The 220538-nt window shown below is 47.6% G+C and overlaps 1 protein-coding gene across 2 annotated transcripts; it reads right to left on the reverse strand.

The window, feature by feature from the left end:
• Positions 1-23612: 23612 nt before the first annotated feature.
• Positions 23613-150312, reverse strand: Smoc2 (SPARC related modular calcium binding 2). 2 transcript variants are annotated; one of them, XM_021644017.2, is made up of 13 exons: positions 150002-150312; positions 111408-111579; positions 99515-99621; positions 98536-98635; positions 88851-88898; positions 85548-85598; positions 83626-83700; positions 59210-59396; positions 52927-53009; positions 31807-31909; positions 28748-29022; positions 26813-26856; positions 23613-24985 (listed from the first exon to the last, which is right to left on the reverse strand). In XM_021644017.2, exons 1-13 carry the CDS (start codon positions 150083-150085, stop codon positions 24968-24970), a joined length of 1347 nt encoding a protein of 448 aa, XP_021499692.1. In that variant the 5' UTR covers positions 150086-150312; the 3' UTR covers positions 23613-24967. The 2 variants fall into 2 exon arrangements, with proteins under 2 accessions (XP_021499692.1, XP_060229689.1); XM_060373706.1 differs by having other exon boundaries at positions 85548-85631.
• Positions 150313-220538: the final 70226 nt, after the last annotated feature.

The raw sequence follows: 220538 nt of genomic DNA on the forward strand, positions 1-220538 counted from the left end.
ACATACCAGGGTCTCATCTAGCTGAGAGCAGCCTGGATCCCCTCAGGGGCCTATCCGGTCACAGAAACAACACTAACAACAATGCAGGGAAGACAAGAGGCACTCTGGGGTCACACACCCTTCCCAGCAGACCACTGTCCTCCCTGAGGCTGGTAATGCAGGCCAGAACTTTGCAGACCTAGAATTTCCAGAGGGCTGAACATGGTCTGTGATTTTCCCTACTCACAGGTATGTTTAACCTATAACCTGAGCATGGCAGAGGATTTGTAAGAGTGATCAGGATAGCTAAGAATGAGATAGGATGAGTCAGCAATCTGGGTCAGTGGGTAAAGTGGCCTGCTGCCAAATCTGATGACCCCGAGTTCAGCCCCTGGACCTCACAAGGTGGAAGGAGAGCACAGACCCCCAGGAGTCACCCTCTGACCTCCGTATGTACACTGGGCACACACAAGCTCACGTGTACATACATATAAAACAAATAAACATAAAAAAATACAATAAAAACTGAGATGTAACATTGTGACACTGTAATGGGTAGATGTGGATACTGATTCATTCTCCTTTCTCTCGCTGTCTAAATACCTTAGCGTGCTAGTCTTAATGTTCCTGTGGTGATTTGAGACGACCCTGGGCCTGTGTGATGAGGGGAAGTAAGGTGTTGGATACAAAATTGTGTGACACACTGCAGTGCGGGAAAACCTCCTGAACACAGGCATTTGGCCCAATCCCAGCCAGTCTGGCCACACCCATCAAATCTCCACATATCTAGCAGATGGGCAACCAGCAGAGGGTAGAAGACAGGGCAGCAGGACTCCAATCCACTTGCAGGGATCACACAAGTTAGCATGCTTCTTTTCTGTGTGTTTGCATTTAACATATCTGCTCTACAGCCGAGCCCAGGCGAATGTAACTCAAAAAAAAAAGCAAAATTCAGCTAAGGAGGGACTACTGTATGCACATGCATGCACACATAAATACAATATCCTTACGTACACATTCAAGTATATATCTACACGAACATAATCTCTATATATTTGGGTATGCATCATATGCAAATATATACCTATTTAAAATATATTATGAATGTGGTTGTTATATACAGACTTGTTTTATACAAATAAACATGCCTGTTTATATATATATATATGGAGAAGATGGAGTAAGAGAGACTGAGGTTTTAGGGAGCTGGGTCACTTGCCTGATAGTGGACACCACAGAGCAGGCTTCAAAGCCAACAGGAATAAACACAGACGTTGTCTGGAGCAGAGGTCTTTGATCTTAAAGTCTTACTCCCGCTTAGATGAGGCCCGCCACCATGGAAGGCATGAGTGTGGAAAGCACTTTGCACTGGGAAGTTACTGCAGACAGCTGATGGGGGTCCCCTTTTAATTTTGCCATTGGGGTTTTCACGGGCTTTGTTCATTTAGGACAACGTGGTGGTCAGTGGTCATCAATTAAACGGTGACTCGGGGAACTCAGGACCCTGTTTAGGGTCTATCCCTTACACATGTAATCCAGAGGCTATTTCAGTCTATCTCATCTGTTTTATTTGTTACCTTTTTCCTTTTTAAAATTGTTTTAATTTTAATTTTTTTTTTTACAGATGCTCTTTCAGCTCATGTGGACAATGGCTGCTCCCCCCCCAGGTGGAGTTGGTATAGGCCTAGCATCTGTTCATAAGGGTCTGAGCCTGTCATCTCAGCATTGAGATGTCTCTCTGGCTCTGAGGAGCTCATCTCCGCAGAGGGGCATGCAACATCCATGAGGCAAGATGGAGGGAACACTGTAAGGAGCCAGCCCGAAGCCCTTCTTGTATGTTCTCTCCAGATACCCTGTCTCCCTCTGTAGCATGTCACACTTCTACATTCAGACATTATATTCATTCCGAGAGCAGTGGCCCTGACACAGAAGCTCCAGCATTGCATAGACTCTCATGGGCTTCCCTGCAGGAGTGGCATTAGTCTGTTAGAAAGAACGCCTTTCTCCCCAGCCTAGAACTCAAGAAGGTAGACAGGCTGGGTGTGCTAGCTCTGCTGGCTCTGTGGGCTCCTATTTATGAGCCCAGCACTCAGGAGGCAAGGCAGGAGCATTACTAAGTGCTCAAGGCCAGCTACATAACGAGTTCCTGGCTATCCTAGACTAAAAATGGCATCCTTTTCTGGCTCTCCAACTGCATTTGTGGGTATAGTGCGGCCGGGACACAGCAGCCTGACTTTGGGGACAGTCTTCAGCCGCTTCTATGGTTGTACTCTATTTACCTCTCATTTCAACACACTCCTGGCTCAAGGCAGAGACTGCATTGAGAAGGACGGAGGGGAGTCTCTTACTGCCGAAGAAACAGACAGGAGTGTGAGCTGTCTTCCCCACCGACTTCTGATGAGAGGTCACTCGTCACTGGGTGTTCTGCTTCTAAACCTGTTTACCCCCAAAGGTGCTGGATTCAAAGCTGCTGAGGGGCAGAGTTTCAGCACTCCTAGGTCTTCAGTGGTTGCTTCTTTTTTTTCTTGTGTTTGGAGAACAAACAATGGCAACTTCACTGGGAAAGAGAGAAAAGCCCTTTAACTCTGGGTAATGAGTTCCTCGTCTTTGTTTAACCTAAGCAGCCACATCTTCATCCAAACTCTCCTGCCAAATCTATGGCCTTGACAGAGAAAGAAGACTGTCTTCATGGCTCAACTCTAAGAGACTTAATAACTGGTCAGGAGTGACATTCACTTCCATACAAAAGAGACCTCATGATTTCAGAATTGAAATATGGAGTTTTTTGAGAACAAACATTTTTTCTAACATAAGGTCCTAACTTTGGGAAAACAGTTTAAAGTTCAAAAACGTTTGGACATCAGATAACTATTACAAAGCCACGTTTAGATGCCTCTCAGTAAGAAGCAGGGAATTAGAAACATATGAATCACAATTTCCGTTAAGACCCACTTGAACTTAAAGATTAAGGCGCGGAGAGCTATTGCCTAACTAAATGTGTTCAAGGGCTTACTAAATTCCAAATATTTAAAACATAATGAAGACATTTAGAGGGAAAATAGTTTCAACATCTATTCAGCCCCCTTTTAAGCCATGCAAGTAAAGATGGGTGCACAGAGTCCTCAAAGTTACTCTTGAGTTAGAACAACGTACCTCACCCTGGGCCAAAAATGAATCCCCAGCCTGAGACACAAGAAGGCCTCACTACCTTTCCACATTTGTGTTCACAGAAGCTATTCTGAAGTGCAGAGACAGCCAGCCAAGGCATAAGAACTGAAAAGTGAAAGGAGGGCATGGCGTTTGCACCTTTTCCACTTCTCAGCCATGTGAAAAGTTTTAAAAGCAATAGGCCGATTTAAATAATAAGGATGGGGAGGTACTTCCTGTAGAGGCAAAGATAAAATAAATCAGTTAGAAAATCAATACAACTCAAATAGGAATTTAGAAGCGTATGTGGGGAAAACTTTAGACTAGAGCGAAAAGTTGCAAGTGTAGTTGAGCATTCCAGAAGACAAAGCAATGAAAGAAACGCAGTCCTTATCAGACTCCTCATCCAGCCAGAGAGCCAAAGGCCTCACTGAAGGAGCTGGGCCTGGAAACAGTAAGCAGCTACACTGAGGGTCCCCAGACAAGAGGAACCAGCATATCCGTTAGGGAAGCAGGTAACTGACCAGACGCAGGCAGACCTGAGGTCTCCCCTTCCACGGCTCAGCGAGGATGCAGGTGTGGAGAGAGAAGACATCTCGCTCCTCCTCCCCTGAGGAGGACTCTAACCTAGCTTATTCCTCTCCCCCTGATTTTCAACAGACATTCCAGGGCCCACCTCCTGTACTGTTTATACTTTCATGTTACATTTTAACAGCCAGCATTTTCATTGTTCTGTTATACTGTTTTGTTACTTTGTATTTTCTTTTCCCATCAAAGGCTAATTCGGGAAACTTGTCTGTTCACTTTCCAAGCCCTTGCTGTTGCAGCTTTCCACCTGAGGTTACCAAGGCACAGTCCCTGGGTTTCAGCACAATGAGGCAATACTTCCCTGTAGCCCTGTCTACTGGCTCTTTACGCCAACCTCAACTCTTATAGCAGTTTTCTTACAAGTTACGCCACTGTTTTTTTATTTTTAACTTTTATTGAAGTGATGTATAGTTTACACAAAAGCTAGAAGGACAATTCACAAAACCCAAACATCACACCCACCCACAGCAATTAGGTTTTGTTTTTTTTTTTTAACCACATTGGTTCCATCTGGATTCTCTTGTCTCTCTCTATCTCTCCCTGACTATTTGTCTGTGTTTTCTCTCTGTCTCTTTGTCTATTTGTATGTCTGTCTCTCTGTTTTTGTCTGTTTATCTTTCTCTGTCTCTGTTTCTGCCTCTCTCTCTCTCTCTCTCTCTCTCTCACACACACACACACACACACACACCATCCCTTTTTCTTAGCCTTGCCTAGCCCAGTGGCTCAGCCATTGTTCTGGGCTGAACCCTTTAACTAGTCCAATCAACCAGTTCAACCAGATCAGACAAGACCGGAGCCCTCATGTTCAATACCGTGGCACGAAGCAGACGGAACAAACCGCCTATAGTTCCACCTGACGTGAGTGAGGACTCCTGAGCTTTGTGTTCATCACATCCCCGGGCGCATTCCAGTACACAGTTCCCCCCCACGATCCCTGGAAGAACTCTGAAAACGGACATAACCTGCCTTGTAAAGGCAGGAGCAGCAGCGGCCCTAGGCCTGGTGCTTTGCTGAGGGACCCTCGTGACACATCCTGGGCCTGCTGGCTCCCCTCTCCTCGTCTGCTGTCTCCGTTGCTGATCTGGGGCTTTCTCCAGGGGAATGCGGCCTACACAGCCAGCAGCAGCAGCTACGTGTGTGCTCTGGCTGCCACAGGCAGCCACACAGCTTCTAGCTCACTATAGTTCAGACAATGGGTGCCCAGCGTCTTCAGCTCAGCTGAGCTCCTGTGTTGATAGTTACACTGCTGGACACAACTCCGCAGAGCTGAAGCCCAAAACTTTCTACTTAGACAAAGGAACAGAATTTCTCTGTGGGAACATGGCCACCTTCCTTCTGTAAGGTATAGACTATGACTCACTTGCCTGAAGTTTGGCTGCTGAGAAAACATTTCCTATTTGCAATTAATTTCAGCACAATAAAGGCAATTTTTTTTATCATAGTTGTTGCTTACAAAGAATGAGAAATTCAGCCGAGCTGCCCCCATTCATAAATTCAGCAGGCTTGCTCCCATTCATATCCTTATCCTTATTCAGTATACCTAACTCAGGAGATGTCCTCCTGCACGCATACTCTTTGCTTTACTGACCCTGTATTTTGATAGGCTTCCAGGATACAAATCGGGCTTACTGGCCATGGGATAATGCAAGGAGAAGCACCTGCAGACTGGGAATTAGTGAGGTACTCTTAGTTAAATATCACATATCATGAGGTTTTGTCTTCCAACTGCATGCACAAATGTCAGAAAGAGGAAGTTCTCTGTCCGAATATAGGTCTCCAGCTAAGGCATCTTCAAAGAATGTCCGATAATCTGTGCCAAGCCCACACATCCCTCCAGGACAAGAACTTCCTCAATAATGCTATTGTCCCAGGCTGAGCATTGGCAGGTATAATCCCTGAACATGGCTCAAAGAGCAATGGACATTCAGGCAGCACTTCACAGACCCAGATGGGCTGTGGGATGTTCCCTGGACTTGTCTTGGAGAGCACTCTGATGTCCATGCTACCCCTCCTAGGGGCCAAACCAAGTCTATCTCTTACTTTGTACTCTTCGGTCCTCCTGCCTCATCTTCAAAATGCATTGCTCAGTCATCAGAGCTTAAGACTGAAGAATATAAGGGAAGAGAGCATACTTGCTACTGAAGGTCACAGGTAGGATGCCTGGACCAATCATTAAACACACTCAACGACATAATCAGCATCACGATAGAGATTCCCACTCACAGAAAGTGTGTGCATGTTTTAAGATCCTCTATCAGTGATGGAACACAAGGGTTCATGGACTTGTATTCATGTGTTCTTTAAGAAATCATCTGTGTCTAGGCAGCCCACACTCAAAGGTCACTCGCTGCATGGGAAAATAGAGAGAGAGCCCAGCCTTGTTCCTTAAGGAGGTCACTCTTCACTCTGCAAGATAAAAATAAACAAATGTGATTTTGGTTTCTCATTTTCTCATGGCTCCAGTTATTGTTCAAAATATGACCAGAAATGCATGTACCTGTGAGATACAACCATGAATGACAGAACAGTGTCTCCTTCATGGGGTGAATGCTCATGAGGGCCCTTGCAAAGACTTGGTCAGTGGGACTAGTAAACAGAGGTCCTGGAACTCATGAGGAGAATGGTGTAAGACAACATCTAAGGAATAAGCAGAAAGAGAAACACCCTAAATGATAGACCCACAGACCATTGCTAGTCTTACTGATGCCACCCATTGTGTGGACACAACTCTGACTATGTGTAGCAAGGTCCTAACAGATGTATCTCTGAGTCTTTGCTCCATCTCTCTCTTAAATTATGCACAGATAGGAAGTGTCTGATGAAGAGGTGGGACTAGCATTTTCCAGCTCAATTGTGGGCATTCCAAAGGCCCAAAGATCTGGTAAAATACAGAGCCCTAAAAATCATAGAACCCTACCCTAAGACATGCTTCCCAAATGAGAGTCTGCACAAAGTTGGGGGGTGTCCAGTGGGATTTTCTGTGTAGCAAGGTGTATCTAGTGTTGAACCTTCTAACTACTCTGTTGTACCTCTGTGGTGTGGGATTCTCTCTCTAAAGGAGCTGAATGAAGGGCCAACTCTCTTCTTGGGGTCTATAACACCTAGCTGAGTGACATTCGCTGTAGGGTGTCTCACCCCTTGTATGTACTCAACCCTCGAATGATGAAGCACCATCTCCCATTTCTTGATATCTGAGCTGTGTGCACTTGCCCCTTCCAGGCCACTTGGTGGATGCTCATCACATGAGCTGCAGCGGTGTCACTTAGAATGAGGAGATGGATTACCTGATAAATTCTGCTCATGATTTTTGGGAAAAGATTCCATCAGGTTATTTGTTTGCTTGTTTTTGAGAGAGTTTCTCTGTGTAGCCCCAGCTGTCCTGGACTTACTTTGTAGACCAGGTTGTTCTCAAACTCTCAGAAACATGCCTGCCTCTGCCTCCTCAAGTGCTGGGTTTACAGGTATGGACCACCACGACAGGCTCCATCGGGTTATTCTTAATGTCACTGGTCACTGCTTAGGATGAGCCAAGAAAGGTCACTCTTTGACTGTCAGAAAGTCATTTTAACTGATTTAAGCTAAGTTCTCAGTGCTAATATTGTTAAAATGCAATAGTCCTTGTACTATAGGGATGAAAAATGAAAGAGGCAATATGGATGCTCATGCATGGCAAAGACTGAGATGGTCTCCTTTTTGGTCTGGTACCTCCTGTTTTCATACACTGTGCTGATTTCCCAAGGCTTTCTCTTCTCCACTCTGGCCCCATTCACCTTCCACCTCCAGTGGCACAGATCAGTCCTGGGGCCTGGGATCTGAGAGAATTTGGCTGACTCGGGTGTCATAGCTGACAGAGCAGTGGGGCAGGATGAGGGAAGGTGGCCTAGTCCTCAATAACTCTCCTGCATCAAGCGTGAAATGACCAATGGTGGCTCCTCTGTATCCCTGGGAGATCAGGACATCCATGGGACTGGGGCTGGACTGGGGGAAGGGACCGAGTCACGGTGTCCTAGTATTTACCCTATAGTCCAAGCGTTATGTTGTGCAGGCAATTCAACTGGCCTGCCCTTAGGGACCTTTAAGGTCCTGACAATATCTTATATCAGTACCTGCATCCAATGACATCATCTGGGACAAGCAGGTGCTTAGGTGTAACTGGTGTGCCACTCCTCTCTCTTGCTCTTTTGTTTTCCTCTGTTCTCTCCCCTCTGTTGGGGTGCCCCTCCACACACCATGTCTGTCTGTCTCTGTCTCTGTCTCTGTCTCTGTCTCTCTCTCTCTGTGTGTTTCAACCTTCTGTCTGGGCTCCCCTCCCCCCACCACATCTCTCTGTCTGTCTCTTTCTTTCTCACTCTCTTCATCTCCATCCAATAAATATCTTTCATATCAAATCTGTCATTTGAGTGGCATATTTTTAAATATATCCCAACACCAAGCAACACTGGGACAATGGCATAAAGGTCATGAGGAATACTGCAACTCTTTTTTGTTCACAGAGTGAGTGCTTGTTTTCATTTATTTATTTATTTATTTATTTATTTATTTATTACAATTTATTTACTTTGTATCACCACTGCTGCACCTTCCCTTGTCTTCTCCCAGGCCCGCCCACCTTCCCTCTTCTCCCCCTGTGCCCTTGCCTTAGTTCCCTGATAGGGGAGGACCTCCTTCCCTTCTCTCTGACCCTAGCTTATCAGGTCTCATCAAGGCTGGCTACATCATCTTCCTCTGTGGCCTGGCAAGGCTGCATCCTCCCAAGAGGAGGTGATCAAAGAGCCAGCCACCGAGTTCATGTCAGAGACAGTCCCTGAAACCTTTACTAGGAAACCCACAACTATGTTCATATCAACTCTGTTTGTAATAGTCAGAATCTGGAAACAACCTACATGTCCCTCAACAGAGGAATGGATACAGAAAGTGTGGTACATTTACACAATGGAATACTACTCAGCTATTAAAAACAAGGACATCATGAAATTTGCAGGCAAATGATAGGGAAAGATAATCCTAAGTGAGGGAACCCAGAACCAGAAAGACACATATGGTAAATGCTCACTTATAAGTGGATATTAGCCATATAATATAGGATAGACACTAAAATCTATAGTCCTAAAGAAGCTAAACAACAAGGAAGACCCTAGGGAGGATGCTTAATCCTCATTCAGAAGGGCAAACAGGATAGACATCAGAAGTAAAAGAAGATATGTAACAGGACAGGAGCCTTCCACAGGGGACCTCTGTAAGACTCTATCCACCAGGATATCAAAGGAGACTCATAGCCAAACTTTGGGCAGAGTGCCAGAATCCTTATGGAAGAAGAGGGAAATAGAAAGACCTGGAGGGGACAGGAACTCCACAAGGAAAACAACAGAGCCAAAAAACCTGGGCCCGGGGGGGCGGGGCGCTGTAGAGACCAATACTCCAACCAAGGATCGTGCATGGAGAGGACCTAGACTCCCTGTTCAGAGGAAGCTTACAGAGAGTGTTTAAATCCTAGAAAGGTAACAATGAACTCTGTTTTGGGGATTTTGGTCCCTCTGGGTGCAGGTTTATTTTCACCATCAGGCTAGGCAGTGGTCCCCGTGTTCCTATAGGTGGTATAGCCATGCCTGTTGGCAGACAGAGCTGCTTTTTTCAGGAGTAGCAACAGGGACATGCTGGGCTCAGTTTTGACGTCTCTTCGGAATAGGAGTCCTCTTGGCTTTTTCTTGGTGTGTATTTATCTGGCTTGAGAGACTGGAATGCCAAGAGTCCCTGGGGTGGGGGGAACTGTTGGGGGGCCTCCAGGTGGCCTGGGCTTCTCTGAACAGCACCTCTCCTGTGTCTCGCAGGCCCCCTGTGGGAGGGGGATGAATGTGTCCCTTTGTGGGGCTTTGGCTTCCATAGCTCTGGAGGGAGCCACCTGGCACTGCCTCCCACTGCTCAGGGACCTGGCTTTCATTTGCAACCCTGGAGAACACTGATGCTTCTCAGCCTTTCCCAGGGAGAAGCTCCTGCCAGAGTGCAAGAGGGCTCTCTGGCCGCCTCTGTAGCCTGCCCCTGTGCTCTCTATACAGCAAGAGAAGTTAGAGCTAGCCTATGCAGTGACAGTCCCCATAAACGCCCCACACCAAAGCTGCACCTAGCTCCCTGACATGCGAGGAACAAGCCTTGTTTCGTTTTGTTTTGTTTTTATTTTAGAGGCCATTTTTTTTAATTTTATGAAGTTTATTTTGATTATATAAAATGAGAAATGAAACTCTGTTTATTTTCAGGTTTTTTTTTTTTTAAATGGGAACTATAATTCCACTCTCCAGTGCGGTAAAAAAAAAAAAAAAACTCATAAAAGTGTAACTGGAAAGTTTTTTGGCATCTTAATATTTAATTTGTATACAATTGGTTCAGAAATAAAGGTGGAAAGCCTCACACTGGAGGGAAGGAAGTGAGGTCAAAGGGAGAGATGGTAGCACAGGGTGTGACGGCCCCAAAGGGGCCGAGAATGGGACCATCCATGTGAAGGAAAGTGGCTGGCATATTTGGCTCCTGAGGGTGCTGCCCAGCAAGAAGTGGAGACCCTGACCCCTGCCTCTTCCACGCTTGGCACAGCCATGATGGCATCTTTGGAGCACAAGGCCAGATGCATACCCTGTGACCTGAAGCCAGCTCTCATACCCTGCAGCCTACTGCCTTCACCATAAGAATACTTGTCTCTAACTTCACTAGTTTCTGGGAAATTTCCGGAGAAGAGGTTGGCTGTGTCCAAGGGCGTCGTGTTCTGGCCCAGACGTATTGACAAACAGTCCATGAAATAGCTGAAGGGCCCTCTGATCCAGAGTGTGGAAATGTGATGAACAGAGGAGAGAGTGGGGTAGAAAACCAGCCAGCAGCACAGTCTGGCCAGACGACTTCTCCTTTTCTGAGAAAAAGGGAGTGAGATGGCCATTGGGGTCCAGCCTCACCCCCACCCCTACCATGATCGCTCCCCACTCTCCTCTCCTGGCCCTTCCCACAGCTCAGGTTAGATTCCAGACAGACCTGGGAAGACAGTGGTGACATAACAGTGATTCTCTCTTTGGACACCCGGACATGCTTCATGTGGGACCACACACCTGTATTCTGGGTGATTCCAGATGTTGCCTAAGAGTCAGTGAGAGGAAGGCAGGTTTAAGTGTGGCTGAGCAGGAGAAGGCAGGAGGTCAGGACTTCAGGCTCCTGAGAGCCAGCCCCAGCTCCATCACAGATAATGGCTCCGTTTCTTTCTTCTCTGTTTTCGGGAGTTCTCCAGCTGTACTGGTTGAGACTACTGTGGGAAGGGCCACAATGCCCCACGTTGAAACACTTCAGAACACAATTGGACATGAAAAAGGTGTCACGATGCCCAAATGTGCAGGGAGCCCTGCCCCGAGTTCAGCTCCGGCTCAGGCCCTGTGTGAGGTGGGGCCTCCAGATACGTCGGCTGGAGGTGGAGCTGGAGCTAGAGCTAACTGCCTCCTTCATTTGTCACAGTTCTGAATGGAGGGTCAGATGCTCAGAGGCCATTCTCTGCACTGTTTGTCAAATTGTCACTGTCAGAGCATGACATCCTTGAACACAGCCCACCTCTTTTCCAAGCTTATAGTCTCGGCAGTTACTGAAGTGAGATATGCTCAGAACCAAGGAAGCTTGTCCAGCAATAGGATCCAATCTGTCTGTAAGAGCAAGATGAGAGCCTGGTTCTTCAGGACAGTCTCCACGGCTTCCTGCTTTGATCAGGAGGAAGAGGTGGGAATCAAAGAGGAAGCAGCCTGCTTACCTCACCTCAGGGAAAAGGCCATCTAGTGCCTGGCCTTCATGGCCCAAGAGCTTCTTGGATCCCATGATCCAGGATCCTGATTCTGCCGCTGGCCTTCCCCTCACCTCCACCTTCACCTGTGTTCTGCTTCTGAGTCTCCCGGTGACAGACGACCATGTGGAGTAATGAACTTGATAAGAAAGCATAGGCGGTAGGTTCTACATGGCTGCAGTTGTCCCTTGAGTCAGAGGACAAACCCAGCCCCCGGGGCAAAAAGTCCTGTTGGGACGGCAACAGGACTTTAATCTTTTTGACACATTTTGGCATGATGCTACCATTCATAGTTCATAGGTGGAGAAGTCAACAGTGCTGTTGGCCCCTAATACTCAGACTTGGGGCATCTGGGCTCTGAGCCATGATGCTGACTCACCTACCTTGCCAGTAGGAAGACAAGTTCTGTATTCGTCTTTCCATAATGAACTTGACACTTCAAAGTCAACCAGGCTGCTCAGCTATTATAGCAAGGGGTATCAAAGTCACCAGCCTTCAAAGTCACCGTCTCTGCTAAGAAAGGACATAGGCACTGGTCACTGACTTTCACTACCAAGTACCTAGCAAGTAAGAGAAGCATCTGCAGATGCCTCTGGGGAGTCTCAATGACTTCTAATAACACATGGTGCCAGGGGAGCAGCATGGCACAGTCCACACAGCTTGTACCACCGGCCAAGCTCAAGTCCCCACTGGGATGGCTCTCACTGGCTCCCAGCTTTTGTGTGTGTCAATTTCTTATCTACAAACCATTCTGGGCTCTCCTGATCACTCTTCTGTTCCCCAAAATGAACTAGTTCTGAAACACACCCTCTGCTCCTGGCAATGGCCTAGCTTGGGATTTCTTTTGTTCCCAGTTTGGCAGTAATGACCCAAGGATCTGCTACCATGTGTGTTGAAGTCTAAGTTACCAGCACACTTGAGTGTTTGGGACCCACAGCTCCCCAAAAGGGAGACAGCAGCATCTTGTCAACCTGCCAGAAGGCGGGAACTACAGCTGGGCTTGTTGGTCTCAGACACATTTTTACACTGACTTTCCCTTGCTGTTGTCCTCCGATCTATCTTCTGCCCTTCACAGCACCCTTCCTCATGGGGTGACGAGACAGGAGGGCTGCAGAAGATCCACAGAGGGAATTTGGGGAGGGGAAGGTGGTGACTCTGAGAGTTTAACTGGAGGTTAGGTCTCCTCAGAATAAAAAATCTGGGGACTCTTAACAGGGCTTAAGGTAAGGCAAAGATAAACGGAATCTAAAGGAGAAGCCATCAAGGAGAGGGACGATAAACAGGCATCAGGCTCAGCAGCTCTTCCTCTTGGATCAGTCACATGACTGCTCACACTGAACCAGGAACTAGACAGTTCTAACCTCAGGGCCAGCTGAGCACTTGGCCTCCCTTTACCCATGATACCCATGTCTGAAGTACACAAGTATGTTCACATGTAGCCTGCAAGGTGCATGTGCCGCAGAATAGCTATGAATGAAGCCCAACATGAAATTGTAAATTTAAAATATCATTCTTTACTCTGTCTGTCTGTCTGTCTGTCTCTCTCTCTTTGCATTTTTTATCTTGTAACTCTATTACTTGTATGTGAACTTGGTAGCTGAGATAGGGTCAAGAGATCGGGCGTCTCTGCTGGTGTTCTGCAGCAATTCCTTTCTCTGTAGGTGGGCTATCCACGGTGATGATTGCCTATCGTCAGTGTTGGAAATGTAACAGAAAATTCAGCAAAAATTCACAAGAAGTTCACCTGCACCGTCGCACTCTGGTCCACACCAAATGCGATCCCCTCCGTAAGTTAGAGATCCCTGTATTACAGGCACTCTAATACTTCACCCCTCTTCAGGAAGGCTGAGCCATGATCACTCAGCTCGCGTTCAGTTGTGTTACTATCATCACTCTTGGTTACTAAGCTTTATGATAGCTGTGTGTATGCAGGAAGCCTGTACCATAAAGAGACCTCTGCTATTCAGAATTGCAGGCATTCACCAGGGGCCCTGGGTACCTCTCCTGAAGAGGCAGCTGTAATGTGCACAGGCATATCACCATCATTCCCCCAACTTCGCTTGCGTTCCCAAGGGCCTAAGGCGTGCCTAATGTAAGGAGGATCCCAGCAGCCACATGGGCATCTGGCCAATGATGGAGCAGACAACTCACGAAGGGGTGTTGATTTTGGATTAACGTGGAGACTTGTAAGGTACCCAGATACCACTAGGTAGCCCAGCCTGGCCTTGGACCACACCTGGGATCACAGGTTCTACTTCTTGCACAGGGGCAGGACCATGCTCCTTAGCATATGGGCAAAGAGGTTCCCAAGCGTGGGAGTTCGACTCACTCTGAAGTCTGTGGTAGATGGGGAGTGCCTGAAGCTAACAGCCAGGGACACTTGGCTAAGCACACATGGCCAGGTACACAAGGCTGGGCACGTCACAATGGCCACTGTCAGTGTTTGCTGTGCCTACAGGAACCCCCTTCACACCTGGCATCTGTAAACTACCACTCCTCTCTGACCTGTTAGCCTTGAAGGCAAGCAAGAATTAGAGCCCAAGGAGACGGTGTGGCCAGGGGTGGCACAGAGGAACAACTCGTTCCCAGTGTCACCGAGGTCCAGGGCCTGTGGGGGAAGTCATACTGCACTTCTCAGCTCAGCAGGCATCCGAGGAACATGGCTCCTGTGTCAACCATGGGTAAAACTGATTTACCCAGACATGTCTGCTTTGACTCAAGAAGCACTTTTCATTTTTAGCAATTACAGACAAAAACCCTTGGCAGTCACATGAACACCAAAATCAAACAAGTGCTTTGTGACTTTCTCACCAGCAATGTGTCGGCTAAATAAATATCCTAAGCCAATTCACTCTGCTGCCAGCCGGAGCTTCAAAGGTTCTATTGTTAAAGGAAATGAAGTAAAACTATTATAGAATTGGGTTTTGCTTAGAGCCTTAATACAAAAAAACTTAAGAAGGAAAATTCACCTTTGTTGTGGCTCAGTGCCCACGTGCTGTTGAGATCTGCTGTTCATTTGATGTCCGTGCTGGCTCCTTCAATTTCTTACCAGTTTACCTTGTCTGAGTAATACATAAGGTGGGTATTGTGGAGATATCCTTCTCAACAAACAGTGTAAACATAGCCAAGAGCCAAATAGGCAAAAAAGAGAAGGAGCTTGACCTCCCCACAGTGTATGTGGGGTTGCTCTGAGTCTCTGTCTCTTTGCCTCTCTCTCTCTCTTTCTCTTTCTCTCTCTCTCTCTCTCTCTCTCTCTCTCTCTCTCTCTCTCTCTGTGTGTGTGTGTGTGTGTGTGTGTGTGTGTGTGTGTGTGTGTTTCCCTCTCTACCATGTGAGGTCACAGGGAAAAACTGATTGCCTAAAGAGAGGGCTCCCGGCAGAGCCTGGCTGGACTGGAACCTCTGTCTCCTTATTCCCAGGCTACAGAACTTGTGCTGGTGAACTCAATGGTGTCAGTCGTACAGGCTTTGCTATAGTGCCAATGCAGCCCAAGCTGACCTAAGAGATGAAGGAAGCTGTGATTATAACACTGTCTGAAAGCTGCGTTCCTATCCTGTGAACTAAAGTGGACAGGCAAGCACTGTGCTGACCCTCGGCCACAACTGACAAGGCAGCATTGCCTCTGCCGAAGGCACACCAGCTTGACCTGAAAGATGAGGCTGAGGTGACTGGTGGTATCCTCGGCTCATGGTCCCCACAGGAAGATGGGATGCAAGGCCTCTTTCTTTGACACTCAGTGTCCCTGATCCCAGGGAGTGAGAGCAAAGCACGAGTGTGCTGCCCGTCACCAGGACCCAGTGTTCACCACGGAGGAAGGCTGTGTGTGTGAACACACATCAGCAGATAAAGACAGATGTGACTGCTGCTTAGGAAGGGTCATCAAGCTGGCCATGGATTGTGCTTGCATTGACATGCACACTGTACTGTCCTTTCAGGCATGAAAACTCTACTTTGGGGGTGAACGTGCCATAAGCTACAACCAGTGTTTAATGTGTTTGGATATTACCAGTGTCACTCCTGACTCTGGTTCTTGGCATCCAGTGAGAGATTTCAACTGGAGTAACAGATGTATTTCTTTGATTCTGACCTTGTGAGAAAGTGAAATGTTAATAAATGTGACTTGTTTGTTTGTTTGTTTTCATTCTATGTTCTGTGTATGTGTATTTTGCTTACATACATGTGTCTGTGGAGGGCAGTGCCTGCAGAGGGCAGAAGAGGACATCAAATCCCAGGAATTGGAGTTGCACAATTGTAGGTCACTATGTGGGTGCTGAGTGTCAGTCACTGGTCCTCTGAAGGGACAAGTACTCCTAACCACTGAACCATGCCTCCAACCACAAGAAATGAGGATGCTTTATTTCATTAAAACATTTGAGTACTTTTAAGGAAAGTATAAGTTCATGACTAGTGTAAATCGTGTCTAAACCATCGCCCTGTCACCATGCATCATGTAGTCACATTGCAGCAGTCGTCTTGGGGTCTCATCTCAGCCAATTCTGCTCATGTCATGTGAGCAGGTTGGGGACTATCCCAGGAACTTCGTTCAGCACCACAGCAGCCATCCCTCAGAATCACCCGGAATGCTCGGTGCATTTCTTCTGATTCCCAGCAAGAGTGTTCGTGAAGGCGGAAGCCAAGCTTCCAGGAACACTGGGTGTGTGCTCTGCTTATCATGTCTCCAGTGTCACCCACACTAAGAAGAGTGCGGGGCGGGGCATGGGTAAGATGGAGAGCTAAAAGGGGGATTTGCTATTATTGACACACAGGTGTGACATGCAGATTTCCTTGTGAGGGAAATGTGGTACCCTGGGATGAGCGTTGGATGCATAGGAAGGATGCACTCTGCAACGTGGTGAGCATCTGGACTTTAGGTCCCTTCATTGAACATGTGGAGTACGCCCTGTGCCATGTCAAGCATCTAGCCTACAGAAGGAGCATCATCCAGTGCAAATGCATTTACTGAGCTATTGCATGTGTCATGATACAGCTGTGGCGTTGAGCCAGCAGCTCCAATGAGAGGATGTCATTGGTTCAAGCAGCCATGAGTCAAGCATGAAGTTGTCATGAATTTATACTCCTCTACCTATAAAAGGGACAGGTAAGTGAGTTAATGCAAACATGTCTTCCTGGGGATGTGGGAGGGACAAGGCTTCCTGGAGGGTTGGCACTCCCGTGTGACAGTTTCTGAGATGGACCTGCTACAGGAAGAGCAGGTGGTGACCAGGTATGGGTGTCTGCAGGACGGAAGGAAGTCACCACCGTGGGTGGATGGTAACCAGGCAGGTGTGGGTGTGGAGAGGAAGAACTCCCCGTCATTGGTGGATGGTGACAGGCTGCACTGCGGGTGAATAGATTGGGAGTCACACTGCTTTGCAGATGGAAGTCATAGGACTTATTTGTGAACGGGTCAGTGCTGAGACCAGCGCCCATCTGGTCGGTGCCCACAGTAGCAAATGAGACATGTCTGGGACTGACTGCAAGCCTCCTCACCATAGGGAATCCTGGGAAGAGGGGCTTTTGAGGCTCCTTCTGTCTCCCATCTCCCTACACTGCCAAGGACTGGAGGGACTTAGAAGAATGTCCAAGATGACAATGGTTCTCAGCAATGTGAGTTCCAGGCTCCAGGCTGGTTTGTGGCTCATGGGACCTGCTCTCCCCTCTGTGATGTCCATCCACCCTGCCCCAGACCCAAGTTGGAAAGCTGGCTTTGCTCTTCCGTGAACTCTCATCACTGGGCCGTGAGTATCGAGGGGCTCCCATAGTCATAGTAGGCTTTCACTTCAGCTGGAGATTGACGGGAACCCTGGGAGGATGGTGGAAAGGATGGGTACAGAATCATTCTCAGAGTGGGAGGGAACATGCAGGGCTACCATGTTCAGGAACAGAAGGAGGAAGATCAGGCTCGAGAAGGATCCAGAAGCATTCATATGGCGAAGTGAGGAGGGGGTAGAGGAGAGGAGAGGGTGGACCATAGGGTAGGGAAGAACATCTGGGCACATCCTTTACTGCGGGCTGGTACTAGGGCCATCTGGTATGGAAGGAGGGCGCCTGGCTGGGGAGCAGCATGTGTGGAGTCGGTGGGAAATGCCTTCTCCAGGAGCACAGTGAGGCATGACCGCCTTCAAGAGGAGGGCAGAGAGAGCCCAGCAGATGAATGCCCACAGTGAACAGAGGTTGGACGAGCAACAAGAGTACCAGTGCAGTGCTGGGCACCAGCAAAAGCAGCCCATAACCCCAGGCCAACAGCCTGGAATGGCAGGGAGTCCGAGCCGGAGTCCTTCAGGGGATAGATGACCAGGTATGTGTGGGGTGGGGAGGGTGTCTTCAGAACCTCTCTACAGGGAAAATGGAGCATGGTGGGTAGGTGCTAAGCAGCAAGACCATGCGGTCCTCCTCTGGAGCCCTGCTATATGCTATCCTGTGAGACGAACATGATGTTCTTTTGTATCCCCCCAAGGGAGCTGAAATCAAGTGAACTGACACACAAGTTATCCAGAATTCTCAAGCTGACATCCCACTCCCAAATCAAACTGAAGCATAGCCAAAGGGTCTCTTCCAGTTCCTGCTGCCCTCCAGATAGAAATGTCAACTTTGTCAGTCAGCATGCTCGCCTGAGCACTGATATGTGCCCAGTGACTGAACCAGAAACTGCTGGGATGGGGGAGGATTTCAAAACAGAAGGCACACTGCTCCCCGCCCCTGTCTACTCACAGGAACTTTGGTGACAAGCCATTGGGAAGGCCACTGCAGAAGGGACCAGAGGAAGGTCAGCCCAGGTACACCCCAATGTGGCACATTCGAGTCACCCAGAAGAGAAGCTTCCCAAAAGGGAAGAGTCTGATTGATGAAAGACAAGTTGGATTTGTAATCAAGTAAGAATCCTCGATCTTACTGCTAGGAGCATTTATTCACAGGTGCCCTAAAGGTAACCAGCTGGGGCTGTGACTAAGTCTTTCCAAATTTTGTTTAAAAGAAATATTTTCCTTTTAATCATCTATCTGCATTTCATCTCAACGAAATGAGACCGAAAGTAGCCCCCATGCTCTCTCTCCAGGGGTGCAGACTCTGACACTGCGGTCCTTCACGGTTGGCAGGACAAACCCCCTGGCAGTTCTCTTGTGTCTAGAGAACATGACCACAGCATGAGCAAGTGGCATTGCCACGCCCTGTGAGAAGATGAGGTAGACAATGGAAAAGAAAAGGCATTTTTGTTAGCTTGAGGACATAACTGAGACCAAGATGTCAGCATGGAGAGCATGCTGTTTAATGACGAGGACTTACAGAGGTGGGCAGTGGCTTCAAGAACCTGAGGATTTTGCAATAGTGGCCATGGAGACCTCTTTTTTTTTTTTTTTTTTTTTTGAGGATGCCAGTATGAGCTGACCCCGTGACAGTCTAGCATCCGCTTTCCATGCAGAAGGAAGCCACTCTCCACAAGGGCCCCAGTGACCTGTTAACTGCAATGGTGGTCATCATTTACTCCTTTTTGGAACATGTCTGACAACGGAAATTCATGATGGGCCATTTATCTGGTTTTGTTTTGATATGGAGTGTCACTTAAAGGTCAGGAGCTGAAGTCACAGTACTCACCACGGTACTTTTGGGAACTCGTAGAGCATGCGACCATTGGAGGAATCCACAGGTCACTGGGGATGTGGAGTCAACATTCACTGTTGCCCTCACAAGTAGCCAGAGTGGGACCACCCAGTGCTGGACTTAAATCTCCAAATGTGAGCTAAATACAGTTTTGTTTTGTTTTTTTTTTTCCTAATGAGGAAGCTGCAACACTAAGCTGGGTAACATAATCTCTGATATTTAATAAATGTTTCCAGGCATATCCATCTGGACACATTAAAAAGAATCACCATGTCTCAGAAGAGACGAAGTGGCGTGCATATTCCTATGCAAACCTCTTTATTCATAGCATATTTGTGGATGTGTGGGTCATTCTTCCACTCAAACAGCAGGATTCTACTAGTCCCCAGAAGCATGCTGGCATCAGACTCATTTTGAGGGCTTGCCTGGCCTAGCCTTAAACTAGCAATTCTCCTGCCTCAGCCTCCCAAGAAGCTGAGGTGATAGGGCCACACCACCATGCACAGTCTTTGGTGGCTTAACTAGTTGGTTATCGAGTAGCTGGAACACAAGATGTTGGCTCTGCTGCTCTTCAGGCTACAGGATTCTTACGTGCTTGATGTGAATTCTCACCACCACATTCCTGCTCCTTTGTCACGCCTTTGGTAATGCTCTGTCCGGTGAGGGAAAGGAGAATTCAGAATTGATACTGTCCACTTTCATTCTCTCCTTTATTATAGATGGAGAGGCTCCACAGACTGGCCCAGGAAGTCAAAGCTACCATTAAAGCTGTTGGGATTCAGGGTCAGAGAAAAGCTGGTTGACTGGGGCCTGGGCATGTATCAAAAGGCCAGAACCAGCAGGCAGACTTGCGGTTTCTTGATGTTAGAGAAAACAACTGAAAATCCAACCTGCCCATACAGGGCATTTATTTCATTTTACTTCTAGAACTAACTTTCTTATTATACGATGGCAGTCAGCAATAAGCCCGACACTTGGGAGGCTGAGGCAGTAAGGACCATGAGTTCAAGGCAAACTTACTCCACAGAATCCTTGTCTTACAAAACAAGGTAACAGATTTATTTTATTATAGCAGAGCTCAGTTAGTGAAATTGCTCACCAAGTTAGAAGAAGACAATTTTCTTATGCACAGAAGTAAATGATCTAGCATATGTTAAGTGATAGAACTTATGATAATGAGATGATCATGAATATGTAAATTGTAACTAAAGCATTCAGCACTCTGTCCAGCCACACTGCAAACTGCTCAGAAGCACCGTGAATATATTTGTTCCCTTACAAGGAATCATCTCCACCAGGGAAGGCAGCATCAAACCAGGTTGTAGGGCATATCAAAATTCTAATTTTGCAGTAAACAACTTAATATTAATGTTTACTTATTACTTATTTACTGGGTATGATTTCAAGTTTAATTCGAGGATAAAAATACTTGATCTGAAGTTAAATACTTAACAGGAGGCCATGTAAAATCTCTCCGCTGTGTAACACACATGAACTGAATTATCCAGCCCACTTATCATCATTACTAAGCACTCGGGCATCCAGAGGCAAGAGGCAGGAAAGAAACCATTTACATCACATAAAATGCATAAGATAGATAGAAATCACGAGGTGTCGTTGGTCCACAAAGAATGAGAGGCTGCCTTCAGGCGATGCCCCTCTGTCTGCTGAGCCGGCCTCTCCCCTCTGCCGATTCTCAGATTCCCATCTCGTCCAAAGAAGCAAATGGAGAGTGGAGAGGCTGACGTTAGAGCTGCTGGCAGAGATTTGTTGGAGGTCAACTGCAAGCAGGAAGCAAAATGTAACATATCCAGTCTTTGACCACTTCCCTGCCCTTCTTCCTTCCTCGGGTCCTGAGGCACTGTCGGGAGCCCTTGGGACAGCATAAGGGACAGACAGACCTCAGAACCAGGACCCAAGGGTCTGAGTGAACCATGGACCAGCTGGCTGCATGAGTACGTCCATCTGGTTTCTGCCTCGCTTTGGGGTTGCTGAAAGAGGCCCTGTTTGGTTTGCAGTATGCTGCGGTGAAGCATTGAAATAGTCTTTGGGGGCCTTTGTGATGAGGCTGAAGGGGTGAAACATCTGCCCTGAGCTGCATCGTAGGTCAGTGCGGAGCCCACGGCCGCACTTACCTCACGGTGCCCCAGAACACTCTCTTTCTACCAGCTACCTCCAGAAAGCAATGCTGACTGGAGCCCAGGAGTGCAGCTCTGTCCTGCCTTCTACCCCTGTCATGGTTTCCTGGCCTGTGGCGTGCCCTGACTCATGTGATGGAACTTGTAGCACAGACAGACAAATGGACACTTAAGCAGCTGAGCTCACTGTGTCTGAACACAGTCATTAGAGAAGTTGCCCCAAGGCATTCATCCAAAGGATGAGAGCCCAGAGTGGCCCTGTGTCCAGCATGTGGGGCACAGAGCTGGGTCCAACAGGGTCCTGACTACTTGACTATCCGAGGCCACACACAGAGGTAAGAATAGGCACAAACAAGAGATGCCTGAGCTGCTAAGTTTTCCAGTGAGTTGTTTATAGCAACGCAGAAAAAAAATAGTAAAAAGATGGCCAACACATCTTTCTAAAGTAAAGAAATACTAAAAATGCCTGGATAGTGAATTACTCAAAATGCACTCCAAATTTTGGTCTGTGGGGTAGGCTATGATAGTTAGAAGAAAATCTAATTTTTTTTCTTCTTCACCATTATCTTGTAGGAGCAACAGCATCACCGCCATCACGACTGTTACCACCACCATCACCACCAATATCATCATGACTGTTACCACCATTATCACCACCAATATCATGACTGTTACCACCACCATCATCATCATCATCATGACTCTTACCACCACCATCACCATCATCATGACTGTTACTATCACCATCATAACTGTTACCACCACCATCATCACAACTGTTACCACCACCATCACCACCATTGCTATCATCACCATTATTATTACCATCACCGATATAACTACCATCATCATCGTAACTGTCACCATCACTGCCACCCTCATTAACACCACCACAATCTCTATAACTATTATCAATGCCAGCATGACTGCCCTTACCACCACCAAGAGTACCATTACCATCATCATCATCATCGTCATCCCTCTGATTTCAGCCTCTTCGTGTTTCTACTGGATTTCTGGGGTAGCTTTGTTGCCTGCACAATTTGGTTATGCACTTGGCAGTTAAGATCACATTAGTCATATCTACATCTCAGCAAGAGCTGAGATGTTTCGACTTGATAATGCAAATAGCTCAGGTGTGACATCTGTGAAAATGACTTATGAGATGCTCTGTGTACTTCTGAAAGCCTCCGAGGAGAGTGACAAGGAAGCAGCAAAGTTTTTTCAAACAGGAGGAGGGTGGTGGGGCATTCTAGGGGAGGCATCCACCCTTAAATGTAGCCATTGTGGACAGAGAGGGAAGCCAGCTGCTGGTTTCGATTTTCAGTATTAATGCTTTGCAATCAGAACCATGTGTAGCTCCTGCCTCACCCACAATCTGTCAGCCTCCCGAACATTCTGTCCTCTCGTGCCTTCTTCAGAACCTGGCCTAAGCCCTTTCTCCTCTCTGTGCCCTTCTGTTCTCCTCATTCTCTCCCCCTGTACAAATCAATGCTCAGACTGACAGCCTTTCAGAGGTCTTCTGCTCTGAGTTGGGAGGACCCAAGAGGAAGTGAAGAGGCTGAAGAGGCTGACTAGTTCGGAAGGAGCTTCGAGAGTTTGAGTGACATGTTGCAGAGCCAACCAGGATGGTGCAGAGCTCTGGAGGCTGGAATGGGAGAAGGCAAATGGCACCTTCAGGGTTCTGGTTATTTGACTCATGAAACAGCACTCGCTTTAATGAAACAAGGCACCTTTTTACTGCCGTGCTCATCTCCAGAGTGTCTGCAATAGGAGAAGCATGGGGCAGGTGGCATTAGTCTGTTGTGGGCTCTGCCTCACTGTGAAGGCAGAAATACTTGTAGCGTATCACATTGGGCAGACTAAGGAATTCACAGCTATTAAGTCCTATGTGCCACCTGCCATTGGGAAATGTGCCATCACTGCTGTCGTAGAGGAGAAAACCTGAGGTTCACAAAAGTTGAGGAGCATGTCTCTAGTCACACAGACTCCAGGCAAAATCAGACCCACACCTGTGGGGACAGCACCCACACCTGCTGGGCCAGCACCCATACCTTTGGCTTCCACCAGCGGACACCTTCTAAAGTAAGCAATTATGAGCAGCAGGAGAGATGTCTCAGTGGTTTAAGAGCATTTTGTTGTTCTTGCAGAAGAACTACGTTGAATTCCCAGCACTTATATGGTAGCTCACAACCATCCATAACTACAATTCCAGGAGATCTGATGCCCTTTTCTGACCTCTGTGGGCGCCAAGCATGTAAGAAGTGCACAAGACACACATGCAGGCAAAACACTCATACCCGTAAAATAATCTAAAAAATATTTTTAAACCATAAGCAATTATGAAATGCTAAAATGAAGACAAATACAGCTTTAATAGCATATTTTAATCTAATAAAAACGATTAAATTCAGAGTTCAGAAATACAAAAGATTATCCAAAACAGTTGGGATCACACTTTTTTTTGTTGTTTTTTTTTTTTTTTTTCTTTTTTTGTAGACAATGCTGACATGCACTTGAGCTGGTCAGTTCTTACCTCGACATGATTCAAATGAGCAAAGGCTTTCTGGAATGTGTGAACATCCATAGACATATATCAAGAGGCTGGGGACCACGGACAGTTTTCCACATAAAACCCCATCGATTTGAGAGAACGGCCCCAGCTTTCCCCCATCTGTAACTGTTCCTTGCGAACAATGAGTACAGACTGACCTAGGGCAGAGAGTGGCAGCCAACACACACACCGGCCAGGCCAGTCTCTCACAGTGTGGCCGTCCAGTTCTTGACCTTCTGTGCACCCCATAAAGGCCTTGGATGAATCCCCTCAAACCCTGGCGGCCTCCACAGAGCAAAAGACATTCTTAGATGCCTCTTGTTCTGTACTGTTGGAATGATGTGGTCTAGCTGTGCCTTCCTCAGGATGTGGTCCACGATCTCTGCAGAAGACAGTCTTCCTTTCCGGTGGACCCCAGGGAGGGCCACAGCAGGATGGGACAACCGCTTAGAAGAGAGGCAGGTGGACTGGGCATCGTGCCAGCGAGATGGAGCCAGTCAGCCAGAGTCAGGTTTGCTCTCTGAAGGAGGACTCTCTGGCTACCTGCCCACTCAGCTCCCTGGAGATTCAACAGCAGGATTGGCTCAAGCAGAGGCAAAACTCAAGCAGACGCTAAAACTGGAGTCTGCCAGAGTCTGACTGCACAGCCTCAACCAAGGGCTACTAGAAATTGAGGCTGTGCTCGGACTAGTGCCCGTGTGCCCCCCAGTGTGAGCGACACCTCCAGAAAGCAACACTCCATGGAACAGGCAACCACAGACCAGGTGACCATCCAGGCATGTAAACTGCACGGCCTTGCAAAAGGATATGACAGGCTGTGGTGTGCATCAAGGGCGCTGGGAGCAAGCCAGCAGAGACTGCAGGCAGAGGAAAGGGCAAGACCCTTTACAAAGGGACAAGGACGTGAAGTTGAAATGCATTCAAAACCCATCCCACCGCACAGAGCTTGAAGGTCCAACAAGGACACATACATTGTATGTGATTAATTTCCCGAAGCCAGCCTTCCATTTTTCACAGATCAAAACAGTCTGTTTAAATATCTCATCTCTACAAAGTGAATTTACATTTAAAGTACAAAGTGCAAATACTATATGTTTTTTGTTTTTAATTGCTCTTTGGTGAGGGAGATTCCCACATGTCTAGGAACTGCCTGGATTAGTCAGCCATTCATCCTTGTTTCTTGGGCTGGAAAAAAAAAGAAAGAGAGAGAAGCTTATAGAGTTGTCTGTTTTCCCTCTATGCAGACAATGGTTTGCTTCTGGGAGTAAATCTACTTCCGGACAAGGGAAGAACAGGAAAGGCCAGGGCACCTTACAGGTAAGGATGAGTGGGCACATTGTTTAGGAATTGTTTTCTTTTGAGAATAATTGCATTAACTTCAAATATCTTAAGACGTACTGGATTATGCTCAGCTTGCAGTAGCCAGGCTTCAGCTGGGGCTACAGGCATGCACCACCAGCCTGAACAGTCATATACTATTTAAAATTTTTTCTTTTGATCTTTCTATTTTGCTATTTGCATCCAAGAAGAAATGCAGCTTGCATTTGTGTTGACAGTAGGGACTTCTTGCTGTCCTTTACCAAATGGACTTTCAAGGGAAGTCATTTAGAAAAGAAAGAAAACAAAACAAAAAAGCAACAGAAAAAAAAAAAAGAAAAAAAAAAAAAACCCAGCCATCTCGTTATCAAGTGCATCAATCTGTACAAACAGAAGCTGATCTTCTTATTTGATACTTGAAAAAGTAAACTTTGAATTTTAGGCTGTCTTTCTCCCTTCTGAATACCCCCCCCCCCTTAGCAAAGCAGATGAAAGCTTTGCCTTAATTAGTTACAGATAAAGATAGTCTTCTGATGTGTTTCAGCCAATCCTGAAGATGACCACAACTATTGGGGAAGAGAGCTCTGATCCTTGCTGAAGAGATACGAAACTGCCTAGAAAGACAAGTCATGTTCTGATCTCTGGCCTGCTGACCCCACACCATGGCATTAGGAAGACTGCTCAGGTCTGTGCACTGAGGTACCGTAAAAGATGGAGACGCTGCACCGCTCTTTATTCTAGAAGAATGCTGAGGTGGAAGGTTTGTTTTGAGTGTGTGTTTGGGGGGAGGTGGTATTTAAGATTGCATGGCACATGTGTGCCAAGGGTTGCCATTAGCTAGAGCAAACAGCCCCTGGGAAGCCTTTGGAGGGGTAATTGTTCTCAGATCTGTCCCCTTTACAAGTGTAAGTGATTTGCAGTGTGGCTGGAAAAGTTAAAACCATAAACATTTGCTAAACAGAGGAAAATGAATCATGCGCCCTTCCTAATGAAATGGCTTTCAGTCCCCTCCAAGGTGTGTGCCGGAGGTCCCTGCTTAAATCCCACAACAAGCAGGGGACCTCACAGCCTGGCATCAAACAGGTGCAGCCAAAGTAAACAGCTGCCGTACCGGAGTCGTGGAGAACGCAGTTTGCCTGGCTTTGGGAGAGAACCCTGGAAACTGTCCCCACTTAGGCTGTGGCTGAGATGTGGGGACCACAACTCTGCCCTTTAATTGCACATCTGAAAATGTGGCTTCAAGAAATACAAACACAGAAGGGAGCTGAACTCCTTCCTCTTTGGATCTCAGGGGAGTGGGCTCTTTCAGGGACAGCCATCTTTGTCCCCGCCATCTCCTTTAGTATATAAGAAACAAACGCAAACACCAGCTTTTGTTCGCCAGCTAATACCTAACCATGTCTGCCACACAGAACTAGGAACCTGTCTTTAAACTTTGACATTTTAAGTAATTAAAAAAACAAACAAACAGGGCAGAATCTTTAAATAAAAGATTCATCAGGCCAGTGATCATGGGTAGAATTGGGCAGACTGATTTCCTTGCTCCAAATGCCCTCATGTGTAGCTGCCTCAGCTGAGCTGTCTGGCTTCTCTGAAGGTGCTGTTGTCCCTAAACCTACACATGGGCCCCAGATTTCTCTAGTAAAGTTCAGGTGAACTGGAATATTATCAAGCCCGCAACACAGACATACTCACCTGTCGATTAGAAGTACTTTCAGCGTTCGCATTTCCTCTGGGGGCTGAAAGGGAAAAGACATCGCCGCTAGTCAAATACTTTCCGCTCAATGACAGGCTCAACATCATCAACTGGCAAATGGCATTGTGCCCATAGTGACCCCGAGCCTAGCTTTGGAGGAGTGGGTTTGCAAATCACCACAGTGCCTAACAACACAAATGCCCTACCACAACAGTAGAAGATTGCCTTGTTTTATCCCAAATCCTAAACATGAGTTTGCAAACCACACAGAGTGGTCTTTCAGAACCTTCCCAGAAAATCGTGGATTCTGAGCCTGAATCCCCCACATACATTATGCTCTTTGAAATGTTTTGGTTCAGTATTAAAATTAGAAAACCTTAGCTTTAGCTCATTTTACATGTGTTGTTTATTCTTGGCTTGGAGATGGGGGGGTTCTCCCCTTTTTACTTTCAGTGGGGCACCTGCGCCTGTGCTACATGGACTCTATTTCAGGTGTCCTTTGTCTCACTCTAGCCTCTGCTCAGAGTTTAGCCTCTCCCACATGGCCACCGTCCCCCTTTTACCAGGGTCATCCTTCCTTCCTACTTTGTAATGGCCTCCTCTCACCTCAGTGGCCTCATTCCTTCCTTCCTGGCCATGGACAGTTGAACCCAGTGGACTCATCTCATCTTCCTTCTCTCTCCCTGTCCATTGTTAGTCCCATGGTAGTATTAGACACCTGTTCCCTGGTGCCCCACAAGTACACACAGGTGAGAATCCCAGATTCTCCTGGCTCCTAAGCCCAAGCTCTACCTCCAATCATAGAGACTCATGGAAATTTTAATAAATGGCTTAAAGAAAGCAAAAAAAGTGAACTCTTCTTCGCCTTAACTGTAGTCTTGGCCACTCCTTTCCAGGACCAGGTAGCCCCATTTTAGATATGCTTTGTAGTCTCCTGATGTCCCATCAATGTTCCCTCCTTTAGGCCTCCACCAGGAAGGCCAGGAGCTCTGCCTCCAAACCCTGTTCTGCATCAATAATTCCCAGCATCCCTCTCTCCTGTGCATATGGCCACCTCATTCAAAGGAACATATTGAACCTAGAACTTCTTTTGAGGCCATCCCAACTATTATCTGTACCATATGGTTTCCTGGAAGGCAAAACATCTCTCTCTCTCTCTTTGTATCTTTGTCCCTGAAGATACACCCTAGTGCTCACTCAACACCAAATAACTAAATTGGGGTCCAGGCTAGATTTCAGTCATTGAGAAGTGATCCCTTATAATTTCTGGGAAGGTGGCTCTTGATTTTGAAGATGGTTACCTAACATCCCTGCGGCCGGTTACTGTCACGCTGTCCTGACCGCAACCACACAGCTCAGAGGTACAAAGGGAGAAATGCACCCATGCTCTGTCCATGAGCTCTAACGTGTTCAGGAAGCTGGTCACCAAATTACAGAACCAAATGTCAGAACCTTAGGCTCCCTCTATCCTGCAATTCCCTCTCTTCCTGTTACATCTGATGACTAGCCAGGCCCCACAGAGAGCCACGTCTAACTGTTAAGCCAGCTACAACCACTGGGACAACTGAGCTCCTAGAGGTGATTTCACTGCCCCTGACCTGGCCAGAAGGTTCCCATGGAGTCTACGGACTGTGCTGTCCAGTTAGCCCAAATGGTTCCGAAATCAGAAGCATGTCTGAACTGCTGTGATTAGAACAATAACAGGTCTCGCTTCGTAGAGCTACGCTCAGCTCATGCTCCTGAGACTTGCTGCTCTACTGACCAGGTGACAGGCTTCTGACCACCTGTGGTCATTTCCACACGGGAGACAACTACAGCAGGCATACCATGCTCTATACAGTAGACCATAAAGCGACCTGTCAAATCCAGAAAGTAACCCCACGGACACGAAACCCCGATATGAATAAAGTGCACAGGAGTAGGGCAAGGCTTACTATGGCGCTTCCTGGTGTTGGCTTTACCCTCCTCTCTGGTGACGCCCAAGCAGCCCATCAGCTCCTGTACCGTGATGGACTTGTCATTGTTCACGTCGCAGTATTCCACAAACTTCTTCACACACTTCTTGGGCTTGGACTTCTTCCGCAGGAACCTCTTAAAGGGCTTGATCTCCTTTTTGCCGATGTCCCCGCTGGCGTTCTTATCAAGTAGCTTGAAGTACCAGTGCACGACTCTCTCCTCCAGGGTGTGGCTGGGGTCTGGCTCTGACAGCCTAAGGGAAAAGAAGCGCTGAAGCTGCTGTGTCTCACCCCCACCCCCACCCCCGCCTGGCTCCCCTCCCCAAGGCTGTCTATCCCAGCACACTACCTGGGAAAGCCATCTGTAATGGCTCAGTCAGTGCGTTCGGAACCAGGGAACACCACAGCACGTGTGTGCACTGTGGTTCAAGGCCTTGAAACAAAAGGTCACTGAGACCTGGCTCCCCTAGGCCAACAGGTGCCTCAGCTGCCAGCATCCCCCAAGGGCATTTAGAGCCCCAAGGTTTCTACCCTAATTCCATCATTTCTCTGCTGTGTGTGTACGATACAGTTCAATACACAAGCCTGGTTGGTGGAAGGTGATGCCAAAAATGTTAGCCTTGTGCCTAGACAGTTTCCTTTGGATTTTTTTAAAATTCTTTATTAATTACACTTTATTCACTTTGTGTCCCCCTGTGGTTCCCTGCTTCCTCCCGTCCCAATCCCTCCCTTCCTCCACCCTCTGTATGCATGCCTCTCTCCAAGTCCACTGATAGGAGAGGAACTCTTTTCCTTCCTTCTGATCCTAGTCAATTAGGTCTCATCAGGAGTGGCTGCATTGTCTTCTTCTGTGGCCTAGTAATGTTGCTTCCCCCTCAGGGGGAGGTAATTAAAGAGCAGGCCAATCAGTTCATGTCAGAGACAGTCCCTGTTCCTATTACAATGGAACCCACTTGGATATTGAACTGTCATGGGCTACATCTGTGCAGGGGTCTTAGGTTATCTCCATGCATAGTCCTTGGTTGGAGTATGAGTCTCAGGAAAGACAACTGTGCTCAGATATTTTGGTTCTGTTGCTCCCCTTGTGGAGTTCCTGTCCTCTCCAGATCTTACTGTTTCCCACTTCTTTCATAAGATTCCCTGCACTCTGCCCAAAGGTTGCCCATAAGTCTCAGCATCTGCATTGATAGTCTGCAGGGCAGAGCCTTTCAGAGGTCCTCTGTGTCAGGCTCCTGACTTGAACACTCCTCCACTGCTGGTGGGAATGTAAACTTGTACAACCACTCTGGAAAGCAATTTGGTGCTTTCTCAGATAACTAGGAATAGCGCTTCCTCAAGATCCAGCTATACCACTCCTAGGCATATACCCAAAAGAGTCTCAAGTACACAATAAGGACATTTGCTCAACCATGTTTGTAGCAGCCTTATTTGCAATAGCCAGAAGCTGGAAACAGCCCAGATGCCCCTCAGTGGAGGAATGGATGCACAAATTGTGGTATATCTACACAATGGAATACTACTCAGCAATAAAAAACAAGGAAATCATGAAATTTGCAGGTAAATGGTGGGATCTGGAAAAGATCATCCTGAGTGAGCTATCCCAGAAGCAGAAAGATGCACATGGTATATACTCACTCATATAGACATATAATATAGGATAAACCTACTAAAATTTGTACACCTAAAGGAACTAATTAAGAGGGAGGACGCTTCCTAAAATGCTCAATTCCTATCCAGAAAGGCAAAGAGGCTGGACATCAGAAGAAAGAGAAAAGAGGGAACAAGTCAGGATCCTTTGGATTTTGTTTTTAAGCTGGGCATTCTGAGACATGGGTGAGTTTGGATGTGAGTCAGGCCTTGAAGCTGTGCTGTGACAGCATGCGCCTCTCACCAGAGGTGGAGGACCTTTGTACCACTTTGGGCTCTGTGGACTCAACTGACCACTGGTTCAGATGAAGCATCCTCCATGAGAGTGTGCACAGGGCAAGCAGATGCCAACAGCCCCCAGGCACTGGGCTCCCTGGTGTTTTCATGAGTCAGAAACTCAAAGGGCATCTCAGTCACTTGCACAATTCGAAACATAAAGTTGAAATTTAGGTGGCTTCTTTCGTCGGAGCTTGTGCCCGTGTGACCTCTGCCCTTAGCATCCCCCCTCTCCCATTATGCTTCTTTGGCAAAGGAACCTCAAGGAGAAGGGCTCTTTGCTGAGGAGACTTCTACATGAGATAGCTTGCTGTCAGGATGGGATGGAAACCAGTATTTTCAGGAAAAAAAATTAAAATAAAGTTTTTTTTTAAAAAAAAGGAATGGGAGATTGTGAATCCACAGTGGTGAGTTTAAGTGCCGAAGTACCAAGGCGTTCACCTGGAGCGCTCCATCATCCTGTACCATGAGGCAGGAGGGCGCACAGGCACTGTGAGTTCTAACAGGATACAGAACCCACGCCTCGGTGTATGCACAGTGGGATGGGGAAAGCACCTCTAGGGCCAAGCCCCGTCGGTGGGATCAATGCCCCTGAGTTGCACCCTTAAGCCTGGATAAGAAGATAAGCCTCATGTGCCATGCAGGTTTCAACAATAAGTATGTTCAGTGGGGCAGAGGCAGGAGGATCTCTGAGTTTGAGGCCAGCCTGTTCTACAGAGGGAACCCAAGACAGCCAGGGCTACACAGAGAAACCCTGTCTCAGAAAAACAAAACAAAAACTTTTCTTTTTTAATCACAGAATTCCAAAGTATTTAAAACCCAGTAGATGACACTCAGACTCAGTTTCAAACTCTATTTCTACCCAAAGCAAGTACATTCCTCTTCTCAGCTCTCTAGAGCCCCAGGAGCCCCTGAAAGTGAAGAGCGGGGGCTGTTCCCGAGTGTCCTCCTGGTCTGGGGAGGCAGGGGGGAATCTCCTGTTTTAGACCCAACCACATGCAAGGGAACTGACTGGTCTCACATGGCCACTGGCCAGGAAGACTTTAGTTTTCCAGATTCCTTCGAATTTCTGGGCTTCAGGCCAGCACATTGCTCTGCAGCAAGACACAGCATACCTGCCAGAGGAGGAGGAGGGGTCGGAGACCGCATGAACCATGTCTGTGGAAAGCGCATCCAGGACACTTGTCAGAAACTCATGCTTTTTGGCACCAGGACAACCTAAAAAAAAATGCACATTTTCCCCTCTATTAGTGGAATTCACAAAGTATAACAGACTTTTCTGCACAACGGAGAGAAGGGATTTAATGTTAAGAAATTAGTATGTTAGCTTGCTTCATGTGAATGAGCTGATTTTATGCAGGCACTTTGTACCCGTACCTCACGGTAACCGATTGTACCACTGTAATCCATACTTGTTCACCTTGACTCACAGCAACTATTAATCATGGCATATAATGCTGGTGGACTTGTGACATGAGAATAAGATTCTCAGGCTTTAGTCTCTGGTTGATCTTTAATGCAACGCACATATGGTTGTCCTGTTGCTACACGAGGCACCAGGCACTTGAAAATATTAGGAGTCACCAAGTTCTACCTACTTGGTTCTCCATAGGGAGATCTAACCCAGGGTAGTGAGTCCAGAAGCCCCAGGCTCCACTACACAGCTCCTGAAACCCCTAGTATAGTTAGGAGCACTATGAGGCAGATCTACGGTTGCCTCCTTTGAAGCAGACTCACCCCTGAACATCAGCTCAGCACATATCAAGGATCATAGGCATTCACGCCTGTGACCCCCAGAGCTAACTGTGGAGGAGCTAGGTGGAACTCACCAATTCTGCTCTCTAAAGCTCAACTTTCCACAGAGCTTTTTACATGCATAGTAGTTCTTCTTCACCAACTCCCCTTCCCACAGCCCACTCGGAGTTCCCTGGATTCTTCTTTATCAGTCTCCATCAGTCTGAGTTATTTTCTCCACACTGGGGTATGGCAGCTGGGCAGGGAGAGACTAACAAGTTGGTGTGTCTAAAAGACATTCTGGTTTCATGCTTTCCCTTTGGACACCTGGGTTTTTGTTACTATGATTCAAGTAAACGCTAGCTGCCCGTGGCGAGGATCTGCGGAGGTCTGTTTCCACTTATTAAACATTCTAGCAGAAAACAGATGTTGAGTCTTTCATAGGGTGCATGGAGCTTGAGACTAGAAAGACTGCGAATTGATTCTGTGCTCGATTAAAAGAATGGATTGCAATCTATAGGAAAAGCCATAACCGCTGGGTGAAGGACTCTGAGAAAATGCCCTACATTCCCTGAGGCTTTCCTCAGGAAGGGAAGAGAAGCCTGAGGTTGCAGAGGCTGCGAATGGTCATCAACTCTTAAGAAACTGCTGGACAACTAGAGATGGCACAGGCATCGATGGTGTGGAACAAAGACAGAGAAGATGTAGCAGGCCCATCTAAGGATGCTTCCTGCACCAGCCTCCAGCCAGCTCTCCAAGACAATGTGAGCAAGGAAACAAGCTGGGAGAGCACGCTGTACTTGTGCAAAATCCTAGAGTGCACTCAGGAGCTCCCCAGTGCTTATCAGCCTCAAGAGGTTCAAAGGAAACTAGTCACACCTGCTCAAGGATTGTCCACTGAGGACCTGTAAAGAATCTGAGATCTGGTCACAATCAAAATCAAGCAAGGTCCTGGGTATGAAGTCCATATTTCATTTTACAAGGAGTAACTAGCAGCCATTTGCTCTAGACTCTGAAATCTACGTTTATTATAGTTTTAGAGACATAAATGAATGGAAAAGAAATAGTGTGCCATCTCCAAAGAGAGAGGATGAAAGAGCATTGGTGGGGCTGGCTGGAACGAGGACTCAGGAAGCCGCTCATGGGCAAGCTGAGGTGAAGGTGGAAGGGAATGTCGTTCGTGCATGAATGTTCGGACATAACAGGAGATGTGCGAAAGAGACCCAGACCAAGGGCCAGAGCAGCCTACAGGCCATGTCTGCCACCACTGAGGATTGTGTTGCTTTCGTCACCAAGTACCTTGAGCTGACTTGCCCCCTGACAGAATCTGAGAGCCCCTTTGTCTCCACTACAAAACCCAGAGCCATACTGCCTCTGTGATACATGGACTGGAGCATACAAGTATTTCCATGGGCCAAGACAAACATATGTGAGGTTGACATGGTCAGCAGAGGAAGCTAAAACAACCCATTACCCTGGGAGGCGATTCCTCACCATATCTGAAATGTAGCTGCACCATGTACCAAAAGCATGCCACCAGTGAGATTCAGTCTGGCAAACACCTAAGACAACTGACCTGGCTTCCAGTAAAGGATCAGTGCCACTATGTGGCCTTACAGTGGTCTGGTGCTGGAGACAGAAGCCTATGAGCTCTGCAGATACCATTTCCCATGCCTGCCATCTTCATTTGCCCCCCCATCTCATGAGCAGTGAGCACTTGGGTTTCTGCAACACTAGAACCTCATCAGGACTACAGGCTAACAAAAAAAAAAAAAAATACAAGGCTCAGTGGGTCTTCACACTTCATGCCTTATTCCTCTTCTTGACCAGCTGTCTGTCTTGAGGCCTGATGGCTTTAAAGAACGCTGGTGCTCTGGGGTAAGTGTCAGAATCAGGCATGAGGTCCTTATTTAGGGCAAGTCACATTATTTCCAGGTAGTTCTGCTAGGAGAATGTTCTCCAAGTATATGCAGAACCGAGCTCAGAAGTCCTTGGCCCTGTAGTCACTTCTCCAGAACCCAATTCACAGTCACTGCCTTAAAAAATTGCTTGTTTTTTTTTTTTTTTTAGTCTCTCAAAATAAATGTGCTGTGCACTCTCTATGAGACATTCTTATTTTTTAAAAAAGACTTCTTTTATTTAAAAACTGATTTCAGTAGCTTTGCTTGTGATTGATCGATTGATCGATTTTATTGCTAGCATAAACTTACACAAGTTCATGATGACTCCCCTGATTGCAGGGCAAGCCTCCTCTATAGATCATTACAATGAATTTAAAGTTTCTCTCAATGACCTACACGGCATGCCTGGCTACTGCAAGGAAACCCCATCCACGCAGAGACAATGCAGGCAAAGAACAGTTTATCAAGAGAAGAGGCTGTGTGATCCTACCCTGGGTCTGTGCCCTTGCTGTCCAGACATAACAGATATGTTAGCCCCGGGCCAATGAAACACAGTGAGATTGGGGCAGGCCGCTGAGGTAGGAACCCAGGTCTTGGGATGGTCAATGTCAGTGACCTCATGAGTCTGAAGGATCTGGTTGATGACATATATTGGATTTGTTGATTCTTGATGAGTTTCAACAGTCTATTTTAAATTGTAATGCTGTTACCAATAAAACCGGACATGCAGCCAAAATACCCCTGTCCACAGTGACTTCTCAGTGAGGAAACACCAGGGTACTGTTTTCTCTAAGTGTAGAGTTTCTGTGAGCATTCTTGAACAAGCATTTCTATGGACCAAGGAGTCTGGGGTCATGGTGTTAGCAGAGGCTGGACCACAGCTTCCAGTTCATGGCAGGAAGTGTTACGCCTGATGTTTGAGCCCACTTCAACACAGAGGTTCTCCCCACCACCATGCCAGCGTCAGGCACAGTGCTAGCCTTGCAAAACAAACGAATCCAGTCATACTGAGGGAGACAGAAAGACACACAGAGAGGCATGAATCTTACACAAACTTAGTGGAAATCTGAGAGCGGATGGTCTGGGAAACTGCAACCAGGCAGGGTTAGAGAGGCCCAGTTTGTTAACCCTGTGACAAAACAAGGACCAAAGCCTCTCAGTTCTCCTCACTACTCCTAAGGCCACAGCGATGGGGATGAGAAGCCGGATTCACCCATCCTGGGCAACCATTCTAGTGTGTATGTTGTAGGAGTGGAGGGAAGGCCTCAAATGACTCCAGTCTTCTTGCTGGGGATAGGGAGGAAGGAAAGGTGGGCAGCCTTGTGAGCAGGCAAGAGTCTGCTGTGAAGCAAGCCCAGCTGACGCCCTTCCTGTGTCCAAGGAAGACTCCACCTTAGAGCGTGGGGATCTGGAAAATGGGCTTTGCTGAGAGGCTAAGCCCATTTGGTCCAGGGTCACAGGGTATCTGAAACATGGGGGTCACGGATATTCCTAGAACATGACATGTCCAAGATAAAGCAGCATCCCCTCCTTGCAAAGTCACAGACATATGCACAGCGATGGGCCCCGGGACATAGGACTCATCCCCCACTCCACTGATCCCCTGCTGTCTTTCCTTATGTACAAGTAATACCTTCTTAACATTTAACTTCAGAACTACGAAAAGAATCAATATTTAGACATAGGAAAGCAACTTGCCAGAGCTGGGAAAGTTTGCTCAGGCACTTGTTTTTAGCTGCCTGCAGCTTGTTGCAGGTGTGAAAAGCTGATCTGGTAATCCTTCCTCCAGGCTGGACCCCACTGAGGGGTCAGGATAGGAGGCAGAAGCTCTAGAGAAAACTCTCTTTAAACTTTCTAGTGGTAAGATTAAAAAAAAAATCTCCCCTATTGTGTTAACTCTGTTTTGCTATTTTCTACATTTCTATAATAGAAATATTTGTGTTCACATCTAATTGTTTTTCAGTGTATTTTCCATCTTTTTAAAGCATAGTTCCTCAGCTCTGGGATCATGCTGAGGAGTTCACACTCATATATTGGTGGAAATCAGCTCTTGCGTAGGGGCTAAAGCCCAGCAGAGAGCCAAGGTGATGGGAAAAATCCAGATATGGGTGGGCACATGTCCTGTACATGTTTCCATTGCCCTAATTCTTAAAAACAAAACAAAACCTGTGGATATAAAACCACGGGGCTTCCCTTAACCAACATCCCAGAAAACCTTTGCCTTGGCTTAACTCTCATAGGTAGGCCCATCAGAAGAATGCACAGGAGGAATCTGAGGGAAGCATCTAAAACAGGGAAGCGCCTAGGCATTGATCCTCAAGCCTGCCCTGCTGGCTCCTGGAATCTCTCTGGACTTCCCAAGAACATTGGTGACATTCCTCAAGGGCCTTGATGACAGCCCTCAAGGAGCCTGTAGAGAGAGGTGCTTCTGGAGAGATACCGGGAGTGTGGTTATATGAGAAGCTCGGAGTCACTTTGTAGGACTCATGGGATTCCTCCGGTTTCCTGTCTGTGTCCTTTCCTACCAAATCTAAAGTCACAGGTCTCCTGAGGCAGAGTGGGCCTCTTTGGACACATTCTACCTTGTAATGTGGCATTGTTAAGCCCCTTCCAAGAGTCAGAGCCACTTCTGGTTCCTGCCCCTCCCCCCCCAGTCTAGTGTGGTCTCACTCTGTCATTCAGGAGAATGAACATATATATACTGCTGCTTGCCATCCTCCTGAGCTAAGGTCGCTGTGCAGAAACTGCCCAGAAAATTATCAGGCAATAGCTTTCTAAAACCGAACTATCTTTTAATTTTGAAACAGAAACAAAGTCTAAATGGGGAAGAGAAAGGGACCCCTGAGCCTGCTAGCCTTTTGGCGTACTCATGTCAGCCTGGAATAGCCAGACATAGGCGGGTATTTGCCAGAACGCCTACATTCTGAAGACAATTCCGTTTAACTTAATTCCGTTTAACTTAATTTTTATAATAAACACTATAAGAAACATCACATCCCTGATTTCCCCCTCCTGGCACTGCTGACATGACAGAAAGTCTACGGAACACACCAGGACCAATGAACGCCGAGTATCAGGGATGTGGGCGGTCTGGCCTGCCTTGGAAGTGTCGTGAGCCTTCAGGGTCAGTTTCAGCCTCTGTCATTGTATTTTGACAGGCCTCCCTAGCCAAAGCCACAGGCACACACAACCATCTGAGAAATGAGAAGAGAAATGAGGGCCCAAGCCCAACAGTGACCACTCTAGTCTGAGCATCTCCTTTCTGAAAAGTCTCTCTGGAGCAACATCTCAGACAACACTGTCAGTTCATCAGAAAGAGAGTATGATCTTGTCCAGGTCTGTAGGTGAAGGCAGGCCAGGCCCCAAACAAGTTGGTGTGTACAGAAAGATCTGGGGGAAAAATTCTTTCTTTAAAGTAAAATTCTGTTCTCCATCCTATGCCCTCAGCCTTCTGTCTAAACATTGTGTCCTTTCTTTGAGTCACCATAGAAAACCAGTAAGGTCAGAGGTCGGCCCTGGGCTTCGCTAGAGACTGAGGAGGCCTTGCAGGCTGACAGGCTGCTGGTTTCTTATGCCTCATCACTGTCCTCTTGCCTGTCACATTAGTTCCAAAGGGCACAGCAAGGCTCATAGCAAATCCTGTCTGGAAACCCCATATCTGCTCATCCTCAGCTCTCATCCCCATCCACTGCAGCTGTCTTGACTGTGCTTCCTCCATATTACCCCTCAGGCAATGTTCCTGCCCTCTACTCCCTGTGCTACTGCCACGACTGTGCTAATGGCAGCAGTAAAATGAAGCCACTTTCGTAGGCTGTCACAGGTCTATCAGTGAACGTGTATCTACTACTATCTGATTTGATGACACCTTTACTTGAAGTCCTGGCTCTGATCCAGTGAACTCCAGGGTCACAGGATATGAAGTACGGTCTAAGAAGATGGTTCTACTAAATAGCAACCCACAAGCTGCCTTCCACCTTGACCTCAGTGCTTCTCATGGGACATTACTTCTGATTCTGTTTCCATGGCCAGTACTCAAAGGCCATAATTTCTGCATCAGCATTGCCTTGGGTGTTCTAGAATGACTGTGCATGAAGGCCGAGGCACTGTCTCTTGTGAGCTCTGGATCCATAGCATGAGGCAGGAACTTACTAAAATGCTGTATTCAGACCCCTTATCTCATCTTGACCTAGGGCCCCTTTGCTGCTCAGTCTTGAGATGCTCCAGACCTCAGGATTCATCTCCAAGATTATGAATCAGAAGCAACACATTCAGAAACCTCTGGAGGGGACTGATTTGAAGTAGTTCCCGATGGCAGGAGAAGGCTAGCTAGCCAGTGAAGAAGGTTACCATTAGCCATTTAACCTATTGTCCTCCAGAAGAAGGGGGATTGGGCTTCTCTGGTTTCTCACCAACAGCTGCAAAAGGCTGAGAAGGATGCACTCCTCTCAGCTCAGCTAGACAAGCTGCTGGGCTTCAAGAAGTTCCCCAAGAACAGCAGGAGACGAGGGAAACTTCTGTACTGGGGACCTGGGAGGACCAGTTAGGATCTCCCGGTATACCGGGGCCACCCACTCAGTGACAGAGTTAATTAGCTTATATTCTGGGTCAGCAGCACTGAGGAAAAAGCACCTTGGATGAATGACAGTCTGGCAGAGCCGTGCTGAAAGAGATATAAATTTCTGTCCTTAGCCTTCTTCTTTGCAGAGTACTTCACAATGACATCAGTAAAGAAAGACATCAATTACCTGACAATCAAACTCAAAAACAGTAAAAAAAATGAGGATTTTCCCCCAATAGGTTGGATAGCCAAAGTTTTAAAAATTATGATCCAAATCATTTTGGTTACTGGGCCATTGAGGCAATACTAACATGAAATACAGTAAGTGTGGAAGTCCTGCACCTTGGCTAGGTAAGCCTAACATGCCAGCGTTTTTCAGAAAACGGATATTCACTGCCCTAAAATACTTAGTGAGTGACAAATGCCTCCACAATCAGATCATCTACTGGGAATAAAAGCATTTTCTTTCAGGATGGAAGAGTAATGATTTTCATAACTGGCTTCCGCTTTTTTATCTTTTAAAATTGTTATCTTGTAAAACTACTGTCAAGAATAGCAAAGTTATTGGCGCCTGGCACACTTGACATTAGTATTTGAAAAATTAGATCTATAACTGAACGTGGCTGAGTGCTTTCTGGAAAAACAGCTACTTAAGAACTCACTGGCAAGGCTGCTGGCTTGGCGCTTTAGCACAGTTGCTGCTTCTTGGGTGTCTCTGGTGTCACACATGCTGTTAGTCACCATCCAACTCCAGCAACCATTAATCGGCTGGCTGACCAAGCGCCTCCTGTCATTTGAAAACCTCAGGAGAAGATGACTGAAGAGAGAGAAGATTTAGCATCTCAGGCTCACTAGGGAGTCGAGCCCGGAAGAATGGAGTGAGGGGAATGATGTTAATCACGGTTTCAGAAAAATGTTGTCTACCTCTACATTTTCAAGTCTCTAAACTGTTCTCTCCTTCTCCAGGCTGTCACTCAAGTGAAAGGGCCCAAGACATTCCAGGATAAGAGTTCAGAAAGCTGGCAAATTCTCTAGGGAAAGACCTTCTGTTTGACCCATCGCCCCAGGACCCGGCCAATGACTTGGGTGAAATTTCCCCTCATAGAAAATATTTATCACCACCATACAACATGGCCACGTGGAAGCATTGGAATCTCTTCTAAAAACTCAGGCTGTCGGGCTCTTGGCTCTCCTCACTCTGAATCTGTAGGTCCGGTCTCCGGTTTGTCATTAATAGTGCTGATCCTATGTGGGTGTCATTCCTCTCTGCCTACTCTTATCTCCTTCATCCTTAATAAATCAGCTCAAAGCCTCAGGGTGCTCAGGGCACTGTCCTCTTGGTTCCTCTGATGAGGGTTTCCTTCCTATTCTGTAAAATACAGCACCATCAGCCACTGTACCCCTGAGCACAGCACCACCTGAGCACGCCACAAGAGCCAGTGCCAACCTTGCCTGGTGACTGGCTGGGAATGACACTTGTTGTGCTTAGAAAACCAGACCCAACTGTATGTGTTTGGGTTCTTTCTACCTTAGAAATCATGGCAAGAGAAGCCATCCACACAGTTTCCTCACTGCAGATGAACAAGATGCTTCAATATTCCCATGGTTCACCCAGATGCTGACCTCGAGAACTCAAACCCAGAGACTCAGGGCTCCTTTGCAAGAGTAGGAACTGAGTATTCTCATGGTGTATGATAACTAATCAGGCCACTCAATGAGAGGGCTTAGGAAGCGCACCCGAGGGGGAAGTGAGAAACACACCAGCTTCCGATATGAGAGCACTTCCATGGCAGCAGAAAAAGGACTGAGGAGGAGAACCCCACCTCAAAACTCAGTGGCTCAGTGCCCAGTGCTTGCTAATCCACTCTTAAACTCAGCTGCTTGCTTAGTGGTATATCTGCTCAATAAAGGTCAGAACGATCTGCCTCATTTCCTGATGACTCCTGGGTTCCCCCCGGCTGAGGCAAGGAGAGGATTATTAATGTGGAAGGTGCTATTTGGCTTCGGGGATTCCTCCCTATGGAAAGTGGCCAGATGATCTATATATCATAATCTCAAGCAAACTGAAATTTCCCAGGTGACAGCTGGCCTATTTAATTAAATCTTTGGAGCCATGAGTTCAGGCAGTCCATGTACTGGAGCAGCCTCTGATGACCCTGTGTGGAACCTTAAAAGTGCCCCATGCAGTAGAGGACCAATCACAAAAGACTACGGGGCTGGGCTGCTCCAGGACGCGTGTCCATCTTGGTTATTTGTGTTCAGGAAGAACCAAAAGCAAGACAAACCTCAGTGATAGGGTAGCCACATGCCACTGGCCAGCAGAATGGACAAAGTCAAGCACCATGTGCAAATACATAGGAGGCAACAGAGAGAGAACACACTGCTAGCCACACAGGGTGGACCTTTCAAAAGTTCAGCAGCAAGCAGAGCTGCCAAGATTATGTTCACCAAGGTAGAAGAGTTTTTTAAAAAGATGTGGCTAACATCTCCTCACCCTCTGGCCAAGTGTGAGAGAAAATCCTCTATCCTGGGTCTTTTCTGGCCTCTCTACTCAGGAATGGAATAAGATATACTCCAGCCTGTCCACCAGGCGTAAGACACACGAAAGCCAGCTCCCGAAGCAAAGCTCCTGGATGGGTGCCAGTGCAGGTGGGATGCCAGGCAAGGTGGTGGCGGGGGATCTGAGGGATGCTTGAAAGGACAGAGTATCACAGTCTATCAAGGCCTCCACATATATCTCTTCATCCTATAGAAACCTTGTTAAACAAGCCAGTCTGAGTAGAGCAGGGATGTGGGGAAAAGAGATATGATCCAAATGAGAGAATAATTTATACTGGCTAAATGCTGCTGGCTTTGCATTTGCAAACAGACTTTCTCTGAATTCCACTCCAGGCCTGCTTCTCAGAACTGAGACTGATAATCTCCTACAGACTTTCCCTGGCCCTACTCCAGACTCCTTCACCTACACTGTCGTAAACCCAGTGCTTTGGGGAACAGGAATCCAGTTCCATTCTGAGTGAAATGTTGTCACCTCATGCCTCCATGCTTATTCAAATTTATAGGTTATGTTAATAACCTGAAGGATTTTCTGTACCCCCAGAGTTTTATTTGGGAAGCAGCCACTGCATGGGGAAACTGGAAGCTACTGTTTTCCTTTTAATAATGCTTACATCACCACCAGGGCCTCTGTTTCCTCAGTTTAGAAGTGGCACAGCCTGCAGCGTCCTGGCACACGTACCTCACGTCTGCTTCACATCCTGTCCTGGTGCACCTGCTCCAGACAAGAACGGCAGGCTGTGAGTGACAGAGACCTGTACTCTGTTTGGGGGGGGGAGCACCCACAGACCAATCCTGTGCCTGGCTTGGATCACACTGATCAGTCTTGGCGTCGCTGGGCTCCGAATTCTCATCACCCTGTCATCACAGCAGATCCTTCTCCGCGCTCCAGCCAGGAGAACATCACGAGCTGCTGGCTCTGGTGGCTCTGGTGGCTCTGGTGAGAGCCACTGCCCTCCCGTCTGAGGGACTGCATGGTGGCCTAATGTATGCTCCATCTCTGTTGCTTTAAACTTCAGTGGAAGCCTCAGCTAGGGCTCCAGGATTCTAGGCCCACAGGAGTGGACAGCACCCTACAGCAAGGGCCTGTGTGGAGAAATGGCTTAACCCTGTGAAAATGCCAAACTTCTCAGTAAAGGGCACACATTCTATCATGGTAAAAATATGTAGAAGAGAAGTCAACATGCAATAAAAATATGAGGATAGAAAGTCCGGGAGGAAGTAGGAGTTATGTTAATATACAAAAGATGGAGTCAGGTTTGATGTCATCAGCTAAGGCAGGGGAAATGAGCACAATAATTGAACAAGCAGATGATAAAACACACTTCCTGACAGGGTGCAATGGGTCCTCCCTATGTCTGCTTAACCCCTCTTAGTGGGGGGGGGGGGTGAGCTAGAGTCCGGGTGTTGTTGGTTGATCTGATGCGTGTTACTGGCCCTCAATATCTGGTTATACCTGGTTATATACTTGTTTTGTAAACCTGCCTAAGACATACCTGATTGGTTGATTAAAGAGCCTATACCTGGGCAGGGCAGAATGGGGTAGGTGTGGCTAAAGTTCCAGGGCTTTTGGGTTCAGAAGAAAATCATGGGAGAGAAATGGACAGGAAGAAGGGAAGAAGGAGGATACCATGATAGGTTAGCATGGAGAAGAAACCATGTAGGCTGGGAGAAAACACTCCAATCATACTGTGAAAAGACTCAGATGAAAAATACAAGCAAGTATCGTGGGATTATGAGTGGAAGAGCAGATGAGGAGGACTAAGGTAGATGGCGTTGGATGGGGGCTGGGAGATGGACGGTGGGGTCATTGAAACAGTGTAGGCATAGTATGCGCCTGGCCCAAGATAAATGGGGCAATTATAAATCTATTACTTATGATAGTGGGTTAAATAATGCCGCTGTCATAATCTTAGGGCTAATAATAAAACATTAGATAGCTCAGCATTCATTTTCCTACAGCAGTGTATCTATCTATTCAGACTCCTGGAGGGTAAGGGTGTGAGTGGTCTGCGCAGGCTCCAGGCGGTGGGGACAGGCTTGTGTGGGATCTGGGCCCAGTTACTGACCGCTTCTAAAAACCCGGGACTCTCAAGACAGTGCACAAAACCTCACCGCCAGTCAACTGGGCATTTACTACCAAGCTGGAGAGCACACTGTTTACTTTTAATGTGTAAAGAGTGAAGCCCAAAACATAAAACTGCCAGAGGCAAGCTCCAGGGTATAAGGCCCAACGCCTGAGGCATCAAGATGTGGCTGGGCCCAACCCTCGGGGCATACAGTCCTGTTGGGCCACACAACCTCCAGCTAACTCTGCCTTTCCCTGGTAGCCATGTGCCCTAAAGAACATAAGCATGGGGCTCGTTAGAAATTCTCTGGCCTCTGGGGCAGCTTAGCATCTCTAGTGCTCAGCTGCTGAGGAGCCAACCCAGGACAGTCCATGCAGGTTACAGAGCTCCTCTCCACTCTGAGTCCTTACAATCATCCTCCACAATCATCAGAATGATTGTTTTTAAATACAAATGTAATCACTCAGGGAATAATGCAAGTTCCTCAGCACAGCAAGGTCTGAGTCCCGAAGCTTCCAGCCTTTAGCGTCTGTCTGAGGCCTGTAGGTGACCTCTGTCTGCTGCAGACTCCCCAGCAGCTTTTGCTTTAGTAATTAAAAAGGTCGCTACAAGCTCTGGAGCTCCAGTGAAAACAGAGAAGGGTGGTGGGAATCTGAGCCCGCTCCTCCTGGGTACTTCTGAGAAGGACTGAGAACACACTTAGCAGTGTGTGCCAAGACTGCCTTCCAGGAATCTCCACCTCATGCCCGGATTCTGCCAGCTTCCTACAGCCACACCGTCCTCAGAGGTGGAGGAGACATTGTCTTCGCTGGAGGACACACGGGTACTTCCCAGAAACTATCCCACCTGCAGCTGCAGGCGCCAGCTCTTCGTGTCCACTTCTCCCTTTGTGGAGAAGGCTGTGGAGGTGGAGGCTTGAGTGTCAACACCACCGGGAAGGGGCAGGGGCCGTTGGGTTGTAACCCAGCTCCTTGCTGACACTCAGGACCCCATCTACTCTCTACTTCGACTGACTTAGAAGCTATATGGCCTGCCAGATGCTATGCACAGAGGGTGTCGGGCTGGTGCATTCCAGGACACCAACCTATGAAAGAAGAGTTGATGTCTCAAGAATGAAGAGTAATGGCAACAGACAATAGGTCATGGCCAAGGACGGCACAACGGTGGAGCTGGTTATCTCTGTATCCAGTGTCTGCTTTATTCCTCTCATTGCTTCAGAAAGAGTTCCCCATCAGAAAAATTACAGACAAAATCCCTACTGTTGCATCGAATGAGAAACTTGTCTTGCTTTGCCTGAGGAAGGCGGACAGTAGTGGCTGTCACACAAGATAGTGTGAAGTGAGAGTAAGCCTCTCCGCCAAGCACGCTGGAGTGTGCTACAGAGGTGTCCTGATATGACAGACATCACAGGGCCTTCAGGCTGGCAGTCATCTTTGACTTAATGGGACCTTGATGACAAGACATCGGAGTGGGAACTGAGAAAAGCATCATCTGTTGTCTGGGTACAAGGGGATCCCACAGGCTCAAGAAGCTGATTAGATAGGAAAGAGCAAAGAGAAAAGATAGACCCACGGTAAAGCCTGCCAGCAGGAAAATACCCTAAGACAATCATCCCAGGAATTTCTGAAAGCCAATTAGCACCTAAGGGGCAGCATTGTCACCCTGTGTCAAAGAGAGGACTAGGTGTCACTGTAAGACTGCCCTCAGTTTGACAAGTCAGAAGAGAACTAAAAACAAACAAACAAACAAACAACAACAACAAAAGCATGTTGCATGTTCTGAGGAAAAAAAAACTTTCTAGAAATCCCCAGGTCCTGCAATTTACTATTCATCATAAACCACATTTCCTTCCATTTTTGGCTACTCAGGAGTGTCCTTGTCGCTTGTCACACATTTATGCAGGTGGGCATCGAGGTCTTGGACACAAAAAGAACATAACCCGGTTTCTGCTACCAGCAGAGCCTTTTATAGCCTGTTGTGGCCACAGCCCCAGATGCCTGGCCGACAGCACGTTAGGGAGCTGGGTGTTGCCTGTCCTCTCCCCTGGACTTTCTCAGGGACCTGGCTGAGGGACCTGACGCAGGGCTGTTGGGTGTGAGCTGAGCTGTCCTTCTTGTAATGAATCTGGACAAAAGCTTCTAAGAATTTTACCCAAACATACTCAGGTATCAACAGAGATTTTTAACCAATGCCAGGCTCCATTCTCCCAGGTTTTCTAGTTGTTTGTATTATTATTTTCCTCTTCCTTTTGCCTAGGGGCATGGATTGTGGGGTAATGAAGCTATAATCTTGGTGTCCAGGTCCCAGTTCCTGTAGAGCAGAGGTGGTTCTGCCATGTCCTGCACCCTCAAGAGTTTCCAGGTCTCACTTATATACAAGGACACACTCACACACAAAATGTTAGAAAGGAACAACTCACATGGCCAAAGACATTCAGACCATCTCTAGGTTCAAAACATAGGGGCACTGGGGTTGAAAGCCTGATGTCGGAATGTATAAGATAGTTTAGTAGGGGTGGAAAGAAAAACAGGAGATGAAAACTAACAGTGTCTGAGTGGCCTCGCCCAGTGAAGAGAGACAGCAGCCAACCTGACAAGCTAAAAGTGTCTCCTCCCTTCACAGCTGAGTGGCCTGGGGCATGTGGGACTTGAAGGCTGTCACTACTCCCCGGAATCTGAACCATTCCAGAACTGAGACCAACTCAGGAGCCATCCAAGGAAGCTAAATGAGTTAGGGCTGGGGCCTACAATAAAAAGGCAAAAAAAAAAAACAAAAACAAAAACAAAAACAAACAAACAAAACAAACGCAGAGAATGGAACTGGGAGATAACTCAGTCAAAAAACTGTTTGCCTGGCAAGCATGAAGGTTGAGTTCGCTCTCCAGAACCCATGTTAAACAAACAAACAAACAAAACAAAAAATCCAGGTGTGGTGGCACACACGTGCTGGGAAGATGGAGCAAGTGAATCACTAAGACTGGGTGGCCAGGAAGCCCAGTCAAATAGGTGACCTTCAAACCAGTGAGATCCTGTCTCAAAAATCAAGGTGGTCAACACCTGAGGAGTGGGATCCTGAGCCTGCCTAGAGATGCAGGGCCTTTGGGATATCATTCTGCCTGAGCCATCCACTGAGATTCTTTGAACAGATAGATGTATTACAGGGAGCTTTCAGCTTGGTTATGGTTGAGTCTTAACCAATTCATATTAGCCCTGGGAGAAGCCTTGATGCATAACGCAAGCGAAGGACAGAGGACAGCAAGCTGGTCGTTTCTTCCAACAGGGAAGTTCTAGATAAATGGCCTTAATAAAGAGGCAGGAAATATTTGTAATAGAATAAAGATTGTTTAGCCACAGTTAAACATATTTGGTGTTGTCTGAGGACAGTGTGTTCTCGTAAGTTTTCAGAGTGGTCTCTGAGATGCTGCTTACGCTGTTAACTCGTCTGGACGATGCTTTGCTCGGGACTGATAGTGACTTACACTTCCTTCTGCCTCATTTCTTCGTAAACACTGCTCTCACAGCACTGGGGTCAAGTAGCTTCCCACGTAACTGGTGATGCACCTGCCCTGCCAAAGCAATGAACACGCTTCTTCTAGACAACTATGGTGGGGAGCTCTGCGTCAAAAAGCTGGCTCAGGGCCCAGGACCCTTAGGACTCTCTATTGAATGTCCCTCCTGTCCATTTATGTGTCTCTTAGCACGCTTACTTGGTCAAATCCATGGGTATCTTGTGAATGCTATGTTTATTGTATTAAAATGTTGCGAGATAAGAAATCAGATAGATCCCAGTAACTCTCTAGAATATTTAGATGCTTTTTTGAAAGGTGATCATTTTTAAGCATCCTTCCCTGTCAGTGTACCTCAGTACCCGGGGTTTGGCCTCCACAGTGATGGGTAATGTGTTTGAATTCTGCTTCTGCCTCCAGCTCCATGCAATGCTCTGGTCTGAGCCTGCTGCAGTTGGGGACTACGGAGGGGAAAGTGTACCTGTCCCTTGCAGTCCTTCTGCTCTCCCCAGTGTCCCACCATCCTAGCGTGGCTTCTACCCTGCTGTGCAACCTCCCCTCCCCTCCCAACCCTTTTGCTGGCTGAGTCCCACAGTTTATCAGTGTTTTCTACACACCGTGGCATTGCTTCCATGGTTGACAATCCAGGTGAATCACTGATGTGTTACCACAAATCACAGGTAGCTGCTTAGTTGGACCCAGGGTAGAGCTAACCACACCTATCCACATAAGGCTGCTTTTTTGCACTTCAGGATGATGTTCATGTTGGTGACAGCAGAGCCATAGACTGGGAAGGCCCATCAAAGCACAGGATACTGTTAGACGTCCAGTCCCTAAGGTGAAGCTGACACTGCTGCTTATAAAGATGAGGTCTATGGGTAGGCTGATGAGCCTCTCGTGCTCTTTTGTCACTAGGAGCCACCATGGATCTGGTAGCTGGGGGAGGGGTGTCTCCCAGGGGTTTGTCCAAGAAGAAGCAGGGGGAGAAGAAACCATGTTCCTCCTAATGTATGAGAATAGTAAATGCTCTCTTGACAGAATGCCATGAGTTCTCTCTCTCTCTCTGGTGCCCTACCCCTTCCAAACCACCAGCTGCCCAGTGTTTATAGTTCCCATGCATTCAGCTTTCTTAGAACCCTTCGGTGGAAGAAAGTTCCTGTTTTCGTCTAGTAAATGGAGGAAACATCACAGCTCACTCAGGCCCCTGTGGCTTCAGAGCATTGACAAATGCAATCTCTGGCTGGGACTTAATTTATTTCCCCTGCAGGCTGATGATGGAACATGTCTTTCTCTACTTTGTTTATTCTTATTTTTTCATGAACAATTCCCATAATTTCCTCCAAAACTTTCTCTAATTTCTTCTCATTTTCTGAAAGCCAGAATGTAACTATCAACCAAGTGCACTATTTTAATAAAAATTCCATTTGGAACTTTGGTCAAGTAGTACACAGCCTTCCTCCTTCTTTCTTGCCTATCATTTGCCTTCAGCCTCATGTTCATGTCTTATAACTGAGAAAGAAGGAAGGGAGGAAGGAAGGAAGGAAGGAAGGAAGGAAGGAAGGAAGGAAGGAAGGAAGGAAGGGAGGGAGGGGAGAGGACTAAACATGATGTTTGTTCTTTTTTTATCCTAGTGTCCAGGAGGCTCTTTCCTGTAACACACCTGCAAGATGGCATCCAGAATGTCCCCACAGACAAGGCTGTCAAATTGCACCCTGCCCAACCTTTGGCTGCTGTTTCCAGCTCTTTTCCTTGCTGTTTCTATTCCTCAAAACTTAGGGAGAAGGTATGAGGTGAGCCTCTTGACTTGCTGGAACCACAATTGACTTTCCTCATCGAAACCAATTACATTCCCTCTTTTTCCCATGCAGTTGTCTTCTAAAGGTCCATCAATAACATTCTTCTACAAATTTACCTTTACACTCAGCCATGAAGACCAAGAATCAGAAACTAACAACATGGAGATGCGGGTCTCACTTCCAATCCACACCAGGTGAGATGGCACATGTCTGTAATCCCAGAACCCAGGAGGCGAGGCAGGAGGATAGGGAGTTCGAGGTGATCTTTCTTTACATAACAAGTCCAAGGTCAGCATTTATATGAGCCCCTGTCACATATTTCTAATCAATCATAGATAAAGAAGCATAAAGGCACCTTGTTCCCAGCTGACTTGGGTCTGAATTCAGCACATAATCTGACAGGAGAAAGCATGGAAGTTGACAATTATTTTTTGAAAGAGAAACATTGACATCTCTCCCCGTCATGAAATCCTCCGGCTGTGGAAGGAGCTGTCTGCTGTCTGCCCATCCACTTGGCAAGAAAGGTAAACACCAGCCCTTCCATGTGTCATGCAATACCTGGCAAGAGTGCATGGCTTACAGTCTAATTACCTTTGGGAAGGAAACTAAGCTGTGCCTAGGGCGAGGTGAGGATCATTTTCTGCTGCCTCAGAAAGTCATAATTAATTTTGAAGCAATTTAAAATGATGCTAAAATATTGCTTGAAGAAGGCAGAGGGCGGCTTGAGTGTTTGAGTCAAGGGTTGTAATTATGCCTGCAATTGTTGTGGGCTGCCAAGCGGGGAAGATGCTCCTGAACCTCTTCCTCCTTTCACTGGGTAGAAAGAGCTCCGAGGTATAACGAAGTGGCACATTTCCAGGATCAGTTACCCTCCCAACTCTGGAAATGTTTATTCTTTCACAGCCTTATGCCGCAGACAAGACATGTGACTCAGTCGGTAGAATGCTGGCCTAGCATGCACGAGATGCTGCGTTCAGTCCCCAGCGCTGCGTAAATGAAGCAGCGCAGCACATGCTTGTAATTCTAGCACTCGGGAGGTAGAGGCAGGAAGATCAAGAGTTCAAGGGTCACCCTCAACTATATAGTGAGTTATTAGAGGCCAGTGTAGGCTCCGTGAGGCCTATCACAACTAAAAAAAACAAAGACTGAAGAAGAAAGATTGATGTTAATTTAAATCAACAAATGTCTCCCAATGCCAAGTGGCCAAAGGATGGCAAGAGGAAGAGACTCCAGACAGGTCCAGATGGCGAGGCACGGAGAGTGTCCCTGGAAGGTGAGTCCTGGGAGAAGAAGGGAGCACATTTCCAGTGTACATTTCCAATAAGAAACCACATCGAATTCTTCACAAATAGCTCTTTCATCTCAAGAGAGTATGAGGATAGGAGGAGTAGGGTAGGTGGAGGAACAGAACAGGAACATTGTTTAAAATACTCATGAGCTTTTTAAAGATTTTTTTAAATTTTTTTTTAAAATTATGTGCCTGTGTATTTGTGTGTGGGTGTGTGTACAGGCATACAGACACCCTCTAAGGCCTGGAACATCAGATTGCCTTAGAGCTAGAATAATGGTGTTGAAACACAGATGTGAGCACTGGCAATCAAAGCTTGGTCCTCAGCAAGAGTAGTGCCTGCTGTTGACCACGGATCCACCTCTCTAGCCACTCCTCAGTGCAGCATTTTAACTAGGAGTGAAAGAAGATAGATTTGCCAAAGGGGAAAGGACAGCGGCTCTGCGACTTTATGTTTCTATTAACCTGGTTTTCACTTCCCTCAAAGCCATGAGACAACCTGACACAGAAACCTAAAAGGGCTTTGAACAGCCACCTCTCCACATACAGCCCAATACTAAAATGTTGGACTCAAAGCCTGAGTCATCACTTGCTCTCAGCTGCCAAACAGGCAAAGGCTGCAAGCAGTCTTCCCAGCTTGATGTAGGAGATGAAGGCTGCTCAGCCAGAAGGGAAAAAGCCTGTCTTCACAGGAGAAAACTCAACCCTCAGCCTGCATGTCACTTAAAGCTTTACCTACCCAGTGGCTGCTGGGTTATTGTGGAAATAAACTTCTCCTCCTCGCAGAGAAGAGCCTACGTCCTGGAGTTAATTTAGGACTTTCCTGGATTTCTCTCCTAATAAGGATAATAATTTCCAACTAATGAAAGCTATTAAGTGGGCGTGAACAGCACTCTCCCAAACATCTTGGGACTGTAGAGCCGGGTCAGTTGAGGGATGGTGAAGCCCTTTGTGCCTACAAAGTGCAGTGCTTGCCTTGGCTCTACCAGGGACCTCTTCTCCACGTGGACTGCTGGCTCCCTGAGTAACTTCCTCTGACCTTCAGATAAGCCAAACAATGATATCGTGTCACGTTCTCCATAGGGATGACCGCTGGTTTTCACCAAATTACTTACCACTCCAGACTCGGAATCAAGAACAGTCACCTAAAGTGTGAAATCCCACCATGAAAGGAGCAAATGGAAGCCTCACTGGACAGCAGTATATGACATTATAGAGGGGAAAGCCACAGGACTCAGAAGTCATAGGGAACTGTATTAGTAATCCTAAGTCTTGGGTTCCTCAAGGTCGGCACTGGGAACAGAGAACCTAGCGAACTTCTATAGGATAAGGATTAGTCAAATCCAGCAAGCATGTTGCTTTTTAAAACTCATGTTGTCCACTGATTAAAAAGCCTGATGTCAGTTAACATGCTGACATGTGCTACAATCCCAACTCTTGTGAGGTAGAAGCAGGAGGATCAGAAATTCAAGCCCATCTTCAGCTGCACAGGGAGTTGAAAACCAGCAGAGTCTACTTGAGCAATTGCCTCAAAGGAAGATCTGATTTCAGAAATAACATACTTGTGGGAAACTACTCTTTAGGCCAGACAGCCTCTAGGCCGGCTGAGAGGTCTCTAAATCACAGCATCCCTATGCAAAGGTCTCAGGCACGGAGCCTAACCAGATCTGCCCTGACTCTCATCCTCCAGGTCTCAATCCCTGCCCTAAAAAGCAGAAAAATGATCCTGACGATGTTGTCACCTGCGGGTTCCTGAACCTATGGGTGGACAGGGGTGGGAACCAACCAGAAGAAAGCCTTGGTCAAGATCATCAGAACTGGAAGTGAGCTACTACTAACCATGCTGGGAGGAAAGGGTGGCCTAGGCCAGGGGGTGCTCTGCAGTGAGCATGCTCACATGATGCCATTGATCGATATGGAAATACGTGTGCACTGGCCTTCTCTTTTTGCTTATACATAGGAAATATTTTTTTTCTTTCAAAATTACCCTCTTTATCAATAGAGTCCAAACTACGAAGGGAGCATGGAGAATTACTACAATTACTGACCAGAGGAAACCAGACCAATCCTGCCTGGCCTGGAGGACTTTACAGAGTGGCCTGTCAGAGCCTGGAGCCTGACTGAGCATGCGCAGTCTGCATGCGTAGGTGCTAAATGGAAAATAACCAGAGAACAAATCTGTGGGCCTTTTCTCATCATGGTACTTATGACATTGAGTTTACCCGTGACGTCAGTGTAGGACCATCGGCTGAGGCCCTTGATAAACTTGTCAGATATAGACAGGCACTTGTGTGCCTTTGGAGAAAAGCAAACACCCGAGAATCATCTTCCAGCAAAAGCTCTGAGTCACTGTAAGTTTGATTCTACTCTCTGTTTAACCTCAAACAGTCCTTGCAGTTAAGTCCACTTGGTACACAGATGGGCTTGTGTTTGTTAAAGCCAACTGCCAGCTTCGAATGCCAGTTCAATGGAGAGAGTGCGTTCAGGGTGCCCATCGCTCACTGAGTAACTAGAAGCCTTGCAGAACCTCCCAGGAGTTTTGTCACATGGTTCACCTTACAGACACCTCTTTCTTCCCCTTCATGTCTGGCCCTGGGCTGGTGGCCCTTCCACACCGACAAATTTGAGTGAGCTCTAACACCAGCACGTGTCTTACCTGTCTCTTACATAGGCCCCCATGTCTGCTGGGACTCCGGCCCTTAGAGGAGCCAGAAGGCAAAGGGTCCACCAGGCCACAGGGAAGCAGAGGTGTCAGTTTCCTCGACCCACATTACACAAGGTCCTGCGTTGACACAGAGCCGCCTGACCCCCGTGGTCAACGTACTCACCCTGCAGTGGCCGGTTCTTGTACAGGTCCCTGGCCTTCGCTGGGTGAGCTCTGGCTGTGTTGTCACACTTGGGCTGCTCATACCTAGGAGCAGGGATAAGAGAGACAAGAGTGGGGTTGAGACCTTTTGCATATCTAACAAGCTACATACAGCTTTAGCCCAAGAATCTTCCATAAGACCTACCCTTGTATCACAGCCCTGTGATTTAACCCCTTGGTGGCTTGAGCACACATTTCCTAGATCAACTTACATCTACAGTCAACAGGACAAGGAGTTGCAGCTCAACAAACATGGTCAGGCTTGGCCCCTTAATCTAGTTCCAGAGAGAGTCTTGTCTAGTAGTTCCTGAACCATCCATGCCCCTCCCCCATCTTCTACCTTGTGACTTTACACAAAGCAATTTTCATGCTCAGCTGTCTCCTGGAGTGTTTTCAAATGCATGGGGGTGAGCACTGCGGACATGAATGGAGCAAGGATCTGGCCACTTGGCTATCTTCAGAAAGGAGCTAAGGTCTCAGAAAGAACTTGGACCCCACAGTGATGTCATTGAAAGGCTAACTAATTTTCAGTCCTACTCATGGAGCTACAAAAATTTGTCCAGACATTTAAAAAGAAAAGAAAACAGAAAAAAGGAAGGAAGGAAGGAAAGAAGGATGGAAGGAAGGAAGGAAGGAAGGAAGGAGGAAGAAAGGAAGGAGGAAGGAAGGAAGGAAGGAAGGAAGGAAGGAAGGAAGGAAGGAAGGAAGACGCATGCTATGGGTTCTATCTGGTGTTAGTAGAATGCCTCAGAAGGCCTGCCTATGCCTTATTCCTCAGGGTTCTTGCTGCCTGAATGTTTCTGGTCCAAACCCAGAGAACCTCTGATGCTTTTCAACAGCTTCTTGAAACTTCCTTTGCCCCAGGCCTCTGTGAGTGCTGAAGTGAAGTCCTGCACCAGAGACCACAGACTTCTTCCCTCTGTACCATTTACTATCCTCTTACTGTGAGGTCAGGGAAGGGGTCGTCTCAGCAAGGACTAGGTGTGGGGGACTGGTGAGGTCCATCCCAACGAGGTGGGTATCTCATGACAATCTAGCCTATGACTTCTACCATCTGATGGAATGTGTGACCCCATGATCCCAGCCTTCCCTCCCAGCAACCAACAGACTCCAGCCGTCAGCATTGACTGAGGCTCTCTGTTTCCCACAATTATACCCCCTTTGTCCAAGTCTCATTCACTGACCCTACCTTGGAGAGTCCTTCTTAGGGACTGTGGTATGGCACATGGGGGGGAGGGGGAGTGATGCACCAAAGGTGCTCCCTCATGGAGCACTCTGGAGACAAAGGGCCAGGAAGCACTGGTTGGGGAAGGAGAGTGGCAGGTTGGGGTTAATGGGGAGTAGGTACAAATGGAATGCTCTAGAGCCTAGGGCTGCAAATTGCCAGCCATGGAATGGCAAGATTCTACTGGCTCCTCCTCCTCCTCTCCTCCTCCTCCTGGCCACTTCCCTTTCTCCTCACAGAAAGGACTATAAGATTACACTTATTCAGAGTTTCATCATAGAAAATAAAAGAAAGTGAAATTTCTCATTATGACATACTCCTTAAGGTCTTCTGAAATGGGGCATGGTGGCATGCCTGTAGTCCCAGAACTCAGGAAGTAGAGACAAAACCTATGTGGCCAAATTCACACACACATAAACACACAATTTTTAAGACAGCTCAAGGTACCTTTGGCTATGTAATAGATTTGAGGCTAGCCTTGGTTACTTGGGAATTTATCTCACCAAACCAAAGACAATATGATATGCTATAGTATGATATAATAATAATAATAATAATAATAATAATAATAACTGACATCTGATGGAACACCAAATATGACAGCAGGTGCAGGCCAGAGCCATGGCACCATTGTCTTCCTCCTCTGGACAGCAGCTTTGACACCAGAGAAATCAACAGCCTCTTGGCACAAACTTCACATCTTTCTGAAATGCCGAGTCCCAGATGTACCCTGGCAAACAGCTGAACTACCACATCCTTCCCCAAAGCCACTAGCCTATGTTCCAGGCTCAGTGTGAGACAGCCTGGAACATTCACACACAGGGAGGGCAGTGAGAGTGGGGTAGAGAGAGCCCCTACTCACTTGGCTTCTGCTGCCCAGGACATCATCAGACAGCAGCTGAAATTCGTCTGAAGACCATAGGGAATATAGTCGGCCTCCATTTAAATGTCCTGAGTAGCTGGGATTCATTCCAGTTCCCAGGCAGTGCCTGAGGGTTAGGGGTAAGGTAGGGCTGACATCTATGCTACAGTGACCTGTGACCCATAGAAAGGTGAGCATGTGTCTCGGCTCCCAATTGGTGGTATAGAGCCCCAAAGCAGCAGTCACATCATATGTGGCCCGTAATACAGTGCCAGAAAGCTGAGCTGTCTTCCCAGTGTCTGTGTCATTCACACGGCCTGAGAGCCAGGCCATTTGCTGTTCCGTTCCAACTCATTTGATCTCTGCTCTAATGCGGGGCTAAGCTATCTTGAGTCTTACAGTGGTGCTGAAATTTGAATAGCACGTTTAAGTAACTACACGCTGCCCATTTGAGAGAGCATCAAGAAAGGCTTGCCAATGTAGAAACAGTAATCTGGAGCGGTGCTCATGGGTTTACCAAAGTGAAGTTGGCTGTAACAGCCTTTGTTCTTTCAACAACACTTATTTCACATTGCCTGGCTATGGCTGCCCATCAGATACCAGGCTTGCTGCCATGGAGAAGTGCAATTTCATGCCCACATGGCCACATGCACATAGCCACTGTGCAGAGCGCTGAGGTCAGGAACAGAGGCTGTTTCGAGGCAAACGGGGCCAGACTGCAGCACCGGGCAGGTGGACAAGGCCTGAGCCAGTCCTCACAAAGGTGAAAGGAAATTTTGTTGCCAGCACTAATGGAGGAGCTGGCAGTGCGCCTACACGAGGAATCCAATAGCCTGCTCTGAGCCCCTGCTACGACTGGCCCCCAGCCAGGTAGAAATCTGCCCCTCCTCTAGCTTCAGTGTCACCAAGCCTGGCAGGGGGGCCTGGCAGGTGTGCCCTAATTCCATGTAGGCTCACACAAAATATGGTCACAATGCCAATCTGGACCTAAAGGGGCAGAAGAACTGCAATATCTACCACCCCACCTCCTGTCTGCCCTGGAGGGAAGGTCAGCTTGGCAAAGACGGACAGAACAGGCCGTGCTGACTTCCACTCATGTCCACAACAGAAACACATGATTCATGTGTGATACACAAGGACAGAGGATGGCTTATAAATGGCAAACTGTCTGGCATTTGCAGCTTCCCGGTTTCCAGGGCCAAGGAGTCCCTCATGGGAAAGCACGAAAGAAGAGAGGAAAAGCAAATGCCGAGCCCTGTCAAGGGCAAGTCCAAGCCAGGACTTCCATGGTCGCCTGAGCCGATCTTGTCTTGCTCAGTGCTGTGCAAAAGCTGCCAGGTGATGCTCTGCCTCCTGGTCAAAGGGTGCTGGGCCTCACCGTGCGGGCCTCACACCTTGCTCCCGGGACTCCTGCTGCCTCACTCTGGAGTCATCCTCTCAGAGGCCACGCCCAGCTGCTCTGTTTCTCTGTGCCCTGACCCTGTTCTTGCTCAATGCCTTTCAGATCCATCATCCTCATCCAAAGCACTTCCTCATGCAAGCTTGGCCATGGACCCATTCTGTCACCATCACCGCTCCCTTCGGGAAGCCCTGCTGTTTATCCTCTTAGTTGACTGAGTCCCCATCGTTCAGCGTCATGCCTGGAACACCGAGGCCATTCAAATCATTCGAGTGTTTATGGGAAGGAAAATGAAGAGAAGGGAGCCAGGACATGTTCTCACACCACTGAGCAAGTGTGACAACATGGGCCAGCAATGCCCACCAGGGCTGTCGTGGGAGGTGTGATCCTAGACCTGACTCTGACAGCACTGCTCTGTGCTCTCTGCCTTCCCTGCTCCAATTGAGCCCCCTGTATCCAACACGCTACCTCTGTTCCAAAGGCTCGTCTTCTCCATGGCTTTGCCCCCTTTCCTGCCTAGAAAGGCTGGTCCGGCGGGAACCAGCTGGGATCCCACCTGCCCCTGCCCACATCAGAACTCCTCTCTACCTTGTTGTCACCTTCGGTTTTCGGGACTGTTGGATACTACAGGTGACCCTGCCATGGTGTTCAGTGAAGGAACCACGGTAAACGGCTCCCTTCCCTGGCTGGGCTGGTAACAGCGTAGGAAGGAGACTGCGATTAAGCAAGTCCATCTGTTCAGAGGAGAAGCGTACTCTTACTGTGAAAAAGAGAAATTCACTTGGGGCTAGAGAAATGGCTCAGCAGTTAGAAGCACTGGCTGCTCTTCCAGAGGACACGGGTTCAATTCCCAGTATGCACATGGCAGCTTACAACTGTCTACAGCTCCGTTTGCAAAGGATTCAAACCCTCTCTGGCTTTGGCTTACTGCATAGAAGAAAGTGTCATACAGAGGAAGGCAGCCTTCTGAGCAGCCCTCTCAGTGTGGTTCAGGTTGAGCCCTCTCCTGAACCGTGGGCAGGACAGTTGTCCATCAGGCAAACATGGAAGTGGGAGCCTGAGGTAGTCCTGTTTGGCCTGGAACCCAGGGAACATCTTCACAGAAGAAAGAGAGTGACTGGCTTTCTATGCAGTCAGTCTAAACTGTTCTTGGTTCTCCAGGAAAGCATTACAAATGCTGATCTCAACATTTCAGAGCCAGCTGGAGGAATGCTGGTTTTGACTGTGTAAGGATTTTCACTTGCCAACTCTTCAAAAACATCTGCCAGGGCTGCTTCCCCTCTATGGTAGATGTGTGCCTGGGGCCAAGCTTGCAGCTGGCAGGGACCCGTGGTGCCCCAAGTGACGCATGAAGAAGCCTGAGGCTCACGTATATAGGAAGATCACCTCCAAGAAAAGCTGCTCAGAAAACAAGACAATCTTTCTCCACACACACAGGACAATGGATTGCCATAGCAAAACCCAAGAATGGTGGAGGTTCAAGCTCAGCCATGCAGCATGTGCTTGCTTCCAAACCTAAGGCTGCCCAGGGCCCTGCTTTATCTCATCGTGCTGGGCCAGTGGGACTATGTCATCCTCCAGTGTGGTGAGGACAGGGTGAGGTTGATTGGTAGAATCAGCTTTGATGACGTAGCAATGTTACAATATCCAAAGCAAGACCCTGAGGAAGATGGCCTCCCTCAGGGGCTGGAAAGTGGCTGGGATGGGCTAGACTTGGTTTTGATGAAGGCATTGTCATCTGAGCAACTGCACTTTGCTTCTGCCCTTGACGTCTATGCTGACCAGGGCCTCTCACTGAGTGCTAACTGTAACACTTGAATTATTGGGGAAATAATTTAGGGAGCATCCCAGTGCTCATCCAGGGATGCTGGGATGAAATCAGATCAAAGCTAGCCACTCTAAGAGAAAAAGACATTTGCATGTGTATAAGTCTAGGAAAAAAAAAAACATCAAACATACAGCAAAAGGCTGCTGACAGGAACCCACTGGGCCCACACACCCACTCAGGAGCACACACACACACTCAGGAACACACACCCCCATGAATACCCAAGCATGTACTAGCTCTTGCTGGTACTCCAGGAGGGCTTGACAGAAGACACAAGCAAAACATGAATAACACTGGTCAATCTTGCCTTACACCTCTCTCTCTCTCTCATTGTGCATTGATGTTTTGCCTCCATGGATGTCTGTTTGAGGATGCCAGATCCCCTGGAACTAGAGTTACAGACATGAACTGCCATGTGGGTGCTGAGAATTGAACCCAGGTCCTCTCTCAGCTCTTAACTGCTGAGCCCTCTCTCCAGCTCCTTGCACATTTTTCTCTTTAAATGATAATTTCTAGATACAAATATTTACATTTCTATAGAAACTATTTGCCTCTATAAAAAATTATTTGAAGCATCTGGCTTCATTAGCTTCTTAAATATTTAACTTCTCTGGCCAAAGCTGGCATCAAAGGCTGCTTAGTCTTTGGTGTGGTCCAAATGCTCTTTCCTAGTTTATCCTTCTGTGCTTCATACTTGATGGCCCATTACTGCTAAGGATATGCTTTCCTTCCCATGGCGAGAACCACTTTCCTTAAGCAGGAGAATCACAGAGACTAGAGAACAGAGTTCCTGTGTGACTGTCACACTCAGAGTGACACTGAGTTTAACAAGAGCTAAGCCCATAGGAGGAAGAACCTGGGAGGTGGGTTCTACCTTCCTGTCTCCGTAACCCAACACCTCTTCCCCAGCTCCCCCAAGGATGCATTTTACCTTGTAGAGGTTCCAGGAATGGGCCGCCCAGTGTCCACCAGCACACACCAGCAGTATCCGGTGGATGGGTGGCATTGCACTGGCTTGTAGAGGCCGCCATGTGCACACTCGGGGATCACCACGTTGTCATTCTTGGGCTGCTTGGCTTCCTCCAGAGCAGACTGGTGCTCCTGGTCACAGGAGGAGACTGTAGGGACAGGAAGAAACAGGTGGTGAGCAGGCACAGGGAGCCAGCGCTGGAGACTGGTGGATAGTCACAGCGGAATGACGCCATGTGCCACCCCCGCACTACCGTGGGAACCAGGCTTAGGGACAGACAAGTGGCCCCCTCCTACCTCCTCAGCCACATTGCTGCGAGGCTGGGATGTTTTATGGGATGGGACAAGAATATGTGATTCTCTTCATACTGTGTGCCCCTCAACCCAGAGTCCCCGAGAAACACTCGCTATTGTTCACAGGTTCCCATGAAGGACACACTGCCTTCCCCACATGGAGCATGCACTATAATGCACAGAGGTCACCTCCTCTGGGGCTAGAGACCCAGGGTCTTCTTTGTCTTTAGTTCATATCCAAGGGACATCTGCCAAAAGACAGATAAACCTCTCTCTCTCTCTCTCTCTCTCTCTCTCTCTCACACACACACACACACACACACACACACACACACACATACACACACACAACTCTTTCCTAAAAGTCCAAACTGGGCTTAAACCAGTACGTGAGGAAAACAAAACAAAACAAAACACAAAGACGCTAGATTGGCACATACATTCTCATTCCGGGGACAGCAAGGAAAAGTTCCACTCAAGCTAAGTACATCACACCCAAGAGAAAACCTCTACAGCTCAACAAGTGGGAAGCGATAACTGGGTCTAAGCCTGCTCTGAAGGCACTGGCTACAGCCCCAAGGGGCTCATGAACACTGTGCTAGCATGGGAAGGCACAAGGAAGCTGGAGCAAGGGGAGGGGATGCTACCTTGCCCTAGCCACGGCGCTGTGCATATTAGCTAAAACAGCTGTACCTTGCTGAGACTTCCCCTGCGTTGCTACTATCCAGAAGGACGACTGAACGAGAAACAAAGAAGCTAAACTAAACGTCTGTGCAGTCAGACATCTTGCAGGACAAGCCCACCATGTGGGGGACGTTCAGCTCTCACGGCTAACGCACTGAATGCAAAAGAGAAATTAAGACACCGGACCTTGAATGACATGTTGTACTGTCTCCCCCACCCCCGATCTGCACCGTCTGAGTATATTCTAGGTGTACTGAACATCTGCAGATACACAAATGGAATATGCCTGAGCAAGCTGGGTAGGCATCTTGACAAAACCGTCACCCAGCTATCACCAGGACAGGCATGAAACAAAAATCAATAATCACTGGCTTTTTCTTCACAAATCCATCACAGCCGTGATAGCCATTCAAGGAAGCCAAGCATCACAAGCGTTCAGGCAACTCTCTCTGAAGACAGTTGACGCTTCTCTGGGGAACCTCTTGGGCCATCAGTGTAAATGGAACAGACTGTGGAAGCAGCAACCGAGCTGCACGCAGCAGCTTGGCGATGCAGACCTCTTCCCTTCAGCTAAAGATTGCTTGGCACTTTTCCAAAATGTTATTAGTTCATAGAAGGCACCGTGTGATTATCTGGCCACAAAATATTTTCAGTGCTCCATTCCAAGGACATATTGTGTCTACTCGAATGGTAATGGAAAATTTTTGAAATGTCCCTATGAGAAATTTGTCATATTTGAACGTTCCTCGTAAGCAAAATGAGATTGATCAAATTAAAGAAAACTCTAAAATTTGTTGCACGTATTATAAAATATCAAAGCTACTCTGTCTGGCACAGGTAGATGAAATCCTGTTTGTATGAACATCGGGGGTGGGGAAGATGACCAGGATAGGCAGGCAACAGTCTGCTTGCTTATTGGGAATTCAAGGCTACCAGAAAGCTACAGTCACATTCTCTCACAGGATAAGCCACAGCAGGGGCAGAGGATGCTTTCGTAAGTGAGCAGGGCCTTCATAAATAAAAGAAAAAGCAAGGAGGCAGTTTGTAATGTCGGCCCCTCTCCTCCTGGCTCCTCCAGACCCCAGCCACTGCAGAGAAATCACAGGCCACTCTTGGAGTTCCTGGCCCACAGACAGCTCACTGTAAAATCAGTGCAATGCTAAATGTAATGTTCGTCACCTTTCCCTTAATCCACAGCTAACTAGTCCTAGTAGGGTCTATTTCCTATCCACTTCTCTCTTTGTATTTATTTCTAGGTTAAATCTGAAGAAAAATCAAGTAAAGCTGATCTTCCAAGTTAAATCATTTTATTATTTAACTCTGAATTAATAATTCCAAAATTTGCCTCAGTACTAAATTAGAAAGATGAGAAAATCATGGAAGAAACAGTGGAATCTGAGTTTGGACTTACCTAGCCATGAAACTTCATGCTTCTAATGTAAAGGGTACACACGTGTGTGTGTGTGTGTGTGTGTGTGTGTGTTTGTGTGCCTGTGCACTTATGTACACATGTGTATATCCCCAAATCACACATCAAAACCATCACCTTTAAGGTGCTGGAACTAGGAAACAGAATTTTTGGGGTGACTGGGTCACAGGCAAGAACCCCGATCTGGTCAGAGGGAAGTCATCTGCCTCTTCTACCATGTGAAGACACCTCAAGAAGGTGTCATCCACAGACCAGAAAATGTCTCAAGAAACCAAATGTGCCTGTACCTTGAAGTTGAATTTCTGGACTTCCCAAACTGTAGAAAATAGCCTTGAGTTATTTCTAAGTGACTTCATCTATGAGGCTTTGTTCCATCAGCCTGAGCAGACCAAGACATAGCAGACCTCCCTTACCACCTCATGAAAACAGCAGCCATGGGAGCCACACGTGTGTCTTAGGACACACAGTGTCTTGCAAAACTGGAGAGGCTGTTTAGGATGCCATAGGCAACACTCATTAATCCTTCAGAGGTTGTCCCGGCATTGTGCCCCAAGGGAAGGCGCTTCCAGCTCTAGGGCAGCCAGTATTCTGACAAGGGTTGGTTGAGTTGTTTTTATTAAGGCGAACAGCTTCATTACTTAAATGGCAAAACTCTTAGAAAACTGGAAATGTGGAAAACTTTGTCTGAAATGAAGGACATATTCTTTAAATATCCACAGCTGACATCATGTGGAAATGGCCTTCCTTTAGCAGTCCATGAGAGGTCCTTGGCAAGGCAACAGAGTTAAGAAAAAGTAATAAATATTGTAATAGAAAAAAAAGTCTTTAAACACACTCAACATATTGTATATATAAAATATACTGGGACATCTATAAAGAAAGGAAGAACTAATGAATGTACAAAAAATTATATTTTATATACTGTGAATAAATGATGGACAAATAAAGAAAATTAAACATCATTTGTCATAACATCAGAGCTAAAATATTTAGAATTAAGGTCATAATGTGAGGTACAAGGTATTTTAAAATGCTATTACTAGAAAAAATTTAACTGAATAAATGAAGAGGTATAGCATATAAATGAGTAGCAAGACTTAGGAACATTGTAAAGGCAATTTCTCTAAATTAGTTAGTGGACATAACATATTTCTTATCAAAATCTGAAGAAGCTGTTCAGTAGAAACTAACATGTGGACTCTAAAATGAATTTGGGAATTCAAAGACCTGTATGAAGTCTGAAGTACTGATGCAGGGTTGAAGGAGGGGAGTTACTATTGCCATGTCTGAAAAGGTGCTATAAAACCATTCACCCAGATGGTGGGGTACGGCGGCTAAACAGAGGAATGGAGAAGAGGGAAGAGCCCACCGGCACTGATCCTGACAGTGGACCAAAGTCACTCAGGGGAAGTTAAACTTTTCCCAGGAAATGATGGTAGATCATGAGAATGACTGTGTGCCAATTAAAGAAAATAGACATGCATGGCACAGTAATTATACGAGATGAGAGGGGCATGAATATAAAACCTGAAATGCGAAGACTAAAAAGAGGCATTAGGAGTACCCCACCATGTCTTTGGGACAGACTGACCACAGAAGAAAAACTGGGCAAATTAGACTTCATTAAAATTTAAAACAATCACCAGAAGATGCAATTAAAAAGTAAAAGGCAGCCACAGATGAGGGGAATGTTCCTAACACATGTCTGTCAAAGACCCCCAGCTCTTCTCATCAATAAAACCACAAATATTCCAATCTGAAACTCATTGAGACTTCAGAACACAAGCCATGGACTCACCGTAAACACATAAAGAGAGAGAGGTCAACGTCATTAGTCATCATGAAAATGGTAACTTCAACCACACTGAGATGTCACACACATACGTGCTCCAAATGTTGGTGGGACACGTAGGACCCGGAGCTCTTGGGCCTCCTCACACAGACCCAGTGCTGAGACCACTATCCCATCCTGGACACGTATTCAGGAGAAATGAAAGCAAACGTTCATGAAACGGCCAGTGAAAAGATGGACAGAGGATCTTCTCAAAGGTCCCAACCTGCTTTTTGAAACTGCCTATCTATGAATTGAAAAAAATTGCACAATGTATGTTGCACGCCATAATATAAAGTTATATGAATACATCAAAGAGAAGAAAGACTGAATCAAGACTGAATCTCAAAACCATTGTACTAATTTTTAAGGTGACACCTCAGAAATGAAATCACGCTCTGCTGCCTCCACTTGTAAGAGAGATTAAAGCTGTGAAGAAAACAGCAGATGTCTTCATGGCGAGGCAATTTTATTGGTGAGGCTCTCCAGAGCTAGGGAGCAGGGTCCACTGAGGGTAGTAAGGCACGGGTTCAGGCTTTTCTGAGGCATGTGTGCTTGTCAAGGTACCCCATAATGCTCCCCATCTTCCTGCCCATAAATACTTCTACACTGCAGAGTACGAATGAGGCATGGACTCCCATCGTCTCTAAGTCTGCCTTTCTGTGTGCATGTTTTCCCCCGATGCACAGTGACGCTGAGAGCCCTAAGTGCTGGGTTTCTTAGGGAGAAGGTCTTCGTTGAGAAGCGAGAAGGCGTCTGCCAGGGCATTGTTCTTGTTCATCCTGTGTCCAGGGAACTTGGACAAAAGCCAATGCAAAATCACACCGTGAGAAAGTCTAACTTAGATACCAGTTTTGTCTGCTCTGGACTTGTTCCTGCACAGTCTGGGAATTCCAAGCCAGAATGCTCTGACCTCCTAGGCTTCCATGATAAACATCATGGTGGACCGACCCCTGAAATCCTGCTACCACTGACCGGCCTGACACCCCCATGTACGCACACCGTGTGTACACCCGTACTTGGAGCCTGCTGGCTGCTCTGATATATGTATGGACTGGTTTGTTTTCACTACAGTGACCTGTGCCAAACCCTGGTGGCGGTCACAGCACAGCCTGGAAGGCTGGAAGTGCCTTACTTTTTGGCCACTGCTTGCTCCATTATTTTAGGAGTAGACCACAGGGCTTGATCTCTCCTCCCCATCACCACAGCTTCTGCAGTTACCCATGGAGCAACTCTGGGCAGCACGTGAGCCTTCACCACCTAGGCATGTCTGCAGTATGAAGCCTCGAAGGCTCAGCAACACCGCTCATGTGTGTGCTGGCAGTCGGGGATTGCTTACGTGCCAAAGATGGCATAGATGCTTCTGGAAACAAGTCCTGAGGGTGAATGAGACATCCAGAAAGTGTCTTGAGAAGACACGAAGAAGTCCGGAAGACTTGAGTCCCACCCCCTCACATACACTGTGGCTGACCTCACACCCAGCAGTATTCCTATTGTAGCCAGCATGGGCTACTACCGCCGGTGGGACAGTTTATTCCCCTGCGTCTGCCAATTCAAGGTTCCTGTTGGAGGCACGAGAGGAACTCTCGTGTTTCCAATCCTACGCTGGGTGCACTTCTCAAAGCAACAACAGAGGCCCGACCGTGAGGTCCACGCAGAGGTGGTGCTGGGCCGGGAAGGCCTAACACTGCAAACAGGCCTAAGCAGTGGAGGCTCAGGCCCTGCCCAAAGTTGCCCAGTAGAAAAGACTAGTGGCATGATGGCACTGCCAACACCCAGTGACCTCAAAGAAAGGTGCCAGCAGGAAGCCCACAGAACATCAGAGAGCTCTGAGGCTGCCCACTTCCCGCCCAGGTTTCTGACCCACAGGTCTGGGGAAGGTGAGGCCCCATAATTTGAGTTTCTGAGGAGCTCTGAGATCACGCTGAAATCAGCAGTGTTTTCATGTGCCAAAGGTTTCTCCGTGTGGGTTTTCATTTTTCCTTAGAGCTGATTACAGTGCTTAATTTTTATCCATGCTGTCCTCATCAGTCATGGAATCTCTTGTGGTTCTCTTTCCAATTATACAAAACCTATACGAGATGATCAAAGAAGTCAGAGGGAAACAAAAAGAATTCAGAACTGGATTTGCTAGAAATGATGTAGGGGAGTGGGCAGGGTGGGAAGAGGTCCCCGGAAAACTCAGATTGGACAGTGTAAATGCACTTGAATGTCCATCTAAAAAGGCCAAAACAGGATCACAATGCTAGGTTCTGCCCAGGATGTGAATATGACTGACAGTAAACCATAACTCTGGAAATTATATTGTATATAAATTATGAGAAAGGCAAGGTCGTCACCACCACAGTGGTGACAGTCACCACACATAGCTGGCTGGTTCTGGTACACATGTGCTCTTTGTAATCCTCAGGGCAGAGGCTGTGTGTTAGAGCCCTGTATCCTGCCAGTGGGGAGACCCAGGCTCCCACAAGACTGGGCACCCTGCAGGACAGCGTAGAATCGGCGTGGTGTACAACCCTGGGGTGGAGACAAACTGCCAACACCTCCTTCTCCGGAAGCATCCCTAGGAGACAAACTAGGCCAACTGGCTCACTCGCACCAAAAAGTAGACTTCAAAAATAAATAAATGAAGATTGGATAAAATACCTAGTTCCGGGCTCTCTAGACCCAAAAACAAAGCTGTCACTGCTCGGCAAGTGGAGTCTAGACCGAAGCTTTGCTTCTGGACCTTGACAGAGGAAACGAAGCATCATACCAAAACAAAGAGGAACAGAACTAGAATGTCCATAGACACCCTGATCGCGAGCAGCTACTAAACCGTGATCTCTTGCTACGTGTTCACGTGTTCCAATGTCTGCCAAAGAAACCCCACGATGAAACCCCAATGTCCCTGGTGTCTCACAAGGGACCCTATATTGAAATCCCATCGGTTCTCTCACCCGTTGGAGGCAATCACTCCAGTGTGGAAGCAGTCCCGAGATTCTGAGAAACTTTATTCCTCTTCACTCTGGCCTCATAAAGAGGGCCTGGTTCTTCGAGGGGCTTCGCAGCCCCACCCCTCTGTTGTCAAGTCCCCATCACAGGCCAGGCTCCAGCACTGTATGCTCCGCCAAGGCTGCCCAGGAGAGTCTTGCCAAATAAGTCAGCCCAGCTCTGGCTCTGAGCCTTCTGTCCCGGGACCTTTAGTGCCCAAGAATGTGTTGTATAGAAAATGCTGATCGGAAATTCTGTAGAATTAGGAAATTGGCTCTATCAGAAGTAAGTTTTAATAAAAAGGAGTGGTTTTGTTTTGTATTCAGGGGCTTGCAAAGGAAATCTGGATATCTTCCATTTCACAGTCCAGCATCGAGGCCACAGCTTTGACCACTGACGTGGATGCGTTGACAGCAGATCAGACAGTGGCTTAGCCTCTCAGCTCGCGGGGCGGCGTCTTGCCTCTCTAAAACAGTGCCCTTTAAAAAATGAGGCAAAGGGCTAATGAGGTAGCACAGTGGGCCATGGCATTTGCTGTGAGGTCTGACTGATTCCCCAGGACCCCATGTGGCAGAAGGAGAGTGCCCACTCTTGTAAGTTGTCCCCTTACCTACATACTCATGCCCTGGCATGTGTGTGTACCCATGTGTGATACGTGCGTGCACCCATGCACAAACACACACACAGACAAACACAGAGGGAAAGAGAGACAGAGAGAATTTCACATACACGATTACTGATGAACTAATTGATGTCATGAAAGAGCTGTAACAGGCAAGCTAAAAATAAACCCTTTCCTCCCCAAGTTGCCTTGGTCAGGGGGTTTCAGCATGGAAATGGAAACTCTAAGATAGCCAGGCTGTATGCAAGACTATAGGACATTTTCTTCAGTGGCTATTAATTAATCCCAATTGGGGTAGGGCCCAGCCTCTTATGGGTAGTGCCATGCCTGGGCTGATAGGATTTTATAAAAAAACAATACAAGCAAGCCATGGGGAGCAAATCAGTTAGCCACACCCCTCCATGGCCTCTGCCTCAGCTCCTGCTTGCAAGTTCCTGACCTGTTTGAGTTCCTGTCCTGACTTCCTTCAGTGATGAAGAGTGATGTGGAAGTATAAGCCAAATAAACCTTTTTATTGATCATGGTGTTTTATCACAGTCATAGCAACCCCAACTAAGACAGCTAATGGTACCAGAAGTGGGGTATTAGTGTGACAGACCTAATCATGTTTTAGGGGGATGACTGTGAAAGAACTTCATAACTTTTGAGTTAGAAGAGGCATTGAATGGTAAGAGCTCAGTGGGCTGTTCTGTCAGAGCTTTGAAGATAAGAATGTTGAGACAGAGCAGAGGTTGAAGGCCTGGCTTGTGAAGGTTCAGAGGAAAGCAAAGACTACCAGGCCATTTGTGTGAAGAATCTATGGTATCAGGTTAGCTGGACTTGAAAAAAATCTAGCTGTAATTAACAAGAGACTAGAACCACTGAACTAAACAACAACCTTTTTTTTACTGGAACAATTGATGCTGGTTAGCTAGACAGGGAAATTAGTGGTGATTTAGAAGAGAGCAGCATCACTGAGGTGAAATCTTCTGGGAAGTGTTTCCTCAGGGTCACACACAGAAGCTGTTATAGGTTATAGCTTGTGCTGGCAGCTGAACTTGGTAATGTAAGAGTCACCTAGGTGGTGCTGGTTTTAAAGGCATGAAGGAGTCATGGAGAACAGCTGAGGCTTGGCACTGCGTGGCAGGGCGCCAGTCCCTGAAGAAAGCCCAGGATTGGCTGTTAGTGAGGGTACAGTCCAGTTGTAGCAGAAGACCCCGGCATTTTGGAGATGCTGACACCATGGGATGATCGCCAGGGACAGCAACAGTAAAGAGTGGAGCTGGCCTGAGGCTAGAAGACAAACTGCTACTGAGAGCGGAGCCTGAGAAGATATTCAAGCCCTTTGGAGGAGCCCAGAAAATTGTGAAGGGATCCCAGACATTGGACAATGAGTTATCTACACAGTTGGAGCTTGGTTTTGCTTGGTTAAGACTGTCACAGTCTTAACCAAGGAAGAGCCCTGGCTCTTCCTTCTTGAAGTTAAAAAAAAAAAAGTATTTAATTCATTTTTTGTTTTACAGTTGCTCACAGTTGAGAGACTTTGAACTTTTAAAGAGAATTTTTTAGATTTTTTTTAATAGACTGAATTTTAAACTGAATTTGTAAAGGCTGTGGAACTGTTTAAGTTTACAAAGTGTTCTGTATGGTGATTTTATATTGATGTGTAATCTTGGGGAAAAGGCCGTGATGTAAGAGTGATGAGCTTGTGTGTCAAGTTGACAAGGAGTCAGTTGTGCTAGCTAGTTTTATGTCAACTTGACACAAGGGTTAGTCGTCAGAAAGGAGGGAGCCTCAACTGAGAAAATGCCTCCACAAGGTTAGCAAACCCATACACAAACCTGTAGGATATTTTCTTAAATAGTGATTGATGGGGGGAGGGGGGTCCAGCCCATTTTGAGTGGTGCCATCCCTGGGCTGGTGGTCCTGGGTTCTATGAGAAAGCAGGCTGAGCAAGCCATAGGGAGTAAGTCAGTAAGCAGCATCTCTCTATGATCTCTGCACTAGCTCCTGACTCCAGGTTACTGTCCTGATGTCCTTCAGTGAAAAACTGAAGCAATATGGAAGCATGAGCCTAACAAACCCTTTCTCCTAAACTTGCTTTTGGTCATGGTGTTTCACCATGACAACAGCAACCCTAACTAAGGCATTATCATACCAACTCGACACCAACAAACACTTCCTGAAACACCTCAGCTCAGATTCAAGACTGCTGTACGTCAGAAACGGCCTTACATATACTTCTGACATTTTGTACCTTGTGCTTATGAGAAGCAATATTCTCACCACTAACAATTATAAAATCAGAATATTGATCATCTCTGAAAAACATTAACGTGCTCTACATTCCACAGTTCCAAATGTTCAGCCAAAACTATGTAAAACTAAACAAGCAGGGCTGGAGAGACGGCTCAGAGGTTAAGAGCAGTAGCTGCTCTTCCACGGGTCCTGAGTTGAATTCCCAGTAACCACATGGTGGCTCACAACCATCTATAATGAGATCTGGTGCCCTCTTCTGGCATGTAGGTATATATGCAGACAGAACATTGTATACACAGTAAATAAATAAATCTTAAAAAAAAAAAAAACAAAAAACTAAACAAGCATATCCATGGCATTAGTATGCAAGTTTTCTTTTATCTTTAAGAAATAGTAAAATTATATGAATATCAAAGAATTATGCTAAGATAAATTTTATCGTGATTAATAACAACAAATCAGTAAATATTTTATTGGAATTTCTGTTTTATATACTTACACACTAGGGTCACAGGGCTTGAGTGGAGTATAACTTAAAGAGCCCTGACAGAGAAAAGGCAAGGTGAGCCCGTGACTCCTAGTGGGGCAGGCTGACTTTCAGACACAACCAGGCTGTAAGCGCAGAATCAACTGATAAGCTGAACTCCAATACAACTAAGACATCTGTTCACAGGAAGATGCTATAAAGCAGATGAAGAGAAGCCACACACAGGGAAAAAATATTTATAAATCATAACTCTGACTCAAAAAGATCACTTTTTGAGTGATCTCAATAAGAACTCAATAAGAAAGTAAATAACTCAACTAAAAATTTGAACAGGCCACCTTACCAGGGAACACAGCCAGATACGAAATGAACCTAGAGAACGGTTCTTGGGCTCAAGTACTGTAAGGGGAATCACAGTTAAAACAACTGGGACAATACCGTTGTACCCCTATGAAAACAACTGAACCCCCAAATGCTGACAGCACCAAAGGCCGGGGAGGCATGGAACAGGGAATTAACACCCTGTCTTAGTTACTTTTCTGATGCTCTGATAAAACACCAAGACTGATGTAACTTAATAAAAGGAAGAGTATAAATGGACTTACAGTTCCAGATTAGAGTTTGTGATGGCCAAAAGAGAACATGGAGGTAGCATTCTCATTTAGACATTCCACTTCTAGCCCTCATGGGCTCATGGCCATATCATAATGCAAGGCTTATTTAGTCCAGTTTTAAAAGTCCCCATGTCTTTCACAGTCTCAACCCTGTTTAAAAGCCTAAAGTCCAAAGACCCATCTGAGACTCAAGACAATCTCTTAGTTGTAACCCCCTGTAAGAATCAAAAATCAAATTACATACTTCCGACATACAACGACTCAGAATATACATTACCATTCTGAAAAGGAGAAAGCAGGGTACAGAAAGTAAATATTGGACCAAAGCAAGACAGAAACCCAGCCCCAAACTCCAACCCCTATAGATCTCTGTCTTCTGTCAAAGTGCTCTGCTGTTCCAGCCCCAAAGCCCTCTACATTTGTCAAAAAATAAAAAATGACACAATCAAGTCTATCACAGCTAATGTGATAAAACCCCAATGACCAAAGCAACTTACTAAAGATGGAGTTTAACTGGGCTTATGGTTCCGGGGGATTAAGAGTCTGATGAGTCTGATGGCAGAGCAAAGGCAGAGTGGACAGTGGCTAGAACACGAGCTCAGGGCTCACATCCTGACCATGGGATGACATGAGTCTTTCCTCCTGTGACATACCTCCTACAACAAGGCCACATCTCCTAATTCTTCCCAAACAGTTTCACTGCCCAGGGACCAATAATTCAAACCTATGAGCATATGGGGGCTGTACCCATTCAAACCATTACATTCACCGTGGTAAGTGGGATTCCAGAGTGCCATGTCCACTGCAGGAAACAAAGCCAACCACAGACATCCATCGCAATCCTGCAGCTACACATGTAGGCAGGTCATGTGATTATAAATCTACACAAACTTGGTTATGTATACCTTTGGCTGATTAAATCATAATTGCCCCCAATTGGAAGCAACCAAGACATAAGTCAGAAGGGGAACAGATAAAGCAGAGGGATATCCTCACAACGGAATATTCCATGCTAAAGAGAAGCAAGACATCATGAAGAAATGGTGCAGAGAAACTTTACTGCATATTTCTAAACAGAAGGGACTATGTCCAGTCAAAACTGTGAGGACAGCAGACAGAACACAGGTGCATGGTGGCCTTGAGGGATGGACAGGTGCAGCATAGGGGACATCAGGCAGTGAAGCCATGATGTATCATGCCAGAATGATGGGAAACATCATTACCTACTCCTAAGAGCCTAACATTGAGTGATGTTCAACTGAACCATGGAATACTTGACAGCAATACCTAGCATCACTGGCTGATGTGACTACCCAGCTTGCCAAGGTACGTGTTATCTCTGGGAACATGGAAGACAGACAATGATGAGCCCTGTGATAGTTCTGTTCTCTGGACAATGTATCTACAAAGCTAAAGATGCTTATGAAATGAAGTATATAGGATATAAAAATAGGTTAGTCTACACCTAAAGAGAAGCCCTTTGCAGCCCTGCCTGGACACTTGTGTTTGGGCAGAGGTACCCTTGGCCTCCTGCCACTGTTCTTTTGGGGTGTGTGTGTTTGTGTGTGTGTATGTGTTCCTCTATCTTTCCCCAAACTCTTAATCTTGATTCAGTCACATCTAAGCGTGGTTGAAATTGCAACAGGGTATTAAAGGAAACCCACAGTACTTCATGGGATGTCTGTAGAGTGTCAGTGTGGAGATATAAATTATGACAAGCAGAAAATAAAAGATACTGAATTTTAAGCAGCAAGGCAAAACAAGAAATACAGCTAATTATCTTAAGTAGTTCATTAATTAACTTTTGCTTCAACCCATAATTTTATTACATGTATAAGTTGATAGGAACAAGTTGCTACTGCAAAAAAATTATAGGGATATCCTTAGATATCATAAAATGCATCAGTATTTGTCAGAAAAAATGTAACTACTTAAAAATAGTTAAATTAGAAAAAAAAAAACCTTAAACCATTTAAGTGTCTTCACATTAAAGCAAGTATTATACATTCTGTAAAAATTTACTTCTAAAATAAAGCATCTTTTTTTCTTTGATCAGAGTCATGACAAAACAGAAAAAAAAATTACTTCTAAGTTTTTAAGAAAAGTGTCTTTTAGCTGAGAGGTTTGGAGAACTTTGTTCTCAGGATGAGTTCAGAAGGTTTGTGTAGGAAGAGAGCGGGTGAGAGGGAGGGAGCGAGCCCCAAGCACAGTTTCTTAACGACGCCCTGGTCTCCCCTCAGTGGCTGCTCCCATATCTTTCAGCAGTGTTCCTCTCTTGGGGTGACTGGATGTGCCACTCATGCCACCACGTTTGCAGAGACTGGCTCCGCTTTGCGTGACAAGATGTTCATAATAAACGGCACTCTCTGGCTTTGCTAAAAGTTTCGGTTTGCAAAGCATTAATAGGTAGCCATAATAATCCACAGGTGCAGAAATTAAAGGCTCGTCACCTACTGCAAGGGCTTGCCGTAAAACCCTAAGTGCTTCCTTCCCTGTGCGCTGTGCAGACGGGAGACACTTGGAGCCTGTGCCTCACCAGTGTGCACAGCTGCAGCTCTCGGAGGAGGAGGCCATGCCCTGGGGGACGAGGGGACTTTGAAAAGAACCACACAGACATGCTGCTGTGGTTTCCCAAAACACGTTTACATTTTCTTCGTTTATTAGCATAGTTTTATGCTTGGCTGCTTTTCCCAGAATAAGTAAACAAGCATCGTTGGTGAAAAGCAATCTTTCATACATAGTACCTGGCTGGAAAATCATGGCTAAAATTGAGGGAATTCTCGCTTTCAGCCAGGGTTTGCTGTACGAAAGTGGATACCTGTATAAAGAGCTGCGAGAACTCACCCAGCAGCTGAGACCTGTGTCCTTCTCACCTGCCTCACAGACTCAGTCTTATTTAGGGGACGTTCGGGAAGTGGACACCTGGACTTGAGGTATGCAGCAGCCAGCACTAGGACTCCATGGTCAGCCTCGTGTCCACATCAATCTTCTACTCAGGCCCGAGTCACAACAGCAGCAATGATCTGACGTCAGTCCTCGAAAACTCATATGCTGAAGTCTCGTATATGATGAGAGGGCATTTCAATTCAAAACTAAGTGAGTTCCTCACATGTCCTGCTTGAACAGGAAGACGGAGAGCTGAGATGACAGAGGACCTTCCTGGTGAGGAAGCAGAGAGGCTCTGCTGCGACGCAAAGAGAATTCTGCGAGAGAGAGCAGCTCTGCCAGCAGCTTGCCCTGGGCTCGGCCCCGGCTCAGGGCCTAGGAGAAGGAATCCCCATTCTCTAAGCCAAAAGGCTGGGGATGTCTACAGAATGTCACCAGAGCTGCCAAGCCAAAATAATAAACAATATTAAAATTTGCTTCTGAACAGAGCTCAAGGAATTTTTTTCCCTAAATCCCCAAGCCCCCAGAAAGCTAAACAAAGTTTTGTGAACATCAGGGTGGCCTTACTTCCAGGCAGCACTGTCATATCAAAGCAGATCCGGGGTGAATGAGAACTGCAATGCAAGAGCCATCATCAATGGAAGGACGTCCCCCATGCAGCACTTAGGTTTGTAAATGGCAGTGTTCATTCCTCCCACTCACAATTGCTGCTGACTCTGGTCTTCATCCACGACAGTCAAGGAGGAAGCTGACAAGTGGACTGCGTGGCTTAATCACAAACTCTACTCTCAAGGGTCAACTCAACCTCATAGAGCCGGAGGGTGCAGAGGACTAGTTTCTGTAAAGCAGAGACCAGCCACCCTCAAGGGCACAGAGAACAACAGCCTGCCAGCAGCAGCCCCGCCAATTCCTGCTCAAGGGTCCCAGTGACCAATACTGGCCAACACTGTGGACAGAGCAAGGGCCCTGCAAATAAGGGTATGACAAGAAACGAAAGAAAAACCAAGTGAGTAGAATCCATCTAAAAGAAAACGCACGAGGCTCCCAAGAACACAATCACGAAAGCACAAAGGCAGCTCGTGGAATAGGGTGCTTATCCTGTGACAGACTTGTACCCAGCATGCATCAGAAGCCGTATTCTTTGAGTAGTGTTATGTTTCATTAATAATCACATCAGTGTGATCACTAGAAACATTCGAATATATTCAGAACTTCGCACCAGTGAGTTTGTATTCTTGGTGGACCGTAAGCTTTAATATTAACTTCCAACACACCAAGAAAAAGCTTAAAATGTATCACCGGGGATACTTCAGAGCCAGCAGAGCAGATGCTAAGAGCCCATGTCTGCCTCTGGAACCATCCGCAGGAGTTAAGTCAGATTGAGCCTCTGCAGAAAGCGAACGGGAGAGGCCACACTCTGTTAGGATCAGCCTCCGCTCAGAGCCTCCCACTTTCTTCTAAGCTTCCCAAGGAGTGTGCTTGGCTATTAGGAGAAAGGCTTCAGCCAGCCTGGCCCTCAGGAGAAGAGGCACACTGCCTCGTTCTGTTCGGTCCATGAACTCCCACGTGCAGAAAGAAGCCGCTTTCTGGCCTACGAGACTCCACAATTCACTTCTCCCATATCAGATGCCTGCCACCCTTCCAGGTTCCGTGAGGAGGATCACAGGGCCTGGCCAGTGAGGCTGCCACAGGGATACTGCCTCTCTGCATGTCTCATACACAAAGCCCCTTTTCTGTGCCCAGGGACTTCTGTCTGCCGGAGGCAGAACTTGCCCCTGAATGCAGCCAGGCAGCAGAGAAACACTAGTAGGAAATCCATGTGTTTTTTTTTTCCTTTTAATTTATTTTTTTATTAATTACAGTTTATTCACTTTGTATCCCACCTCTTGCCCCCTCCCTTGTCCCCTCCCAATCCTACTCTCTCCTTCTTCTTCTTCTTCTTCTTCTTCTTCTTCTTCTTCTTCTTCTTCTTCTTCTTCTTCTTCTTCTTCTTCTTCTTCTTCTTCTCCTATGCCCCTCCCCCAGTCCACTGATAGGGAGATCCTCCTCCCCTTCCATCTGACCCTAGTCTATCAGGTTTCATCACGATTGGTTGCATTGTCTTCCTCTGTGGCTTGGTAAGGCTGCTCCCCATTCAGAGGAGGGTGGTCAAAAAAGCTAACCACTGAGTTCATGTCAGAGACAGTCCCTGTTCCCCTTACTAGGGAGCCCACTTGGAGACTGAGCTGCCATGGGCTACATCTGTACAGGGGTTCTTAGGTTATCTCCATGGATGGTCCTTGGTTGGAGTATCAGTTTCAGAAAAGATCCCTGTGCCCAGATTTTTTGTTTTGTTTTGTTTTGTTTTGTTTTCTTTCCTTGTGGAGCTCCTGTCCTCTCCAGGCCTTTCTATCTCCCTCTTCTTTCATAAGACTCCCTGCACTCTGTTAAGGCAGGTACATTCTGAGCTCTCACAACCCAGTCCTCTGTCAGCCTGAGCTACCCAACCCCTTATCCTTCCATCCCACCTCACCCCAGGTTCCGCACCCATCCCCCAAGGCCATCTTTGGAAACTTGCACATCTCCTCTGCCAAAAGCAGCAGTAGAAAACTTACAGCCACGTAGCTGCAAAGGGATTCTGAAATGTGTGCCCACCATGGAGACAAGTAGCTTTGGACTCCCAGAGCTGTTTTAAGGATTTAGGATGCCATGTGTAATCATAGTCCTTTACTTGATGCATAACCAGCCCCGTATTCTTTCTGTACTGTGGCTCCATTTGCACGGAAAATTCCTGTTGGGCCTAGTGATTCAATGGCAAATTGAATTTCATTTTTCCTCAGAGAATAAACTCAAATGTACTTCTCTACATTGTACCTCAGAGAATAAACTCAAATGTACTTCTCTACAGTGGAGATACACTGCCGTGTTTCCAACCAGCCTATCCCAGCGTCCACTCCATCTCACTGTCTTTAAAAAAAAAAAAAAAAAAAAAAAATTAAAAAAAAATCTTTCTGAGTTTTGAAAGTCTGTCTGATCACTCACTGTTTGATTGAACACTGAAATCTGTGAGTTCAGTATGTTTGAAATTAACAATGCTCCCCCTCCTGTATAGTTAGGAAAATTTAATCAGCTCCATCATGTACATTTTTAAGCAGGATAATGAACGCTTTAAAATCATGCATGGCTACAGCTACACTTAATGGGAATTATGTAATTTATAGATTTTGATCTCTTCAGATGACCAAAGTTTTATAACTTAAGAGTACAAATGGTATTTTGATGGTTTTATAATGTTGCTTTTGAAAAACAAAAGGAAAATCCTAGAAGTTACAAATGAAATGTAATTCATATTATTTCCCCCCCCCCCCGGGGAATGCAATTTAGCTTGATTTAAAAGCAGAATTAAAAGATAATTATCTTTTGGCATTAATTTTAATATGTGCAATAAAGCAAAAGTTATCAATCCCGAATAAGGCAGAAAATATTTTCACTGAGGGGGTCCCATAAAACCACAGGACATGGTGAGCATCAAGGACGGCCTCTTGGATACAAGCCAGAGAAGTGTTTAACTGTTAAGGAGGCACAGACAGGAAAGCGGAGGAGGTGTCTGAAGATGACACAACCCAGGCCTCTGTGTTTTCTCCAGCTTGTGCAAAATCCAGAAAGACAATAAAATGTTGGCGAGCTGTGTCCAGTGGTCTGCAGAGAAACAGGCAGGACTTTGCACAGGGAACACTCTCCCCCGGAAGTCGGCAGAGGCTCAGCGCTGGGCTCTAGAGGTGCTGGAAGAGCCAGGCAGGGAGAGGAAAAACAGACCCTCGGCATCTCCACTGTGCATTTAAAAATAAACAAGGCAGTGAGACAGGCAGGGTCCAGACCCTCTACTCCCTACTGCAAGTGGGAGGAAGGTCCAACTGCTGACGCAGGAGCTGCAGCTAGGAACCCTTCAGCGGTATAGGTGAGGGCCAGTCCTTGGCTCGTACCCAGGCAGGACTGCATGCCAACAGAAGGAACTAACGCCACAGCACCCTGACCTAAGAGGGAAGACTTGAGACTACCCAGCCACGGGCAGCCACAGCCTTCAGAAGTCACTCTTGAGCTGGTGACCCTTAAGAGCTTCCAGGTGGTAGGAAATATGGAGCTCTCTCTTCACGTGGCCAGGTTCTTCTGTGGAACGAAGCCTGTCTTACCTTACGGAGCAGCAATAGGTCCTCCTGACACACAGAGGAGTTGGGCCACTTCCCTCCCCTCATGGTTAGCAGAGGGGGTAACCTTAGGTGCTGTGCATCATGTGCTCCACTCTGACCCCGGTACCACTGGGGTGATCTGAGGTCCATGTGGCTCCCACTTGGCCTGGAAGTAACCTCTGAAACAGTTCAGTGTCCGTATAGGGATAAGAAAAATATAAACCAGTTATTGCTGCCCCGCCTAGTGTGGAGTTCCCAGCTGGGCCTTTGGCCCCTGCAGTCCTGAACAAACAAGCCCATTTCTAGAGGCCACAGGCTCAAACCAGAGTCTCCCGGGTTGGATCGTCCGAAGTTGATATTTCCGCATAGACACAAAACCATCGCTCATTATCTTGAGGCTTCGGACTCTAGGTAGAATGGCAGGGTCCAGAAGCAGTGACCAGAAGAAAAACTAATGCCTCCACCTATCTCCAGCCTCACCTTCCTCTAGCCAGTCTCTGAGAGGAGCCTCTCCCTGCTGTCCAGGGTAGGGTCTGGACCTGAGCAGTATGGGTATCTTGTAGGTCTGTCAGTCTAAATCCAGTCTGGTCCCATTTTGAGATGGTTTTTTCTTCTGTTGCAGACCCCAATCTGTCAAATCCCACAGGGAGTGGGCAGGTTACAGCACCACTCTTCAGAGGAAGGGGGTGGTGGGGGCACAGAGCCTGTGTCCTCCCAATGCTCACAGCATAGGCTCTTATGGATAAGCGCCCCAACTCTGGGAGCCCCGCTGTAGGTAGGTTGGATGCAGAAGACAGGTCCATGAAGTTTCTCCCAGGCTTTGCATGGCCGCCTCTACGTGACCTTTTTTGTCTTAAAGTGGTAAGACCTACTGCCCTGGCTGGATGGTGACCTGGCTGCAGTTCTGACCCACACTGGCTACAAAAGCCTGAGGAAGGAACGGTTCATTATGAGAGGAAAGCGGAAGGAGGGCTACACTGTGGAGCAGTGCTGAGGGACAACTACCAGGCGTCCACCCCATGCAAGAAAAACTGGCAGGTCGACCTGCACCTGTCCACAGAAGTCTTGGGAAAGGACCTCGCAGAAAGCCAAAGGGACCGTGTGCCTGGGAAGAAGATGCCCACTGTACCAGGGGCCCTTCAGAGGCTCCACAAGAAGGAACTTCGGGCATCTCACCTGACAGAACATCCTTGTAACTTCTCAGAGCTACAGCTCAGGCACAGGAAGACGAGAGGGCAGGACAGTGAGTTTGGTCCACACTTGAACTTGATTCTGACCCTCAGAAGGGCTCTGAGTCAGGCTGCAAGCAGCATCCCCACCATCCCCTCCCAGCCTTCCTGCCTAGTGACACTTGTCCTTCTACAGAACAGTTTCCATGGGCAGTTCTTGAGTTCACACCCTACTCCCTACTCCATATATGACTCAGAGCAAAAAGCCCCCAGCTCTTCATTGATTTGTGGACACTGAGAGAAGTTTGGGACATTGTTAAAATAAGAATCCAGTTCTTGGTCACTTAGAAAAGATTGTGACCTCTGAAATTAATGGTTAGCCAGCAGTCTGGCTCTTGTTTTATGTTGTTATGTTGTTTGTTTGTCTGTTTGCTAAAGGATGATGCTTGCTTTGGTACAAGTATATGTACAAAGTGCAAATAAAACCTTACTGGAGAAGGTCTTCAAGTCACTCACTGCACTAAAAGATCTCTCTTCCCAGAGATAGGCGACTGGCTTAACATCTCTGTGGTTCTTTTTCCTCCCAAGGTGTTCAACACCTAGTTCAACTACACATGGCTCTAGAGGTGCAGATAGATGCTCATGATCTGACCGTCATTTCCCCACAGATGGGTCCTCTCGGTGTCTTAAACTCTCAAGACTCAGGCTTGAACTCTGAGGTGTGCTTCTTATTTAGAATGGGTCATAAAACCCTGTCTTAGTCCCTTTTTATTGCTGTGAAGAGAAACCACGATCAAGGCAACCTCTAGAAGAAAGTATTTGACTGGGGGCTTGCTTACAGTTTCAGAGGGAAGTAGAGTCTATGACCATCATGGTGGGTAACATGGCAGCAGGCAGGCAAGCATGGTGCTAGAGCAGTAGCTGAGAGCTTTGCCGAGACAACATCCAGGAGGCAAACAGAGAGACAACTTGAATGGTGTAGGACTTCAAAACTTGGAAGTCCACCCCCCAGTGACACGCCATTTCCAACAAGTCCATACTTTCTAATCCTTTCCAAACAGTTCCATCAACTGAAGAACAAGCATTCAAACATGTGGAACCTATGTGGACCATTCTCATTCAAACTGCAACAAACACCATACAAACTGGTACCCATGGTTCAGGAATAACACTTACTTTGTGAGGCTGTTAAAAGACAACGCAAGAGAGAAAAATTGAGCCTCCTCTTTAGTATTCTAGACTGGCTTTTAAAGGAGCAGGCAGTGGTTTGAAAAGCACTGTATACACACGACAGTAAAGAAGGTGGACTAGATTCATATACATTTAATAAATATGCGTGTTAATAAGCACATAATTAAAAGAATATTTAAAACCTATCTAAAACCTCTTGTAATAAATCATATACTATGACTATTTGCTTTCTCAAACATATTTTCTAAGATCTCTGTTAGAATAAGCCAGCCAAATATCATCCACATAATGGTAATTATGGACTGAGGATATTGCTTATGAGTTATTTCTAATGGCTGCTGTACAAAATACTGACATAATGTTGAACTATGTTCAACATTCCTTATGGCAAGATTCTCCAATGGTACCTGCTGGTTGGCATAGAGTGTTTAAATGTGGGTACTTTGAAAGCAAATCTTTCTCTATCTGTTCCTTCTCTCTGCCCCACTTCTTTCTCTCCTCATGGTCTGCCTCAGACCCCAAGCCCAGGCATGGAAGTTTTGCCTGTTTCTATTCTGCCCCTCAATTGGCTGTCTACAGATTTGCTTAACCAATCAGAGGATATTGGGAGCAAAGTTTACACAATATTGCTTGATGTGCGTGAGAATTTACTTGTACGGACTATAACCAGATGTTGGGGCCCTGGATTTAGCATTTGAATACACAGCAGCACCAGACCAACCCCCAACATAGAATGTAATGTAGTAAGATGATTCAAGACCGAAAAGAAATGAACACCTTCTGTTGTATATTGACAGGAAATTTTTGAACAACAATGCATTCTTAAGTAAAAAGCAAATTTAGAATTTACTCATTAATTTAATGTACACTAACTGGTTCTCTTACTAGGTGAACCAACCAAGAAGAAAAAGCCTAGTAATCAAAATATAACAGCACTGAAATTCTCTCTCCATTTTTTTTAGTTATTTATCTATTTGGAGTTTTTTGTTGTTGTTGTTGCCATTGTTTTGTTTTGTCTGGTGGTTTGTTTTTTTGTTCTTGTTTTTGTTTTTGTTTCGCTTGCTTAACAAGACAATGGTACCATGAAGGCACAAGCTGACAAGATTCTACTGCTTTAGAAAAATAAATATTTTTATGTAACTACTATGTGTAAATTTTCATAAAATAGGAAGCCCTTGTGTTTTATTCACAAGAATGGCTTCTGCTATTACTCTAGATGCTAAAGCCTTTTTGTTTGCACTCACCCTCCCTCACAATATATTCCATAATACCCTGCAGATTTTATACTAAAAGTCATGTATTATTTCAGTGTCAACTCGTGGTAGAAATGCTAGATTATGTGTATATTTTTCATATAAAGGGAAGGCTGTGCATTTCCGGTTTGACATTTACTGTAAAGGAACATGTGAGACTTGCAATAAGGTAAGCCGACATTCAAAACACAGAGTAATAACTCACAAATTGCTGCTCTTGTAGGTGCTGTTTGTCAGCCCGGGATGAATCCCTGTTGCCAATCTATTTCCATCCCGTAAATACTTGTTAAACAAACATCTCTCTGTCGAGGGTGGTTATAAGTGAAGGCAGCTTTTGAAATAGAAATCAAACCCAAACAGACATCTTCTGATGGTCACCTTTACTAACAATGATCAGGCCATAGGTCCTCCAGCTCCGCAGCTCACACCACTCTCAACATCCGAACATACCACGTGGGAGCTACTTTTTTGACCCTCAGAAAGTAGATGAAAACAGTTAAACGCAAACAAAACCTAATAGTTTCACAGCCCATGTCTATAAATCAACTTAATGCCTCTGTTTTGAATTGTACTCGCATACAGAAATTTAAAACAAACCGTAATGGCTTATGTAAACCGAACTTTCCTCAGGCATTTTTTTTTCAGTCCTCTGTACCCTGAACTCTTGCTCAGTTGTTGAAGGTTAGTTACAACCGGTCCAACGCTTTGGCAATGGTGGCTGAGAGGTGGTGTGCTTGTTCTTCATGCTACCTGGCCGAGTTGAGATTCTTCCCAGACCGTAACAAAATGCACCCTGAAATTACACAGTGCCAGGGACTGCATTTACAGTCATCTGTCTGTTTCTCAGATCAAAGTCAGTCACAACCATAGTGCTTCTCCCAGGAGACGCTCTCAAGACCCAACAGTCAATCAGTAAGTTGGAAACAGGTAGTAATTTGATTATTTTCTTATATGTTAATTGCTTTGATACAGGACTGATTCAGATAAGGTTTGTAAGTGTGGCAACAGTTTTGAATAAAGCCTGGCTTTCAAGATTATGAGAGACGTATGCAGGCAACTTTTTATACGGTAGGAGCTCTGGATAGCTTTACTTGAGTGACTTGAGAGGAAAAAGCCTCAGCCTAGCTCATATCACCTGCGTGCATATTGGTGGGGGAGTATCTTGATTATTAATTAGTGGAGGGCTGTCTGCTTTGGGAGGCATCATTCCTAGGCAGATGATCCAGGACTCTTATAAAATAGTATAAGCCTGTCTGCAAGCCAACAAGCAGCACCTTCCCTGGTTCTGCCACACTGCTTTGGCTGTGAGATGAGTTCCTTGGCATGAGGTACTGCTGTGTGGAGCAGTGAGCAGGCCTGCCTTCAACTTCTCATTTGAGTGCCTGCCGTCAATGGTGGGCTGGAATTTGTAAGCTGAATAAACTCGTTCCTGCCCTAAGCTGCTATTGGTCACAGCAACAGAAATAAAACTAAAACGACAGGGAAGGTTGCCTATGGTAATCATTGCTGGAAAAAAGGAATTATTTTAAATCTCCCTGCTATTTGCAGACTTACAACTGGTAGAGAAACCTTCCGGTTGTACCCTGTCTCAGAGAAGTCAAGGGGGAAAGTCTCCATCAGGGACAAGGTGAGGTTCATCCATTCAGAGGCAGGACCAGGAAGAAATGGTCAGGGACCATTATGGGGTGGCCCTCACTCTACAAGTCCCCACTGGTCTTCGATTGCATCATTAAGGCCCCTCCTTTCCCACCTGTGCAGTCCAAGTCAGCAAGCTTTCCCAAGCAAGGGGTCCCTGAGGATGTGAGATTGTCCGACACCAGGCACAGCCTTTCTCACAGCCAGTCCTCTTCATGCTATATATGGAGGCACTTAGAGTCTTCCTATCCTGGGCTGTGACACTCTCAAATCTATACTGTATTATATTAAAAACACACTTTGAAAGAAGCATACAGCCCAGAGAGCAGCACTCTGTGCCAGAATGCCCTTGGGAGTGGCTGCCTGCCTCTCATCTCTGTGCTCAAGGTCAATGCCAGGAAATTCCTGTGGTCACCCTGACCTTCCTTGGCCGCCTATCCACTAACCCAGAGGACAGATTCAGATTCTACAAATGGCCAGAAGAAACAAGCAGGACACCCACCCAGCGAGCTCCGTAAACTCCCGAAACCAGGAGCTTCCCTAACAAGCTTCGTGGCTTGTCTACAAAACGTCCAAGCAGTAAAGATCAGTCCTGTGTCTACTGTTCCACAACAGGTACGCTCCATACACCTGGAGGCTTTAACCTAAAACAGCCAAGTGTTCAGACAGCTCAGAGACCGCCTCAAAAAGAGCGCTCACCACCAACCGCCCCACGGAGCCTGAAAGCACAGCCCACCACGCAGCTGCACAGGCTTCCTTCAGAGAACACAGAGAATCTAACAAAAAAAGTTTTTTTTTTAAAAAAAAAAAAAAAAAAAAAAAAAAAAAAAAAAAAAAACAACCTCCAGAAGGTAAAACTCCCAAACTGAATACCCCCTTATAGACTGCCAATGGGCGACAGCTTACCTGAATTTTTATTAGTCTTGTTCTGCCGACTCTTAACTTGCTCAGTCCAGAGTGTAGGGTAACGTGATGCAATATCTAGAGAAACAACAAGAAGAACAGTTCGTCAGGGAGCATGGCGTCCCTCAGCTAAGGAGTTTAGCAAGCCCTGCCTTCTCCAACCCCGCTCAGTATGGCAAATAAAGGTACATTGCTCCTTGGAAAAAGAAGCAGTTAAAGGAATGGTTAAATTCACATGACAAAGGAAACAATATAGATTTTTTTAAAAATACTTGGGTTTTCAAACTTCACAATTTATTCATTATATTATATCCCCATTGAAGCCCCCTCCCTCAACACCCCCATTCTCACCCTCCCTCCCTCTTCCCTTCTATCCCCTTCCCCTAGTCCACTGAAAGGGGGAGTTCTCCACTATTGCCATCTGCTCATATCTTGTTAAGTCTCATCAACACTGCCTGGATCCTCTTCCTCCATGGCCTGGCAAGGCTGCATCACCAGGGGCGAGTGATCAGAGAGCAGTCAACTGAGTTCATGAAAGAGGCAGCCCCTGCTCCCTCACTAGGGATCCACATGGAGACTGAGCTGCGAATCGGCCACATCTGAGCAAAGGGTCTAGTCTAGGTCCTCTCTGTGCATCTCATTCAAAAGACATGTTTTTAATTCAAAAATGTAACCAAAATCTGTTTTGATGAAGACAGGTTTTAAGTGTTATAAAGCACTCCAGTGTGTGCTGATCATGTAGCTCAGTGGTGTGGTAGCTTACCTAGTACACAGGATGCTCTTCAGCATCGTCAGGAGTGGAGATAAAGAGAGGGAGGGAGAGGGAGGAAGCAGCCTAACGCACAAACACATCCCATGTAGTAAAACAGTTACTCATGTAACATGAGGTTCTCACATAGTTGAATGATTCAACACAAAATAAAATATTTAAAATGTAACTTTCACATAATCCTGTTGAAGAAAGTATCCCCTTAATATTGATTTAAAAAGGTGATTGACTATACATGACAGGGTCATTATTTGGTCCTAAGAACACAGACCCTGCACATTGCCTGGGTTTGAACCCCCTTCCATGCAAGACAAGCAGCCCTGCACTCTTATGGGTGGAGTGGGGTTCTACAGGCTGGAGAGTTAATACGGCAGGGCCCGGAACAACCCAGTCCACACTGGCCCATGCTGGTCTTTGGAAAGCATGTAGGATTCTGTACTCCAGTCTTTGTCATTGTTTCATAATGTGCATTCTTTATATATTTTCCCCAAAGCCTGATTCCATTTGACCCGAGAACATGACTGATGTCACAGACAATCCATTAAAGGTAAGCATCAGAGATCTATCCTTGTCATGGTTGTCATAAAGACAAGATACGTTAGTAGGGAAATGGCACATGTTATCACACGTTTTTGAAAAATTTGAATGCATACATTTCCATTAATAAAATGGCTACCAAGGTATTCTCAGCAGAGCCCCAAGGCAATTGTATAATCACCAGAAAAAGTAATGGTGCCTTGTGACACTGGAAATGGCCGCACGTAGCCAGCCCACTCTGGACAACAACCTGATTTCTTGACACCCACGTGAACTCAAGTCTGGAGTCAAGCACAGCACCGGGGTGTCATTCTCTGCACTGAATGTGTGTGTTTTGGAGACTCTCCAAAAAGGACCTGGCATATCATACACAGAATGGTCCTCGTTCTGGTCTCCATCTCCAGACCTGCACATCCTATAGAAGCACACTTTGATATCACTTGACCCATCTCTGCTTTCTGACCTTTCTATGTGTAGAATGCCTCTCTAAAGCCACAAGTGAGTAACAGCAGGCAGAATCCTTTGTGTGTCTAGGTTGTGAATGGCGTGGTACCCATAGTGGCTTGGTACCACTTCCCAATCCCTGACTATTTCTCGCTGCTCCCCACCAACAGCTCACCTTCTTCATCTCCTTGAGGCTGAGTCTCCAATGCTGGGGCTGCCGCATCATCTGAATTCAGAACGGAAAAGATTTGCAAGGAGACTACAATTATGAGAGTAAGCTAAGTAAGTGCGCATCCAGGCTGGAGCCCAGGATTAGCAAACCACCCCCAGAACCTCCCAACACAGCCCAGCATGGAGCAAAAGCCAGCACCCGGGGACCCAGGGACCCAGGGACCCAGGGACCCAGGGGTCAACATTGACCTGCTACTTTAGAGGCTCTCACTCTCAAATGCTACGGGATTGTGAAAGCCAACACCCACGCAGGAGGCCTCACCCATCGAGGCAGTGGCCATTGTAGGGGAGTAAAGTGGAAAAACCATGAGCAGGAGGCCCTAAAAGGCCATGTGGCTGGGAAGAAGATGGACACCCACAGCGGTCATTGTGGGAGCTGAAACCCCCTTCCTGCGTATGTTGCTAGGCAGGGACCACTTCAGCAGCCACAGCATGGACCAGCAAACCTCCCTTTCCCCTCATGTGCTTCCAGCCACTTAGCAGTGGAGGCGGAGAGGACCCTCAGGAGTACTGTGCATGGGAGGGGGGCTGCAGTGTGGGAAGGGTCATGCTAGTGAAGAGGTCAGTGGGAAGGCAGGATGGACACTGGGAGGAATGGCCCTGTCTCCTGGAGGATGGTCATCGCTGAATTTACTGACCACCTCCTCTTAGATTCCTGTGACCCTTAGGGTCAGAGCACCTTGACATAACAGTGGTTGGGGCACTTGGAATCTCCGACTCTCTCCCTACTGTTTTCATTCCAGTCTGCCACAGACATTGTGATATCTACAGTCATTTCAGAATCAGCATAAAGACAGGGGCTGGCCAACAGATCCAGCTAGCTATGACCCCACTGTACCCTCCAGCTGTCTAGAGGCCCCACACCGGGATTATAGGACAGCAAAGGGGATTTGTTTCTGAAACCTTTAATCTTTAATAATCTCTTGAAAAAAAAAAAACTTTGGTGTCCAAACATCAAAAACTCAATATGACTTATATGGAACACGTAAGCCTAATGTTTTCAGTGACAATGACATGGGGAAATCTACTGTTGAACTATTTTATTTTCTAAGAAAAGTTTCACTTCATTTTATTTTTCATTTTCATTCTCATTTTTCTAAGAAAATAAAATGATAATAATAATGCATGTATACCAAAATTTAATATACTAAAAATCTTAAAAGCTCATAGGAGAAGCCTTTAAATGACAGGTGTAAGGCTCCTGGAGTTTTGGCAAAAAAAAAAAACAAAAACAAAAAACAGTTTTGTTGGTGTGTATTGATGAGGATCAGGGAACCCTCGTGAGCCATTTCCAAAATTACAGGGTCCCTGCTCACTGAATGCAGGTCTGGCTGCCCACAATGAGGTGGGAATTGTTGATGCCCAGCCTGAAAGTAGAGCTGTGCCCAGGCCCTGCCCGTCTAGCTCAGGCTCCTGTGTGGTTGGTTCTCTGCCCTACCTGCCCTTGGAGTGCTGTGTCTCACAGTGCCACACACCCATTGGAAGCTCTAACTCAGCCTAAATTGAGGACACCATTATGGTTAAGCATTTGAATTACACAATAGCCTTATGCCTACAGGACACAGCCTAGAGAGTGGGGAAGCTTATACTTTCCCTCCATGTTTCTGCCATGTCTCCCTTTTTTCTCTAAACCTGGATTGTTGCTTCATTAGCAATCCTTTCTGTTGGGTGCCTCTCCAGAGAGCGGTGGAGTTCAGCCCCAGAGGCCTGCTTGTTCTTGAATTCATTTTGTACACACACCCCAACTCCCCAGAGTGTCATCTGGTGGACCTTGTGAGCATCCTGATAAGGAGATGCTAGCTGGCAGCAGAGTCCTCTGCTTCTCCCTCCTCTCAGCATTAGGCTAACGTTCTATCCACAAACTGTCACTTCTTGTTTCCTAACCATTATCATATAGACTGGATGGAAGCCAAAGAGTTCACTTCTTCCTTCTAAGTGCAAACCATGCCCTCTTTGCCTTCCTGTTCCAGCTGGACACTGTTCTGTTTTCTTCCCAAAGCTAACTCATGGTCCCTCCTCAAGTATATACTGTACCACAAAACCATCCTCCTGTAAACCTTCAAGTGTTCTCTAGACTGAATGATCAATGACCACGTCTGTTTGGGGCTCCTTTGAGTATATCTCAAACTTCTGTGGATGCTGTAGTCCTCTTTGTATCTACCCCAGGCCTCTCTGCATCTGCCACGGGACTCTCTGTACTTTTCCCATGCATGTATCATAACAGTACAAAGATATTTCTTCCAGGGCAGGAAGCCCAGTTCCTGGCCAACAGATTTTCAATTTGTGCCTCAGGAATGGGTTGAGTAAACTCAGCTCTGCTTGTCTTGATTTTATACCACTTCTTTTTGTCAGGTTTATTACACTATAACCCACAGGAAAAGGAAGAGAAATGCCTATGGTTATATTAAAAAAAATTCATTTCGTCTTGAAAATCACTCCAAAGATTAAAAGCAAAATGTGTGTTACAGGGACTGAGGGGGAAACTGAGGAAGGTCAAGGAACAAAGGAGCAGATTTTCCCAAGTTGTCTCAGTAGGCAGGTTACAGCCCAGAAGAAGATACATTTAGTCATAAAGGGGCCCCCAAAGAAAGAAGTCAACCAATTCTCTCTTGCTCTGAAGAGCGTATGTTGTAGAGAGAGCGTTAGCCTCCTCACAGATAGACACACATCACAGTGTCCTCAGTAACTTCTGGCTTGGAACGTGTGAGAGGCCAAAATACTGAACCTCTATTCTCTTGCCAAGTACCTCTCTTGACGCTCCCCAAGTCACACAACACACCTACAATAGAACTCAGTACACCTCCATGGACCATGACAGGCCCACGGTAGTGCCTGGCACACCTACAGTTGAATGGATTCCCTTACATTCTCAGCCTGGCATGCCCATAGTGGTCTTCATAGACCCACAGTAGCATTTGAATCTGCCACACCCACAGTATTACCCACCTGCTACATCACAGTTCTCTTCCTACACTACAGTGCTCTCTGGCACACCCACAGTTGAAGACAACGTACCCACTGTGGTCCTGAGCTGCTCTCAGGGGCCCCCACACAAGCTGTAGCTAACACCCCCCGACTGTACTGCCTGACCCCCAGGGGACTAGCTGAAGGCAGGGCTGGGTCCATGTTTCTGGAAGATCTGGGCAACAGTTTCCAACACATTTCAGCTATAACTTGAGAGTCATTTCAAGGTACAATCATATCAAATCATATATACCATCACACAAATCCACTTTAAGATAGTTACCTGCTTTTCCAGCACCTTCTCGCTGAGGCAACTTTTCATTTATTGAACCTACAAGAGGAAAATAAAGAATGGAATTACAACACCCTGCCCAATGATTAGCATCAGTTGAGGAAAGCAGCTCCATCCTTCCATTTTAATAAGTTCAAAGTGCATTTTCATGTTCTAGTTAAATTACACAAATGAGCTGACACCAAGGGGAGCTATCACCTGAAATGGTAACCCTGGCAGCATGGGAGAGTCCCCATTTCTGAGGTTCTGCAGCTAAGTGTGAAAGACCTTTACCCCAACATATTGACAATGTATGCACCCCAAAAACAGCCTCGGTCTCCTTATCGGCACAATGAGTGTTGGAGCCACAAGGTATGGACGGGGTACAAAGCAATAGGAAGCCAAATCCTTGGTTTCAACTTGAGTCTGGTTATGGGAGGGAAAAGCATAGACTTGTCTTTTGTAGAGGGACACAGACCACCGACAGATCTAAGGAGTGTGAAGCTCTTGGGACAGTGAGGGACACAGGCTGAGGAAATCTCAGGAGCTTGCTTCCTATAGACATGCTGTGGGTGCCTGTGTTTCTACTGAACCGTTTCCCATCTGTGTGAGGGCCATGCATTCACCACACTGCCCATTTGTTGCTTTGTGGAGAAAGGTGTTGATGTTGCGCAGTATGGACACAGTTCTTACAAATCGGAGGCAGGGTCCCTTTGCTTCCAATGCATTGGAACTGTGTTGGAAACCAACTTCTCCCACATCACCACCTGCTTGGCCTATCAGACAAAACAATCTCTGCTCAGAAATGTGACTAAACCAGTGCCCCTCAGCAAAGATGATTTGTTACAGTTCTTTTCAGCTGTAACTCTGAGTCTGAAAGAGAGATTGACACTTCCATTAAAGGCAAAGACAACTCTATGATATCATTTCAATTGCTGGCATTTTTTTGTCTTTATATATACTTTTCTTCTTTTTTATTATTGTAATTTATTACAATTTGTATCCCAGCTGTGGCCCTGCCCCTCATCTCCTTCCTTCCTTTTCTCCCCCTGTGCTTCTCCCCTAGTCCACTGTTAGGGAGGACCTCCTCACCTTCTATTTGACCCTAGTCTATCATGTCTCATTAGGACGGGCTGCATTGTCTTTCTCTGTGGCCTGGCAAGGCCAGGCCAGGGGGCAGTAATCAGAGAGCCAGCCACTGAGTTCATGCCAGAGAAAGCCCCTGTTCCCTTTACTATGGACCCCAGTTGGATACTGAGTCTATGGGCTACATCTCAGCTGGGGTTTTAGGTCCTCTTTCTCCATGCATTGTCCTTGGTTGGGGTATCAGTTTCTGCAGGGTTCCCAGAGCTCAGGTTATTTTTGGCTCTGTTGGTCTCCTTTTGGGGCTGCTGTCCCCTCCAGGTCTTTCTATCTCCTCCTTCTTTCATACAATTCCATCATGGGAATAAGAAGGTACCTGCCTTAGACAGCACCTGGCAGGGGTGATCCAGGATGTCCAGTTGTCCTTCTGGCCTCCTGGGTTGTGGGCTATGGTCTCTCATGTGTCTCAGGCAGCAGCTAGAAAGCAGCAGGAAGAGCTGGGACATGCAGAGCTGCCTCCTGCCTTCCAGAAGTCTCAGAATTATTTGCCTCTGGAATTGGCGTTTCTTGAAAAACAATAAAAATGTGTTGGGAGACACCGAAATAAGTAATTCAGAGGCTTTTGGAAGGCAGGAGGCAGCTCTCCACATCCCAGCTCTTCCTGCTAGTTCCCAGCTGCTGCCTTAGACACTGAGAGACCATAGCCCACATCCCAGGAGGCCAGAAGGACAACTGGACATCCTGGAACACCCCTGCCAGGTGCTATCTAAGGCAGGTACCTTCTTATCCCCATCTACTTTTCTCCCACCAGGGAATGTGAGCGTGTTCTGTGGCTTCAGGCGCCAAGGTCTACCTTGGTAAGAATCAGAACTGGCCGCTCTGTATCGCTGACCCTGAGCCTCCCATTGCTTCCTGGCTTGCCCCACCTTCAGGGACCAGCTTCTCACAGAGCTCCTGTGTTGACACATCCTTGCGCCACCACATGTAGCTATGATGAATCAAAGCTTTCCCTCTTTTGACTGCAAATGACAGGACTTTGGTACTCTCTCTGAGCACGTGTATGTGGGTTTCAATTTCTCTCCCTTGAGAGAGCTTCAAGACTGAACTAAGATAATCCTTTGTAAATCTGAGAATGAAGCAGGGCAAGATGTTGACCAGGAAGCTGATTAGAGACAAGATCAAGAAAAGACATGACAACTTGCCACCACCACTCCCAGGGGTGGGGATGGGTCAGGCTCTCCTAGAGCAGCCAGCCCTGGGCTCACGGGGGACCCTCATTCAATCAGCATATACAGCTAGCCAAAAATGGTTCTATCTTGATCTTCATCTGTAGGAAAGAGCTTCTTGGTTCTCTGCAGAACCAAGAGTCCCTGAGCGCACACTCTGCCATCCAACATTGTGAAACAGGGAATGTGACTTGGTAGAGCCTGTCCAGGATCAAAGACTCCACAGCTTTCTGTCCCAGCCTCCCTGAAAGGTGCTGGCATGAAGGACTGGGAAGGGAGCTGAGTACAGATTTGCAGCCAGGACAGTGGGAGAAGCAAGGGAATCCAAGCCCAATGGAGCAGCTGGGATTTCTCACAGTGCTTGCTTGTCTTTGGTGTCCGCAGTGGGCTGCCCCTATCTGTGTCACTGCAGACCAGCACCAGAAGGGCAGGCTAACGGTCCTTAGGTAAGCTTCTGTCTCCTGAAAGGGGCCTTTAGCAGTTGCAGAGGGGCATTTCTAGTGAAGGACACCACAGTGTAAGGGGTTGGGGGGGGGCATGAATTATGGAGGAGTGCCGGATCATTGACCTTGCAGCCCAGGTAATTGGTTACAATATAGATTCAGCCTACTTGGCAAGAACAGGGGGATGCCCTCAACCTCATAAAGGGCAGTGTCCTGATGACACACGAGCTCTTTTCCCAAGTAAAAGATGGACTGGACGGAGACCAGGGAAGCAGCAGGGGTGACGGTATCTACTCACACAGGTGGCACTCGCTCCCCTGAAAGAGCCAATGGTTTCTTCAGTGCACAGTTAACACAGCATGGATCATCCCAGAAACCAGACTCCACAGATCAACGTGGCTTTTCTTGGGAGTGTAAGAGGGGAGAGCAGGGAGGTTCAGAAGAGAAAAGACAGGACTGTGCTCTGTCAGGAAAAAATGTTTCCCTTTGTCACTTAGCAGGTGGCTTCTGCTCTCTTGTTCTCTAACAAGAAGGCATGAAAGATCAAGTCAGTACTGAAAGATGCAGCACGGAAGGAGAAGAGAGGATCTGAGCCTCAGTTCATCCCAGCTCTGTGACCTGGGCAGATTTACCTCTCTAAACCCATTTTCTCACCTACAAAATGAGCAGAGTGTATGAGGCCTGTAATCCTAGCCCTTGGCTGAGGCACAGGAAAAATCTCAAACTTGAGGCTGGCCCATGCTTACACAGCAAGACGAGAATAGCCACAACCACAAAGTAACAAATGGGCAGTGTGGTGTGACCTCATACCGAAGCGTGACCTCATATAGAAGAAAGCCAGCAGCAATGCTGACTGCCCCCACAAAATGACCCACGGCGTTGCTCTGTGTGCTGTACACATAGACAGTGGAGGAGCACGCCAGCTCGTTAGAACGGGGCACTCACGGCCACACCACTGTGGCCTCAGCCATCATCAGCTTTCTCCAACTTGTTTGTTCATTTGTACAATCAGTTGCCATGCCACCGTGTGCTGGATAAACAGCACAGTGACATGACAGCATGAAGCATTCGGTAGAAATACAGGCACCCAGGCATGTCTGTGTGTGAAGCACCTGAGCAGGGCCCACGTGCTGCTCTTTATATGAGTGACATAAAGTGGGACTACTTGTTTATAAAAGGCCTTTTAATTCTTTTCAGAAAGTTATTAGGCCACTGGAGGGGAAAGCTCTGTGAGAACTAGGAATGGCAAAGGGGAGTTCACAAGCATTTTGTCCATTTAATTTCACAGAGACTGTGCTAGCTGGGGCCGGGGACGATCTTATTTCTTCATCCGACTGCTGAAAGACCATCTGGTCCAATCTAAGGACCTTTGTAGTTTACCCCTGGGTGTTCCACAGCCTGGAGTAGAATTCTCCGGACAAAGCAGCAGATATGGATGTGAGAAGATTTCAGAAGAGACCACAAACCTGCACAGTCCTGTCAGAATGGCCATAAAACCACGGGTCCCAAGTTTGAACATTTAAAAACATGTTAGTAAATGGACAGTGGCAGGCAGTGATTGTCTGCTCCCCAGCACCTTTGCTGTGGTTCTGTCTATTGGACAAGATCTCTAACCCTTACTGGAGCATCTGTCTGCCTTCAGCTCCAGAGTGTGGTCCTTGGCATGGGGCCAAGCAGTGTGATGTCACCACAGACAAGCCATTCTGTTTCTTTCCCCTCCTGAGAATTGAAATCTGAAGCCTACTCCAAGGGCTGAGTTTTCACTAAGGTCTAAGTGAAGACTCTCCGGATGTTGGGATGCTGAAAGTCCTTTTATTGGAGAGATGGCTGATAATGTAGAAGAGCACTCACTTTTCTTGCACAAGACCTGAGCTCAGTTCTAAGCACTCACATCAGGCAACTCGCAACTACTGTTACTACAGTTCCAAGGGATCTGATGCCCTCTGTCTGCTACCACCATCTAAAAGCCCATGCACATAAACACACAGGCACATATACACATTACATATAAACAAAAAATAATAAACCTTTTCTAGGTCTTTGCACAAAGGATCAGCCTACAATTTCTTAAACCTGGCTAGGAATGAGCTCTCAGTCAATGCTTAGGGTGCAGAGATGAGATTGAAACTCGAAGCTATTTCCAAATCACAGCATTACCCATCTTCAGGTACCCTCTGTGTGGGGGGGGGGGAGATTCTTTGTTTTTAACATCTGCATATATGCCCAGCCATGTCAGCCTTTGAAAATGGAAAAGAAAGAAAGAGGAGCAGGAGGAGGGTGAGAAGGAGGAGGAGGGGGGATAGAATGAAAATAAGATCCCTGAAGAATAAATATGACCGTGTGGAGGTCCCATCCCCTTCACCAGCACAGGACGTGAGGAAGTAGAACGAATGCTTTGCCATTCCTCTCGGACATTTCTGGTGCCTGCAAGCACCGGCTGCAGACCAGAACTCTAGGCATAGAGGGCTCCGTGCTGCACCTAAGACTCCAGAAGTGAGCCAGGAACACCTGCTCTCAGGAGGGAAAGTGGGAAGTCACGTGGGAACAGCTCACTACCTCCAAAAGCGCCCTTTGTTTTCAACTCCCTGTCACCATGCTTCCTGAAGCCATCCCCCTACCCCCACCCCAAAATCCATTCTGCAGGCCTCCCTCCATTTTTCCATACCTGATCTGTGGGCAAGCCACAACCCAAGAGGCATCAGAGTCAACAGTACTCAGGGAGTACTAAAGACCCTCTCCTATACCCTCCAAGCCTGACCTTTTTCATGAGAACCCTCTTGGCACTTTCCTGAATGTTGCTGGACAGAGCGAAAGGTATCCTGTATGTGCCTGTAGTTAGTCCATTGCTGGCCCAGCCTCCCATCTACAGCAGCATCCGCCAGGTCCCACCTACTGCTGGCTTCCTGGTTGCCAGTGCTACAGTAACACTGAACAGTGAGTGGGCTTCTTGCAAAACAAGTCCAGACAGGAGTGCCACAAGAACCAGCCCAGCACTGTCCTGTGGTAAGAAGAGACCACTGGCTCAGGAATGCCCACTGAGGAGTCAGACAGAATGAGGAGGAAAGGTCAAAGGGCCTTGACATCTCCACACTTCCTCTTCGGCCTGAGGCCTCTGCCCCTCACACCTACATCTCCACAGGGGAAACAGAAGAATGGGGAGGTCACTGGCTTATGGTTTATGGGCTGATTACTTGTTGATTCAATCCGTAGCCATCAAGGGAGGTTGGCATGATGGGTACCTGTGAAAGAGACTGGGTTTTTCATGTTTTTAAAAGAGGAATAAAGTCATTTCCACCATAATCTCTCAGGACAACTGTGGCTCAGCAGTCAGAACGTAAACAAAATGTTTAAGGAAACTGGGATGTTAACGGTGTTTGTCAGCCTGAATGGATCTGAAAGCAACTAAGACAGAAGTCACTCAGCATACCTGTGAGGGATTTTTTTAGATCAGGGTATTTGAAGTGGGAAGATAATCCTAACTGTGGGCATTACCTTCCAGTGGCGATCAGAAAAAAAGGCAGTGTGAGGGGAAAGCTTTGCTTTTCGCCTCATTATCTTTGCTACATTCCTTTGTGGATATCAGAACCCAGCTTCTAACATGTACTAAAGACCAGGGATGCCCCAGGAATCTTCCAGGCCTTTAGCACCAGGTTAAAACAGTGGAGGCATCCAGCCTCGTGGGCTAATGGGCTACCGAGTTCTGAAGACAGCCACCATGGGACTGCCCAGATCACATCCTGTAAGCCAATCTGATAAATCCCTTCTGTGGTACATCCATCCTGTCAGCACTGTTCCTCTGTGGTCACCACAGGACACCTCCAGACCAGAGCTGGTTTTGTCTACTTGGAGCTGTAAATTCTCTGCCTTGTGTTCTACTTTCCTGGGGCTCCTCTGACTCACGCAGATGTCAGCACCACGGCACCAGCGAGGGAGACAGGGGTGTATCTGTCTGCACTGCTGTTTATCCTACTGTGAGTCTGGCACTCTTAGGGTTTTATCCTACGGACATCAACAGGCTCCATCCCGGGGTTTGGTCTTAGCCAGTGTTGCTGTAGGCCTGCCACATATCTGCTTCCCCAGGGTCCATTCCCAGAAGGGAAGAGCTGGGCCCTCAATGAGTGGCTTACAGTGCTACGGTCTGTCGCTCTGTCCTCACCAGCTCACCGCAGCAGCACCTGCTGTTTCTGTCTCCAGGCCTGTGTTCTGAGAGTCACAGTAAGACTCTAACCTGTGCTACCCCAGCGCTATGAAGCAAGGACACCCTCCTCTCAAACACGCTACTGCTTTGACCACTTAGGAACTGACGTATTCTGCCTCCATGGCTTCAACATACAATTGTGAAATGATTGTTCATGCTCACCCAGGTCTTCCTCCTACAACTAAGGGTGGAAGGACTTTGGGAGGGGTTCTAGGCCAGACATTGCACACAGACCTAGAATGGACATCTACCCCTATACCTACCTGGCTGCTACAGAGCATGTTTATATATAGCCCTATATACAGATACAAATTCATACATACATATGCACACATACATATACACATGTACACAGAAATACACATACACCACATACATACACATATACACAAATCCCTACATATACACATACCCACATGTAAACATGCATCCATGTACACGTGTTTACATGCAGACATTCACACAGACACACATACACACATTCTAACAGAAATTGTCTGTCTTCTGTTCGTTTCTAACCTAGTTTCTGAGTTCCAGTTTTATACAGCATACCTAGACGGTGAATTCGTTGTGAATTTGAAGGCAGAAAATAATGTGCTGAATTCTGAAGTTTTATGTACGCTTAACAGGTGGACAGTATGCAGCACCTGTGCTATGCACCTGCTGGTTGCAGAGGACACAGGCATATCCAAAGCACAAGCTCAAGGCCATGCTAGCCAACTGCCAAACCCAGACGGATGTAAAGTGACACCCATTTCCCATTTCCCCACCTCTCCGTCAGGCTGTGCCACCACGTAGGAAGAAGCCCATTCCATTAAGTAGAGGCACACTGTTAATTCTGTCTCTGTTGGGTGAGAGTGGGGTGCTCAACTCCCCCACAGCCCTCCCTTAAATGTCAAAACCCCTCAGTTGCTCAGCGCGGCCCAGTGATGTTTCCCGAAATGCTAACAAATAATTGCAGATCTCTCATCCCCGGGGGTTTGCAGAATGAAACCTTAGCATGCTGCGCTGTGGGGGCCACAGACACATCAGTCATTCCAACCTGCTGGGAAAAGACACCAGCCTAATCGAGGAGGGAGAGACCAGCCAGTCACACACACACACACACACACACACACACTCACACACACATCACACACATCACACAGACACACACAGTCACACAGACACACACATCACAGACACACTCACACACACACACACACTCACATACACACACACACATCACACAGACACACACTCGCACACACACACACACACACCACACAGACACACACACATACGACAGACATACACACTCACACACACACATACACCCACACGGCTCCCTAAATGGGGCAGCCATCCCAAAGATCCCTGGATCCCTGTCCTTTCTAAGCAGTGCTTTTTCTTTGTTTTCTTTTTTTGGTTTTTTTGTTTTGTTTTGTTTTGTTTTGTTTTGTTTTTGGAAACAAAGTCTTTTTACATAGTCCAGGATGGCCTAGAACTCTCCATTCCCCTGTCTGTGCCTCCAGAGTGCTAGGGGCCACTACCCCGCACTTACAATTTCATCATATCCCTTTGCTTCTTGGCCAAGCACCGAACATTTAGGCTTTTAAGTGAAGGGCCAGAACATTCTCTGTCTGTAAGGACAGTGCAAACAGTGACAACGGAGAGCTTTCACGCCATCACACATCATTTTCACCTGGTAGGAGAGCTGGCACAGTCTATTCCAGAAGCAAAGGCTGTTCCGGCAGGGCAGAGCACCTCAACAGTCTTACACCCGGCTCTAAGGAAATGCGCTCACACAGGACTAAGCTTTTCTGACAGTGCAGCTAGGATCATGGCAGTTGCCCTGTTCTCTGCTTTCTGCCCGGAGAGTAGGTTCCATGCAACGGGCTGCCACACGGATGAAAACCCAGCTGCCTGCGATGGACACACACAAAGGCCCGAGTGACACTACTTCCCTTTTCTGTCTTTTCCTCCACGAGTTTGTACAGGACCTATTCAATGTAAACATTAACTCAGGAAGAAAAAAATGGCACCTTGTAGGTTTCAATGGCAAAGCAGTTTTAAAATAAAACAAGACACACAGCACGTGGGTTTCAGAGATCTGTCACACGGTCCAAAGGACAAACTTGGGGAAACGTGCTAGCCACTGATTGACAGGTTTGCCTAGTTCAAATGAAAGGCTAGAAACGTTGATGACAAGATCATTCAGCTTCATCAGAGAGACTCCCAGCCAGTTAGTCAGGCCCAGGCTGGAGACCATTTTCACATAAAAATGATCTGAATCATGTATAACCTTTTTTGGTAAAATATTAATGGAAAAGGGACCATTTTATAGACTGTGAGCCTGCCAGCCTTGTTACGTTCAGTACATGAAGCTCCCGTCTGAGTAATAAAACATCACACATAAATGTCTGGAAACTGAACTGCGAGCAATGATCCACTTTCTCTTTGAAAACACACACACATATATAAAAGCAAGACCTTTTGCTTTCTTTGGCCAAAGAAAACAATGGGTCATTCAGGCTGGTGACTAGAGCCTCTGTGGTTATATTTTCAAATGATTCAAGCCCGGTGTGTCCCTAGGGTGAGCTGTCCCCACGCCCCAGTGTGTGGACAAATGTCCTTGCTTTTCACCTCAGGTCTGTGTGGAGTGGCATGTCTGGAGAGCTCCCCCCAAGCCCCCCCCCTTGATTTGTGAGTAAGTGTGAGTAAGATGCCCAGGGGAAACAGAAAGTGGGGCTGGCCGTTAGACCTACCGGGACACCTGGGCGTCTTGTGGGCCGCGGCGGTGCCGCTGATGGGCCTTCCATTTGGTGTAACGCACCAACAGTACCCTGTGTAGCTGTGACACTGGACCTGCGGAGGAAGGACAGGAAGTGAGCTCACCGCAGATGAGTATACTTCACTCCATGGCAGTGAGGGCTGCTTCCCTGAACCTCAAGCCCTCCCCTCACATGTGGGACAAGCCAGTCCCCACTGCCTCTCAGTGAGCTTGTGGCTGGCTCAGGGAGAGGAGATAGAGTCCAGCGGTGAAAACACATTTCTACATCACCTCATGTTCCCCCCAGACAGCCCTCTGTCTGATCTTCAGGTGACCACAGCCTAAGGGACATCCAGCAAAGTTCCTTTTCCATGCCATCCTTTCTCCCCTCGTCTCCCAAATGTCAATGACTATGCTGAGACACGTGGACTCGCACTTCCGACCAGATCACAGGTGTTGATAGCAGAATGCTTTTCCTGGCCCCACCCCAGCCCCCGGAACCTGCTATTCTGGCAGCACACGGCAGACAGCTCTCAATAACAGCACTGACTTTCTCAAATTGGAACCAAGCTATTTTTGACAGCGTTTGGCCAACAGCGTGACCGTAGGCAGGCCATGACTTGATGTGGCAGCATCCGACTGTGGACTCAGTGGGATGGCTGAGTCATGGGGCTCGTGAGTGAGCTAAGCTACAATCAAACCCGGTAGACCAGGGCTTGTGAGCCTTTCTGAGAGAACTGTCTCATGCCATACTCATGCGGGACAAGAATGCACACACCAAAGCTGAGCACAGACACTGTGCCAGCTGGGTCTGGAACCCTCCCTCATATACCTCATTATGCCAAGAGACTCCAGCCTCAGGAAACATGATGACCATTCCCACTCAACCACTCTGGCTCCTTCCCTTTCACCCCCATTCCTGGTACCTCAACCTCAACGGTCCAGGCTTAGCCTCTCCCAGCAGCATGAATCACCTGACTGTAGGTGCCATCATCATTGCATTCCGGAATGAACACTTGCTGGAATTCCTTCCGGGCCTGCTCCTGGGTGTACTTCCTCTCAGCCACACACCTGGACACATCTGTGGGAAGACCACACAGAACAGTTACTGGGCAGGAGGAGAAGACAACAGATGTCATTCTAAGAGACAAGCACAAGCTGTTGAGAAAGCAGGGCACTGAGCAGGGAGGGGCTGTGCACTTCAGCAGGCACCTTCCCTCTTGGTCCCACAAGAGCTCATTCCTCATGCTGTCTAGATGGGAAATGTAGGCTGAGGACACTCCCTGAATGTGACTATGGAAAACAGGGAAGCCTGGCTTCCTAAATCCAAGAGGTAGGCTGTGCCAGGGCCCCAGAATGCAGGTGGGAGCCCAGGAGGTTCAACTCCAGTCAGAGGTACTAACTTAGAGGCAGGTCCTGGCCCCCTCACAGCACAAGGCATGATACTCCACAGTAGCCCAACACCTAGAAGATCTGAGGCCACCTTCAAGACTCACCTCTTTCCTCTGAATCTTGGTCTCTAGGATCTCAAAGTCTTTTCCAAACTGTCAGGGAAACATGATGATAAAAAACTAAACATCTCACAGCTAGTATAAAAAATAAAAAAATGAGGCTGTCTCAGTGATTTATTTTGTGCTATGAAGCATGAGAACTCCAGGGACTTCATGACTGGTAAAAATGAAAAAGTTCAAAAACAACCAAACAGGCTGGGCAAGGAGCTCAGTGGTAAAATGCTGTCTCTTTGCATCAGGGCCTGGGCTCAATCTTCTGCATGAATACAAAAGTACACTTAGGGCCAACAAGATGGTTCAGTGGACAAAGACTCATGCCATCAAACTTGCTGACCTAAGTTCAATTCCTAAGACCCACGTGGAAGGAAAAACCAACTCTTACAAGTTCTCCTCTGACCTCCACTTGTGCACTGTGGCATGTGCACACACACACACAGATGGATAGACAGACAGACAGAAGAGAGATAGGTGATAGGTAGGTAGATACACAGATAACATACATACAAATACACATGACAGATAGGTGGTACATACATTTATACATACACATACATAGATGATAGCTAGGTGACAGATCAATCAATAGAAAGATGATTGATAGGTAGATAGATACATATATAGGAGATAGATAGATAGATAGATAGATAGATAGATAGATAGATAGATAGATAGATAGATACATAGATACATAGATACATAGATACATAGATACATAGATACATAGATACATAGACAGATAGACATGCAAATAAATATAAAATACTGTAATTTTAAAGTATATTTGATTTCCCTCTAGGGAAGATGTACACAGAGCATTGATGACTTCAGTCCTCACTTTCTCTTCTGTTGACCAGACAGGATCTAGCAGGTGTCTGGGAATCACAGGAGAGTCCCTGGGTCACTTCAGAGGCCAGCAAGGAGGCTTTGGGTGTCACACTGTGGCCTGTCTCATGCTGCTTCAGAGGCCCAGCCACGAAAACCCTGTACCGTCTGCCACCCTGTGCACGCACTCTGGGTACCGCGCAGCGAGCTCTGGGTACCACACAGCGAGCCCCAGCCTTCTTCAGTTTGACCATCAGATCACCGCCCTGAATTTAATCCTGGAGGAGGATAGGCGGTCCGCGTGCCTGTCTCCCAGATGAAGAAACCACTGCGGCCTCTGCCCACCTCATCCTAAGCTGTCCATCCTCTTCTCTCCACAGTTATTCCTGGAGCTACAACTACGTTGTCATTGTGGGTACGGACCAGATGCACCGGTTTATCACAGCAGCTCTGGGGTCATGGGTGACCCTGCAGGAATCTCGGGGACAAAGCTTGCTGAGGATCTTCCAGACTTTCCCGGGGCCTCTCTTGTGTCTTTGGCACATCAGACACAGTGCACAACTGTCATAGACCTGCACACCTAAGAGGCACCCTCCACCTGCTCTTAGCCTCTAACCATCTTGGCCTCTGGCCTGACTTCCGGTGTTCCTAGGATCTAGTTTCATTTTTAAATTTTGTGTGTGTGTGTTTGTGTGTGTGTGTGTGTGTGTGTGTGTGTGTGTGTGTATAAAAGAGAGACATAGGAGGCCTGGAGGGACACACTTGTGTATGTACATGTCCATGGGCAGGCCATGTGCAGGTTGATATTGGGTGTCCTCTTCCATAACTCCCTACCCTTCAAACAGGGTTTCTCACTGAACATGGAGCTCATGCATTTGGTTAGGCTGGCCAGCCAACCCCAGGGATCCTCCTGTCTCTGACTCCCCAAAGCAGGGATTACAAGCACATGCTGCTATTTCCAGCTTCTTAGGTGGATGCTGGGAATTGAACTTGGGACTCCATGATTCTGAGATTTCACTTCACCGAGTGAATCATCTCTTTGTGCCAACAGGTGGTTTCACTGAAGTCTGTGTTCACTGAACAGGAACCACAGATTTGCTGGATTGTTTATTATTATTATTATTATTATTATTATTATTATTATTATTATTGAATAACCTATGGCTGTCTAAAAGAAAAAATGATATAAGCTTCAGGGGCCTCGGCTAGGGGAAAGATAGATGCATAAGCTATTCCTAATATTTGAGGCATCATGCAACATTCCAGAAGAGCATAATTCTCCAAGCAACTTGTGGGTTTCATCCTCAGCTTGAACTTACTTAAAGACTTCACATCACTCTGCTCAAGCCATTCTTGGACGTAAATCTGTGTAGTAGGATGCTTGCTCCAAGTTTACGGTTGGCATGTCCCAGACTAGCTCCTCATGGGAGACGATGACCACAGCAGCATGAAATCAGAAATCTACGTGTCAGAGAACTCGGCCACCTGCCTGCCATGCCTCACTCCAGACAAGTGCTGTCAGGTCTGTCCAAGGTCTCCACCAGGGAGATCCACTCGCCCTCCAGAGGCAGGGCCTGTAGGGGATCTGCACTACGAAATGGTGACATCTCCTTGTATTCTTTCTCTCACTGACTCTAAACTATTATGCCCCGGATGTATACAGCCACACAGATCAAAGAAAGCAAAGTCTTGCAAACCTTAAACACTATGTTTTTTCCAAACCTAAATTCTCAGCCAATTTTGAAAGAAGAGGATAGAAGTGTTCTTTTAGCAGAGTTTCACGTTACTGGCATTAAACTTATATCAGTGTTTTTGTTCTTTACACTTAGGCAGATACTTTCGAAAATAAACACTCCTCCTGTTCAGGGGGTACTTCGTTGAGATAGTTTTCTCTGGACCTTTTGTTTCTGTTGGGAGTATTAAATCCTCAAAACCTACACAAAATAAATATTACTGTGGTACCACTGAACGGTCCTAAAAGCTTCCCAGTTCAGGTCAGCGGCATTTACTGCCTTCCTGGTGCTGGGTGACCAAGCACTCTGCTGTCTCCACGGTGTCCAGCTCCAGCTGTCACCCAGAAAGAATCCTGCGTCTGGTACACAGACACCCTCTACCCCAGCCTCTGTCTACTTCTGTGGATTTGCCTACTCTGGACCTCACGTATGAGAGCCTCATGCCCAGACTGTCTCTCTCAGACTGACTCACAGCACTCCTCCGCTGCAGCATGGGCCGGTGTTTCCTGATTGGTTCACCCAGCCATCCGCTGACACACATGGCTGATCCCACCTTTTGGCTGCCATGCACATGCCACACTGAATATTTGCAGGTCACCCCTGAGCACCTGCTGCCATGTCCTGTGGGTTTAAACATAGGGGTGAAATTGCTATGTCACAAGTGACTTTGTCACTAGTGGGGAAGCTGCTGGGGAGGTTCTCACACTGGCTGGACTGTTTCATACCCATTGACCAAACAAGGGCTACATTGCACCACCTAGGAATTTGCCAATATCTGTCTCTTCTTTTAGCTGCGATAGCCATCTTAGTGAACATGACTCTTATTAACTTTTAAAGCGATGGTTAATTTCTATGTCACAGGAAAACTCAATGTAAGTAGAAATTACAACTTTAATATTCTCACTAGGGCTGGAGACATAGCTCAACAGTTAAGAGCACTGGCTACTCTTCCAGAGGGCCCAAGGTCAGTTCCCAGCACCAACACTGGGCAGCTCACAACCATGTGTAACTCCAGCTCCAGGGGATCCAACACTGTCTCTGGCTTTTGTTGATAGACACACACACACACACACACACACACACACACGGCATATACTCAGATACCACACATACACAAGTACACTCACAGACACATAAGAAAATTCTAATTAAATAAATGTATTAATAATTTAATCACCTAATTGTATATAATATGCTTTTTAATAGAACAGAGAAAATACCTTTGATGCAAATTTAATTAGACATTTTGGAGACCTGAAAGAGCCAAGACTTTACAAATAAAACAGCAAGGCGCCACTAACAATATCCGAACAGAAGTTTTTGATAAATTGTTGATTAATACTATTACATTTGGAAACAGCATTTTTTCCCCAGTCTCAAGTGAAGAATGAAACAGATCCCAGTGGGTCACAGAATTGTTTGCATATAAATTTACATTATCCCAGAAATGGTGGTGTTTGCTATGAAGAAGCAATGAGCAGGGATTTGCTATGGTTAATTCTGCTGTGTGTGTGTGTGTGTGTGTGTGTGTGTGTGTGTGTGTGTGTGTGTTTTAAATAGGAAGAAAATAATTTCCTATCTCGCTGAAACCACTCAAAACAGAATCATGCAGTCACTGGAAGAGATGGCTTTGCCAGATGTCTTCTATCAAAGAAAGAGTACAGAGGAGCAGTTGGGGTCAGGAGGGGCACTTTCAGAAAGCTTGTGCGAGGTGACAGTTCGTGGTCTCTGGGCACAGTGGGCACCTCCTTCAGAGCCCCCTGTTCAGCAGGAGCCTGTAGAGACCAACGTTCCCAGGGCTCTGCTCACCCCTGCCCCATGCTGAGATGCTGCGTGCCAAACTCTGTCCTAGCCTGCTTTCTAGCGCTGTGATAAACACCATGAGGAACTTGGAGAGCAAAGTGTTTATGTGGCTTATCCTTCCACGTCACAGTCCAACACTGGGGGAAGCCAGGATGGGAACTCAAGCAGGAAGCTTGAGGTAGGAACTCAAGCAGAGGCCATGGAGGGGTGCTGCTTACTGGCTTGCTCCCTTTGGCTTGCTCAGCCTGCTTTCTTATAGAACACAGAACCAGTGAGGCACCGCCCACAACGGGCTGGGCCCTCCCATAGAAATTATTAATCAGTAAAACGCCCCACAGACTTGCCTACAGGCAGTCTGGTGCAGGCATTTTCTCACCTAAGGTTCCTCTTCCCAAATAACTCTAGCTGGTCCCTAACACATGTCTTGTGCAGAGCCAGGTCCTCTAGGAGGGGGGTGGATGTCTCAGCGCCTTCTGGCAGGGGACACAGCAGGCAAACCAACTTGGAATTGGTTTGGCAGGCAAGGACACAGGTCTGAGTCTACACAGGCCACCCAGTCGTCATGGTTACCGTGAGGGCCATATGAACTTTCTAGGGTCAGGAGAAGCCTTCACTACTGTTCCCTGTGGCTCCGTGTAGCGGCCACAGAAATGATAGACTAGGAGAGCCCTGCCTTTGATGTCCATTGCCTCAAATAAAGGCAGACACTGTTTCAAAGCTGCAGTGCTTACACTTCACCCACTTGTAATTTAAGGCCAGACTCGGGGGATGGGGCAGGGAGGAGACAGCACCACAGTCACCCGTAGCTTGAAAGCACACTTCCTATCCGTACACTGGGGTGTCGGGGTGGGAAGAGAAGGCTTTTCAGGGTACCCTCTCCCAGCAGAGCACTGCTGTCTCAAGGAGCAATCAGCCAAAACAGCTTGTCCTGTGCTGAGAAGAGCAGAACAGTAACTCCTTTTAATTTCATGTGACAACGAAAATAAATGTGATTATAAAGCTAGAGGAACAGAGACAAAAAAGAAAATCATCCTAAATGTGTAGTGTAACACGAAGTACACAAATAGGAAGTGCCAGCGTGCAATTGGTGGTGTAAATGGGGCATGGCGGTTAAGTATCTCCACCACGTGTTCAGTGAGGGGTGGTTTCTATGGCCTGTAAACAAGGGGCGTCTAACCATCACCAGCTCTGCCACGAGAAACCACACAACAAATGCAGTCACCAGGTTCTTTATGGTGAAGGCTGACCGTCAGCTCTCCACATGGAGAGCCTGGCTGCTGCTGTGCACGAGGGCTCCTTCCCCGTTTAAGTGCACCCTGAGAGCACAGCTGAGCGGGAGCAAACGAGGGGTGGGGAGGGGCTGTCTCCTGCTTACTATTCCACGGCATTTGCTTGTGTTCCTGGCCACAGACTGGCTGGAAAAGGCATGAAAGCCGTGCAGTCACTTCTCAAGTCTATGATGACCTAGCAGCAATGGAAGCTGAGCGTGGTGGGAGTGGGGCTGCAGGTGCTGGATGGAGGAGAGCCACAGACACTCAGGAGAAAGGCTGAGCACACCCTCGCCTTCATATTTGCACACACTCTGCACCCGTGCTCAGACCTGCAAACTCACACATGTACTTGTGAAGGCTCACACCCGCACCTGTGTGCGGTCACATGCCCACACTAGCTCATATGTCACACATGTGCCCTCTCCCTGCACAGAGCCCTCATGCACAGCTATTTTCCTCGGTGGAACGCAGGTGCATCCACCCCTCGCTGCAGCGGCCAGCAGAACCATCCAAGCATTCCCACGGGTCCTTCCATAGCGGAGTGGAGCACATACGTGTTCTCACGTGGGCCAACACAGGCCCCTGCATGAGACTGCATGCTTCCCAGCCTGCCTCCGTGTTGCCTTTACCACTAGCATAGGTTTGTCTTCAAACGTGGGATCATGAGTATGTACAGAAAACGAGGAGACGTTGGAGCTTGGGACCGCTTTCCAGTTTGCTGCTTGCCCATCAGTAAAGGTATGTCGGAGGTCTTTCAGAAAGAGGCCACCTTCAGACAGGAAGAACCCTCAAGGTCCGTGTGTGTGTGTGTCTTGGAGGTAGAAGACAGATGTTGCCTGACCTCCCCAGCTCCTTGAGGGACAGCTGGAGAGCTGAGCTCGGGTGGAGGCTGGAGAGTCGAGTGTTAATCTCTCTGTTAGATAAGGATGCCGAGGGCACTGTCCTAGCGTAGTGAGAACTCTCTGCAGCCTCATAGCCAGGACTGTTTATTCCTGTCGCAGGGTCAGAAGACCACCCTGTGAGTTCAGGCACCTCAGGCCCTCCCAGCGGCTGCTGCTTATGTCCCTCCTGTGTCGGGGACCCCGGTACTGACGGGTGGGGGGCACAGGAGAACTGGCTGGGCACTGAACATCTGCACCTCCCCGTGGGAGTCCACTTCGTGCTCTTGGTCTAGAAACCTTTAAGAGAGCTGTTTTCGGAAATCTATTATAGTTTTATTCCCAGAAATCTCAAAATAATTCCAAGGCTTCCTGGCATGTGACCTTTTTCTTCTTTTCTTCCACCCCCCCCCTTTTTTTTAATTCAGTTCCAGAGATTTTGTTGAAAAGAAAAGCAGCCATACTGGTCCCAGATCAAAAGAAAAATATTAATATGTTTGCTGAGTTCTGAAAACACAAACTCCACAAATTTCTATGAAAACACGAGAAAAATCCATCAGTCTAAACCACTGCAATTCCTGTCAGGGTCAATGTCAAATCATGACATGAGACACGTTCAATATTTTAATTCTATTTAATTAAATGTGGAACAAAATAAAAATATTTTAATTGTTGTCTCCAAAGAAGCACATGCAAGAGAGACAGACCCACAAATCTGTCACCCACAAAATATGTAAAAATGGCCTCAAACTACGGGTGCCAGCTGTAGCTGGACGCCCTACAGCGTGGCCAGCTTCCACCCTAGCAGAAAGGGTGGGTGGACATTGTACTTCTTAAAGGGCAATATGGAAAAAAACAAAACTTGATTTCATGCCTCTTTGTCTAGCTCAGGGGACCAGAGCTAATATGGGTCTGGTAGAGCTTACAGCCTTTGTAGTCTTTGAAAGATGAAGGAGATTGTCAGTTGTGGCATGATTCACCAGGCAGCCAATGCTGTTCCTGGGTCTCATGGCATGAGGTCCATTCCCATAGGCCATCTCTCCCAGGGTTGATGCGCAGTGTGGGAGGAGTAGCCCGCGGGACTATAGGTTAGCAATGCCTAGTGGTGTAAGCCGCCCTACACAAAGCTCCTATCCCCTGTTAATCCCTTACTTCCGCTCTGTGACAGGTCATGGGCAAAGGTATACCCCAACAGATAAAATTCACTCACCATAGATGGGAGCAAGCCTCCTGGGGTCCCACCTGTACCCCAGTGTGCCAGAGGCGTGCGATGCCTACCTATCTTGAAGAATACGCCTGTGGAGGACACCCTCTCCTCCAGCTCTGCATGTACTACTTGTGCTGGCTACAACCCCACATAGGCAGAACATAAGCAGGACTCAGAAGCTGCTGGAGTCTGTGGTGTTTTTATTGTAACCCTTTCTATTTAAGTTACACTTGCTTTGGAGAGGCGTCACATCTGTGTCTCCCCGTTATGATTTTAGTGATTGCAGGTTCCCCCCATGAAGGGATGAAAACTCCACTATGAGAATTATCCACAAACAGGACTGCACATAGCAATGACCCAGGACACCCTGAGAGACCATCTCTGTACACTTCAAGCTGACTCCTGTCGCAAAGAAATCAAATTGTGACCAGAGCCGGCAGAAGTCCAAGCAGCTCCCCTAGAAAGAGAGAGAGCACCCCCCCACACACACACACACACTGTCATTTTGCCACCGCTGAAATCATAAAGCCCCCACCCCAGGCCTCATCACTCTCCTCATGTCTTTACTGGTCCTCAGCAACCATGGCAGCAGCAGCTCAGTCTGACCACTTCCTTGTGGTCCGTCATAGGATGACCAGCTGGGGTCATCCAAGAGAATGTGGCCGGAAGCAGGAACAAAGGATGCCAGGCTTTGCAGAGCCACGTGACCGCCACTGAGCTTCCCACGGGGCTCAGTTTTGAAAGCCGAGATTTCCTAGGCAATTGCTTCTAGACGCTTTGGTCAGGATTACACCCTAGTATTTTAAAACGTTTTTCATTTGTTCCTCTTCCTTCTGTACATATAGCTGAGATAGCAACAGTTCCTTAAATGTATGTTTAGCACTCACTGCTCAGACATCAGTGAGGGAAGGACATGGAGCCAGGTGTGGCCGCTGTCATATCAACTGCCCACAGCCTCTGGCACCATGCTGGTAGAGAATCCATTAAACCCACCGGCGCTCCTTCAGCCACACTGTCTATTTAGAGGAGTGAGAATTCTGGGAAGAGTGGCCTGTGGCTGGAATTGCAAGAGTAGTAAGCCGCCCTACACAAAGCTCCTATCCCCTGTTAATCCCTTACTTCCGCTCTGTGACAGGTCATGGGCAAAGGTATACCCCAACAGATAAAATTCACTCACCATAGATGGGAGCAAGCCTCCTGGGGTCCCACCTGTACCCCAGTGTGCCAGAGGCGTGTGCACAGGACAGGACTCCTTGAATTTGAAAAGTATTCCTAAAATACATATTCGATCTCTATAATGAGCAGACTCAGTCACTCCTTAAAGCACTGGGACATGAAGCACCACTTTGGGGTCCAGATTGTGACACCAAGAGGCAAAGCCTAAGGACAACTCAGAATTCCAACAGGGAGTTCCATGTCTCTTCCTGGTGGCATGTGCAGCATCCTGCCATCATGGTACCCAGCCACCTCAGAAGAAGTGCACAGGCTAGAAGCATCCATAACTGAGCCCAGCCCAAAACAGAGTGTGAGACCTCTTAGGACAGAGAGGAGACTGCTTGCTCTCAACCTACAAGGTGCTACAAGGAAGCAGATTCCTGTGCTGCCCATGGGGTAGCGCCTCAGTCATAAGGGACTGCAGGGTGAATCTGAATGGAACCTTTGTGAGATGTTCTCTGAGACCAGAGAGCACTGTTCAAGGAGTCTTTCCAGGAGGGGAAGCAACAACTCACCAAAGTCATCAACTCTAAGGAAACGTCAGGACCTAATACAAGACTTGACTTTGAATGAACCAAAGAGGTGATATGTTAGTTAGAGCAGAGCCACCCACTGCATACCTGAATGTGCCAAGTGGTGGTGGTGGTGGTGTGTGTGTGTACATGTGTGTGTGTGTGTGTGTGTGTGTGTGTGTGTGTAAGTGCATATGCGTACATCCATGTGCATGGCTACATGTTTATGGGGATGTGAAAACATGTTTGCAGAAGTATGTGTGTGACTGCATGTATTCTTCACAATAAATAAAAATTTCTCATTCATATGTTCCCTGAGAAAATAAAACATCCAGAGAGAGACAAAAGGCAACGGGACAAAGTTACAACATGGAGTATGTAATGTCAGGTGGATGAGAGGCAATAAGCTATTTAGTGTTTGTTTGTTTTTTTAATAAACAAAACTTGATGTTTAGGGGCAAACACAGAATGTCATTGGCAAATGACATTCATCCTAAGAATCCTCTTTTCCTCATTACCACTAAGAAAGGCAGATGACCACCAGTAGGTTATTTTGTGTGTGTGTGTGTGTGTGTGTGTGTGTGTGTGTGTGTGCAGTACTGAGTATTCTCGTTGTGATATTGTTCGTTCCCCGCCTGCCCACCCCCCCCCGACACACACACATAAGACAGGGTCTCACAATGCAGCTATACTGGCCTTGAACCCAAAGAGCTCTCCTAGACTCACCCTCGGATGACCTAGGATTATCAAGCATGACCCACCATGACTATGTCCCGAGCACTAAACCTGGGGCTTCATTCACGCTAGGCAAGCATGCTACCACAGTGCTGCCTCCCAACCCTCTCCTCACTTTTCGTATTATCTTGAGGTAGGGTCTCACTAGTCCAGGCAGGATTCTCCTGCCTCAGGTTCCCAAGTACTGGGATTTCAGGCCCTATCACGCCCGGCCGGAATAGAGACATTTGATCTTGTTAGTGGGAGAGCCCTCTGGGCTAAAGGACAGTCTGTCTGCATTACCTGTAACAGTGACCCAGGTCTGCCTAGCAGAACTGTGCAATTTGACAGAATGAGTAAACAATTTGGCAACTCGGTTAATTGCAGGCAGAGGCATGGCCCTGGTGGCGGTTGATGTGGTTGGGCTGTTTAGAGGGGAGGATTGTCGGGGTTAATGGCTCATCAACACACATCTTCTCAAGGCCATTTTAGTCTGTGTGGTCTTGTTTCCCAGAGATTCAGAGAAAGTAAATCCCCTTTGAAAGCGCTCTGTGCTTGCCGCTAAGCTGAACCCTTCATTACTGTGGGAAGCTTTTCCAGCTTTTCTCTAAGCTCTAACTCTGAATCTAGTTGCTAATCAGAAGACTGACAAGTCCAAGGGTAAAGTCCACACTAAACTGACCTCACTCACTGAAAAAAAAAAAAAAAAAAAAAAAAAAAGGAAAAGCTGATAATTATCTTAGAGCACTTTAAGGGGAAAACAAACAAACAAACCTGAAGCGCTGGCAATAAATTTGTTTTACGATGACATAAAACACTTTGGGAGCATCAGACAGTTTGTAAAAATGACTGCTTTGTGGCTGGAGATGGTTCAGTTGCTAGAGTTGCTTGCCTAGCATGCAACCACACCATAAACTAGGTGTGGTTGTATCCATCTTTAATCCCAGTACTCTGGAAGTGGAAGTACAAGGATCATAAGTTCAAAGCTGGCCTTTGCTACATAGTAAGTTCCAGGCTAGCCTGGCCTACATAAAACACCATCTAAAAAAATTATTACTTTAAAAGTCATAAAAATTACTCTTCAAAATGCTCTGAGAAATAATTACCAGCTTAGAAACTTTCAAGCTATTAAGTGTGAAAGTAAAATACCCATGCCCTGTCCACACAGCACTCTCTTCCAGCCAGGACCATCACTGCTCACCTTTGCAGTTCCCACGATGGGCAATCTCCAGCTGTGGATCTTTGCACTTGGCCCGCTGGAACTCACATCGGGACAGGAAGGTCCGCCCATCAGAGGCGCACAGAGGCTTCTGAGAGGAGCTCGGGCAGTCCAGGCTGCAGTCTCTGTCTTTGTCTTGATCGACTCTCAAGAACTTGGGGGAGAAAGAGAAGCAAGAGAAATTTAAAGAACTCTCGTTGAGAGGACAACCAACTCTGCAGTCAGAGAAAGACTCCAAAGAAACATCGCCACTCTGTGCTCACACCTGACAGAACCGTCAAGGGAATTGCTTTCAAAATGGTAAGTCATCATCCGTTTCACAAATAGATAACAGCTGACAGGGCCAAGCCTAAGGTCTGCCAGGAAGACACATGCAGCCCTTCTCCTACTCACCTTCCCCTTAGGAACCTAGGAAGGAGATCGCCTACTCTGTCATCCTAAGAATCTGTGGTTGTCATTGTTGCTGTTTATAGCCCTTCTGTCCATCCTCTCCTACCTATGGAAGCCGCAAATGTCAGGAGTATGCCCTGCAGGGATGGGAAGGAGAGCCTCCCTTTCAAAATGGTTCCATTGTCAGAAACATTTGTGTTTACCCCAGTGAATTAGGTTATTGGCTCTTGTTTTGGGTTTTGTTGTTGTTGTTTTCCTACCACAGGGTGTTATGTAGCCCAGGGTGGTCTCAAATTTGCTATTGAGTCAAGGATGGCTTTGAACTCCTAACTCCCCTAGCCTCCACCTTCCAAGTTCTGAGATTACTGGAACATACCACTTCATCTCATAATTTTTATTCTTATGTCTTGAAAGTTATTGTTTTTCAACAATTGTTGTTGAGTGAATGTTTGGTCCTACAATTGAGAAGCTGCTGCACCCCAAGGTGCTGAAATGAAATTCTTTGGACTGCTTGTCTCAATGTTTCCCAATGCAGGAAGAGTAGGATCTAAGGGGCCACACTCCTCACAAGTTCTCACAAGAGCAATCTGTAGGACCCATGGAGCTTACCCACAGGAGCATTTTGCTTGATGTAGTTCCCAAGTACAGATTTCCCAGGATTTTGAGCCCTCTTTCTTCGCTCATACACTTGAATTCACTATGACTCCTACAGAAATCTCAAGCCAGACACTTCTGGCCCTGCCCATTCTCCTTGGACAAGATATCAAGTTTCCTGGCCAATCTTTACCTTGCTTCCTAGTCTTCATGCCCCAGACCATGTCTTGTCTCATCATGCACTGAGCCAGAGAGAAGAGCAAGCTGAACCACAGCCACTCTGGTTGTGAGTGCCTCCCATAATGCAAGTTTCACCTCTGGAGCCAAGGCTAGACACAGAGCCTTAGACAAGGCGCTGCCAGGGCACAGGACTGAAGGGAAGATAGTGCAGGCCATTTTGAAAGCAAATGGATAACTCCCAAATTTTCTGGAACTGGAGAACAACACCTGACTGAGTTGGAAACTCAGCTCCACTCTGCAGCCTGGAGTTTGCAGACAAAGCTGTACCAAGAGGTCTGGCCTTAAGAAGGTTTTAGTCATCTGAACAAGTGTTGTCTCTAACTATGTGGCCTCACATTGGTCATCCACTGTCTCCAGGGGAAATGGTCCCCATGAAGATGGAGACATAGACTGTTCTTAATCCTCATCTATGAACAAGGTGGGTCTGAGGAGTGATTGTAGAGCCCAGCTGTGAAAACTGAAGCCTCCGAATTCAGGGCCTATATTCAATAGCTGGTGCAAGAAAGCCTTCATACTTCACAGCCTCTGAGTTACATTTGTAGACATTTAAAAACAAAGAGAAACTACTGAATGAAATACATTTTTGTCATAAATTACAAAACTAGATAAAATCTGAGGGCCAGAAAGACACCTGTGTGGCCCAGGCAGACATGGAGAGAGACACAGACCAGGGCTCTGTGCCTAAAATGAAGGATTTGCATTAGCTTCAGAACTGGGACACTGCATCATGCCCCGGGCACTCACAGCCTCTTCATGTGTGAAATGAAGACGATAAAACAATGCCCATTTCATAAAGATCACCATGAACATAAAACTAGATTGTGTTCTCGAAATATCTTGACTAGACACAAAGACATCATTGGCAATGAACCCTACTAATCACATATGTAGGGTTTATTATTTTAATATGCCCATGTCCACTGTGGCTTCTTTCAAACACTCACACAAATACTACTGTCCTATGTGAGCTCCAGACACACAGGAGCTCCTCCTACCTATGCTTATTTCCAGATAAAAGATTAGTAAAAGAGCGAAGTGGGTTAAAAGGGGGACAGTAAGTCTTTTAGGAAGGTGTTAGAAAGGTGTGGGAAGATTCACGTAAGGAAAAACAGAAGCTCGGCTCTGTCCCAGGGTGGCTGGAATAAGTTAGGGGGCATTTGGAGACAGGTGGACATGGAGAGACTAGGGCTAGAGATCAGTCTCCCAGGACCACAGGTAAGAAAAATGTCACCTTGCATGAGGAGTGAAGGTGGCCACCCAGGATGAGGGTATGATAGATAACCCCAACTCTATGACATGGCTGAAGATCTAGACAGAGCAGAAAACATCTAAGACATCCATTCATATGTTCTCTCTTTCTCTCTCTCTCTTTCTCTCTCTCTCTCCTTTCTTCCCTCTTTCCCTCCCTCCTCTGATTTTATTATTTGTTTTAGTGGACATAAAACCGTGTTTGCTTATTTTATAGACACATTAGGCATGACTATTTGGGTACTGTGATCTGACATTTCCTATGATTCTCTCAGCTTCTTCAGTGTGGTAAGGAAGGCACAGCTGGGCTCACATACGGGTCAGAGTGTCCTTTTTGCTCTACAGTTCTCTTCCTCATGCCCCTGAACGTTTCCTCTTATCTCTTGTCCTTGCCTTCTCCTCCTACCTACTACCAGTGATGGAAGCAGGTGCCTTTGCTTATCGTTGGCACTTCCTGGATGAAGTTCAGTTAAGACTGATACGGTTTGTGTATATAGAGTTAGTGTGAACTTCCTTATCTTAATTTCTTCCTAACAGGGCTGCTGTAGTTACTCCCATAAAAGAGTTATCTTTGGCACTAATGAAATCACCTTCCTCTGCATTCAGTCATTATTCTTTTGGGTCAGAGGTGCTGTATCTGCAGACTCACCATGCAGTCCTGAGACAGACGTGGGCTTCAGACAGACCTGCTCTGTCTGAGATTTCCTCACTGTAAAGTTTGTGAAGGTTCCACGGTCCACATGCACTGTCTCCAGTAACAAGCAAGAGGCAGTTTCCTATCCAAGACCCCAGGAGGAAGTAAGAAAGTGCCAATAAAACATCAACAACTCTCATTGCAGGTCACAGGTCTGGGCTACCACACAGGCTTGGGATACGGAAGAACCTTAAGTGAATACTCAGCAAGTCAAGTTGGAACCCTTTAACTGGAAACTGCTGGGAGATGCCTTTTTACCCATGTACATGGTCTCAGTGCCTCCTACAGGACTGGCCTTGTGTTGATGCTCAATAGTGCTCTATAGCCTGAGCCATGTCAATGTGGCAGGGAGGATGGCAGGGAGAGGAGAGTTTGCGAAATTGAGGTAGGACTCCAAGAGACGACCTGGAGCTCAAAGAATACTGAAAAGCCAGCAAGCTTGTAGAAGGTCCCTGTGGGTCCTCCCACTGTCTGTCCCCTCACTCCTGCTTCTCCTTTTCCTCAGGCTTCATCACCTCCTGGGCTGTCTCCCTGATTAGAGCTTGAACAAGCTCACTGTTACAGTGCTGAGCCAGGCTTTGGAAGCTTCTGCAAGCCTTGTTTGCCACGTGCATTATTTCCTTCCAGTTAGATCCTTCTCACGAAATGCTGCCAGTAGCCTTATCTTGCAAAGGAGGCAACAAGACAGCCAATGATCACCATGCTCCTGTGCTTGCACAGAGGACAAGTGCAGGCGTCCTCAGGGGTCAGACTCAGCAGCCTGCTGCTATGAAAACGCAAACCATGGAGTCCTGCAAGGTGTCGCATAGAAACTACATTATAACTTTATTATACAGTTGAGTTGAAAGCCCGTCCTCAGCAGAACCCAACCCGTGGAAATACACAAACAATCCAGGTACACATGACTTCAAGAGGCAACCTATGCCTGTAAGTCTCTGCAGTGCTGGCTAACCGGCATGAAGCCAAGCCCTTTGCTTTCCACCACACAGCATGCAGCTTTCTCAAGCCCTCAGAAGATCAGAGGAACCCTACTGCTTAGCCAACTCAAAAGCAAACCTGGGGAGCAATTTCCTAAGAGTGAGGGATGTACCAATCAAGTTCGTAAGTGAGGCTGAAGCAGGGGGCAGCCGTTTCCTAAGCGCCATCTTTCCAGACCCCACCATCTTTGTATTTTAAATATCTGTAATGTGAACCAGGCCTGGAGTGGCCAAGGGCTCTTGGACCCCTGAATGGAGGCCAACCAATGTCCACTCCTCAGCCCATCCAGACCCTTGTGCTACTGAAGATCTCCCTCATTCTCTGCCAACCAACACACCATCACACAGCTGTGCCTGCACTCACACACACTTTTACTTCCTGGGAAACCATGTTCCTCACACTTTCTTAGAGCAGAATGAGTGTTTTCCAGGAAGCCCAAGCCAGGATCTCCCTGGAATCATTGGTGCAAAGTGATCTCACACTTGGGGCCCTACTGGGGGAGCTAGCTTGTGAATGAACAGCTCTGAGAAGATCCTGTGTCCCACTGAAACAGGCACTTAGATTGTGCTTCTGTTCAAAAGTATTGACTCCTCAGTTGGGCCCACAAGGAAATGGAAAGCAGGATGGACGCCTGACACCTGTGCCTTATTTTTGCATCCGTCTGTCTCCTTTACTTTGCATGAAAGCACAGAGATGTTTTTAACCTTTCTTCTTGGGTTGCCTTTTATTCCCAGATGATCATAGCCTGTCAGGAAAGACACCCCCAACACACACACAAACGCACCCATCACTAGTAATTATCCATCAGAGAAGGCTTCACCTGGAGCAGAAATGAGCACAACCGGAGAACCCCCTTGTCCCCTCTTTCAGGCCATCCTGTGGTGCTGGGAGGAGCTGAGTCAATGATGGACCAACAACAGGCAGGACCACTCCTTGGCCAGGGATATTTAATGGTGAATACCCAGTCCACCTCCTCGGTTCTGAGTCTATTTAAACTAAACTCTCATGTCAGTATCCTGAAGGTGAACTTGGGGTCACTGGACCCTTCATCTACTCCCCTTCCCAGGGTGGCCATATTAAGTAAGTCTCTCATTCTCTCATTATCATGTTGAGATGTGTGACCAAGCCCAACATATTGTGGCTGCTGGAACCAGGGCTTTTGCCCTAAAAGTTCCAGTTACATCATCACCGAGGGAAAGGCTCAGTGACCACCCAGACAAACTGCAAGGACACTTGGGTGGAGGTGGGACTCCAAGAAAATGCCTCCTCTCCAGCCTGATGCCTCGTGCAAGGAACCTATGAGAAGAAGACAAATCTTTTCCCTGTGGCAGAAAGGGTGAAAGCGTTTTGCCCAATGCTCAAAGTGCAGATATCCTCCCTGTGGGGCAATGCTGATGAGGACAGTGGCCCAGGACTTAGTCAGAGCAAGAAGGATGAGCTCATAGACCAGTAGATAGGTACCATTTCCAGTGCTCATGCAGATAGTCAGCAAGGTCACCAGACCCAAACTCAAGGCTGAACCTGTCTCCTCCCTTCATCCCAACAGCACTTGCCAGGAAGCCAGGCTGAGTCTTCCTCTTCCAAGAAGGTAAGTGTGCATGCTTGGGAATGAGCCAGGAAGGACACCATGGCAAGATGGGAGAAGGCCTGGGGTCCGGGATTGATTGTAAGCCCTGTCCAGGAACTCCCTCAGCCAGTACCTCCACTCTCCCTCACCTTGCTTCACATGTGGGGGAGGAATTCTTGAAATATTTTTAGATTTGTTTACACTGTGAGATAGATGGCCAGGTCGTGGAATCCTGGAGAGAAGGCCCTCCCCATCTCTGCCCGTCTGGTATAGCTACCTCCCTCCTTGAAGCCGCAGTGCTATCTCCAGCCTTGGAGCAGAAACGCAATCTAAGAGATACGGTCTGGTGCTGAGCACCACAGCGCTGGACGCTGGCCTGCAGTCCTTCACCTGACACCTCCCGACTGGGCATCAGGCACCCTTCTCTCAGGTGCTGCCATGCTGGCCACTGAGCCCACAGCAGGGCCTGGGACCCACAGAAACACTCAGCAGTGCTGTTTCTTTCGGGCCCTTTTATGATTCAATAGAACCCTCAGGAGCCCAAATGTATTTTTCCCCAGACCCTGGAGTCCAGTAAGAAACCACCTACACTTGCAGCTTCTACAGTTAAACTAATTACAATAAAGTAAAATTAGAAATTCCACTGCCCACTGGTCCCAGCTGCACTTTGAGTTCTTGGTGGTCCCTGTGGCAGCTGCTGCAGCTCTGACAGCAGGGGTCATAAAATATGCTACCATCAGAGGCCATTCCTTCTTTATCTAGAAACAAGGGCTAAAGGGTGATTACTTCCCTATGCTAGCTCCCTAAAGCTGAGCTTTTCACGAAAACATGCTAAAAAGGCTAAAAATATTTTTTTTTTTAAAGAAGACAAGTGAAAATGAATTCTGTAGCACATGACAAGTTAAATGAGTCAAAACTGCGGGGGAAAGAACATTTATTTAATTATCTTGAAATCCACACTTTTGATTGTAGAGAAGGAAGAAATGTTTTAATTACAGGAAGTCGAGAAGCTAGGGCTTGTGTGGAGGAAAGGAAGGATTTCCAGGTGCCTCAGAGTGCTTAAACAAGAGGGGCAAAGTGGAGAGGGGACTCCCATGGGTGGCCGTAAGGAAGGAGTTCTGAGAAGGGGGCTCCCAGGGGAAGGCTCCTCGTGAGGCAGCTCTCAGAAGGCTGGTTCTCAGATCCCATCGGAGCCCACAGAGCCCACTGCCTGACACTAACCCAAGGGGGGCACAGATAACAAGACCTAGAGAAGTGAGGCCACTGCAAAGAGGAGCCTAGCGATGAGGCCAGCGTCCGTGAGACTGTGGCCAAGGGTCTACAGGCACAAGTTGGGGTTGGGGAGAGTCTGAGGTCTGTCCCAGAAGACAGCTCAGCTCTTCTTAACAGCTTGTTTCACCGAGTACTTGTCAGGACACACTGCCAGGCCAGGACTCTCACCGTGGGGTGAATGTGCACTAGTCTTCATCTGTTTTCTATACACTAGTGAGAACTTAAATGTTGTGCACAGGTTCTCAGAGGATGTGGAGGGGCTGTGGATGAGACCCCAGGATGCTCTCATCGGTCAGCGTCAGAGAAAGTACAGGATGAAGGTTCTCAAACTGGCTGTCACAGGCTTCCCTGATAGTATCTCTGGTGATACGACTGCCCTCAAGGAAGAACTGGAGCAGACAGGACCCATAGGTCTTGCTCTTGACACATGAGCCCTCTTCCCTATTCATCAGAGACACAGCAATCCCTGCATGAGGGAAGCTTGCCTTAGCTCAGGGGCCCCGTGACAGGAAGCACGCGCCCTCAGTGCCTCTTGTCAGTGCATTCAGCTGACCTACCAAGCCTGGCTCCCACCTGGGACGTTGAGATAAAGGTTATCATCACAGCATTTTGTCACCAAATGTCTCACAAAGGAGAATAAGAAGGCCTCTTCACACCTGGGCATGGCCCTGTGGAGGGTGTGCGTGCAAGGGAGGAAAGAGGATTATGCTGGTTAATTTTAGTTTGGAGGTGAAAACAAGTCATTTGGGCATAGGAAACCTCAACTGAGAAAAGGCCTTTACATCACTGGCCCGTACATAAGACTTTGGACATTTTTTCTCATTAATGATTACTACGAGAGGGCCCTGGCCACTCTGGGTGGTGTCACTCATGGGCAGGAGGGCCCTAGTCTTGCAAGAAAGCAGGCTGCCTATGCCATGAGGAACAAGACAGTAAGCAGCATTCCGTCATGGCTCTGCTTCTGCTCTAGCCTCCAGAGCAGGTACCTGCCTGGAGTTCCTGCCCTGCATTCCGTTGGTGATGGACTTAATAAATCCTTTCCTTCCCAAGTTAATCTTGGTCATGGTGCTTATCACAGCAATAGAAAGCAAGCTAAGATAAGGCTCCATTCAGCTCATCTCCCTACACTTAGCCAGCTGGGTGACTTGAGGCTGGGGACAGCTAAGACTTACTCTGTCCCTATTCTGGCTGAGGCCATGTCTCTCCCTCCCAAGTCTGGAAAACCCAGGGCAGGAGGACATCAGTGCCCTGGCAGTTTCTTGGCTTCTGACAGTTTTGTGGTACTTGGATCATGCCTCCAGCCTGGGCTTACTCCCACCTTTAGGAGAAAGAATGCAAACATGCTGGTACCCTCCTACCAACTTGGCTGGCTCCCTTCCTTAATCAGTCACTTCATTTGCTCAGAGACAAAGAGGACATGCCCTCTTTACATCTGCTATCGCTAAAACAACTTTTTAAAACCTAGACCATTGTGCCTGAAATCATGTCAGCCCAAGAAAACAACAGGGTTTATGATGGAGACGGAGGCGTGACTTTAACTTAGGAGGGTGTGAGGGCATCTGAATGGCTCGCTAATAATATCTTCAAGTTGCCGGGCCCGTGATGTAGGCAGTGCAGAGACTGCAAGAATGTTAGGCTACAAAAGTGTCACATCTCAGAAGTTCTCAAAAGACAGAGAATGGGAAGAAACAACGGAAAAGGCCACGGCAGTCAAGAGGGTTGAGAGGCCCAGAGCTGAGGAATACGTGCTCAGGTGGAATGACTTCCTAAGTCATCATTTATCTAAGATTGATATACTTACAGAAAACAAACATATTGAATTGCCAATTCCTCCCAAACTTACTATAACTACTAGTACTTAGTACATTTGGTGTTGTATTACTAAATCAGGTCAACATAATTTGCATTGCCACACTGTGATAGCCAACCCTTGTGACAGCAATGGTGTCCGTCGGACTGGTATGGTGGCTTTTCTACATTTTCTGGGCAGGAAGTTTTCCTTTGGTTTTAGAGACCTGCCATTCATTGTAACATTTGTCCAGCACCCACACACGGCAAAGCCATACAATCTCATACAAGGTTAAGGTTCTAAGAAAACAGCAATCACTGTCCAAGAGTCTAAGCTATTCCTCACTGTGCATATGATGAAGTGAGGGATCTTGTTCAGAATAAAAAACACTCTTCAGTGGGGAGCTCTGATAGGGCTTAGAACACGTATCTTTGTGTTGCCTCTGTCTACGTGTGGTCCATGTGACCATCTCTCAGACTGTCATCCATCTCTCAGGTCCCTTCCGAAAGCAAATCTGCAGTCCATCTGCCTCAGCAGAAATTCCAACTTGATGTTTGGTCACAAACATTAACACTGCCCCATAAATAGGACCACTTTTTTGTCATGTGACAGAATCAGGATGCTGATAGACCATTGAGTCCTACCTTCTGTGAAAGGAACTCCTCTGGGTTCACATTGGGGATCAGGGGTTAAACACAGCTGTGAAAACTGGATCCATTCATGCTCTTAGTGTTGCACAAGAGAAAATGGGGCCTATAGGCATGTGCACACACATTCTCCTGCCTGTGCACGTGTGTGTGTGTGTGTGTGTGTGTGTGTGTGTGTGTGTGTGTGTCTGTGGAGGTTAGGCTAAGGGTGTGCTTGAGACAGTAAGCAGTGGAAAGTCTCATTTAAATCCCCTCCCTCAACTTTATGGTTTTGAAAGGCAAGGCTGCATTTTTGTTGTCCTGGGAAATTCTCCCTTGAAAAACAACCTTCAATTGTTCAGGACAGGAGTCCCGGAAGCTAGGGAATGAACATCAGGGATAGATCTTCCTACAGGGACCTGGACCACACCTCACCTTCCTGCCTGCTCCTGCTCCTTGTTATAGAAGCCACAGCAAGCTTAGCCACCTGGTGTCCTTATACAGAGGATCTGGACCACATCTTTCCATCACTGCTTCTTCCAAGAAGTTACCAGCAAGCTGTTCAGTGAGGTGGGAAGAATGTCTCTCTACAGACTTAGCTCTGAAAGGCTGTGCTTTATTCCTGTGAATTTCAGAGCTGGCTCATGTTGTCTCCTCTCCCAAAGCCAATGGTGGTTGTGAACACTTCCAAACCCACTGTGACTCACCATCAACCACTATCTGTGGGCAGCTGGGATGAGGAAAACAATGAGCATCTGGTGCTTCGGGACATGATCAAGTGACCATGTTAAGGCACATGGAGGTCACGGGTCCTGGATTAGGGGTTACTCGGTTACCACCCTCACCACAGATAAGTTCGGATCTCAAGAGAGGAAGAGGGGAGCTGCAACAGGTGGATGAGGGTACTTAGGGTACTGAAACCTATAGGGAGGGTTTTTATCAGCTGCCTAGCCAACTCCATCCAGCACGCTTCTGAATAGTTCTTAAGAGGTTAAACCAAAAGGAAGCCACCAGCCACTGTGCACCATCTTCAGTTCTCTGGCTGCCAGAGACCTACTGGTGAGTCACTGGAGGCTAGAAGAACCCCATGCAGGATGACTGCTAGCCTGCAGAGGAGTCATCTCCAGAAGGCATGGCTGTGCGCTGAGGTCCTGCCTTAGCCCTCCCTCTAATGAAGTTACAGGGTTTGGCTTGGAAAGCAGAGTTGGCTATAAAATCTTGGTAGAACCAGCAGAAGATGAACACACTGAACAGGGAGGCAGATGGTGTCCTCAGATCAGCCCTCTAGCACCATCACCAAGCCACTGGTGAGTCACAGTGGGTTTGGAAGTGCGCAGAGTAAGCATTAGCTTTGGGAAGGAAAGCAATAGGAGCCAGCTCTTAAGTTCACAGGATAAATCACATCCCTTCCAGGGCTAAATCTCCATCAAGGCAGCCTTCCTACCCCAAGAGAAAGGCTTACTGCTCATTCTGTGAAGAAGTGGTAAATGAGACGAGCCCTTCTTAATTGCCTCTCTTCTACTCAGCCGCACAAAGAAACGTGTGGGTCTTTCACAAAAGTTGGACATCAGTTTCTTTGCAGAAAGACAGAACCTGAGCAGTGGGCAAGTCACACATCAGGACCAGATCTTTCGATGGGCACCCTGCTCCTTTGAATGTGGAGTTGTTTAAATTCCTGGTTCTGCCATTTGGTTGTTTTTTCAATGATGTTGAGAAAGATGCTGGAGCTGTGGAGCTCATTCACTCTTTGGTTCAGGAGATTCTCTCTCTCTCTCTCTCTCTCTGTTTGCCTCTCTCCCTGCCTCTCCCCTCCCTCCCTTCATCTCTCCCCACCTCCTTTTCCTCTCCCCCTCATTAAAACCCTCTAACAAGGTCTCCATTTCTGTTATGTAACTTTTCAGCTTTGTTGATACATTGTTCGCACATTGTTCTCATGACTTCCTTAACTTCTTCCTTGAGGTCCTTGAGTATCTTCAAGATACTGTTTTCGGGCTTTGTTATGTGTCTCCACTATCAGGTGATGTCAGGTTTGCTAATGATTGTTTTTCTCTGAAACGTCCCTTTGAATGTCTTGTGAGTTCTTGTTTGTTAAAACTGCACATGAGAATCTACTGGAAATCAGATTGCCCACTGCCCCGGAGTCTGCCATTTTCTATTCATGTTTGTGCTTCTCTTCTGTAACAAGCGAGCTTTGTGTTAAGGCTATGCCTAGTGTATGAATTTAAGATCTTCTTATATCTTTTCTGAGTGACTTTCTCTGGTCATGGGTGGACAAGTTCCCATTTTGCATATGAGATTAGCTTTGAATATGAGATACATATCATCCTTGATGCATCTCAAAATGGAAAACAAAGGGAGCCTGCATACTGCTAAGACCCCTAGATGTTGTTTTAGCTAGAGAGAGTCTTACCACAATTGGAGGGTATAATCGTGTAACGTTGATAATGACTACCAATTCTTTGTCTACATCCCTCTGATCAGAAGCTGCGATGTTTTCTTATTCACTTTACAGCCTGATCTCAACCCCCTCCCTCCTCCTCTTTTCCAAGTCCCACCCTCACACCCTCCCCAAACCCCATCCCTTTATCTTAGAGAAGGGGAGGGCCCCCATGGGTACCAACCCACCCTGGTATATCAAGTCACAGCAGGACTAGGCACATCCTCTCCCACCGATGCCAAACAAGGAAGCCCAGCTATGTGAAAGGGACCCAAAGGCAGGCAACAGAATCAGAGACAGCCCCCAAGAAGCTGCAAATGTTAATCTCAGCACAGGGCCCCGTATTTGTAACAAGGTATTTTTCTCTACACCCTGGGTCCCTCTCCGTCTCAGCATACATCTGCCATAATGTCAATCATATCTTACCACTGAGAATTGGCACGACTGGTGAGCATGCTCCTATGCTGAGAATTACAACCAACCTGAACTACCCACACTTCACTGTTGAAACCTTCCCTTGCAGCCTGTGGACAAATACAGAGTCCAGAACAGACTCTGGCAAACAGATGGTGTCTCGGTAAAAGGAGACTCCAACATCTTTCCCAGATCACAGCATCTTTAACTCTTTATTGTCTGTGGAGAAATGCCTTCTAAATGTATTGCAATAGATATATTAAAATCCACCAATACAGAGTCTTGCCATGTCTCGTAAATAGAACTCAAACGTTGCATCTTAAGTTACTAATCAGCAACAGAACCACTCTCTGTAAAGCAGGACCAGTTAAAAACAGACACTGAAGGCAGTTTGGTGCCCTTGCTCTCCTATGTGAGATAAGGTGGCAGCTTGACCACACACCACAGTTTTCCTTTCCCATGGACACAGGCATCATCTTCTCTGAATCCTCTCCATAACCTCAGGCCCTTCTCCTAGCTTATCTCATGCTGCAGATGTCTAGACCAATCCCCTCTTGCAAATGGAAGCCCTGTAAGGCTTTGACGGCTCATGTGAGACTTGGCCTCCAGCCCATCCATTCACCATCCAGCAGCAGCGTTCCTGCCCCAGCCAAATGCCCACATTCATCATCTCCCCAGCAGCAGTACAAGAAGCAGACTCTTCTGGACTGTCTCTCTTTATGAGCCTTACACTTCAGCTTCGCATTGGATGCAAGGTCTTCAAGGAGAGCATCCGACTGCCCACCCTGAGGTGTGTGTGAGCACAGCAGGGTATGAGGAACAGGAAGACAGCAATGGGTGCATCTGAGCAGAGCACTGCAGATGCTCTGCTAAAGTGTGGGGACAGCTCTGTGTGATTAACCAGAGCCCTACGAGAAAGCAGAGATTAGCAGAAAGGGCAGTTTCATAGGCAGTGTTTTCAAAGAAGGCACGGGCAGTACTGACACTCATGGTTTGCAGAAACACAGGTTATCATATAGAGCACATAGTGTTGGGAAGCGGTAAAGTATTCTGTTAGTGTTTCAGCTTCTATCTCAAGTGGATCCTCAAAGACAAGCATTTCACCAGAATGGCTGCCCATATCACCATATCTAAACAGTTTCTCACCTCCCCAAAGCCCACGACACATTCACTGGCACACCCACACACACTCATGCACAGAATGCCATCACACACTTACACACACACACACCCACAAGCGCTCACAGACTCAACTAATTCACACACATGGCTCCTCTCACACAGTGACATATAACAAAGACACACACTCACATCATACACATGTGCACACAATGCCTTCACACACACATGCATGAACACACATGTAGACACACCAAACACTCCCTCTCCCACCATGCTGCTCTCCCAACAGACAGCAGGCACAGCTCACAGAACCAGGTGACAGGCGCTCATGTTCCGAGTTCTACCTCCCTTTTCCTGTTAGGACTTGAGAGGTCACAAAGCAAAGAGCCAAGACTGTCACTCGCTCACAAGGTTCTCCCCCCACACGGGACTATCAGGTCTCCCCAAACATCATAGAAACTTCAGCAACAACAGCAAAGTTCCTCCTTCGGTGCCTCAGTTCAAGATGTGTTTCTACAGAGTGACAGATGGAAACAGTCGTGAAGCCAGAGTCAGAGAGACCAGCAAACCCAGCCCAAGGCTATGGAGGTCAACCACAAATGCCCAGTCCACACTGGATGTCCTTCTACGCAGAGGGCACCGGCTCTCCCAAGAAGATATCCCCCCGCATCTGAGCCCATCTGCTCCTCATTGACACCAAGACCTGAAGAGCGCAGACACACAGGAAAATGAAACTGCGCATACTGCGTATTTCGAGCTATCAGATCTGAACTGGGACTCAGAAATGTTCTAAGTTAGCTCAGCTTTGCTTAAAGGTTTGCAGTCAGTGCCGTCATTAAACGCTGAAGTCTGTGAAGACTGCAGATGTTCGGACCAGAAACCAAAGAAAACGAGCTTTCTGGTTGTGAACTCTCAGTGGTGACTTGCTCCTGAGCCCCTGTGTTTGAGAGCGCAGAAACCCAGGCTGATTTATGGCGTGTGCTGGAACCAATACTATGCTGATACATCTCCCCCAAGCAGCCCCACTTCCAGACTGCATGAAGTAAAACCTGCAACTGTAAAGAAATACATGTGTGCAGCGTCAGTCGGTGAAATAGTATTCAAAACAGCAAAACAAAACTGAGGGGATCTAGCTCTCCGGTGACAAAGCTTTGGCCACGTAAGACACCACAGGGCTTGGGCTGTGTATGTCACACAGTGGTGACGGGGTTGCCCAGGATGCACAAGGACCTGGCTATGTGATCCCACAATGGTATTCAGCTTTGTCACAGGCAGAGAGCAATGGGAGCTTATCAGCCAAGGACTGGAACTTCTCAGCTATGAGTCAGGAAAGTCTGGGTTCCTTGGAGGTTGCCTAACTTAGACATTGGGTATGACTGACAGAGTAATCTATCCAAGAGAGGAGTTTACAGAGAGGAGGGAGAAACAGAGAGAGAGAGAAAAAAGGCATAAGTGAACCCAAGATATTGCCAGAGGGCTCAAATGAGCCTGGGAGGGAGATGACCAGGACCAGTCAATAGTGGAACAAAATCTCAGAGATGGTAGCACTAGCCAGCGTGGAATGAGGGGGTCAGGGAGGGCTGCTTCCTGGGACCAGCCCCCTCAAAGAGCTTTATAGAATGGATGCCCCATGTTTACTTTTCCTGTCAACGCACAGGAGACAAAGTTGAGTGTGGGCAAGGACCCCTCCCTGGCTCACAGCAAGAGCTCACCACCGTTGAAGAAGGCATCAGTCAATTGATGCACAGGGAAGCAGAGGAGAGAAAGAACCATCTTCACCCTCTCATCCTCATCAAGCCTACATAGCAAGGGTAGCAAGCTCTTAGCTGAATAGCACCAGACATTGCAGAGACAGAGCCATGGAAGGCTCATGGTCTCCTGAGAGTGAATAGCAAAGGCCTCCAGGCTCTGGATCCACCAGTCAAACTGTCAAGGTCCCCGTATTTTTCCATTCTGCTTCCACATCCACACTCCCCTGGCAGGTTCAGAATCATTGTCATATTCAAGGCAAAGAGCTAGTTCACAGTCTTCATCTAGTTCTCACTACATACAAGTTTTGAAGGATGAAAGACTTCCATAGCTGGGGGAGTGTTTGCCTTCAAGAATCAGAGCTTTCTCGGGTGCCATGAAACCATAATCATGCCCTTGGACAGGAAGAAAGAGCAGGCACCTTAAATATACCCCTTCATGTTCTCTGTGTGGTATGGGTTCAGGCTAGTTCTTTTAAGCAAGGAGCAAATGTTTTCCCACCTTCCCTATAGAGATCCCAAAGTATGGGCTCCGAGACCCTGTGCAGTCTGTGCATCGTGACTCACTCGTGCTTTGGGAAAGGGAAATGTCTGCGCCCCACAAGAAGGACAGCGCATAAAATGTCACATTTAGCCAAGGTTTGTCAAGTTTTTAAAAGAATGAATATCCCAAAGGCAACAGCGATTCGATACTGCAGCGGTGAAGAAGGTGCTTTCCAAATGAACACACTGTTACCTCACACAGCTCAAATCCATAACACAAAAACCTTTACTTTTTTCAAAGGAGAGCTTTAAAATTCTTTAGCAGTGAAATCAGTATGCAGACACACCACACATACAGACCAATGAAGAACAAGAGAGGCCAGAGTCAGGCTCTTACACCTACAGCCAAGGGCATGGAAACTCAACAGGAAGGAGAGGGCCCAACTTTTAGCAACTGTTGTTGGGAGGACCGGATGGCCGTGTGCAAAAGAGTAGAACTGGGCACTAACCCAACCCCACACACAAAAGTTAACTGAAAAATGAAGCAAAGAGCTGTCTTGAGACAAAGTCTTGGAGAAAGCCCATGGGGGAAGAGCCGTGACCTTGGGTTTGGCCATGATTTCTCCGCTATGACACCAAAAATACAGGCAGTGAAAATAAAAGCTGACAAACCCGTTTGACCTCACATAAAAATATTTATTTTCAAAAAACTAAAGTAAAAATACAAATTCTCAGAGTAGAGGAAGCATCTGAAGAGAAGACAAAATTCAAAATTCAGGACATAAGCAGAACTCTTACCCCTCAGAGTAAATAGGGCCAGAGTAACACATGGACATAGGGCTGAATACACGCTTCTTCAGAGACAGGACATGAAGTGAGATGTCCAGTGTCACGGGTTATTTTGGAAATGCAAATCAAAACCACATGATGGAACATCATATTTTACCTATTAGAAGGCTCATCATATTTTACCTATTAGAAGGCTCACTATCAAAAGTTTTAAATGAAAAATAACAATTACTGGGAGGCAGGGAGAGATTAGGAAGAAAGAACCTGGATAGGAATATTTAGCACTGGGGGGAAAAAAAAAAGCATATAGAAGGGTCTAGGTGATCCAGATCTCAAGGGAGTGTGTAGCCAAAATAACTAAAATCCAGTGTACCAGTTAGTTTTTTTGTTGTTGTTGTTGTTGTTTTGTTTTGTTTTGTTTTCTGTGATAAAACACCCTGACCAGAATAAGCAACTTACAGAAGACAGAGTTCATTTGCCTTGGGGTTACAGAAGGAGGGTCCGTCATTGTTGGGGGTATCATGGCGCCTGGTGGCTGGAGACAGAAGCTGAGAAAGAGCAAACGGGAAGTAGGACAAGGCTGTGAACCCTCAAAGCCTGCGCTCAGTCACAGGCCTCCTTCAGCAAGGCCACACTCTCCAGGTCCTCCGGACGGTCCTGCGAACCTGGAACCCAGGGCCCCGCGCTGGGTGAGCCTGTGGAGGCCATGTGCCGTTCAAACCACGAGAGTTTGAAGAGGTGTTTATTCATCCTCGACACAGAGCAAGATGGTTAATGACACTAAAATACAAACCTGGCACCGGTCTCCTCCTCTACCCACGGGTGAACGGCTACGCGACTCGGTCCACACACACAATGCGATACTAAGAATTTAAAGCAGAGGGGAATTGTGGGAGGGAACCTAAGAGAAAGGATGCTAGAAGTCCCAGACTGCCCGACTCCACAGGCAGCATGGCGGGAACCGGAAGCGGGCGGGGAGGGTTGTGTAACAACACAGAGCTTCACACACAAAACGGGGATGACAATGTCCAAAGTAACCGACTCACTCCATCTTACCTTACTTTTAAAATCCTTGAAGAAGTGGGGCCAGAGAGACGGCTCTGTTGTTAGGCGCTCACGAGCCTTGCAGAGGGCAAGAGCTCGGTTCCCAGCACCCACCCGAGTGTAGCTCTAGTTCTAGGGGACATGATGCCCCCTCCTGGCCTCCGTGGGCACTGCATGCACACGGTACACAGCTGTATAGGCAGACACTCATACACACAAAATAAAAATACATCAATTGTGATATATGCAAACAACAAACTCTCTGCCCCTCATACTTGATACTCTTTATCTACCCTGTGGCTTGGTGCCTCAAATGAGAATAAAGAGCAGCTAGCTATTACCACAGGTCCCCCCCCCATGGCTTTCATCATTGGCTCTAGAGCTATCTAATACAATTTCACTGGTGATTTGTTTTTAAACCAGAAAGAAGCCGTCATGGGATCTCAGAACTGAAATTCCTTTAAAGATTTTGTTTGTCTTAAAAACAAAACAAAACAACAACAAAAAGAAACCCAGAGCACTGCGATTGTTTAAAGACTGGATTTTTAATATAACAAGTCATACATTCGTGGCAAGATGGCTTAACTGTTGGTCTGTTTCATGAGAGAGCAAAGTCACAGTGGAATGAAGGAGCAGTGTGTATCAGAAAGGCTCACTGCCGTTCCTGAGTGCCTGCGGTGGGCACAGGAGGGCTGTTTAGAAGGGCATGGCTGGCTCTCTCCTGTAGAGAAACCAGACCCTACTTCTCACCACACGGAGCAATCACAGACCACAAGGCAAGTCATCATGGGATGAAGAACCGCTGGAAGAAGACAGTGGGACTCACATGCAGATCTGCAGGCAGGAACAAGTGGCACTGGGTCATCCAAGCTGTCCTACACCCACCTGGCCATCGGGCAATTCTGTTGAAGGTCAGTCCTAGCTCCCCCTGGGCACAGAGCACCCATCATGGCCCCTGGCAGAGGGCACTTCTGGGGACATGGACCTGTTTGAGTTTCATGTGTGTTTTCTGAGTGGATCAAACAGAGAAAATTATTGTTTCTAATTTAGTCTGCAGGAAAGAAACACACGCACTACTTCATAGGAGGAACTGGAAATTTCCGTTCTGGTCTGTCAGAGGGATGAGAAATCGTTTCTAATGAGGATGCAACCAGGCACCTTGGCATGCTGGCGATGTGGTAAGCACCCTTTGTCTCTGTAAATGTCAGTATGCTGGCCAGCCACTGGTCGGGAACCAAAGGCCCTGTTTATTTTACCATAAGTGCGTGTGATCCGGCCTTAGGACAGGCTCAGAGTTGCATGGGGAGCTGGTGTGCGGAAGTTTATTGATTTCAGGACCATTTACAAATAGAGAGATTTAGAAGATTGCCTGGTTCTTAAGCCCTGACCCTCTGCACACTATTGATCCTTCCTGTTCAACCAGCCAGGTCTGTGTTTACGTAAACTGGTGAACCCGTATCTGTTTAAAACTCGCTCAATTACCCCAGCAAAGCTGGTCCCTCTGCTCAGCTTTGAAGGCTCTCCCCTGCCAAGAACTATTCCCCATGCTTAGAAAGTCTCCTAGGGGGAAAAAAAAAAACTCAAGAGGTTTCATGAAGACTAATCTCCTTGACCTGCACCTCCAACATACCCTGTCACTAGGGAGGCACCACCAGAACCAGGCAAGACAGCGCTTCTCTTCAGTAAAGATTACACACACACACACACATACACACACACACACATACACACATCAGGGCAAGGAAAATCAGCCCTGTGGAGTTAAACAGAAGGGCCAGATCAACTAATGCTGCTCCTGGTCAGGGAAAGCAAGGGCTTATGGGAGATACGGAAAGAAACGCTTAGCCACATGGAGGGAGGGTGGCCTAGCCATCCTGCCTCATGTGACTAACCAGAAAGGCTGCTGCTTGAAACCTCAAGGCAGCACATATCATGGCCAGAGCTTCTGAAACTAGAAAGTACCTGCCTTGCTAGATGCCCTCTGAACACTTCAGATGCATCTGTTAACTCAGAAAAGAGCTTGGTACAAGACCACCAATGCTGAGGTCAACGCAGAATGATGTTTAAGTGGTTCTAAAAACTTGAGTGGATGGCAGTGATTTGAGAAAGGTTTTCTTAATGGGCATGAGCTAATGCATACTGGAGGACTGGTGGCTTGAAAGATGTGGAAATCACTAGGCAGCAGGCACTTCCTGTTGTGTAGAGCCAGTGTTACACAAGGCAGGCAGTCTTAGATACACCCCAGCTGCCTGCTGTAGTCACTGTGGAAGACAAAGATCTAGACTGCCACAGTTGTCCTGGATACCAGCTCCCCCTTGCTCTCAGTGAGCAGTGTCTTACTTCTGCCCATGAAGAGCTGTGGCTCGAAAGCCAGTGTGCCCTGCAGGTGCTCCATTTCAGGGCTAACTCCAATGAGAGGTGCTCAGCAGTTTATTTAACTAACAGAAATGACGCTTCATCCAAATGGAAGCAGATTAACAAAATCACCTTGTACGCAGTTTCATACACATGAGGATGACAGATAGTACTCTAAAATCAAGTCTACATAGGTCTGTAGTCAATAGAAGAATTGTGCCTGGCATGGGCAAGGCCCTGAGTGTTAGTCGCAGCATGAAAAAGTACTCATTTAAGCAAAAGGAGTCCACATAATGATAATTAAGAGAAAAATAAAGTTTGGTTAACAATGAAAATGACTAAGGAACTCTAAAGACAGGAACTGTGCAAATGCAACTTTACACAGCCATAGATATATGGATGGATGGATAGATAGATAGATAGATAGATAGATGGATAGATGGATGGATAGATATAAATATACAGATATTAAGATACACATGTATATAAACATTTAAATGGCCATATTGACATTCATTTTACACACTCTACATTCAAAATGGGAAAGTATGTTTTTTATTTAGTTTAATCATGTCACTTTCCTGGTTGGACATAGTCATTCTGCCACTGGGATTCCAGAGACACCAGTAAGCAACCTCCATCATGGTAACCAGGAGGTTGCTGAAGGAGAGGCTCACTGTTCATCCGGGAGCTGCAGGAACCTTGAGATAGCCCCCCTCACTCAGTCCTTCCAGCACTGCGATGGTCAGAGCAAATGAGCCTCACTGAGATGGAGCCGCAGTTCTGAAAGGAATGCTGGAGATGGACAAGGATTTACTGTCCCTCTGCGCCAGTCACCATTCCTTGGCCAACGGATGCATCCGGAAAGCCAAGCATTCAGGATGAGTTTTCTTGGCCTCTCTCCCCACCCTCTTCCTTCCCACACAAGACATTGGCTAACATGGAAACAAACACATTGCAGGTGCACCCTTCATTGGGCTGGAGTTGGAAAAAATCTGTCCTCTGGGACAAATGCAGAGAGGCCAGACTGAGCGTTGTACGTATACTATGACAAATATGCTTTGTTCTTGAGACTCGGGGTAATAGACTCTCATAAAGCCGAGCAGGGGGAGAGGGTGGGGACACTCCCTCATGTCTCCTGCATCAAGCCAGTCCACAGTCATCTGGCCGCCCACCGTCCCCCTACCAAATGCTGCCCAGACTTCTCTGAACCCTTCTTCAACTTCTTCAACCCTTCACAGCCATTGACAGCCTCATACAGTCTCTGGGTGCCCAAGAACTAGGAACAAGGGAAGGATCCAGTTTTGGGGGCATCCTCCCACCTAACCAAGACTTCACCTGGATGCAACCCACAAAACACTGTGAAGCCGGCAGAAGAAAAAAAAAATGAGCTTTTTTTTTTAAACTACTAAGCAATAAGGCAATTTGCCCATAGCAGTAGAGCAGATTGTTTCCTCCATTCTGCAGACAATTTCTACAAACCTTTCCTCTTCCAGCTAATAGCACGTTAGTACAAATCTTTGGGTCTGTAAGGTATATCTTGTCTGGGCCATTTTATACAGCCTAGTAACTTTGTGGATTGTGCAAAATTATCTCTGAATTTTTTTTTTCTACTATGGTCAAGAACTTGAGAATAGAACCAGCCTAAAAAGTTTTAGGGGAAAAGGGACTCCACAAAATGGCTCCACGATCCTATTTATTGTTGAGTAGAAGAGAATATATAAACCAAGGGGACAATTCGCTTTGGGGTTTGAAAAAAAAAAAAAAAGAATATGTCAAATCTTTGGCAAAAGTGACAGTTCAGAAAAAGAAAAGAGACACAGGAACTTAGCAGGTCCCCACCTTTGATGGAGGGGAAAACCCTGGTAGGTGAGATCTGCTGGAGGAGTGAGGGCGCATGTGGAATGTGAGCTGTCTGATTTTGGAGCAGGGCTGTCCTGTGGTCCCCCAAGCCTCTGAGCCCTCTCCGAACCTTGGTCCACCTGGGTCCATATCTGTAGGCTTCATGTTGTAGAATCAGTGGATGGATAGTGTTGTGTGCCCAATGCGCCAAGTAAGTCCACACACAGTCTTGGAGTCCCCCTCCTGGCTCATCATACGGCCACTATTACTCACCCAAATGGTTTTCCTCAATATGAAGTGGTTGTGATTTGAATGAGAAATGTCCCCCATGAATTCATGTATTTAAACAGTGTTGAGGAAGGTTGTGAGATCTTTAGGAGGTGGAGCCTGGTTGGAGGAAGTGGATCACAGGGGCATAGCCAGGCCCCACTTCCTGTTCATGCTTCCTGAGTGGAGCTGCCTTATGGCCGGCCAGCCTGCAGCTCCTGTCACCTCGCCTTCCTACCTGATGCCATGTCTTCCCCATCGCGATGTCCCTCTGGACCTGTGTGCCACAACAGTGCTTTCTCCTTTAAGTTGCTTTTGTCAGGATATTTTTGTCATCACAACAAAAAAGTACCCAAGACTGGCTGTTCTGAGTGTGTTTCCATGGTGAGAGGATGAAGTCTCAATACTGAGAGAAATCTAGAAGCTGTCAAAGCATGACTATGGCACATGCAAAGACAATTTTAAAAGAGGGTCTGAACCGGTAGCACCGGCCTGAAACTCATTACATAGGCCAAGCTGTCCTTGAGCTCATGGAGGTCCACCTGCCTCTGCCTCCTAACTCTCAGGATTAAAGGCATGTACCATACCCAGACCCAGGGGGAAAAAAAATTAAGGAGCTATTTTTAAGGACTACAACATCATCAGGTCTGGATAGCTTTGGCATAAAGGAAACACTACAGCACTTGGATTTTGGGGTCTTGGGCATGGAGTACATGCTAACAGAAACCACAAAACTGATAACATCAAGCCAATTGCCCTCCTGATCCAAAAGTACTCCCTCCTTCCTACAGAAGTCCATCCCTTCTGCATAGGATAAACAAGAGCCATAGGCAAACTGATCTCTGGCAGATTCCAGGAGTATGGCATTGTTCTCAGTTAACGCTTCTAGAAGCCTCGAAGAGCAGGAGACACACTTCAGAACCCAAACTAGATCTCCATCAATGGTTTCCCCAACTGGAAGCTACCTCCTGTGTCCCAAGTGTCATGCCAGGACTCACTCGTGGTCCTCTGGAAGCATCCCAGAAGAAAGAGTAAAGGATTTTCTGTTTTTAACACATTTCAGGGACAGAAAAATGGGCACTACAGCACACTCAGCCATCTCCAAGTGGCCTAGAGACTCTTATGATATTTTGGTAAAGAATGTGACTGCTTTTTGCCCTTATCCTAAAAATCTGCCTGAGGCTAAACTGAAGGGTTTTGGATTAATGACACTGGCAGAGGAGATTTCAAGACGGCCTAGTATCAACTGTGCTGAGTGGTTATTAGTAATCATTTTTAAGCAGATCTATAATGGGGGAAAAAAAGCTGGACAAAGAGAAATACAAAATGTACAGTTTGAGGAGAAAAGGAGCACCAGGAAGTGAAATGGACATAAGTTCAGTGCTCAAAGAGATAAAAAGTTTAAAAAAAAAGTCCAATCCTAATGGAATAAAGGGAGTGGTGTGAGTAATATACCCTGCCCATTTTTGAAAAGGAATTGAAGGAAAGCTTGAACAGTGGAGGAAGCTATCAACAACAGAAAGCTGGTGCAAACAGAAGTGAATGGGAGGACCAACCTCCAGTCCCAACAAGCAGCAGAACTTGGCAGTTTCAGCCCCATGGCTCTGGCTTTAGAACCAAGACTACAAGAAAAGAGGTATCGAATCTCCCTTTCCTGTGCTAAGGAAGGCTACTGAGGACAAGCATGTTTCCGGGGGTTTCCTGACATGGAAGCTCAGAGGCCATTGCAGAAAGATTTGAGGGTGAAGCCTGGATTTTGCTGGAGATCCCAAGATGTTGGAGATGACAGGGCCATGGGTGACTGTCTAGGAGAGCTGCCAACAGGATGTGGAAACAGCATGGGAGAGAGAAGTGTGTCACAGGCAACAAGGCTGGAAGCCGTTGGAGATGTGACGAGCACTTTGACATTGGACATGGAGATGCAGAATTTGGAGCTTTCCCTGCTGGTTCTTGCTTTTGCTTTTGTCTAGTCTTTCCTCAGTATGCTCCATTTCCTCACTTTTGGGATGGTTATGTGTATTCTGTGCCATTGTATGTTGGAAGTATGTGGTTTGCTTTTATATTTTGATTTTACAGGGGTTTGCAGTAAGAAATTGTCTTGAGTCCCAGAAGAGACTTTGAATTTTGTCTTTTTAAACAGTATTGAGACTGTGATAGACCCTGGGGCTTAATACATTTTTGAAGTTGTGTTAATGCATTAATGAAGTTGAACTTAATGCATTTTTTTTGGCATTATGATATGGCTACCTGACTGTGGCAGCCAGGGAATGGGATATAGTGGTTTGAATAAGAATGACCCCCATAGGCTCATATAGGTGTAGCTTTGTTGGAGTAGGTGTAGCCTTGTTGGAGGAAGTGTATTGTTGGGGATGGGCTTCAAGGTTTCAAAAACACATGCCAGGTCTGGTCTATCTCTCTTCCTTCTGCCTGCCAATCAGGACATAGAACACTGAGCTACTTTTCCAGCACCATGTCTGTGTGCAGGCTGCCATGCTCCCTACCATGACAATAATGGAGTAAACCTCTGAAACCTTAAGCAAGCCTCAGTTAATTTTATTTTTTATTTTTAAGAATTGCTGTGGTCATGGGATGGCGATAATGTCTCTTCACAGCAATAGAACAGTGACTAAGACATCTGTTATCAGATTGACGGTAAGGAACGTGCTGGGAAGTTGACACAGAGCAATAAAAAGACACTCAGAGATTCTACCTCAGTATGTTTGCTTCAAAGGCAAGTACAAATTTCTAAGTTGTCCTACAAGCTATTTATAAAGGTACATTGTTTGCTTCCAAGTGGCTTCCTGGCATATCCAGTATGCAAGAAAGAGGTGCTACCCTGGGCCTGCTTATCTCTGTAGAAAATCATGGCCCCGGGGTATCTGAAGCCTTCCCACTCCTGATAATAAGCATCTAAATCAAAGCCAATACACAGTGAGGCTGATGATTTTTTTTTAAACATTTTCAGTTCTGATGAGTAAAGTTCCTGCCTTTTAACATATTTCCTCCCAAAATAATCCTGCCTAGGCACATAGATACCTTGAGTGTCTGAGGCTGCCCCTGGTTAAGGCCCGTGTTAAAGACGGCGGAACTGTATAGCCAGCAAACGGGTGCAGCAGATGGTAGACTAGGCCAAATGTGTGTCCAGTACCTGCCTCCCCATCACTGAGTGCTCCCAAATGTTCCCTTATCAAACAAAGGCACTGAGCAGACAAGTTGCTAAACCTTCTAGAGCCAGAGTGAACGAGGCCAACAAGACGGAGATTCATTCTCTCCTTTCATGTCTCCCGCCCCACAGGTATCCTCAGGTATAAGTAGTTAGTGTGACATACTCTGACTGTAACAATGCTTCTAAAACCACAGAGAAAAGCCTTGCAGAGACACTCCAAAATTGCTAGTGTTGGGAAGGCTGTGACAGGACAGACTATGATTTTGCAAAATGTCTGTTACATTATTGTATTACTTCTAAGACATCTTTGGATACCTCGTAATTCTAAACAAGTACCTGGAGGTTAGAGTTCAGGGGTGTACCTCAAGTCAGGGGTCCAGTAGTCAATTAAATGCGTGGGTCTCCAGAGTCCTGTCTGTAAGTTTGCACAAACAAAATTAACTGCTTCCATGTGTCAGCCAAAGCACATTCTATGTTTTAATCAGAAGGTCTTTGGGGGCTCAAAGATTGAGATTTCAGTGATAGACACTGTTCAGTCTAGATTGTTGAAGCCAGATGCCTACTATTGGAAAGAAATACCAACGATTCAGAGACAGGGGAGCCAGAAGAGGCTGTGCTGACCACCATGGCCTGGGCCTAGCCCAGCTCAGCCTCTGTCCTAGCTCTCAGTGAGGCCTGACTGTGTCTCCCAGGCAGACTCCAGCATTGTCTCTCACTAGCTCCCCCATCCTACACAGGCATGACCAATCTAAACCGCTCTCATGTCCTGAGAATCCCCTACAGATGTTGCAGGCGGATCCTTTCCAGGTTGTTCTGGGACCCAGTACTTCCTGCCTATGACCCAGATTCCTCCACACCAGTCCAGCAAGCCCGTGACCCTGACAGGAACATGTCTATAGAGTACTAGAGTGAGGTTTAGGCCCTGGCCCAAGCTCCTGACTCACAGCTTGTACTGGCTGTAATTTTCCCACCTCATTCATCAGGGCTAGGCACTCACTCATCCCATGACCCTGGTGTGTCATTTAATCCAGCTGTGTCTCGATGTTCTTGTCTGTAAGGTGGGTGTAATGAGAGTGCCCATTGTTTGGGATACAGTTAGATGCACCCACTGATGTGTAGGTGTGTAGGTAGAATTATCCACTCCTAGGGGTGCAGTAAGAAGCACCTGCCGCTGGGGGCGCAGTTAAGAGACCCCACTGCCTTGGGGTACAGTTAGTTTTGTATGCTATTAAGGATGACATTTATAGCACTCACGGCTAAGGTGTGGTGTTTTGAATGAGATGTCACTCATAATCTCAGGCATTTGAATAATTAGTCCCCAGTTTGGGTGCTATTTTGGAAGGCTGAGGAGGTGCGGCCTTGTTGGGGGAAGTTTATCAGTGGGGGTGAGGTTTGAGGTTTTAACAGCCGTGCGCCATTCCCGGTTCACTCTCTCTGCTTCCTGACTGTGGCTTAAGATGGGATTTCTTAGTTTGCTGCTCCAACCACCATGGCTGCCTGCCACCACACTTGCCCGCCAGGGGGGTATTTAATTCTTATCACGTTACGCCTGTAAATACAAATAAACCCTTCCTTTGTATGTAGCCTTGGTCATGGTGTTCCATCATACCAACAAAACTGCAACTAATACAGGTGGAGTTAGCTGCAGCTGCTGCTAGGGGCCCAGTTAAAGGTACTCACGGCGAGGGAAAACAGTGAAAATTAGAATATATAGATATACATATATGTGTATATATGAATCAATCATTTTAAACAGGGCCTGTAACACACCTGTCTTGTCAATGTGAGGTCTTGCCAACCTTCCCAAGAGTTAGAGATTTTGGAAAATGTCCAAAAAGCCCTTACTAGACTATGCATGGGAACATAGCATACAAGGGACCCACAGTGCCCATTTTATTGTAAGTAGAGCAGACTGCATTGAAATTGGACCCTCACCAGGGAAAGAAGGGCAGGAGGAGGAGTGAGGGAGGGAGGGAATAAAGCTTGCCCGCCGCTATCTGCTAAGAAGACGAGGAAAAAGAGACATAACCATTAGGTGTCCTGTCCCGGCTTCCCCTGAGCAACACCTGCTGAGCTTCTATCCAGAAGCCACATTGTCCCCAGAGTGAAGGAGAGCAAGGCCTGGTGTTGTGGGTGTGAAGCTATGTGGGAGACCCTAGTGTCTGTCACCAGCTCTCTTGCAGATCTCACGCCACTGGTTCTGTCTCACACGTAGGATTAGGACACGCTACTCTGCATAGTCACAAAAGACAGCTGCACGTCATTTTCTAATCACGGCACTGCCCTGTAGGGACCACAGAAAATGAGCTGGCTCGAGTAAGCCACCCGGAAGTGCTCGCTGTGGGCTGGGGGGGGTGAGCTAGCCCTGAGTGTGCACACCACAGAGGGGAAACCAGCATCAGCTTGGATGGGCACAGGGTGGAGCATCAGAACCGTTCTGTTCCCGACATCCTGCAGGATGCTGACCGGCCTCCTTCTGTCATAGCCACAGGCAGACCTGCGGGGGCAGCCCACGAAGAGCCTGTGGAAGCAGCGAGCATCCAAGACAGTTTCTGTCAGCTCCACCTCACTGTCTGTCATTCCTCACAGGGGACAACCTGCTTTTGACCCAGAGCTGAGCTCCACCACTCTCGCGGTTCAGGTCAAGCTGCTGCACATCCTAAGAGCTCTAGAGCCGTCTGCTGAAAAATTAGGAAATTGTGAGAGGATTCTTGTTTTTGTTTTAAGTTTAAAAGTTACTATTTTGGGCTCTGCATTAAATAGAAAGTCAGAAAGCATTTATGGAGGGAACGGTTGTTTGTTTAAGTGATTAAAACGTACAAATAAAAATAGAGGAACAGTTATGTCTTGGCTCTGAATCCATGTGTTAGTCAGATGTTTTGTTTCTATGACAAATACCTGAGAAAATAACTTTTCAAAGGAAAGGTTTGTTTTGGCTTATAGCTTCAGAGGTGTCACTCCCTGGTTCCTCGGGTGGTGTTGAGGCAGAACATAGCAGCCAAGAAGCAGAAAAAGAGGTAAGAAGTGTCGAGGAACATGGTATACCCTTGAAAGACATGTGCAAAATAGCCTCGTTCCTCCAGCCAGCCCTCATCATCTTCTAACAGCCCCTTCAGGGGAGCAAACCCAATCACCAGGCTAGGGTCTTCAGGGTTCAGACACACTCCAAAGTCCCTCAGCTCTACCCCTAACCTTGAGCCTTCAGGGCATCTTCAGATCCAAAGCAGAACAAACAGCCTGGCTCTAGGCTAGTTCACTTACCTTTCTCATATTCTCTGCATCAGACAGCTCTCAGCCTCTGCCTCGCCATCCTGTCCTGGGAGGTTATGATAACCTCACTGGTACTTACAAGACTCAACAGCAACTGAAGCCTAGCAGAGCACAGCTATAGGACAACAAGGGATCCGGCCGTAAGGGTAGAGGCAGGGCAGAAAGGGACTAAGAGTTTGCACACTGAGAAAAGCCTGGGAGATAAAATGATGGACTGGGACAGAGGGGAAACATGGTGGAATGGAAGGAAGGGGAAAGGAGGAAATAAAGGAGGGAGAGAAAGAATCCCTTCTCCTAAGGTGGCTTCTAGAATCAACGCAGCTAGACACCATGAAGGTATGCCTGGCACATTTGAAAAAAAAAAAAAAAGGAAGGAAAAAAGGGTGAAAATCAATAGAAATGCCAGAACAGTGACATAGCTTTGGGTGGGGGCATTAGTGTTTTTTAATATCCTTATCGTTTTTGGAAAAAACTGAAACATAAACGGATTTTGAGATCAGATGCCAATGAGTGGTCAGTAGGAATATGCCTAAGAGCACATTTCATCAGAGCACCTGCTCAGAGTGTATGTAACCAGAGGACCCTCCCAATAAGCACACAGGGGAGGAATCACACCCTGACACTGAGTGTGTGCCTCAGTGGCCCCGAGTTCAAGGCAAAAGGAAGAGTGTATCCAGCAAGAATATCTGTAAGGATATATTCGACTAAAAGATACAAGAATACATTCAAGAGAATGAAGAAATGGCTCAGGCTAAGGGAGAGTACTGCTGTTCCAGAGGACTCAAGTTCCTGCACCCCATCAGCCAGCTCACAACTGTCTGTAACTCCAACCCAAAGGGATGTCCCTGGCCACTGCCGGCTCTCTCTCTCTCTCTCTCTCTCTCTCTCTCTCTCTCCCTCTCGGTCTCAAGTATCTGTCTAATAAGGGTGTGACTCAAAGGAAGTAAAGCTGGTAGCTCACTTTCCCAAAGGATTTTCACCAAGCACAGGTGAACACTTGCTCAGCTGAAAGGAAACAAACATTTGCAAGGCTAGGCACAGAGCGGTGCTTTGCAGTAGTTATTGTTCTTCTGTTCCAGGTTAAAATCATAAAAAATGTTACATTTTAGAGCTTTATCGTGAAGAGCACAGATATAAATTAATTTAGCAAATGAAAGAACTCTGGTCTTGCTTTCAAATTAATGGGGTAATTAAGTCGTCAACAGAAACAAAACAGTAAACTCAGGATGTGCCCAGCCTCCTGTTCCTTCCTCCAACCCCCAAGTTTGTTTTAAAGCCGAACTTCTACCCCTAGATGATATTTGGGTAATGACATTGAGTTTAACATGAATGCCCCAGATTTCTAAATAAAGCTTTTAGAAACATGCTCTTTAACTCCCTCCCTTGGGATTTTGTACCATGAGTTAAATGTCTAAGACTGGAAAGGTGGAGCTTGGGCTAGGTGTGGGACCAGACTGTGGTGGGGACCCCAGCCTCACCTTCAGCCCCTCTGAAAGACAGAGCTCGCACCCTTGGGCTCCCTCCTGTGGCAGATTCGGGAAACATTCGAAGCATCTTCCAAAGGGTGGAGGGGTAGGCTGGTGCTGCCCAGTGATTGCACCTGGATGTCTCCGGGAGGGTGAAAGGGTGGGAGAGAAGCCAAGAGTACAGAAAGGGAATGCACAGCTCCACCCGGATTGTGTCTATGAATAGAAAGATCTGTCTTTGGCAACTCTACCCAAAAGATAAACCTTTTAAGAGTGAAGCGATGATTGGCACAACACCTATCGGTGTATCCGCTCAAGAAAGAACATGAGCATGTATGTTCAGATCATAGCTATGCTCACTTTCCTTACCCTCAGGGGCTTTCAAACCTCCAAGCTCCACACAGCTGGGACATACATTGATAGTCATCTGGTGAGATGATGAGGGCAAGGGAGACACTACCTGGAAGTGCTCAGAAAGCTGAGAGAACAGTACAGGGTGCAAAAAGTTATGAGTGAGGGCATCTTAATCCCATGCGTGAAAGGCTACGTGCTTTTACTCAGAAGGGGGAAGGGGTATGAGATATGGTGTCCGGGAAGGAAACTGCCCACGTGAGGAGGGCTGAAATCACAAGCCTCCAGCTGATCGCACAGCCTCAACCATGGTGTGAGTCCCCTACCTAGTAGCCTAGTGCAACTTGGGGATCCAGCTTAGCATTCTGTCAGTGACCATAGCTGAATCATGGGGAAGGCTGGAGGCTACGGTTCTCCGGGTCTCCTGAGGCTTTTTCCAGGGACAATGACTAAGCAGCAAATGGAAACTGTCTGAGCCTCACCTGGTGGCATGAGTCTGAACAAACACAGCCCAGGGGCTAAGGAAGCTCCCTCTACATGAGGACACAAGAGCACACCACATGTGTCTCATCAGAAGGTTATTTCCAGCCCGAAATAAGGCATCCAAGTACAAATGCCGGCAAACAGCAATGATAAAGCTCCCTGGGACAGCGAAGGTCTGCAAACAGAAACAGCTGAGGGTAGACTGGTTAGAATCTCAAATCATTAGGAATATTAGCCAGCCGCCAGCATCTGCCATAGTTCAAGACTGTGTTTATGACAACGAATTGTGACACACTTGTCTGATGGGTGGTCACGTGTTTTAGATGGCTAGTAACCCCTCTGTGGGGTGGGGGTGGGGGGTAGGGAAAACCAGTAAAGGTCACTGTCCCACACTGAGCACTGAGAACCACAGTGTCGGCTCCTCGTAGAGCCAACACAAATCCGTCTACCCCTGACAACAGACACTGGGTCTGAGGAGACAGGGTTAGCAATACTGTGGCCCTGTACAGCCCATCTCCTTTCAACACTGGAAGGAGCAAACAGTTCTCGAAGAAAAAGAAATGGTGTCAGTTCTTGGTGACGGACGAGCAGGCAAAGTTCTGAGGTTACAGATTCTGGCCCTGCACTGGAATCAAAGTCTCTGTAACACCCCTGCAGGCAACTCCAGATGGGGTGTCAAGGGAAGGCACCCTGCCATGCATTTAGCCCCACGATTCGAGAAGGAGAAAGGGTTCAGTGTCTCACCCCCTGTAAAATGTCCTGTGCGCTCACTCACTGAAAGAGGAAACAGGCCTGGCTACGACTGTCCTAAAAAAACAAAAGGCCTGTGATCCACAGATCTGGTTTCTTCTATAGTAGGATCCCCTCATTCCTTCCTTCCTCTCTCTCTCTCTCTCTCTCTCTCTCACCCGTTTTAAGAGCTGAATTCCTCTAAAAGAAGGTGAAGTGATAGTGTGTACCCTGTAATGCCTTGTCCCTTCAGAAGCAGGATGAACAGGGCACTGTTCCAGCCAGAACGACAGGAATACTCCCTGTCAATTCATTTTCCTGTGTATGAAACAGCCACCCGAAAGCAGACTTATTACCATGTAATAAGTCTGTACTGTACTGTACTGTACAGCCACCCGAAAGTCTGTACTGTAACAGCCACCCGAAAGCAGACTTATTACCATGCTTGGTTGGACTCTTTGACACAGAGGTATGATGGAATGGTACAACATTCATCTCACACTCCTGTCAATCTCGGGAAAACACACACACACACACACACACAGCTTCAGGGAGCAGCTTCCACACACAGGAAGCGCCATTGCCTAGAACCCCAAACCATAAACACATGATAAACTCTTCCCCCTCCTCCTTCATGGCACCACCAGAAGGTAGAAGAAAGTCACTTCCCAGAAGCTAACACCTCTGTGTGTGTGCATGCTCACAAACAGATAGTCGAGTCTGTGTGCATGTTTGTGTGTGCAGACGATCGTGGGTGGGTGGGTGGGTGGGTGAGTATACACGTGTCTGTGTAGAGATAGGGGTCAAAGGACAACTTTGGATGTCACTCATCAGGTGCCATTTGTCTTTGTACATTTGAAACTGGTTTCATACTGGCCTGGAGGTCACCACCTAGGCGAGGCTGACAGGTTAGCAAGTCCCGGAGATCGGACTGCCTCTGTCTCTCCTGCGCCTTGAGCCTCTAAGTGCATGCGGCTGCATTTAAAAACATGAGTTCTTAGAATCACACTTGCAAAGTTTTCACACTTGCAAGGCAAACACTTTACCAAATGAGCAACCTCCCCAGACCTCAAAAGCCAAATTTTAAGATATTTAAATCGTTTTCAGTTAATTAAATCTGAAGTTATTTTCTAGGTTATGAGCATAGATGGAATTTTCTTCATTACTGTAAAATCTCTATTTATTTATTTATTTATTTATTTATTGGGTTGTTTTAGACACAGAGTTTCTCTGTGTAGGTAGCCCTGGCTGTCCTGGAACTTGATCTGTAGACCAGGCTGGCCTTGAACTCAGAGGTATGCCTGCCTCTGCCTCCCAAGTTCTGGAATGAAAGGCATGTGCCACACCCGATGCTGTGAAATCTCAATTTCATATCAAAATGGTCATCAGTAGAGATGACTATATTCTTTTACTTGATCTCTGATGTAAAGAAAGATACATAATGGGTGCATAAAAGTGAGACATGTCTGTGCCAAGGGCTCTCCATACTTTAATATGTTGCTCTTGATCTGAGAACCATCTGGTGCAGAAAGCAAAGGGTGTGTGTGTGTAGGAAACCCTCAGAGACCAAGACAGAAGCAGGATCTCATGAGGCAAAGACAAGCCCAGAGAATGGGAAAAGGATTGGGTATGAAATCTTGAACACCGGGGATGGGGTTTTAGCTGTGTAGTGTATCTATAACAGCGCATAAATAAAGTGACGAGGTTGGAAACGACTCAGAAAGATCTGTCTACCAAACACAGAGATGCTCCTTACCTCAGGCATTCACAGCCTTGCTGCCCTCAAGCTAAAAGGTATTCTGGGAACGAGAGTCACCTGCCCACTAACCCAACAGCACACACTCCCGCTGTTGCTCAGAGCGCTGCCAACACATCTGCTAGTTTTTTGAGTTTCTCCTGAAAGCATAGAAGCTGGCAGGAGTGCACACACCTATGTGGCCAGAGATCCGTGGTCAGCATCGTCCTCCTGGGGCCAAAAGGAGGGCTTCTGAATCCAGCTCAGAGAGAGCTACTGTGCCGTGTGAACAAGTTTGTTTGCTCTTAATGGCAGGGTTTCTCTGTATAGCTCTGGCTGTCCTGAAAGTCATGCTGTAGGCTTTCAGGACCCGGCCCTCACTATCATCAACTGATCACCGGTTCTTTTGCACAGATGCATGAGGGTCTCAGCCTAGAGAAAACTTTTTTTTTTCTGGTCCTTTGTGACAGCATATGATCTGACCAGAATAAGCAATGTCCTGAAACATCTGACAATTGTCTTACACTCAAGAATCCATCTGGAGCTCCAAGTGGATTCCTTGTTGCTATTGCCTTGAATACTGGGTCTTAAAGATAAAACCCCCAAATCTGCAGGGGAATCTTTCATGTGCCAATTGCATTCTTGGTTGTTGCCAACAAACTTACAGACTTGTGTCCTAAGCAGTGACTATAATCATAACTCCAGAACAGGCACAAAATTGCCCTAGTGGAGAGGCACTCACTAGCATGTTTGGACTTCTGAGTGACCTCTGCCTCCACCAGCCCTCCAGAATCCTCCATGTTTATAGAGATCGTTCCTAACAATGACAAGAATCTTCCCTGTCAGTGTCAGGTCCTGGGGATGAGAGGAGCTTGGTATCCCTCCCTGCTGAGAGGCTCCCAGTCCACCGACACCAGCTCAGGAACATAGGACTGTGGCTGTGAAGTACAGAAATGAACTGAGAACTCCCTTCAGTGAGGGGCAGGAGGAAAAAGTAACAGAATGACTACGGGTTGGTGAAGGAGAATCAAAAGACCTCAAATGTAACTGTGGCAAGAGGAGAATGGAGGGAGAACATGAAGCCAAGAGCAAAAAGAAAGAGATGCATTGATCAGGGAGAGAGAGAGAGAGAGAGAGCTTGCATCTGCATGTACCCTATGCAGTATTACTGTAAGCCACCCTGTGTTCAACACAATAAAAATATGAATATATTCGTGTTTCATCACAGTGAGGTCATCCTGTGACGGTCTGAGTGTTGAAAATCTAGTTTATTTGGACAGATACTATAGTATAAAATTCCCATTTACAATTCCTTCTTAAATCTAAAATATAAATGTGAGTTGACATTTTACTCCATGCTATTTATTTGTGTTGAATTACAATCTTTGCTTTTTGATTTTCAGCCTGGGACTATAAAACCACAGAAGAATGTACCCATGATTCTCACTTGGAGTAATTTGATTTTTGTCCATGTGAAATTAGAATTCAATGAAACATTGACTCGTGTTCTGAAACGTTTCTTCACGTGGGATATGGCCTAATATTTTATATGTGCGTGGACATCCAAAGTCTGAAGACACACAATTACTGACAGATCGCGTCTCCCTACCTGACCCCACACAGAGGTGGCCATTTCATCTTCTGTAAATGAACTCATCCACAAAGAGAAAATATCTCTTCAATTTTCTTCTCTAACTTTAAAGTACTAATGGAATTTCCTCGTTGTAAGTTTGTGCTTGTATATATAGAATCATATGTCTTTTCGTATATTTTTTAACCCAACCAGTAAACATTCCATTTCACTTCCAACCCCACAAGCCACAGCCAGTCTTTATGGCCTCACCATTCTGTAGTTCTGGCTGGTCACAAGGGTACATGGAATGTAAGATCCCTTAAACCTCTGAGCCTTGGTAACCAGGCTTAATCAAGCTTGAATTTATTCAAGATCTTCATTTCAAATCAGAGCTAAATATTTGGGTTTAGACATCATATAGATGAGTTTTTAGTAGGAAAAATTGTCTTTAATCCTCTCATCCTTCATCACCTTCGGATTCTGTCATCTATCTTCTCTGGGGAACAGACGCCTTCTCAGAGCGCCAGAGTGTCAGAGATAGTCAAAATGTGTGGCCAGAAGAAATGTGATCACTTTATTGACTATCCAGACTGAGGGACACAGTGTCACAGCAGCATGGCCCATACACTCTACTCCACCATCATTCAAGTGCAGGAGGGAACAGGACGATCAACAGTAGATTGTATCATGGACTAATCATCAGTGATGCTCTTCTGAATCCACATGTGCAAAATGTTATCTTCCCATCACTCTGCTTCCCTTCAAAGACCCAAGTTGAAGAACACGAAGCACATAGCAAAATGCCCCCTGCTTACTGGAAAGACTGCCAACATCCGTGCACAACCAGGCCATGCAAAGGGCAGCAAAATCCAGAGGCTGGCTCTGTACGTGCACACCTCCTCCCCATGAGGTGAATCAGTTTACCCCTTTCTAGAAGAAATGGACACGACAAAAGGAGGCAGAGAACATGGTCTTCCCATCTGCTTGGACAGCCCACATGATTTGTCTCAACTAAGCCAAGCAAGAAATCTGCGCCAACAGTCCTAATATCCAAACACCCCTTAAAGACGTTACAGGGTGTAAGCTGGTGGCTATAGTTTCTAAAACTCTTTTCCACGGGCCAACAGCATAATCTGGATTGGGGGATGAGCATGGCATGGGTGCATCAATGTTAGCTTTAACCCTCAGGTCATACTAGGTAGTCTTCACCCCCATTCTATAGGTAAGACCATAAGATCATACACCCATCAAGAAAGGACCCGTCCCCCACACAGCACCATGAATGACTATGAATTCTACACACTGTCATGGACAGAGAGTCCTATGTACTTTGATTAATTGAGTACCATACACCCTTAAGAACTGAGTCCCAAATGATGGGCAATTTGGTCTACTTGTAGGTTCCTTAGCAAGGGGAGTGAGGGCTGTTACTGACATGGACTCTGTTGCATGCTTTTCAATTACTTCTCCCTGGTAGGGATGCCTCCCCCGGCCACTGTGGAAGAGGATGAGCTCAGTCCTGATGCGACTTGCAGTGCTGGGGTGGGTTGGTGGGGAGTCTTTCCTGAGGGCTAAAGGAATGGAGAGGGGTGAAGAGGGAGGAGGGGGGGAAGGGGGGATTGTGAGTGGGGTGTAAAGTGAACGACTAGATAAATAAAGTTAAAAGTTAAAAAAAAGAAGAACTGAGTCTCACACACCCCTACAGACTAACACATCTGTTGTTTACTAAAGGCAGAATGTAAACTTTGCACAGAGGAGGCCATTCTTTAGGTTAGTCTTCAGGAACCCAACAGTCTTCAACTAACAGAAGTTAACTTGAAAAGAGATTAGCACCACAGAAAAATCCAGAACATTTAGCATTTCCCAGAGATTAACAGCACAAACTTCAATTACATCTTAAGTACTTTCTATTGCAACCACAGTCATAATTTTCTAGATTGGGAGTGAGGGGAGAAGAGTCATGACAAATAGTTAATAGCTTTAAATATTTCTCCTGGATGCAAAAGAAACAGCATTTTATGTGATTTTAAGACAAAGTGTTCTTGGGGAGTGTGGTAAATGGGGCACTTCCTGTATGGTGTAAGACCAACTCCCAGCTTCATCTAAGGGACCCCACAAGCATCTGGCAACCATGGAGCCCACGAAAACCTTGCAACAGGAGACAAAGAGTGAGAGCTTGAAAGCAAGATGCTTCCAGAAGGGGTGGGACAAGAGAAGAAAATCTTAAGAGTTTTAAACTATCCTGATTACCAATGTATCTTCACACATACACACACACACACACACACACACACACACATCCTATGCAGAGAGAGAGACAAAGACAGAGACAGACAGACAGAAAGACAGAGAGACAGCACAACTCAGCATGGGGGGGGAAGACAAGTCTATTCTGGTACTTTTAGAAAATGCATGGTGACTGCAGTAGGCTGCAGCTTAGAGCTTAGATAGATGGTGCTAAGATCTCCTTTTGAGAACTGGCCTGTTTTCCTTCGGACTTTAATATACTAGAAGTATGTGGGTGAACTCTGTACATACGTGCACATCTGTCCACACATGCACACATCCATATATGAATGCATACATGTAGTCCTTCAGGCTCCTTTGGGTAAGGCAAGATTGAGTGAGTGAAAACTCCCTCCGGCTTCCAGCTATGGTTCTAATCTATCAGTCACTCATGAGACACAAGGCAGGGCCCTAGGACTGCCCCAGAAGAATTTTAGGTATGAACAATGAACTCACTCAATCTTCCCCCTTCAAGCTGCTGAAAAAAACAGAGAAAGAAAGGGAAAGAAAAGGCAGCAGGCTGGCCAGCTTGCCTCAGTTTTGCAGCCCTGTTTTGTTTTGTTTTGTTTTGTTTTGTTTTGTTTTTTCGTAGGATGAGCCCCCTCCCCAGGACGCTGACCTGCAACCCTCCTCTCTCCACCGGGGCTTGCTCACCACCTTACTGTTTCCTCGAGCACTTGTTCAAAAACATATTTAAGTGAATGCTTTCATTTCTGCATTAATTATGGGCTCCCTAACGCACCGTCCGCATAAGGGCTGCCCGCTGGGCTCTGCAGACGCGGGCCTGGCGCAGTGGCCGCGGTTGTGCTGGCCTGAGGTGTACACACTCAGCCCCCATTGACCGCGCGGCTTCTGGCACCTCACCTCGCCTTGGCATAGCCAGTACGGCAACTAAGAGACAAACTTTGAGCGGTCAACTGCAGTGCCACAGGCGCTCGGGAGCGCGCCCTGGCGCACACAGCATCCTGTCCCTGAGGAGAGGACCCAGGAGACCAGGGACGCTCCTCTGTGCCTCCTGTGCCTCAGATTGTTCCTGCTCTGTGAGTTCTTCAACAACAATAACAAAAAGTGCTCAATATCATATCTGCCGCCGCCGCTGCTGCTGCTGCTGCTGCTGCTTCTTGGGCTCCATTAAGACTCTCTGCTTCGCTCCGCCACAAATGGAGCCATGGGCTGCCGCCCATTTCCCCCAAAAAAGGGAGAACATTGGGTCTTCTTGGCACCCGAGCTGAAGACTGCCCACTCCCTAACGCTAGGCTGGGTCAGCGTTGGCACGGTGGGCGCGCAGTCCGGCGAGTTCGCCCTGAGACAGCTGAGGGGCATCGGTAGCCCAGATCCTTGTTCCGGTGTCGCCCCTTCCCATCCCCAGTGGAGGACTCCGGGCATGCCCGGGTGCTAACTCCCTTCCATCCTAGGCTGGTAGGAACCGCAGAGCCCTTCACATCCGAGCATCTACCGACCCTGGACCCTCAGACCACACCTCTGTACTGTCCCCGACCCACCTGTCGGAGCTCGCCGGGCCACCTGCGCCTGGAACCTTGTTCCGGGGAGGGAGGGGTGCGTGGGTTCCGAGCGAGGGACGCCGGAGGAAAGCCGGGGACGCGCCGGGGGTACTCACCGTGAGCGCCGAGAACTTCTGCGCGGGCGCCGGCGGCAGCAGCGCGGCGAGCAGCGGCAGCCAGCACAGCCGTGGCGGCAGCATGGTGACGGTGCAGGGGACCGGGGGAGGCAGGCGCTCCGAGCGCTGCTGCGCCCTGGCGCGCGGCGGGGACCCGGGGTGCGAGCGAGCGAGCGAGGGAGCGAGGGCGCGCGCGGGGGGGCCGGCTGGCTGGGGCTGCTCCGCCGTCCTGCGGCCGCTGCCTGGACACCGCACGGCCGCTCCAGCTGCGCTCCGGCCGGCGCTCCCCGAGCTCTGCCGTTACCCCGGCTGCTGTCAAATAGCCCCGGCTGCCCGGGATCCTCCCCTCCCGCCCTCTCCGCCCTCCCGCCCGCAGATCTCCTCCCCCGGCCCCACCTCCCTCGGCCACCGCGCCCGCGCAGGGGCCGCCCGGCGCGCAAGGTTGCGAAGTAGACGGCCAGGGCTACCGGGACGGGCAAGCGCGTGGCAGTGCTGTTTGTGCACCCCTCCTGCACAGTGAAAGCGAGGGCACGCCTCACAGGTGTGCACGCGAGCCCAGGCTCCCGAAAGCGTACTGTTTCCCGCCCTCGTACCCTGGGGCTCCTGCTGTCCTTGCCTTGCCTGGTCCCCGCAGCCGGTCTCCCGGGGCTTTGCATTCACCGGAAAGCAGCCCTCTGAGACACTGACTGGCCGGTGAGTGCCTCCACTTAGGGCCTCCGAGGGCACCGCGAAGTCCTGCATCTTTGAGCAGGTTCACCATGAGGGCGGGAGGGATTTGGACACAGATCTGTGAGGCAGATGGCTTCCTTGCGCAGCCGGGCAAACTTGGAAGAAGGTGAGCGCGCACATTGGTTTGGCCGCTTCAGACAGCTTGGGTGAGCGGTTCAGGTATTCCGCAACAAGTATGGTTGGAGCAGGCTGTTGACTGGGATGGAAACCCGGGGGGGGGGGGGGGTATTGTGCACACCAGGTTCTGCAAAAAGGACAGCATTGCTGAAATAGTTTAACCTTGGCCGGTTGCTTCACAGGAAAAGGCCCTAATTCTACCTCACACAGAAAGCCAACAGGGAAGAACAAAGAATCAATTGACTTGTCAGGGGCTGTCTGTGGGGAGCAGAAAACAGCAAGTTCACCTCTAACTTCTCTCCCCTCTGCTGTTCTCGAGGTCCGCGTGAGCTCTGAGGCCAGTCTGAAAGCAGCTACCCTGCCCTAGCCTGTGCGCGGGGGTCCTCCGGAGAGGGAGAGAAATAGATAGCGCTGGGGCTTTGGAGGGGTGGCATTATAGAATGAGGTCCTCCAGGAAAACAGTCCCAAGGTGAGCAGAGCGGCTGTGTCTGCTTTCAAGAGGCCATCGGGAATGGGCCTGTGGGCTGCTGGTATTCCCTCGACGGAAGAGAGAATAGGCCAGTTGCTCATCCCAAGTCGTTTTACCCAATTCTACCTACCGGCGCTTGGCCATGGGAAATGCTAGAGTCTGTGGGCTGGGGGAAATTGAGAGGGGCTCCATCATCCAAGTGGTGTGAAGACTTTCTAAAATGGCTGCTTTGAGGTCAGTCGCATTCCTGTCAGTAACCCCCTCACCTACACCATGTAAATAAGCCCAATAAACGCCTTATCTCCCCAAGCTGAACTCTGGGGGTGAAATCTAGCTTGTTTTGCCCTTGAGGCCTTATGATGAGAGGTAGGCCTTGCTCATGTGTCCCCAGGAAAGGAATTCTCCCAACTCATGGGAAAAGAGAATCTTCTAGAGACAGCTGCTAAAAGAAGCCTTCAAAACTCCTGTCAATCATTCAACACTCTTCCTACCTTGAGGACATTTTTGGGGAACATTGTACCAAAACTCTTCAAGGTCAGACTGGGTCAGGGGACAGGCATGAGTAAGCAAATAACGCAGACATCAAAGTAAAAATGAAACAAGTGTTGCATACTTTTAACCCCCACAGCAACCCAAAGAAACTGCACATTCAAAAGGTATTCAGTTCAGAAGATTTTGCCCTTTTTATTTCAAGGGCGCACATTATTAGTTGAAATGTCTGACCTCCTTTTATGACTCAGGGTCTGAAAATAGCTTTTAGTTCACCCTCGTCCACTGGGAGTGTCCAGCAAGCAACAGGCTTCATTTGTTCCCATTTTACAGATAAGAAACAAGCAAACAAACAAACAAAAAAAAATAGCCACATATCCTAGCCAGCTACAGAATCAGTGTAGCCGGGTCCAGATGTCCTAACTTGGAACTCTGGAAAGTCTACTCACATCCCCACGGAGGTGCAGATGGCAAAAGAAAACTCCTGGCGCTGGCTGCCTTCAATCCTCGAATCTCAACACGTCTTTCCTGTGTCCTCTGGGATTCCGGAAAGATCAATGTAACAATGTGCTTTTCCAAGACACTGACAGATGATGTGGGCTGGAGCCTTCAGAGACCCTCTAACATGTGGAGGCATTCACAGGGACGGAAGGCCAAGTTCTGTTTCCTCAAAGATGCTTAAAGTGGAATTTGGAGAGGTAACCAGTTCTCATTGGGGGGGGGGAGGGGAGAAAGAATGGTTTTTGTGTGTCAGCCACTTTCTTCGGAGTTAAGGCAGGAAGTAGCCAGCTCACACATCTGAGACATCTTTACAGGAATGAAAAAACGTATCTCCTTCTAAGTGTGGCAGGCCAACTTTTGGGTGTGACCTTGGACCCAAATTTACATTTCTGTGAGTAGTGAGTAGTGAAAGGTACAGTGAAGATGATCAAGTAAATCCCTAGGATCATGTATACCTGCATCTCTCGCCACAAACTCTTGTTGGCCCCTTAGCACTACCTTTCTTTTCTTATTTTACTATGTTAAGCTGAAAAGTCTTTTTGCGCATGATAAAGAAAGCATTCACCATAATCATCATTTATGGCTTACTTGTGTTTAGCCAGTAAAAAAGAAAGAGGTGTCAGACATTTTCCCACCTCCCAGTATACGAAACACAAGGAGCGTCGAATGTTATTTTCTTGTTTGCTGACTTCCAAGGTTCACCTCAGCTGTCCTTCTGAGGCTGAGGTGGAGCGCGCAGCTGACCACACTGCCTGTGTCACAGACATCACCGGCTGCTTCTTTCCATAACATTTTCTCCAGATTTCTACTTAATCCTCCCAGGAGTGATCTTCACATATTCCCTGGTTCCCTCACTTACATTCTGTGTAAATACTCGGGATTTTTGAAGCCCTCGTCCTCTTCTTGGACTCTGTACCTACCTCTTCCTGTAATGTGGTCCCCTCAGTCCCTGGGATATTGAGGAGATTGGGGTCTCCTCTCGGGGCTCTTAGACTCATTAACAGAAGAATTTAAGAATGGCTCAAACAAAAGTTTGAAGACAATTTTATTAGAGTTTAAAAGAAGAAAGCACCCCAGGGCAGGCAAGCTGTAAATCTAAGCAGCTGCCCAGAATAATAAGAGTGAAAGAGAGACAAGGAAAAGTCGCTCTATTTGAGCCAGCACAAAGGTCAGACACATACACAACAAGCAGTTACATGGCAGGGAAAGGGACTCGAAAGAAAGATGAGGAAGCCCAAAGTATTGGGAAAGTGTGCTTAGAACATAGAAAATATGAAAATGAGAACATATGCTTTTCTGAATAATTCAGCAAGGAGGGCAGATTTACAAAGCCGCCTGCCTACCACTCTGTAAGCTACTGCAGTAGGAGCAGTGGTTCCGTGGAGAATATGTAAAGTGTCTTCTCGATGGAAAAATCATTTCACCTATCTCTTTAGCAGGCTTAAGGTGAGTCTGCCTTCCTAAAGGTGATACCCTGGCCAGGTGATTAGCCCAGTCCAGGACAGAGCATCTATTCTCTTGGCCAGGAGTTGTCCCTTGAGAGGCCTTCATTGCTGCTCTAACAAATGGGTAGCCTGAGATCCCACATCCATCCATGCCTAGCCTTTGCCTCCGGTTCTTCAAGTCCAGATCCTGCTTGTTAGGTATGTGAGTAGACCTTCATAGAGAGGAGCTGGAGTTAGGGTTGCTGCTTCAGTTTTGTGTATGTGCCAGAGTTTGGATTTGTCCCAGTGTTCAATCGTGTAAATAAGCCTTCTTTATTATTTTTTTAAATTTATTCACTTTACATCCTGACTGTAGCCTCCTTCCTTGTCTCACTTTCAGCCCCACTTCCTTCCCTCTTCCCCCCTATCCACCTTACCTAGTTCTCAGAAAAGGGGAGCCCTCTTCCCTTACCAACTGGCCACAGACTATCAAGTCTCTTCAGGACAGCCTACATCCTCTTCCTCTGTGGCCTGGAAAGACCACCCCACCTGTAGAAGTGATTGAGGAGCATGTGCCAGAGTCCATGTCAGAGGCAGCCCCTGCTCCCCTTACTAGGAACCACATGGAGACTAAGCAGCCTATTGGCTACATCTGAGCAGGGGGGCCTAGGTCTTCTCCATTAATGGTCCTTAGTTGGTGCATCAGTTTGTGCAGGCCCTCCCTGGGCCCAGATTTGTTGGTCTTCTTGTGGAGCTTCTCTCCCCTCCAGGTCCCTCTGCTTTCCCACTCTTCCTTAAGACTCCCTGGGCTCTGCCCAAAGTTGGCTGTGAGTCTCAGCATCTGCTTTGATCTCCTGCTAGGTGTTTCAGAGGACATGTATGGTAGGCTCCCTAAACGAGCCTTCTTACTCTTCACATGACATACTTCATTACTTTTATGAAAATAGTTCATGATCAGGTAGAATGTGTTGGCCATCACATGCACATAAGCTAAGTTATTCCCACAAGAACCCTGAAAGTAGTCTTCTATTGGCAATGATAACAACCCCAGGAGGTCACAGGATATGCCCAGAGCCACAAGGCCGGCAACATAGTGGCAGAGTCTAACTTGGATTCACCTCAATAGGGTTTTTCCCCTACTCAGAATCTCTGGCTTTTTGGAGAGACTAGGTAGGGCTCATGCCACAGCCCAGCCCAGCCTGAGACGCTTAGTTCTTAAGAGTTGAAAGCATAAAGTCCTTTGTGGGGCTGGAAACTATAAGCATTTCATGCAGGAGAACGTGTGGGCATACGCACATGGACACACACTCACTGACTCGTTCTTCTGCGTATTGTTTGCGGTCTACCTCAGAACAAACAAAAGCACTTTGTGGTTGTTTCTGAGTTATTGACGGTTCTTCAACCCCAGCACAGTGTTGAAAACTTAATGTTTCCAAAGAAAGCTCTGTCTCACAAAGCCACACGCCGAATCGTCACCTTCCTGGAGAGATCCATCCCTGTAGCACTGATGACAAGATGCCAAGGCCTGCAGAAAGGGCACAGTCCTGGGAAAGCGCATAGGTGATTCATTCGACCATAGTGGATCTTACTGAAAGTGCAAAACACCCCATGAGGGCTTCCGTCGATACTCAGGCTCCATGAAAGATCTGCCTTCCCACTCCCAGAACAGCCTTTGTCAAGGTGTGATGCGTGCAGACTCTATCAGCTTCAGAGTTAGTCAAATCCACCAAGACCTCAGATCCAACCATGTGCAGGTCTCCTCACAGAAACTGAGTCAGAGCTGAGTGAAGTCAGCCTTCTTCAAACTCGCATGGCCAGACCTCTTCAGAACTGGCTCTTCTTGCTACCTAGCCTGGAGAGCTTATCTCCCTGTGGACTGCCCCAGACAACCTTAGCATCGGTCCTCCTTGTCCACCTAGCCTCCACTGCCTCAGGATTAGCTTCCATGCTTGCTCAGTCAACCTCAGGATCAGTCTTCCTTGTCAAACCTAAGCCACCTCCGCAGAGGAGAATCACCCTTCCCTGTGAACTGGCCTAGCCAATCTCAGGATGGGCCCTCCTTGCCAACCCAGCCTAGGGAGTCCCTTCTTCCTGTCTTCATGGGAGACATACCTTCAGAAGAAAAGAAAAAAAAAAGTTTTAAAACAGTGAGAGAAATACAGCTTGCCAGGAGTCCTCTGGGGCAGTGTGGACCACACAGACAGAGTTTATATGGACAGAAAGCAGTGTAAGAAGATACTCTATTAAAAATAGCTCTCCATTAACCTCCGGTGATTCTCTCCTCCTCCCAGCTCTCTCTGACCCAGCTGCAGCAGGACAGAATTCCATACACCCTCCAGGCCTTAATACCACTCCCCCCCACCCCACCGACCCTCCTCTGAACATTGAGATGTATCGCACACAGAGAAAGCACTCTCTCTACGTATTTCAGACAAACATCCTCATTCCTAAGCTGCCTGGCAGGAGAAGCCCAGAAGGTGAGAAGTGTCCCCGCCCCCACCTTGCACGTGCACTGCTGTGTCCCTCCCCCCACAACATATCCCTCCTACAGCCCCTACTTCATCAGCTGGCTCTGATTTGTCTCCAGAGCCTAGCGCATCTCCAGCCCAGGAAACCGAAACCTGTTTAGTCCTGGCTACCTTTGTCTCCAACCTCTACGGTACCTTTTTGTCCCTAGAAAAATCACAGCTAGAGAGATTCAGTTCCTGCATTCCCAAAGTAAGCCACATTCCCGTAAGGCAGTTTAGCCTGGAGAGCACTCAGACTAGGAAAGCTTAGGGTTCAAGAAAGGAGGGCAGAAAGTGAGCCTCCTACATCTTGCGCAGCTGGCTCCTGCTATGCCTCCAATGGCTGCTCAGTGCCCCAGGCTCACTCAACATGTGGGGAGGGGAAGTGCCCACGAAGAGTGTCACAGCACGGGTCTGCTACCTTTCACTCCACCCTCCTCAGTAAAGTTCCTTGTTTGTTCAAGCACTTGGCACCTGCCTCCTCCTGAATCACTCACTCTTTCACATGTGCCAACACTTCAGTGTTTTCTGAACACTGACACCAATTCCGACCCTCATCGCTGCAACATCTTTGGCAGAGCAAGTCACGTGCTTCGGGTGTTCGGAACATCCCACTCCTATTCTGAAACTTTCTGAAGGATCTCCATGGAGACACATCTGGGAATAGATGGAGTTGTGACTTTGGGCTTACATTTATCCTTTGAGCAATTGTGCACAGTTCAAGATGCCAAGGGCACACCCACAATGATGGGGCAACGTGGTGAGCTCTGCAATATGCTTGATCTGCTCAGTGTCTAATGAGCAGCTGGGCTTTGCTCGGTGCTTCCCAGGGCCCTGAGCCTCTATGTGGACATGACTTGGAAAAATGTTCAGTATGAAAGTACAGTTGGGATCATTTAGCCAAAAAAGAAAGTCTTGAAGTCTTGAAGTAGTTAGAATTATCGGAAGTAGCCAGGTGTGGTAGTATGCACTTTTAATTCCAATACTTGGGAAGCTAAGGCAAGCACATCTCTGTGAGTCTGATACCAACCTTATCTACAAAGGATAGCCAGAGCTGTTACACAGAAAAACTCTGGAAAAAAAAAAGAAAAAAAAAGACTTACCAAAAAGTAATTTGAGTCCAACATACTTATTTTTAAGATTTTGTAAACTTTAAGAGTTTTCAAGTTTTTAAAAAAACATTTCAGATTTACTTTCTATCGAGATACTATTGGAATTTACATAATACTATTAAGAAGAAATATAATGTTATTTAATCTGCCACTATGAAAAGAAAAATTATTTCTAGTTAACTGATGACACAGTACTCTCTTACAAATAAATATCTTTTAAAGTTATTCCTACCTTGTGGATGTTAAAACATTTGGGGTGAGGGGCAGTGAGCTGCAGAAAGGAGCTGTCCATATTCTCCAGGAATGACAGCCTGTAGGACAGAAGCCCCAAGGACCCAGATAGTGGGATTCCCACTAGAAAAGTGTAGAATCCTCTGTTGTAAGGACCTTTGGACAGATGGACACAAAGATGGTCTCACACACCTACACACACACAGAGAGAGAGAGAGAGAGAGAGAGAGACTGAGAGACTGAGAGACAGAGAGACAAAGGGATCCAACCACCTGCATGCCTCTTTCTCAAAAATGAAGAGGTAGCAGGATCTCTAGACCCAGTAAACGCAGATCGCAGAGTCAGGGAGAGGAGGGGCCTAACCAGCACCAAAATAAAGCATCAGAGAAAGAATGGACAAGTCAGGGAAGCAGGGAGGAGAGAGAAACAGACTGAGGACTTTCTCAAAATACAGAACTCTACGACCATTTTCATAAACCTGCATAATTTTGCTACACTTTAAATACTCATCCTTAAACTGGCAGATAATGTTGCTCTCATTCCTCATCAATGAATGTGTTTCTTTTGTTTGTTTGCTTGTTTGTTTGTTTTCTGTAGGAGACAGTTAGAGAGAGCCACAACTGGCCAAGATGCAGAGAACACCTGACTGGAGTGCCCAGTCTCAGTTGATACATCTACACCACAACTCCTGGACCTAAGGCTTAGAAAATATCACACAAGAGGGGGGCAGAAAGGCTGTAAGAACCAGAGGCCCAAGACATCTGCTGTGAGGTTGTGCTTTCTAGTTATGATAGTGTATTAGTTGCTTTCTATTGCTACGACAAAAGCACCACAACCAAGTCAACTTAGAGAAGGAAAGGTATATTTGGGGCTTAAAGTTTCAGAGGGTGAGTCCATGACCATCATACCAGGGAACATGGAAGCAGACATGGATGGCCCTGGAGCAGTAGCTCAGCACTTACACGTTGAAATAACAACTGTGAGGCAGAGAAAGACAGCTGGAATGGTGTGGGCTTTTGGAACCTCAGAGCCCACTCCCAGTGACACACTTCCTGCAACAAAGACACACCTCCTAATCCTTGCCAAAATGTTCCACCAACTGGGGACCAAGTCTTCAAACAAATAAGCCTATGGGGACCATCCTCATTCAAATCACCACAGACTGGGAAGATACGGCCATGAAATCTTAATAACAAGACTGTTTAAACCCCATCCAACAACAGTTGACATTTGAACCTAGATGGGGGTGGAAGGAGGGAGGGGCCTCTCAGCTCTAGATGTGGTCAGTTAACAACCACTGAAAGGAGGGAACTGAGCCTTCCCCAGGGATGAGCCCCCATTGGTTACCCAATGCCGAGCATTCAGGCCTCACACAGGTAACACTGATTTTCTCAGCAGGTTGCATTTACTAATTTGTTCCTCTATATGTATATGTAACAACAATGATTGAAGAAGAGACCATACATTTCAGAGAGAGTTTGGAGGTATATGGAAAGGGTAGGAAAGAGAAAAGAAAGCCAGGGAGTGACATAATTATATTTAATTAGATTAAAAATGTACACGAAATATAGGGCCCTTGGATTGGGCTGTTCAAGAAAGTGACACTTTCTTAACTTGAAGATGAAATGGATGGGGCGAGGTGGCTCAGCATGTAAAGGTGCTTGTCACCAAGCCTGGCCATCTGGGTTTGATCCCCGAGGCCCATGTGGTAGAGGGAGAGAACTGACTTCTGCAAACTGTCCTCTGTCCTCCCCACTCTTGCCAGAACATGAGCACAGGCATGCATATGCTCATAAACACAAAATAAATGTTTAGAAAGCCTGTTAAAGTGAGATGGACCACTAAATCAAAAACTCCTATTCTCCCTGGCTCACCTGCTGTCCCCACAGATGTGTGACTCTGGGGAAAATAGCTGCACAAACCCTCCTGTGGTAGAAACAAGCAGAAGTGAAGAAGTGAAGAAAAGGTGCCTCATTTCAATGGAACCAGCTGGCACAGTCTGGCACTCCAGACTCAACTTGGAAGTCACGAGGCTCCATTGCCTCACGCATTAAATACCTCATTTCCACAGAATACCAAGCTGCAAGTGGCTAGGCTTCCTGCTGCTTAAGTAGGGTGACTCTCTCCTCTTTGTGACAAACTTTCCTAGCTTTCACCTGTAGCCTCCTTAAACCTGGAAATTCTGAGTAGTGTGCCCCAAAGGCTTCGCCCACACCCACCCATCAGAACACCTGAGGTCAGAGCAACCCCCATGTTTCAGCAACCATTGTATCACACTCAATCCAAATCTCACTAACTAGAGAAAGCTTCATGACTGCAAATGATGGTGGACGGCGTGGACACGGCTCAGCTGGCTACCTTGGTCAGCAACATAGAGGTTGCAGAAACACTGCCCTCTGGGTCTGGGAACTATCTCAGACCTGCCTAGAGGTCTGGTCCCACATGTCTTTTTCCCTGTGCTCTTGTCTCCCAAGCTGGCCACTGGCTCCAGGAGTGTCCTTAGCAAAAGAACAAACTCCTGGTTGTCCTGTAGCAGTCCAGTAGTGCCTAGCCTGACTACAAGCTGCTCATTGCTAGACCCCATACCCAGGCCTGACTGAACTACCCATATGCCCAAATGATCTCTGGAATGCCTGGCATAGAAGCCGAGGTGATATGGGTGTTCTCTAGCCCACAGAAGACCAGTTCTTCTCACTCAAAGTCTTCTCCCTCTCTCCAGAGTTTCTCTTTGCTTACAGGGAGCTCATCTGTTCCTTCTGCTCTACTGAGTACCTTTCCTGAGGGGAAATGGGTGGTAGAGCAAGAATCCACTTCATAGAGGCAGCCATCTTGTACATTCATGGCCTCACACCTGTCCTCTTCCTAACACCACACACAATTGTCCACACACACACACACACACACATGACCACACTCAAGCAAGCACGCAAGCATGCATGCACACACATGCAAGCAAGCAAGCACACACACACACACACACACACACACACACACACACGCACACACCGCCCAATGCCTTGTAGCTCCAGATTCACACGGGGCCTCTTGGATGCATACAGATACCAACAGAAGAGAACTGAGAACATGGGAGATTTGTAGCTGAGATAAATCGCAAATAAAATCTCCATAGCACAGGTTGACACATGTCTAGAATTTACATTTCCCTTTAGGTTTTAGGTTTCTGGTCTGCACCCCAACTCAGGGGGTCCTGCTTGTCAGTAAGTGTCAGCTTCTGCAGAGAGTGTCTACCCACCGTGCTGGAGGCCACCTCGTGTGTGTTCTTGGGTCATTTAGATACTTACTAAACTTCAGACCTGCATAGATTTCCCCTGTATTTGACCTTCAGAAAACCTGTCTCCCTAACATCTCTGTTCTTCTGCATCTTTCTATAGGCACAGACTTTCTGCCAGGCCACTCAGATCAACACTGTCCCCTTCTTCCCCTTGCTGTTCCTTGGCTATACTCTTCCCCAAGTATCCAGAATCTTCTTTGCCCCCTGAGGTCTAAGTTCCTGTAGAGATACAGGGCCTGGGTACACCTAGCACCTGGCATATTCTTTGACCTGTGTTCACTCTCTCAGGTTGCTGAATTATACATCCTGAGTCATGTATACTCAGAGATGGGGACTAAGATTCAAGCATTGTGGGAATAGAGCCTGAATCAGGGGTGGAGAGACATTACAGAGAGAAAGGATATGGACAGGTATTCATCCCCAGACTTCCCAGACTCATATGAACTGTGAACGCTGGTACGTGGCTCGCTGCAGGGTATAGCTAAACCTGCATTCATAAATGGCCAGACTCAACTGTGGCAGCCTCATATTCTAGCAAAGTGTTATGGAAAGCAATAGGAAGTTGTTGCATAACTCAGGGAGAGAGCGGAGGATGGAGAGGGAGATCAAGAAGTTGGCTTCTGCAATACTGGGCGCTGGTGAGCCTGAGATCCATGGGGAAGAATGGCAAAAAAGACCCAGGAAGCAGCTGGTTCTGTAATCTTGTGTGCAAAGGCTCTCTGCAGGCAAAACATCTCTCTCAGGAAGCTTTCTTTTCCCCAAAGCCTTCAGCTGGCTGGTGGAAGCCCACCTACATAGCACAAAGTCATCTGCTGGCTTAATGCCATCAAATCTTCTAGCATTTCATGGCCACAGTCATGCTGTGCTTGGCCAAATAGCTGGGCATCTTGGCCCAGACACACTCACACATAAAACTGACCATTGTCACTGTTCTGTGTCCCTGGGCCACAGAGGGACATCTCAGACAGCATTTTAGAGCTGAGAGAGTTCTCCAGTAGCCCAGACTTCATCACGAGCATCACACACAGACACATATGAAAACAGCCCCGCTCTGGGCCTTGCTGCGTAGGGGCTGCTGCCTTCAAAGGGAAGATGGGGCAGATAAGAAAATCAAGTTGTGCTAAGTCAGAGTGGGCAGCACCGCCCACGAATTATCTGCATCTTCTGCTCCTTCCTCCTTTTGCTGCTTCCTGCTCTTTCATAGTTTTGGGAAGGGAAGGACAGAGGAGTTTAAGAGATCTTATCAAGATAGCACGGCTGCATGTAACTCCGGGCACACCCACTTCCATGGAAGGGTAGACCGGATGAGAGGCAGGTAGCAAGTCAGCTTGCTGTTATTCTCAGCACCTGTTTTCAATTACTCCTGTCGTGTTTCATAACTCATAGATAAGCTTGGCTGCTAAAGCAAAAGAAGAGCCAGTCTATGCACTGAGCTGTTTGAAGTATACAAAAGTCAAAGTCCTAGATCAGCTAGCTGCCTTGTTTGGAATACACAGAGTCAAACCCTGCCAAGAGAGTAGGGACTCCACATGAGGGGAAAGGCAGGGCTTTCCTTGGTGATGGGTAAGGAAGGTACAGGGATTCCCTCCACCTCGATGTGGGTTATGTGTGCTTATTTCACACTCTTACCTAAACACGTGTGCTTATTTTTTACTGGATCCCACCACTCAAATAAGATTGTAGTTTCTTACCTGCACCCTAACAAAAGTCAAGAAGCTTTAATGAGTCTGGCTTCCAGCGCTGTGGGGTTCTGAAGGTGGAGGATAAAGATGGACCAGAAGGCTTTCTGGTCCTGGACTAGGGAACTTCCTCCACCTGCTGGCACCCAACTCCAAGTCATGTGTTTACCGTGGCTGACTGTTACCATTTCAGCTAAATTTGGTGGTAACAGAAACAGAGGCACCAGCCATGGTAAACACCAGGAGTTTCCTCATCTCGATCAGGTTGGAAACAGAAGTGTTTGCACACACTACTCTTATTCAACACAGCACTTGAGGCTGCAACCACCATCATAATAAGAAGAAACAAAAGCCTTAGGATGGGAAAGGAAACATTAGGTCATTCTGCACTGCAGATAGTATGACTATTAATGTAGAAACCCCCACCCCCCAAAAAAACTACTCAAAATAAAAAGAAATGGGGAAAATCCTAAAAAACTAACAAATGATTATAACATACATGTATAAGATAACCATGAAAGAAGTCATGTTTTTATGTATTGATTAAATTTAAATATGTCTGTCATTCAAGGCAATGAGAGAAATATTTCACAAATAAAATTCTAAGAAACCCTGCAAAGCAATTGCATCTTTTTTTTTTTTTTTCATTTATAGAATGCTTATAAAATAAACCAAGGAAAACTTGCACCGGAAAAGCACACTGTATCCATGGACCAGAATATGTGCCACCATAAAGATATTACCTCCTCTCCGTTTGGCTCACAGGTTTAAGGTCATAACCATCAGAATCACCCAAGGGTTTCTACAGAACCAGGAAGCACAATCAGAGTTGATGGGGAAAGAAGTGTGATCAAGAGCTGCTATAACAATTTTGGAAAAAGAGAGGAAGTGGGGAGAAATTGCTCCACTTGTCCTGGAGGAGAGGTGAACGTGGGCGTCAGTGAGGCTTGGAAACACACCCTCTCAATTACCCCAACCAAGAACAAGTTGATGAAAGAATAATATCCCTTTCAATTGAGTCCTAAAACACTTAGATATTGAGAGAGAGAGAAGTAAGTTGTCATCCACTGAGTTCTATCATCTTCCTTCAGATTCTATATTGCAGACTAAACCCTCTATGACCATACTTGCAGTTCAGATATTGAGAAAAGGTTTCTTATTGAGAGAAAGGGTTGGACCTAATCTAAAATGCCTGGTGCTTTAATCAGAGGAGGAAGACACCAGGCTTTACCCTCCACCCATGCTTATAGTTAGAACCAGGCAGGAGATGCCACCTGGCATGGAAAAAGAAGTCTCACCAGAAACAAGCCTTTTGAGATCTGAGTTTAGGTCCTATGCCCTGAGGCTTCCAAAACTCAATTCCCACTGTGCGGGCCTCCAGGCTGGGGTGTTTGGCTACAGAGGGTCTGCCAAACTGATTTGAAAGAATTAGCAGAGTCCTTACACCTGACACGAGGATTGAAGGCTGACATGACCCCACCCGAGGAGACGCGAGGCGACAGATGAGAGAGACTAAGACTAAATAGCTTTAGAAAAAGCCATATGGAAATCTCCTCGTGTAAAAGCATATACACACACATATGAGAGAGACCTCACATGTAGCTCAGTGGGGATACAGATGTAGAGAGATATAAATATACGGAAAGAGACGGTGGGGAGTTAGGAGGTGACAATGCCACTACTAGACACTGCAAGCCACAACTAAAACTCTCAGTGCCAGGAATGGGCCTCTTTTCTTGGAGCTGTTGGTGTGTGTGCTATTTCCTCCACTCCATATGTTCAAATGTGCCTGCTACTCAAGGGGACCTACAGAATTCCAGTGAGATTGTCACAGAAATAATTTTCCTATCCTAAAATTCAAATGAAAGAAGAACCCACATATCAAAAAAAAAAAAAATCGGGGGTGGGGGGAGAGGAAGATTGTGTTTCCTGACTTCAAAGTACACTATAGTGCTACAGTGGCCCAGTGCAGCATGTCAGAAAGCAGACACATATTCTATAAAACAGAAAACCCAGAAACAATCCATGTCAACCAGTCTTCACCCAAGATGGCAGAAGTACAGAAAGAAAGAAAGAAAGAAAGAAAGAAAGAAAGAAAGAAAGAAAGAAAGAAAGAAAGAAAGAAAGAAAAGCCCTTCAAATTTTCATTGCCAGGAAATCTGGCCGTTCACGTGCAGAAGAATAAAATCAGATTCTATGTGAATAAAATCAAATTCTATGTCTCACCATTCTAGTTTGCTTTCTGTTGCTGTTAACAAAACCCTGATCAAAACTAAGGGAAGAAAGCATTTGTTTGTTTGTTTGTTTGTTTGGAAGCTGAGGCAGGAGCTTGAAGCAGACCCCGGTGGAGGAGCACTGTTCAGCGACTTGCTCTCTCTGGCTTGCTCAGGTACCTTTCTTATGCAACCAGGCCCATCTGCCCAGGAATCAGCTGTGGGGGCTGAGCCCTCCCACTTGAACAAACAATCAAGAAAATGCTCTGAAGACAGGCCCACAGGCCAATCTGATAGAGGCAATTCTTCAATTGAGATTCTCTCTTCCCAGATGAGTCTGGCTTTGTGCCACATTGATAGAAGCTCACCAGCACACACACTCTGCACAAAAATAACTTAAATAAAGATGTAAAGCTAAGCTGTAAAACTCCAAGGAGGAAATGTTGGGGGTGGGGGTATAGGGGGAAGCATGTTGATCCTGGGCTGGGGAAGGAATTTGTTCCTCACAGTGGAGAGGCAGTCTGTGGAAGAGGGGAGAATGTTCAAACACCAGACAGCTAATAAGGAGCCAACACCAAAACAAATGAAAATGGGCATATTTTTAAAAAGAAGTGGCCAACAAATAGATACGTCAAAAAAATATTCAGCGCTGTTAGTCACCAGGTGCTTTATGTTTAATTTATTTATGCTGCTATGGTAAAATGCCCCTGCGAAAGCAACTTAAGAGAGAAGTGGTTTCTTTCAGCTCACAATACCAAGTTGCAATCAGTGGCTGGAGGACAATAACAGCAGAAACTTGAAACTGCAAGTGAGAGCAGAGAGAAACAAACCAACAAACCCTAACATAACACACTAACAAACACCTGCGTGCTCAGTGCTCATGTAGCTTTTTCTGCTCTTAGACTGTCCAGGACCCAGCGTGCTGCTACTTCAGGGTGGGTCTTCTTAGCTCAATTAACTCAATTAAGAAAATCCCTCACAAGCGCGCCCAGAGGCTCACTTTATCTTGATAATTCCTCAGCGAGACTCTCTTCCCAGGTGATTCTGTGTTATGTCAAATTGACCATTAAAACTAGCTGTCATCCCAGGAAAATGCAAATCAAAGTCACAGCAAGGTGTCATCACTTTCTTTAGGACCGCTCCTACCGCCGTCCACAGACAAGTGCTGATAAGAAGGAAGCCTGGTAGCTCTTGATGAGAATGTAAGTTGGTTCTCTTACAGAGAATGGTAAACAGCATAGAGATTTCTCACAAAGTTGAATGCTTGCACTAAGATGGCTCCATTGCACAATGGACAGCGAACACACCTAGGACCTAGGATCCCACTGCCAGGAACACAAGCAAGGAAAAGTGAGTTCGGAGTGCTGAAGAAGTGCAGCTAGCTGCCCAGTATCCACTGTGGCACTTCACACATTATCCATGCCAAACTCAAGGAAAAGAGTGACAGAGGACAGAATTAGGGATGAAGAGTGGGGAGGAGGAGACGCTGGGTAAGGTAAGCTAGTCACAGCCTGACGACATAGCTGACGACCCCAGGGCATGGCAGGCAGGTCTCACAGCAGCACAGCGGGTTCAAACAGCAGGCAGCTCACGGCTGTGTGGCCATATCCACTCTCAAGGCCAGATCAAGAGACTGGGTTTGAATGAGCTGGTGGCCTCTCTACAGTCTATGTTTGACAGATTACTCTGGTGCTGGGACTCAGGGAGAGATGCCAGGCTGGGGTCAGCCGGGATGTGCTATTAGCATGGTGGATAACACCCAGAAGGAAGTGGAGGTCTACCAGCAACAGACTGAGTCATCGTCTAAAAGAGAGGGAAAAGCCAGCTGTGTTGTGAAGGATTTTGGCACAGATCACCTCACGGGGGGAGGTGGCCATGTGTCGAGACAGGATAGAAATGAGTGGTTTTGGAAAGAGGGAAGACTTATGTTATGGGAAAATGGCATTTGAGGTGTCCCGTGGGCCATGAAGGTAGAAGACTGGAGTCCAGACCAAAGACTCAGTGGGGGCCGATCATGAGAGGTCACCAAGAGGCAAGTAAGGTCTTCAGGGGAGACAGTGGGGTTTATGGATAGTCCCAGATAGTCCCAAGACCTACAGAGCCAGCATCCCCTTACTGGAGCACAGAAGAGCTCACAGTGATTGGTAGGAGAAGAGATAGGGGAGCTGCTAGATGCGGGCTCCATGCATAGACCTCCAGCCCTATCCAAGAGGGGCTCACCTGCCTGGACTCTCCTTTGCTCTCAGATCATTCCCAGGTGCTTTTTTGTTTGTTTGTTTTGTTTTAGAGAACAAAAGACACCTGAAGATGTTTACTCTCCTCTAAAATATTGGCCATCTCGTCAGCGTTCAGGCTTGAGTTCCCAGGAGAGTCAGATGCACTTCAGCCCAGGCTCCGGAGCCTGTCCAGAGAAAATGGGAATGAGGCTCACCACAGCTGTGAATAGCACCTCTGTGTAAGCCAGCATAACAAACACATTTAGAGAGGGCCAGGGGAAAGCGCTGCCTCACCGCAGTGAGCCAGGCAGCCAGTGCCAGGTGTACAATCTTACCTTTCATCAACAAATGAGAATTCCTGGCTCCCTTTACACCAGCCTTCCCTCCTCTCCGGCCCACCTGGGGCATGTACAACTTTTGACATGTCTCAGAGTACGTTTGCTTTGCAAAATGGATGATGGTAGTTTAGGGAGAGAGGGGCTGGCTTCGTGAGATTGTGCAGGCTGTACCCTGGAGCTTGGTGCATACAGTCACAGTGAGGAGAATGGATCCATTGAGCCTAGTCCTCGGCCAATCCAAGGCTGCTACACTGTGACAGCCCTCATATTTTCACCGGGGTTCTAGAATAATCTGATGATCTCTCTTAGTTCACCCCACGTCAATACAATGCGAGGGTTGCATCCACCATAGCTAGTGGATTGACCACGCATATTCACATCCTTGAGGTGTCCAGTGATGTCCACACCTTGTGAGGCTCCCTAGCAGATTCAAGAGGAATCAAGAACCAGCATCCTTTCCCCAGCCTCCCACATTCCCAGAGTGTCAGAACAGAGTGGCACACACTCCCCTGCGGCTCCAGCCAAGAGCCCAAAAATAGAGACATGGAATGCAGCCTTCAGGATAAATGTTCTGAGTCTATGGTGATACCCAGAACCCTCTCTGTCCACACAGTTGTCAACTTTATCCTCAGCTCTGAGTTACGTCTCCCCCTTTGCCAAGAGGCAGCTGAGGGACAAGAATGACCCTCTGAGGGAACCGTCAGCCACATCACCATTTGGGTTCACAGTAGCCCTTAATCACCCCTTTATTTGTAAGGATACTTTACTTCTTCTTACATGTGAAGGAGAGCACCACTTGGCACTCTCCTCAGCAACCCAGTAGCCATGTCTCCAGGTCACACCTCAGAGACAAGCTAGTGGCCATCTTCATAGGTGCTTGTAGAGGCTCTTCAAAGACGCTGCTCACAGGCATGTCCTTGGAGTGACACCACTGGTGGGCATGCATGTGGTTCCCAGGAAACCCCTCTGCTGAAGGAGCTGAGTAGAGTCGGCCAACACTGCCCTTCCGGTCTTTCCTTTTATCTGGCTATCAGGGAGCTTCACAGTAAATTATAGTTATTTTGAGCCAACTTTTAAATCATTTGATAAATATCTAATGAAGTATTCATGTGAAAAACTGTTTGTATTTTTATCACAAAGGTGTGTTTCTTCTTCGCTGGAGCTGACGGTGTAATTACTGCCCGGGGTTTCTGAGTATGCTACATAGATGTTTGGTGCTCTGCCAGAAGCTTCTAGGGGGTCCAGGAGCAGGTCCAAAATGAGAGCAGAGTGTTTGAGGAAGACTCAGCCCAGTGCCCAGGAGAGGTGGAGCGAGAGGCCCAGCGGGAGGCTGTGCTCCCAGAGTTGTGCTCTGTGGAGTCTCCTGCACGTATCTGAGCACACTAAAGCTGTGAGTCTCTTTTCTCCCCCAGTCCCCTCCCTTCTAGATTAGCATAGGGAGCAGTTCCCAAGCCCTGTGATGCAGAGAAGGCCAGTGACTATCTTGAAGGAGCATATGCCTGTGTCATGTTCTTCCCCCAGGCAATGTGGTACAGCAGTATGACACCCAGAAACATCTCACTGGGCCTGGGCACTCCTGGATGCACTGGGCACAGCCTTCCCCCAACTCCAGTTGCCCTGAGTGAGACAGCAGATAGGCCTTACCCGCAGCATAGGCATGAGAGAAATGTGCTGTCCTGAAGGGCCAGGCATGCAGTCATTGCTCCTGAAAGTGGAGCTGTCGCCAGCTTCCCTCCAGAGTAAGGATCCCTTCCTCTAGGTAGGCTGTGTGTGTCTCTGAGTCTCCACCCTCTCATCTGCTTGGCCTTCTGCCAGTTCTCCTGTTCCCATCCACAGAGGGTGGATGGCTAACCCTTCCTGAATAACTGTTAAAAGTGACACAGACCTACCAGAAAGAAGAAGCCGACCAGCCAGAGCAGAAAGCTTGGGCTAGAGCTCCAGGTCATGTACATTGACTGTGAGGCCTTTAGTTGTAGGGTCTATCTGGAGGGACTAACATGCTTGTCCTTTCTCAAGTGGCTACGCAGGCTCACTCCATCAAGTCCTCGGACTCAGGGCTGCTCTCCTCCTGCACGTTTTGCATGGCTTCCTTAGGACAGTCATGGTCATGGAGATGCCCGTTCCCCACTAGCCTCAGACACTGCTACTGTACCGTCATGACTTGCTGTTCCAGCTGGGAGGAGCCAAGCACCCCTTGTAATTCATGGAGCAGCCATCTTGAAAAGATGTCAATCTCATTTACACAGCCTGTGCCTGCCGTTTATAAATATCCACATGGCAGTCTGTCAGCAACTGGGAAGCCACACAGTAAAGAAGAACTAAACTTATCAGCTGATTCGAGAGATGAGCAGATTTGGGGTGGTTGCTACCCAGAAGGCTGAGCCCAGTGTGTCTTTGAAAAATGGCCATGATTCAGCCAAGCAAAAACAAAAGACTCACATCATGCGGAAGTAAACACGGCCTTCGCCTGGGCCTGTCCTCTGTGCACTTGCACATGCACCTGTGCGCAGCTTCCCACAAGCAGAACAGAGCACTGTGCCTCAGTGAAGTCTGTCTGCAGGCCCCCTCAGCCCCCAGCCTCCCTACCACAGAACCCTCCCCCCGCCAGCCCCTCCCCTCCCACCCCTGTGGCCCTCACTCAGTGACTCATAAATTTCTAAAAGCCTTTTGGCTGAAACTATTTAGTCTTGTTTTTGTTTTTCTCCACTGAAGAAATGGTTTTGTGTGAATGTTTAAGACGGAACAAAACTATGTTTTATTTTTGAATCATGGAAGAGGATATTTTTAAAAATAACTAACATTATTTTTAAGTGAATTATTCAGCTTTTACATGCTGCCAAGGAGTACTTGGGTCCCCGCAAGGGCTGGCCTGGCTTATTTGTGGCTGTGGTCTCTGTGTATACCCACTAAAGTTGGGGAGACCAAGGCTTTCTTTCCTTAAATGTGAAGATGGTTCCCCTGAGGCCTCTCTACTCACCTGGCTTGGGGAAACCTTGCGGGATTCCTAAGTGGTAGCAGAATGAGACCCCGGCAGGGTGAAGAGCTGCTCTGGTTTACCAGATCTGGTCAGAAAGATCTCACCGGTAGCTGCAGCCTGAGCTGAGCAGGTCGAAGGCGGGGCATCTCTAATGTGAGAGGTGCATAGAGATGTCCGTTTCTTCTACTGACAAGCTGAGGTGGGAACCAAAGGCAATAGCTTATCTCAGCCTGGAAGTCACTGAACAACATGGTCAGAAGGTAGCTGGGCCAGGGGAAGCCAGCTACAGTGAGAGGCATTGCAGCCTGTGCCTGCCTGGTGCCATTCTGCCTGAAAGAACATGCTGTCCCTGGAGCCCAGTAAGCAAAAGAAGTAAATGCTAGACATATAGCTCACTCTTTTCAAGTCCAAACTTATCCTTAAAACACCTCAATTTTCCAGGCTTGCCAGGAACCCCAGAACACAACCCAGAGGTCATCTGTGTCTAGGAAATTCATGTGAAACTCAACTCATGATGGGAAATTAGATTCTATGCCTTGCAAAGGAACAACTTACTTAAAGCTGGGCCGAGATTCAGAACCATCCCTACAGTGACAAAAACAGGTGAGAAACGGCTTCATGTCTGTGACAGAAAAACAAGTTTCTACTCTGGAAGTCTCCACCCTGACCATCATCACTCAGGTATCAGAGGAGAAAGAAGATAAAGCTCCTGGGATTGCTCTCTACTTCTAGGGGCCACCAGCTCCCAGGCTGAGCTGACAAAAACCCACAGGAATGCTCTTCATGAGAAACAAATCACTAGTTCATCCTCTGATAGGCAAATTCCAGCCTTCCCACCTCTCCTGGGCTACTGGGTCTCTGCTTTGAGGGATTTCCTTTGACTTCAGCTCTCTCCTCTGTGCAGGGGCATAAACACTATGCTGTCCCCAAAATATAGATGCTGCAGCCCTACCCCATCTCCCTATATCTGGTGCAGGGTTTTGGTGGAGCAGGTAAGTGAACATAAGGACCCTGAGCTGGCAGGACTGGTGTCTGCAGCTAAGAAGCTTGGGGGCACTGACTCTCTCAACACACAGGGAAGAGGCCGTGTGGGGACACAATGAGGGAAGAGAGGCCACTGTCTGCAAGCCAAGGAAAGGTCTCCCTCTAGAAAGAAGCTTGCCCAGAATCTGGACTGGAGACCTCTAGCCTCATCTTTGAGATTAAATGCCTGTTGTTGGAGCGCACAGGCCAGAGCAGTGCAATAGGATGATAGCTCAAGCTACCAAAACAGGCTGGGATTTGACTCGGGTGGGCCACTGTGGCCAACTGAGATGCAGAGACCGCACATGAACTGTAGTTTTGCCAGGTCTAGGCTCAGGCCAGGGCCCCTGATGTGGCCCTCTATCTTCTAGACCCTTACTGGACTCTCATCAAAGCCCTGGGAAACCTGGGCAGCGGGGATGTAGTACTTCCTCCGTTACCAAGCAAGGTACCATCTTCGTACTCTAAGCAACCAAGTGTGAAGCAATGAAACATTTGACCACAGAAGAGCAATGGACAGTCTACAGAAACATTTACTTTGAGCCGTGTCCTTTCTCAAAATCCAGGACTCATCCCCACTTGGAGCCTATTTCCTCAAGAGCGAGACGCCAGGTCAGCCCACCACAGAGACACTGCTGCGTCAGCACTCACCGCAGCATGCTCACAACATCTAGGATATGGAACCCCTCTAGGGGTCTATCAACAAAGGAAAGGATGAGGAAAATATAGTTCATAGGAGTTAGATCATTTGTTTAAAAAAAAAAAAGTTACAATTGGAGACCATTATACTAAATGATTTAAGTCATCTTCAGAAGGATAATTACTGCATGTTTTTTTTTTTTCTCATTTGTCTACTGGACTTTACAGATTCATGAAATCATACGTGTAGAGACGGCATGAACGAAGACACCTGCAGAACCAAAGAACTTTATGAGGGAAGAGAACGGGGGAGTGGGGTAAGAAGGAAACGGGGAGTATGTTACAGACAGGCATGAAAATAGCTGTATAAACTTGTATGGTAACAATAATAATTTAAAATAAATTTTAATTAAAAAAAAAAGTAAGAAAGCATCTTAACTCTCCTGAGTGTGAGACCAGAAGTGTAAGAAACAGAGGGAGGCACAGCCTGTGGAGGTCAGGGCCTCAGTGTAGCAGAGCATCCTCACCACCTCCACCCAGCGAGCTCCAGACCTTCCAGGAGAAGCAGCCAGCATGAGGAAAGCCGGGAGGCTCCCTGGGGTGGGAGGTCAGAAAAGGGCCACCCCTAGCTCAGAGCCGGGCGGGAGGAACGGCCGGCCGGGCCCAGGGCCTCGCACACAGGGTGCTCCACTATGCTCACCCTCCTGGCGAACTCTCAGACCACATGGCAGGGGCGAGCCTATTTTTAGCTTTGCCCATAAATATTTGTGTTAAATCTTTATTAAATCTCGTATGATTCATTCCATAATTACGGTTCCTCTCTGTGAATCGTTCGTTGTCAGGTCACTTCTGGAATTAAAAAGAAGACTCCCCGGTGTAAGTCACCACCTAAGATACCCAAACCAGACCTGGAGGGCACAGGACGAGCAGTCCTCCACCCTGCCATAGGGGTGCTGGGTTCACTGTGCGCCTCCAAACACCTGCCCTGACGGCCACCTCCTTCCTCATCATCAAGGGAAGACGAAACGGAGGCTGCCCACTCTCAGAGGCTTGTTCTCTTGCCTGCAAGGTTTAAAGCCTAGCCTTCCGGTATGGAAGACAGGAAAGGCAGCATTCTGATGGAACCAAGAGCCCACAGCTACGCTTCAAGACAGCAAGTAGAGCTGTAGGGCCAAGTAGAGCTGTAGGATGCCCAGCCACCCCAGGACATACACATACGGCTGTCCTCCAGGCCCTGTTCACTAGGGGACACTAGAGAACTGCTTGTCCTGTGCACTCCAGATCTGGTTTGGGTATCTGAGGTACTGACTTACACCTGGGAGTCTTCACAGAGAGGAACCATAATTGTGAAATTATGCTCAATCCGCCCAGGGTTTCCCTCAAACCCAGCCCCTCCTCACCACCACTAACTCTTTCTTCTATCCAAAGCACCGTTTTCAAAATCTCTCTCATGTCAGGCTGTCTTTGTAGAAATAAAGGCCTTACAACCCTCTTCTGTGGGAGGAGGAAAGTGATGGCACCTACCCAGGCACCCTGAGGAAGGAGGCGACGCTCACAGTGGCTGCAGACCTCTGCCATTGTTGCAGCGTTCTTGAGACTGTTGTCCATACAGGGCGCTTTACGCTACCGACTCTTAAACATTTCACTCACCTCAAACTTACTTCATCTTCACAGAACAGTCACTGTGAACGGTGCTGCTGTCATTTTACAATGAAAATGTGCTTGCTCAGTTTACACCAGGAGGACTCTGTGTGCGCATGAATACACACACACACACACACACACATACACACACAAGCCACACCTGGAGCTTCAGGGCAGCATCTGGTATGAGGGGCTCCTTGCTGCTGCCTTCAGTGAAGCAGGTACGTTCACCCGGAAGCGGAATGCTTGGAGGACCACTCCTTAGTAAACTGTACGGGAGCTGGCAGGTAGAGGAGAAAAATGCTGTGTGGGGCACATAGAAGGATGGCCTGGCCTCCCAGCACCGTCTCCAGGGGGCCACTCACAGGGTGGCAGAGGCAGGCCTCACACACGGCCACATGGAGCCTCCCTTGTAGAGGCCAAGTGGCTGCTTCACAGGTTTGGCTCTCTCTTCTGAGGAAGCGTATGGGTGATGGGCTGGCTGGGTGTCGGAGTGGGACCGAGACCAGGCTGCCTCTCCTCACAGGGTAAACACGCTCGCTCTGGGAGACTGCTCTGTTAAGCAGTCAGCCACGAGTTTGTTTTCTTTGAAGGGAACTGAGGTCAATTTTTCTACTGTATAAAACCATGCCGGTGGCACTCTCATCCCTCACACCTGCCTGCCTCTTGGGAAGTTAGGCCTTGACACTCTCTGTAGCCTGGTGAACCAGCAGCGGTTCTTAGAGTTCCTGGACAGTGGCAGCATAGTACAGGCCACCACCTATGAAGGTGCTGGGGAGGCCAGGCCTTCTCTGGAAGCCCTGAATCCTGGCACCCATTCCCAACATCTCTACATGAGCCTGTGTGATACCTCTGCTGGGCTGTGCACCATGTGTGTGGCACATGTGTCGAGAGAAGCCACAGAGAACCTCACACTCTCCCGAGGAGCTTGTGGCCTGGGGCAAAGGTTCTACCATGAAAGCACAACAGCTTCTGCCCTCCGGCAGCTCCAGCTTTTTGAAATCATAAAAGTGATATTAGACATAAAGAAACTTCAGCCACAAGAGGCTGGAAACGGAAGGCCAGAGTCTCTGCCTGCACCCACCACAGACCACTGCAGGCCCTCATTGTTGTCGGAAGTTTCTGTTATCCTTATGGCTACTTCGAGTGACCAGCAAGTCTTCATGGATACTATGTCAAAACAGATAGCAAAACGGAACAGCAGAGGCCACCAGGCATGTCTTCTGCCAGTCTCAACCCCAGGTGACCAGTGCTGCTGACCCTGTGTGTCCTTTCTCAGTCACACACATTTCATCTTCTTTTGTGCTAAAGATGGCACAGGATGTGTACTGCTCAGGACTTGCCTTTTTCTTAGAAAACAACACTTCACAGCAGCCCCCAACAACATTCAACACCGTAGCTTTTTGTCACAGTCCTCTAGCATTCTGCCATGAGGCAGGGGCAGCTCCCCTACCCCTGCTCATCATTAGTGGAACCTAGACACTGTAGGTGTTTCTGATTCACCTCACCGTTTGTCTGCAAGAGTGCAGATTACAACCCAGAGCAGCAGAGCGGGGCTGAGGCACCAGTGCCTCTGCTACAAGGTGTTGCATGGACCTGTGCCTAGATTTTGTATCCACGCTCTAGAGATGTGTGCTGATAAGGGAGACATCAGAGCACTTAAGCTATTGTTAACTTTGTCCTTTGTTCTGCTCCCACCCTCCCTAACCCTCCACTTCCCACCCCCTGACAGATATGCCCACCGAAAGGGACTGACAATTATAGCATCCAGAGTACCTCGGCCATACCCCTGGCCTATGTTGAACATCAGGGAGTCGGGGAAGCTGAGGCAGGAGAGGGCTGCCTGGGCTCCTGAAGGAAGTCTTCTGAAGGCAGGAGAGATTCTACCTAATGCAAGTCAAGGAACTTCCTGGGATTTAGTCACTGTTGGAGATTACTTCTTGTTGGGGTAATCTCCTTCACATTTCAATTGTTAATTCTTTACCTGCAGAGAGCTAAGTCCTGGCAGGATTTTGGTATTGTCATTTCTATTTGGTATTGTCATTTCTATGTCACTGGCTTTATATTTGTAAATATTTGTCCGTCCATGCCTGTTCAGATGCTTGAGGGGCAGGCGGCTTCTCACTGATTGGTTGTAATAAAGAGCTGACAGCCAATAACTGGAGCACTATAACGTCTAGAACAGCCCAAGTGAGAGGCCAGTTGAGAAAGGGACACTGAGGATTCGGGACAGCACGAAGCACACATGTCCTCAAAAACGATAGGAGTAGGAATCCTGAGGGAGGCTCTTTCCAAGCGATAAGAAAGCAGCTATCCTCTCTTGGTGTTGGAGACCTGAAGAGAGCGGTCTGGGGAGGAGGAGCTGCTTTGGAGCAGGCAGGTGAGGTGAGCACCTCTCAGCACGGTTTTCCCACGGGTGCCCCTCGTTCACCTTCCTTGCAGACCGTGCACACATTCCTCACACAGCCCCACCCTACTGAGGCTTTCATCATACAAGTTCTTGGATGGACCACACTTCCTCCTTGAAGTCCTAGCCTTCCAGGGCTCTGACCAGCTCTTCCAAGTTGGACAGCTTTGTTCTGTCCTCCCTCTGCATTCTTGGCCGAGTCCCACATCTCTTCTCAAGTCCCATGTCTCTCTGTGTTTTGGATTCCTTATGTGACTTGCTGGAGACAATCAGGCTTTTTTTAATCAATGTGCAGGCATAAGGTACATTTTTATTATTTTCAGCTGGTCTCAGAATGCCTCATTTTTTTCTCCCATCCCACTCACTGGTAGCTGGTTTGGACACTGGATCTTTGATTTAAAATCACTCCTTCTCATTATTTCAAAGCCATCTCTTTTCTTCCTTGGGGCAGTGGATTTTATGGTAAGGCTTTTGCAAATCTACTTCATTTTTTTTCAGGCAATACATTTTGTTCTTCTGAGTACTTTCTCTATCCACTGGTTCTCGTGTGTGTGTCCGCAGAATCTGATGAGCTGAAACTCCTACACAGGCCACCCCACTGTGTACTCAATGAGTTACATCAGCCTAAAAATTTATGCCTTCCTTCAACTCCGAGTTTTCTTTTCTTTTCTTTTCTTTTTTTTTCTCCTTTTGATTAGTTTCCCTAAGTGTTTTTTGAACTACTTTCTTACTATCATTCTTCGGAGAAAGACGCCAGGCCCTGCATTTGACTGACCAAACATCTTCACATTCTTTCCACATTTTCCCATCTCTCCATTCTTAGTTGTTTTCTGAGAGATAATCTGGCTTTTATCTTCAGGTTTACTAATTGAATCTTTAATTATGCTCATTCTGTTATTGAGCCCTTTATGGACTTTTACAATTTCCTTTAATCACAACTGTGGTTTCTACAAATGTCTTCTGCTCTGCCCTTGCTCAGCTTTGGGCGACGTTTGGTTCTTATTATGCTCTGCCATCGTAGGAACACTCACTGCTCTATGGCCATTCAATTGCTCTGAGCTTGGCTGGCTTCTGCAGTTTAGGGGACAGAAGCCAACAGAATGCTTCTCTCTTATGCCTTATGAAAACACGCTCTCAAATACAGCGAGGCCCAATCTTTTGCCTTCACTAAAGTTATCCACAAAAGGGGATGAATAGGACTCTTCCACAGCCCCAGGCTGTACCAGCACTATCATAGTTTGTGTCTAAAATGCCAAGTACTCAGACAAGGCCCAAAGGCCCCCAAATCGATGCCACTGGAAAGTACTGGAACCTTGGCAAATTCAGGCCAAATGAGAGGTCCCTCCATTGCCAAAGTGAATGCTCAGGCGAGACTGAGGGTCCCCCGGCTCTTCTTTGTCTTTGTTCTTGGCTTCTGAGTAAGTGTTTTAACTCTACCATACACACCCTCCTCTATTTGCAGCCTCAACACAGGCCAAAGCCAGGCCAGTCAATCACGGACCTGATTGATGCCTCCAGATGAAGTGCCAGAGGCAAACTTCTCTCTCTATAGGATGATGTTCTGCATTTTGTTGCAGTGATGGAAGTCTAACACATTCTTCTACATGAAGAGCCTGCCTTTAAGACTGCTGCTGTCAGAACATTAAGCAGAAAAGTGCAGGGACTCCCAGGGCTCTGCTTCTGGGAGGCTGGGGCACAGAGGCTCCTTGGACTCTACTCTCCCATCGGCAGGGCTGGGAAACTAAGAATCCTTTCTTTTGGATCAACCCTGAAGTGGGGAAGCCAGCACTCACTGTTGATAGGTGATTCAGGGCTGACTCATCTCCTGTGGCTTCCTGAATACATAGTAGAAGGACGGACAGATCACTCCGTTCCAGGCCAGCCAGCGGCCTGAGGGAGACTTGAAGACCGTAGAGGACCTGAATGAGAGAAGGTAGATCTTTGTCAGCATGATGTTATACCATCTGCCACAGAAGTCTGATTGACAGCATTCTGTGTCTCTCCACACCCACTTAGCATGGCATGGGCACCAGTTGAACACAGACAGTATGGGCTCTTCTGGAATAGGCCCCCATAACCTGAGCAATGCCATGACCTGAATCCCTCTCGTCATTGATGCCTCCACCTCCCTGAGCTGTCCTGGTTTGAGCTTGACCTCACAGTCTGGCTTCCCTCCTTAGAATTATCCCTTAGAGTATTAGCTGATTGGCTTCAATAACTTCCTGCATTTGCTCCAACTGAATCAATTGCACACACCCCAGGGTTTAAGAGCCGGAAATATCTGGGGCCTGATATTGAATATCAACAAGAACTGGAAAAGTCACTGGGACGTGTTCCCATGAAGATGGTGCACACAGGCTGACAGGATGGACATCTGACATCCTCTCATCTGTTTCCCCGAGTCACAACTGCAGGCAGCATGTTCACCTCAGTACTAAGCTGCATTCTGGCCCTCCTTACGTAGCAGAACTAGCCTGTGATTAAATCTTTATTCCCATGACCACTATGGGTGAGAATAATCAACTTCCACCCACCGCTGGAGCCAAACAGTCTCTATAGACTGGACATCATACAATCACGCTCATACACATTCCTCACAAAACATGCCCATTCACATTCACGCCTCTAAAGACACACTGCACACTGACGTCCTTACACGCTCGTGCATTCGCCAGAGGAGGTAGGCCAACAGCTCTCTACAAGTGACTGATGGCCCCTTTAGTCTCTTCTGGTTATTAAGTAGGACAAACCTGGCTGTGGCTGTGACCACTTCGATGCCAAATACTCCCTCATTCTGAATGACTCAGGGCCTCACTCCCCGAGACCAACAACAAATCCAGCCTCTCACAAGTGTGGTCAGGACAGGGCTGCCCAGGGCCCTTCTGCAGCTTAGCCTGCTCCTCAGTCCTCACCACTCACAAAGGCCCTTCCTGCTCATCAGGGCCCATGGAGCTATAGAAAGTAAGATGCAGCAACGAGAGCTGCAGAGAGACGTGGGGAAGCCCACAGTGGCACCAGTGGCACTCACTGTTGCTACTCATGTCATGCCGCTGTCTCCCCAGCAACAGGGACAGGACTGTCTTCCAAGCCGGTGCCAGGCATGGGGCAATACTGCTTTCCTTCTTGATGGTCCAAGTACTGAGTGTCATTTTGTCACTTAACCAGTTCCTGCTCTTCTGGCTCTCGTGTGGGTAAGAGCAGTGCTCCTGGCAGATGTATGGGAGGGACAGCATAGGTCTCACACCTACCCTGGTGAGCTACAGAGGAGCCATCACAAGTTGTTGCAACCCACCACTATTGGCTCCTAACACCTGAGCACCTTCTATTTGCCTTCCCACCCTACCCTGCCGAAGACACACAGCATCAACGAGAGTGTGCTCATTCTTTCAATGTTGCCAGATTTTTAAAACTTAATCATACACACAGAGACATATGGTTGTAATGGATAGGGAAGGAGGGAGATGGTGGGTCGGAGGGAGGCCAAAGAAAAAGGGAAAGAAGGAGAGAGATACTGTCAGCTAAGCCCACATGATCTTATCCATGCTGACACATGTTTGAAATCATGGGAAGAGAAGACCAGTATGGGTCTCCACAAAGCAAATGGTATACTGAAAATTACCATTTGCTGGAAGGTTGAGTTGGAATTCAGGGCAATCCTGGGAGACGGGGAAGGGCATCCATTCGTGTAAAGAAACTGCCGGGGTCCTCCACAATGTCCTATGTGAAGGATGCTCATAGAAGCTTCACATGCCAGAGAAAATTCAGAGATCACCCTAACAGTCGGGGGCTGGCTTAATGAATACGGCACACATTGTATGAAAAGCTTTGAAAGCATCGAGGAGAGAAAAACAAAGTCTAAGCCTGGCCTGTACCATTTCAGTGTGTTTATATACATGCCAGGATCCTAGCATTTTCTCTGTGCTTCAGGCTGCCCACGTGCTTTGTGCCTTTGCTCGGCAGGCACAAGGGAATGAAGACTGCTCCCACTCCATCTTCAGAGGGGGCACTGAGCCCAGGACAGCACAGTGCTCTGAGGCTGGGTCTCATCTGACAGCAAAGCATGTCACATCACAGCCTCTTGAGGACGAATGAGAGAGAGAGGGAGGGAGAGCATGTCTATGTGGGTGCATCGCCACACTGCATCTGTGTGCCCCTGTGCGTGCTCATATTTCCGTGTGGCCCCGTATGAACATGAGCACACATGCATGATGTTAGGTGTATGTGTACCTCTATGCCAGTGTCCTGGTATAAGTGTGTGTGCGTGTGTAAGTGTACATGAGTGTATTTCTGAACCTGTATGCAGGCATGTATACGTATGCATATATGTGCAGGGGTCCAGGTGCACACATGTGCATGCATGTGTGTGTACATGTCTATATATCCAAGTGTGGGTTTTGTTGTTGTTTATAGAAGATGTTCCACAATCTTCGGGGCTTTCCACGTCAGGATTACACAACTATCTTCTTCTCTTTCATCTTCATTCATATTACACTTTCTATGTTTTCTCTCTCTCTCTCTTTCTCACTTTTCCTTGCTCTCTCTCAAACAAACCTATTATTCTCGTAACTGGAAAAAGGCCAGTCTATAAGAGGAAATTAACAATAGACTGGCTGGGGACTCCTGTGAAGTTTATGCTAACCCTCCTTGGGTATGCACACTGTCCTCCTAAACCTTTCTCCCCCTCCCACTCCTCCTCAACTCCATCCTTACATACACATCAACATCTCTGCTTAGTAACCTTCAGCTCCACTTGAGATTAAAAAAAAAAAAAACCATACAGTTATCAATTCAAGCCACACATGCAGATGGAGTCTCACTAGCTGGACATGGTGAGGACAAGTGTCCCCACACCATGGCCCACCAGGGAGCTGCACATCCCTTTCCCAGCACTGACTCACATTTTTCTCCAGAGAGCTTTGTCGAAATCCCAGCAGAGGAGACTGCAGTCGGCCAAAGAGGCCTGGGATGTCTTCCCTCTGTATATGAGGCTGGGAGCCATACGTGCAAAGTGTGCTGAGGGTTGGCTGAGCTACCCGGACTCCTCATCCTCGGTGTCTAGTGAGTTAAGTGACAAGGGCATAGGAGTGTCCACCCCAGAGGGTACATGGGGAAACCGGAAGTGATGACCAGTACGAGCGCCAGGGCTGGGCCACAGGCTGCTGTAAACAGCGCTCTCGGTGTTCTTCATGTCACTCTGACAGGTCAGCCATTGCCCATCTCAGTGATCACCTCTTGACCTCATCTTCCCACCCGGATGGTGCTGCCAGGCCCCCTGCCTGCCCTTGTGGCTGAAAGACACATCTGCGCTTGCTCCACACTGCCCACATGTGAGCTCCGAGGCTGTCTGCTGGTTAGTACCAACGGTGCCCAGTGCTGGCTGTAAGGTTTCTTTGTGTGTCTGATCGCCGTGCCTGCTTCAGAAGCAAGGGAAACGCGGTGTGAGTGTCTGTCAACTGGGTTGTCTCTGGTGTCAAACGAGAGAGACACACCGAGGGAAAAGCCTGCTGCTTGCCTGACTCAGGCAGGTCCAGGAGGCTCTGTGCAGTATGTGGTTTCCAGCGCTACTATAAAACCTACAAGGGTCTGAGGGGACACAGGACCAGGAGCAGGCTGCCATCTCCCCAGTGCCCAGCAAAATCTGTATTCAACATACAGACAAATGCATATGTGAAGCCCGTGCCTAGGTGATTATATTACATAATAACTTCTGGAAATAACTGATTTTCTGTGTCCGCCCAGACATGATGATTTCACTACCCACTGCGGGGGATTAAGAACTTAACAGAATTTTAATCCAGGCTCTCTTACCCAGAGGGCCAGAACCAAGACTGTTTCTGTTTATGTCACTTCACAAAGCTCACACATGACAGATGCCTAAAAATGTTGATTTAATCCCATCTGCCCAGATCCTGACTTAACCGACGTGGTTCGTTTGTTTTCTATAGGTGGCTCCTGTTGGCTTCCCAGCTGTATTTTTGTCAGCCCAAATGTCATGTTTCTGGTGAAGTGCCCCTGGACATCAGCTATTGGAGTGATGTGGAGTTCTGTAGTCTCCTGGGCTGCCTCGCCAGATGTGACTGGGTTAGGGTCCCGCAGCCTGTGAGGCAGGTGGCTGTCACAGAGTGGAGTGGACGGTGGTGCAAGTTAGGCTGAAACACAGAGCTAAGCCCTCAGAGGCTATCCAAGGCCTAAAGTATGGGTTTCCACAGACTGATTTTAGCCTAGGACTCAGATTCCTTTCTTTAAAGAACCCTCGCCCAGAAACATAAACTGACGGAACTGAGAAACACTCTCCCTGAGATGGTCTGGCTGGAGCTCAGGCTTTCACTCCTCCCAGGGGAGCTTGGAGCTGTGAGGGACCTTTGAGAGATGCTACTGCCACAGGCCTGAGAAGCTCAGCTGCAGGCTGCGCCTAAGCAGATAGGAGTACTGCGCCAAGACACTTTATGCTGTTCTCTGCCCATAAGATGAACTCCCTAGACAGTGGCCCCTATTCTCCTGAGCTGGCCCCTGGCTTCTCGTGCTGCTGCCGTCCTTCTCTACCACCGAGGACAGGCAGGGACAGAATTCAGTGTTGCTGTATTCCATCTGTGTCTCTGTGGATATATATGTCTATATGGATATCTGTGTCTCTGTGGAGATACCCCCATGTCTTTGGTGGCTCTCACAGGGAAGATCCTCAATGCTCCCAGTCAGTACCCCAGCCCAGTCCCACTACACTGGTACTAGGTGAAAGGCCACATAAGGCAGAGGCATGGGCAGGCTGCAGCCCTGCACACTGTGTTCCAGCAGCAGAGAAGAAATTTGGGAGTCTCCACTCAGGTGCAAAGAGAATCCTGGAGCCCTGCTTACCTGAAGACATAGAAAGAGTCCAGAACTGGCTCTGAATTTAAACATGTGTGAGCCTTCAAGTCAAGGGCAGGCCAAAATATGCATGCAATATTTGGTTTAGTTGTGCTTAAACAAATATATATATATATATATATATATATATATATATATATATATATATGACAAGTTAAAACTAGACAGAAAGATGCCGGAGGCTACTCAGCTGCAAGAAGCCTGGCTAGTCACGGGTGTGATAGTGCTTTGTGTTCACATCATTAGTGATGGGGTTTCTCTGCAGTGGAAGAGAGCACGAGGTCTTTTTCGTGTCCTCTTTTCTCCTGGCGTGGTTTGCATTTGTCTTTGTGCAGGTGGAACTCTTCTGGATTCCGGAGCCAGAGAGCCAGGCTGCCGAGGCTCTCCCTTGTTTGAACGGGACTCTGTCTTCCTTCAGTGGGGAAGTTGTTGGAGGAAGATCAGTTCCCAATCAGAGCTGCAAATCAGCCAGGTGTGCTACAAGCCCAGCCAGGTTCTGGGAACTGCTGCCAGGCCTTGGCTGAGACTTGCTACCAGGCCTGTGCCCTCAACTATCCTCCAAGGACGGCTGATCAGCAACCATGGCCAAATGTGGAGCATCCACAGAAGCCCCAGCCAAGCACGGGGACTCTCGTGTCTCAAAGCTGGGGCTCTGTTTGTCTGCTCATCTCACATCCCCGGACACATATGCAGTGCTCCTCCAGGATCGCATGTGCTGGCTGAGGGCACCGGCTTGGCTGTAGTTCTGTGCGGAGCCCAGTGAGGATTAGGGGCTTTTGCAAGCCTCAGGGTGGATTACAGGCTCATTTACAGAAGAGAAGGGTGACAGTTTTCAGTTTCAGCCACCTGAGGCTACTTGTTCCACTTGGTTTCTACCAAGGAGAAGAAGTGGCCGTGAAGAGCTTGTGAAGTGGGCCACATACCTGGAAAACTCACCTCGTTGGACACACCTGGCCCGGCAGGGGCCCTTCGGACCACCTGGCCACCTCAACCAATGTTTGCAGGTGCAGGCAGCTTGTGGGTGGTTCCCATGCTGCGTAGACCTGAAACTAAAGGGTGGAGTCAGCCTGGGTCAGATACTACCCTGAAGATTGGCCTTTCTTTTCTCACATCTTCTCAGGATGGATATTAATCAATGAGCTAATTTTTGAGGGGGGCATCAAAAGGCTTCTCCTCAGGGGCTCTGCCAGGAGCTTGGATGTTACACCTTGATTTGATGACCTGGGAAACATTCAGGCCTGTGTTTGGCATGACTGCCAAGGCAAAGCCCTGACAAACACAGCAGAATACAGACACCCTCCATCTTCCCTCTCACTCAGGAGGACGCAGAATGGAAATAACCTCCAAAGAGTCTCCTGGTCCCTCAGGGGCAGCACTGGCCACATCTCCAGGAAGCAGCCACCCTTGCGCATTGTCTCAGGGCAGACCCGAGCTGTGATCTAGGTCTGGGCTGCTCTGCCTGCCACTCAGCTGTCTCCCCACTTCCATGCTTTCTAGGCTCCTGTGTGAACTCCTATAATGAAGCAGATGGGTTGTTAGGGGCCTCTCTGATGAAGAAGTTGAGGAAGCAGCTTTTCTTGGGTGTGCTGCAGATTCAGAAATATGAACTCACCCCACTCTCAGAGCCCACACTGACTGTGGCTACCTGGCCCCCCAGGTTAGATCTGAAGCCCTCCACACATCGGGCCCAAGGGCACTGTTGTGAGCTCCTGTCTGTGGCCTCAGTTATTTGAGTGTTCAGGCTGTTTTTCACATAGCTCTGGTTTGATTAAAACCCAAATACATTTGGCCAACCACGATTCCCTTTAATTTTTTCAGAGATATTTTCAGGGAAATATAAGCTATGTGTTACCTATCCCCCCGCCCTTGTTGTGGCCTCCGAGCCAGCCGTTGGTGGTTGGGGGCCCCTGCCAGTGCCCTGGACTGTCCCTGGAAGCCCCGTTTAGGAGAGGCAGCCACCCACTGCACGACAAGCCTCCTCATGCACAGAACCCACAGCCTGCACTCCTCCAATACGTGCCGGGTGGCGATGTGTGTCAGTTCTGAACAGGACTGGGCTTTTGTTGTTGTAATGTATAACCCATGATTTGTGAGTGGTTTTAGACTAGGAAAAACATGTTTTCTCTGCTCTGACAGACAGAGAGCTCAAGTCTGAGGGAATGGCCTGACTTCCCCATACCCAGTTCCCTACCCGAAACTTTCCAGACCCGCACTCACTTTGTGTCCTGAGCTGAGAGCTGATGATGAGAAGAAGAATGGGAGAGGAAAGCATCTTCAAAAGTGCTCAAGCTCCCTTATGCACTGCTGGGGGGGGGGTGGAGCCACTGTGGACATCAGTGCTGGGGTTCCTCAAAAACTGGGAAAATGGAACTTTCCAGATCAGCCTGCCATACCACTCTTTGGGACAGACCCAAAGTCAACTGCGTCTCCAAGATGCTTGCGAATATATGTTCACAGCAGCACCACTCACACTGTCCAAGTTATTATGGTCAGCTAAGATGCCCATGACAAATGTGGATGAAATGTATCACAGATGCTCAGTGGAATTCCATTTAGTCATAGAAAAAAGTTCTTGTAGGGGAATGGGTGCAAATGACAGTCTCTACACGGAACAAAATGAGTCCCATTCAGAAAGACAGATATCAGATATTCTTGTCTGTGAGTCCTAAAATTTATACAGATATGTAAAATCACATGTGCATGCGGATAATGGAAAGTGATGAAGGGGAATAAGGAGAAGGAGAGGGTATGGAGTAGGGTGGAAAATACTTGACCTACCTAAAATATTATTGAAAAAGTCTTTATGAGACATATCACCATGTATAATGAACACATGCCAAGTACAGTGATAATTTAGATTTTTTTAAACCAGGTATGGTGGCTCAGGCCTTTAATCCCAGCACTTGGGAAGCAGAGGCAGGTGGATCTCTGAGAGTTCGAGGCCAGCCTGATCTACAGAATGAGTTTCAGGACAGCCAAGGCTACACAGAGAAACCCTGCCTTGAAAAAAGAAATTCAAGCTTTCCTTTCTAAGTCACCCAGTCTATGAACATCATTTCCTCAAAGGGAGACCACGTAGCTCTGTGATGATAATACCATTATGATAACAACAACAACAACAAAACCCTGAGATAATTAGCTTATAAAGAGAAAACTTCCATTTTGTCTCATGGCTCTAGTAGTTCCTGTCCATGGTTAGACAGACTCAGCTTTCAGGGCTTTGTTGGGTGCTAGTAGGAGGAATTAGATAGAAGAGACTTCACTGCCAAGAAGCCAAAGGAGAGGAGGAAGAGCCGGAGCGCCACATTTCTCTTCAGGGCATGCCTTTTAGACCTAAGGACTTCCCAGCCAGCCCCATCTCTATTTCCCAGGGGCACTAACCTGGTGAGAAGCCTTTTACACACAGCTATGGGACACACCCAACATCAACATACAGCACTTCATCCCTGGCCCCAAAGGCTCATGACCATTTCACAACACTCGCCAAGTCTCGCCTGCCCAGCATCACCCTGAGCCAAGTCTGAAGACTCCTCTGAGGCTCCAGACAAACTTGACTAGGGCTCCTGCTATAAACTTTCAACACCCAGATTCATAGTAAAAGAAGGAGGAGTGGTGAGAAGCAGAAAGGAGGGATCAGCCCAAGATCCAAACTCAGAAAGAAAATATAACTTGAAGTCACACTCTCCACGGCAACTTCTAAGGATCATGGGGTGTGAACTCCCTGGAACTCCACCCTTACAACATGGCTGGCTGCAATACATGTGACTGTCCTCTCAGGCTTGCTTTGCATGCTACCCATAGCTTTCCAGGCACATGGCCTCACATGGCTGAGTCTGCACTGTCCTATTGGTTGACTGCGTGCAACCTCTCTGACCCCGCCACACAGTACCTTGGCATCCAGAGCCTTCCCTTGAAAACCCACTGGAAGCCTCCATGGTGCAGTAACTCTTACCTTCTGTGTGTCTGCAGAACCAGCATAGTGGAGGCAGTTGTGAGGTGTGCTTGAACCAACAGGTAACTTGAACCATGTTTATGGTACCCTTGGGACATTTCATTGCTAAACAGAGGGAAATGGGTCTGAATCCAAGGACAGTTCTGGGCATGCAGAGCACCCCAGGGCTCTTTAGGGGAGAAAATCTGCCCTGGAAAATCTTTGAAACACATTTGCATTTTTTTACACTTCTGAGCCTGAGGTAGATGCCTAAAGCGCTTGGGATCTTTATATTGAACTGTTGATTACACCTTCCCTGGATACAACAAAAATATACACTTCCTTCTTGGCCATGCCACAGTGTTTCCAGATCCCGGTGCTCTGTTCCTCCTTGTTGCTGATTCTCACAGTTAAGTTGGCTAAAAGTAGACAGACTCATGCCACTGCCCGGATGCTGTGCTGCCTTTAAATTCTCTCCACCAGGTAAGATGTCCTTCACCTTAAGCTCACTCTTCTACCAAGTCCCAGGACATGGACAAAGTGCAATCATTTTGTTGTTGTAGCCTCTTTCCCAGTTCCCAGGAGGCTAATTATATCCATCTGAAACCTCAGCAGGATGGCTTTTACTGTCCACATTTCCTTCAGCATTCTGCTCTGGACATAACTGCCCGGTAAATTCTCCTCACTGTATCCTAGGTTTCTCTAGCTGCTCCTTAAAGGCCCCCCAAGATCCACCTATAAAGCAAAGCCTCCTCCACCTTGCCCAGTAGCTAATGATCTCCCTCCTCATATCAATTTCTCATATTAATCAGATATACCAATATACCTAAAATAATTTACTTATAACCACAAAAAAAAGCTTATTTTCAATGACAGTTTTGAAAGGTCTAGTCCAAAACTGGGAATACCCACTCTTTAATGAGCAAGAATACCAAGAGACCAAGAGAAAGAGAGAGATCCTCACAATCCCTTAAAGACATGGAAAAGCCAAAGACCCATTATTATTTTGTAGATGCTACTACAAGCCTATGGCAGCTGAGTAGTCATCACGGCAGGTGTCCGTTAAGACTCTCAAGGAGAGAGCCCAGTGTGGGATCACTGGAGTCCCACAGCCCCCACCATTTACAAGAGCTTGGCTGGTGTAACTGACCACAGTGTGACTCGTTGTTCCTTTATTGGCCCCTGTTTCATTTCAACAGCTGCCACACATGGCCATTTTCAGTGTCCACAGACAACACTTTGTAAGTGGGAAACGTTCTAAGTAAGGATCCCGAGGCCTGACTCTCGATATGGACTCTGGCTACCTCTGTGCAGGGGTTCCAGGCCATCTTCATGAGTGGTCTTTGGCTGGATTGTCAGTATCAGAGAAGACCCCTGTGTCCAAATATTTTGGATCTGCTTGTGGAGTTCCTGTCCTCTCCAGGTCTTACTATCTGCCACTTCTTTCACAAGATTCCCTGCACTCTGCCCAAAGTTTGGCTATGAGTCTTTGGTACCAGAACTCCCTATCTACTCAACAGTAACACAGTGGCTTCGGGTATCGCACTACTAAAGTCAAAGCTTTGAACAAATTAACTGCAGAGGGTTTGGGTCCATATGGCCTCAGTGTAGACCCTACAGAAAATCTTCAGCCAGTGGGACCAGTAGGGAAGCTACATAAATGACCCTCAATCTCCCAAAGCCTGTAGACATGGTTTACAGCAAAGGGACTTTACGAATGTGAGCAGGGCAGAAGGTTTGGGGGAACGGACGGGTGGGCTATGGTCCTAGATTGGCTAGTAAACCCTGGGCACAGTCTCAAGCATCCTTGTGAGAAAGAAGGAGAGGGCCTTTTGTATGGCTTCCTGTGGGGAGAAATAAGCAAGTGTCTGCTCTCCCCAGATGGGGTGCGGATGACAGACAAAAGGAACCGTCGTTCCCCATCCAACTTGGTGAACCAGAGTTTATTCAGGTTTCTCACAGAAGCGTGGGTGACTCCTAGGCAGCTACATCGCCAAGGACCTGAGTGAACAGTCACAGGGTCTGCACCATTCCCAGAGCTCCCAGCACAACCATAATAGCCCCCCTCCAGCTATGTGGTTGGGGGTGGGCGGAGCTTGTGAGCTTCAGGAAATTCTTGAGTCTTCTAAATTTCCTCAGCCCTGTAAATGCCTCCCTCTAGGAGGAAAAAGCTACCTGACAGCATGTTCCCCGTAAAGAGTGGCTACATTCCAGGAGCAGATGCTACAGTGGTGGCACATGTAGAAGGTGGAGGAACACACACACACACACACACACACACACACACACCTCTAGAAACTGGAAAAGGATGTTGCCCAGAACCTGAAGAATGAGCCAGCCCTGTCCACACCTACCCCTTTTCAAAGTGATTCTGACTTCAGGCTTCTAACCTCCAAAACCCTAGAACAGCAGATCTGTGCTACTTTAAGCCACCAAGGGAGGGGTGACTTGTCACAGCAGCAATGGGAAGCTCATACTTCCCCCGCTAAGCTCAGAGACAGGGAAGCTGATCATACTCAGTTCCTGCGTTGGCTGGGCCTTGCCCCCATTTCCTGTGGACCATCTAGGAGGAAAGATTAAACGCCCCTAGGACATAGCGTGGCACAGAACAGACTAAAATCAGCAGAAAGATAGAAAAGCTCTTGGGGTTTACAGAGACTGAGACACTATGGTCTGGACCTAGGTCCTTTGCACATATTGCAGCCAATGAGCAGCTTGATCTTCATATGGAGCACCTGATGAGTGGACTGTTTCTAACACAGACTCTATTGCCTACTTTTGGATCACTTCTCCCTGGCAGGGCTGCCTTCCCTGGCATCAGTCTGCTCAATCTTGATATGACTTGATTGCTGGGGAAGGTGGATATGAGGGGAGGGGGCTCCCCTTTTCTGGGGGAAAGGAAGAGGAAAAGGAAGGAGAGAGAAGGGGAAAGGAGGACTGGGAGGAGAGGAGGAAGGGGGCAACCGTGGGATGTCAAGTAAATAAACTGAAATTAAGAAAACAACCCTCTCTTAGAAATGGCAGAAATCCTCTTTTGACAAGAATGATCAGTTTCCTAGGGCTGCCATTAGCTCCTATGACACTGGAGCACACTGATTTCTGCTGAGAAGGGTGTGAGGCAGGCACGGGTGTGGTTGCTGCCCAATTGATTCAGTTCCACTATAGAAATGAAGGGCCAGCAGCAGGAAAAACCCCTCACCTCATACCAACATCTCGTGCCTAGGAAGACAGGGAACCTAATGGGCTCCCACAACACATGCCACATGCCTGCCAGGCATGCCCTCTCCTTCAAAAATCAGAAGCAATTGTATGGACTGGCAAGCCTGATCATGAGACAGAAGACAGAGTGAAGGGGCTTTGCGGTAGAACATGCATCTTACCAGAAAGTGGTGTAACTGGAGTCTCTGGCCAGAGGACAACAGGAACACCTAACGGTAGCTCCGCAGGAACCTGGCAAGGCTCCCCGTAAAGTCACAGGCAGGAGAAGGGGGCTCATACATAACAGCAGTGTAGCCCATTTCAGCTCTGTCTTTCAGAGACGGAGCCACGTCAGAGGCCACTGAACACCAGGACCATCCTGTCACTATCACTGTCACACACACCCCTTCTGTGTGGTCTGGGGCAGAGCTCTCAGGATGCAAGTCAGAGGGACAGAAAGACTTCCCTTGTCCCCAGCTGACCAGTGGCTCTGAGTACCCCTAGCACGGTGTCCAATGGAAGAGCAAACACTAACCAGCAAAACTCACCATTCGTCTTCTTAAATCTGAGGAAGAAGTTTGGTGGAGAGAACAGAAAATACGTCCCACTACCCATAAAAAAAAAATAAGAGTTAGGATAAACATACTAAAATATATTCACCTAAAGAAGATAAACAAAAAAGAGGTCCAGGGGTAAGATGATCAACCCTCATCTAGAAAGACAAAGGGGATGGACATTGGAAATAGGAGCAAACAAGTAACAGGACAGTAGCCTACCACAGAAGGCACCTGAAAGACTCTACCTAGCAGTGTATCAAAGCAGATGCTGAGACCCATGACCAAGCCTTCAGCAGAGTGTAGGGAATCATATGAAGGAAGGAGGAATTAGTATATCCTAGAGGGGACAGGGAGCCCCACAAGGTCCAAATATATCTGAGCACAGGGGTCTTCTATGAGACTGTTGATCCAACCAAGGACCATGCATGGCTATAACCTACAACCCCTGCTCAGACATAGCCCATGGTAGCTCAATATCCAAGTGGATTCCCTAGTAAGGGGGACAGGAATTATTTCTAACATGAACTCATGAGCTTCCCCTCCCCCCTGAGGGAGGAGCAGCCTTGCTAGGCCACAGATAAGGACATTGCAACCATCCTGAAGATAGCTGATAAGCTAGGGCCAGATGGAAGGAGAGGAGGACACCCCCTCTCAGTAGACTCGGAAGGGGGCATGGAGGAGATGAGGGAGGGAGGGAAGGATTGGGAGGGAGAGAGGGAGAGGGCTACAGCTGGGATACAAGTGAATGTATAAAATTATTTAAAAATAAAAAAATATTAAAAAAAAATCAGAGTGTTCGTGAAGATGAAGACGTGCGCGGTTTGTGCAGGTGTAGATGTGGGCCCAGGCTGTTCTGCTTGTGTAACACCTGGTTACTCCTTAACACTGCTGGTGATAGTTTCTGCTGAACGATGCAGGCAGAGACTGTTAACACATCACTGTGTCCTCCTTCCTGCTCACAGGTGGGACCCACTGGGGTCTGGAGAAGCCAAGGGTCTTTGTTCAAAACTCAGTCCCATGCGTAGAGGTTTGGGGGTGCCAACTGCTTGAGAGTTTTCTTTGGGGATGAAATACATACTTTACTAAATCAACAGATTATTAAGCATCTGGCGCTATGAAAACACTGAAGCAAAACAAAACAAACCCCGAGAGATGCCTTTATTTAAAAAGGCTCTAACCATGTGCATATGTGGCTGGGTCACCTCTGTGGTACCAATCTTTTAAGGCCTGACTACAGAAAGATTATAAATGTCAGGTTTTATGAGGCCGTGGAAAAAAGGATGCGTTGGCTGGGATATTTTAAACCATCAGATGCATGGACTCCATTAAGTTGATCAGTGTAAGGCCTGTCTAAACAGCCATATGCAAAGGACGTTTAAAGGAATAGGAAGGCATCCCTGACATCATTCCTTATTGACATTTCCAGAACAGATGGGCCAAGAGGCCAGAGCCAGTTTCCAGCCTCTGGTAATTCGTTCTCAGCCAAAAGATACCTTGCTCAGAGCTATGCCACATAGGAGAGGAGCCAGCTCAAGGTCAGGGGCTGAGGAGGGAGCAAGCAGCACCTGGCCATGCAGTGTTTCATCAAAGAGCAATGCTGCTGACCCCAGAGTGATCCTCCTGACCCCAGGGCCACACCCCTCACCTCAGAGCAACCCCTCACTCCAGAGAGATCGGTGAGATGGGTTGTTTGCACTACAAGACTGTGCTTCAGGAGAATGAGACACAGGTGGTTCACGGTTGTCCACAGGACCCTCCAGGACTGACAGCCAATGCTCCTCACACTCCAACAGTTCTTAGTCAATTCTGGAACGTGGCTTTCTTACATGGAGGATTCTGTGCAGAATGTACTATGATACCTGTTTTACAGATACATTTGACATGGGGTATCAAAGCGAATTGGTGACTGAATGAAGGCTCACGTCCCGCCACCACCATCTGGTCCCATAGCCAAGTATGCCCTGGCCCCAGTGTGGAGTGCTGTTTGATGATTGATAGTCACAGTGGTAACAGACAGGCAAAGGGTAAGTGTGGAGTGTGCTCCTTCTCTTGGGGGCACAGAGCCATGCTAGCTTAAGGCCCAGCCTGAGGTTTTGCAGCAGATCTCTTGACCCTGGAAAGGAGAGTCATAGGACCGCCTGTGCTCATACTGTGCTCATAGCTTCCGGTTCTGTAAATACTGCTCTTTGAAACTCTAGAGGCCTTGGAAGTCTTGGGCGAGGACAGGTGCTCCCTTGACATCACTGATACATGCTGAAGCCCTTCCTCAGATAGCTAGAACAAGGCAGCCCTGTGAGAGGAACTGACACGTACCTCAAGGCTTCACCTGGACCCTTCACACGACACAGAAACAGCCTCCAAGAAGGTCCTGAAGATAATGGCCTCATGCCCCAACCTCATCTGGAGGAGCTGGAGTTTCCAGACAACTGCGGGAGGTGGCAAACCCTAGAGGGAAGGATGAATCATTTCTGAAGAAAAGCAAGATGGTTTCACTCTCCCTACCACCTTCCCAGCACTGTGGCAGGTTCTGTCCTCACAAAGACCCTTCCTGCTACACCCAGATAACCACGTGTCTGAGCCTCTGGCTAGCCCCATGTACTGAGTGCTGAATTTGGCCTCAAGAGGGCACATCTGTGCTCTCAGTAAGTTCTCACATCTCCTGTCTTTGAGATCCAAAACAGTTGGGCATCAAGCATGGGATGAATGGCTGAGGTGAGCCTGCCCAGGCCCAGGGTTCCCAGTGGCTGTATCTGCCTTGGATTTCTACTGCAGGCAGGAACCCAGATCCTTCTCTTCCTCAGAGAACTGGACTCATCACAGACCTCACTCTGTCTCTCATTCCAAGCAGCAGCAACGTCACATCCCCTTGGCTTTTGTAATGGCTTAAGAAGAACTGGAGTCATTTCCGCCTCACAGTATTCCCAGGTTTGCTGCTGAGAGCTTGTGGAAGCATCTGATCTCATTTCCATTGACTCGCCTAAGAGGCTTACTTGATAATAAAATGAAGGAGATAAATGTGTTGACTAACTCTGCGATAGTGCAGTGGGCTCACAGGCAACAAGAGCTCAGGACTGGGTCCGGTGCAGGTCTACAAAGAGTGTGCACCATAAAGGGGAAGCCATGCAGAAGTAATCAATGCAAGGAGGTCCCAGGACAGCGGGATGGGCATTCCACCCAACTCAGCTTAACCCAAGCTTGGCTTAGCCCTTGCTGGACTTGATTCTTGCTCTAACTCTGACTGGCTCTCTCACTCTCGTTTCAGCTCTGCTTGGCTCTAGCTCAGCACAGTTAGTCTCTTGCATGGAGGAGCCTACCTTAGGCTCAGCCCAGACTTGGAGGGGATCTATGCCACCTCCTAGCTTAGAGCCAGGACTCTTAACTGGAACTAAAGTTGTTCATTTGAGTCTCTGTTGTCCACATTCCTAAAATGAAAGAACAAAGACCCATCTTCCCCTGAAGCCATAGTTCTCTCTGAAAGGGGCCCAAAGATGTGGCCTCTGGGTAAGCAGAGAGCCAGCTAAAGGGAAAAGAGTTCTCATTACCAGTAAGTCAACACAGGTGTGCATTAATCGCTGCCAGGCAGGTGACGGTTTGTTTTCTTTTCCCTTCACAATCATCCTTTTTATTCACTTCAGCTCAGATCTAAGCCCTCATCCCTGTGTGGATCAAGGAGGAAATGTCACCTGGCACTTGTTAGGTATTAAGTTTCCTTATCAATAACCGCCTGCCTGCCCAGTTTATCCTGGCCTCAGGCACCTGCAAGGCCATAAAAGACTGTTAGAAAGAGCCACCAGCCTGGAGCCCCCCAGGAGAAGACTGTTACTGAGGGCCAGGCACATGCTCCTGTTTGCTGCACACCACATCAAAGCAAGCTGCTCCTAAGTAGCCAAACACAACCATAAAGCCCATGAAAGGCCTTGTCAGCTCTGCTCAGGCTGCTCCATGTCACTAATGAGGACACGCTAGGAGACACTTGTCCATGGAAAAGAAGATGAACACTAGGTTGGGGGATGGGGAGGAGGAATCCAAAGGAGGCCTCACCCCGGAGACAGACCCAAGGGGTAATTCAATGCTGAGATGCAGGCCTTTAGGGAGAGTGGCTGGGTCTTTGAGCTACATCTAGATCAGACATTGTCACCATGAGCACCATCACCATCTTGGGCCAGTATCTGGCCACAGGTGACACTGTGACAGCCACAGGTCAGGCTCTACTCCTGGTGGTTTGTATAAACGTGAGTGTGGCCAAGTGTGTGTGTGCATATGTGAGTGTATGCACACGTGTATGATGTAAGCACACACACACATATGTGTGTGTGCATGTGTGCATCCTTGTGTGAAGGGTGCATGTGTGTGTACACATCCATCTGTATGCATTTTTGTGTGTTCCTATATTTAGGGATATCTTTAAGTGTGCATGCCAGTGTTTTTGTGGTAACCCAAAGGCATTATGCCTGACTTAGTCATTGGTTCTGGAATCTTCCAGCCTTTTTGCAGCTCATGTCCTCACAACACTGACCGAGAATACTTTCAAAGGGCTCTGTCTGTCCCCACCCCCTTTTCAGGGCAACAGTGAATTTAGACAGATAGACATTTACTCTTTTCAGACAGCCATTCTTCACTTCTCCTTCTCCTAACCTGCTGGGAGTGCTTGTCAAGCCTGGCAACACACAGCCAGAGTGGCCTAGGGACCGCACCAGTCTTTTCAGAACTGGTAAAGGAACGAGCAAGCTTTCTGCTGTGCCCATAAGGACTCCTGACGAAGCAGAGAGCCTTTCAGGGTCTCAGCAGCACGGCCTATCATCACCCAGCTCCACAGCCACTGTGGGGCTCAGTTTCCCCACTGAGGGTTGTGGAGCCCCGGGACACCTGTCCCTGAGACCTCAGTGCCATCTAGTGGTGCATAATCCACCCCTGCCGAGGACTAGGTGCTCAGCAGCAGAGGGAACACGCCCAGGTCGCCCAGCCTCTCCTTATGAGAGGCTTTGTCACCCAGAATGATACATCAAAATTCTGACCCCGAGTTCTCGGGAATGTGAACCTGGTTGGGAATAGAGCCTTAGCTTACGTCAGGTTAAAATAAGGTCATACTGGAGCCAGAACCAGAATCGGGCTAGGCGACAAGAAGGGACAAGACACCAAAAAGAGCACTTGTGCTCCTTTCTTGAAGGATGACTCTGCTGTCAGAAATACGAATGCATTCGAATCATCCACCCACCTAAGGTATGTGTACCATCACTCCAGAGTGATGCTCAGGTGACAGGGACACTGTCCAGATATGGTGATGTTCAGCAGGGACTTGCACCCAACCGTAGGGAAACATGTGTCTTCTGCTCCGTCCACTTGCTCGGATTTCCTGGGCCAGCACCATACTGACCAACTGTGGCTTCTCCTTCTGCCTCTTTGTTTTGCCAATGACAGAAAGGAGGTCAGACACGCTTGCATTTTCTAGCCAAACTACTCATTACGAGCTGCTTTTGCAGAATAACAATTCATCTGTGTGGCACTTGTCTAAGTCACAGAGCCCTGAACCACTGACCTTCAAGAACCAAAAAGGACAAGGAGGTCATGAACCGCCCAGTCCCAGCAGAACTCCAAGACCTCACTACAGTTTGCCAAGGACATCTCAGAAAAGCCTGCCCTGAGCTCCTGCATCTGGCCTCTCCAGTAGACTTCATGCCTGGGTCTATCTATGGCAAAGAAAACAGCTGCCCCCCCCTCCCCCCAGGACAGTGGGCCTCCCTGCAGCCTAGGCAACAGAGGATTTGGAGCTGGGTGTAGAAAGCTTGCAGGGCCTGTTCCTCCTGGGTCATCAGGCTAAACACCACTCTTCTGCCTCCCACTGGAAGGTCCACCTCTAAACCCAGCCTGCCCTCAGGAAGGCCTCATCCAGTGTGGGTTAAGAGTGCCCCCTGGTGGCACTACTGCTCAAGCTGGACATTTCACGAGCAAGTGGTAGAAGGATTCAGGGTCTCTCCAAGCAACTACGGCTCCTGGTAGTCATGTACTCACTTCTAATCAATACCGCACAAGCTGCCTACCCACCTCCTGGCAACTATGAAGAAATCCAGTACCCATTATGATCAGTACAGCGTCTCCAGGCAGAAGGCAGCCCTGAGCTCATTGTTTCGTTGCTCCTGGTACCAAGCATATATTACCATGAAAATGTATAAGTCACAGGGTCATCCATATGTTTCAATTAATTTCTACAGTACAGAGTCCTCTAAGATAGATGATTCTAGAATGTATGTGGTAGAACGTATTTCTTGGCAGGGGTCCTGGGTGAACACCTTTAGAGTGTGTACACCTGCTTGTGAAAATGTAGGCTCTTTGCTCTGTGTGCTCATGGCACCCAGCTCAGGACTGGGTGGGGGGAGGCAGAATCAGCTTCCCCAGCTGTCCAGAGGGTGGGTTTTCCTCTGCAGATTGCTTTGTCTTGTTTGGCATGGGATAGGATTGACAAGACATAGGATCAGCGAAGCCAGGGAAACATGCCTGGCCTTCAGAGTCTGAACCGGCAGGCCCTGCATATCTGAGCTTAACCAGTGCAGCAAGGAGCATTGCAGAGCTACGGAGGAAGGCTGTACACTCAGATCTTAACCTAATCTCAGCTCTTTGCAGGGACAGAGCTGCTGGTTCCCTTGTGACTGACACTGTGAAATGCAGGATGAAAGAAGAGATGAGATTTCTTAACAGGCAAGATTTTTCTGACCGGGCCAGCATTACAGATGGTCCCAATGGGCAACGAGAAGAGGGTGGTAGTCACACAGGTGGATCATGTGGGGCAGCAGGGGCCTTAAGTGTGAGGTGCCTGTAGAGTGGGAAGACCAAGATCAGTGCCACTGTGCACCGCAGGAGAGATGGCTCACTTCCACTCAGCTCACGTGCTTTAGAAACTCAGGGCAATAGTCCTGAGAGCTCATCATGCCATCCCTACACCCTCCTTCTGGAGGCTCCAGAAAATCTCACTGGGTCTGTAAGCGGGGTGAGGGAAAAGAATGGTAAGGTGAGCCTTTATATTCTGTCTCCAGAAAATCCCCAGAGCTCTCCACACGACTGCGGCCAGTCCAATGCTCTACTCACAGCACAAAGAGGAAGCAGGCCCATTTGCTTTCTCCTAACAGATTCTCTAACTTAAACAGCCTCAGAGGGTTCCCTGGTAATCCTGAAAGTCGAACCAGAAGTAGCCATCTTCATCAAGAACTTCTCTCTCCTCATGTTTTGCTAACCTCAATGCACGTCCAGGCTGGGAAAAAGGAAGCAAGCTCTTCTTAGAGATTCCTACAGAGGAAAGAAAAACTACAGAAGGAGGAGAAGGAAGGAGAGAACACTACGGGAAGAAAACCTAAAGAGAGAAAGCCTGCAGGCAAAAAAAAAAAAAAACTTAGTGAAACTTAGATCTTACAAGGACAAAGAGTTTGTAGGGGGGGAAGGGAGCTTGCAGAAGGGTGAGAGAGGGGCAGGAACGTTAGGGGGCACCCCGTGTATGAGTTAGAAATGAAGAGCCTTGAGTCGTCCATGCTTTGCCCACTCTCTTTTGCAATTTAGAGCAAGAGCAAGAGAAGGAAAATGAAGAGCAATTCATGGTCTGCTTAAGGAGGAGTTAGGGTAGGCAATCGGTACTAAGCAAGGGTCACAGGGTTCTCTACAATCTGCCAGCTTTCTTCTGAAACCATTTATCAGGCCGACTCCACATGCTTCGCACTTTGACACAGCTTTTGCCAGAATCTTGCAAAAAAAAAAAAATTAGAAACGGAGTCACATAGTACTCTGAGCTTCGCAGTGAGCCAGCAAGTCTGCAAGTCATTTTCCAGATGAAAAATAAAAACAGTAATACTGCTCTGAGTGGCAATGGAATTTGATTATAAATACAGTCTTAGTGAGACCAGGCTTTCACCTACAGGCTCCAACCAAGAACAGAACTTCTGTCTGCCTCCTCTCCTCCCTCCAAGGGAAGGGCACTGAGGATACTGAAGAGCTGTTTCCACTGCTCAGGCCTGGTCCCATTTATCATTGCCAGTGATGGCTCCTTGTTTGTGCTGGAAGATGTGGGGTTAGATGTCAGCCTGCATCGCAGAGGTGGTTAAAGCAAAGCAGCACGATCATCCATCACACAGCAGTAAAGGCTGAGAGCCAAGAGCCAGCATCCACTCCCCAGCAAGCCTCAGCCTTCCACTGGGAGCTGTGCGGCAGCCGATCTCACCTGGGCTCACGGCCAGGAGCCGGTGGGGTGGTGCCGGGGAGCGTGCGTGATGGAGTGCAGGGCACATCCACGGGGCAGCACGTTTGAAACAACGGGGGGCCATTTTAAAGTCCTGGTGGCCAGGCACCCGGGGAGCTCGTTGATACGAAGCCCAGGTGCGACCCACGCATCAGGACCTTTAAAGCTCCTGAGCGATTATCCGATTATCTGCTCTGCAGGCTGGGACCACTGAAGTTGGAAACAGCCCTGATCCCTGGCTGTTCTTTAAGGAGTCAGGTTAACACGCAGGGGCCTGAGTCCTAAAGCTCCAAGCGTGTTCCAGAGTCCCTCAGGCAGGCTGTGTCCAGATAAGACACAAGATATAAGCACTTCCGTACATAGCTTCCCCACAGGCCCGCCTCCTAGATCAGCGAAGGCTCTTTGTCAACAGGAAATCTCAGGTGCTGTTGATTATTTTTGATACAAGGTCTCTCACTGGCCTGGGCCCCAGTTAGGAGAGGTCAGTGTCTCTCTGCTCTTCCACTGAGATTACAAGTGTGAACCCCAGCACCTGCCTCTTTTCTTGGGTCCTAGGGATCAAACTCCGGTCCTCTTGCTTGCATACCAGGCTCTTTATTAACTGAGCTGTTTCTCCAGCCAGCAGAGTGAAACTTTACTCTTAAAATAATGTTTATTTATAAAAGGAACTTCTATTTTCCTGGTTCAAATGCTGTCTGGGAGACTTACTGCCTCTACTAACCTAGGCCTAGTCCTGGAAGCTTCTAGCCTCCCTACAATCTAACCTAGGCCTAGAACATTTTCAGCCTCTGAGACTTACTGCTTAATAAGCTCACCCTTTCTTGCTCTTTCTGAGCTCTGGCCTGGCTGGTTCAACTCAGTTGTTCCGGCTCAAACTCCTCTCCCACCTGACTTATTCAATCTGGCTTTTCTCTCGGCCTCTGAATTGCTCTGCTTGGCCTCAAACTAACTCCAACAATCTTTTCTAATCTCCTGGCTCCTTATTCTCTGGCTCATTTGGTCTTCACCTGAGTTCTCTCTCAGCAACCTGTCTCCTTAGTATTGTCCCGGTAAAACTGCCTCTTCTCTCTATATAGCCCCTTATGTAGCTTCCCCTTTTCTCTGTCTTCCTATGAGAGCTGGTATCCTATTCCGTCAACTCTTCCTCTGAGTCATCACCTTTTCTGCCACTCAATCAGACAACACTCTCAAACATGGGTGCCTCCTTCTACAGACTAACTTCACCTTCATTGTTTGGGATTAAAGGTGTGTGCCACCACTGATCCCCTCCGAAGACCCTTAACAAAAGCTTGTTTTTCTCAGGTCATCTATAGAACCCATCTCTGTGGATAGTGCCATGTGTACTTTACAGAGAGTTTCAGTGCAGTCAGGTTCAATCTTTACTTGGCTTACTTTGCTCCTCAAAAAGATTTATGCGCACTTTGTTGAATGCATGGGATTCAGCTAGTTACCACCAGAAAAGTTTTCACCCAATGGTGCTGTGCTTAAAATAATGCCTAAAATATGCCTAAAATAAACCACTCAGGGCCAGAATCCAGAAGTTTGAACCAACAGCGCTACTGAGTAGTGTTGGAGCCAAGCTGCCTTCTTGCCTCCCAAGGATTTCTCTCTGCAGGTCACCCGTGAAGGCCAGCCCCTCCCACCCCCACAGAGAGAGACACACACACACACACCCTGCACCGAGTGTAAGAGTGACTAAATGAATGGACAAATGAGTCAACTAATAAATGAATAAATGCTTAAATATATAAACGAATGAACACCTGACTGAATATGTGAATGAATGAGTGAGATACACAGTATCTGAATGCAGAAGAGAGTGAATGAATGAATGAATGAATGAATGAACAAATGAACACACAGGTGCTTATATACATGAGTGTCTGAATACATGAATGAGTGAGACCTGGAAGAGGATGACGAGGGCACTGGCTGTGGCTGATCAGATCTACTTGTTTGTACACACACACACACACACACACTGTGCTGGCTCCTGAAGCTAGAGGCTCCCGCTTGTAAGCGGGTGTGCTCCTGTGAAGGAGCTGTGGTCCCAGCTGACACCGGGCATCAGAACAGAGTGGTGACTGCCCACCCATCTTGCTGAGGAACCCTGAGAAGCCTGGACCGGAAACTTGTCCAACGTGTCACACAGGCAGATAATCCTCAGAACAGGAATGAGCTTTGGGCTACCAAGAGAGCAGCTTCCAAGTACAGCTGCCTGCTGACTACAGGTGGAAAACTTCCTTCCCCACGTATCTCGCATGGCATTTCCGAACCGCTAAAGAGTCCTGAGGAAAGCGAGTAAGAGTGTTTCCTTACCAGGTGGTTGTGGTGCACGGCTTTTATCCCAGCACTTGGGAGGCAGAAGTGGGGGATCTCTAAAAGTTTGAGGCCAGCCTGGTCTACAGTGATGGGACAGCCAAGGTTCCACAGAGAAACCCTGTCTCAGAAAACAAAGAAGTGTTTCCTCAGAGGAGCAGGAGTGTGCCTCCAGTCCACCTGAGCAAAATGCAGCTGTTTTGCTTGGGGGTTCTGAAGGAAGAGGCTTTGCCTCCACTCCTGTGGGCACACTGGTCCAGGGCCGGCTGTCCCCCCCCCCCCCGCCAGGATGCCTGTAGGTACATCCAACCTGCAGCCTATGGGACACGCGGCCACATTTGCCTTAGGATAAACAACAATTGTGGCTCAACACAAAACAGAAACTTGCCTACGTATATTTTGTGATTTTTTTTTTTTTTTGTAACTCTACAGTTCTCTAGCTGTGAAGTTCTCCAGTGTGAACTTCATGAAAGACCTCCATGACAATGTCGAAAGACTGGATAGTCCCGGATGAAGCGTGGCATCACTCAAGTGTTCTGCCTTCCTCAGTGTGTAATCTAACAGGCTGGTCCCTCAGTGAGGCGCGCATCTAAAGCGTGGGGGTGGTGACAGCAGGGTTCACGTGTGGCCTAGAGTCAGGTGTGGCTCATCACTCCTGACTACTCTGGGCAGCATTTCTAGCTACCGGGTGACCCGTCCCCAGGCCGGGATGATGTCTCACTGGTAGCCAAGATTCTCTTTACCACAAGTATGAATAACCTCCGTGGTACAGAGAACCCAGGTTGTGGGTTTTGAGGGATTTCACGGATGCTTGAGAACACAGAATCTAATTCATGGAGACTCTGAAAAGCTCTCTTTCTGCGGACCACACATTCCAGAGCCATGTGCTAACCGCTGTCCTCCAGGCCACTGGCTACATACATGGCTGGAGCTGCCTAAGCCCATGCAGAGGAAACTCGTTCTCCCTGTCCTGCTCCTCAGCGTGTCTTGTGGCCTCAAGGTCAAGCCACAAGAAAGAAAGCAAGGTCCTTCGGTTATCATCTGCCCCTAGTCAAAACATCCCTGCATGAGCCCAGTCTTCTGCTTGAAGACACCTACTGCAGCAACCTAGAAGGCATGTATTCCAAACAACACCCACGGGACTCAAGGTCAGCTGGCAGAGGCCCCGGCACACCACCTTTTGTTCCCCCAGACTCTATTCCTATTAGCACAGCCCAGAGACAATACATCTCCTGGCTCCTCCCCTCCACAGTTCCCACTATGACCCACATGCGAGCTCTCAGGGCCAGCTACTGCAGTGAGCTGCTAACTGAGGCGGCCTCTCAGGGCTGCCCCGTGGAGCTGTCTGGAAGGTCATTCTGAGTCACGTGGCTTCCCTGAACCATGGCTGTTCGAGTCATTTCCCAGAATGACAACATTTCAGAGTCCCATTTAGTTTCTCCTTGTTCATCTTCCCAGCCAGACTTGCTTATCAGAGACTCGTTTGCTCCCCTAGTGGAGGGCTTTAGGTTGTTCTAATCATTCCAACATAAATAGCAGGATAGTTCTTGCTTCTAAAGGAATGTTATCTCTCCCTGTGGCCTCCCTGGTGGGGCTGGCTGATGCCTTCTGAGACACTAAACAACCAGGCCTTGAAAGGTGGAGAAATCTGCCCCTCCTCCCTCCTTCCCCCTTTCTCTTCCTCTTCCTCTCCCCTTCTCCTCTTTCTCTCTCTCTCTCTCTCTTTCTCCCTCCCTCTCATCTTCCTTTGACTGGGAACTCTTGGAAGCAGAACCCTGGCTGCCTATTCCTCTGGGTAGCACCCAACCCAGCTGACGCCATCAACCCGCCACCGGTTCCAGGACTCTGCCGCCCTTCCTCCTCAGGTGTCTCCAGGAAGGGTGTCTCCTCCTTAGAACCCAGGCCATTTTTCAACACCATCTAATATGTTAAACAAAGATCAGTTTCACACTCCAAAATTATGTTAGACAAATGAAACCGTTTTATTATATAAATAAAGAACATGTTCCAAAAAGCGTTGATCCTGTCATCACTAACACCTGGGTTTCATTTCCAGTGTTGGCTAAAATCTGAGCCATCAACTTCTTAAGGAAAATGTGTTGTTTGCCTCACCCTGGGGAAGGGGGTGGCTCACAAAGAGTATCTGGTAACAACGTGTACAGAAGCACATCATAACGGCAGCCATAGCAGCAAAACCTTCTCAAAGCACTCTCTCCCTCTCTCTCCGTCCGTCTCTCTGTCTGACTCTCTCCCTTCATCTCTTTATCTCTTGCTTTCTCACTCTTATAGCCCTCCTCTCTCTATTTCCATTCTCTTTCCCCTCCTATTCTCACCTGCCCTCCCCCCCACACACACACACCAGCCCACTTTTGTTCTCTCTGAGCTCATATCTACTGACTGGCAGATGGCCACACTGACCCTCCTCCGCCCTAAGTATTTTGTTGTAAAAAGTACAGCGTCAAGTGCTCTGAAACTGCAGGCTGGGTTTTCATAACAGAAACATGTGATGTCCTGTGTTGCTCTGGGGACACAGCACCGTTGGACTTTCCTACCAGGTTCTGGGGACACAGCGCTATACAGCATGGACCTGAGACTGTCCTTTGTGCTGTTATTGAGAAAGTACTAGAAGGCTTGGATAGCTCAACTGGCAAGGCTCCTGACGCTGAATCTGAGAAAATGTCCTGGATAGCATGTCTGAACACTAAAATGCAAGTGTGTTTCCTACACAGAAACCCTAAATCCTTCACCTCCTCCTGGGGTCTGGAGAATAGGCATGGACAGAAGAATCAGGGCGGAGGTGACAGCCGTGAATCTTTGGACTCTCTGGGTACCCTGGGGTGTGCACAAGTAATGCTTGTACACAAGTACACAGCTGGACGGGAAGTCCTCAGAGGACAGAGGTCCAGCCTGGACCTGCGGCCCCACCCTTCTCAGGCAGGTGCACGTGACCTGCTGATCTAGTCGGCAGGTGCGGCAGAGCTTGGAGTTCCAGAGGGCCTGAGCCGGGGCCCTCTGTTGGGTCTGCAGCTCACTGGTCTGGAGCCAGCCATGCTGCTGGAGCAGTTAAGCCAGCCAGAAACAACAGCCTTACAGTTAGTCATACGGACAGACCATCCGGGCTTCTTGCCACCAGGGGGCGCCAGACCCAAGAGCACTGGGAGGATTAGAGTACAGGCAGCCACAGGACTGCCAGGCCTGGAGGAATTCCTCCCTGCTACGGTTAAGTGGAATCTTTGACGGGGAAGGTGATATACGTCATTCACACATGACAGCAAGCAACACAAATGACAACAAGTGAATATGACTATATTTTGAGCTGGTTGCATGAACAGTTAACCCAGTTTGCCTTTTGTTCTGCTTTAATTTCAACAGGCTCACTGGGGTATGATCGTCACAGAATGAGCCATCTCTCTGAAGGGTACATAGGGCACCAGGAGACCCTAGTGTTTAGGATGTGTGGCCTAATGGCTGCCCTCTCTGCTCAGTCCATGCAGACCTGATGGTGCTGTTGACTCCAGAGGCTGCTCTGTGTGGAGGGATCTCGCCGCCTGCCCTGTGGATGGACAGTCACCTAGTCTGTCTTGACCTCCATTCACCTGCTCTGTGTGCGTGTGCACGTGGACTCACATACGTGTGTGTGCATGTCGATGCCTGAAGTGGACATTAAGGGTCTCTCCACTTCATTTATGGAGGCGGGGTCTCTCTCACTGATCCCACAGATCTCTGGTTCTGACTGGTCTAGCTGCCAGTGTGCTCCAAGGATGCTCTGTCTATGCCTCTTGACTTCTGAGGTTACAGGTACACACAAGACCTGTCTGCATTTACGTGGGTGCTGGGGATCTGAACGCAGAACCTCTTGCTCATGCAGTCTCTCAAGGCCCCCTAATTTTCCGTCCTTGTTCATCCACAGGCCTCTAAAGTCTTTCCAGTATCCAACCCAGTTCTTAGAAGCTCTCTCTCTCTCTCTCTCTCTCTCTCTCCCTCTATCTATCTATCTATCTATCTATACCTCCTTATTTCAACAATTTCTATCCATACTACTCACAGACCAATGGAGGTGTTCTGAATTTCTTCTCCACTGAGCTCTCTGCATGTCAGACCCTTCCCAAAGGAAACCAGAAAGGCATGGGACCCTGAAGCACTACAGGAAGGCCATGTCTGTCGGGTAGCAGAAGTCTATGCAGCCCTGATGACACGATTTGTGACCTGGGTAGGACATGAAGTGGTTGTTACTAGACCCTCGCTCCACACACAAAGAGAAGAGGAGAAAGTTCTGCTGAGCAGCCGGGCCCTCACTTGTCAGCACAGTGGGCAAGCGGACTGCCAATAAAGCTCCAAGATGAACACTGCCATGTGAGAAGGGCTGGTGGCCTTCCCTCTAAGGTCTACAAGAAAATGAGGTGCTCAGGGGGTCCTGTGGGGAGAATTCTCTGCCCCTCTGTTTTCCTGTGAGGACCCCTGCAACTCCCGTATAAACACCAGAGGGCGCACTGCGCACACGGGAAGGTGAGGCTCAACAGAGAAGAAAGCGACACGTGAAGGCACACACACACACAAGTGTACACAGACGTACACACATATGCCTACAGCACACAGGTGCACACACACACACACATATACATGCAGGCACACACACACACACACACACACACACACACACACACACACAAGCCAGGAGGCTGATTTTAAGCAGGCCTCCGGTTGCCTTAGAAGCAGCGGCACTTACCGGGGGCTCGAGCCTGGCGGCATCAGTCTGTCTAGATGGCTGAGCTCTCACATGCTGTCTCAGCTGACCCACGAAAGCTGCCGAGTGGTGATCCTTTCAAATTAATAAACTTTTAAAATGTGCTTATGAGCGCCTATAAAAGTGGGGAAAGCTTCCGCCTAACAAGGACATGTGACCCTCCAACTCAACAAGGACCCATGACTTAAGTGAGATTAGAGGGGCCGTTTCTAAAGTAGCTGCTGCTGAGCTCTATAGTGCGGGGCCTGAAGGAAAGGCCTGAAGCTGCAAAGGAGAGTGTGTCCAGCTTCCAAGAGGACTCAGTTCTCGGGCACCTGACAAAAGCCACAGCAAGAAACACCTCCCAGAGAGGCAATTCTCCTTAGGTGTCATTGAAGATGACCTGGGACCAAGATCTCAAATCATTGAGCACGTGAGGATACAGGCCAGAGAAGCAGAAACCAGAGGAAGGCCGGCGGCCAGCTAGGCCCTCAGACAGCATCACTAAACCCAGTATAAGATCTGAACACATTTTTAAAGAGACAGAAGAATGACAATAAGACAAAAGAAAATAAAGCTATTATAATGGGAAGGCTGGGTTTTTAAAAGATGAGATAAAGAAAACCTAGACATGAAGGGTTTATATTAGTGATCAGGTAGCACCAGTCCAGGAAACAGGTGAAGGCACATAGTGGTTCTGGAGTGGAGCCACGGAAAGTCTTGCTACATTCACTAAGAAGCAGGCCCACTGCACTTTGGGGATCTGGACGAGTGTCAGAGCAAAGCCATGATTTCAGAGAAGGTGAACAAGAGCGAAGACTGTGGCTGGCCTGACAGTAAGACACGCTTGCGTCTCTGTCTACGCACTGTTGACCGCACGTGTGGAACTGTAATTTCTCCAGAAATCCCACACCAGGAGGAGGAAGCTGGAGCCTGGTGCTGCACAGTGTGGAGCTTGTCCCTTGAAAGAGATGTCCTGACAACTTGCCAGACGTCACCTTGCGAGAGAGACTGGAGCCCGGCAAAGACGGCTCGGTGATGGGCGGGAGCACATCTTGACCAGACTCCTGGCTATGCACACCTCCTTCCCTCTAGCTAAACCACAAAATGGGCTTGCAGGGGAGGGGAGGGGGTTGGGTGTCTCTGGACTTCTTCGCTCCTCTTCTTAATGGAGGCTTAATGGATTTACTGAGTAAATCCCCTTTTCTGTTTTTAACTATTACCTGCTTTTTTTTTCTTTTTTAAACAATTTTCATTTTTGTTATATTAATTACAGCTTATTCACTCTGTATCCCAGCTGTAGCCCCCTCCTTCATTCCTTCCCAATCCCGCCTTCCCTCCCTCATCTCCTCCATTCCCCTCTCCAAGTCCATGATAGGGGAGGTCCTCCTCCCCTTCCATCTGACCCTAGCTTGTCAGGTCTCATCAGGACTGGCTGCATTGTCCTCCTCTGTGGCCTGGCAAGGTTGCTCTTCCCTCAGGGGTGGGAGGGAGAGGTCAAAGAACCTGCCATTGAGTTCATGTCAGAGACAGAACCTGTTCCCCTTACTAGGGAACCCACTTGGATATTGAGCTGCCATGGGCTACATCTGTGCAGGGGTTCAAGGTTATCTCCATGCACAGTCCTTGGTTGGAATATCAGTCTCAGAAAAGACCCGGGGCCCAGATATTTTTATTACCTACTTTTTAACCGGCCTGTTGAGAGAGCTGCTGGGCACAAGGTCTGCCCTGAACAGTTCTGGGAACACTTCTGGCAAGCCAGTCCACAGGAAAAACACATGATTAGTATGAGATACTCACAAGTTGCCCGTAGAGACTGAAGGGACCCAGCAGCTGGGAGAGTCTCTTCACTCCGTGGAGTTTTCTTCCCACTTGAGCTGACCATGGCTGCTTTCTACCCCAACCTGGTGATGCTGAGAAATGAGCATCTGGATTTGGTTCTTGTGAAGGTCTGAACCTCGGTGAGCTTCTCCCTAATCACTGAGCAGCTCCCTGACTGGTAAGCCTTTCCCTGAGTGGTACACCTCAGGCTTTGCCCCTCCTGTCAGTATGAGCTTTTGGTAAACTCTGAATCATATTTTGGTGACTTTCATTTGGTTCCTGGCTTTCTTCATAGCCACTTCAGCTCTGTTTAGATTTGGGCTAGCATGCCATTTGTATGACAAAGCCTTAAACTATGTGAGTGTCTGCTGTGGAGCAGGGCAGATTTGGGTTTCTTTTGAACCATTTGAGACAGAAACAGCCTGGTGAGGAGACCTCTATTACTTGTGTAACCATGGAAAATAGTAAGAGAACTCCAGCTGACTAGTTCTCTGTAGGCTTGCATGATTTCTAAGAACAGCAGACAAAACTCAATCTGTACCTAGAACTCTTGACAATAAATGAATAGCAACTCTTTGGCCATGCCTTGATTTCTCTTCCTGTTGTGACAAAATAGTCTGACAGAGCAATTTGAGGTTGAGAGTTTGGTTTAGCATACCTTTCAAGGGTCCCTCATGACACGGAGGCCACGAAAGCAGAAGCCTGAAGGAGAATCCACAATCAGAAAACCGTAAAGAAGGCATGCCACTGCTCACTCAGCTCCTTCTTGGAATCCACACTGAACCTATAGTCAGGATCAAAGGGAATGGAGCCGCCCACCATGGACAGGTCTTCTCACTTAACATGATGAGGGTAATCCCTCACAGGCATGCCCAGAGTTTGCCCAGGGTCTATCGAGCTGAGAATTAACACCAACCATCACAGTCCAGCTTATGCCTACATTTCTTTCTTTCTTTCTTTCTTTCTTTCTTTCTTTCTTTCTTTCTTTCTTTCTTTTTTTTGTAACTTATTAAATGCTGAAATTACTATTCTTGACATGTCTAATTTAAAATTCATGTGAGTGATTGGGTATTTGGGGGTGATAGTTGGACCACATTAATATATGAGAACTATAGTTTCTGTCTGGGTTTTTTTTCTTACTTCCTTTAAAATAATAGCTAAAATGCAAAGAAGTTGACAAATTTGAATTTGGGACTGAAAAAAAAAAACTGGCTTGATGGACTTCAGTCAGCCTATCTGAAGTGTCCGCTAACAGACCTGTCAACTGCAAGATTCTTTCTTTGTAAATAAAGATTCTGAAACTTTCAAATGTTAATTCTCAAAAGTGAGACTGGAAAAAAACTCTTTACAGTATTTACAAGAGAGATAACTTGAAAAGTGATTAACGTGCTTAAATATTCTTTTATAAAATACTCAGAAAATTTCTAAAGGGATTTTTGAGAAGCAAACTTAAAACATCAATTTAAAATATTGATTTTAGGATTGTCTTGCGTAAAAAGATACATTTTCACTATTTCTGGGCCTTTATCCATGAATGTATGAACCGTCAATGTTGAAAGAGTTAAATTTGTTTTTGGAATAACTGCTAATAGGTAATATACTCTGTCATAAATAATGTTATAAGATTGAGTATTTATACATCTCACTTAGTGTGTATGTACATTGTAAAAGATCAAGCCTGTACCATTCACAAAAAGGCAACACTCAATTTAGGATCTAACTTAGGATCATTGGATCAACAGATTCCATATTTGTGCTCTCACAACCTTAGCTATGTGACCTTAGATATGCAATGTGACTATAACTCTGAATGTAACTGGATGAAAATGTTATTCAAAAATGCTCACTTTTTGGAATTTTCAGATGATGTTATAAAAAAATGCACAGATTACATATGTGCATATGCTTGTCTTGAGATGTATACATCCGCTGTTGGCAGCAGCAGCAGCCTGGCAGACTTTCAGCAGAGAAAATCCATTGGGGAGCTCATTTTGTCTTTTCTGCTTTTCATAGAAAAATTCCACCCCTTCCCACCCTCACCACTCTCCTATTGTTCACACAGACAGTCATGTTTCCCGGGTGTTGCTGAGACTTGCCTCCATCTGTTGGGAAACTTGTCTCACTCCCGTCTGTGCTGACTGTTCTGCGTGTTTGAAAATGTGTCATTTTCTGTCCATTCCCTCTGTCATGTTCTTGAGTTGTTAAGATGCTAGTGAGCTGTACATCAACTCTTACTAGAATGGAGCTAATGTTTTCTAAGGGGCAAAGAAAATCTAAAACTAGATTTTCATTATCCTGTAGCTTAATTTGGTTTGAAAATATGTGATTTGACTCAAAATTATCAGCTGTCCTTTTAAAAGAAGACCTGGAGTGGACCTATATTCAGTTTGTAATTTCCTCTTTCCCTTTTGCCCGGTCCTTTTGAAGGAAATGTCTTCCAGTGTCCACTCAGTCTTCATAGAGATGAGATTTATCTCAATAGACATCTTAGTGAAAGAAGAGCGGGGCGCTTTCTTATAAACCCCAATGTCCATCTTTCTCTGTGGTTTATACTCCTACTTGTCTCCCCAACCCCCACCCCCAGCCCTTCACCCTACTCTCATACCCACCTTTATGCTCCTCAACTGACTAGTTGACCTGTTGAGTGGTTTGACATCACTGCTGTGCTTATGTCTTGAGTTTTCCTCTGAAAGCGTGGATAACTTAAGGTTTCAGTAGCCATTGCAAGGGAAATAATGAACCAATTTGTAAAGCTTTTGTTCCGTCATACGAAGCTTATTAAGATTATCCTTCAGCTGAGAGTGTCACGTGGCTAGGTTACAAAAGAAAGCACAACTGTTTCTTTTTTTTTTTTTTTTTTTTTTGTTCGAGCTTTTAAAAGTTACTGCATGCAACACTTGTGGGTTAAAAACTGGATGTTGGGTGTGGTGGCCCACGCCTGTAATCCCAGGGCTTGGGACGCAGGTACCTGTGAGTTTAAGGCCAGCCTGGTCTACATAGTGAGTTTCAGAACAGCCAGAGCTACATAATAGAAAGCTTGTCTCAAAAAGACAATCAGTCAGTCCGTCCATCCATCCATCCATCCATCCATCCATCCATCCATCAATGCTATATTGGACTGACAATTTGGCTCAGTGGGTAAAGGCACTTGCCACCAAGCCGGCTCGGCGTTTGATCCCTGGCACCCACGTGAAAGAAGAAAACCAGCTTCCTTAAGTTGTCCTCTGAGCTGCACAGGCTCACCACGGCACCTACCCCAGACACACACAATAAATAAAGGTGGCAAAATTATTTTTAAGCCTTTATGTTTTCTTGTGGCTTTGTTAGGCTTTTGATCATTTAAGACGCTGTCTCACACTGTTCTGTCAACTTGTCAGGACATCTTACAGGAGCGCCTGGAGCTGAGACCCGGATGTCGCGCGGGACCCACCGCCTGACCAGGACTGCTTACGATGCATCCCTCAGGCTTTTATTTAAACCTAACCCTGAGGTCAGTACCCCAAGGATGGATCGAGAAGCGGGGTGTGGGTGGACCCTCTGTTCTTCTTCCTAATGCAACCATGCTGAATAAATTCTCCTTCCACTTAACACTATTAATTTGTTCTTTAATTGACCTGTTGGGCAATCCTAACAACTCCAGAGACAGGCCTATAAACAAAGAGAGACTTCACCTCATTATTAAGCCAGGGAATCCAATTAAAACTACAATCACATAATACTTCACACTCGGCAAGACTGCAAGACGGCTGTGTTCAAAAGAGACCGCCGGCGGGGTAAGCAGAGGAAGTTGGCCCCACTCCCGTGAGATAGCCAGGTTCGCACGAGCAGCTGAGCATGCGCACACCAAGAGCACCACCGTTCCATCTCCGGGCGGGAACCGTGAGACACTTGGAGAGAGGTGCCAGGAGAAGAGAGGTCAATGTCCAGGGGAGCAGTGTCGTGGACGGAGGAGCAAATAAAGTACAGTGAGGTCACGCGGCTGCTGTCCAGAGTGAGCCTAACTTAACCAGTGCTCTGTGCACCGCAGTGCTGACCTGAAAACAGAACGCCCCACAGGGGTGACTCGGCTGTGTGCTTGCTACAAGCGAGCTAGACGTGACTGGCTAGGACGTTCTCAGGTGCCGGTGTCTGCACGGCTCTGGGAACCAGACCTAAAGATACCGAGGGGCAAATGTGAATGCTCAAGGTTAGAATCCTCTGTCTGGCCTGCGCCAGAGAGTGCAGTGTCGCCTGCCGTTTTGAGACTGTCCTTGCCAGGCATCTGCCAGGTCTGAAGGGTAGTGGTGCGGTCTCCCTGAGGCTCGCCATGGCCCTACCACCTCCTTAGCAACCTTGGCACTGCTTCTCCTCTATGTGGAAACACATTGATGCCACTCAGCAAAACCATACCCTCCCTTTGGGGCTTCACACATCCACACCCAAACGCCTCCTCTCCCGGGGTGAGCCCCACAGCTCTCCCTCACAGTGCCGTTCCTATGCTCCAGGCTGCTCTTACTCATCCTTCCAGACACAGAGGGAATGCCGATGTCCTTTGTCTCCATGACTCATGACACCCCAGTGTCCTGCGGGGTCCTGGGACTCCATCGATGCTTCTCTGTCCTCCACGAGCCTTTGAGACCCTGGGGCTCTTGCCGACTCCAAGGGTGCTAGGCCAGGAGCAGATGCCAATGGCCATGGCTGGACAGACCTCCCCCCTCAGCTTGCTGGCTTCCTGTTTAAACGGTTGAAAACACCAGCCTCTTTTATGTATTGTTTTCCACATGTCAAAATAGGCCTCAGTGAGTGTTCCATTTCTGTTTCCCTATTCATAAAAAATAGATGTGAGGGACGGTACTATAATCCATCCCAACCTCCTAGTAAAGCCAGACCTCACACCCCGAGTTCCAGAAAGTGTGCTGATGGTTCTATTTTGTAGCCTCTAAGAAGAGGCGCCACCCGCCTACCTTCACTGCAGTACTTTCTGAGGTGCTCCCTGCACCAAGTACCCTGAGGATCCTGCCAACACCCTCATGTCCATCTCAGAGGGTTGATGGCTTCTCTCAGGTCAGGCAAAGCCAGCCCCAGGTCCTAGAACTATCTGTCGGGGAAGATTCTTCTGCCTGAACATGTTGTTCTGTACAAACCCTCTGTCCCTGGTGTTCTGGTCCAGTCCCAGGCTTCCCTCCTGCCCTCTCTGCCTGCTGTCCTCACCCAGGTGACATATCAAAAGAGCTAACCCAGTGTGTGCATAGCCAAAGCCACTGTTCATATTCTCACTTCCTGCAGGATGCTCAACCTTTTGGCACCTCTAGAGCATAATCGACCAAGAAATGTGTCAGGCTAAACATTAAATCCATTAACTGTCCAAAGATTAGCCCACAGGTGTCAGGAACATATATTGTTGTTTTGTTTTGTTTTTAAGTGATATTATGACAGAATGAGCTGTCCCGGGCCTCAGATTAGATTAACCTCCCAAGGACAAGGATGTCATCTACCTTTAGCCCCACCTTGACACTGAACATAGCCAACCAGTATTTACTGAGCCCTATTCTGAGGACTTGGTATATACAGGCTATTTACTCCTTACAAGGCACCTTCTGACGCCGAGCGTAGAACATCATAGAAACCAACGTTCAGGTGCAAGGCACCACACACCTTGGGAGTGTCAAAGCCGGATGCCAAGTGACCAAGAAAGGCTACCCTGCTGTTAATGCTTGTATTGACTGACTTCAGGGGAACTTCTCCTTATCAAAGGGATTATCGTCATCTATGATAGCCCTGAGAGGCTTATCACTCTGAAAACCTTTGTGTGGACAGTCTCACAGCTTCCCGCAGTGTCCAGCTATCCATGCCATCACTGAAACAGAGCCAAGGCCCGCCATACCCCAGAGCCCACGAGCCTCTGCTGGGCACAAGAGCTCAAGGGGAGCCCTGGGCGACAACTGTGCTGCACAGCTGGGTGAAACTGGCCACGAGGTCAGGATGCACACCAGAAGAGCAGCTTCAGGACCCAGGATGTAATCTGATCGATGAAGTAGAACTCCCTGGGCTATGTGGCCTCCAGGCCCTTGCACAACAGCCAGGGAACAGAGTTAATAAATAGCGTTGGCAGTTTAATTGCCCTTTAAGGATGCCAGCATTGCCCGTGTCAAGCTCGGGCACCCGCCAAGGTCGTCAAAGTTGATGTATAGTCCACACATATGAAGGTCTGACAGGTACCCTCTGGGGAGAGCAGATACCATCCCATGCCCCCACAGTACAACATACAAGGAAGCAAGTGCAGTGAAGAACCATGTAGGCGGAGAGCCTAGAAGGTTCTCACCACAAGCAGCATGCGAAACCCGTTAATCTATACAGTTACGAGATGTCATCTGAAAAAAACAAAACAAAACAAAACAAAAAACCAAGGCTTCAGTGGAGATGTTAAAAAAGCAACTATGAGAAGAGAGCTTAAATGGGTTTAGGAAGGCCAAAAGCCAAGGACCCTTCCCAGTGCCTTTCTGTTTCTCCTCATTCATTATTTCCCCCCAGAAAAACAGATCCCAGCAGCAGAGCCACTGGGAGGGGTTAAGCAGGCAGAGCTGAGTCCATTGCTGCTGCCCTGAAGGAGGTCATGAAAAGCAGCCAGAGGTTAAAGGCCCTTTTGCATACACTCGATAGGAACATGGAAGCAGTGGGGAGAATAACTGTATTTTTGGACAACAGATCTTTAATTGCTCTAAAAGAAGAAACAAAAAAGAAAATGGTCTCTGGCTAAGAAATACTTCTGTAGAAGCTGGAAAGGATTCCTATATGCTCCAGGGCTTTAAAGACATGGGAACCCAGGCTCAGTTCACCCAGAACAGCCAGGAAATGTCTTTGAAGCCCACAGAAACCTGAGAACCTTTGTCCCTCCATCTCCCAAGGAGAAGCAGCTGGTAGCAGAGTTCCCATGGCTTATTGCCTCCATTTAAGCTCAGATAATCCACATAAGCATTGACTCAGTTTCTGGCTGTGTCACAGGGAGGATTAAATAATCCCACTGGTGTTTGGCATTTGGCTTGAGCACCTGATTTAGGTATCTGTTCTGGAACATTCCTAAACATCAGTAAACACAAAGGAATAAAGGCTAAGTCAGAAACAGAAACAGAAAAAAAACGTGCCACAGTGTGTTGGAGCCCACAGAAGGAAGGACAGGCTACAGCAACAGGGAAGCATGAGACCGTCTCACCACTGACCAAATTATGAGAGATCGAAGGGTCTGAAGGAGTCTTCCACAGACAGGTGAAATATCGGAGCAGGGTGGAGGAGGGTCATGACTTGCACCATGCCTCTGGGCTGAAGGCAAATGCCTTGAGAATAAGCAGGACATGACTGAGGACCTTGGGGAGGCATTTGGAAGCCCAGGGCCAAGCAGATCTGTGTAGCCAGATTATGAGGGGTACAAGCCAGCTGAGCAGGCCTAAGGAAAAGGACTGCAAGAACCAGACCTCAAAACAGTATCCAGAGAAGACCACTCCACCCTGCAGACCACATGCCCAGATGCACCATGGAAATGCCAAGGTATCAGGGTTCCTCCAGAGATCTCCGTGGGAAATGGCACCAGCTGTGTGAGCCCCAGAGATCACCCACACTGGGAGGAAGCTTCTAAGCTTCTGCTCTACGTGTGATCGCCCACAGCACCCAACTGAAAAGGGATAATCAGACTTGCTCTAGTTCCACCTTGGCCTGACCTTGGTCTGAGACACTTCCTGAAATCAGATCTCTCACTGTGCAGTGAAAACACAAACAGGTAAACAAAAGAACACAGGGCTCTTAGCCACTGGTACAGTAGAGAGGAGAGACAAGAGTAAGGAGTCCACATAACATTTAACTTTCTTTAGCCTCTTGAGTCTGAGGATTATGTAATTAAATTTTAATAGTTACATTTAGTTAATCTCATGGAGTTATTTTTAAGTAATGTATGAGCTGGTTACCTTTTTGTCAACTCGAATCAAGTTCTCCATTGAGGAAACACCTCAGTAAGATTGTCCTGTAGGCAGTCTGTGTAGGGCATTTTCTTGATTAATGATTGGTGTTGGAGGGTCCAGACCACTGGTCCTAGGTTGTATAAGAAAGCAGGCTGAGGGGCTGGAGAAACAGCTCAGTGGTTAAGAGCACTGACTGTTCTTCTTGAGGATCTGGGTTCAATTCCCAGCACCCACATGGCAGCTCACAAATCTATGCATTCCTGTTCTAGGGGATCTGAAATACTCACATAGACATATATGCAGTCAAACACCAATGTACATAAAATAAAAAGTAAATAAATGTTTAAATTAAAAAAAAAACAACAACAAGAAAGCAGGCTGAGCAAGCCATAGGGAGCAAGCTAGCAAGTAAGCAAGCAGCACTCCTCCATTGTCTTTGCTTTAGTTCCTGCCTCCAAGTTCCTGATATGAGCTCCCTCCACAAGCCCGGAGCTTGACTTCCCTCTACAGAGGACTATAAACTGTAAGCCGAAATAAAAATAAGCCTTTTCCTCACCAAGTTGCTTTTTTATCCCCAGTCATGGTGTCTTATCACAGCATCAAAAAGCTAAGTAGGACAATGTGGTTGCTTTCAGTAAAATTATTCTTGGTGGGAGTGCCTGGCAGTGGCTGGGGTGAAGGTGCTGATGAGAGTAATTTGAGAGCCATTTCCACATCCAGCAGCTTGCTTGTCAAGCTGCTTTGTTATTCAGCAAAAAAACATGTTTTCACCCTGGCCTCCTTCACCTTGAGACAGAGAAAAGAGGAAGTTTCGCCAAGTTCCTTAAAACTTGTTTGTGTGACCTTGGACCATATCTGCTACAGGGAAGTAGTTTTAGAAAAAGAAGTCTGGCAGTGCCACGAACTTCTTTCTTGTATTGATGTGACTTGTTTTTGCTTTACCTATAACAAAAGGAATTGTGGAATAAACTCATGCTGCAGTCTTACTGAGGCCAGTGTGTGCCTTCTGCCCAGTAGACACAGGGGCCAGAGATGGTCAGGTCAGAAGACAGAACAGGAACCTCCCATAGACTGAGCACAACAAGGTACAATAGCAGGAACCAGTGACATTAGGTTGGGGATGGTTGATGCTCAGATGAGGTACTCACGGTATCCAGGAGGAATGTGTGTCCTAGGGATGTTCCTGACTGTGCAGGTACGTGTGCCGGTGTGGGAAATGGGAGAAAACAGTTTAAGATAAAGAGAGTTAAGTTTGCACTAAAAATTACACGGACTTCAGCACCTCTGTGAGGAGGCAGCACGCTCACACTTGCACATGGAGGGTGACTCCACACACCAGCTTCTGCTGCGCTTTCATTTATCTCTCCTTACCTGCCGCTAGAAGAACGAGAGGAAATGCACCCCTGTGTGGTGCAGCCTGTGGTGAGCAGGGAAGACAAGCTGCCTCGTGACCCTGACCCCATCCTCTGCGGCATGAACCTGATGAACCTGGCAGTGGCCTTCCTCAGGGCCTGGCTTGGTGAGGTCACCAAATCCCACACTGAGGGTGAAACGCTGAAGAATGCACACTTCACAGGAACTACAGCTGGGGGGAGGGGAGGGGCACTGTCACACAGCCTCTTCATCTGCAGCTTTCCAAGCCATCTGCTACTCACAGGAGCACCCGATAGCCTGTGTCCACCATGACATGTGACGAAAGTACATTAGGCCTGGTGCTGGCCACCCCATACAAATGACCATGGCAGTAGGGATCACTTATCATGAAAAATCACTTTTAAATATAGTACAACACACACACAGACATGCTCCTAGGGTTGAAAAGCAGTTTTATCTGTAATTCAATTATTTATTAATAAAGCCAGATTTATAACTGTGTCCTCAAACACTGAAGTAAAAAAAAAAAAAATTATTATTACTTAGCTGTAGGATACCATAATCTGGGGCTGGAGAGATGGCTCAGAGGTCAAGAGCACTGGCTGCTCTTCCAGAGGTCCTGAGTTCAATTCCCAGCAACCACATGGTGGCTCACAACCATCTATAATGAGATCTGGTGCTCTCTTCTGGCCTACAGGTGTACATGCAGGCAGAACACTATAACATAATAAATAAATAAATCTTTAAAAAAAAAAGAAAAGGATACCATAATCTGTTTCTCAGTACAGGAAAACACATACATCTGTATATACTTGCATACATAGCACATGCACACAGCTGCATTGCATGTATGTGCACAGCACACACATACATACACACATGCCATCCCATGCATACAGTCACCACAAGCCACAGATCAGTCTGACATACATACACACCTTATGTACATGTGCAGTTAGGTATGTACTGGCACATATACACTGTATATGTACACACCCCATGTGCACAGACCTACATCTGTACATGTACCCGGACACACATCACAGCCGTGTTCACATGGTGCATCTCCCAATGTTGGTGCTCTCCTGCTCCAAAGGAAAGGTAACCCCAGCCCTGAGCCCAGAGAGGCCATCATATTCCCAAGGTCTTCCTAGTCAAGCCTCTCCCTTCAGCATGTTCAGCCAGAAGACAGGACTGATATTCCACGGAATCGTACGTACTATTGGCTGCTGAGCACACAGAAAGAAAAGCAGTGCAGGTGAGTCTCCGCGTGTGTAATAAACGATCTGGCGCTTTGACAGGGCTTTAATGTGGCCGAAGCCGAGATAAGGCTTTGTGTCTGTAATAAATTAGAAGCAGACACAGACCTGGCTCGTCCACGGAGCCTTAGCTTTGTAGACGCTTAATGTGACTTTTAAAATCAAGTCAGAACCTCAGAGTCTGGGGTGTGGCAGCGTCTATGAGGGTCACAGCAGCTGCAAAGCACACTGAGAATTTCAGTCACGCTGTCAACGCTCTTACTTGTTCCCAAGAACTTCAGGTGGGAACAGTAGTCACACCTTGTTGACCCCTCCCCTGGGGACAGCTTCTCCGTGGTCGCTCTCAAGGAGATCCAGTCCAGATACTACCCTCTGGAAAACAGAAGAGTGGCAACTGATGGCAACGTCATTTTGCTGCAGATCATACTAGAAAACCAAGATACGTAACTCCCTCGTAGCCTCTAGGAGCCGCGAAGAACCACGGGAAAGCCCGGTTTCCTCATAGCCCGGTGTGTGGGACTAACAGTGCGCTATAATGGAAATAAAAAGCACCCCTGCACATGTTCTGGAAGATGCTGGAAGAAGCAAAGGCACGGTGAGGGGTGAGGTGGGGGGATGTTAGACCCAGCGCCCAAGCAACAGATCAGTGAGGTGTGCCAGTGGCTGCAAAGCCCGTGTCCAGCCAGGACCCGGCGTCTCCCTCCCACCCACGGATCTACATGGACAGATGGTGCTGTGGGCTCTGAGCCCTTGCGATGGGCACGGGTGGGTGCTGACCTCTGCTTCAACACAGCCGCACCTTTCCTCCACCTTGGACGGGAGTTCAGCTTAAGTTGCTCCCACAGAGCACCTCGAAGGTGAAGAAGCGCTTGTTCCCTTGAAGCCAGCCGGGACGACCTGTTTTGTGAGCTACCGCTAATGAAGTCATCTCCTCATCCCACAGGGGGGCGCCTCCTTCTGCCGCACCACGTACCGCGCACACTAGACCTACCCAGGAGGGAAAGGAGGCGTCGCTCCTGCGGCTCGGGGCGGAGGTGGCTAGTGGATCCCGGCAGCAGCGGGGATGTTCAGGAGATCGGTTCACAGATAAGAGAAGCTGGTGCCGATTGACGCGGCATCTCAACACACTCTCCTTGCGTAACTCCGCTTGCCTTCAGCAATACTACAGTTACGGATTTAATACGGTCGTCTCACCGCGTGTGTAAAGGTGATCTTCACGGCATTGCTGTGGGAAGAAGAAAGGAAGCGGCCGACTGCCGGCTGAGTGATGGAAGCTCCTCCCGGGTACAAATGCATTTTAGGAACGCAGCAAAGACAGAGGCTAGGCTGACGGGTGGACAGTAGACGCTGTGAGAGGCTCCAGGAGGCATACACAAGACAGACGCCGCTCACGGAGACTGGAAAGAAGGCCTCAGCCATCTTTACACATCTACTGTATCTTCCATATTATTTTGCTAATAAAAAATACCTATACAAGACGTTATGCAATATGATAAATTATTTAGGAAGGCCACGATACGTTTTTTTTTAAAAAAAATCCGCTCAGGCCAATGAAAAGCAACAGTCACCACGTGTTTATTTAGTAAATATTACTGAGCGCCAGGCTCGGAGTCCAAGGATCTAAAGTATCTCCTTAAAGGGCACACAGCTCTCCAGTCCCCACCTCCTCACAGCCCGGCGTGTGGGACTAACAGTGCGCTATAATGGAAATAAAAAGCACCCCTGTACATGTTCTGGAAGATGCTGGAAGAAGCAAAGGCACGGTGAGGGGTGAGGTGGGGGGATGTTAGACCCAGCGCCCAAATCCCCCTTTAGGAAGCGAACAAGGCAGTCCCAAGGGCTTCAGGGAAGGCGAGAGGCAATAGACACTCGCCTTGAGCTCAGTGGAGGTATGCTGAGCTAGATCAGAAAGGCAAGGTCCTGGGAGGTGGGCTGTCCTTCTGTGTGAGGCTGAAAGCCACACCGGGGTTTTAAGAACTGAGAGGTCCTCCTTAGGCTGTTAAGGATTGCTGGCTGCAGTGTTAGGGGCCGGCCACAAGGAGGCAGCATGCAGCAAGGAGGCCTCCAGAGTGTGGTCCAAGGGGATCCCCGGAGCTGCCTAAGTCATCAGAGGCAGAGCGACGGCTCAGTGCACAGCGTGCCTACTGGAGCGTAGTAGTTAATATTTAGTAACGTTTAACTAAGCTTCATCCTGTGTACAGAGGTTCGAGGTGAGAAGCCATCCTGCACAACACGGAGTCGGCCTAAGGATCCCAGATGCACTTCCTCAGCCAAGCTGAGTGCAATGTGACCCGATTCTTCAGCTCCAGTCATCACAGTGAGGGTGTCTCCAGCCATG

Source organism: Meriones unguiculatus, chromosome 20 (assembly GCF_030254825.1).
Source record: "Meriones unguiculatus strain TT.TT164.6M chromosome 20, Bangor_MerUng_6.1, whole genome shotgun sequence".
NCBI classification, from domain to species: Eukaryota; Metazoa; Chordata; class Mammalia; order Rodentia; family Muridae; genus Meriones; species Meriones unguiculatus.

What these genes read in the sequence shown, in the direction of transcription:
- Smoc2 (XM_060373706.1), bottom strand. Translation starts at nt 150,085, where the DNA reads ATGCTGCCGCCACGGCTGTGCTGGCTGCCGCTGCTCGCCGCGCTGCTG. An exon ending in CCATCGTGGGAACTGCAAAG is followed by an intron (nt 99,622 to 111,407) that starts GTGAGCAGTGAT and finishes GTCTTCCCACAG; the next exon opens with ATGTGTCCAGGTGTGTGGCT. An exon ending in CAAGACGCCCAGGTGTCCCG is followed by an intron (nt 88,899 to 98,535) that starts GTAGGTCTAACG and finishes TTCCTCTTGTAG; the next exon opens with GTTCAATAAATGAAAAGTTG.